General features: G+C 50.3%; 3 protein-coding genes and 1 long non-coding RNA gene across 11 annotated transcripts; 2 read left to right on the top strand and 2 right to left on the bottom strand.

Moving 5' to 3' along the window:
* Positions 1-20,775: 20,775 nt before the first annotated feature.
* Positions 20,776-27,600, bottom strand: MRPL2 (mitochondrial ribosomal protein L2). Its single transcript, XM_073558972.1, has 7 exons — positions 27,213-27,600; positions 26,968-27,106; positions 21,870-22,011; positions 21,616-21,731; positions 21,438-21,548; positions 21,298-21,371; positions 20,776-21,231 (listed from the first exon to the last, which is right to left on the bottom strand). The coding sequence occupies exons 1-7, from the start codon at positions 27,273-27,275 to the stop codon at positions 21,013-21,015; spliced, it is 864 nt and encodes a 287-aa protein (XP_073415073.1). The 5' UTR covers positions 27,276-27,600; the 3' UTR covers positions 20,776-21,012.
* Positions 27,601-29,154: 1,554 nt separating this feature from the next.
* On the top strand, positions 29,155-30,908 carry LOC141069441 (uncharacterized). Its single transcript, XM_073558970.1, has 3 exons — positions 29,155-29,327; positions 29,522-29,678; positions 29,783-30,908. Exons 1-3 carry the CDS (start codon positions 29,213-29,215, stop codon positions 30,801-30,803), a joined length of 1,293 nt encoding a protein of 430 aa, XP_073415071.1. The 5' UTR covers positions 29,155-29,212; the 3' UTR covers positions 30,804-30,908.
* Positions 30,909-118,483: 87,575 nt separating this feature from the next.
* On the bottom strand, positions 118,484-125,773 carry LOC141069440 (uncharacterized). Its single transcript, XR_012226571.1, has 2 exons — positions 125,184-125,773; positions 118,484-119,605 (listed from the first exon to the last, which is right to left on the bottom strand). It is a non-coding gene; the product is annotated as an uncharacterized lncRNA (long non-coding RNA).
* Positions 125,774-138,473: 12,700 nt separating this feature from the next.
* Positions 138,474-237,040, top strand: KLC4 (kinesin light chain 4). 8 transcript variants are annotated; one of them, XM_073558963.1, is made up of 15 exons: positions 138,474-138,592; positions 155,659-155,907; positions 161,159-161,389; positions 161,529-161,607; positions 162,881-163,194; positions 163,258-163,359; positions 164,030-164,203; positions 164,508-164,607; positions 164,684-164,736; positions 165,683-165,750; positions 165,849-165,957; positions 167,894-168,028; positions 233,254-233,378; positions 234,391-234,448; positions 234,571-237,040. In XM_073558963.1, exons 2-15 carry the CDS (start codon positions 155,671-155,673, stop codon positions 234,640-234,642), a joined length of 1,857 nt encoding a protein of 618 aa, XP_073415064.1. In that variant the 5' UTR covers positions 138,474-138,592; positions 155,659-155,670; the 3' UTR covers positions 234,643-237,040. The 8 variants fall into 8 exon arrangements, with proteins under 8 accessions (XP_073415064.1, XP_073415062.1, XP_073415065.1 ...); XM_073558961.1 differs by having other exon boundaries at positions 167,894-168,058; XM_073558969.1 differs by lacking the exon at positions 138,474-138,592 and adding an exon at positions 142,506-142,527.
* The last annotated feature ends 51,318 nt before the right edge of the window (positions 237,041-288,358 follow it).

The following is a 288,358-nucleotide window of genomic DNA, read 5'->3' as shown; positions in this document are numbered from 1 at the left end:
ATTTATCTGTACCTGAACATGAGGCTATGCGTTCTTATTAAGGAGTCATTGGAGAAGGGTCATATTAGACCATCCTCTTCATCTTTGGGTGCTGGGTTTTTTTTCGTGGCCAAGAAGGATGGTTCATTAAGGCCCTGTATTGACTATTGCTCCCTTAACAAAATTACTGTTAAACATCAGTATCCGTTACCCCTGATTTCTGATCTATTCTCCAGAGTTAAAGGTGCTTGCTGGTTTACCAAGCTTGACCTCAGGGGGCGTATAATCTTATTCGCATTAAGCATGGGGATGAATGGAAGGCGGCGTTTAATACTCCGGAGGGACATTTTGAGTACCTGGTGATGCCTTTTGGGCTCACTAACGCCCCTTCTGTCTTCCAGTGCTTCATGAATGATATTTTCGGGACTTTGTGGATAAGTTTCTGATCATCTATTTGGATGATATTTTGATCTTTTCCAGGGATTGGGACTCTCATGTGGAAAATGTTCAGACTGTGTTCCGGATTTTGAGGGAAAACTCCCTGTATGTTAAGGGATCGAAATGTCTTTTTGGTGTACAGAGGATTTCATTTTTGGGATTTATTTTGTCTCCGTCAACTATTGAAATGGACCCAGCCAAGGTACAGGCCATTTATGATTGGGTGCAGCCCACTTCTTTGAAGGCTCTCCAGAAGTTTTTGGGTTTTGCTAATTTTTATCGTAAGTTTATAGCCAATTTTTCTGTTATTGCCAAACCATTAACTGATTTGACTAAGAAGGGCGCTGATTTGCTGAATTGGTCTCCAGAGGCTGTTTCTTCTTTTCAGGAGCTGAAGCGGAGGTTCACTTCTCCGGTTTTGCGACAACCCGATGTCTCACTTCCATTTCAGGTGGAGGTGGATGCTTCAGAGACTGGTGCAGGAGCTGTTTTGTCCCAAAAAGATCCTGTAACATCTAAAATGAACCCCTGTGCCTTCTTTTCCCAAAAGTTCTCTCCTTTGGAATGCAACTACCGTGTTTCCCCGAAAGTAGGACCCCCCCGAAAGTAAGACAGGGTGGGGGTTACGGGGGGGTCCTTCAATGTAAGGCCTCCCCCGAATGTAAGGCAGGGTTGGGGGCCGCTGAGAAATGTAAGGCCCTTACCTTTGGGCCGCCGCTGTCCCCCATTGGGTCCCCAGGCTCCAGAGGTGTCCTCAGGTGCAGCTGGGCGGGTCCAGCGCTCATGGGGTTAACTCGCCGTGTTAACCCCCGCAATCCGCCCAGCTCAACAGCTCATTGGCCGCCCCTGTTCCCCACGTCACCGCCGGCCCCCGGCTCGAGCACTGATTGGTCCAGCAGCTCGGGCTGTAATTGGCCGCCCCAGCCCCACGTCACCGCTGTTTCCCTGCTGATTGGCACAGCGTTCCCTGCAGCGCCTTCCGCACCCACAGCCGCACCGCAGAGGAAAACATTTAAAAACCAAGTAGGGAAACATGTACTGTATAGGGTATGGGGCTGTGTGCAGTGGGATACGGCACTGTTATGGGGTGTGGGGCTGTGTGCAGTGGGATACGGCACTGTTATGGGGTATGGGGCCATGTGCAGTGGGATACGGCACTGTTATGGGGTATGGGGCTGTGTGCAGTGGGATACGGCACTGTTATGGGGTATGGGGCCATGTGCAGTGGGATACGGCACTGTTATGGGGTATGGGGCTGTGTGCAGTGGGATACGGCACTGTTATGGTATGCAGGCAGAGGGTATACGGCAATTACCGTACAGTACCGTACCGTACCGTAGTGTGTTACTGTTACCGTACTTTGATTTGTTGTCTGCTTTCCAGTTGAACGGTGTAACGTTAAGTACTGTACTGTAAAAGAGATACTGAATGATAAACAATGCTGATACGGTACCGTATATTTTTACCCCTAGACATGAGCGCTTCCGGGAGTGGTAAAAGAAAGAGCTTATCCGTGGAGTATAAAAAAGGAATAGTGGAAGAGTCTTGGGGCAAAAATATGGCAGAATTCTGCAAGGAAAAAATGTTGAGTGAACGATTGGTGCGTAAATGGCGAGCAGATTACGGTCACCTCAGTGAGCAAGTGGAGAGCGGCATGGCTAAAAAGCGCAAGGTTGGATGTGGTCGGCAACCAATGTATACCGAGCTGGAAAGCCTGGTCTGTGAGTGGGTTGCTGACAGGAGAGCGAAGACATTGGTGGTGACCAGGGCTCAGATTCAGGAATATGCCCTTGCTGTGGCACCCCAGTTTGAAATTTCCCCAGAGGAATTCAAGGCATCACAGCACTGGGTGGATAACTTTCTTGAGCGCAATGACCTGTCGTTGAGAAGATCCACGACCCTCTTTAGGCTGGAAGATGCGGAGATTGTTAAGCGTGCATTTGCATACAAGAAGTTTGTGGATGACACTGACTTCTCAAAGTACGGTCTCTCCAACATGATTGCCATGGATGAAACTGCCGTGTTCATGGGCCAAGCAGCTCAAACCACCATTGACCAACGAGGTGCCTCCTCTGTGTACGTTCCCTCCACCTCTTATGAAAGTGCACGTGTCACCTGCATTTTGGCGATTCGTTTGGATGGTAGTAAAGTCCCACCTTTACTCATTGCGAAGGGCAAGAAGGACAAGATTGAGAGGGTGTCTGGCATTTATGTGCTGGAAACTGAAAAAGCTTGGGCCACACAAGCGGTTATAAGGAAGTGGCTTGATTTAATGCTGCCGCTTGTTATGCGCGGGAACAAAAGAGGGATGCTGATCTGGGATGCAGCCAGCACACACCGCGCCAAGGACATGAAGAACTTCCTTCATGAGCGAAGAATCGACCAGATCATGATTCCGGCAGGGATGACGGCTTATCTCCAGACGCTGGATATCGCCATTAACAAGCCCTTCAAGGACAATCTCCGTGCAGAAATCAATGATTACATTGAAAACCGTATGGAGAGGAACGTCCGTGGGAACTTTGTTAAGCCAAAACTGCCTGAGATTGTTAACTGGGTGAAGAACTCATGGGGAAAGATAACTGACACTTGCGTTGCTAATGCACTGCGAGCTGGCTACCTGGACAAGACCTGCTCATTTCAGGACAGTGCCGTTGCAACACATGACAGGTATGGGCCAATGATCCAGGCGGAAATGGAGCCCCAAGAGAATCCAGAGGAACCTCAGAGTGTTGATGTTTATGATGATGTTCCTGAAGATGATGACCTGGTTGTGATGGAATAAATCTTGTTTTATCTTCCAATATAACTCATTCAGACTGTTTGTTGTTGTTAGTTCGTTGTTTTACATGTTATACATGGAAATACCGTCATACGGTAACACGGTAGTAACAAGATATTCTTGATACGCTACATTTGTTTTATTCTACTGTTTGGTGATGACCGACTCTTCAGCATGTTAATAAATGTTAATTTATTGGTTAAAGTAAGACAGGGTGGGACTTTTTGGGGTAAAATTAATGTAAGACAGGGTCTTACTTTCGGGGAAACACGGTATGTGGGGAATCGAGAACTGTTGGCCATGAAGTGGGCATTTGAGTGGAGACATTGGTTGGAGGGAGCTAGACATCAAGTTGTGGTCCTCACTGACCACAAGAATTTGATCTACCTTGAGTCGGCTAAACGCTTGAATCCGAGACAGGCCAGGTGGGCCTTGTTTTTCACACGTTTTGATTTTGTGGTCTCCTTTCTTCCGGGCACTAAGAACGTTAAGGCTGATGCCCTCTCTAGGAGTTTTTTGGCTGATTCTCCTATTGTGACCAAGCCTGCTACCATCTTAGGTGAGGGGGTGGTTCTTTCTGCCATCTCGCCTGATTTGAGACGTGCTCTGGAGAAGTTTCAGGAGGAGAAGCCTGAGCGTTGTCCCAGTGGTAGGTTGTATGTTCCTGACCAGTGGAGGAGGAAAGTGATGTCTGAGGTTCATTGCTCCGCGTTGGCTGGTCATCCAGGTATTTTTGGTACTAGAGATTTGGTGAGTAGGTCTTTTTGGTGGCCTGCCTTGTCTCGTGATGTCAGAAATTTTGTGCAGTCCTGTGGGACTTGCTCCCGGTCTAAGCCTTGTTCTCGTTCTAGTGGGTTGTTGATGCCTTTGCCGGTGCCCTGGAGGCCATGGACCCATATTTCAATGGATTTTATTTCTGATCTGCCTGTCTCTCAGAGGATGACTTATCTGGGTAATTTGTGATAGATTCTCTAAGATGGTCCATCTTGTACCACTCCCTAAGTTGGCATCTTCCTCAGAGTTGGTGCCCTTTGCAACAGGTGGTTCGCTTGCACGGGATTCCTGAGAACATTGTATCGGACAGAGGAGTTCAGTTTGTCTCTAGATTCTGGAGGACCTTTTGTTCCAAGTTGGGAATTCAGTTGTCCTTCTCTGCATTTCACCATCAGACCAATGGGCAGACGGAGAGAACAAACCAGACTTTGGAGGCTTATTTGAGATGTTTTATATCTGCTGATCAGGATGATTAGGTCTCATTTTTACCCTTGGCCGAATTTGCTTTAAATAATAGAGCTAGTTCTGCCACTTTGATGTCACCCTTTTTCTGTAACTTTGGGTTTCATCCTCGATTTTCTTCAGGGCAGGTGGAGTCTTCTGCCTGTCCACGGGTTGACACTGTGGTGGAAAGAATACAGCAGATTTGGGACCAAGTGGTGGATAAGTTGTCTCTTTCCCAGGAAAAGGCCCAGCGGTTTTTTAACCGACATAGGATCATTGGTCCCCGGTATAAGGTGGGTGATATGGTCTGGTTGTCATCAAAGAATATCTCTATGAAAGTGGCTTCTCCAAAGTTTAAACCTAGATTTATTGGACCTTACAAGATTTTGGAGATTATTAATCCGGTCTCTTTTCGGTTGGCTCTTCCTGTCACATTTAAGATTCATAATGTTTCATAAGTCCTTGTTGAAGAGGTTTGTTGAACCAGTGGTTCCTATGGCGGCACCTCCTGACCCTGTGTTGGTTGAAGGTAACATGGAATATGAGGTAGAGAAGATACTGGATTCCCGTCTGGCTAGACGGAGACTCCAGTATTTGGTTAAGTGGAAGGGTTATGGTCAGGAGAATAATTCCTGGGTCTCTGCCTCTGATATTCATGCCGAAAGATTGGTGCGTGCTTTTCATCGGGCTCATCCTGATCGGCCTGGTGGCTTGGATGAGGGTTCGGTGACCCCTCCTCAAGGGGGAGGTACTGTTGTGAGCTCATCTGTTCATTCACCTTTTGTGTCCGAGGATCTCCCTCTTCTGGTGAAGGAAGGTAGTGAGGCTGATTTGGATGAAAGAAACCAAACACCTAATCAGGTGGATTGTGACTGGGTAACGGGAACTTCAGACTGGATATAAGGCAGCCGACGCCCTTCTGAGTGGCTGATTTCTCTGCTGGATTCTTGGAGACCAGTCTGATTCCTGCTTCCCAAAGATAAGTTTTTGCTCTGCTATTGAACTTATTAGTTTTGGTTTTGTTTACCTTGTTTTTTTAGTTCAGCCATCCCCGGCCGGGGGTGTGCTGGATTCTTATTCCTTGATCAGTGTTCTCTTTTGCTCTGCTTTCAGAATATTCTGAGTGCTGATATAGGGTTTGAAGTCTAGTGACTTCAGGGTCCTTTTTGCTTATCAGTTGTGTTGGTAATATTTTTAGCAGGGTTTTCTCGGATTGCAGACAGCAGCTTTTCTGTCCTGTCCTTTTTAGTTAGCTTGGGCCCCATCGTTTGCTCAACCAATCTATCTGTGTTAGTGTTTTCATCTTATTTCACCATCATTATATGTTGGGGGCTGCCTATTGCTTTGGGGTCTGCTCTGGGGCAGTCAGTTTTTCCCTTTTCTCGCTTTAGGCTTATTTAGATATCCGGCTGTGACGAGGTGTCTAGGATCACCGTAGGAACACTCCACGGCTACTACTAGTTGTGTGATAGGATTAGGGGTCTGCAATCCGCTAGTTTCCAACCTGATTTTCTGGGCTGAGCTTGTGTTTTGTTTTTTCCTCCTCGGTGACTCAATCATAACAAGGACCATTGGTCCCCGTTTTAAGGTGGGTGATATGGTTTGGTTGTCATCAAAGAATATCTCTATGAATGTGGCTTCTCCAAAGTTTAAACCTAGATTTATTGGACCTTACAAGATTTTGGAGATTCTTAATCGGTCTCTTTTCGATTGGCTCTTCCTGTTACATTTAAGATCCATAACGTGTTTCATAAATCTATGTTGAAGAGGTTTGTTGAGCCAGTAGTTCCTGTGGTGGCACCTCCTGACCCTGTATTGGTTGAAGGTAATGTGGAATATGAGGTTGAGAAGATACTGGATTCTCGTCTGGTTAGACGGAGACTCCAGTATTTGGTTAAGTGGAAGGGTTATGGCCAGGAGGATAATTCTTGGGTCTCTGCATCCAATATTCATGCCGAAAGATTGGTTCGTGCTTTTCATCGGGCCCATCCTGATCGGACTGGTGGCGTGGATGAGGGTTCGGTGACCCCTCCTCAAGGGGGAGGTACTGTTATGAGCTCATTTTCTCGTTCACCTTTGATGTCCGATGAACTCCCTCTGCTGATGAAAGGAGGTGGTGAAACTGATTTGGATGGGAGAAACCTGTCACCTGAACAGGTGGATTGCGATTGGACATCCAGAATCTCTGAGTGGATATAAGGCAGCCGACGCCCTGTAGGGTTGCTGGTGATTTCTCTGCTCTGAGCTCTGGCCTCCAGTTCAGTTCCTGTCTGCTAAAGCTAAGTTTTTGCTCTGTTATTCTTCCATGAGATTGTCTGATTTGCTTAGTTTTGTGTTCAGCCAGCCCCGGCTGGGGTGCTGCTGAATTTCCATTTTTGTCCCTGATCAGTTTAATCTCTTTTGCTCTGTCTTCAGAATATATCGGAGTGCTGATATAGGGATTTTGAAGTCTAGTGACTTCAGGGCCGTTTTTCCTATCAGACGTGTTGGGACATTTTTGGTAGGGTTTTTGCGGATTGCAGCCAGCATCTTTTCTGTCCTTTCCTATCTAGTTAGTTGGGCCCCATCGTTTGCTGTGCCTGTCTTTGTCTGTGTTTTCATGTTTTCATCGTCAATACATGTTGGGGGCTATCTATTGCTTTGGGGTCTGCTCTGGGGCAGTTTAGATTTCCCCTTTCTTTAGGCTTATTTAGTTCTCCGGCTGTGACGAGGTGTCTAGGACCACCGTAGGAACACTCCACGGCTTCTGTTAGTTGTTGTGAATAGGATCAGGAGTCTGCACTCCGCTAGCTACCAACCTCTCTGGTTTTCTGGACTTAGCTTGTATTTTTGTTTTTTCCTCATCCGGTGAGTTATTCATAAAAACCGGCCATGCCCTCAGCAGCAGGGGTAGCGAAAATACCAGCCTGTCCAACAGCATGATCAGGCACATGGCAGCAAAGCACCCGACTTTGTGGGCCAAACACCAGGCTCCAGGAACACTGTCTGCGGGTAATATCACTGCTTCTTCCGCTGTTGTGTGTGCAAGCAAATCCCGTCCCATGGTGCCTGCAAAGATGCCTCGTGCCCTGCATCTGTCGTTGCACACAAACTCAACTAGCACCATCAACAAGCACGTCCATACCCCAGTCCTTGGAATGCAAATGGAAATATCCAAAGCCCCAAAGAACCCAGTAATAAATTCACACCTTCCTATTCTGCTTCCACTCAAAATGTTGCCTTTTAGCCTCGTGGAGATGGAAGCTTTCTGCAAACTGATTTCGGCGTCTGTCTAAAAAAAAGGACTGTCCCCAGCCGCCACTATTTCTCCCGGTGTGCCGTCACGGCATTACACAAGAACGTGTCCCACAACATTACCCAGGTCCTCAACCATGCTGTTACTGGGAAAGTCCACCTAACCACAGACACGTGGACAAGTGCTTGTGGCCAGGAACGGTACATCTAGCTGAGTTAACATAGTGGAAGCCGCGACCCAGTCAGACCTTGGGATGGAACACGTCCTCCCGAAGCCAATGATTGCGGGCCCTAGGTCAATCAGGGTTGCCCCCACAGTCTACAGCTCCTGCACCTCCTCTTCAGCCTCCATCTTCGAAATGACAACATCAATCACAAGCTGGAAGCACTGCACCAAGCATCAACAGGCTGTACTGAAGCTAATATGCTTAGGTGAGAAACCACACAATGGTAAAGAGTTGTGGACAGCTCTGAAAGAGCAGGCAGATCTGTGGCTACCACCACTGAACCTACAGCCAGGCATGGGAGTGTGTGCCAATGGCCAGAACCTGGTGGCAGCTCTGAGGTGAGGCAAGCTCACACACATACCATGCCTGGCCCATGTGCTTAACCTCGTTGTTCAACGGTTTCTCAAAAGCTATCCGGAGCTGCTAGATCTGCTTGTGAAAGTTTACCGCCCTGCGTGCCCATTTTAGAAAGTCAGCTACAGCTTCATCCACCCTTGCCATGCTTCAGCAGCGTTTGGCCTGTTGGAGCTCTGCTGCAGTGGAAGAGGAGCTTGCTTTGGCTTTTCTAACCAACAAACATTCCTCCTGAGCAGTTGTCTTGCGGGATCTGCCGGACCTGGGCTTGTCAAACATATATCTAGTCTCTTCAAATCTTTTTTTTAATTCTTTGTACTTGACGCTGAGACACATTGAAGGTGCCAGCCCCGTCTGCAGTGGATCTGGTCTTCAGCCTCTTGATAATCCAGGCTTTGGTCGCAGGGTGGATTTTTGGCATGTTGTCAGAGCTCAAGTTGCAGCTCAAGTGAAGGTCTGGGATGCTGGGTTTCTTTTTATACACACCCACTAATTAACCGATCATTTACTGAGCACAGGTGAGGCTGTAAACTAGGATTGGGTGCATTATATGACCAGGCGACAAAACTTGTGTCTTGCCAAAATCTGACCATTCTGTGTCCATTAAATGATCAACATTTCTGCATTGATGACAATTTATTTTCTTACCCTAAACCACATTTCGGAGGGTTTCAGCTTTCAAAACAATAATTTATACAACCAGTGATTTTACTGTAGCTGGATATGACTTGCCGGCTTTTCAAAGGACACCGGTGCGTAAATATCGCACAGCACTCGCATGGTCCGAGTGCTGTGCTATTTTTTATCACACCCATTGACTTCTATTGCGGGATGCAATCCGATTTTTGATGACAATTGCAGTATGCTGTGATATTTTTCCAGTCCGATCGTGATCTGGAAAAAACAAAATGCAGATGAACACACCATTATAGAATAACATTGGTCCAAATTCAATCCGATTTTTTATTGGATTTAAACATTACCGATCTGGTAGAAGGTTTACACAGTAAAATATCGATATTTGCAGATAATACAAAGCTATGTAAAGCAGTCAATACAAGAGAAGATAGTATTCTGCTACAGATGGAGCTGGATAAGTTGGGAACTTGGGCTGAAAGGTGGCAGATGGGGCTTAACAATGATAAATGTAAGGTTATACACATGGGAAGAAGGAATCAATATCACCATTACACACTGAACGGTAAACCACTGGGTAAATTTGACATGGAGAAGGACTTGGGTATTCTAGTTAATGATAAACTTACCTGGAGCAGCCAGTGCCAGGCAGCGGCTGCCAAGGCAAACAGGATCATGGGGTGCATTAAGAGCCTTCTTAAAGACAATGGCTGATTTCGCTGAGGGGGTCGTCATATTAGGGGGAGACTTTAACATGACTCTCAACCCGACATTAGATTCTTCAGCAGCAAAATCTCACATTTCTCTACGTCAGCTGTCCTCTTTGAAAAAAGACCTTCATAACTTACGTCTTACGGATGTCTGGAGACTTTTTAATCCCAACGGGAAAGACTATACGTTCTTCTCCACACCACATAACTCATATAGCAGAATAGATTTTTTTCTTCTTAGTCATTGTGCATTGGCGTGGGATCCGAGACCATCTATTGGAAGTTTCCTATGGTCGGATCATGTTCCAATCTTCCTAGATATTAGTCCTCCTGATTCAGTGACACGACAGTGGACGTGGAGACTGAACGATAACCTTTTAAAAGACCCTACCTGTGTGGCTGACATTAAGACTACCATAGCAGAATTCTTACAATTTCATAAACATGACACCACTGCCATGCCTATCAAATGGGAGACTCTTAAATGCATCCTTAGAGGGACTCTGATTAAACATGGTTCTCGCTTGAAACAAAGGAAACGTAGGGAGATTACGGACCTCACAGAGAGGATATCAACATTGGAGATGAAACACAAGAAGGATAAGGAGACAGAGACGTTGTCTGAACTGATTAAGTGCAGAGACGATCTGAAATCCCTACTAAATGAGAAGTCCCGGCATCAAAGAAACCGCTTTAAGAGTATATTATATGGGCAGGCTAATAAATGCGGACGCCTTTTAGCCAGATTTTTGCACCCCTGTAATCAGACTACATATATTCCTTCTCTTCAGCGACATCATGGCCAGACAACATCAAATCCAACGGAAATTCTAGATATAATGCAGCGATACCATCATACATTGTACAATATTAATAGTGATCGCTCCCCTCATTCGCCTCTAGACCCTCAACCACACATAGAATCATATATACATGACACAGCCCTTCCAGTGTTGACCACGGATTTGACATCATCACTAGATACTGATTTTATGACAGAGGAGATCGACGAGGTCATTCAAAATACCCCGGCAGGTAAAAGCCCAGGAACAGACGGCTTCTCCCCTTATTTCTAGAAGATGTTTCGCGAACAACTTAATCCCATTATGACGCTAGTGTTTAATTCCATCGCGACCAACTCCCCATTTGTTCCACAATCCTTAGAGGCCTTTATTACGGTGATACCGAAACCAGGGAAAGACCCAAAAATAGTGACCAACTACCGTCCAATATCTCTCATTAACGTAGACGTAAAGTTATACGCAAAAATTTTAGCTAATCGATTGGCCCCTCTTTTGCCTTCGGTGGTACACTCGGATCAGGTGGGGTTTATACGGGGAAGAGAGGCAAGCGATGGCATAGGTAAAACCCTTATCCTGACTGCTCATGCTAAAGTAAAACAGAAACCATTGGCTCTGCTGTTGATTGATGCAGAAAAGGCCTTTGTCCGTGTACACTGGGGATTCATGTTTTCGGCCCTTCGACAAATGGGACTGGGTAATCGCTTCCTACAAAGGATTGCGGCTCTCTATTCCAGCCTTTCAGCGAGGGTTAAAGTCAATGGGGCGATGTCGGATCCTATAACCATCGGGAACGGAACCCGGCAAGGATGTCCTTTATCACCCTTGTTATATGCAATAGTCATGGAACATCTTGCAGTGGCGATTAGGAAGAACCCCAGTGTGCACGGGTTATGGGTAGATCAGGTGCACTATAAGGTCTCTCTTTATGCGGATGACCTCCTCCTGTATATATCCCAGCCTCATATTACCCTCCCATCAATGATGGAAGAGTTCCAAAAATATGGAGCAGTCAGCAACTTTAAAATTAATTTCCAGAAAACCGAAGCCCTCAATATATCTCTGAGACAGACAGAGCTTACAAGAATCATGGGAAACTTCCCCTTTAGGTAGAGGATTGGAGCTATTCAATACTTAGGAGTTCAAATTCCTTCTGATATGAATGATCTGTACAAATTAAATTACCTGCCCCTCTTAGAATCAACCTTAAAACGTTTAAGAGAGTACGGACAGAAGAATATCTCGTGGTTTGGCAGGATGAACTCATTTAAGATGGATATTCTCCCCAGATTTTTATATTTGTTTCAGGCGGTCCCGATTACACCGCCGAAAACTTTCTTCCAGACCATCAGATCGGCATTGATCCGGTTTATCTGGCAGACCTCCAAACCCCGACTAAAGTACTCTATCCTGACTGCCCCGAAGCTCAGGGGTGGCGCAGGCCTCCCTGACCTTGAGTTATAACATAGCGCATCCATACTGGCACGCTTATTTGATTGGCAATTTGGTCATCACTTCAAACAGTGGGTTCAATTAGAACAGACATCTTATAAGGTTCCATTGCGCCATCTCCCATGGATCCGACGCCATGACTTGGTCACAAATGATTTTGAGGGAAATACAGGTTTTTTGACTCGTGAGGTTCTACAGTTATGGAATCGTGTTAAAACCAGAAAGAAATTGATCAGCACCCTGAACCCGCTGACTCCAATATTTGGTAACCCGGATTTTCCTCCAGGGTGTCACAGAGACCAATTTCTGGGTTGGCATAGAAGGTCTGACCTGCGTTTGGGACAGGTGTTGATAGAGGGGAGGGCTCCATCTTGGGAAATCTTAAGGGAAGGGTCCCCCTCGGGAGCAATTTCCTGGATGGAATATAATCAGCTGAGATCTTTTATTCGGAGACATTTGGGCGACAGTTCTTCTCACCCACCCATGACACGGTTTGAAAACTTACTATCACAACAAGATCCTCCTTCTCACCTGATTTCTCTTTTATATAAGATACTTCACTCAGACGACTCTGATGCGGCTCCAAGTTACATCCGAGCATGGGAGGAGGAGATGGGACATAAATTTTCATCGGAAGACCTTGATAAAGCTTATTTTTTCACACATAAAATGTCTCCGGCCGGGGGCACACAGGAGAAAAATTTCAAGATACTGTCCAGGTGGTACCTGTCCCCCGTCAGGCTAAAGTCAATTTATCCGTCAGCTGACGATACCTGTTGGCGATGTGCGACGGAAAGGGGCACGCTTTTCCATATCTGGTGGCAGTGTCATGCTATACAACCCTTCTGGGTAAAGGTTTTCGGAGCGTATCAAAAGATCTCTGGAACACGTTCCCCCCTCCTCGCAAATTGCCCTTCTGTCGATCCTCCCGGGCCCCATATCCACTCAAAAAAAAAGCCTTCTCAGATTTTGCATTTCTGCGGCGCGCATGGTTATTCCACACCATTGGCGCACAACAACAATACCGACCATGGCAGAATGGGTGACAGAATTTGCAGATATCTTCCGTATGGAGGAATTAATGGCCGAAATGGAGGGAGACAGTACCCGCATGATTCGTGTGTGGCAGCCTTGGATACTATTCAAGGAAACCCCCGAATTACCTCACTTGGTCGAGGAAGCAAATTAAAGGTCGACTTGGAGGCCCGCTCACTTCCCCCCTCCCTTTTTCTTTCCTCTCCCCATCACGCTCTCTTTGAGTTTCTTATTTTGCTTTCTTAGGTTTCCTTTACTGTTTCTTGACGTACACCTCTACTGGTTACATGGAGACTTTGTTAAACACGCTCGCAATTACTACTCTCTTAATAATGATGTTGATGTCCCGAAAGAAACACAGGGCGGCGTGACATCTTTTCCGTTGATATCTGAATACGCAATAATATATGACAAATGTATGTATAGTTAAGAATAACAACCACGGGATGATATACGTGTGCCCTCTGGTATACAGTTATATTGATGAATATGCACCGTTTTTTTTTTTATCTAACAGGGGAGTTACGTGCCGTGGCACCAGAAGATATCTCGTCATTATGAGTGTATGACAATAATGTGGCTTAATGTGCCTTGGTGTACACTGTTTGTTGTCTTGTACTTTGTTGTTTATTTGTTCTCAATAAAATAGATTCAACATAAGAGGTCTGGATACACATGATGAGAGCATTATACTGCCTCTGTACAAATCCCTGGTTAGACCGCACATGGAGTACTGTGTACAGTTTTGGGCACCGATGCTCAGGAAGGATATAATGGAACTAGAGCGAATACAAAGGAGGGCAACAAAATTAATAAAAGGGGATGGGGGACTACAATACCCAGAGAGATTAGCAAAACTAGGATTATTTAGTCTAGAAAAAAGGCGACTGAGGGGCGATCTAATAACCATGTATAAGTATATAAGGGGACAATACAAATTTCTCTCCGAAGATCTGTTTATACCAAGGAAGGTGACGGTCACAAGGGGGCATTCTCTGCGTCTGGAGGGGAGGTTTCTCCGCCAACATAGAAGAGGATTCTTTACTGTTAGGGCAGTGAGAATCTGGAATTCCCTGCCTGAGGAGGTGGTGATGGCGAACTCAGTCAAGGGGATCAATGAGGCCTGGATGTCTTCCTGGAGCGTAACAATATTGTATCTTACAGTTAATGTTAGGTTCTTTAGAAGGACGTAGATCTGGGGATTTATTCTGATGGAATATAGGCTGAACGGGATGGACACAGGGCTTTTTTCAGCCTTGCTATCTATGTTACTATGCTACAACTCCTGTGTTTAGTCTTAGCTATGCACTTTCCTCCCTAAATGAATGAGAAGGGGGACCCCAATTAAAAAGTGAACTTTCATAAAGATCACTTGGCAATCAAACGCAAGCAGGGGCACCAGTTTAGGAGAGATCCTATCCACTGATATATCTGTTGCCAGAATGTCCACTTTCACCACTGCGATGACTATGTGAAGGGTTAATACTAAAATCAGAATTGAAGTTTCGTTTTATCCATTCTTTGGAGGTTTCGTTTCTCCGTTTTTGTTGCTGTAAGATAAATTTTTATAATTGGCATGGGCTGTCATGAAACCAGACTATTCCCATCTGTATAAGATAAGGGAGGCGGGGGTGTAAAACTCTGAAGAATATGCCATTATACTACTTTCTACGCTATTTAGGTACGGACATATATGTAGTTTCCGGTTTTCTTGCAATATTATTGGCTTACCAAGTAAAATGATGCTATTGGTACTTGAGAACCTTGCATAATTAAGCAAAAGATTATAAAAGATGTGACTAAAATAAAGGGGCTTAGTGATCTGCCTCGATCCTCCCATACAGAGACCCCGTCTCCGTGTGGTCATTTGAGTTGCTAGCAACACTGGAATAATTTGGAAATCACTGTATCAACCGTGAAGGGTTAATTTAGCCCTCCCAAAACAGCTACCTCCACAGTGGTGCCCCAAACAGGGATGCCTCTGCCCCCGGAGGACAACAAGACAAAGGACCCTCGGAGCGGACACAGGTGCTGGAAAATTGGGACTGATCACCCCCCACAACCACGGTAAGTTGGCAGTTATACTGTTCAGACTGACCGTTGGTGTGGTTTTCCTGCGCTTGTTGCTGCAAAGAGGATCTGAGGTTTGTCCCCTGGTGGGGTGATTCATGGGTGGAATAATATAGAGGTGCAGTCCCGTTGGGGGCCCAGTGCTCGAACCGTACCTCATAAGGGATGGACACCCCGGATTGACCAGTGATTGTGACTCTCTTTATAGTCAAAATATTCTGAAATTCCCGATCATTATTAGTAATTGGGCGTGGTCATGTGATCGAAGATGGGTAGGATACGTAACTCAGGTATATATATATATAACCAGAGGTGTCCGGAGGGATAGTTTGAGACGCCCTCCTCCTCTGAGTACCGCGAATTTTGGGCTTCCCAGAGGGGGTTGACCCTGTGGAACAAACGGAGACGGCTGCTCCAGTATTGTGCACAATTTGTCAGGATATTTAGCTCTAAAGGAGAGAATTATGTTTCTGTGGAAGAAAAAGAAAAGTTTGGAATTGTGTGAAGGATCAGATACTGTTAGTCTTATGATTCAAAGACGAGGAAAGAAGTGTCAGGAATGCAGGAAAAATATTTTCGATTCTGGGATTTCCTAAGGGCGGGAGGTTGCAGCCTACGCTATGGGATGAAGAAGTTCAAAGGTTGACTGATGATGGATTACTTAAAGGCGCTGAGGAATTCCGTGGCTTGGCACATGAACTGTATAATGAAGGTTATGTGGAAATTGAACACCAAGTGAATTCTGATTGTTTTTATTGCTATGTGGAAAAAAAAGGAAAATTGTCTAACACTGTGAAGACTGAAAGTGTTGTGGTACAGGAAAGAATTGAGAATGTGATTGGTTAAGAAGGAACTAAGATTGATATTAATGTGTCAGGGAAATAGTTAAAAGTGATGATTTGAAACGAGGTCTCCCTGCTAGATGACAATTGTACAAGGAGACCGAGAGTCGCAGCCCCCACCTCTGCTCACGGCACCTATTATTATCCGCAGCCAGCCTCAATCCCCGTTCACCCGATCCAGAGGAAAAAAAAAAAAAAAAAGTTTTCATAAGACTTTAACCTGCTCTGTTCAGGAGAGAGAAAAAAAAAAAAGCAAGCTAGCAGCTGCTTCAGTACCCCCTCCCATCTTAGCCCACACCATATCGCCCTTCGCCCCCACCGCAGCTGCGAGTACACAGCCAGTCTCTTATCAGTATCACTGGAGCACACACCAAACTCTGGCCCCCCCTCAGCTACTGGGAACCCTGCTCCTCAGCCCCTCCCTGCTAATGCTGGCGCTGCGGGCGACTTGGTCACTTTCAGAGAGACTGTCACACTCCCGCTGATAGATGCTACCCTCAAGTTCTCTCTTCCAATCGTAATCTAAATACTGGGAACCCCAGAGGATACCCCGGTTACGGACAGCCCCAAAATCCTGATAATTGTCCATACTGAAGGGGTGGCCAACCCGGGTCTGCCATCACAATGTCCTCCGCCAAACCTGGGGCATGCTCATCCGTCACGCTCCCTGTAGGGGGCACCGTTAAGTTCATGGTTGACACTGGGGCGGCCAATTCTATAATCAAGTCATCAGATGTACCTACGGATATCCCTATTCAATTCAAGAGCTTGTTTTAATTGGAGTAGATGGCAGACCCAATAAACATACTTACAAAACCCATCCCTGTAGGACCTTTCCCCGAGGTTACTGCTCAGTTTGTAATCTCTCCCACATGTCCTGTAAATTTACTAGGGGCAGATTTATTATCACAGTTCCGCTCCAGAATACAATTCCAAGATGATGGTCAGATGGCTCTAACGTTATATAATCCCTATGTAGATGAAGACAGTGAGGAAATCTGTATTTTGCATGCCCTTCCTACAGTTATGATGGCCCTGATAGACCAAGGTCCACCCCCAATATTGCCTGAGGATCAATGACTCACCCCATACCTCTCAGAGATACTATCTAAACTCTGGTCAAAAGGGCTAAATGATATAGGGAAAATGCCTGTAGAACCAGTAAAAGTGTTTCTCAAACCTGGTGCCTAATCCTCATACTCTTTTGTCCCAGATACCCCAGGATGCTGCTTGGTTTACAGTTATTGATCTTACCAATGCCTTCTTTAGCATTCCGTTACACCCAGACTGTCAGTTTCTATTTGCAATCACTTAGCAGGGACAACAGTTAATATGGACAGTTATGCCACAAGGGGCCCAAAACAGTCCCAACCAGTTTTGCAAAAAAAATATGAGCAGGTGTCTTTTGCCATTGTTAGCCTCCTTAAGTATCTGGCAGCACTGAACTGTCGGGTTTCGGCCTCGGGACTTCAGTTCTGCCTTGGTCAAGGGATATTCTTGGGTCACTGTCTCCTTCAGGGTGCCAGACACCTCGCAGAAGAAAAATAGCTGTCAGCTCCCTTCCTTTCCCAAAAGATGAAACTTAACTCCAGCGTTTTCTTGGACTATGCACTTATTGTTGTCAGTGGATACCGGATGCATCCCGCATAATGCAACCCCTTTACAACGCCTTGAAAGACGGCATAATGAATTATAAGGAAAGATGGCCGTGATGAGGATTACCTTCAACATGATTGTTCCCAACTTCTGATAGAAGAAACAGCTACTCCACCAAATGTCAGTGAGAATCCACTCCCAAATCCTGATCTGGTGTTATACACAGATGGTTCAAGATATGCTGATGAGTTTGGTAGATTCCACACGGGATACGCTGTTACCAGAGGACACTGTAGTGCACGCAGCTGCGCTCCCGCCCTCACAGTCAGCAGAACGCCAGGCTCTGTCTACTGCATGTACTTTGGCCAAGAACAGACGGGCTAATATATACACGGACTCACGGTATGCATTTGGTATTGCTCACGATTTTGGGGCTCTATGGGCCAATCGAGGGTTTATTACTACTGCCGGAACTCCAGTGAAAAATGCTGAGGCTGTTAAAACCCTCATGAACTCGATCAAATTACCTACTCAGGTGGCCATTATCAAAGTTAAGGCGCACGGTCCTAGGACCAGTCCACAGACTGTTGGCAACGCATTTGCGGATATGCAAGCAAAAGCCGCAGCTCTTTTACCCATAGAACCAACCATACCAACTATGGTGACCACACGCTCTCAGCGTAAACAGTTACAAGAAGCATTGACCCTACGAGAACCTGATGATCTAGAACAGACTGAAGTTTTCTGTCGGACCCCGCGAGACCGCTTAATGACGACGCAGAGAATGTCTCCAAAGGAAGAGGTGAAACAATGGAAGACTGATGGGGCACGTATGGATAATGGTCTCTGGAAAAAGGAGCAACTCGTGTGTCTCCCTAAGCGGATGTACCCTGCTATTGCCACATGGGCACATGGACCTACACATCGAGGAAAGAATCAGGCCCTCACACTGGTGCAAAAATTCTACTGGGCCCCGGTTCTCCAGTTGGAAGCATTCCCTGTTACCAACATGACTGCAAAGACCACAGCGAAGAAACTGGTGATGGAAGTTATATGCAGATATGGGATTCTAGTTGTTGAAAGTGATCAAGGCCCGGCCTTTTCTTCTTGTGTACTAAGAAGTTCTGACAAAGCTTGGATCCACTGTAGCCCTCCATACTCCGTACCACCCACAATTCAGTGGGGAAGTTGAGAGGCTGAACGGCACACTGAGGGGACAATTGACCAAAATGATGCAGGAGACTACAGCTCCATGGCCAGAGCTCCTACCCATTGTACTATACCACATCCGTACTACCCCTATTACACAATATGGCCTGTCCCCATATGAGATATTGTTTGGTACTAGGCCCCCAGTTGCAAATTTCCAGCCTCAGCTGTTATCAGAAGAAACTGACCGTGCTGTTCAATATGTTATTCTGCTTAGTAAAAATATTGCTAACACCCATGTTCTAGCTTTCTTTTTTCCAGATTCAGCAGAAACCGACACCTGCTATAACCTGAAGCCTGGTGATTTGGTAGTCGTGAAGAGGCATGTCAGGAAGCACGGACTAGAACCCTTGTATGACGGTCCCTATCAAGTCCTCATCACCCAACAAGCCAATAGCAAATGAAGGGGCATAATGTTTTTTGGTTTTTCGCATTTCCCATATTATTATTGGTAGAAGTTAAAGTTAGATATTCAAAGACTCAGAGATCAATACGATAAAGACAGTGATCGTAATAGGGACAGTTGGTGGTCAGACACCTTCTTTCTCAATCCAGCCAATTGGTTTTTAGGGAATTGGGGGCTGGGTAGCTGGGATCTTACAGAGCTTGTTACACATTGCTGCCTGTATCCTTGTTGTATGTGTGATACTAAAACTTGTTCTTTGGTGTATTCCTGTATGTATTAGGAAATTCTACACTAAGCCAGCTAATGATGATACCAAAGGTGTCGCTGCCCCTGCTCTTCTCTGCACCGATCTCATAAGGCTACTTGATGAAGATGTTGAAGCCAAGCGCATGGCTACCTACAAAAGATCTCCACCACCGTCATCAAAAATTGTTATTCGTGAACTGCATAGACTGTAAGCTTGCGAGCAGGGCCCTCACTCCTCTTGTTATTTGTTATAATCTCCTGTATGTGATTATTGTTATGCTGTAATGTCTATTGTCTGTACAAATCCCCTCTGAAATGTAAAGTGCTGCGGAATATGTCGGCGCTATAAAAATAAAATTTATTATTATATTAACTGCAGTATACAGGGGGGACGGGTGCGCCGAGACAGCCATGACTGATAACACGGCATCAGTCATGTGAAGACCAGTACCCCTCAAGCTGTTAGCTTGGGATAGCACCTCTGATGCTGCATATGTGTAAAAAAAAAATTTATCTAGGGGGGAATGTGAAGGGTTAATACTAAAATCAGAGTTGAAGTTTCGTTTTATCCATTCTTTGGAGGTTTCGTTTCTCCGTTTTTGTTGATGTAAGATAAATTTTTATAATTGGCATGGGCTGTCATGAAACCAGACTGATCCCATCTGTATAAGATAAGGGAGGCGGGGGTGTAAAACTCTGAAGAATATGCCATTATACTACTTTCTACGCTATTTAGGTACGGACATATATGTAGTTTCCGGTTTTCTTGCAATATTATTGGGTTACAAAGTGAAATGATGCTATTGGTACTTGAGAGCCTTGCATAATTAAGCAAAAGATTATAAAAGATGTGACTAAAATAAAGGGGCTTAGTGATCTGCCTCGATCCTCCCGTACAGAGACCCCGTCTCCGTGTGGTCATTTGAGTTGCTAGCAACACTGGAATAATTTGGAAATCACTGTATCAACCGTGAAGGGTTAATTTAGCCCTCCCAAAATAGCTACCTCCACAACTAGATGATTGTTCATGCTGCCTCCATCGCCACAAATTCTGCTCTGGTTGTTCTTTGGGCTCCGTGCTTACCTCACTTAGAGGGGACCGCTAGTGGCTGTTCAGAACACTGTTCCAGTGATACCACTGAACAGGACGCACGGAAGCCGGCATCAGGAGTGTGGTGCAGCACCTGCGCTCCTCCGCACACCCATGATGGCCCTCTGCCAGATCAGTCTGGCCAGGCCTGGAACGTCATCTGTCTTCAGGTACGGCCCACTGAAGGTTCCCAGTCAAGAACAGAAAACAAACTGATGCGAGGGAGAGGTGCCGCCCTTTTAATGTTAGTTTCCTGTCCTTGAAGGGCGGATCCCCTCTCTAGGTCGTGTTGTCATGGGGGAAGGAGAAAACAAATGCAAACTGGCCACGTCAAGGAAGCAGTTACAGTATTTCCTCCTAAGATGTTGGAGTTGTGGTTAGGACCTATTACAGATCCTCCTCCTCCTCACTGGCCGCACAAAACTGGCGGAGGGGAGAAAAGAGACAGTAATAAGAGGTTCAGTTATTTTATTCCACAATTACTGCCCTCTACCGAGCAAGTAAAGGTAGCGCTAATCTGCCAGACAGGAATCTGCATGGTGACCTAGCACTGGGGGATGCAATCCAGGTAAGCTACACCCCACCCAGCATTCAGTCCGCAGGTGGAACAGTCAGATAATGGGGCCGCTGACCCCGACAAGTAAACAGTCACACAATGGGGCGGTCAGTCAGTGGGTCCCTGCAGGGGTCAGGCCCGGGGTGCTGGTCTGGCACTTGGCAGCTTCACATAGCTCTTGAGGGCAGGCAGTGGTTTGATCTTGCGTCCGGCCCAGCCACCCTTCCTTTTCCAGAGTCCACTGGACGGTCGGATTCCCAGCCAGCGGTTCCGCCCAGCTTTGCCGATCACCCGCTTGTTGTGGTCAATGTTGGAGACGCGCCCTACGGTGGCCACGCAGGTTTCTAGCACCTGTGTAGGAGAGAAGGGTCAGACTGCAGTATGCAGTGTTACGGGGGTGGAGATCTTGACGCTCACCTGCACTTGTCTCTTGGAGGGCAGCTGCACAATGGCGGTTCCATTGACCTTCCTCAGCAACACCCCGCACGTCCCTGTGAGAGAGTGACACGTCAGATGTGACAGAAGCCTCTTCCCCCAGAGGTAGGCACCAGACTCACCAGCAGCTCTGATGAACTCAGCACCTTTCCCAGGCATCACCTCCAGGCAATTAACCAGGGTGCCGACTGGCAACGCACCGAGCGGGTGAGCGTCGCCCTCCTGTGCAGATACTGACGAATGAGCAGAAGGTTACCATGATTGTGGCATCCACACCCCCATCCCTTCCCGGGATCATACCCGCCATGCGACCGATGTGCCCAGATGACGATATCAGATCTCCGGCCTTCATGTTCTCTGTAGCAATGATCCAACGTTTCCGCCTCCCACCTGCAACCAAAGCGATGTCCGCCGACCTGTGGAGACCAAGAGACCGGAACACTGACCTACTGATGTTAGGGGGGAGAGTAGTACATGATCTGTCACCAAAAACAGGACACCACGAGGCCCAGAGGAGGCCAGGATGTGAACAGGAGGGATAGCGGTGACATTACCTGCAGGGGTCGTAGCGGACCTGCACCACTGTCTCCTGGAAACTAGCGTTTTCATGACCCGGCACATAACGCAGTCTCTGAAAATCAATCATCCGGAAAAGCTGCTTATGCCCCCCACCAATGCCACGCACACGGATACGACCTGTGAGAAACCAGCACAATTAGCCCCCCTATCCGAGCAGCCAGACCAGAGGGGGAGCGAGCAGCCAGACCGGGGGGGGTGGCGAGCGAGAGAGCAGCCAGACCGGGGGGGGGTGGCGAGCGAGAGAGCAGCCAGACCAAAGGGGGGGCCAGCGAGAGCGCAGCCAGACCAGAGGGGGGGAGCGAGCGAGAGAGCAGCCAGACCAGAGGGGGGGGGGTGAGCGAGAGAGCAGCCAGACCAGAGGGGGGGGGGTGAGCGAGAGAGCAGCCAGACCAGAGGGGGGGGGGTGAGCGAGAGAGCAGCCAGACCAGAGGGGGGGTGAGCGAGAGAGCAGCCAGACCAGGGGGGGGGGGGCGAGCGAGAGAGCAGCCAGACCAGGGGGGGGGGGGGCGAGCGAGAGAGCAGCCAGACCAGGGGGGGGGGGGGCGAGCGAGAGAGCAGCCAGACCAGGGGGGGGGGGGGCGAGCGAGAGAGCAGCCAGACCAGGGGGGGGCAGAGAGAGAGAGCAGCCAGACCAGGGGGGGCGAGCGAGAGAGCAGCCAGACCGGGGGGAGGGCAGAGAGAGAGCAGCCAGACCAGGGGGGGCCAGCGAGAGCGCAGCCAGATCAGAGGGGGGGGAGCGAGCGAGAGAGCAGCCAGACCAGAGGGGGGGGAGCGAGCGAGAGAGCAGCCAGACCAGAGGGGGGGGGAGGGAGAGAGCAGCCAGACCAGAGGAGGGGGGGAGGGAGAGAGAAGCCAGACCAGGGGGGGGCGAGCGAGAGAGCAGCCAGACCGGGGGGGCAGAGAGAGAGCAGCCAGACCAGGGGGGGGCGAGCGAGAGCGCAGCCAGACCAGGGGGGGGGGGCGAGCGAGAGCGCAGCCAGACCAGAGGGGGGGCGAGCGAGAGCGCAGCCAGACCAGAGGGGGGGGTGAGCGAGAGCGCAGCCAGACCAGAGGGGGGGGGGTGAGAGCGAGAGCGCAGCCAGACCAGAGGGGGGGGGGGGGGGGTGTGAGCGAGAGCGCAGCCAGACCAGGGGGGGGGGGCGCGAGCGAGAGAGCAGCCAGACGACCAGAGGGGGGGGCGAGCAGCAAGACCAGAGGGGGGCGAGAGAGAGAGCAGCCAGACCAGGGGGGGGGGCGCGAGTGAGAGAGCAGCCAGACCAGAGGGGGGGGCGAGCGAGAGAGCGGCCAGACCAGGGGGGGGGGGCAGAGAGAGAGAGAGAGCAGCCAGACCAGGGGGGGGGGGCGAGAGAGAGAGCAGCCAGACCGGGGGGGGGCGAGCGAGAGAGAGAGCAGCCAGACCAGGGGGGGGGGCGAGCGAGAGCGCAGCCAGACCAGGGGGGGCGAGCGAGAGCGCAGCCAGACCAGAGGGGGGGGCGAGCGAGAGCGCAGCCAGACCAGAGGGGGGGGCGAGCGAGAGCGCAGCCAGACCAGAGGGGGGGGCGAGCGAGAGCGCAGCCAGACCAGAGGGGGGGGCGAGCGAGAGCGCAGCCAGACCAGAGGGGGGGGCGAGCGAGAGCGCAGCCAGACCAGAGGGGGGGGCGAGCGAGAGCGCAGCCAGACCAGAGGGGGGGGCGAGCGAGAGCGCAGCCAGACCAGAGGGGGGGGCGAGCGAGAGCGCAGCCAGACCAGAGGGGGGGGCGAGCGAGAGCGCAGCCAGACCAGAGGGGGGGGCGAGCGAGAGCGCAGCCAGACCAGAGGGGGGGGCGAGCGAGAGCGCAGCCAGACCAGAGGGGGGGGCGAGCGAGAGCGCAGCCAGACCAGAGGGGGGGGGGCGAGCGGGGGGGCGAGCGAGAGCGCAGCCAGACCAGAGGGGGGGGGGCGAGCGAGAGCGCAGCCAGACCAGAGGGGGGGGGGGGGGGCGAGCGAGAGCGCAGCCAGACCAGAGGGGGGGGGGGGCGAGCGAGAGCGCAGCCAGACCAGAGGGGGGGGCGAGCGAGAGAGCAGCCAGACCAGGGGGGGGGGGGGAGAGAGAGCAGCCAGACCAGAGGGGGGGGCGAGCGAGAGAGCAGCCAGACCAGAGGGGGGGCGAGTGAGAGAGCAGCCAGACCAGAGGGGGGGCGAGCGAGAGCGCAGCCAGACCAGAGGGGGGGGTGAGCGAGAGCGCAGCCAGACCAGAGGGGGGGGGGTGAGAGCGAGAGCGCAGCCAGACCAGAGGGGGGGGGGGGGGGTGTGAGCGAGAGCGCAGCCAGACCAGGGGGGGGGGGGCGCGAGCGAGAGAGCAGCCAGACGACCAGAGGGGGGGGCGAGCAGCAAGACCAGAGGGGGGCGAGAGAGAGAGCAGCCAGACCAGGGGGGGGGGCGCGAGTGAGAGAGCGGCCAGACCAGAGGGGGGGGCGAGCGAGAGAGCGGCCAGACCAGGGGGGGGGGGCAGAGAGAGAGAGAGAGCAGCCAGACCAGGGGGGGGGGGGGGCGAGAGAGAGAGCAGCCAGACCGGGGGGGGGCGAGCGAGAGAGAGAGCAGCCAGACCAGGGGGGGGGGCGAGCGAGAGCGCAGCCAGACCAGAGGGGGGGGGCGAGCGAGAGCGCAGCCAGACCAGAGGGGGGGGCGAGCGAGAGCGCAGCCAGACCAGAGGGGGGGGCGAGCGAGAGCGCAGCCAGACCAGAGGGGGGGGCGAGCGAGAGCGCAGCCAGACCAGAGGGGGGGGCGAGCGAGAGCGCAGCCAGACCAGAGGGGGGGGGGCGAGCGGGGGGGCGAGCGAGAGCGCAGCCAGACCAGAGGGGGGGGGGCGAGCGAGAGCGCAGCCAGACCAGAGGGGGGGGGGGGGGCGAGCGAGAGCGCAGCCAGACCAGAGGGGGGGGGGGGGGCGAGCGAGAGCGCAGCCAGACCAGAGGGGGGGCGAGTGAGAGAGCAGCCAGACCAGGGGGGGGGGCGAGCGAGAGAGCAGCCAGACCAGAGGGGGGGGCGAGCGAGAGAGCAGCCAGACCAGAGGGGGGGGGGGGAGAGAGAGCAGCCAGACCAGAGGGGGGGGCGAGCGAGAGAGCAGCCAGACCAGAGGGGGGGGCGAGTGAGAGAGCAGCCAGACCAGGGGGGGGGGGCGAGCGAGAGAGCAGCCAGACCAGAGGGGGGGGCGAGCGAGAGAGCAGCCAGACCAGGGGGGGGGGGGGGGGGGGGAGAGAGCAGCCAGACCAGAGGGGGGGGCGAGCGAGAGAGCAGCCAGACCAGGGGGGGGGGGGGAGAGAGAGCAGCCAGACCAGAGGGGGGGGCGAGCGAGAGAGCAGCCAGACCAGAGGGGGGGCGAGTGAGAGAGCAGCCAGACCAGAGGGGGGGGGCGAGCGAGAGAGCAGCCAGACCAGAGAGGGGGGCGAGAGAGAGAGCAGCCAGACCAGAGGGGGGGGCGAGCGAGAGAGCAGCCAGACGACCAGAGGGGGAGGGCGAGCGAGAGAGCAGCCAGACCAGAGGGGGGGGCGAGCGAGAGAGCAGCCAGACCAGAGGGGGGGGCGAGCGAGAGAGCAGCCAGACCAGAGGGGGGGGCGAGCGAGAGAGCAGCCAGACCAGAGAGGGGGGCGAGCGAGAGAGCAGCCAGACCAGAGAGGGGGGGGGAGAGAGAGAGCAGCCAGACCAGAGGGGGGGCGAGTGAGAGAGCAGCCAGACCAGAGGGGGGGGCGAGCGAGAGAGCAGCCAGACCAGAGAGGGGGGCGAGCGAGAGAGCAGCCAGACCAGGGGGGGGGGGGGGGGGGAGAGAGAGAGCAGCCAGACGACCAGAGGGGGGGGCGAGCGAGAGAGCAGCCAGACGACCAGAGGGGGAGGGCGAGCGAGAGAGCAGCCAGACCAGAGGGGGGGGCGAGCGAGAGAGCAGCCAGACCAGAGGGGGGGGCGAGCGAGAGAGCAGCCAGACGACCAGAGGGGGAGGGCGAGCGAGAGAGCAGCCAGACCAGAGGGGGGGGCGAGCGAGAGAGCAGCCAGACCAGAGGGGGGGGCGAGCGAGAGAGCAGCCAGACCAGAGGGGGGGGGCGAGCGAGAGAGCAGCCAGACCAGAGAGGGGGGCGAGCGAGAGAGCAGCCAGACCAGAGAGGGGGGGCGAGCGAGAGAGCAGACAGACCAGGGGGGGGGGGGGGGGGGGGGGAGAGAGCAGCCAGACCAGAGGGGGGGGCGAGCGAGAGAGCAGCCAGACCAGGGGGGGGGGGGGGGAGAGAGAGCAGCCAGACCAGAGGGGGGGGCGAGCGAGAGAGCAGCCAGACCAGAGGGGGGGCGAGTGAGAGAGCAGCCAGACCAGAGGGGGGGGCGAGCGAGAGAGCAGCCAGACCAGAGAGGGGGGCGAGAGAGAGAGCAGCCAGACCAGAGGGGGGGGCGAGCGAGAGAGCAGCCAGACGACCAGAGGGGGAGGGCGAGCGAGAGAGCAGCCAGACCAGAGGGGGGGGCGAGCGAGAGAGCAGCCAGACCAGAGGGGGGGGCGAGCGAGAGAGCAGCCAGACCAGAGGGGGGGGGCGAGCGAGAGAGCAGCCAGACCAGAGAGGGGGGCGAGCGAGAGAGCAGCCAGACCAGAGAGGGGGGGGGAGAGAGAGAGCAGCCAGACCAGAGGGGGGGCGAGTGAGAGAGCAGCCAGACCAGAGGGGGGGGCGAGCGAGAGAGCAGCCAGACCAGAGAGGGGGGCGAGCGAGAGAGCAGCCAGACCAGGGGGGGGGGGGGGGGAGAGAGAGAGCAGCCAGACGACCAGAGGGGGGGGCGAGCGAGAGAGCAGCCAGACGACCAGAGGGGGAGGGCGAGCGAGAGAGCAGCCAGACCAGAGGGGGGGGCGAGCGAGAGAGCAGCCAGACCAGAGGGGGGGGCGAGCGAGAGAGCAGCCAGACGACCAGAGGGGGAGGGCGAGCGAGAGAGCAGCCAGACCAGAGGGGGGGGCGAGCGAGAGAGCAGCCAGACCAGAGGGGGGGGCGAGCGAGAGAGAAGCCAGACCAGAGGGGGAGGGCGAGCAGCAAGACCAGAGGGGGGGCACACGCAGCTGTGAGGGTCTCATACACAGATATGACAGTTACATACCGGTATGGTCCCGGCCGCCGGTTTTCCTCTTTCCTATGGGGTTGATGGTGTACTTAGCGGGAGGCTTCCATATCTCTATCCCATGGAGGGGCGCTGTGGTGAGGAGACTTCTAGACGGCAGCAGTGAGGAGGCGGCAGCCTAAAGAAGAAAGGAGCCTCATAGATACATGGCCACAAGAGAGCGCCGGCCCCAACACGAGAGCGGCCTGAGGCGGGCGCAGGCACATGGGAGGGGGGGGGCGCACCTGGAGGCGGAGGCAGCTCAGTGAGAGGCCGCGGAGGGTGCGGGTCAGGCCGCTGAGCGCCATCACTGCAGGGAAGAGACGTGTAGATCAGCAGGGCCGGGCGGCGGTCACAGCGGCTCCGCACTCGGAGCGCTAGCGTGCAGTTTCCGGGTTTGACGTCACTTCCGGGGCGTGGTCTGACGTAGAAAGGCGGGAAACGAGTTTGCAGCCTGTAGCGCAGATCTCTAGTGGGCGTGTCAGGGGTGGTGACAGTGTCTGTGAGCTGCAGCGCTGATTGGTTCACGACGGGAGTGAGGGCGGTGATTTTATGCGCGCGCTCACTTCCCGATCCCGGGGCAGGCTGGGAGGGCGCGCATTCGGGAGCGCGCTTCTCACAGACTTGTGCCCCCTATGTGTACGCTCTCAGCACAGCTGCTTGCCGTGACAGCACAGGTGGAGCAGCCTGTAGTGTTCTGTGGTTAATGGCGCCTGAAGATACAGGTGGCGCACACATAAGCCTGCTCCATCTGTGCTCCCGAATGCGCGCCCTCCCAGCCTGCCCCGGGATCGGGAAGTGAGCGCGCGCATAAAATCACCGCCCTCACTCCCGTCGTGAACCAATCAGCGCTGCGGCTCACAGACACTGTCACCACCCCTGACACGCCCACTAGAGGGTGACGGAGCGCAGGCGGGAAGAGAAGCCGCCGGGAGCCCGTTGTCTCCGCGGTCACAGACGGGTGGGCGGAGGGGTGTAATACTTAGGCCTCTTTCACACATCAGGTTTTTGCCGTCAGGCGCGATCCGTCGCTTTTGACAGAAACCGGATCCGGTTCCCCCCCCATTGACTTGCATTTGCGCCGGATCGCCATGCGTTTCATCCGGTTTTCGCCGGATCCGGCAATGTGTCGCGATCTGGCGTCTGGAAAAAACGTCTACTGTAACTTTTTTTGTCTCCGGCGAAAAAGCCGGACACGCCGGATCCGGCGCGTCCGGCTTTTTCACACAATGAAAGCCTATGAGCGCCGCAATGCGCCGGATCCGTTTTTTTTGATCTGAGCATGCTCAGTAGCTCTGCCCACAGGAGATATATAAAAGGAAGACAATGGGACCCTCAGCCACACCCAACATGCCACCCAAGACAGCAACCAGGAGCAGGAGAAGGCAGCAGACATCTGCAGCAGCAGCACCATCAGCAACACCCCAAATGGAGCAGCATGCTGAACGGGAGGGGAGTCCAGCAGCAGATGAGAGACGGTAATTATCAAATCCCCCATTCCTCCACACTAGGGCCATGGAATATCAAGATATTCATTGGCCCTTTGTTTCTCTTTATTCAACAGCCGCCCAAGAGATGCAGCAGCACTGGCAGCAGCAGCAGGAACACCACCCACAGGCATGGAGTCTGGCCAGCAGGAAGACAGCACATCTTCTTCTGGGAGCCCTCCCTCGCATCGTCAGCGTTTGACAGTAAGTTTTTATTTCCAAAATCCATCATCTCTGTAATATATGTCTATTCATTGCCTTTTATTTCAAAACAGGAATCACAAGCTGAAGAGGAGCTCCCAGAAGAAGAAGGAAGGGGTGGACAGACACCTGGAGTGGGCTCACAATTGGTAAGTTTTTTTCATCAAACGCAGAAACACAACATCACACTACACACAACACATAGAAAACAATGTTCTGCAGACCACACACAGCAAACAAATGCCTACATCCAAAGACATAACATTTTTTGTTTTCTTCTCTAGTCTTCCCAATCTGGTGCTCGGCCAAGAGGTCCTCGCAGTGCCTCCCAGGGTCGTCGGCGACAGCAACGCGGCGGTCACCAGCGTGTAAGTATACATATTTTTGCTTTTTTTTTGCACCTTTTATTTCATTTCTTTTGTGGAGGCTAATTATGTTATTTTTGTCTTTTTCTTTAACAGCCTTCACAGCGTGCTCCCGACTCTGACAGTGAGGATGGAGGGATTGATGTGGACTGCCTCATCGATCTCGTCAGAGAAAGGGAGCCGCTCTGGAATATGGCTGACCGCCGCCACGCTGACCTTATCGTTACCCGACGACTCTGGGAGGAAATCTGTTCGCTCCTTGTGGGCCGCTGGGAGGACCTCGATGCTCGGGTCCAGATTAAAGAGCGTAAGTATATACAGTACCGGTTGCTTGATGTAAACCAGTGTTTCCCGAACTCCAGTCCTCGTGGTCCCCACGGATCATGTGTTCAGGATTTCTATTTACTATGGAAATCCTGAAAACATGACCCCTGGGGACCATGAGGACTGGAGTTTGGGAAACACTGATGTTGTATACTAACCACTCCTTTCTCGTTTCAGGGAACAGAATTGTGAAGCGGTGGCGGTCTGTGAGGGATCGTTTCAAGAAGGAGTTCAATAAAGAGATGCGGGCCCCGAGTGGATCTGGAGGACGCAGGAGCAAGTACAAGTACGCACAAGCCCTGTCGTTCCTCCGGGAAACAATGGTCACCAGAAGGTAAATATTACACACCACATGTGAAAAAGATGTAACTTTTTTTTTTCAGCCAGGGCCATACCATGTCAGTATTTTAATTGTTTTTTTTTCTCTTTATTCCACAGCACGGTGAGCAGCACTTGGGAGCCTGCACGATTGGACCCTTCTGAGGCGATCCCTGAGGAGACCGGCACCGAGGGACACTTCGACCGCCCCGGTACATCTGCACCTTCCCTGCCTTCCCACACATTCGACCCATCTGTCCCATCCACCAGCACAGGAGCATCGTGGCCGCCTACATTACATGAAGCTGCTGGTGAGGAGATCGCTTTCCCTTTACCCCACCCTTCTGCCCCTGCCACCTCTAGTACACCTGCGGGTACTGGGCGGCAGCGGCAGAGGGGTCAGGAAAAGAGTTATGCGCAAGAGTTATTGCATCTGAATGCATCTTTCCAGAACTGTCTCAAAGTCTTTTCAGAGCAAATCTCCGCAGGCTTTCAGCAGATCAACTCCAGCATTCTGGATGTGAAGACACTTCTGCAAACCATGCATTCAGAAGCAAGATCTTCGCCAAACCACACCTTTTTCAGGTCTGTTGTGGAGCGCATGGAAACGCTATCTCCTACCCAGCAGATGCATGTAATGCATTCGTGCCACGGTGCTCTACAGCAGGTTACCTCCCAACCTCCTCCTCCCACCACTGTAGTTCCTCCACCTGCACCCCCTCCAGCCACTTTCCATCCTCCCCCTCCTATTACATCTGCACCCCCTCCAGCCACTTTTCATCCTCCCCCTCCTACTACATACCAGCAACCTGCCCAGTACCAGCAACCTCCCCAGTACCAGTCATCTCCCCACTTCCAGCAACCTGCCCCGTACCAAACTCCTTCCCCGTACCAAACTCCTTCCCCATACAACTTTCCATCAACATCATCTGCTCCTACAGTCCCTGCCCAACCCTCCACTCCACCGCCCACCACCTCTTCTGCCTCCCACATGTCCACCCATTCTGTAGCTTTTTCCACACCTTCACCTCTAACTGTTCCTTCCCCACCACGATCCCAGTCCTCTCTCCACACACCCAGTGTCGAAGTGTCCCGCAGCCCCTCCAGCAGTATTTCCACCCCACAATACACAGAATTGTAATGTGTGTTTTTTAATAAAAATGCCCATTGGGTTTAAAACCTTTATTAAAAAAGTTTTTTGCACTTTAAAAACTTTAAAAAAAAAAAAAAAAAATTTAAATAAAAGTTAAATTATCGTTTCACAATGGTTGTCTGTCATTTCTTTCTGCGGCGAACTATGTTTAAAAAAAAGGTTAAATACAGGGTATTTCAAAGGTAAAAAGGTATTCAAAACCAGGTATATAACTGTGGGTAAATTTTAGCTTTTTGCCACAGTTGTGTTCCTGGTTGTGTTTGAAGCAAAGTATTTCACCTAAAAAGTTGTGTTTATTGTTGGTGATTTCCTAACAATGTACACAACTTTTGTTAAAAGGTGAAATACTTTGCATAAAACACAACCAGGAACACAACTGTGGCCTAAAGCTAAAAATATTAAGACCATGACAAGATAGCCAACTTTGGTTGGCTAAGGTATATACTGCTGGTCCAGAAGGTACACAAGTTTGGTTAGGGCACAAATCTTTCACACTCTGTCATCCCAGTGTACTCTGCCTTGAGGGGCCACAAGGGTCAATTTTAAAAACCGGATCCGGCGTAATCCGTCAGAAAAACGGATGAACCGGATGAGACGGATCCGGTTTTGTCTGTCAAGAACAAGACGGATCCGGCAGAAAACCGGATCCGGCACATCAGGTTTTACAAAACATTTGCCGGATCCGGCATTCCGGCACGACGCCGGATCGCGCCTGACGCCGAAAACCTGATGTGTGAAAGTAGCCTTAGGCCTCTTTCACACTTCCGTTTTTTACAATCAGTCACAATCCGCCAGGTTTTGAAAAAAAACGGATCCTCAATTTTTTTTTGAGGATCCGTTTTTTTCCCATTGACTTGCATTAATGGCGGATTGTGACGGATTGCCGTCCGTTGCATCCGTTTTTTGTGAGGATCCGCCAAAAGTTGCTGTCCGTCACCATCCTCAAAAATTTCAAAACGGAGCTTGTAACGTTTTTTTTCTCTGGCGGATCCTGCAAACAGTGATTTAACCCGAATTTCTTTCTGGGTGCCGGACAAAAAAAAAATTCTCTCTCTCTCTCTTTCTTTCTTTCTTTCTTTCTTTCTTTCTTTCTTTCTTTCTTTCTTTCTTTCCCCCCCCCCCGGCCAGCGATTTGATTTTCAGGATCCGTCTGAAAACGGATCCTGTGCCATCCGTTCACATCACTTTAGAACGGATCCGCTTCTCCGCCTTTTTGGCGGATTATAACTGATGCAAAAAACTGAAGTGTCAGTAAAAAGCCGGAGAAGCGGATCCGTTAAGTGATGTGAACGGATGGCACAGGATCCGCAGAATGAGGAAACTAAGAGGAACCGCTGGCCGGGAAAGGGAGAGAGAGAGAGAATTTTTTTTTCAGGCACACAGACAGAACTTCGGGTTAAATCCGTGTCTGGAGGATCCGCCGGCAAAGAAAACGTTGCAAGTAGTGATGGGTAAAATGCGATTTTTTTTTTTGGTGAGCCGGCTCTTCATTTCCTATTACCTTTGGCTTTAAATTTGAAGCCAAATTCTGGTATGTGTATGGTATGGTGTGTATGGTATGGTGTGTATGGTATGTGCATGATTGTATACCTTATAGTAAAAATCTACACACGTGCCAATTTATGACATAAAACAGAATAGTTTCCAGAATAACCAGATTTTATATTATTTGCTGTAAAAACTTTAACAAACACAAAATAGCAACAAGACCCTAATTATCAGTGCCACATTTTAAAGCTACCTTCACACTTGGCAAGTTCGCTGTGGGCTGTCTGCTGCAAAACTGCAGCGTCACATGTTGCATCTGCATCCAGGCGGATTTAGATAAGGACTTTGTGCCGTTGTGGCTCGGGCGGTGACAGCACGGAGTTCTGTGGGCATGTCATGCCTGTCGCATCTCTGGCCCCTGAGGCAGAAGAGAAAATGCTCCGCTGGAGCCGGGAAAGGTAAGAATTGAGCCTACCCCTTTACCCCTGATCATTTCCAAAATAACAGCGTGTGTATTCTGTTTAGTATGAAAACATTAACAAATATAAAATGTGCAAAAATATAACAAATGCTCAAAACAGCAGCAGAAAACCATTTTTAAAAGTGCAACATGTTAAGCTTGTCATTTGGGCAGATTGTCATTAAGAAAGACCAAGTGCTGGAGCTCGGAGGGGCTGATTCTTACATTCTGGTTTTGTGTTGTCGATGTAATCAAAATGCGACCAAATCCTACTTGGTTTGTCACTCATCTTGTTATCCACTGTCCGTGCACTCCTCTCCTCTCTGCAGGCGATCAACCTCCCTCTTTATTTATTTGTGGGTATTTTAAAAATAGTCTGTGAGGAAATTAATACCCAAGTTCCTCACCGTCACCAATATGGTTGCAAAATTGGGAGGATTTGATTACACGCACCTCAATCTGCAGTCACTACTGTTTGTTACACTCTGCATCCATCCAGGGTAGGGCAGGCTGCCAGGAACACAGCGTGTGTGTTAACTTAAAAACAATCACAAGAGGGCAAGGAATGCTTGTCACAGATTGGAGGGGGCTGTGAGTGCTATGTGCGGCAGCAGGAGGCGCATTCTTTCTCAGTCTCCTGGATAAGATCAGAGTGACTACTGCCGGGAGGGGCGGGGCAAGAGGGGACTGACTGTGGAACGTGAGCTGGCAAAGAGCCGTTTAAATTTCAATTGGCTCCCTGCCAGGAGCCGGCTCATATGATTCACTATAAAGAGCCGGCTCTTAGAGCCGGCTCCTTCGGGAGCTACCCATCACTAGTTGCAAGCTCCGTTTGGAAATCTTTGAGGATGTTGACAGCAACATTATGGCGGATCCTCACAAAAACGGATGCAACGGACAGCAATCCGTCAAGATCCGCCAATAATGGAAGTCAAAGGGGGAAAAAACGGATCCACAAAAAAAATTGCGGATCCGTTTTTTTTCAAAACTTGGCAGATTTTAACTGATTGTAAAAAACAGAAGTGTGAAAGAGGCCTAAGGGGCAGTTTGGTAGGAGTTGGGAGGTTAATACACGATTGTGGGGTCTGGGGGGTTAATACACGATTGTGGGGTCTGGGGGGTTAATACACGATTGTGGGGTCCGGGGGGTTAATACACGATTGTGGGGTCCGGGGCGTTAATACACGATTGTGGGGTCTAGGGGGTTAATACACGATTGTGGGGTCCGGGGGGTTAATACACGATTGTGGGGTCTGGCGAGGCTCCGGGGGTTAATACACGATTGTGGGGTCTGGGGGGTTAATACACGATTGTGGGGTCCGGGGGGTTAATACACGATTGTGGGGTCTGGCGAGCCTCTCTGCTGCCTGAGGCGAACACCAAAATGACGCCCCCCCCCACACACAAGGTAAATTCTCATATCTATCCGGTAACACTGAGGACATTTTGATTTAGATAAATAGAAAAAAAGATCCAAACCCAAAGATGTCAGCGGCATCACACGCACAGACAAGAGCAACACAGAAGTGTCCAGAACAAGGGTCATTCATGGCAATGGTCGGCCGGGCACACAAACCCCACAAACTATAGCCCTCCTCACCCCGATCAGTGACTTTCTGCTATACTGTGTTATTATTATTTGAAGAGCCACATGTGAATGGCGCCACAGTGCGTATGACTGACCACAGCTCCATTTACATGGCCCCTTCTCTTCAAAGCTACGTTTCCCAGGATCATGGGGGTCCCAGCGGTCAGATCCACAACAAACAGAAACTCATCCCCTATCCCCACATAATGCTCCATACAGTATAATGTGCCCCATATATGACTTTATACAGTATAATGGGCCCCACATAATGCTCCATACTGTATTATGTGCCCCATATATGACTTCATACAGTATAATGGGCCCCACATAATGCTCCATACTGTATTATGTGCCCCATATAATGCTCCATACAGTATAATGGGCCCCATATATGACTTCATACAGTATAATGGGCCCCATATGTGACTTCATACAGTATAATGGGCCCCATATATTACTTCATACAGTATAATGGGCCCCATATATTACTTCATACAGTATAATGGGCCCCATATATTACTTCATACAGTATAATGGGCCCCATATATTACTTCATACAGAATAATGGGCCCCATATATGACTTCATACAGTATAATGGGCCCCACATATGACTTCATACAGTATCATGGACCCCATATATGACTTCATACAGTATCATGGGCCCCATATATGACTTCATACAGTATCATGGGCCCCATATATGACTTAATACAGTATCATCGGCCCCATATATGACTTCATACAGTATAATGGGCTCCATATATGACTTCATACAGTATAATGGGCCAAATATATTACTTCATACAGAATAATGGGCCCCATATATGGCTTCATACAGTATAATGGGCCCCATATATGACTTCATACAGTATAATGGGCCCCATATATGACTTCATACAGTATAATGGGCCCCATATATGACTTCATACAGTATAATAGGCCCCATATATGACTTCATACAGTATAATGGGCCCCATATATGACTTCATACAGTATAATGGGCCCCATATATGACTTCATACAGTATAATGGGCCCCATATATGACTTCATACAGAATAATGGGCCCCATATATGACCATACAGAATAATGGGCCCAATATATTACTTCATACAGTATAATGGGCCCAATATATTACTTCATACAGTATAATGGGCCCAATATATTACTTCATACAGTATAATGGGCCCCATATATTACTTCATACAGTATAATGGGCCCCATATATTACTTCATACAGTATAATGGGCCCCATATATTACTTCATACAGCATAATGGGCACCATATATTACTTCATACAGTATAATGGGCCCAATATATTACTTCATACAGTATAATGGGCTCCATATATTACTTCATACAGTATAATGGACAGTCTGTCTGCAACAAGCTTTCCTACATCCATGATCTTTTTGTTACTACCAAACTTTCCTTCCTCGCCATCACCGAAACCTGGCTCACCCCTTCTGACACAGCCTCTCCTGCTGCACTTTCGTATGGCGGCTTCCACCTTTCCCACACCCCCCGCCCCAGCAGCAAACATGGCGGAGGAGTTGGTTTTCTCCTGTCAGATACCTGCTCCTTCACCCCAATCCCACTGCCACCATCTGTTACCCTCCCTTCCTTTGAGGTGCACTCTGTGCGCATCTACTCCCCCTCCAACTGGCTGTCATCTACAGCCCCCCAGGGCCAGCCACCACCTTCTTTGACCACTTCACCACCTGGTTACTTCATTTCCTTTCCACGGACATCCCTACTATCATCATGGGTGACTTCAACATCCCCATTGACACTTCCCTCTCAACTGCCACTAAACTCCTATCTCTCACTTCCTCCTTCGACCTCACTCAATGGTCTTCTACAGCCACCCACAAAGATGGCCACACACTGGACCTCATCTTCACCCGCCTCTGTTCCCTATCTAACCTCTCTAACTCACCTCTTCCTCTCTCTGACCACAACCTTCTCACATTCTCTTCTCTCTTTACTCCATGTCTACAATCCCCACCCCACAAACTTTCACACCCTCGCAGGAATCTTAAACACCTTGACCTACACTCATTCTCTGAATCCCTCCTCCCTCTCACAGATATAAGTTCCTTACACAATGCAGATGACGCTGCTGCTCTATATAACACCACAATAGCTGTAGCTTTGGAATCCGCTACCCCACATACACATACCAAAACTCACAAAATCAACAGACAGCCCTGGCACACCAGCCTGACCAAAGAACTGAGGCGAGCTTCCAGGGCTGCTGAGCGCAGATGGAAAAGATCCCACTCCAACGAGCACTTCATCGCATTCAAACAGTCCCTCACTACTTTCAAGACCACACTCGCCACAGCTAAACAAACCTACTTCTCATCTCTCATATCCTCCCTGTCTCACAACCCTAAACAGTTATTCAACACCTTCAATTCTCTCCTCCGCCCCCCAGCACCTCCTCCCTCCCCACTCAACTCAGCTGAAGACTTTGCCTCATTTTTCAAGCAGAAGATTGATAACATCAGAGACAGTTTTGGTCAACAACCCCCAGAGCCCTTCCTCCCGACTTCCCAGCCCTCCACCTTCAAAACCAACTTCTCCACCATTACAGAAGATCGACTCTCCACTCTACTCTCAAGATCACATCTCACCACCTGTGCCCTCGACCCGATCCCATCCCACTTCATACCAAACCTCACCACAGTCTTCCTCCCAACCCTAACCCATCTCTTCAACCTATCACTAACTACTGGTGTTTTCCCCTCAAGCTTTAAACATGCCTCCATCACACCTATCCTCAAAAAGCCCTCTCTTGACCCATCCTCTGTATCTAGCTATCGCCCTATATCACTTCTCCCCTACGCCTCCAAGCTCCTGGAACAACACGTCTACCTTGAACTATCCTCCCATCTCTCTTCTTGCTCCCTCTTCGACCGCTTACAATCTGGCTTCCGGTCACACCACTCCACTGAAACTGCCCTTACTAAGGTCACCAATGACCTCTTAACCGCCAAGAGCAAGCGACACTACTCTGTCCTCCTCCTCCTGGACCTGTCAGCTGCCTTTGACACAGTGGACCATTCCCTATTATTACAGACCCTCTCATCCCTCGGCATCACAGACTTGGCCCTATCCTGGATCTCATCATACCTAGCAGACCGGACATTCAGCGTCTCCCACTCACACACCACCTCTTCACCTCGCCCCCTATCTGTCGGAGTCCCACAAGGTTCAGTCCTTGGGCCCCTGCTGTTCTCTATTTACACCTTTGGCCTGGGACAGCTCATAGAATCTCATGGTTTTCAGTATCATCTCTACGCTGATGACACACAGATCTACATCTCTGGATCAGATATCACCTCCCTACTAACCAGAATCCCTCAATGTCTGTCCACTATTTCATCCTTCTTCTCCGCTAGATTTCTGAAACTCAACATGGACAAAACAGAATTCATCATCTTTCCCCCATCTCACGTGACCCCCCCTACGAACCTATCAATTACAGTAAATGGCTGCCCACTCTCCCCAGTCCCACAAGCTCGCTGCCTCGGAGTAATCCTTGACGCTGATCTCTCCTTCAAACCACATATCCAAGCCCTTTCCACTTCCTGCCGACTTCAACTCAAAAATATTTCACGAATCCGTTCATTCCTCACCCAAGAATCTGCAAAAACCCTAGTCCATGCCCTCATCATCTCTCGCCTTGACTACTGCAACCTCCTGCTCTGTGGCCTCCCCTCGAACACTCTTGCACCCCTCCAATCTGTTCTAAACTCTGCTGCCCGACTAATCCACCTGTCGCCCCGCTATTCCCCAGCTTCTCCCCTCTGTCAATCCCTTCACTGGCTCCCAGTAGCCCAGAGACTCCATTACAAAACCCTAAGCATGACATACAAAGCCATCCACAACCTGTCTCCTCCATACATCTGTGACCTCGTCTCCCGGTACTTTCCCGCACGCAACCTCCGATCCTCACAAGATCTCCTTCTCTACTCCCCTCTTATCTCCTCTTCCCACAATCGCATACAAGATTTCTCTCGCGCATCACCCCTACTCTGTAACTCTCTACCACAACATATCATTCTCTCACCTACCATCGAAACCTTCAAAAAGAGCCTGAAGACCCACCTCTTCCGACAAACCTATAACCTGCAGTAACCACCGATCGACCAAACCGCTGCACGACCAGCTCTACCCTCGCCTACTGTATCCCCACCCATCCCATGTAGATTGTGAGCCCTCGCGGGCAGGGTCCTCTCTCCTCCTGTACCAGTTATGACTTGTATTGTTCAACATTATTGTACTTGTTTTTATTATGTATACCCCTCCTTACATGTAAAGCGCCATGGAATAAATGGCGCTATAACAATAAATAATAATAATAATAATGGGCCCCATATATTACTTCATACAGTATAATGGGCCCCATATATTACTTCATACAGTATAATGGGCCCCATATATTACTTCATACAGAATAATGGGCCCCATATATTACTTCATACAGTATAATGGGCCCCATATATTACTTCATACAGAATAATGGGCCCCATATATTACTTCATACAGTATAATGGGCCCCATATATTACTTCATACAGTATAATGGGCCCCATATATTACTTCATACAGAATAATGGGCCCCATATATTACTTCATACAGTATAATGGGCCCCATATATTACTTCATACAGTATAATGGGCCCCATATATTACTTCATACAGTATAATGGGCCCCATATATTACTTCATACAGAATAATGGGCCCCATATATTACTTCATACAGTATAATGGGCCCCATATATTACTTCATACAGTATAATGGGCCCCATATATTACTTCATACAGTATAATGGGCCCCATATATTACTTCATACAGTATAATGGGCCCCATATATTACTTCATACAGAATAATGGGCCCCATATATTACTTCATACAGTATAATGGGCACCATATATTACTTCATACAGAATAATGGGCCCCATATATTACTTCATACAGTATAATGGGCCCCATATATTACTTCATACAGAATAATGGGCCCCATATATTACGTCATACAGTATAATGGGCCCAATATATTACGTCATACAGTATAATGGGCTCCATATATTACTTCATACAGTATAATGGGTCCCATATATTACTTCATACAGTATAATGGGCACCATATATTACTTCATACAGCATAATGGGCCCCATATATTACTTCATACAGTATAATGGGCCCCATATATTACTTCATTCAGTATAATGGGCCCCATATATTACTTCATACAGTATAATGGGCCCCATATATTACTTCATACAGTATAATGGGCCCCATATATTACTTCATACAGTATAATGGGCCCCATATATTACTTCATACAGTATAATGGGCCCCATATATTACTTCATACAGCATAATGGGCACCATATATTACTTCATACAGCATAATGGGCACCATCTATTACTTCATACAGTATAATGGGCACCATATATTACTTCATACAGTATAATGGGTCCCATATATAACTTCATACAGAATAATGGGCCCCATATATTACTTCTTACAGTATAATGGTGTCATGGATTGAACAGGGTTCTTGCCCTGCACTCACAGGCTTAAGTGTTCGTGGCCTCTTTCTGGATCTGGGAGGGGTATTTATACTCACTCTTTACCAGGGTTCTCTGTCAGCTATACTGTTGTTCTGGTGTGTCTGACCCCTTGTGTGCATGTATTCTGCGTTGCTTGTTTGCTTCCCGTGTATGACCCGGCCTGTTTCCTCACTCTGTACTCCGTCTCTCGTTTTGGTACTATTGTCTTCTCTGGTTCTGACCTCCTGGCTTGGCTATCGTTACTCCGTTACAGTTTGTCCCTATTGTACCGTCTATTGCCCGTTCTAGTTTTCTGATCTATTGCTGCGTCCTGACTTTCCATTCTGTCTAACCCTTTGGTACTGTATTGCTGTCTTGTGCTTTGACCCTGGCTTCATCTGGTTTCTGTCTCTGTCGATGCCCCTTGGTAACATTGAGCACTGTTTTTGTACTCAGGACACACGCACTGGCTCAGTGAGCAAGTGCAGTGCGGGGCTCCTGACATTATAGCTGACCCTTTCAGTTTTTTTTCCTCTGAAGGAGGGGAAAAAAAAAGTGTGTTTTCCTCATGGATCCCATACAAGCCTTGGCTGATCAGGTCAAGCACCTGACCCAAATGTTCCACAAACTTAATGTGGAACAGCGCACGATGGCCCAGACCCAGCAACAGTTGGTGGATACTGTGCAGGGGGCTGTCGCTGCAGGGGCTCCTAGTGCTGGGGATAGAGATGTGTCATTGGCATCCCCTGAATCTCCAGTCAAATTGCCAGACCCTTTCTCAGGGGATAAAAGGGAGTTCAGGTCGTTCAGAGAAGGATGCAAGCTTTTTTTTTTCTCTGAGGCCCCGCTCCTCCAGGGATGAGTTCCAGAGGGTGGAGGTCGTCATTTCCCTTCTTTGGGGGGCTCCACAGGCATGGGCTTTCTCTCTCTCTTCCTCTGCTCCTGAACGTATGTCAGTGAATTTGTTCTTTGAGGCTCTGGGGAACATTTATGATGAGCCTGATAGAGTGCGTCTGGCAGAGGATATGGTGATGAGTGTGACACAGGGGAGGCACTCTGCTGAATGGTTCTGCTCTGAGTTCAGACGCTGGGCAGCGGAGGTCTCCTGGGATGATGCTGCCCTCTGGGGTTTGTTCTGTAGAGGCCTGTCCGAACGTTTGAAAGATGCCCTAGCCCTTCATCCTCCACCGGATTCTTTGGAGGATGCTATGATCCAGGCTGTCCGCATGGACCGTAGGCTGTGGGCAAGAGGGGTCATGCTGCAGGAGACCCCTTTATTCTCCAATCTGAGAGACTCTGCATCTAGTCCCGAGCCCATGGAGGTTGGTGCCACGTCATTGAAGGAAAAAGAGAGGAGACACCGTAGAAACAACCAACTGTGTTTTTACTATGGATCCGCTGGACATTGAAGAAGGAACTGTCCTTCTTGCCCTTCTTCAGTGAAGCCGTCAGGAAAACGACTGAGTCTGGGTAACAATCGAGGATGTTGCTCAGACTCCCAGGTACCCTTTTCCTCACTTACTAAAATTCTGCTTCCAGTGGAACTGGAACTTACAGGCGGTCCGGTTGGGACTACCAACTTTGTTGACTGGCTCTTCTCTTAATCTGATCGATGCCAAAGTTGTGACTTTTCATAAGATAGGGACAGTCAGGTTAAAAGATCCTGTTAAAATCGTGGCAATTGATTCTTCTATCACCCGGGAGGGAATTTGTTTCATGACTGATACCTTTTCGCTGAAAGTGGGTTCCACTCACGTGGAAAAATTAAGGTGTTTTGTTCTAAATAATCTGCCGGCTGGACTGGTACTGAGTATGCCTTGGCTTCAACGTCACAATCCTACTATTGACTGGGTCACAGGGGAGATCATTCAGTGGGGTTGTATGGCTAACGGTCTAGGTTGTAACTTGACAACTCTTGTCATCCCAGTAAAATCTGTGTCAGTGTCGTCTGTCGATCTGGAAGGTATTCCGGAGTACCTGAAAGAATCATAGAATCGTAGAGTTGGAAGGGACCTCCTGGGCCATCTGGTCCAACCCCCTGCTCAAAGCAGGATTCGCTAAATCATCCCATTCATCCCAAGATTTTGAAGACGTATTTTCTGGAAGTGAGGCTGAGGCGCTACCACAACATAGACCCTTCGATTGTGCCATTAATCTAGTCCCTGGAGCCAAGTTACCCAAGGCTCGCCTGTTCAATTTGTTCGGGCCCGAACATCTAGCCATGAAGGAGTACATTACCGAGAGTCTCCGCAAAGGGCATATTAGGCCTTCTGTTTCACCTATGGCGGCGGGCTTCTTTTTTGTTAAGAAAAAAGATGATGGTTTGCGGCCGTGCCTCGACTTTCGGGAATTAAACAAAATTAAAGTGAAAAATACATACCCTCTCCCCCTAATTCCTGATCTATGTAACCAACTCACCGGGGCCAAGTGGTTCTCTAAACTGAATTTACGTGGGGCATACAACCTTATAAGAGTCCGGGAAGGGGACGAATGGAAAACAGCATTCCTGACGACTGAAGGGCTGTTCGAAAACTTGGTTATGCCTTTTGGTCTCACCAACACTCCTGCTGTTTTTCAGAATTTTATTAATGTAATTTTCTCTAATTTGGTCGTTTTGTGGTCATCTATTTGGACCACATCCTTATAAACAGGGAGGAAATGGTTGAGGAGGTAAAAGTGGCTGGGACCCTAGGAGGTAGCGACCATGCTATTTTAGAATTTTGGATAACTAGAGGAGGAAAACTCAGACTTCAAGGTTAGATTTCAGAAAGGCAGATTTTAAGGGATTCAGAAAGAGAATTGGAGGGATCCAATGGCTGGATATCCTTAAAGACAAAAATGTCCAGGAAGGATGGGAAATCTTGAAAAATGAAATTCTCAAAGCACAATTGTTAACAATTCCGAAAAGAGGGAAGAATAGGAAGCATTTAAGGAAACCAGGATGGATGAACACAGAAAATAAACACATGCTAAAAAGGAAGAAAGAAATGTATATAAAACGGAAAGAGGGAGGCATATCTAAAGAAGAATATAATGATGTCTGCAGACCCTGCAGGGCACAAATCAGATTAACTAAAGCTTACAATGAATTGAGGCTTGCAAGAGATGTCAAAAGCAATAATAAAGGATTTTGGAGATATGTCAAAAGTGAAAGAAGCTATAGGATTTTTACAGGATGAAAATGATGAAATGGTAAGACAGGATGTTGTGAAGGCCGAACTTTTAAATTCCTGTTTTGCATCTGTTTTCTCTCAGAAAGGAAATGTAACATCAACTGATCTTCACTGTCCTATTAAGGGAATAGAAGAATCCAGGATATCTATAAACAGAAAGATAGTGAGGAAACACTTAGCTAACCTAAATGAATGCAAGTCTCCAGGTCCAGATGAATTACACCCAAGAGTACTGAAGGAGATAGCAGAAGAAATGTTTGAACCCTCTCCATAATCTTTGAAAATTCTTGGAGAACAGGAGAAGTCCCAGAAGACTGGAGAAGAGCAAATGTTGTTCCTATCTTCAAAAAGGGGAAGAAGGTGGACCCAGGCATCTATAGTCCGGTGAGTCTGACTTCTATACCAGGAAAGATCTTTGAACAAATTATTAAACAACATGTATGTCAGTACCTGGATAAGAATGAAGTGATTAAACAGAGTCAGCATGGGTTTGTAATTAATAAGTCATGTCAGACTAACTTAATTTCCTTCTATGACGAAATCACTGATTGGGTGGATCAGGGAAATGCTGTAGATATAGTATATCTTGACTTCAGCAAAGCATTTGACAAAGTATCTCACACAATCCTTATTGAAAAAATGACTAAGTATGGAATGGACAAGGCAACTGTTAGGTGGATTCATAACTGGCTTAGTGATCGGACCCAAAGAGTGGTCGTAAATGGCTGCACATCCAGTTGGAAGAATGTCTCAAGTGGGGTACCACAGGGCTATGTCCTGGGCCCTGTATTGTTGAACATCTTTATCAACGATTTAGATGAAGGAATTGAGGGTAAACTGATTAAATTTGCTAATTACACAAAGCTAGGAGGGATAGCTAATACTAGAGAAGAGAGAGAGAGGATTCAAAAAGATATAAATAAACTGGAGAAGTGGGCAGCAACTAACAGAATGGTTTTTAACAGGGAGAAATGCAAAGTACTACATCTGGGCAATAAAAATGAAAAAAGCATATACAGAATGGGAGGAATAGGGCTAAGCAACAGCACATGTGAAAAAGACTTGGGGATACTATTAGATCACAGACTGAATATGAGTCAACAGTGTGATGCAGCAGCAAAAAAGGCAAATGCAATTCTAGGATGTATTAACAGAAGCATACAGTCTAGATCACGTGAAGTCATTATTTCCCTCTACTCCTCTTTGGTCAGACCTCATCTGGAATATTGTGTCCAGTTTTGGGCACCACATTTTAAAAAAGACATCAACAAACTAGAGCAAGTTCAGAAAAGAGCGACCAGAATGGTGATCTGTTGTGAGTTCATTTTTCCCTTCACCATTGAGGTCTGATGAACTCCCTCCTCTGGTGAAGGAAGGTAGTGAGACTGATTACCAAACACCTGGGTAGCTAGATGATAACTGGGTGGCTGGAATTGAGGACTGGATATAAGGCTGCCAACGCCCTTCTTCCTGGCTGGTGATTTTCTTGCTGGATTCTTGGAGACCAGTCTGATTCCTGCATCTCAAAGCTAAGTTTTTCTGCTCTGCTTTGTACACTTCTGTTTTGTTTTTGTTTTGCCTTGTTTTTTGGTAGTTCTGCCATCCCCGGCTGGGGGTGAGCTTAATTCCATTTTTGTCTCTGATCTGTTGATCTTTTGCTCTGTCTTCAGCATATACCTGAGTGCTGATATAGTCTTTTGAAGCCTAGCGACTTCAGGGCCTGTCTTTCCTATCAGTCGGTTGGCTCATTTTGATAGGGTTTTTGCGGATGGCAGACAGCAGCTTTCCTATCCTGTCCTATGTAGTTAGCTTGGGCCCCATCATTTGATCAACCTATCTTTCTATCTGTGTTAGTGTTTTCATCTTGCTTCACCGTCATTATTTGTTGGGGGCTGCCTATTGCTTTGGGGTCTGCTCTGGGGCAGTTTAGTTTTTCCCCTTTCTGTCTTTAGGCTATGTAGCTCTCCGGCTGTGATCGAGGGGTCTAGGGCACCGTAGGAACCCCTCACGGCTACTGCTAGTTGTTGTGGATAGGTTCAGGGGTCTGCAATCCGATAGCTGCCAACCTCTCTGGTTTTTCTGGACTTAGCTGGTATTTTGTTTTTTCCTCCTTCGGTGACTCATCATAACAGTGATCGGTCTGCAAACCCTGTCTTATGAGGAAAGGTTGCAGGATTTGGGAATGTTCAGTTTACAAAAGAGAAGACTGAGAGGAGACTTAATAGCTGTCTACAAATATCTAAAGGGCTGTCACATTGTAGAAGGATCATCTTTATTCTCATTTTCACAAGGAAAGACTAGAAGCAATGGGATGAAACTGAATGGGAGGAGACACAGATTAGATATTAGAAAAAACTTTTTGACAGACTGATCAATGAGTGGAACAGGCTGCCACGAGAAGTGGTGAGTTCTCCCTCAATGGAAGTCTTCAAACAGAGGCTGGACAGACATCTGACTGGGATGATTTAACGAATCCTGCTTTGAGCAGGGGGTTGGACCAGATGGCCCAGGAGGTCCCTTCCAACTCTACGATTCTATGACATTCTGGTGTTCTCGGTGGACAGTCAATCTCACTTGCACCATTTGCGGATGGTTCTCCTGAGACTGAGGGAGAATCATTTGTATGCCAAGTTGGAAACATGCTCATTTTTCATGCGAGAAGTAAACTTTCTTGGGTTGATTGTGTCAGGGGAGGGGTTCCGCATGGATCCTAAGAAGGTCCAGGCTGTTACGGAGTGGGTGCAGCCTCATGACTTGAAAGGGTTGCAGCGATTATTGGGCTTTGCCAACTTTTATAGGAAATTTATTAAGGGCTTCTCGCAGGTGGTAAAGCCTCTAACGGACCTCACTCTCAAGGGAGCTGATGTAAAAAATTGGTCTGTAGCTGCAAAAAATTCTTTCATGACATTAAAAAAGTGCTTTTCTTCAGCCCCTGTATTGGTACAATCCGACCCGTCAAGACCTTTTGTCGTGGAGGCTGATGCCTCGGAAGTAGGGGTGGGGGCAGTTTTGTCTCAGGGCCCTCCTACCCTTACTAATCTGAGGCCTTGCGCCTTCTTCTCTAAAAAATTTTCCTCTGCCGAGAGAAATTACGATGTCGGCAATAGAGAGTTATTGGCGGTAAAGTTGGCTTTTGAAGAATGGAGGCATTTCCTGTTCATGCCATTACAGTCATCACTGATCACAAAAATTTTGGCCTATATCAAGTCTGCCAAGAGATTGACCCCCAGACAGGCTCGGTGGGTGCTTTTTTTCTTCCTCGATTTCAGTTTGCCATCACATTCCGCCCGGGATCTAAAAACATCAAGGCCCAGGAAAACTATAAGCGGTTTGCTGACAGGAGGAGGGGGTCAGGTCCTGCATTTGCAGTAGGGGAGAAGGTGTGGCTATCCACCCGCAATATCAAGCTTAAGATACCATCTATAAAGCTGGGCCCCAAGTTTATTGGCCCATACAAAGTTGTGGAGCTTGTTAACCCAGTAGCCTACCGACTGCAGCTGCCCACCTCCTTTAAAATTTCTGATGTCTTCCACAGCTCCCTGTTAAAGCCTGTGGGGACGGTGAGAGAGGATCCCTCATCAAATGCTCCGCCAGTGCTGGTAGAGGGGCAGCTGGAGTATGAAGTAGGGCACATTGTTGACTCCCGGTGGGTGCGCCGGAGACTCCAGTATCTGATACACTGGAAGGGGTACTCTCTGGAGGATCGGTCATGGGTTCCGGCCAGTTCGGTGCATGCCGATCGTCTGGTACGGGCTTTCCACGCCAGATACCCAGACAAGCCTGGGGGTCCAGTGGCCCCCCATTAAGAAGGGGATACTGTCATGGTTTGAACAGGGTTCTTGCCCTGCACTCACAGGGTTAAGTGTTCGTGGCCTCTTTCTGGATCTGGGAGGGGTATTTATACTCAGCTATACTGTTGTTCTGGTGTGTCTGACCCCTGGTGTGCGTGTTTTCTGCGTTGCTTGTTTGCTTCCCGTGTATGACCCGGTCTGTCCCCTCACTCTGTACTCCGTCTCTCGCTTTGGTACTATTGTCTTCTCCGGTTCTGACCTCCTGGCTTGGCTATCGTTACCCCATTACAGTTTGTCCCTATTGTACCGTCTATTGCCCGTTCTGGTTTTCTGATCTATTGCTACGTCCTGACTATCCATTCTGTCTAACCCTTTGGTACTGTATTGCTATCTTGTGCTTTGACCCCGGCTTCATCTGGTTTCTGTCTCTGTCTATGCCCCTTGGTAACATTGTCCTGTAGTTGCCTTTCTAGGAGTTTCCCTGCAGCTCCTAGCTCTGTGGAGCTTAGGTCACGCCCCCAGCAGTCACGTGCTTCAGGTCCTGATACTCTGAAGCACGCATCTTCGCCGCTGCTGCCCCGCTCCACAGGTATCTTTGAGCACTGTTTTTGTACTCCGGACACACGCATTGGCTCAGTGAGCAAGTGCAGTGTGGTGTTCTTGACAAATGGGCCCCATATATTATTTCATACAGCATAATAGGCACCGTATATTACTTCGTACAGCATAATGGGCACCATATATTACTTCGTACAGCATAATGGGCACCATATATTACTTCGTACAGCATAATGGGCCCCAAATATTTCATACAGCATAATGGGCCCCATATATTACTTCATACAGTATAATGGGCCCCATATATTACTTCATACAGTATAATGGGCCCCATATATTACTGCATACAGTATAATGGGCCCCATATTACTTCATGCAGCATAATGGGCCCCATATATTACTTCATACAGTGTAATGGGCCCCATATAATTCTTCTACCCAAACCCCGCTGTTCTGGTCTCCTCAGTGTATTCTGATCCTCCGCAGTGCTTGGCACAAGGACATCATTAACTTTACCTATATAATTGTCCACTTGGACTAATAGTAATAGTGATTTGTTTGTACCCTGTTGTCTGGCGCTGGCCCACTTTATAGGGGTGCTCAGGGCATATGATTATACACCAGTAAAAAGTATGAGAGGCTCAATGTGACCAGTTCCACCTAGTTTCCTACCCCTCTTATTCTACTGGTACTGATGAAAAGAAAGAAAGAACAGAGAGAAAAAGAAAACGGAGAGAGAAAGAAAGAACAGAGAGAAAGAAAGAGGGGAAAGAAATAAATAACAGAATGAAGGAAAGAAACAGAGAGAGATTCTATAAAGATACTACAGCAGCCCGGCTTCCACTATAGTGCCCACCTGAGCCTCCCGATGCAGGACATATCATCCGCTCACATGGCCGGCATCCCGAGTCCACGGCGATTCTGCTGTCCGCGCTGTCGGGGGAGGATACGGTGATGGATCTGAAGTAGAGTTGAGCGACTTTTGTTTTTTTAGGGTCGCGTTTCGTTTCGTGAAACCCGACTTCCAAAAGTCGGGTCGAGCAAGATCGTCCGATTATAGGGAAAAGTCGGGGTCGTCACGAAACCCAATGTAAGTCAATGGGGAATAAAAGTCGGCAGTGAGAGGAGGACAGGAGACACACCTACAGTGCCCATTTGAATGCCAAAAGCATCAATTCTTCTTACTTAAGCTTGTCAACCTTAATTAACTTCATAATACAAGTTACGCACTGAAAAATGGGGGTTATTTGGCTAAAGTTGTGGGGTGGGAGGGCTGGCTGCAGGTTTTCATGCGCCCTGGGCGAAAGAGCGCCCCTTTAACACATACCACAACTCATCATGCTCCGATACGGCAGAGAAATAGCGGTATAGTACAATGAAAAATACCTCACTTTTTACATCTCATGACGAGGCCCATCTATTTCTCCATACAGAATCATTGGTCCCATATAATGTTTGAAACAGTATATGATGAGCTCCACATAATGCTACAGTATATGTTGGTCCCCATGGATTAAGCTCCACTGTCTTATGGGCCCAAATAATGCTCCAAACATAATGGGCCCCATTTCTAATGCTCTTGTGTATAATGGGCCCTGTAAATGCTGCTCCAGTGTCTGATGTCCACCTTTGGAATGTTCCAGTGTATGGTGGGCCCCATCTATCATTCTCCAGAGTATAGTGCTCCCCAAAAATTGCTGTCCCAACATTGAAAACAATCAAATAAGTCTCCTCGCTAGGGAATCCTTGTACTTGTCTGGACTCCTCGTCGTCCCCATCTTCCATCTCACTGCACAGTATTTCAACTTTGCAAGTGCTGTGATCCTGGGCAAGCAGGGGGGGCCCACTCGTTGGCGACGGCACTGGCACAGGGCCCCTGATAGTACGGTGGTGTGTCTGATGGCGGGTGGGCCGAACCTGCACTTTCATCTGCAGCTTCCTCTTTGTCACCGTGTAAGATGGAACTGTATATGGGAAGGGTAACCTGAGTTTCATCAGGGTCAGATTCAGGTCGTGTAGCGTGCGAGGGGAATGTAGTGGTCTGGGTCAATGTACCAGCAGATTCATCGAGCAGTGGCTGGGCATCAGTGCACTTTTGTCGCCCCCAGGAGTACGGTCGCCACAGTGGCATTACCTTCTTCCTAGGGAGTGTGATGTCATGCTTGGGAGCAACGAACGATCTCTCTAGCAGGTTAACTGATTGGGCGGCGTTATTCCCACGAGTCATGACCCTCCAAACAGCGTTCATGAAGGCAAAGTGTTTGTTTTACGTGGGCAGTATGGTTGCAAAGCTGAACCTTAAAGGAATGTCCAGAAGGGCACCACCAGGAGTGGAACCTATGGTTAAATTCGACTCCACCTGGGAAACCTCAACCATGCCAGCTACAGAACAGATGCACACATTGCAAGCTTAATTCCGTTAACGAACGAGACTCCGTCATGCCCCGCGGTCCGAGTCCGGCTTACTAGAGGGACACGTGAGGCTCTGGCACATGAGATTGGCCAATAACTGGTGTGTCATGCCCTTACATGTCCGTGGCTGCATGTGCGCTACACTGAAAAGGCCAGCGTTTGTCGCTTACAGGTGCAGATAACCCGCTGAACAACGTTAGTGATGGGGATCACTGATTACAATTATTACCCGCGAACAATGATTTCCCAGTAAGTGCAGGTCAACCGCAGTTCTGGAATTAGGCCTAACCGTCATTCCTGAAAAAATGAAAAACTTACGTGTGCAAACCACAGGTGCTGTAGCTTGCTTAACAGCTCGCCAGCCGTTCTCACGCCCAGTATGGATTACACGTGATTGCACAAAGGTGAGAAAGGGTACCGTATCCCCAGATAACATGTATGGATAGCATAGTGTACACATTCAAAATATATGTCTATACATCAGGAGGCAGGCACAGATGGTGTCAGGCCCAGTATGGATTGCACGTGATTGCACAAAGGTGAGAAAGGGTACCGTATCCCCAGATAACATGTATGGATAGCGTACACATTCAAAATATATGTCTCAGGAGGCAGGCTCAGACGGTGTTAGGCCCAGTATGGATTGCACATGATTGCACAAAGGTTAGAAAGGGTACCGTTTCCCCGGATAACATGTATGGATAGCGTACACATTCAAAATATATGTCTATACATCAGGAGGCAGGCTCAGACGGTGTCAGGCACAGTATGGATTTGACGGCCCAGATTACACAGCGGAGGAGCAGGGAGAGGTAAAGATTGCAAATGCTGGGGCCCTGCCCAAGCAAGGGGGGCCCACTCGTGGGCGTCGGTACTGCCACTGGGCCCCTCATAGTACAGCGGTGTGTCTGACGGCGGGTGTGCACCACCACTGTCAGAGACACTTGATTGCACTATGAGGGACCCTGTGCCAGTGCCCGCGCCCAAGAGTCGGCCTACCCACCTGTTCAGGGCAACGGCACTCGCACGGTGTCGTGCGCTAGGTGGTGACCCCGGCCATGGGGGGGAGGCAGCACAGTTAGGGAGTTTTAGAAAGTGGCATATGTTGATGTTGGACATTCAGCTGATGCAAAAGGCGAAATAGGTGAAGTCCCAGGAAGAGGTGGACCAAAGCAAGCCATTTTTCTGTCACCCTATGTGTCATCAGGGGAAGGTGGGACAAAATCCTTGGAAACCCATGCATGGTTCATTTTAATGAAGGTTAGATCATCCACATTTTGGGTTGACAGACGGGTCCTTTTTTCTGTCAGGATTGATCCAGCTGCACTGAAGACTCTTTCCGATAGCACACTTGCAGCTGGGCAAGCGAGCTCCTGTAAGGCATATTGGGCCAATTCAGGCCAGGTGTCCAGTTTAGCGGCCCAATAGTCAAAGGGGAATGACCTGTGTGGGAGAACATCGATATGGGAGGAAAAGTAGTTTGTAACCATAGTTGACAACTGCTGTCTCCTGTCACTTTCCATCGATGCAGTATTACCAGTTGTGTGAGCGGTACTTGAAAAATCAGTCCACAACATTGTCATGAAACCCCTGTCTCCAACGCCACTTCTGCTGTGTGCACCACGAACACCTCTGCCAAGCTGCCCCCGGCCCGTACGGCTCGTGTGAGAACCATCACCGCTGCTGTGTGCGGGGAATGCCTCAAGCAACCGATTTACCAGAGTTGCTTGTTTATTAGCCAATATTAGGTCAAGGTTCTCCTGTGGCATGATGTTTTGTAATTTGCCTTTATAGCGTGGATCCAGGATGCTGGCCAACCAGTAGTCGTCATCGTTCATCATTTTGGCAATGCGGGGGTCCCTTTTTAGGATCTGCAAGGCATAATCTGACATGTGGGCCAATGTTCCCGGTGTCAATGATGCACTGCGAGTGCTGGGTGGAGGAGCACTTTCTGGCAAATCCACATCCCTCCAGTCACGCACAAACCCTGTACCAGACCTTGCCACGCCAACATTTTCACTTGCCCCACAAGATGCATCCTCCTCCCCTAAGTAATCATCCCCATCATCATCCTCCTCCTCCTCTTCTTCCTCCACCTCGTCCAGGAGAGGTCCCTGAGCAGACAATGGCTGAATGTCATCAAGGATTCCCTCCTCCTCTTCCTCCTCATCAACATTGGCTGCAGACGCCTGCTCCTTAAGGTGCGTCAAAGTTTGCATGAGCAGACGCATAAGTGGGATGCTCATGCTTAGGATGGCGTCGTCTGCGCTTACCAGCCGTGTGCATTCCTCAAAACACTGAAGGACTTTACAGAGGTCTTTCAGCTTCGACCACTGCACACCTGTCAACTCCATGTCTGCTCTCAAAGTGCCTGGCCGTGTATCCTCCCACAAATGCATTATGGCCTGCCTCTGCTCGCACAGCCGCTCCACCATGTGCAGGGTGGAGTTCCACCTTGTTGCAATGTCGATAATGAGGCGGTGGTTGGGAAGGTGGAGCAATCGCTGCAGCTTCTGCATACGAACGGCGTGTACAGGCGACCGGCGGATGTGCGCGCACAGTCTTCGCACCTTCTGGAGCAGGGCTGTTAACTCCGGATAATTTTTGAGGAAGCACTGCACCACCAGGTTCAAGGTGTGAGCCAAGCAAGGTATGTGGCTGAGTTTTGAAAGGGCTATGGCTGCCACAAAATTACGGCCGTTATCACTAACTACCTTGCCTGCCTCAAGATGTACACTGCCCAGCCATGACTCAGTTTGTCGCTTCAAGTACTCGGCCAGCACCTCGGCGGTGTGTCTGTCGCCCAAACACATCATCTGCAACACAGCCTGCTGACGCTTTCCACTAGCTGCTCGATAGGGGGACACATCGTGTGCAACAGTGGCAGCTGCAGATGGAGTGCTCGTACGACTGCGCTCTGTGGACGAGCTTTCGCTTCTGGAGGAGGAGGAGGGTCGAACGCCTACAGCCAACTGTTTCCTATACCGTGGGCTAGGCAGCACTGTCCCACCACCGCTGTCCCCTGTGGACCCTGCATCCACCACATTAACCCAGTGCGCAGTGATGGACACGTAACGGCCCTGGCCATGCCGACTGGACCATGCATCAGTTGTGAGGTGCACCTTTCCGCTCACTGACTGCTTGAGTGCATGGACAATGCGGTCTTTCACATGATGGTGGAGGGCTGGGATGGCTTTGCGAGAGAAGAAGTGGCGACTGGGTAGGTCATAGCGTGGTACTGCATAGGCCATGAGTTCGCGGAAAGCTGTGCTTTCCACCAACCGAAAGGGCATCATCTCAAACGAGATTAGTTTGGCAATGTGGGCGTTCAAACCCAGTGTACGCGGATGAGAGACTGAGTACTTTCTTGACCTACTCATAGTGTCTGGGAGGGTGAGCTGGACTTGAGAGCTGCATATGGTGGAAGTAGCGGTGGACAGGGCGGACTGAGAGAGGGTTGATGATGGTGATGGAGTTGGTGTTCTTTCTGATGGCCTAGAATCAGTCTTTCGTTGATATAACAGTGGGATTCCCTGACTGCTGTGGCCTTGCAACGACACCTCAACATTTGCTGCTGTGCTAACCGGTGGGCTTACAGTGGGGGAAACAATGTAGCGTTGCTGACTACCTTCGTTGTGATCAGTTGCACATGTGGCACTTGAGGTTTGGTGTTGTGTCCACGCTTGCAAGTGCATGCTGGTTAAATGTCTAAGCATGCAACTGGTATTCAAATTTTTCAGATTTTTCCCTCGGCTAAAGGTCTTTGCGCACTTCTTACAGATAACCTTGGCCTGATCATGAGGATTTTGTTCAAAAAAGTGCCACACTGCACTCTTCCTACTTTGGCAGACATTTTGCGGCCTAGCACGCTGTGATCTTTTGACCCTCTGGACAAGCTGTCCAGCAACTCTTTTGATGTTTGGAACCTGTCTTTGGAGTGCTCCGGGCCTGCCAGATAACAGCTGTTGCGATATCGATGTCTGCTGTGGATGCTCCTCATCTGAGCTATTGGAAGCAGCACCCTCTTCCCCCAATGGATGCCAATCTGGGTCAACAACTGGGTCATCCATCACCTCCTCTTCTATGTCATGTGCACCTTCCTCTGTGTCACCGTGTATGGTGGTACAGTGTGCGGGAAGGGGCACCTGAGTCTCATCAGGGTCAGAATCTGGCTCTGTACACTGCGAGGACAATGTAGTGCTCTGAGTGAATGTACCAGCAGAATCATCCATCAGCGGCTGTGCATCAGTGCACTCCATGTCAGATTCATCTTGGCCTGGGTAATTCACCATTTCACTTGATAATCCAGGCATGGTATGTGAAAACAGCTCCATGGAGTAATCAGTAGTATGGCCTGCGTCATCCTTCAATCTTGGTTGGGGTGAAGGACACAAGGAAAGGTGTGGTTCATGAACATGAGCCTCCAATGACGACTCAGTGCTTTTACTTTTTACAACTGAAGAAGAGGAGGCGATAGAGCTGGAGGCTGAGTCAGCAATGTAAGACAAAACTTTTTCCTGATGCTCTGGCTTTAAAAGCGGTTTGCCAACTCCTAGAAAACTAAGCGTTCGAGGCCTTATGTAGCCAGACGATGACGCAGGCTCAACACCTCCTGCATTCGGTCCTATTTTGCTCTTGCCACTACCATCAGATCCACCACCAACACCATCATTACCAGCTGCCAACCCCCGCCCAATTCCACGGCCTCTTCCACCAGCCTTCCTCATTTTTGGTAGAAATGTAGACAAAATCCAACAAACTATATAGTAATGTAAAACAAGGTACAAGGTGTCTATAGGACAGGGGAGATTTTGAATTTCTGCAGACACTTGTGGACACTGGACACTTTTGGATTGTGTGAGGCCCACTGATATCTGAGCGCTATGTCACAGGCTCGATGGCACAGCTGTGACCAAAGTGACTAGAGGATAAGGAAGATTTTGAATCTCTGCACACACTTTTAGACACTGGACACTTTTGGATTGTGTGAGGCCCACTGATATCTGAGCGCTATGTCACAGGCTCGATGGCACAGCTGTGACCAAAGTGACTAGAGGATAAGGAAGATTTTGAATCTCTGCACACACTTTTAGACACTGGACACTTTTGGATTGTGTGAGGCCCACTGATATCTGAGCGCTATGTCACAGGCTCGATGGCACAGCTGTGACCAAAGTGACTAGAGGATAAGGAAGATTTTGAATCTCTGCACACACTTTTAGACACTGGACACTTTTGGATTGTGTGAGGCCCACTGATATCTGAGCGCTATGTCACAGGCTCGATGGCACAGCTGTGACCAAAGTGACTAGAGGATAAGGAAGATTTTGAATCTCTGCACACACTTTTAGACACTGGACACTTTTGGATTGTGTGAGGCCCACTGATATCTGAGCGCTATGTCACAGGCTCGATGGCACAGCTGTGACCAAAGTGACTAGAGGATAAGGAAGATTTTGAATCTCTGCACACACTTTTAGACACTGGACACTTTTGGATTGTGTGAGGCCCACTGATATCTGAGCGCTATGTCACAGGCTCGATGGCACAGCTGTGACCAAAGTGACTAGAGGATAAGGAAGATTTTGAATCTCTGCACACACTTTTAGACACTGGACACTTTTGGATTGTGTGAGGCCCAATGAATATCTGAGCGCTATGTGACAGGCTCGATGGCACAGCTGTGACCAAAGTGACAAGAGGATAAGGGAGATTTTGAATCTCTGCACACACTTTTGGACACTGGACACTTTTGGATTGTGTGAGGCCCAATGAATATCTGAGCGCTATGTGACAGGCTCGATGGCACAGCTGTGACCAAAGTGACTAGAGGATAAGGGAGATTTTGAATCTCTGCACACACTTTTGGACACTGGACACTTTTGGATTGTGTGAGGCCCAATGAATATCTGAGCGCTATGTGACAGGCTCGATGGCACAGCTGTGACCAAAGTGACTAGAGGATAAGGGAGATTTTGAATCTCTGCACACACTTTTGGACACTGGACACTTTTGGATTGTGTGAGGCCCAATGAATATCTGAGCGCTATGTGACAGGCTCGATGGCACAGCTGTGACCAAAGTGACTAGAGGATAAGGGAGATTTTGAATCTCTGCACACACTTTTGGACACTGGACACTTTTGGATTGTGTGAGGCCCAATGAATATCTGAGCGCTATGTGACAGGCTCGATGGCACAGCTGTGACCAAAGTGACTAGAGGATAAGGGAGATTTTGAATCTCTGCACACACTTTTGGACACTGGACACTTTTGGATTGTGTGAGGCCCACTGATATCTGAGCGCTATGTCACAGGCTCGATGGCACAGCTGTGACCAAAGTGACTAGAGGATAAGGGAGATTGGATTGCTTTTAAAAAAGCAGTTTGCGGAGCAGTGGGTAAACAGCAATGCAGGAATTTCAGGAAGCCTTAGAAGGCAGCCCAACAACCAACACCACTGATACACCACTATATAGCCTCCCCTTGCACTGCACACACAGTGACTGGTGTGTTGTGCAGGCCAAATCGCTAGCAGCAGAAGCAGTTTCTTTTTCTTCTTCCCTGCCTAACGCTCTCCCTACAGAATCAGCAGCAACCTCTCCCTATACTGAGATCGGCAGAAGTAAGATGGCGGTCGGCGTGCATGCCCTTTTATACCCCCTGTGACGCCCACCAAAGCAAGCCAATCACTTGCATGCCCTTCTGAAAGATAGTGGTGACCCCTGCCTATGTCATCACGTTGCCCACAGTGTCCGTGGATCCTGATTGGCTGAAAAAGAGCGCAAAACAAACTTTTGAAACGCGACTTTGGCGCGTAAGTCGCCGACCTCGTGGCCGACCTCATCCTAGGGTCGGGTTTCGTTTCATGAAACCCGACTTTGCCAAAAGTCGGCGACTTTTGAAATTTTTCGACCCGTCTCACTCAACTCTAATCTGAAGCATTCCCTGAAGTGCCTCCATGGTTCTGTCACAATCTCCTCCCGAAATTACCTCATTTCCAGTCAGCTTCTAGCACGTCACTTCCGTTGGAATGTCACGTGTGAATTTTAAAGTGCTCCTCGGGGCTCTGCCGTGTACTCCTGTGTCCGCGGGAAAAGTAAGCTCCCAACCGGGGCAGTGGGGCAGAATCTCTCTCAAAATTGGGACTGTCCCGCTGGGAGGTATGAATGCTCCCCACCATACACCTTGTACACGTATGGCTCCGCATACATCATACACACACGGTTCTGCTTTTTATGCCTCATACACACACGGCTCCGTTCTGTACACCTCGCGCACACACACGGCTCCACTCAGTACACACATGGCTCCACTCCGTAAACCTCATACACATGCGGCTCTGCTCCGTACATCTTGTACACACGTGGCCACGCTCTGTAAACCTTGTACACAAATGGCTCCACTCCGTAAACCTTGTACACATGTGGCTTTTCTCCATACACCTCGTACACGTGCGGCTCTGCTCTGTACACGTGCGACTCCGCTCCGTACACCTAGCACACGTGCGACTCCGCTCCGTACACCTAGCACACGTGCTGCTCCGCTCTGTACACCTCGCACACGTGCTGCTCCGCTCCGTACACCTCGCACACGCGCTGCTCCGCTCCGTACACCTCGCACACGCGCTGCTCCGCTCCGTACACCTCGCACACGCGCTGCTCCGCTCCGTACACCTCGCACACGCGCTGCTCCGCTCCGTACACCTCGCACACGCGCTGCTCCGCTCGGTACACACGACTCCACTCCGTGTACCCACAAGTTCCGCTCCGTACACACACGGCTCTGCTCCGTACACATCTCTGCTCCGTACACATGCGGCTCTGCTCCTTACACCTCGCACACACGTGGCTCCGCTCCGTACACCTCGCACACACAGCTCCGCACACCCCACACACTCGCGGCTCTGCTCCGTACACCTCGTACACACACGGCTCCGCTCCATGTACACACAGCTCCACTCCGTACACATCTCTGCTTCGTACACCTCGTACACACACACACAGCTCCACTCCGTACACATCTCGGCTTCGTACACCTCGTACACACACACACAGCTCCACTCCGTACACATCTCTACAACGTACACTTCCCACACGCGCGGCTCCGCTCCGTACACCTCGTACACACGCGGCTCCGCTCCTTACACCTCGTACACACGCGGCTCCGCTCCTTACACCTCGTACACACGCGGCTCCGCTCCTTACACCTCGTACACACGCGGCTCCGCTCCTTACACCTCGTACACACGCGGCTCCGCTCCTTACACCTCGTACACACGCGGCTCCGCTCCTTACACCTCGTACACACGCGGCTCCGCTCCTTACACCTCGTACACACGCGGCTCCGCTCCTTACATCTCGTACACACGCTGTTCCGCTCCTTACACCTCGTACACATGCGGCTCCGCTCCTTACACCTCGTACACACGCGGCTCCGCTCCTTACACCTCGTACACACGCGGCTCCGCTCCTTACACCTCGTACACACTCGAGGCTCTGCTCAGTACACCTCGTACACACACACGACTCTACTCCGTACACCTTGTACACGAGTGGCTCTGCTGTGTACACCTCGTACACGTGCAGCTCTGCTCCGTGCACCTCGGTCCTCGCACACACGCGGCTCCGCTCCGTACACCTCGCACACACACGGCTCTGTACACCTCGCACACACGCGGCTCCGTACACCTCGCACACACGTGGCTCCGCTCCGTACACCTCGCACACACACTGCTCCGCTCCGTACACCTCGTACACACACGGCTCCGCTCCGTACACCTCGCGCACACGCGGCAACGCTCCGTACACCTCGCACACACACGGCTCCGCTCCGTACACCTCGCGCACACGCGGCTCCGCTCCGTACACCTCGCGCACACGCGGCTCCGCTCCGTACACCTCGCGCACACGCGGCTCCGCTCCGTACACCTCGCGCACACGTGGCTCCGCTCCGTACACCTCGCGCACACGCGGCTCCGCTCCGTACACCTCGCGCACACGCGGCTCCGCTCCGTACACCTCGCACACACGCGGCTCCGCTCCGTACACCTCGCACACACGCGGCTCCGCTCCGTACACCTCGCACACACGCGGCTCCGCCCCGTACACCCTGTAAACCCCCCTGACCCCACAAATAAACTTCCCTCATCCAGGACGATGACAGACAGCAGAGTCCTGCATAAAACAAGGGCTGATGAGCACAGGACCTGTGATAAGGTCATAGGAGGGGAGGAGTCAGGGGTCACATGATATCCGGATTGAAGACGCTACAGATGAGGAGAGGAGCGACTACAGGACCTGTGATGAGGTCACAGGAGGGGAGGAGTAACGGGTCACATGAACAAGGGGCCCTGACTCCTTCCCTCCTGTGATCTCATCAGTTACAGCCTCTTGCACAATCGCAGCACCAGCGTGCAGAGGCTAAATTGTAGGTGCTGCGGGTAGAGGAGCGCATAATGCCGCCCCCTGCTGCATGCCACTTCAGCACCTGGCTCAACTTGCCTCATTATAACTGCGGCCCTGCTGGCGAGGCTCCGGGGGGGTTAATACACGATTGTGGGGCCTGGCGAGGCTCCGGGGGGTTAGAACACGATTGTGGGGTCTGGCGAGGCTCCGAGGGGTTAATACACGATTGTGGGGCCTGGCGAGACTCCGGGGGGGTTAATACACGATTGTGGGGCCTGGCAAGGCTCCGGGGGGTTAATACACGGTTGTGGGGTGTGGCGAGGGTCCGAGGGGTTAATACATTATTGTGGGGTCTGGCGAGGGTCCGAGGGGTTAATACACAATTGTGGGGTCTGGCGAGGCTCCGGGGGGGTTAATACACAATTGTGGGGTCTGGCGAGGCTCCGGGGGGGTTAATACACGATTGTGGGGTCTGGTGAGGCTCCGGGGGGGTTAATACACAATTGTGGGGTCTGGCGAGGCTCCCTGGGGTTAATACACGATTGTGGGGTCTGGTGAGGCTCCGGGGGGTTAATACACGATTGTGGGGTCTGGCGAAGCTCCGAGGGGTTAATACACGATTGTGGGGTCTGGCGAGGCTCCGGGGGGTTAATACACTATTGTGGGGTCTGGCGAGGCTCCCTGGGGTTAATACACGATTGTGGGGTCTGGCGAGGCACCGGGGGGTTAATACACGATTGTGGGGTCTGGCGAGGCTCCGGGGGGTTAATACACGATTGTGGGCTCTGGCGAGGCTTCTGGGTTAATACACGATTGTGGGGTCTGGTGAGTCTCCGGGGGGTTAATACACGATTGTGGGGTCTGGCGAAGCTCCGAGGGGTTAATACACGATTGTGGGGTCTGGCGAGGCTCCGGGGGGTTAATACACGATTGTTGGGTCTAGCGAGGCTCCGGGGGTTAATACACGATTGTGGGGTCTGGCGAGGCTCCCGAGGGTTAATACACAATTGTTGGATCTGGGGGGTTAATACACAATTGTTGGGTCTGTCGAGGCTCCTGGGGGTTTATACACGATTGTGGGGCCTGGCGAGGCTCCGGGGGGTTAATACACGATTGTGGGGTCTGGCGAGGCTCCGGGGGGTTAATACACGATTGTGGGGTCTAGGGGGTTAATACACGATTGTGGGGTCTAGGGGGTTAATACACGATTGTGGGGTCTGGCGAGGCTCCTGGGGGTTTATACACGATTGTGGGGCCTGGCGAGGCTCCGGTGGGTTAATACAAGATTGTGGGGTCTGGCGAGACTCCGGTGGGTTAATACAAGATTGTGGGGTCTGGCGAGGCTCCGGGGGGTTAATACACGATTGTGGGGTCTGGTGAGGCTCCGTGGGGGTTAATACACGATTGTGGGGTCTGGCGAGGCTCCGGGGGGTTAATACACGATTGTGGGGTCTGGCGAGGCTCCTGGGGGTTTATACACGATTGTGGGGTCTGGCGAGGTTCCCGAGGGTTAATACACCATTGTGGGGTCTGGGGGGGTTAATACACGATTGTGGGGTCTGGCGAGGCATCGGGGGGTTAATACACGATTGTGGGGTCTGGCGAGACTCCGGGGGGTTAATACACGATTGTGGGGTCTGGCGAGGCTCCGGGGGTTAATACACGATTGTGGGGTCTGAGAAGGCTCCGGGGGGTTAATACACGATTGTGCGGTCTGGCGAGGCTCCCGAGGGTTAATACACAATTGTGGGGTCTGGGGGGTTAATACACGATTGTGGGGTCTGGCGAGGCTCCTGGGGGTTTATACACGATTGTGGGGCCTGGCGAGGCTCCGGGGGGTTAATACACGATTGTGGGGTCTGGGGGTTAATACACGATTGTGGTGTCTAGGGGGTTAATACACGATTGTGGGGTCTAGGGGGTTAATACACGATTGTGGGGTCTGGCGAGGCTCCTGGGGGTTTATACACGATTGTGGGGTCTGGCGAGGCTCCCGAGGGTTAATACACAATTGTGGGGTCTGGGGGGTTAATACACGATTGTGGGGTCTAGGGGGTTAATACACGATTGTGGGGTCTGGCGAGGCTCCTGGGGGTTTATACACGATTGTGGGGTCTAGCGAGGCTCCTGGGGGTTTATACACGATTGTGGGGTCTGGGGGGTTAATACACGATTGTGGGGTCTGGCGAGGCTCCGGGGGGTTAATACACGATTGTGGGGTCTAGGGGGTTAGTACACGATTGTGGGGTCTGGCGAGGCTCCTGGGGGTTTATACACGATTGTGGGGTCTGGCGAGGCTCCTGGGGGTTTATACACGATTGTGGGGTCTAGCGAGGCTCCTGGGGGTTTATACACGATTGTGGGGTCTGGTGAGGCTCCGGGGGGTTAATACACGATTGTGGGGCCTGGCGAGGCTCCGGGGGGTTAATACACGATTGTGGGGTCTGGTGAAGCTCCGGGGGGTTAATACACGATTGTGGGTTCTGGGGGGTTAATACACGATTGTGGGGTCTGGCGAGGCTCCTGGGGGTTTATACACGATTGTGGGGTCTGGCGAGGCTCCAGGGGGTTAATACACGATTGTGGGGTCTGGCGAGGCTCCAGGGGGTTAATACACGATTGTGGGGTCTGGCGAGGCTCCGGGGGGGTTAATACACGATTGTGGGGCCTGGCGAGGCTCCGGGGGGTTAATACACAATTGTGGGGTCTGGTGAAGCTCCGGGGGGTTAATACACGATTGTGGGTTCTGGGGGGTTAATACACGATTGTGGGGTCTGGCGAGGCTCCTGGGGGTTAATACACGATTGTGGGGCCTGGTGAAGCTCCGGGGGGTTAATACACGATTGTGGGTTCTGGGGGGTTAATACACGATTGTGGGGTCTGGCGAGGCTCCAGGGGGTTAATACACGATTGTGGGGCCTGGTGAAGCTCCGGGGGGTTAATACACGATTGTGGGTTCTGGGGGGTTAATACACGATTGTGGGGTCTGGCGAGGCTCCTGGGGGTTTATACACGATGGTGGGGTCTAGAGGGTTAATACACGATGGTGGGGTCTGGGGGGTTTATACACGATTGTGGGGTCTGGCGAGGCTCCTGGGGGTTTATACACGATTGTGGGGTCTGGCGAGGCTCCAGGGGGTTAATACACGATTGTGGGGTCTGGCGAGGCTCCGGGGGGTTAATACACGATTGTGGGGCCTGGTGAAGCTCCGGGGGGTTAATACACGATTGTGGGTTCTGGGGGGTTAATACACGATTGTGGGGTCTGGCGAGGCTCCAGGGGGTTAATACACGATTGTGGGGCCTGGTGAAGCTCCGGGGGGTTAATACACGATTTTGGGGTCTGGCGAGGCTCCGGGGGGTTTATACACGATGGTGGGGTCTAGAGGGTTAATACACGATGGTGGGGTCTGGGGGGTTAATACACGATTGTGGGGTCTAGGGGGTTTATACACGATTGTGGGGTCTGGCGAGGCTCCTGGGGGTTTATACACGATTGTGGGGTCTGGCGAGGCTCCAGGGGGTTAATACACGATTGTGGGGTCTGGCGAGGCTCCGGGGGGGTTAATACACGATTGTGGGGTCTGGTGAAGCTCCGGGGGGTTAATACACGATTGTGGGTTCTGGGGGGTTAATACACGATTGTGGGGTCTGGCGAGGCTCCAGGGGGTTAATACACGATTGTGGGGTCTAGAGGGTTAATACACGATTGTGGGGTCTGGTGAGGCTCCCGTGGGTTAATACACAATTGTGGGGTCTGGGGGGTTAATACACGATGGTGGGGTCTAGAGGGTTAATACACGATTGTGGGGTGTGGGGGGTTAATACACGATTGTGGGGTCTAGGGGGTTTATACACGATTGTGGGGTCTGGCGAGGCTCCTGGGGGTTTATACACGATTGTGGGGTCTGGCGAGGCTCCAGGGGGTTAATACACGATTGTGGCGTCTGGCGAGGCTCCGGGGGGTTAATACACGATTGTGGGGTCTGGTGAAGCTCCGGGGGGTTAATACACGATTGTGGGTTCTGGGGGGTTAATACACGATTGTGGGGTCTGGCGAGGCTCCAGGGGGTTAATACACGATTGTGGGGTCTGGTGAAGCTCCGGGGGGTTAATACACGATTGTGGGGTCTGGCGAGGCTCCAGGGGGTTAATACACGATTGTGGGGTCTGGTGAAGCTCCGGGGGGTTAATACACGATTGTGGGGCCTGGCGAGGCTCCGGGGGGGTTAATACACGATTGTGGGGCCTGGCGAGGCTCCGGGGGGTTAATACACGATTGTGGGTTCTGGGGGGTTAATACACGATTGTGGGGTCTGGCGAGGCTCCAGGGGGTTAATACACGATTGTGGGGTCTGGTGAAGCTCCGGGGGGTTAATACACGATTGTGGGGTCTGGCGAGGCTCCGGGGGGTTAATACACGATTGTGGGGTCTGGTGAAGCTCCGGGGGGTTAATACACGATTGTGGGGTCTGGCGAGGCTCCGGGGGTTAATACACGATTGTGGGGTCTAGAGGGTTAATACACGATTGTGGGGTCTGGCGAGGCTCCGGGGGGGTTAATAAATGATTGTGGGGCCTGGCGAGGCTCCGGGGGGGTTAATACACGATTGTGGGGTCTGGTGAAGCTTCGGGGGGTTAATACAAGATTGTGGGGTCTAGGGGGTTAATACACGATTGTGGGTTCTGGCGAGGCTCCGGGGGGGTTAATAAACGATTGTGGGGCCTGGCGAGGCTCCGGGGGGGTTAATACACGATTGTGGGGTCTGGTGAAGCTTCGGGGGGTTAATACACGATTGTGGGTTCTGGGGGGTTAATACACGACTGTGGGGTCTGGCGAGGCTCCAGGGGGTTAATACACGATTGTGGGGTCTAGAGGGTTAATACACGATTGTGGGGTCTAGGGGGTTAATACACGATTGTGGGGTCTGGGGTTTTAATACACGATGCTGGGGTCTAGAGGGTTAATACACGATTGTGGGGTCTGGCGAGGCTCCTGGGGGTTTATACACAATTGTGGGGTCTGGCGAGGCTCCGGGGGGTTAATACACGATTGTGGGGTCTGGGGGATTAATACACGATTGTGGGGTCTGGCGAGGCTCCTGGGGGTTTATACACGATTGTGGGGTCTGGCGAGGCTGCGGGGGGTTAATACACGATTGTGGGGTCTGGGGGGTTAATACACGATTGTGGGGTCTAGGGGGTTAATACACGATTGTGGGGTCTGGCGAGGCTCCGGGGGGTTAATACACGATTGTGGGGTCTGGGGGGTTAATACACGATTGTGGGGTCTAGGGGGTTAATACACGATTGTGGGGTCTGGCGAGGCTCCCGAGGGTTAATACACAATTGTGGGGTCTGGGGGGTTAATACACGATTGTGGGGTCTAGGGGGTTAATACACGATTGTGGGGTATGGCGAGGCTCCGGGGGGTTAATACACGATTGTGGGGTCTGGGGGGTTAATACACGATTGTTGGGTCTAGGGGGTTAATACACGATTGTGGGGTCTGGCGAGGCTCCTGGGGGTTTATACACGATTGTGGGGTCTGGGGGGTTAATACACGATTGTGAGGTCTGGGGGGTTAATACACGATTGTGGGGTCTAGGGGGTTAATACACGATTGTGGGGTCTGGCGAGGCTCCTGGGGGTTTATACACGATTGTGGGGTCTGGGGGGTTAATACACGATTGTGGGGTCTAGGGGGTTAATACACGATTGTGGGGTCTGGCGAGGCTCCTGGGGGTTTATACATGATTGTGGGGTCTGAGAAGGCTCCGGGGGATTAATACACGATTGTGGGGTCTGGCGAGGCTCCGGGGGATTAATACACGATTGTGGGTTCTGGGGGGTTAATACACGATTGTGGGGTCTGGCGAGGCTCCAGGGGGTTAATACACGATTGTGGGGTCTGAGAAGGCTCCGGGGGGTTAATACACGATTGTGGGGTCTGGCGAGGCTCCGGGGGTTAATACACGATTGTGGGGTCTGGCGAGGCTCCGGGGGTTAATACACGATTGTGGGGTCTGGCGAGGCTCCAGGGGGTTAATACACGATTGTGGGGTCTGAGAAGGCTCCTGGGGGTTAATACACGATTGTGGGGTCTGGTGAAGCTCCGGGGGGTTAATACACGATTGTGGGTTCTGGGGGGTTAATACACGATTGTGGGGTCTGGCGAGGCTCCCGGGGGTTAATACACGATTGTGGGGTCTGGTGAAGCTCCGGGGGGGTTAATACACGATTGTGGGGTCTAGAGGGTTAATACACGATTGTGGGGTCTAGGGGGTTAATACACGATTGTGGGGTCTGGCGAAGCTTCGGGGGGTTAATACACGATTGTGGGTTCTGGGGGGTTAATACACGATTGTGGGGTCTGGCGAGGCTCCAGGGGGTTAATACACGATTGTGGGGTCTGGTGAAGCTCCGGGGGGCTTAATACACGATTGTGGGGTCTAGAGGGTTAATACACGATTGTGGGGTCTAGGGGGTTAATACACGATTGTGGGGTCTGGCGAGGCTACGGTGGGGGTTAATACACGATTGTGGGGCCTGGCGAGGCTCCGGGGGGTTAATACACGATTGTGGGTTCTGGGGGGTTAATACACGATTGTGGGGTCTGGCGAGGCTCCTGGGGGTTTATACACAATTGTGGGGTCTGGCGAGGCTCCGGGGGGTTAATACACGATTGTGGGTTCTGGGGGGTTAATACACAATTGTGGGGTCTGGCGAGGCTCCGGGGGTTAATACACGATTGTGGGGTCTAGAGGGTTAATACACGATTGTGGGGTCTAGGGGTTTAATACACGATTGTGGGGTCTGGCGAGGCTCCCGTGGGTTAATACACAATTGTGGGGTCTGGGGGGTTAATACACGATTGTGGGGTCTGGCGAGGCTCCGGGGGGTTAATACACGATTGTGGGGTCTGGGGGATTAATACACGATTGTGGGGTCTGGCAAGGCTCCTGGGGTTTTATACACGATTGTGGGGTCTGGCGAGGCTCCGGGGGGTTAATACATGATTGTGGGGTCTGGGGGGTTAATACACGATTGTGGGGTCTGGCAAGGCTCCTGGGGTTTTATACACGATTGTGGGGTCTGGCGAGGCTCCGGGGGGTTAATACATGATTGTGGGGTCTGGGGGGTTAATACACGATTGTGGGGTCTAGGGGGTTAATACACGATTGTGGGGTCTGGCAAGGCTCCGGGGGGTTAATACACGGTTGTGGGGCCTGGCGAGGCTCCGGGGGGTTAATACACGATTGTGGGGTCTGGCGAGGCTCCGGGGGGTTAATATATGATTGTGGGGTCTGGCGAGGCTCCAGGGGGTTAATACACGATTGTGGGGTCTGGCGAGGCTCCGGGGTGTTAATACACGATTGTGGGGTCTGGTGAGGCTCCGTGGGGGTTAATACACGATTGTGGGGTCTGGCGAGGCTCCGGGGGGTTAATACACGATTGTGGGGTCTGGTGAGGCTCCAGGGGGTTAATACACGATTGTGGGGTCTGGTGAGGCTCCGTGGGGGTTAATACACGATTGTGGGGTCTGGCGAGGCTCCGGGGGGTTAATACACGATTGTGGGGTCTGGCGAGGCTCCGGGGGGTTAATACACGATTGTGGGGTCTGGCGAGGCTCCGGGGGGTTAATACACGATTGTGGGGTCTGGCGAGGCTCCGGGGGGTTAATACACGATTGTGGGGTCTGGCGAGGCTCCGAGGGGTTAATACACGATTGTGGGGTCTGGCGAGGCTCCGGGGGGTTAATACACGATTGTGGGGTCTGGCGAGGCTCCGGGGGGTTAATACACGATTGTGGGGTCTGGCGAGGCTCCGGGGGGTTAATACACGATTGTGGGGTCTGGCGAGGCTCCGAGGGGTTAATACACGATTGTGGGGTCTGGCGAGGCTCCGGGGGGTTAATACACGATTGTGGGGTCTAGGGGGTTAATACACGATTGTGGGGTCCGGGGGGTTAATACACGATTGTGGGGTCCGGGGGGTTAATACACGATTGTGGGGTCCGGGGGGTTAATACACGATTGTGGGGTCTGGTGAGGCTCAATACACGATTGTGGGGTCTGGCGAGGCTCCGGGGGGTTAATGCACGATTGTGGGGTCTGGCGAGGCTCAATACACGATTGTGGGGTCTGGCGAGGCTCCAGGGGGTTAATACACGATTGTGGGGTCTGGCGAGGCTCCGGGGGGTTAATACACGATTGTGGGGTCTGGCGAGGCTCCGGGGGGTTAATACACGATTGTGGGGTCTGGCGAGGCTCCGGGGAGTTAATACACGATTGTGGGGTCCGGGGGGTTAATACACGATTGTGGGGTCTGGCGAGGCTCCGGGGGGTTAATACACGATTGTGGGCTCCGGGGGGTTAATACACGATTGTGGGGTCTGGCGAGGCTCCGGGGGGTTAATACACGATTGTGGGGTCTGGCGAGGCTCCGGGGGTTTTAATACACGATTGTGGGGTCTGGGGGGTTAATACACGATTGTGGGGTCTGGCGAGGCTCCGGGGGGTTAATACACGATTGTGGGGTCTGGTGAGGCTCCGGGGGGTTAATACACGATTGTGGGGTCTGGTGAGGCTCCGGGGGGTTAATACACGATTGTGGGGTCCGGGGGGTTAATACACGATTGTGGGGTCTGGCGAGGCTCCGGGGGGTTAATACACAATTGTGGGGTCTGGAGAGGCTCCGGGGGGTTAATACACGATTGTGGGGTCTGGCGAGGCTCCGGGGGGTTAATACACGATTGTGGGCTCTGGTGAGGCTCCGGGGGGTTAATACACGATTGTGGGGTCTGGAGAGGCTCCGGGGGGTTAATACACGATTGTGGGGTCCGGGGGGTTAATACACGATTGTGGGGTCCGGGGGGTTAATACACGATTGTGGGTTCCGGGGGGTTAATACACGATTGTGGGGTCCGGGGGGTTAATACACGATTGTGGGGTCCGGGGGGTTAATACACGATTGTGGGGTCCGGGGGGTTAATACACGATTGTGGGGTCTGGCGAGGCTCCGGGGGGTTAATACACGATTGTGGGGTCTGGGGGGTTAATACACGATTGTGGGGTCTGGTGAGGCTCCGGGGGGTAAATACACGATTGTGGGGTCCGGGGGGTTAATACACGATTGTGGGGTCTGGTGAAGCTCCGGGGGGTTAATACACGATTGTGGGGTCTGGTGAGGCTCCGGGGGGTAAATACACGATTGTGGGGTCCGGGGGGTTAATACACGATTGTGGGGTCTGGTGAAGCTCCGGGGGGTTAATACACGATTGTGGGTTCTGGGGGGTTAATACACGATTGTGGGGTCTGGCGAGGCTCCAGGGGGTTAATACACGATTGTGGGGTCTGGCGAGGCTCCGGGGGGTTAATACACGATTGTGGGGTCTGGCGAGGCTCCGGGGGGTTAATACACGATTGTGGGGTCTGGCGAGGCTCCGGGGAGTTAATACACGATTGTGGGGTCCGGGGGGTTAATACACGATTGTGGGGTCTGGCGAGGCTCCGGGGGGTTAATACACGATTGTGGGGTCCGGGGGGTTAATACACGATTGTGGGGTCTGGCGAGGCTCCGGGGGGTTAATACACGATTGTGGGGTCTGGCGAGGCTCCGGGGGGTTAATACACGATTGTGGGGTCTGGGGGGTTAATACACGATTGTGGGGTCTGGCGAGGCTCCGGGGGGTTAATACACGATTGTGGGGTCTGGTGAGGCTCCGGGGGGTTAATACACGATTGTGGGGTCTGGTGAGGCTCCGGGGGGTTAATACACGATTGTGGGGTCCGGGGGGTTAATACACGATTGTGGGGTCTGGCGAGGCTCCGGGGGGTTAATACACGATTGTGGGGTCTGGAGAGGCTCCGGGGGGTTAATACACGATTGTGGGGTCTGGCGAGGCTCCGGGGGGTTAATACACGATTGTGGGTTCTGGTGAGGCTCCGGGGGGTTAATACACGATTGTGGGGTCTGGAGAGGCTCCGGGGGGTTAATACACGATTGTGGGGTCCGGGGGGTTAATTCACGATTGTGGGGTCCGGGGGGTTAATACACGATTGTGGGGTCCGGTGGGTTAATACACGATTGTGGGGTCCGGGGGGTTAATACACGATTGTGGGGTCTGGCGAGGCTCCGGGGGTTAATACACGATTGTGGGGTCTGGGGGGTTAATACACGATTGTGGGGTCTGGCGAGGCTCCAGGGGGTTAATACACGATTGTGGGGTCTGGTGAGGCTCCGGGGGGTAAATACACGATTGTGGGGTCCGGGGGGTTAATACACGATTGTGGGGTCTGGCGAGGCTCCAGGGGGTTAATACACGATTGTGGGTTCTGGCGAGGCTCCGGGGGGTTAATACACGATTGTGGGGTCCGGGGGGTTAATACACGATTGTGGGGTCTGGTGAAGCTCCGGGGGGTTAATACACGATTGTGGGTTCTGGGGGGTTAATACACGATTGTGGGGTCTGGCGAGGCTCCAGGGGGTTAATACACGATTGTGGGGTCTGGTGAAGCTCCGGGGGGGTTAATACACGATTGTGGGGTCTGGCGAGGCTCCGGGGGGTTAATACACGATTGTGGGGTCTAGAGGGTTAATACACGATTGTGGGGTCTAGGGGGTTAATACACGATTGTGGGGTCTGGCGAAGCTTCGGGGGGTTAATACACGATTGTGGGTTCTGGGGGGTTAATACACGATTGTGGGGTCTGGCGAGGCTCAGGGGGGCTTAATACACGATTGTGGGGTCTAGAGGGTTAATACACGATTGTGGGGTCTAGGGGGTTAATACACGATTGTGGGGCCTGGCGAGGCTCCGGGGGGTTAATACACGATTGTGGGGTCTGGCGAGGCTCCGGGGGTTAATACACGATTGTGGGGTCTAGAGGGTTAATACACGATTGTGGGGTCTAGGGGGTTAATACACGATTGTGGGGTCTGGCGAGGCTCCCGTGGGTTAATACACAATTGTGGGGTCTGGGGGGTTAATACACGATTGTGGGGTCTGGCGAGGCTCCGGGGGGTTAATACATGATTGTGGGGTCTGGGGGGTTAATACACGATTGTGGGGTCTAGGGGGTTAATACACGATTGTGGGGTCTGGCAAGGCTCCGGGGGGTTAATATATGATTGTGGGGTCTGGCGAGGCTCCAGGGGGTTAATACACGATTGTGGGGTCTGGTGAGGCTCCGGGGGGTTAATACACGATTGTGGGGTCTGGCGAGGCTCCGGGGGGTTAATACACGATTGTGGGGTCTGGCGAGGCTCCGTGGGGGTTAATACACGATTGTGGGGTCTGGCGAGGCTCCGGGGTGTTAATACACGATTGTGGGGTCTGGTGAGGCTCCGTGGGGGTTAATACACGATTGTGGGGTCTGGCGAGGCTCCGGGGGGTTAATACACGATTGTGGGGTCTGGCGAGGCTCCGGGGTGTTAATACACGATTGTGGGGTCTGGTGAGGCTCCGTGGGGGTTAATACACGATTGTGGGGTCTGGCGAGGCTCCGTGGGGGTTAATACACGATTGTGGGGTCTGGCGAGGCTCCGGGGGGTTAATACACGATTGTGGGGTCTGGTGAGGCTCCGTGGGGGTTAATACACGATTGTGGGGTCTGGCGAGGCTCCGGGGGGTTAATACACGATTGTGGGGTCTGGTGAGGCTCCGTGGGGGTTAATACACGATTGTGGGGTCTGGCGAGGCTCCGTGGGGGTTAATACACGATTGTGGGGTCTGGCGAGGCTCCGGGGGGTTAATACACAATTGTGGGGTCTGGCGAGGCTCCGGGGGGTTAATACACGATTGTGGGGTCTGGCGAGGCTCCGGGGGGTTAATACACAATTGTGGGGTCTGGCGAGGCTCCGGGGGGTTAATACACGATTGTGGGGTCTGGCGAGGCTCCGAGGGGTTAATACACGATTGTGGGGTCTGGCGAGGCTCCGGGGGGTTAATACACGATTGTGGGGTCCTGGGGGTTAATACACGATTGTGGGGTCCGGGGGGTTAATACACGATTGTGGGGTCTGGCAAGGCTCCGGGGGGTTAATATATGATTGTGGGGTCTGGCGAGGCTCCAGGGGGTTAATACACGATTGTGGGGTCTGGGGGGTTAATACACGATTGTGGGGTCTGGCAAGGCTCCGGGGGGTTAATATATGATTGTGGGGTCTGGTGAGGCTCCGGGGGGTTAATACACGATTGTGGGGTCTGGGGGGTTAATACACGATTGTGGGGTCTGGCAAGGCTCCGGGGGGTTAATACATGATTGTGGGGTCTAGGGGGTTAATACACGATTGTGGGGTCTGGCGAGGCTCCGGGGGGTTAATACATGATTGTGGGGTCTGGGGGGTTAATACACGATTGTGGGGTCTGGCAAGGCTCCGGGGGGTTAATACATGATTGTGGGGTCTAGGGGGTTAATACACGATTGTGGGGTCTGGCAAGGCTCCGGGGGGTTAATATATGATTGTGGGGTCTGGCGAGGCTCCAGGGGGTTAATACACGATTGTGGGGTCTGGTGAGGCTCCGGGGGGTTAATACACGATTGTGGGGTCTGGCGAGGCTCCGGGGGGTTAATACACGATTGTGGGGTCTGGCGAGGCTCCGGGGGGTTAATACACGATTGTGGGGTCTGGCGAGGCTCCGTGGGGGTTAATACACGATTGTGGGGTCTGGCAAGGCTCCGGGGGGTTAATATATGATTGTGGGGTCTGGTGAGGCTCCGGGGGGTTAATACACGATTGTGGGGTCTGGGGGGTTAATACACGATTGTGGGGTCTGGCGAGGCTCCGGGGGGTTAATACATGATTGTGGGGTCTGGGGGGTTAATACACGATTGTGGGGTCTGGCAAGGCTCCGGGGGGTTAATACATGATTGTGGGGTCTAGGGGGTTAATACATGATTGTGGGGTCTGGCAAGGCTCCGGGGGGTTAATATATGATTGTGGGGTCTGGCGAGGCTCCAGGGGGTTAATACACGATTGTGGGGTCTGGCGAGGCTCCGGGGGGTTAATACACGATTGTGGGGTCTGGCGAGGCTCCGGGGGGTTAATACACGATTGTGGGGTCTGGCGAGGCTCCGTGGGGGTTAATACACGATTGTGGGGTCTGGTGAGGCTCCGTGGGGGTTAATACACGATTGTGGGTTCTGGGGGGTTAATACACGATTGTGGGGTCTGGCGAGGCTCCGGGGGGTTAATACACGATTGTGGGTTCTGGGGGGTTAATACACGATTGTGGGGTCTGGTGAGGCTCCGTGGGGGTTAATACACGATTGTGGGTTCTGGGGGGTTAATACACGATTGTGGGGTCCGGGGGGTTAATACACGATTGTGGGGTCTGGTGAGGCTCCGTGGGGGTTAATACACGATTGTGGGGTCCGGGGGGTTAATACACGATTGTGGGGTCTGGCGAGGCTCCGGGGGGTTAATACACGATTGTGGGCTCCGGGGTGTTAATACACGATTGTGGGGTCTGGTGAGGCTCCGTGGGGGTTAATACACGATTGTGGGGTCCGGGGGGTTAATACACGATTGTGGGGTCTGGCGAGGCTCCGGGGGGTTAATACACGATTGTGGGGTCCGGGGGGTTAATACACGATTGTGGGGTCCGGGGGGTTAATACACGATTGTGGGGTCTGGCGAGGCTCCGGGGGTTAAAGGGAAGGTGCCGCAATTTTATATAATTTGCAAAAATAGAGTAAGTAACAAAACTTGTTGTTTCAGCAAATGTTGTACTAACCAGGATTTATGGATTGTTTGTAATAATGTTATAATGTAGCCACTGGGTGCTGCCATCTTGATTTGCAGATCTGTGGAGGACTCATACAGTCTGCAAATATGGCCGTCCCTGGACATAGGAGACTGCGGTCGGCTCCCGACCCCACATTGCAGCCTCATTAGCAGAGAACTGGGCACGCCCCTGTGGGCTGCACCACTCACTGCTGTAGGTGTGGCTGGGCGCCATGTTACTGTAGCCCAGTGCTATCTGCTGAGCTCCACTTTCTGCATCGTGCTTCCTGCTCCACTGTCCTCCTGCTCTGTCTCCGCCTCCTCACTCACAGCCCCAGTGATCTCCTGTAATCTGACACCTTCCCTTTTATGGCTGAGGAGGACAGTGACATATACAGCCCATAGTCTAGTGTATAATTGGGGGCTGGAAGTTTCACCAGTGTGGGCATATCTGTAATACTGTCTCCTGTGATACTGCCTGCTGAGCCGTGTATCTAATCCTATCCTGTGTGATACTGACTGCTGAGCCATGTATCTAATCCTCTCCTGTGATACTGACTGCTGAGCTGTGTATCTAATCCTATCCTGTGTGATACAGTCTGCTGAACCGTGTATCTAATCCTCTCCTGTGTGATACTGACTGCTGAGCTGTGTATCTAATCCTATCCTGTGTGATACTGACTGCTGAGCTGTGTATCTAATCCTCTCTTGTGTGATACTGACTGCTGAGCCGTGTATCTAATCCTATCCTGTGTGATACTGACTGCTGAGCCATGTATCTAATCCTCTCCTGTGTGATACTGACTGCTGAGCTGTGTATCTAATCCTCTCCTGTGATACTGACTGCTGAGCTGTGTATCTAATCCTATCCTGTGTGATAGTCTGCTGAACCGTGTATCTAATCCTCTCCTGTGTGATACTGACTGCTGAGCTGTGTATCTAATCCTATCCTGTGTGATACTGACTGCTGAGCCATGTATCTAATCCTCTCCTGTGATACTGACTGCTGAGCTGTGTATCTAATCCTATCCTGTGTGATACAGTCTGCTGAACCGTGTATCTAATCCTCTCCTGTGTGATACTGACTGCTGAGCTGTGTATCTAATCCTATCCTGTGTGATACTGACTGCTGAGCTGTGTATCTAATCCTCTCTTGTGTGATACTGACTGCTGAGCCGTGTATCTAATCCTATCCTGTGTGATTCTGACTGCTGAGCCATGTATCTAATCCTCTCCTGTGTGATACTGACTGCTGAGCTGTGTATCTAATCCTCTCCTGTGATACTGACTGCTGAGCTGTGTATCTAATCCTATCCTGTGTGATAGTCTGCTGAACCGTGTATCTAATCCTCTCCTGTGTGATACTGACTGCTGAGCTGTGTATCTAATCCTATCCTGTGTGATACTGACTGCTGAGCTGTGTATCTAATCCTCTCTTGTGTGATACTGACTGCTGAGCCGTGTATCTAATCCTATCCTGTGTGATACTGACTGCTGAGCCGTGTGTCTAATCCTCTCCTGTGTGATACTGACTGCTGAGCTGTGTATCTAATCCTCTCTTGTGTGATACTGACTGCTGAACCATGTATCTAATCCTCTCCTATGTGATACTGACTGCTGAGCTGTGTATCTAATCCTATCCTGTGTGATACAGTCTGCTGAACCGTGTATCTAATCCTCTCTTGTGTGATACTGACTGCTGAGCTGTGTATCTAATCCTATTATTCACTGTCCTATTAAGGGAATAGAAGAATCCAGGATATCTATAAACAGAAAGATAGTGAGGAAACACTTAGCTAACCTAAATGAATTCAAGTCTCCAGGTCCAGATGAATTACACCCCAGAGTACTGAAGGAGATAGCAGAAGAAATTTTTGAACCCCTCTCCATAATCTTTGAAAATTCTTGGAGAACAGGAGAAGTGCCAGAAGACTGGAGAAGAGCAAATGTTGTTCCTATCTTCAAAAAGGGGAAGAAGGTGGACCCAGGTAACTATAGTCCGGTGAGTCTGACTTCTATACCAGGAAAGATCTTTGAACAAATTATTAAACAACATGTATGTCAATACCTGGATAAGAATGAAGTGATTAAACAGAGTCAGCATGGGTTTGTAACTAATAAGTCATGTCAGACTAACTTAATTTCCTTCTATGACGGTATCACTGATTGGGTGGATCAAGGAAATGCTGTAGATATAGTATATCTTGACTTCAGCAAAGCATTTGACAAAGTCTCTCATACAATCCTTATTGAAAAAATGACTAAGTATGGAATGGACAAGGCAACTGTTAGGTGGATTCATAACTGGCTTAGTGATCGGACCCAAAGAGTGGTCGTAAATGGCTGCACATCCAGTTGGAAGAATGTCTCAAGTGGGGTACCACAGGGCTCTGTCCTGGGCCCTGTATTGTTCAACATCTTTATCAACGATTTAGATGAAGGAATTGAGGTTAAACTGATTAAATTTGCTGATGACACAAAGCTAGGAGGGATAGCTAATACTAGAGAAGAGAGAGAGAGGATTCAAAAAGATATAAATAAACTGGAGAAGTGGGCAGCAACTAACAGAATGGTTTTTAACAGGGAGAAATGCAAAGTACTACATCTGGGCAATAAAAATGAAAAAAGCATATACAGAATGGGAGGAATAGGGCTAAGTGACAGCACATGTGAAAAAGACTTGGGTATACTAATAGATCACAGACTGAATATGAGTCAACAGTGTGATGCAGCAGCAAAAAAGGCAAATGCAATTCTAGGATGTATTAACAGAAGCATACAGTCTAGATCACGTGAAGTCATTATTTCCCTCTACTCCTCTTTGGTCAGACCTCATCTGGAATATTGTGTCCAGTTTTGGGCGCCACATTTTAAAAAAGACATCAACAAACTGGAGCAAGTTCAGAAAAGAGCGACCAGAATGGTGACCGGTCTGCAAACCCTGTCTTATGAGGAAAGGTTGCAGGATTTGGGAATGTTTAGTTTGCAAAAGAGAAGACTGAGAGGAGACTTAATAGCTGTCTACAAATATCTAAAGGGCTGTCACATTGTAGAAGGATCAACTTTATTCTCATTTGCACGAGGAAAGACTAGAAGCAATGGGATGAAACTGAATGGGAGGAGACACAGATTAGATATTAGAAAAAACGTTTTGACAGTTAGAGTGATCAATGAGTGGAACAGGCTGCCACGAGAAGTGGTGAGTTCTCCTTCAATGGAAGTCTGCAAACAGAGGCTGGACAGACATCTGACTGGGATGATTTAGCGAATTCTGCTTTGAGCAGGGGGTTGGACCAGATGGCCCAGGAGGTCCCTTCCAACTCTACAATTCTATGATTCTATCCTGTGTGATACAGTCTGCTGAACCGTGTATCTAATCCTCTCTTGTGTGATACTGACTGCTGAGCCGTGTGTCTAATCCTCTCCTGTGTGATACTGACTGCTGAGCTGTGTATCTAATCCTATCCTGTGTGATACTGACTGCTGAGCCGTGTATCTAATCCTCTCCTGTGTGATACAGTCTGCTGAACCGTGTATCTAATCCTCTCCTGTGTGATACTGACTGCTGAGCCGTGTGTCTAATCCTCTCTTGTGTGATACTGACTGCTGAGCTGTGTATCTAATCCTATCCTGTGTGATACTGACTGCTGAGCCGTGTATCTAATCCTCTCTTGTGTGATACTGACTGCTGAACCGTGTATCTAATCCTCTCCAGTGTGATACTGTCTGCTGAGCCGTGTATCTAATCCTCTCTTGTGTGATACTGACTGCTGAGCCGTGTATCTAATCCTCTCCTGTGTGATACTGACTGCTGAGCCATGTATCTAATCCTCTCCTGTGTTATAGTCTGCTGAGCCGTGTATCTAATCCTCTCCTGTGTGATACTGTCTGCTGAACCGTGTATCTAATCCTCTCCAGTGTGATACTGTCTGCTGAGCCGTGTATCTAATCCTATCCTGTGTGATACTGACTGCTGAGCCGTGTATCTAATCCTCTCCTGTGTGATACTGTCTGCTGAGCTGTGTATCTAATCCTCTCCTGTGTGATACTGTCTGCTGAGCCGTGTATCTAATCCTCTCCTGTGTGATACTGACTGCTGAACCATGTATCTAATCCTATCCTGTGTGATACTGCCTGCTGAACCGTGTATCTAATCCTCTCCTGTGTGATACTGACTGCTGAGCTGTGTATCTAATCCTATCCTGTGTGATACTGTCTGCTGAACCATGTATCTAATCCTCTCTTGTGTGATACTGACTGCTGAGCTGTGTATCTAATCCTATCCTGTGTGATACAGTCTGCTGAACCGTGTATCTAATCCTATCCTGTGTGATACTGACTGCTGAACTATGTATCTAATCCTCTCTTGTGTGATACTGACTGCTGAACCGTGTATCTAATCCTATCCTGTGTGATACTGTCTGCTGAGCCGTGTATCTAATCCTATCCTGTGTGATACTGACTGCTGAGCCGTGTATCTAATCCTCTCCTGTGTGATACTGTCTGCTGAGCTGTGTATCTAATCCTCTCCTGTGTGATACTGTCTGCTGAGCCGTGTATCTAATCCTCTCCTGTGTGATACTGACTGCTGAACCATGTATCTAATCCTATCCTGTGTGATACTGCCTGCTGAACCGTGTATCTAATCCTCTCCTGTGTGATACTGACTGCTGAGCTGTGTATCTAATCCTATCCTGTGTGATACTGTCTGCTGAACCATGTATCTAATCCTCTCTTGTGTGATACTGACTGCTGAGCTGTGTATCTAATCCTATCCTGTGTGATACAGTCTGCTGAACCGTGTATCTAATCCTATCCTGTGTGATACTGACTGCTGAACTATGTATCTAATCCTCTCTTGTGTGATACTGACTGCTGAACCGTGTATCTAATCCTATCCTGTGTGATACTGACTGCTGAGCCGTGTATCTAATCCTATCCTGTGTGATACTGACTGCTGAGCCGTGTATCTAATCCTCTCCTGTGTGATACTGACTGCTGAACCATGTATCTAATCCTATCCTGTGTGATACTGCCTGCTGAACAGTGTATCTAATCCTCTCCTGTGTGATACTGACTGCTGAACCGTGTATCTAATCCTATCCTGTGTGATACTGACTGCTGAACCGTGTATCTAATGCTATCCAGTGTGATACTGACTGCTGAACCATGTATCTAATCCTCTCTTGTGTGATACTGACTGCTGAACCATGTATCTAATCCTCTCCTGTGTGATACTGACTGCTGAGCCGTGTATCTATTCTAATCCTCCCCTGTGTGATACTGACTGCTGAACCGTGTATCTAATCCTCTCCTGTGTGATACTGTCTGCTGAACCGTGTATCTAATCCTATCCTGTGTGATACTGACTGCTGAGCCGTGTATCTATTCCTCTCCTGTGTGATACTGTCTGCTGAGCCGTGTATCTAATCCTATCCTGTGTGATACTGACTGCTGAGCTGTGTATCTAATCCTCTCCTGTGATACTGACTGCTGAGCCGTGTATCTAATCCTCTCCTGTGTGATACTGACTGCTGAACCGTGTATCTAATCCTCTCTTGTGTGATACTGACTGCTGAACCGTGTTTCTAAGCCTCTCCTGTGTTATAGTCTGCTGAGCCGTGTATCTAATCCTCTCCTGTGTGATACTGTCTGCTGAGCCGTGTATCTAATCCTCTCCTGTGTGATACTGATTGCTGAGCCGTGTATCTAATCCTATCCTGTGTGATACTGACTGCTGAGCTGTGTATCTAATCCTCTCCTGTGATACTGACTGCTGAGCCGTGTACCTAATCCTCTCCTGTGTGATACTGACTGCTGAGCCGTGTATCTAATCCTCTCCTGTGTGATACTGACTGCTGAGCCGTGTATCTAATCCTCTCCTGTGTGATACTGACTGCTGAGCCGTGTATCTAATCCTCTCCTGTGTGATACTGACTGCTGAGCCGTGTATCTATTCCTATCCTGTGTGATACTGTTTGCTGAGCCGTGTATCTAATTCTCTGCCGTGTGATACTGCTCTCCTGAAATACTCTGTGCTGCTGTCACCCTGCTGGTTTTATGTGTGATCTACATGGTGGTATTGTGTATGACCTATATGGCGCTATTATGTGAGAACACTATGGCAGTATTATCTGCTAAAAGGGTACCCATTCTAGGGTGGTTCTGGCTGAGCACCTGCACACGGGTCAGGGGTAATAGTTAGGTGCAGTCAGGGGAGGGCTGGTGAGGCAGCTGAAGAGAGGGGTCTCATTTCGTTACTGTATGGCTCCATTCCCCCCCAGCCTGCTTCCCAGCGTCACCCCGGACTGCGCCTGTCGCCTCGCTGTCACACATCGCCAGGACAGGATCTAAGGAGGGGAATGGGGTCTCTGCATGCAAAGTCTGGATCAGAACAGACCATCAATCAGCAGAAATGTTTCCTGGATTTCTGTGCTGCTGTCACCCTGCTCCTCCCCCTTATATCTCCCTCTGTGACCCCCATAGACCAGCACACTCCTCTCCTGAAATACTCTGTGCTGCTGTCACCCTGCTCCTCCCCCATATATCTCCCTCTGTGCCCCCCATAGACCAGCGCACTCCTCTCCTGAAATACTCTGTGCTGCTGTCACCCTGCTCCTCCCCCATATATCTCCCTCTGTGACCCCCATAGACCAGCACACTGCTCTCATGAAATACTCTGTGCTGCTGTCACTCTGCTCCTCCCCCTTATATCTCCCTCTGTGACCCCCATAGACCAGCACACTGCTCTCCTGAAATACTCTGTGCTGCTGTCACCCTGCTCCTCCCCCATATATCTCCCTCTGTGACCTCCCATAGACCAGCACACTCCTCTCCTGAAATACTCTGTGCTGCTGTCACCCTGCTCCTCCCCCTTATATCTCCCTCTGTGACCCCCATAGACCAGCACACTCCTCTCCTGAAATACTCTGTGCTGCTGTCACCCTGCTCCTCCCCCATATATCTCCCTCTGTGCCCCCCATAGACCAGCACACTGCTCTCCTGAAATACTCTGTGCTGCTGTCACTCTGCTCCTCCCCCTTATATCTCCCTCTGTGACCCCCATAGACCAGCACACTCCTCTCCTGAAATACTCTGTGCTGCTGTCACCCTGCTCCTCCCCCTTATATCTCCCTCTGTGACCCCCATAGACCAGCACACTCCTCTCCTGAAATACTCTGTGCTGCTGTCACCCTGCTCCTCCCCCATATATCTCCCTCTGTGCCCCCCCATAGACCAGCACACTCCTCTCCTGAAATACTCTGTGCTGCTGTCACTCTGCTCCTCCCCCTTATATCTCCCTCTATGACCCCCATAGACCAGCGCACTGCTCTCCTGAAATACTCTGTGCTGCTGTCACTCTGCTCCTCCACCATATATCTCCCTCTGTGCCCCCCAAAGACCAGCGCACTGCTCTCCTGAAATACTCTGTGCTGCTGTCACCCTGCTCCTCCCCATATATCTCCCTCTGTGCCCCCCATAGACCAGCGCACTGCTCTCCTGAAATACTCTGTGCTGCTGTCACCCTGCTCCTCCACCATATATCTCCCTCTGTGCCCCCCATAGACCAGCGCACTGCTCTCCTGAAATACTCTGTGCTGCTGTCACTCTGCTCCTCCCCCATATATCTCCCTCTGTGCCCCCCATAGACCAGCGCACTGCTCTCCTGAAATACTCTGTGCTGCTGTCACCCTGCTCCTCCACCATATATCTCCCTCTGTGACCCCCATAGACCAGCACACTGCTCTCCTGAAATACTCTGTGCTGCTGTCACTCTGCTCCTCCACCATATATCTCCCTCTGTGCCCCCCATAGACCAGCGCACTGCTCTCCTGAAATACTCTGTGCTGCTGTCACTCTGCTCCTCCCCCATATATCTCCCTCTGTGCCCCCCATAGACCAGCGCACTGCTCTCCTGAAATACTCTGTGCTGCTGTCACTCTGCTCCTCCACCATATATCTCCCTCTGTGCCCCCCAAAGACCAGCGCACTGCTCTCCTGAAATACTCTGTGCTGCCTGCCAACCTCGGTGACCGAAGACCCCATTCCTCTCCTCAGATCCTGTCCTGGCGATGTGTGAAAGCGAGGTGACAGGGGCCTGATATATGGGGGAGGAGCAGAGTGACAGCAGCACAGAGTATTTCAGGAGAGCAGTGTGCAGGTCTATGGGGGGCACAGAGGGAGATGTATGGGGGAAGGAGCAGGGTGACAGCAGCACAGAGTACTTCAGGAGAGCAGTGTGCTGGTCTATGGGGGGGTCACAGAGGGAGATATATGGGGAGGAGCAGGGTGACAGCAGCACATAGTATTTCAGGAGAGCAGTGCGCTGGTCTATGGGGGGCACAGAGGGAGATATATGGGGAGGAGCAGGGTGACAGCAGCACAGAGTATTTCAGGAGAGCAGTGTGCTGGTCTATGGGGGGCACAGAGGGAGATATATGGGGAGGAGCAGGGTGACAGCAGCACAGAGTACTTCAGGAGAGCAGTGTGCTGGTCTATGGGGGGCACAGAGGGAGATATATGGGGAGGAGCAGGGTGACAGCAGCACAGAGTATTTCAGGAGAGCAGTGCGCTGGTCTATGGGGGGCACAGAGGGAGATATATGGGGGAGGAGCAGGGAGACAGCAGCACAGGGTATTTCAGGAGAGCAGTGTGCTGGTCTATGGGGGGCACAGAGGGACATATATGGTGGAGGAGCAGGGAGACAGCAGCACAGGGTATTTCAGGAGAGCAGTGCGCTGGTCTATGGGGGGCACAGAGGGAGATATATGGGGGAGGAGCAGGGAGACAGCAGCACAGAGTATTTCAGGAGAGCAGTGCGCTGGTCTATGGGGGCACAGAGGGAGATATATGGTGGAAGGAGCAGAGTGACAGCAGCACAGAGTATTTCAGGAGAGCAGTGTGCTGGTCTATGGGGGGCACAGAGGGAGATATATGGGGGAGGAGCAGGGAGACAGCAGCACAGGGTATTTCAGGAGAGCAGTGTGCTGGTCTATGGGGGGCACAGAGGGAGATATATGGTGGAGGAGCAGGGTGACAGCAGCACAGAGTATTTCAGGAGAGCAGTGCGCTGTTCTATGGGGGGTCACAGAGGGAGATATATGGGGAGGAGCAGGGTGACAGCAGCACAGAGTATTTCAGGAGAGCAGTGCGCTGGTCTATGGGGGTCACAGAGGGAGATATATGGGGGAGGAGCAGGGTGACAGCAGCACAGAGTATTTCAGGAGAGCAGTGCTCTGGTCTATGGGGGGGTCACAGAGGGAGATATATGGTGGAAGGAGCAGAGTGACAGCAGCACAGAGTATTTCAGGAGAGCAGTGTGCTGGTCTATGGGGGGGTCACAGAGGGAGATATATGGGGAAGGAGCAGGGTGACAGCAGCACAGAGTATTTCAGGAGAGCAGTGCGCTGGTCTATGGGGGGCGTAGAGGGAGATATATGGGGAGGAGCAGGGAGACAGCAGCACAGAGTATTTCAGGAGAGCAGTGTGCTGGTCTATGGGGGGCACAGAGGGAGATATATGGGGGAGGAGCAGGGTGACAGAAGCACAGAGTATTTCAGGAGAGCAGTGCGCTGGTCTATGGGGGGGTCACAGAGGGAGATATATGGTGGAAGGAGCAGAGTGACGGCAGCACAGAGTATTTCAGGAGAGCAGTGTGCTGGTCTATGGGGGGGTCACAGAGGGAGATATATGGGGAAGGAGCAGGGTGACAGCAGCACAGAGTATTTCAGGAGAGCAGTGCGCTGGTCTATGGGGGGCGTAGAGGGAGATATATGGGGAGGAGCAGGGAGACAGCAGCACAGAGTATTTCAGGAGAGCAGTGTGCTGGTCTATGGGGGGGTCACAGAGAGAGATATATGGGGGAGGAGCAGGGTGACAGCAGCACAGAGTATTTCAGGAGAGCAGTGCGCTGGTCTATGGGGGGGTCACAGAGGGAGATATATGGGGAGGAGCAGGGTGACAGCAGCACAGAGTATTTCAGGAGAGCAGTGTGCTGGTCTATGGGGGGCACAGAGGGAGATATATGGGGGAGGAGCAGGGTGACAGCAGCACAGAGTATTTCAGGAGAGCAGTGTGCTGGTCTATGGGGGGCACAGAGGGAGATGTATGGGGGAGGAGCAGGGAGACAGCAGCACAGAGTATTTCAGGAGAGCAGTGTGCTGGTCTATGGGGGGGTCACAGAGGGAGATATATGGTGGAAGGAGCAGAGTGACAGCAGCACAGAGTATTTCAGGAGAGCAGTGTGCTGGTCTATGGGGGTCACAGAGGGAGATGTATGGGGGAAGGAGCAGGGTGACAGCAGCACAGAGTATTTCAGGAGAGCAGTGTGCTGGTCTATGGGGGGCACAGAGGGAGATATATGGGGAGGAGCAGGGTGACAGCAGCACAGAGTATTTCAGGAGAGCAGTGCGCTGGTCTATGGGGGCACAGAGGGAGATATATGGGGAGGAGCAGGGTGACAGCAGCACAGAGTATTTCAGGAGAGCAGTGTAGTGGTCTATGGGGGGCACAGAGGAAGATATATGGGGAGGAGCAGGGTGACAGCAGCACAGAGTATTTCAGGAGAGCAGTGTGCTGGTCTGTGGGGGGCACAGAGGGAGATATATGGGGGAGGAGCAGGGTGACAGCAGCACAGAGTATTTCAGGAGAGCAGTGCGCTGGTCTATGGGGGTCACAGAGGGAGATATATGGGGGAGGAGCAGGGTGACAGCAGCACAGAGTATTTCAGGAGAGCAGTGTGCTGGTCTGTGGGGGGCTCCCTGTTTGGTGCCAGGGATTGTACATAGAGCGCTGTGTTTTATACACATGGATGGACCGTCTGCTTGTCTGCTCCACAGAAATCCAGGAAACATTTCTGCTGATTGATGACCTGTTCTGATCCAGACTTTACATGAAAAGACAGTCAGTAACTTTACAGCCCCATCAAAATGGCTGCTCACTGTGTTCCTAAATGTCATCCTCTCTTTTCCCTTAGAAAGCACCCAGAAGGGGAGGAGAGGAGTGACACCACACCCATGTCAGTAGACTCCGCCCATACAGTGTCCAATTTAGGGCATGATCATATATCAAAATCAAACATCATGGACACTGTACGCCCATAATTACTGCAGGACAGTAATGTGAGCTAGTTGTACACTAGGTTTTTGTGCCAAATTTCAGTATCTGCTCCCCCTAGTGTTAACAAGTGGAAATGCCAAACTTTATAAAATTATTTTTCATATTTTACAAAATGAAAAACAAATGCTAATATTTTTTAAGAAAATGTAAACATGCTTTACATTTTTTCAATTGCTGAAAATTTTTTTTTGGGATGGCACCTTCCCTTTAATACACGATTGTGGGGTCTGGCAAGGGTTAATACACAATTGTGGGGTCTGGGGGGTTAATACACGATTGTGGGGTCTGGCGAGGCTCCCGGGGGTTAATACACGATTGTGGGGTCTGGCGAGGCTCCGGGGGGTTAATACACGATTGTGGGGTCTGGCGAGGCTCCGGGGGTTAATACACGATTGTGGGGTCTAGCGAGGGTTAATACACAATTGTGGGGTCTGGGGGGTTAATACACGATTGTGGGGTCTGGCGAGGCTCCTGGGGGTTTATACACGATTGTGGGGTCTAGCGAGGCTCCCGAGGGTTAATACACGATTGTAGGGTCTGGGGGTTAATACACGATTGTGGGGCCTGGCGAGGCTCCGGGGGGTTTATACACGATTGTGGGGTCTAGCGAGGCTCCCGAGGGTTAATACACGATTGTAGGGTCTGGGGGGTAATACACGATTGTGGGGCCTGGCGAGGCTCCGGGGGGTTAATACACGATTGTGGAGTCTGGCGAGGCTCCGGGGGGTAATGCATGCTTGTGGAATTTTTGGGGGGCTCCCGGGGGGCTGCAGCATGCTGGTAGGGTCTCAGTGGCTCGGGGACTTGATGCTAGGAAGATGGGGCATCTGGTGGGTGTTTATGCTCATCTGGGTCTCTTGGAATTTGAAGTGGGGGTTTATTCTTGGAGAGGGCCGTCTGGACGTTTATACGGTTGAGCGTCTGATGGGGGTTTTATACTTGGTGGGAGGGGGGCGTCTGATTGGGGTTTTATACTTGGGGGGGCGTCTGATGGGGGTTTTATACTTGGTGGGCGGGGGGTGTCTGATGGAGGTTGTATACTTGGTGGACGGGGGGCGTCTGATGAGGGTTTTATACTTGGTGGGCGGGGGGCGTCTGATGAGGGTTTTATACTTGGTGGGCGGGGGGCGTCTGATGAGGGTTTTATACTTGGTGGGCGGGGGGTGTCTGATGGAGGTTGTATACTTGGTGGGCGGGGGGCGTCTGATGGAGGTTGTATACTTGGTGGGCGGGGGGCGTCTGATGGGGTTTTATACTTGGTGGGCGGGGGGCGTCTGATGAGGGTTTTATAATTGGTGGGCGGGGGCGTCTGATGGGGGTTTTATACTTGGTGGGCGGGGGGTGTCTGATGGAGGTTGTATACTTGGTGGGCGGGGGGCGTCTGATGGGTTTTATACTTGGTGGGCGGGGGGCGTCTGATGGGGTTTTATAATTGGTGGGCGGGGGGCATCTGATGAGGGTTTTATACTTGGTGGGCGGGGGCGTCTGATGAGGGTTTTATACTTGGTGGGCGGGGGGCGTCTGATGAGGGTTTTATACTTGGTGGGCGGGGGCGTCTGATGGGGGTTTTATACTTGGTGGGCGGGGGGGCGTCTGATGGGGGTTTTATACTTGGTGGGCAGGGGCGTCTGATGAGGGTTTTATACTTGAAGGGCGGGGGGCATCTGATGGGGGTTTTATACTTGGTGGGCAGGGGCGTCTGATGAGGGTTTTATACTTGGTGGGCGGGGGGCGTCTGATTGGGGTTTTATATTTGGGGGGCGTCTGATGGGGGTTTTATACTTGGTGGGCGGGGGGCGTCTGATGGGGTTTTATACTTGGTGGGCAGGGGCGTCTGATGAGGGTTTTATACTTGGTGGGCGGGGGGCGTCTGTTGGGGTTTTATACTTGGGGGGCGTCTGATGGGGGTTTTATACTTGGTGGGCGGGGGGGTGTCTGATGAGGGTTTTATACTTGGTGGGCGGGGGGCGTCTGATGGGGTTTTATACTTGGTTGGCGGGGGGCGTCTGATGGGGGTTTTATACTTGGTGGGCGGGGGGTGTCTGATGAGGGTTTTATACTTGGTGGGCGGGGGGCGTCTGATGAGGGTTTTATACTTGGTGGGCGGGGGGCGTCTGATGGGGGTTTTATACTTGGTGGGCGGGGGGCGTCTGATGGGGGTTTTATACTTGGTGGGCGGGGGGCGTCTGATGGGGGTTTTATACTTGGTGGGCGGGGGGCGTCTGATGGGGGTTTTATACTTGGTGGGCGGGGGGCGTCTGATGGAGGTTGTATACTTGGTTGGCGGGGGGCGTCTGATGAGGGTTTTATACTTGGTGGGCGGGGGGGCGTCTGATGAGGGTTTTATACTTGGTGGGCAGGGGGGCGTCTGATGAGGGTTTTATACTTGGTGGGCGGGGGCGTCTGATGGGGGTTTTATACTTGGTGGGCGGGGGGTGTCTGATGGGGTTTTATACTTGGTGGGCGGGGGCGTCTGATGGGGGTTTTATACTTGGTGGGCGGGGGGCGTCTGATGGGGGTTTTATACTTGGTTGGCGGGGGACTGTAAAATAATGCGTATTCTTGTAAAATACTCAGGACTAGTTACCAGATAAAAATGTAGTGGTTTATTTGGATTCTTCCATCAAAGAAAAGATTATTACAGAAAAAATAAAAATAGGAGAAAGAGAGATTGTCCATTAGTTCATAGCTAAGCTTGTAACCTTCTTTCCTGGAACTCTGAAAAGACATGTGTCCTGTATTGCGTAGCTTCTCTGGATGTGAGTTGGATTAACATACCAGCTGTCTGTAGCGTCATGGCCCCGCACAGATGACTCCTGGAACGTGTTTCATGGTGATCGGGAAGGAGAGAGCTCTAGAGTAGCCCCCACCTTAAATATATACGTCTTTCAAAGCATGTGGTCTCTAAAAATGTAGTTTCACATTTACCTCAGGCTAAACTTAAAAATAACACATACAGGATCAGCGAAAGGCAAAGTTCAGTACAGAACGAAGTATAATAAAAAATTAAACTCCTTAACTAATAAATCCATAACTAATAATATTTAACAATTCCCCCTTTTGAGGGAGACAGACATTAATTGGAACCCTCAAAATATAATGAGATTTTTTCTTTTCTTCTTCTTTGACAACATAATTTAATATCAATAATAATATCAGATTATTGTTATACGTACTCAATGACATAATTGATGTGAATTCATGTTATGGTAAGCTGTGAACAGTATTCATATAAAATATGTATAATTATACTTCCCTAAGTCTAAATTGAAGCATCTCAGGTCCAGTCATCATCATCATCATCTGATGTCATCTGGTCTTCATTTTGATGTCTTCTGTCTTCTTCTTGGTTCTTTTAAAAACACAGTTTTTCTCTAGCATATAGATGTTGTAGAAATCGTGTTGTGTATAAAATCAAAGTCCATAAATTCAAATGTTGATGAGAAAACAAAGTCTATAGATGAAATGTAACTTTAATATCTGTGCAGTGTCAGCTTTAAAAACCTGGGCTTACATTGGCTCGCCTTGGATATTCTGGACTCCTCCATCGGCACTGGTCTTTGAACAGGTGTGACGTCTTTGGTCAGCAAAGCAAGGGTTAAAATGACTCTTCCTTGCTAAACATAGCACCATAACCAGTCCTTGTCCTAATGCACAGGACACATGTCAGGGTTGTAGCTTCCTGACAATTACCTTCATTGTTCACCAGCTTTACAGGTGATTGGAAACCTCTGGAACTTGGTAAGAACGTGATAACACCGTTCATCTCAGCATCATAGGAGCATCGTCCTCTGGTTGTCAGGTTAGACACTTTAATTGTGACTGTCAGTGGTGGATACAGCACTTGTGACTGTCAGTGGTGGATACCGCACTTGTGACTGTCAGTGGTGGATACTGCACTTGTGACTGTCAGTGGTGGATACTGCACTTGTGGCTGTCAGTGGTGGATACTGCACTTGTGACTGTCAGTGGTGGATACTGCACTTGTGACTGTCAGTGGTGGATACTGCACTTGTGACTGTCAGTGGTGGATACTGCACTTGTGACTGTCAGTGGTGGATACTGCACTTGTGGCTGTCAGTGGTGGATACTGCACTTGTGACTGTCAGTGGTGGATACTGCACTTGTGGCTGTCAGTGGTGGATACTGCACTTGTGGCTGTCAGTGGTGGATACTGCACTTGTGGCTGTCAGTGGTGGATACTGCACTTGTGGCTGTCAGTGGTGGATACTGCACTTGTGACTGTCAGTGGTGGATACTGCACTTGTGGCTGTCAGTGGTGGATACTGCACTTGTGGCTGTCAGTGGTGGATACTGCACTTGTGGCTGGCAGTGGTGGATACTGCACTTGTGACTGTCAGTGGTGGATACTGCACTTGTGGCTGTCAGTGGTGGATACTGCACTTGTGGCTGTCAGTGGTGGATACTGCACTTGTGGCTGTCAGTGGTGGATACTGCACTTGTGGCTGTCAGTGGTGGATACTGCACTTGTGACTGTCAGTGGTGGATACTGCACTTGTGGCTGTCAGTGGTGGATACTGCACTTGTGGCTGTCAGTGGTGGATACTGCACTTGTGGCTGTCAGTGGTGGATACTGCACTTGTGACTGTCAGTGGTGGATACTGCACTTGTGGCTGTCAGTGGTGGATACTGCACTTGTGGCTGTCAGTGGTGGATACTGCACTTGTGGCTGTCAGTGGTGGATACTGCACTTGTGGCTGTCAGTGGTGGATACTGCACTTGTGGCTGTCAGTGGTGGATACTGCACTTGTGGCTGTCAGTGGTGGATACTGCACTTGTGGCTGTCAGTGGTGGATACTGCACTTGTGGCTGTCAGTGGTGGATACTGCACTTGTGGCTGTCAGTGGTGGATACTGCACTTGTGACTGTCAGTGGTGGATACTGCACTTGTGGCTGTCAGTGGTGGATACTGCACTTGTGGCTGTCAGTGGTGGATACTGCACTTGTGGCTGTCAGTGGTGGATACTGCACTTGTGGCTGTCAGTGGTGGATACTGCACTTGTGACTGTCAGTGGTGGATACTGCACTTGTGGCTGTCAGTGGTGGATACTGCACTTGTGGCTGTCAGTGGTGGATACTGCACTTGTGGCTGTCAGTGGTGGATACTGCACTTGTGACTGTCAGTGGTGGATACTGCACTTGTGACTGTCAGTGGTGGATACTGCACTTGTGACTGTCAGTGGTGGATACTGCACTTGTGGCTGTCAGTGGTGGATACTGCACTTGTGGCTGTCAGTGGTGGATACTGCACTTGTGACTGTCAGTGGTGGATACTGCACTTGTGGCTGTCAGTGGTGGATACTGCACTTGTGGCTGTCAGTGGTGGATACTGCACTTGTGGCTGTCAGTGGTGGATACTGCACTTGTGGCTGTCAGTGGTGGATACTGCACTTGTGGCTGTCAGTGGTGGATACTGCACTTGTGGCTGTCAGTGGTGGATACTGCACTTGTGGCTGTCAGTGGTGGATACTGCACTTGTGGCTGTCAGTGGTGGATACTGCACTTGTGGCTGGCAGTGGTGGATACTGCACTTGTGGCTGTCAGTGGTGGATACTGCACTTGTGGCTGGCAGTGGTGGATACTGCACTTGTGGCTGTCAGTGGTGGATACTGCACTTGTGACTGTCAGTGGTGGATACTGCACTTGTGACTGTCAGTGGTGGATACTGCACTTGTGGCTGTCAGTGGTGGATACTGCACTTGTGGCTGTCAGTGGTGGATACTGCACTTGTGACTGTCAGTGGTGGATACTGCACTTGTGGCTGTCAGTGGTGGATACTGCACTTGTGGCTGTCAGTGGTGGATACTGCACTTGTGGCTGTCAGTGGTGGATACTGCACTTGTGGCTGTCAGTGGTGGATACTGCACTTGTGGCTGTCAGTGGTGGATACTGCACTTGTGGCTGTCAGTGGTGGATACTGCACTTGTGGCTGTCAGTGGTGGATACTGCACTTGTGGCTGTCAGTGGTGGATACTGCACTTGTGGCTGTCAGTGGTGGATACTGCACTTGTGGCTGTCAGTGGTGGATACTGCACTTGTGGCTGTCAGTGGTGGATACTGCACTTGTGGCTGTCAGTGGTGGATACTGCACTTGTGGCTGTCAGTGGTGGATACTGCACTTGTGGCTGTCAGTGGTGGATACTGCACTTGTGACTGTCAGTGGTGGATACTGCACTTGTGGCTGTCAGTGGTGGATACTGCACTTGTGGCTGTCAGTGGTGGATACTGCACTTGTGGCTGTCAGTGGTGGATACTGCACTTGTGACTGTCAGTGGTGGATACTGCACTTGTGACTGTCAGTGGTGGATACTGCACTTGTGACTGTCAGTGGTGGATACTGCACTTGTGGCTGTCAGTGGTGGATACTGCACTTGTGGCTGTCAGTGGTGGATACTGCACTTGTGACTGTCAGTGGTGGATACTGCACTTGTGGCTGTCAGTGGTGGATACTGCACTTGTGGCTGTCAGTGGTGGATACTGCACTTGTGGCTGTCAGTGGTGGATACTGCACTTGTGGCTGTCAGTGGTGGATACTGCACTTGTGACTGTCAGTGGTGGATACTGCACTTGTGGCTGTCAGTGGTGGATACTGCACTTGTGACTGTCAGTGGTGGATACTGCACTTGTGGCTGTCAGTGGTGGATACTGCACTTGTGGCTGTCAGTGGTGGATACTGCACTTGTGGCTGTCAGTGGTGGATACTGCACTTGTGGCTGTCAGTGGTGGATACTGCACTTGTGACTGTCAGTGGTGGATACTGCACTTGTGACTGTCAGTGGTGGATACTGCACTTGTGGCTGTCAGTGGTGGATACTGCACTTGTGGCTGTCAGTGGTGGATACTGCACTTGTGACTGTCAGTGGTGGATACTGCACTTGTGGCTGTCAGTGGTGGATACTGCACTTGTGGCTGTCAGTGGTGGATACTGCACTTGTGGCTGTCAGTGGTGGATACTGCACTTGTGGCTGTCCGTGGTGGATACTGCACTTGTGGTTGTCACAGTCTATTACTCAGTAATCACAGCTTTGTTACCTTCTGGGACTTCTGGATAGCGACATTCTTCTTCTTGCAACTGGTAAGAATCAATTTAGAAATATGAAAAGTCTTTATTAACGTAATTTCAGTATCTTGCTTGAAGTCTTCATTCCCTATTCGATACCAAATCTGGTAATTTTCCTATCCTATAATATCACAGCGTACCATAGCAACCAGTAATATCCATATAATTATTACCAGAATTTGTACCGTATATGGATTTCAATGTTTGAAATAATAAACCAATAATAAGTGATAATACATTATTATCCATATTCTTCATGTGATATGTGGCAGGGCTGAGGGTCGTGTAATCGATGGGAGATATGTGCCTCATAAATGGCTTGTCTCTATAATGTAACGCATAAGTAAAGCGTACCAGATATTATTATTGTGGTTGTTTGAAGGACCTGTGGTGAGGTCACAGTCAGGTGACCAGTCCGCTGCTGGGTTCGTGGGTGTGGCTACAGCCTTATAATGTGGCCTGCTCCTGAACCAGGGAGTTGTATGTGGGGAGGGCTAAGCCTCCCATGTGTGCTGAGACTCCTGCTCTGAGTCTACAACTACGGACATTTTGTGTTATTTTGCCTGAGCTACAGGCTACTTTTTGGTGTTACGCTGCCTTGTGCGTTTATGACGTGAATAAACCGCAAGCACTGTTGAAGAACCTGTCTCATATTTGTCTCCCGCTGCACCTATGCGAGTCACATCCCCACAATTGGTGGAGAATGCGGGCAGCGGTCCCAGCAGAGACTTGAGACAGTTGCTGCATGTCCTGGGTGAAGTTTGCAGTGGGGCAACAAGCACTGCCTGGAATCATGGAGGACCTCATGAAACACCTGGTCCAGTCCCAGGCACTGCAGCAGGAAACCAACAAGCTGTTTTTACAGCAGATCAAGCAAAGCCAGCAAGAGCAGCGGCAGCAGTTCCAGCAGAGCCAGCAGGAACAACGGCAGCAGATGCAGCTTCTGGCAACCGCCATCCAGTAGGGCAGGAGGAGCGCCCCAACCCCAGGTCGGGCTGATGCCACCGATGTCGAGAAGGCGGTAAGACGCGCATTACAAAAAAATGACCCGAGGATGATGTTGAGGCCTTCCTGACGGTGTTTGAAAGGGTGGCTGAGAGGGAAAAACTTCAGCCAGAGCGGTGGGCGGAGGTACTGGCCCCATACCTAACGGGGGAGCCCCAGAAGGCGTACTTTGACCTGACGGTACAAGATGCCAGAGAGTATCCCAAATTAAAAGCGGAAATTCTCGCCCGCTTGGGGGTAACAATGACTACCAGGGCACAGAGAGTTCATCGTTGGGCCTATCACCGGGACAAACCCCCGCGCTCCCAAATGTTTGACCTGTTGCACCTGGTCCAGAAATGGCTGCAGCCAGAGTCGGCTTCCCCTGCACAGATGGTAGAGCGAGTTGTGATGGATCGGTTTGTGCATTCCCTGCCGAGACCTCTACAGACTTGTGTTGCCCAGGGTGATCCCCAAAATGCTGATGAACTGGTTGGGCTGGTCGAGAGATACCAGGGGATGGAAGGTTCCTTGGGGAAGCAGCCCATTGCGTATTGGGGTCCCAGCTGGGGGCAGAGTCACAAAAAGGGGTGGTGCGTCCAAGGTCAAAAGGGGCGGGGGAGGCGGTGCCCAAGGTCCCCTCGGGTGTTATTTGCTGGAAGTGTCATGGGCCAGGACATATAGCTGCCCGTTGTTCCCAGACCACCGAGCAGATGGACTGTAGCATGGGACGCCGTAGTTCATACTACGCATATCCAGCTTGCAGTGTGAACTCGCTACCTAACAAGGGGCCACAAGCGTGTCCCGTGAAGGTGAACGGTCGAGCAGTAATGGCGCTTCTGGACTCCGGGAGCTTGGTGACCCTTGTGAGGGCCAGTTTTCCTCTAAACATACTCCTGGGTAAAAAGATTGGTGTTCGGTGCATACATGGCGATGCAAAGGACTACCCTATGGCTAGGGTGAAGATTGAAACGGCGCATGGCACCGAGTCGCATGAAGTTGGCGTTGTTCGAGACTTGTTGCATCCCATAATTATTGGCCGGGATTTCTGTCTGTTTTGGGATCTGTGGGGGATGGGTTCTGAGTGTGCTAGCAAGAGCAGGGAACCAATCCACCCCACTGAGGTATCGCCACCACCAGATGCAGACGAGTTTCCTTTATGTGTCCTTGTGGGGGATGAAGAGGAAGGGTCCCCTGTACCTGACATCCCAGAGTTAGGGGTGGCCGGGGAGAATTTTGGAACTGCCCAACATAGGGACCCCACACTAAGGGAAGCCTTTAACAATGTCACCGTCATTAATGGAGTTGCACAAGAGCCGGGAGCAGACACAAGGTTTCCCCATTTTATGTTGAGTGGGGAATTGTTGTACCGGGTCATGAAAATAAGGGAGGAGGTGGCAGAGTAGTTAATAGTACCAGGCCCCTATAGACGAAAAGTGTTGGACATGGCCCATTCACACATCTTGGGGGGACACCTGGGGGTGGAAAAAACCCATGAACGGATTGTACAGAGGTTCTATTGGCCTGGGTGTCACCAGGAAATAGTAAACTATTGCAGGTCCTGCCCGACATGTCAGTTAACTGCCCCCACATCTCATTTTTGGAACCCTCTTGTGCTACTGCCCATTATTGAAGTGCCATTTGAGAGAATTGCCATGGACTTGGTCGGTCCCTTAGTTAAATCAGCTCGGGGCCATCAGTATATATTAGTCATCCTGGACTATGCCACACGCTATCCTGAGGCCATTCCCCTGAGAAACTCCTCCGCGAAGAGTATAGCCCGTGAGCTGGTCCATGTGTTTTCCCGGACGGGTTTGCCGAAGGAGATCCTGACCGACCAGGGGACACCTTTTATGAGCAAGGTGATGAGAGAATTGTGCAGAGTCTTGCAAATTTCCCAGTTGAAGACTTCAGTGTACCATCCGCAGTCAGATGGCCTTGTTGAGAGGTTTAACAAGACCCTGAAGAGCATGCTGAGAAAAGTCATAGAGGAAGATGGTAGAGACTGGGATTGTCTCTTACCGTATTTACTATTTTCTATCCGTGAAGTTCCCCAGGCCTCCACGGGGTTCTCCCCCTTCGAGCTTCTGTACGGCCGGCATCCGCGAGGTCTCCTAGATATAGCCACGGAAACCTGGGAAGCCGAAGTCACGCCCCACAGAAGCATCATTGAGCATGTGGCACTGATGCAGCAGAGGGTTGCGAAGGTGATGCCCATTGTTAAAGAACATCTCCGCCAGGCACAAGAGGCTCAGGCCAGGGTCTACAACCGGTCAGCCAGAGTGAGGCAGTTCAATCCGGGAGACCGAGTTCTCGTGCTAATCCCGACGGTGGAAAGTAAGTTCTTGGCCAAGTGGCAAGGGCCATATGAGGTGGTGGAGAAGCTGGGAGACGTAAACTACAAGATCCACCAACCCGGAAGACGGAAGCCATACCAGGTTTACCATGTTAACCTTATCAAGCCATGGCAAGATAGAGAGCCAGCGGTAACTCCGTGCTTGCTGGGCAACCTAGAAGGGGAGGTTGGAGCCGTTACCATAGCGGAGACTCTATTGAAGGCCCAGAAACAGCAGTGCCGGGAGTTACTCCAGAAAAACAGCGACCTGTTTTCAGAGTTGCCGGGGTGCACGAAGGTGGTGGAGCACAAAATTCTGACCGAGCCACATGTGCGGGTGAACGTGAAACCCTATCGTATTCCTGAGGCCCGGCGAGAGGTAATCTCCAAGGAGGTGCAGCGTATGTTGAAGCTCGGGGTCATTGAGGAATCCAAGAGCGGCTGGTCGAGCCCGATCGTCCTGGTCCCAAAACCTGATGGTGAATGGAGGTTCTACAACGATTACCGAAAGCTGAGTGAGGTCTCCAGGTTCGACGCTTATCCCATGCCACGCATTGATGAGCTCATCGAGAGACTTGGACTGGCCAGGTACATAACCACTTTGGATCTGACAAAGGGATATTGGCAGATTCCCATGGCACAGGAAACCAAGGAGAAGACGGCATTCTCCACACCAGACGGGTGCTTCCAGTATGTCCAGATGCCGTTTGGCCTACAGGGAGCTCCGGCAACCTTCCAGAGGGCGATGGATAGAATCCTTGCGCCTCATAAGCTATATGCTGCCGCATATCTGGATGATATCGTCATCTTTACCCCAGACTGGGAGACTCACCTGGAAAAGGTCCAAGCAGTGTTTGACGCTCTAAGAGAGGCGGGGTTTACAATAAACCCAAAGAAGTGTGCCTTGGGGAGAGAAGAAGCCAAGTACCTTGGATATGTAGTGGGGCGTGGCGAGATCAAACCCCAAATCAATAAAGTGGAGGCAATTCAAACATGGCCGAGACCTCTGTCAAAGAAGCAAGTTAAAGCCTTCCTGGGGATTGTAGGATATTACAGGAGGTTCATCCCAAACTTCGCCACAATGGCTGCCCCTCTAACTGATCTGCTTAAGGGGACAAAGTCAGTAATGGTCAGCTGGTCCGAAGAAGCAGAGTCAGCCTTCCAAGAAATGAAGGGAGCTCTTTGCAAGCAACCCGTTTTGGTGGCCCCAGACTTTAAACGTGAATTTGTCCTCCAGACAGATGCCTCAGATGTCGGGGTAGGAGCAGTCCTCTCTCAAGAGATATGTGGGGAGGAGCATCCTGTTCTCTACTTGAGTAGGAAGTTGACTTCTTGTGAGAGAAATTACTCAGTTGTAGAAAAGGAGTGTTTGGCAATAAAATGGGCAGTGGACACATTCCGGTACTACCTGGTGGGACGGAAGTTTAGGTTAATATCCGACCATGCCCCACTCAGGTGGATGAGGGAAACAAAGGGCAAGAATGCTAGGGTCACCCGCTGGTTCTTAGCCCTACAAGACTTCAGCTTCCATGTAGAGCATAGGGCCGGGAAGCTACATGGGAATGCCGATGCCCTCTCCAGAATCCCTTGCCTGGTAGGTGAAAGTGCCAAGCCCCACGGCTTTAGGCAGAGGGGGGAGGTATGTGGCAGGGCTAAGGGTCGTGTAATTGATGGGAGATATGTGCCTCATAAATGGCTTGTCTCTATAATGTAAGGCATAAGTAAAGCGTACCAGATATTATTATTATTGTTGTTTGAAGGACCTGTGGTGAGGTCACAGTCAGGTGACCAGTCAGCTGCTGGGTTCGTGGGTGTGGCTACAGCCTTATAATGTGTCCTGCTCCTGAACCAGGGAGCTGTATGTGGGGAGGACTAAGCCTCCCATGTGTGCTGAGACTCCTGCTCTGAGTCTACAACCACGGACATTTTGTGTTATTTTGCCTGAGCTACAGGCTACTTTTTGGTGTTACGCTGCCTTGTGCGTTTATGACGTGAATAAACCGCAAGCACTGTTGAAGAACCTGTCTCATATTTGTCTCCCGCTGCACCTAAGCGAGTCAGATCCCCACAGATAGAACATTTTTGTCAGTGTGTTTTATGTAACCAGTGTTATCATCTTTATTAATAAGGAATATATTTATTATACTAATAATATGTAGGAATGTATAGCCATGAACCAAAATAAGAATATATGAGTGAGCGAATGAATGAATAAAAGAATTGATAAATGAATTACTACTGCGCTTAGAGTCACTGGTATCTATTGTCTTACTCAAATGGATTTGAAGAAAGGAAAAAAAAAAAATCAAAGTCCAGAGCACAATAAAAGAACCAGGTTTTGGACAGAGAACAACAATAAGTAACACTAAAAAAGTCATATATATCCCTTTGGATGCTTAATGCCAATTGTAGAGCAAGAAACCAAGATTACCTTGTAAAGCAGTAGGGGTTAACAGCCACAGAGGGGGAGGGCGGGCTCAGTCTCACAAGTGAAGGCTGATTCTGTGTTTGGAGATCCCAGAAGTCCTTCTGTAAGCAATAACACTCCTCTGGTGGGCTGCTGATTAAATGCTTCTTACTTAAGAACTGCAGTAATCCTGTTAGCGATGCTCCCCCGGCCGGTGGCAGCAGTCGCTCTAATGGCAGGCTGGGTGGGAAAACACACTGAACTAGGTGCCTGAACTTCACACTATGCTCGTCAGCACAGGACCTGTGTGAACTTCACACTATGCTCGTCAGCACAGGACCTGTGTGAACTTCACACTATGCTCGTCAGCACAGGACCTGTGTGAACTTCACACTATGCTCGTCAGCACAGGACCTGTGTGAAGTCAGAGACACCTGACTTTTTTAGTGTTACTTGTTGTTCTCTGTCCAAAACCTGGTTCTTTTATTGTGCTCTAGACTTTGATTTTTTTTTTTTTTTTCTTTCTTCAAATCCATTTGAGTAAGACAATAGATACCAGTGACTAAGCGCAGTAGTAATTCATTTATCAATACAGACTTTCCCTTTGACATCTATGGTGACTGGTGTCTTTCTGCTTTTGCTGCTGGAGTCCCTATATATACTTGAGCGCCACTGAGGTTTTTATATTATAATAAAAGAATTGTTGCATATAACTCAGAAGTCAGAAGTGAAACATTTTCCTTTGTAATAGAACCATATCATCATTATATTTAATGAAGCAATATTCTATAGTAGATATTACTTTACTAAATATTGATGAAAGAAAAAATAAAAATTTAAGAATAAAAATAAATAGAATAAAAAATTAAAAATAAGAATATAAATAAGGCTTTTATGTTGATACCAAATGCAGAGTAGTTATGTCTTCAGTGACATATACCCTTAACCCCTTCACTACCAAGGGTGGTTTGCACGTTAACTACCGGGCCAATTTTTACAATTCTGACCACTGTCCCTTTATGAGGTTATAACTCTGGAGCTTCCATGGATCCCGGTGATTCTGACACTGTTTTCTCGTGACATATTGTACTTCATGTTAGTGGTAAAATTTCATTCATATAACTTGCGTTTATTTGTGAAAAAAACGGAAATTTGGCGAAAATTTTGAAAATTTCGCAATTTTCCAACTTTGAATTTTTATGCCCTTAAATCACAGCGATACGGCACACAAAAAACTTAATACATAACATTTCCCACATGTTTACTTTACATCAGCACAATTTTGGAACCAAAATTTTTTTTTGTTAGGAAGTTATAAGGGTTAAAAATTGACCAGCGATTTCTCATTTTTGCAACACCATTTTATTTTTAGGGACCACTTCACATTTGAAGCCACTTTGAGGGGTCTATATGATAGAAAATACCCAAAAGTGATACCATTCTAAAAACTGCACCCCTTAAGGTGCTTAAAACCACATTCAAGAAGTTTATTAACCCTTTAGGTGCGTCACAGGAATTTTTTGAATATTAAAAAAAAAATGAACATTTAACTTTTTTTCACAAAAAAAATACTTCAGGTTCAATTTTCTTTATTTTACCAAGGGTAACAGGAGAAATTGGACTGCAAGAGTTATTGTGCAATTTGTCCTGAGTACACTGATACCTGATATGTGGGGGGGAACCACTGTTTCGGAGCATGGCAGAGCTCAGAATGGAAGGAGCGCCGTTTGACTTTTTCAATGCAAAATTGGCTGGAATTCAGATCGGACGCCATGTCACGTTTGGCGAGCCCCTGATGTACCTAAACAGTGGAAACCCCCCCAAGTGACCCCATTTTGGAAACTAGACCCCCCAAGGAACTTATCTAGATATGTGGTGAGAACTTTGAACCCACAAGGGCTTCACAGAAGTTTATAACGTACAGCGGTACAATTAAAAAATCATATTTTTTCCACAAAAATGATCTTTTCACCCCCAATTTTTATTTTTTCAAGGGTAACAGGACCCTAAAAGTTATTGTGCAATTTGTCCTGAGTATGCTGATACCCCATATGTGGGTGTAAATGACTATTTGGGCGCATAGCAGAGCTCGGAAGGGAAGCAGCGCCATTTGACGTTTTTGGCTAGAATTGAGATCGGACACCATGTCGCGATTGGAAAACCCCTGATGTACCAAAACAGTGGAAACCCCCCACAAATGACACCATTTTGGAATCTAGACCCCCCAAGGAACTTATCTAGATGTGTGGTGAGAACTTTGAACCCCCAAGGGCTTCACAGAAGTTTATAACGTACAGCAGTACAATTAAAAAATCATATTTTTTCCACAAAAATGATCTTTTCACCCTCAATTCTTATTTTTCCAAAAGTAACAGGACCCTAAAAGATATTGTGCAATTTATCCTGAGTACGCTGATACCCCACATGTGGGTGTAAACCACTATTTGGGCGTATGACAGAGCTCGGAAGGGAAGCAGCGCCATTTGACGTTTTTGGCTGGAATTGAGATCGGACACCATGTCGCGTTAGGAAAGCCCCTGATGTACCAAAACAGTAGAAACCCCCCACAATGACACCATTTTGGAAACTAGACCCCCCAAGGAACTTATCTAGATGTGTGGTGAGCACTTTGAACCCCCCAGTGCTTCACTGAAGTTTATAACGTCCGGGCGTGAAAATAAAAAAATCGTATTTTTTCCACAAACATGATCTTTTAGTCCCCATTTTTTTATTTTCCCAAGGGTAACAGGAGAAATTGGACCCCAAAAGTTGTTGTCCAATTTGTCCTGAGTATGCTGATACCTCATATGTGGGAGAAAACTACTGTATGGGCACACGTCGGGGCTCGGAAGGGAAGTAGTGACGTTTTGGAATGCAGACTTTGATGGAATGGTCTGCGGGTGTCATGTTGCGTTTGGAGAGCCCCTGATGTACCTAAACAGTGGAAACCCCCCACAAGTGACCCCATTTTGGAAACTAGACCCCCTAATGAACTTATCTAGATGTGTGGTGAACACTTTGAACCCCCCAGTGCTTCACAGAAGTTTATAACGACCGGGCGTGAAAATAAAAATATCGTATTTTTTCAACAAACATCATCTTTTAGTCCCCATTTTTTTTATTTTCCCAAGGGTAACAGGAGAAATTGGACCCCAAAAGTTGTTGTCCAATTTGTCCTGAGTACGCTGATACCTCATATGTGGGAGAAAACTACTGTATGGGCACACGTCGGGGCTCGGAAGGGAAGTAGTGACGTTTTGGAATGCAGACTTTGATGTATTGGTATGCGGGTGTCATGTGCGTTTGGAGAGCCCCTGATGTACCTAAACTATTGAAACTCCCCACAAGTGACCCCATTTTGGAAACTAGACCCCCCCACGGAGCTTATCTAGATGTGTGGAGAGCACTTTGAACCCCCAAGTGCTTCACAGAAGTTTATAACGCCTGGGCGTGAAAATAAAAAAAACATTTTTTTCCGCAAAATTATATTTTTGCCCCCAATTTTTTATTTTCCTAAGGGTAACAGGAGAAATTGGACCCCAAAAGTTGTTTTGTAATTTGTCCTGAGTAGGCTGATACCCAATATGTGGGGGTAAAACACTGTTTGGGCGCATAGCAGAGCTTGGAAGGGAAGGAGCACCATTTGACTTTTTCAACGCAGAATTGGCTGGAATTGAGATCAGACGCCATGTTGCCTTTGGAGAGCACCTGATGTGCCCAAACAGTGGAAACCCCCAATTATAACTCCAACCCTAACCTCAACACACCCCTATCCCTAATCTCAACCCTAACCCTAACCCTAACCCTAACCCTAGCCCTAGCCCTAACCCTAACCCTAGCCCTAACCCTAACCCTAGCGGGAAAATGGAAATAAATACATTTTCTTTTAGTTTTATTATTTTTCCCTAACTAAGGGGGTGATAACGGGGGGTTTGATTTACGATTTATGGCGGTTTTTATGTTTGGCGGCTGTCGCACGCTAAAAGACGCTTTTTATTGTAAAAATAGTTTTTGCATCACCACATATTGAGAGCTATAATTTTTCCGTATTTTGACCCACAGAGTCATGTGAGGTCTTATTCTTTGCGGGACGAGTTGACGTTTTTATTGGTACCATTTTCGGGCACGTGACATTTTTTGATCGCTTTTTATTCCGATTTTTGGGACGCAGAATGAACAAAAACTAGCGTTTCATGAATTTCTTTTGGGGGGTGCGTTTACACCGTTCCGCGTGCGGTAAAATTGATAAAGCGGTTTTATTCTTCAGGTCAGTACGGTTACAGCGATACCTCATTTAGGTCGTTTTTTTATGTTTTGTCGGTTTTTTGCAATGAAAACAATTTTATATAAAAAATAATTATTTTTGTATCGCTTTATTCTGCGAGCTATAACTTTATTATTTTTTGCGGATGATGCTGTGTGGTGGCTCGTTTTTTGCGGGACAAGATGACGTTTTCAGCGGTACCATGGATATTTATATGCGTCTTTTTGATCGCGCGTTATTGCACTTTTTGTTCGGTGGTATGATAATAAATCATTATTTTTTGCTTCGTTTTTTATTTTTATTTTTTAAGGCGTTCGCTAAAGGGGTTAACTAATGGGACAGTTTTATAGGGCAGGTCATTACGGACGCGGCGATACCAAATATGTGTACTTTTATTGTTTTTGTTTTTTTTTATTTTGAAAAAATGGATTTATTGGGGAATATTTTTTTTTTTTTATACTAATTTATTTAGCGATTTTTTTTTAAATTATTTTTAACACTTTTTTTTTTTTTTTTTTTTACTTTATTACCTTGTCCCAGGTTAGGGACATCACTGTCCTGTGACAGATCACTGATCTGTCACATCACAGATCACTGTGACAGATCAGCGATCTGTCACAGGCACTGCTGCAGACTTCCTCATGCCTGCGCTTTGCAGGCAGTGAGGAAGTCAGCTCCCTGCAGGCCCCCGTCGCCATCTTGTATCCGGGGGCCTGTAGGGAAAGAGCCCCCCGCAGCAGCGCTGCACATTGCGCTGCCGTGGGGGGCTCAGGGAAGCACGGAGGGAGCCCCCTCCCTGCCGATGCTTCCCTTTAACCCCCGGTACACCGCGATCGCGTTTGATCGCGGTGTGCAAGGGGTTAACGTGTCGGGGGCGGTCCGTGACCGCCCCTGACACATTGTGCCGGGTGTCAGCTATGATAATTAGCTGACACTCGGCCGCGATCAGCGGCGCTCACCACGTGGGCGCCGCTGATCGCGATGACGTAATATCCCGTCCATGGTAATTAGGTCCAGGGTCACATGGACGGAATATTACGTCAATTGTAGGTAAGGGGTTAATATTTCCATGATCCGGATTATTTCATAATTGTCATAAACTTGTGTTACCAAAATATTCAAATTATGCAACTTTGCATATAATACTCTTCTTAGTGTAAAGAAATGACTCTTTATAATACTTGTTATTATACCCAATACTTATACCATTCTACCTTATTAATATTTGTTCTTTATTAAAATGTCTGAAGAAGAGGTATTAATCAGATGTGATGATGTAGTCAGGATCAAAAATATATTTTCCCCCTTAATACCAAAAAATATTGTTTTATGAAATAATTCATTTATCAAAACCAAAATGAAAATAATTAATTTATAAATTATGTGAATTTATACTTGCTTTACCATTATTTGTCTGAAGATGTGTGACCATTAAAATTAATTTGAATATCATAAAATTATCCTTTGGAAAAATTAATTTAAATGTAGATTTTCTTCATAAACCATTTTGATGTGCGATTGCACTTGTCCACAATTAACTAAATCAAGAAATAATAATTACTATAGAAATATAGAAATATATGTTGTGTAGATAATATTTCATTATATCTTAATATTCTAATAATGTAACTGATTTGCATATTTCTCCTAAAGACAGTTTTTTTTTTTTCTTGCATTCAGAATCCTGAGGCCTCACATACAACAAACGTATCACATCACTCGCTCAGCAGCTGCTCCTACACTCAGTCACTGTCACTCAGACTGTGTCACATATAAATTTAAACCAAATTATCCTAATTATCAATTATCAATCAATGCGCATTGTAAACTATTAGTATCTTAATATTTCTTTGAATATTCCCCAAATACACATGACATAAATATATGTTGTATAGCTATACTTGAAACTTTAGGCCTGGAAAAAAAAAAATTCCTTTGATTTGCAAAAGCTGGGACCCCTTGAAAATTCTTTTCCTAAAGAACAGGGACATAGTATACTGGTATACTTATTATTAGAACAAAGTTCAGATTTCACATGCTGTGGTAGTCATTCATGCCATGCACTAAAGGCACACACAGAAGATTTAAAATGCAGTTAGTTATTTCCTTTTAAGTGTTAAATATGAAGTCATGCAATTATTGCAACTTCCTGTGTAGATAAAGGCATAAATCCTTGTAAGAGAATTTTTCCCGATTAAGTCCTGCTTTGAAATGAAAATTCTAAGGAAAAATAAAAGAGAAGGTTAATATCATATTCATAATTCTAAATAATATTACTGGAGTAGATTTTAATTTTCACTAAAAAATACAGTTCTACAATCTGTACTTCTACAAACACTCTATATATACTGCATGAATATGTATATACAAAACTATAGAACTACAGAATTATACTCTATAAAATAATTACATAAAACTGACTAATTGTATAACACTTTTACACTATATATAATTACTTTTTTAGCCAATTCCTACACCCACTCTTTCCCTGTAAAAGATGTCTTTAAATATTCTTGCTACTTTGAAGTTAACGGATTTTCTGAGCTGCTCCGATGGACCCTTCAGCTCAAAGTCAATGATGTCACTCACCACCTGCTTCTGTCTGTCAAATTCGGCCATCTTTTTTACAGAAAGAAGATCAAAACTCATCATTTTTCTTAATTCAATGATTCTGTGTCTTTTCGGTGGTCCTTTGCATCATTCCATAAGTCTTAAAACAAACATGTGATTTTCCTCGTTCTTCATAGATTTGATTTTGGGGAAAACTCATTTTAGAAGGCTTTGCTAATACCGGCTTCTGATAAGATTTTACTCTGCCTGTCTTCACAAAATTAGCACAATTTACTTTCCTTTCACGATTCTCGTGTTTTCTGGCAAAATCAAGGGATCGCGCACATTCAAATAAAGAATCTTTTTGTGACGCAATAACACGAGATGCAGGATTTAAAAACCAAAATTTGCTTACAAAAGTCTTTATGAGGGACGGTGTTTTGACATTCTCAATCAGCATTTTGTACAGACGTTCATATATGGACATAAACGTAAAAGTACATTCCTTCCAACCAATCCTTAATTTTTGAAGAATATCAATATCTGGATAATTTTCATTTGATGAACAAAAAATCAGAATTTTTAATCTGTCTTTATCACTTAAGTTCTCATGTTTTTCACCAGATATCTTTAAAGATAATCTCCTAGCAAAGTTTACAGGGATCCACATTTTGAACAACTGATTCTTCTCCTCGTTAGATAAATCAAATTTGTCAACACAACTTTCAAAAACCTCAGAGTTTCTACAAACATGGATTTTGTTATTGTGATGTACAAATGTCTGCAAAATGTTTTCTGTTGGAATGTGCTAGAAATCTCCCCTTCCCTTCTGAGTTACATGGCACACTGAAGCTATAGCAGTGCCTACCCTCCCCCAAGTGTTATCACCTCTCCAGCTAGCAATAGGATACTTCCTGCTATCACCATTTGGCTCCTCTTCAGAGCGGGAAAAACTTCTTTGTTTGAAACGAATAAAACTATGAGAGACTATACCATAAGAACCAAATACCCTGGAGATATGAAAATAACATTTTTGTAATCCGGGCGGTCACAGCGTCGCTGCCGTGGTTCTTGCGAAGCCTAATCCTTTCAGAACCTGAGATATGTGTTCCAGCTAAACGGTGTATCAGAACTACTGCATATTTGGTCTTGAATTATTGTACTCAACAAATCACAACCAATGATGCCCTATATATGTCTGTGCGGGCTGCCCCCACGGAGTTATGATTAGTATACACTCACTGGCCACTTTATTAGGTACACCTGTCCAACTGTGTGTTAAGACTTAATTTCTAATCAGCCAATCACATGGCGGCAACTCAGTGCATTTAGGCATGTAGACATGGTCAAGACAATCTCCTGCAGTTCAAACCGAGCATCAGTTTGGGGAAGAAAGGTGATTTGAGTGCCTTTGAACGTGGCATGATTGTTGGTGCCAGAAGGGCTGGTCTGAGAATTTCAGAAACTGCTGATCTACTGGGATTTTCACGCACAACCATCTCTAGGGTTTACAGAGAATGGTCCGAAAAAGAAAAAAATCCAGTGAGCGGCAGTTCTGTGGCCGGAAATGCCATGTTGATGCCAGAGGTCAGAGGAGAATGGGCAGACTGGTTCGAGCTGATAGAAAGGCAACAGTGACTCAAATTGCCACCCGTTACAACCAAGGTAGGCAGAAGAGCATCTCTGAACGCACAGTGCGTCGAACTTTGAGGCAGATGGGCTACAGCAGCAGAAGACCACACTGGGTACCACTCCTCTCAGCTAAGAACAGGAAACTGAGGCTACAATTTGCACAAGCTCATCGAAATTGGACAGTAGAAGATTGGAAAAACGTTGCCTGGTCTGATGAGTCTCGATTTCTGCTGCGACATTCGGATGGTAGGGTCAGAATTTGGCGTAAACAACATGAAAGCATGGATCCATCCTGCCTTGTATCAACGGTTCAGGCTGGTGGTGGTGGTGTCATGGTGTGGGGAATTTTTTCTGGGCACTCTTTGGGCCCCTTGGTACCAATTGAGCATCGTTGCAACGCCACAGCCTACCTGAGTATTGTTGCTGACCATGTCCATCCCTTTATGACCACAATGTACCCAACATCTGATGGCTACTTTCAGCAGGATAATGCGCCATGTCATAAAGCTCGAATCATCTCAGATTGGTTTCTTGAACATGACAATGAGTTCACTGTACTCAAATGGCCTCCTCAGTCACCAGATCTCAATCCAATAGAGCATCTTTGGGATGTGGTGGAACGGGAGATTCGCATCAGGGATGTGCAGCCGACAAATCTGCGCCAACTGTGTGATGCCATCATGTCAATATGGTCCAAAATCTCTGAGGAATGCTTCCAGCACCTTGTTGAATCTCTGCCACGAAGAATTGAGGCAGTTCTGAAGGCAAAAGGGGGTCCAACCCCTTACTAGCATGGTGTACCTAATAAAGTGGCCAGTGAGTGTAAGTTTTCTAGTGTAATTCTAAATCCAAAAGGGAGAGGTGGGATTAACCCAGCATGCATCTCTCCGTGATGTCACATAGCAAGTCTATAAAGCATTTCCTGGACAAAACCAGGGCAGAACAGCTCAAGTCGTCGTGCTAGAAAGACCCAGATGAGCGGAGAAGTGCAGCTCCGCCTCCACCCACCTTAGCCGCATGGTCTGCCTAAGGAACAATATGGAACTGTGAGTGTAATCTCTTTGTTTTCTCCACTTTTATTTTATACCTGTACTGTACATATTTTATGTCTCAATTTTATAGCAACTTTTATCTGTAATCACTGTCCTCTTTCGGAAAATAAATGAAATAATTATTTAGATCTGTCTCTATGCTCTAAGACTCGAACTATACGCCTTTGATAGATAATCGCTACTAATTCAAGGGGTTTGCCACGGACCCTCTTAATTTAACACTGTGAATTAAGTAACCGTGACTGGTGGCAGTGCGTTGTGTACGGCTATTGCGGCTTGCTGGCAGTCTAGAAGGGTCTTATATAGCTGAATAAGGGACTGCGGCACCAGCATTCATAATTCCCTTACTGCAGAAGCCTAATTGCCGGTTCACAACAGGCAGCCCGTCCGGCAACCAATTATCCTAGGTGCAGTTCCCTGACTGACCTGAGGGTGAGGGGGGCGCCGGAGAGCTGCAAGTTCCAAAGTGGAACTGAGAAAGTGGGATATACATAAATCCCCGCAGTACTTGGAAGATTGATAGCAGTGGTGGGGCATCCAAATTAAACTCCCCCTGCGGCAAATTGTAGAGCGAGATTAGCTTGCTGGATATTTTTGGTCACATGGTGCCAGTGTTGGGATAACTAAGATAAGCCCCACTGCGCCTGTGATAGCCGTGTGCCGGCATTGTGTCACGCCCCTCCGTCCGCTGATACACCGGTGTCAGTGGTGGGATTGTGACATAGTGGTGACACAGGGTCCGCTGTCCGTCACGTTTTGGTGGCAGCGGGACCCCCGTTAGTGTCGCCCGTAAGTAGACGAACGGCGGTGGGCTGTTCGTCACATATTGGTGGCAGAGCGGTGGGATCATCCTAGAGCATTAGTGATTTGGTTTGAGCAATCATTCCTCTCACTAAAGACCTGCACGGTTCCTGCGGGAATCCTGCATCATAGGTTTTGGAGAACAGACTCAGTGGTTACTAGTCCTGAGACATTAGTGTGTACATGCAAGTATCCCCCTCCCGTTTCTTCGTTTTTCTTTTTCTATCTTTTATTTGGCAACCATGGCGGCGATGACAGTGGAGTGGTATCAGAAGCAGAAAAAGGACACCCTTGCTGGGTTATGCACGTACCGAGGCATAGACGCCGCAGGCGGAACCAAAGATCAAATGATCGCGGCTCTAGTGCAGCTGGACAACGACCAGAATCCAGCGAGCGCAGAAGTTGGCCCAAGTGGCAATGGGGCTGCAGCAGAGGCTCCACTCCTGAGCGCTGGCCCCACATTCAACCAGAACGGGGTGGACCCCTATCTGCAAATGGCCTTGGACGAACTCCCCGCCGAAGACAGTGATGGGCGGGTGAGGCTGATCCAGCAAGCTCGAGAGAGAGCAGAGCAGCGAGCCGAGCGCCAGGCGGAGAGAGCTGAGCGCCAAGCTGAGGCTGAGAGAGCCGAGCGCCAGGCGCAGAGGGCCCATGAACTGGAGGTACTCCAGCGGGTGGGAATGCCCCCACAGCCCGAAGCCGTGAGCCCAGCAGCGTCCAGACTCCTAAACCCCGGCCAGAGCATTTTCCCGTGATGGAAAAGGACGGGGACTTGGACACATTCCTGCGAGCCTTTGAGAAAGCCTGCAGACAGTACCAGCTGCCTAGAGACCAATGGGCAAGGTACTTGACCCCAGGGCTAAAAGGCAAAGCCCTGGAGGCATTTGCTTCTCTTCCGCCAGAAGCCGATGACGACTATGTCACCATAAAGCAGGCGCTGATCGCCAAATACCGGCTGACACCTGAGGTATACCGAAAGAAGTTCCGGCACCTCCAACGTGGCCCACATGATAGCTACAGTGATGTGGTGCAAGGACTCAGGACCCACTTTGACCAGTGGATCCATGGACTGTCCGTTGAAACCTTTGAGCAGCTACGGGACCTGATGATCAAAGACCAGTTCCTACATCTCTGCCCAGCTGAGGTCCGACAGTTCATCCTGGACCGCGAACCCACGATCGCGGACAAAGCGGCGCAGATCGCCGACAACCACGAGGCCAACCGGAAGCCCGAGACGCGGAGGCCAGTCGCCACCAGCTGGAAAGGGGGTAAGCCAGGAACCAACCCCAATGCCCCAGCTAGCCGTCCCTCCGGAGGCCCTGTCCCTGTTGCCAACAACAGGCCGGCTACTGACAGTCGCCTGTGTCACCACTGCCAGCGGCCTGGTCACTTCTTTTACGCCTGTCCGAACAGGCCGAAGAACCCCCCAGCCAAGGCCCCCGGGCCCAACGCCTCTGTTCTTTTGGTGGGAGGTGTGGTTGGGAGGGCTGACGACAACGTTCAACCTGTTCAGGTGGGGGCCCGTCTTGCTACAGGCCTCAAGGACACCGGGGCTGAACGAACCCTCATCCGTCCTGGACTGGCGGCCCCTGAAGAGTATGTTGAGGGGAAAACCCTGACTGTCACCGGGATTGGAGGCACCCGTTGTCCCTTGCCAGTGGCACGAGTTTATCTCGATTGGGGTGCTGGGAGCGGGTTGAGGGAGGTGGGAGTGTCTGAAAACCTGCCCACTGATGTTTTATTGGGGACTGACTTGGGGCGGATGGTTGCATACTACGTCCCTGACACCCTTCCCCAAACTGATAATAAGGGTAACGTTAACCCTGATGATGATGATGATGACGAGAAACTGAATGTGTTACCTGCTAATGCCTTGATGAGTAATGATGCAACTAACAACCATTCTTTCCCCAGGTATGATGCTAATGTGAATGTGCCAAAGCAAACTGATAACCATTCTTCCCCTAGGAAGGATGATGATGAGGTTGATGTATCTGTGCCGACTGAACCCGTTAACCCTTTCTTTGAAGCGGTAGATGTGTCCACAGGTACCGAAGTGCTCAGCCCCGTCACTCTGCGGAGTGAGACGGCTGAGGAACCCCTGGCAGGAGTAAGCAACGGTGCTGTGCTTAGCCAGGTCGACTCGGGGGACCAAGAACACCCCGTGTTGTACCTGAGCCGGAAACTTTTGCCGAGGGAAGTGGCATACTCGACCATCGAGAAGGAGTGTCTGGCCATGGTGTGGGCACTGCAACGTTTGCAGCCCTACCTGTACGGGCGCGCCTTCACGGTGGTAACTGACCACAACCCCCTGAGCTGGTTGCACACAGTGTCCGGAACCAATGGAAGATTGCTCCGCTGGAGCCTTGCCCTTCAACAGTACGACTTTACTGTAAAACACAGGAAGGGCAGTGAAAATGGCAATGCCGATGAGTTGTCCCGCCGGGGCGAACCCGCTGAGGTGCGCATGGCCGATTACCGAGAGGTAATGCCTCCTTAGCGCCCTCTTAAGGGGGAGGTGTGATGTACAAATGTCTGCAAAATATGTTTTCTGTTGGAATGTGCTAGAAATCTCCCCTTCCCTTCTGAGTTACATGGCACACTGAAGCTATAGCAGTGCCTACCCTCCCCCAAGTGTTATCACCTCTCCAGCTAGCAATAGGATACTTCCTGCTATCACCATTTGGCTCCTCTTCAGAGCGGGAAAAACTTCTTTGTTTGAAACGAATAAAACTATGAGAGACTATACCATAAGAACCAAATACCCTGGAGATATGAAAACAACATTTTTGTAATCCGGGCGGTCACAGCGTCGCTGCCGTGGTTCTTGCGAAGCCTAATCCTTTCAGAACCTGAGATATGTGTTCCAGCTAAACGGTGTATCAGAACTACTGCATATTTGGTCTTGAATTATTGTACTCAACAAATCACAACCAATGATGCCCTATATATGTCTGTGCAGGCTGCCCCCACGGAGTTATGATTAGTATAAGTTTTCTAGTGTAATTCTAAATCCAAAAGGGAGAGGTGGGATTAATCCAGCATGCATCTCTCCGTGATGTCACATAGCAAGTCTATAAAGCATTTCCTGGACAAAACCAGGGCAGAACAGCTCAAGTCGTCGTGCTAGAAAGACCCAGATGAGCGGAGAAGTGCAGCTCCGCCTCCACCCACCTTAGCCGCATGGTCTGCCTAAGGAACAATATGGAACTGTGAGTGTAATCTCTTTGTTTTCTCCACTTTTATTTTATACCTGTACTGTACATATTTTATGTATTAATTTTATAGCAACTTTTATCTGTAATCACTGTCCTCTTTCAGAAAATAAATGAAATAATTATTTAGATCTGTCTCTATGCTCTAAGACTCGAACTATACGCCTTTGATAGATAATCGCTACTAATTCAAGGGGTTTGCCACGGACCCTCTTAATTTAACACTGTGAATTAAGTAACCGTGACTGGTGGCAGCGCGTTGTGTACGGCTATTGCGGCTTGCTGGCAGTCTAGAAGGGTCTTATATAGCTGAATAAGGGTCTGCGGCACCAGCATTCATAATTCCCTTACTGCAGAAGCCTAATTGCCGGTTCACAACAGGCAGCCCGTCCGGCAACCAATTATCCTAGGTGCAGTTCCCTGACTGACCTGAGGGTAAGGGGGGCGCCGGAGAGCTGCAAGTTCCAAAGTGGAACTGAGAAAGTGGGATATACATAAATCCCCGCAGTACTTGGAAGATTGATAGCAGTGGTGGGGCATCCAAATTAAACTCCCCCTGCGGCAAATTGTAGAGCGAGATTAGCTTGCTGGATATTTTTGGTCACATGGTGCCAGTGTTGGGATAACTAAGATAAGCCCCACTGCGCCTGTGATAGCCGTGTGCCGGCATTGTGTCACGCCCCTCCGTCCGCTGATACACCGGTGTCAGTGGTGGGATTGTGACATAGTGGTGACACAGGGTCCGCTGTCCGTCACGTTTTGGTGGCAGCGGGACCCCCCGTTAGTGTCGCCCGTAAGTAGACGAACGGCGGTGGGCTGTTCGTCACAGTTATCATGCTGGAATGATTTTGCATATTTTTATCAAATTTTTCCTTACTTTACTTTGGAGTTGGGCCTGTGAGTGATCTATTTTTAGTGGTCCGTCTTTCCCTTGTACGTCCTCTACGTCAGTTCTGAAGTCTCCTCCTACTTCTCCATCTTGTTCCACGTCTGCAAGGTCACCTTGAATGGCTGCTGCTACTTGTAACTGTTTCTCCACATTACAGTGAATCTCGGGAACATCACTATTTTCCTCTACACAATCATTTTTGGATTTCTCTGACACAGATCTATGAAATATATCTACCATCTGTAGAATATTTTTCAACTTATCTCTTTCTCTGTTGAAAAGCTTAGAATCTAACTTCTGATTATCCATTTCACACTCTGCATATAAGCTAAGCCATAATACTTCTGAATTAGACTCGTCTACAGACTTAAATTTCAATTTACTCTGCTTAGCATAAGAAGTAATGAAATCCATTTTATTTTTCTTACCTTGAAATATCTCAGCTTGTTCCTTTGATGGACAACTCTGGGCTCTTGTCTTCACACGTCTGGCACTTGTAATACTTCTCAATCCATGTGGCAATTCTTAGTCCTCACTTCTAGGTTCTGTCTGATTCTTGTGCGTAGTGGAGTTCCTGATAACTTGCACATATGACTGACGTTAGCAAAGTTCAATCCCCCTTTTGGGCAAGTTGAGGGAAATCCGCAAAAAAAGTACAAAAATTCAGATCTGGCTGGCTCTCCAATGTAAAATAATGCGTATTCTTGTAAAATACTTAGGACTAGATACCAGATAAAAATGTAGTGGTTTATTTGGATTCTTCCATCAAAGAAAAGATTATTACAGAAAAACAAAAATAGGAGAAAGAGAGATTGTCCATTAGTTCATAGCTAAGCTTGTAACCTTCTTTCCTGGAACTCTGAAAAGACATGTGTCCTGTAGTGCGTAGCTTCTCTGGATGTGAGTTGGATTAACATACCAGCTCTCTGTAGCGTCATGGCCCCGCACAGATGACTCCTCGAACGTGTTTCATGGTGATCGGGAAGGAGCCCCAGCTCTAGAGTAGCCCCCAACTTAAATATACGTCTTTCAAAGCATGTGGTCTCGGTATATATGGAGTTGACATTTACCTCAAGCTAAACTTAAAAATAACACATACAGTATCAGCGAAAGGCAAAGTTCAGTACAGAACGAAGTATAATAAAAAAATTAAACTCCATAACTAATAAATCCATAACTAATAATATTTAACAGGGACGTCTGATGGGGGTTTTATACTTGGGGGGCGTCTGATGGAGGTTTTATGCTTGGTGGGCGGGGGGCATCTGATGGAGGTTTTATACTTGGTGGGCGGGGGCGTCTGATGAGGGTTTTATACTTGGTGGTGGGGGGCGTCTGATGAGGGTTTTATACTTGGTGGTGGTGGGCGTCTTATGAGGGTTTTATACTTGGTGGTGGTGGGGCGTCTTATGAGGGTTTTATACTTGGTGGGCGGGGAGGCGTCTGATGGGGTTTTATACTTGGTGGTGGGGGGCGTCTGATGAGGGTTTTATACTTTGTGGTGGTGGGGCGTCTTATGAGGGTTTTATACTTGGTGGTGGGGCGTCTTATGAGGGTTTTATACTTGGTGGTGGGGCGTCTTATGAGGGTTTTATACTTGGTGGGCGGGGAGGCGTCTGATGGGGTTTTATACTTGGTGGGCGGGGGGCGTCTGATGAGGGTTTTATACTTGGTGGTGGGGGGCGTCTGATGAGGGTTTTACACTTGGTGGTGGTGGGGCGTCTTATGAGGGTTTTATACTTGGTGGCGGGGGGTGTCTGATGAGGGTTTTATACTTGATGGGCGGGGGGGCGTCTGATGAGGGTTTTATACTTGGTGGTGGTGGGGCGTCTTATGAGGGTTTTATACTTGGTGGGCGGGGGGCGTCTGATGAGGGTTTTATACTTGGTGGTGGGGGGGCGTCTGGGGGTTTTATACATGGGGGCGTCTGATGGGGGTTTTATACTTGGTGGGCGGGGGACATCTGATGGGGGTTTTATACTTGGTGGGGGGGAAGGGGCGTTCGGTGGGCCACTCTGGACGGTTTCTGCCTTAGGTTTTTATATATATATATATATATATATATATATATATACACACGAGGGGCGATCCAAAAGTAAAGATAATCGGTTATTTCTATTGCACACAGAAATTAAAATAAAATGTTTTCTTCTCTCTTAGGTACCCACTAGTCCAGGAAAAAAAATCACGTAAATAGGCCACGATTCCTGGGAGCTACATTCATTTGAATATGAACTGCCAAGGAGTGAACATCAAAATGGAAAAAAACACGCTCAGAGCTGTCATCAAATACCTCTGCTTGAAAAAAATGTCTACCAAAGACATACACAGCGACTTGGTGGAAACATTGGGGGACTCTTCTCCTCCATATTCCACAGTTGCACGCTGGGCCAAGGAATTTAAGCTGGGAAGAACATCGACGGAAGATGAACATCGCGAAGGACGCCCATCCACGTCCCTCAATGAAGAAAACGTGAAAAAAGTTGAAGTTGTGATGGCATATCGAAGAGTGACTATCAGGCATGTAGCGGAGGTCACAGGGATCTCATATGGCAGTATTCAAAGAATCCTTGCAAAAGAATTGCATATGAGAAAGGTCTCCGCGCGTTGGGTGCCAAAAATGTGAACCGACGAGCAAAAGAAGAAACGAGTTGACATTTCAATAGCAAATCTCGAAAAGTTCCAAGCAGACAAGGAGAATTTTTGGTCACGTTTTTTGACCATGGATGAGACCTGGATCCACCACTTTGATCCCGAAACTAAACAACAATCGATGACATGGAAACGAGCCGACGAACCGACGCCGAAAAAATTCAAAGTGTCAAGCTCAGCAGGGAAGGTTATGGCGTCCGTTTTTTGGGACGCTGAAGGAATTATTATGGCGGACTATTTGGAGAAGGGAGCCACTATTACGGGCTCCTACTGCGCAGAACAAATAAGAAGATTGCGGGAGGCTATCAAGGAGAAAAGGCGCGGCAAACTGCGGGCTGGAGTGGTGTTTCACCAAGATAACGCACCGGCTCACAAAGCTGCAGTTGCCATGGCTACCATTCAAGAAGTGGGCTTTGAACTGGTGGAACACCCCCCCCCCCTATTCGCCAGATCTAGCCCCCAGTGACTTCTTTCTCTTTCCTCGGCTCAAGGAACACCTCCGGGGCAAGAAATTTGACGATAACCGCTGTTGGGGAATTTTTTGAGGGTCAAGATCAATAATTTTTTTCGAAGGGAATTCTAAGTTTAGAAAAGAGATGGACTAAATGTATAGACTTATTAGGAGACTATGTAGAAAAATAAAAATTTTTTTGACTATATTCATTGTGTTTATTATTGATTATCATTACTTTTGGATCGCCCCATATATTAATTTCCCTTTTTCTTCCAGATATGGCTTTTGGGGGTGACAGAGTAGAATTGTCACTCTGATCTCCGACCTAGGATTGTGTCACTACCATATCCTCTGTGGTCTACGAGGCAGAGCCCTAACACATCAAGAGTGTTTGGGGTTCTCCAGCGGACGGTCCTTGCCACTAATCCCCTACCCTTTCCCCCCCCAGAGCCAGATAGAGCAGGGAAAGAAGTTGAATCCGTTACTCGTCAGCCACCTGAAAGTCTGCGCCCAGGTTATTCCATACCAATCTTCATCACCGGTCTGCGGGAAAGGATTTGGGATCATCAGGACAGGTATATCCCACCAGGCAGTGAGGGGACTCAGGATGGGCGTATCCACCAGGCAGTGAGGGGGCTCAGGACGGGTATATCCCACCTGGCAGTGAGTGGGCTCAGGACGGGTATATCCCACCAGGCAGTGAGGGGGCTCAGGACGGGTATATCCCACCAGGCAGTGAGGGGGCTCAGGATGGGCATATCCCACCAGGCAGTGAGGGGGCTCAGGATGGGTATATCCCACCAGGCAGTGAGGGGGCTCAGGACGGGTATATCCCATCAGGCAGTGAGGAGGCTAAGGACGGGCATATCGCACCAGGCAGTGAGGGGGCTCAGGATGGGTATATCCCACCAGGCAGTGAGGGGGCTCAGGATGGGTATATCCCACCAGGCAGTGAGGGGGCTCAGGATGGGTATATCCCACCAGGCAGTGAGGAGGCTCAGGACAGGTATATCCCACCAGGCAGTGAGGCTCAGGACGGGTATATCCCACCAGGCGGTTAGGGGGCTCAGGACGGGAATATCCCACCAGGCGGTGAGGAGGCTAAGGACGGGCATATCGCACCAGGCAGTGAGGGGGCTAAGGACGGGTATATCCCACCAGGCAGTGAACAATAAAACTAGTTTATCAAGTCCACTTAATGTGCCAAGTCCTTCCCTCCTCACTGAACAAATTCTATAATGCCATACAGTGAAAAGATAAAGGATGAAAGATTTCATTGACATTACTGGGAAGGAGAACAGTCTGTCCAAAACCCCCAGGGTCGCCAGCCGCATCTCTAATTGAGACAGAACTTATAAATAGAGGGGGGGCGTTTGCTCATGGCGGAGTAGATTACATGGACCGGTTACCCCCATTCCACATGCTCCCTCACGGCTACTAGCAAATAATCCGGACTCACTGGCTCATATGGGCAAACACAAGAGACTTGCTAGACAGATCATAGATTCCATGAGCTTCCCTGACGATATGGACCGGGTTCTAAGTTCAAACAACCAAAACAGAAGTACAAGATCTAAAATGACATCCAAGGCTCTCACCGAAAACTCACAAGACCCACTGGCTTCACACCATCCCCCTCAAAGAGCAACAGAGGATGGAGAGGTTGATACCGAAGTGGCAGATGATATACGCTTACTTGATCTTACCAAGTACATCATTAAGGCGCTTCCCACTTAAAAAGATAAAGAAGATTTCACCTGCAGATTGGAAAACTCCTACAAAAAAAGAACTCCATACCCTAAAAACAGAATTCTTAGAGTAGAGGAGGTAGAGAAGTCTCAAGAAACCATCTTACAAGAGCTACAAACCTATAGGGATATCATTACAAGTCACACTCTCAAATTGGAAGAAATAGCTACAGGAATGGAAGACGCAGAGAACCGCAATAGAAGGAACAATATTGGAATACGTGGCCTTCTGGAATCTATAAGCTCACCAAACCTAGAGCACACAGTATAAAAAATGTTCTTGGATATACTAGGTGATGATGAAGCAAGCTCAGTCGAAGCTTCTCATTTTTACACCACCATTTTTTTTTTCTTTTTGTTTTTAGGGACCACCTCACATTTGAAGTCACTTTGAGGGGTCTATATGATAGAAAATACCCAAAAGTGACACCATTCTAAAAACTGCACCCCTCAAGGTGCTCAAAACCACATTCAAGAAGTTTATTAGCAAAAAAAATACTTCAGATCCAATTTTTTTATTTTGCCAAAGCTAACAGGAGAACTTGGACTCGAAAAGTTGTGCAATTTGTCCTGAATACGCTGATACCCCATATGTGGGGGTAAACCACTGTTTGGGCGCATGGCAGAGCTTGGAAAGGAAGGAGCACCGTTTGACTTTTCAATGTAAAATTGGCTGGAATTGAGATTGAACTCCATGTCGCGTTTGGAGAGCCCACCCCTCACATGTGACACCATTTTGGAAACTAGACCCCATAAGGAACTTATCCAGATGTGTGGAGAGCACTTTGGACCCCAAAGAACTTCACAGAAGTTTATAATGTAAAGCCATAAAAATAATGATCTTTTCGCCCCCAATTTTTTATTTTCCCAAGGGTAACTGGAGAAGTTGGACCCCAAGAGTTGTGCAATTTGTCCTGAGAACACTGATACCCCATATGTGGGGGTAAACCACTATTTGAGCGCACGGCAGGGCTGAGAAGGGAAGGAGCGCCAGATTTTACTGTTATGGTTTGCAGATGCCATGACCCACTGCTAGAGCCCATGAGGGGCCAAAACAGCAGAACCCCCCATAAGTGACCCCATTTTACAAACTGCGCCTCTGAATGAATTCATCTAGAGGTGCAGTGATCATATTGACACCACGGGTGTGTCACAGAATTTTATACCATTGGGCAGTGAGGACAAAATAACTACATTTTTACCACCAAAATATTGTTTTAGCCAAAGATTTTACATTTTCACAGAAGAAGTGGGTAAAAATGGCAACAAAATTTGTCCCACAATTTCTACTGATCGTGGCAATACCCCATATGTGGCTGTACAGTGCTGCTTAGCCATGCGGAGAGACTCGGGAGAGACGGAGCGCTATTTGCCTATTCAAGTCAATGGTTCTGTGCACATGTCAGAGTGTTTCTATGGATCGTGTGTCCGTGGGCAAAACACGCTGACATGTCAGTTTTTTAATGTCAGAACGGACCACAAAACATCCCGCACATGTGCGTACACATAACACAGATTGATGTTATCCATGTGACATGCATCGACGCCGGGGAAGAAGCGTTACAGTTAGCGCTGTTCCCCGGTGCTGAACACCGCTCTCATCCCTCTCCCCTGCTTTGCTGGCGATCGGTGCGAGCAGGGGAGAATGATGAGAGTTACATTTAAGTAATAAAAGATACAGCAGGTGGCAGCAGTAATAGTCCCATCGGCCGCTGCCTGCTGTCTCTTATTACCGATCGCCGGCAGAGCAGGGGAGAGTGATGAGAGCCGTGTTCAGCACCTGGCGCTGGGGAACAGCGCTTACTGTAACGCTTCTTCCCTGTGGCCCGTCCATGTGGTACGGATGCCATATGGGTGCCGCAAGAATTAGTTACACGGACACTGACCTCTCCGGTACCGGAAATATCAAGACGTGTGAAGGAGGCGTTATAGCGGGTTTTTATGTTTGGCTGCTGTCACACACTAAAAGACGCTTTTTATTGTAAAAAGTTTTTGCATCACATTTTGAGAGCTATAATTTTTCCATATTTTGGCCCACCGAGTCATGTGAGGTCTTGTTTTTTGCGGGATGAGTTGACGTTTTTATTGGTACCATTTTCGGGCATGTGACATTTTATGATCGCTTTCTATTCCGATTTTTGGGAGACAGAATGAACAAAATCCAGCAATTCATGAATTTCTTTTGGGGGGTGCGTTTACACCGTTCCGCTGATAAGGAGAGAGTTAAATTAACCCTTCACGGTTGAGCCAGTGATTTCCAAATTATTCCAGTGTTGCTAGCAACTCAAATGACCACACGGAGACGGGGTCTCTGTACGGGAGGATCGAGGCAGATCACTAAGCCCCTTTATTTTAGTCACATCTTTTATAATCTTTTGCTTAATTATGCAAGGTTCTCAAGTACCAATAGCATCATTTCACTTTATAAGCCAATAATATTGCAAGAAAACCGGAAACTACATATATGTCCGTATCCAAATAGAAAGTAGTATAATGGCATATTCAGAGTAATACACTCCCCCCCCAGCCCCTTATCTTGCACCTGATGGAAACAGTCTGGTTTCATGACAGGCCATGCCAATTATAAAAATTTATCTTACAACAACAAAAACGGAGAAACGAAACCTTACATTGAATGGATAAAATGAAACTTCAACTCTGATTTTAGTATTAACCCTTAACATTCCCCCCTAGACAAATTTTTTTAACACATATGCAGCATCAGAGGTGCTATCCCAAGCTAACAGCTTGAGGGGTACTGGTCTTCACATGACTGATGCCGTGTTACCAGTCATGTCTGTTGCGGCGCACCCGTCCCCCCTGTATACTGCAGTTCACGAATAACTTTTGATGACGGTGGTGGGGATCTTTTGTAGGTAGCCATGCGCTTGGCTTCAGCATCTTCATCAAGTAGCCATTTGAGATCGGTGCAGAGAAGAGCAGGGGCAACGACACCTTTGGTATCATCATTAGCTGGCTTAGTGCAGAATTTCCTAATACATACAGGAATACACCAAAGAACAAGTTTTAGTATCACATATACAACAAGGATACAGGCAGCAATGTGTAACAAGCTTTGTAAGATCCCAGCTATCAGCCCCCAATTCCCCTAAATCAATTGGCTGAATTGAAAAAGGAGAAGGTGTCTGACCACCAACTGTCCTTATTACGATCATTGTCTTTATCGTATTGATCTCTGAGTCATTGAATATCTTCTAACTTTAACTTTTAACTTCTACCAATAATAATATGAAAAATGCAGAAAACCAAAACATTATGTCCCTTCATTTGCTATTGGCTTGTTGGGTGATGAGGAGGACTTCATAGGGACCGTCATACAAGGGTTCTAGTCCGTGCTTCCTGACATGCCTCTTCACGACTACCAAATCACCAGGCTTCAGGTTATGTCAGGTGTCGGTTTCTGCTGAATCTGGAAAGGAAAAGAAAACTAGAGCATGGGTGTTAGCAAGATTTTTACTAAGCTGAATAACACATTGAACAGCACAGTCAGTCTCTTCTGATAACTGCTGAGGCTGGAAATTTGCAACTGGGGGCCTAGCACCAAACAATATCTCATATGGGGACAGGCCATGTTTTGTAATAGGGATAGTACAGAGGTGATATAATACAATGGGTAGGAGCTCTGGCCATGGAGCTGTAGTCTCCTGCATCATTTTGGTCAATTGTCCCTTCAGTGTGCCGTTCAACCTCTCAACTTTCCCACTGGAGACATTCTCTGCATCGTCATTAAGCGGTCTCGCGGGGTCCGACAGAAAACTTCAGTCTGTTCTAGATCATCAGGTTCTCGTAGGGTCAGTGCTTCTTGTAACTGTTTACGCTGAGAGCGTGTGGTCACCATAGTTGGTATGGTTGGTTCAACGGGTAAGAGAGCGGCGGCTTTTGCTTGCATATCCGCAAATGCGTTGCCAACAGTCTGTGGACTGTTCCTAGGACCGTGCGCCTTAGCTTTGATAATGGCCACCTGAGTAGGTAATTTGATCGAGTCCATGAGGGTTTTAACAGCTTCAGCATTTTTCACTGGGGTTCCGGCAGTAGTAATAAACCCTCGATTGGCCCATAGAGCCCCAAAATCATGAGCAATACCAAATGCATACCGTGAGTCCGTGTATATATTAGCCCGTCTGTTCTTGGCCAAAGTACATGCAGTAGACAGAGCCTGGAGTTCTGCTTCTTGTGCTGACTGTGAGGGCGGGAGTGCAGCTGCGTGTACTACAGTGTCCTCTGTGGTAACAGCGTATCCCGTGTGGAATCTACCAAACTCGTCAGCATATCTTGAACCATCTGTGTATAACACCAGATCAGGATTTGGGAGTGGGTTCTCACTGACATTTGGTGGAGTAGCTGTTTCTTCAGTCAGAAGTTGGGAACAATCATGTTGGAGGTAATCCTCATCACTGCCATCTTTCCTTATAGTTCATTATACCGTCTTTCAAGGCGTTGTAAAGGGGATGCATTATGCGGGATGCATCCGGTATCCACTGACAACAATAAGTGCATAAGAAAACGCTGGAGTCCAGTTTCATCTTTTCGGAAAGGAAGGGAGCTGACAGCTATTATTCTTTCTTCTGCGAGGTGTCTACACCCTGAAGGAGGCCGTGACCCAAGAATATCACTTGACCAAGGCAGAACTGAAGTCTCGAGGCCGAAACCCGACAGTTCAGTGCTGCCAGATACTTAAGGAGGCTAACAGTGGCAAAAGACACCTGCTCATATTTTTTTTTTTTTTTTGCAAACTGGTTGGGACTGTTTTGTGCCCCTTGTGACATAGCAGGGACGACAGTTAATATGGACAGATAAGTGAATACAAATAGAAACTGGCAGTCTGGGTGTAACGGAATGCTAAAGAAGGCATTGGTAAGATCAATAACTGTAAACCAAGCAGCATCCTGGGGTATTTGGGACAAAAGAGTATGAGGATTAGGCACCAGGTTTGAGAAACACTTTTACTGGTTCTACAGGCATTTTCCCTATATCATTTGGCCCTTTTGACCAGAGTTTAGATAGTATCTCTGAGAGGTATGGGGTGAGTCGTTGATCCTCAGGCAATATTGGGGGTGGATCTGAGCCTATCAGGGCCATCATAACTGTAGGAAGGGCATGCAAAATACAGATTTCCTCACTGTCTTCATCTACATAGGGATTTTATAACAAAAAAAAAACCATCTGACCATCATCTTGGAATTGTATTCAGGAGCGGAACTGCGATAATAAATCTCTCCCTAGTAAATTTACTGGACATGTGGGAGAGATCACAAACTGAGCAGTAACGAGAATTAGCAGGGAGGGGCTGAGGAGCAGGGTTCCCACTAGCTGAAGTCTGAGGAAGGGGGGCGAGAGTTTGCTGTGTGGGCTGAAGGGCACACTGTGTGCTCGCAGCTGTGGTGGGGGCTGGAGGCTGCTGTTTGCTCCTTTTTTTTTTTTTCTCTCCGTAGCTGGTAAATGGAAGGGGTGGACACTCAACCACTAGCAATGATAATAGGTGCCGTGAGCAGAGGTGGGGGCTGCGACTCTCGGTCTCCTTGTACAATTGTCATCTAGCAGGGAGACAACTTCTTTCAAATCATCACTTTTAACTATTTCCCTGACACATTAATATCAATCTTAGTTCCTTCTTTAATCAATCACATTCTTATACCACAGTCACTTTCTTGAACCATAAATCATCCCGTCCCTGTCATAAGACAATTTTTCCTTTTTCCACAAAGCAATAAAAACAGAATTCACTTCCTCTGTTCTTCCTAACACCTTCGTCACACAATTCATGTGCAACAAGTTCCACCCAAACATCAAACTCACCCTCAACTCTTCAAAATCCCAAATCCATTTTCTAGAACCTACAGTCAAGCTCTAAGGTACATTCAGATCTGTTCAGACAATGAGGATAGAAAACTACAACTACTATCACGCCTATCCTCAAAAAGCCCTCTCTTGACCCATCCTCTGTATCCAGCTATCGCCCTATATCACTTCTCCCCTACGCCTCCAAGCTCCTGGAACAACACGTCTACCTTGAACTGTCCTCCCATCTCTCTTCTTGCTCCTTCTTCGACCGCTTACAATCTGGCTTCCGGTCACACCACTCCACTGAAACTGCCCTTACTAAGGTCACCAATGACCTCTTAACCGCCAAGAGCAAGCGACACTACTCTGTCCTCCTCCTCCTGGACCTGTCAGCTGCCTTTGACACAGTGGACCATTCCCTATTACTACAGACCCTCTCATCTCTTGGCATCACAGACTTGGCCCTATCCTGGATCTCATCATACCTAACAGACCGGACATTCAGCGTCTCCCACTCACACACCACCTCCTCACCTCAGAGACCTCTGCTCTCTCTCCTCACCTCGCCCCCTATCCGTCGGAGTCCCGCCAAGGTTCAGTCCTTGGACCCCTGCTCTTCTCCATCTATACCTTCGGCTTGGGACAGCTCATAGAATCTCATGGCTTTCAGTATCACCTCTATGCTGATGACACACAGATCTACATCTCTGGACCAGATATCACCTCCCTACTAACCAGAATCCCTCAATGTCTGTCCACTATTACATCCTTCTTCTCCGCTAGATTTCTGAAACTTAACATGGACAAAACAGAATTCATCATCTTTCCCCCATCTCACATGACCCCCCCCCAACGAACCTATCCATTACAGTAAACGGCTGCCCACTCTCCCCAGTCCCACAAGCTCGCTGCCTCGGAGTAATCCTTGACGCTGATCTCTCCTTCAAACCACATATCCAAACCCTTTCTACTTCCTGCCGACTTCAACTCAAAAATATTTCACGAATCCGTTCATTCCTTAACCAAGAATCTGCAAAAACCCTAGTCCATGCCCTCATCATCTCTCGCCTTGACTACTGCAACCTCCTGCTCTGTGGCCTCCCCTCGAACACTCTCGCACCCCTCCAATCTATTCTAAACTCTGCTGCCCGACTAATCCACCTGTCCCCCCGTTATTTCCCAGCTTCTCCCCTCTGTCAATCCCTTCACTGGCTCCCCATTACCCAAAGACTCCAGTTCAAAACCCTAACCATGACATACAAAGCCATCCACAACCTGTCTCCTCCATACATCTGTGACCTCGTCTCCCGGTACTTTCCTGCACGCAACCTCCGATCCTCACAAGATCTCCTTCTTTACTCCCCTCTTATCTCCTCTTCCCACAATCGCATACAAGATTTCTCTCGCGCATCACCCCTACTCTGGAACTCTCTACCACAACAAATCAGACTCTCACCTACCATCGAAACCTTCAAAAAGAGCCTGAAGACCCACCTCTTCCGACAAGCCTACAACCTGCAGTAACCACCGACCGACCAAACCGCTGCACGACCAGTTCTACCCTCGCCTACTGTATTCTCACCCATCCCTTGTAGATTGTGAGCCCTCGTGGGCAGGGTCCTCTCTCCTCCTGTACCAGTTATGACTTGTATTGTTTAACATTACTGTACTTGTTTTTATTATGTATACCCCTCCTCACATGTAAAGCGCCATGGAATAAATGGCGCTATAACAATAAATAATAATAATAATAATAATCACTCAGAAAAACATCGCAGACCTCCAACCCATATTCCACAGAGACCACAGACTGAAAGCAATATTCCCGGAACTGCCACTTCTCTCCTACAAACAGCCTCCCAACCTAAGGAATATCCTTGTCAGAAGTACCCTCACATCACCTTCAGAGACAGGCACAGTCCCTGTAACAGTAAGAAATGCAAGACCTGCCCCCACATATCACCAACAGATAAAGTCCCTATACCCAACACAAATCAGGACTATAAGAGCATGGACTCTTTCTCATGTCCATCCTTCAATGTCGTGTACATGACACAGTGTACAAGGTGCAATGCAGGGACATACATCAGGGAAACTAAGCAAAAGCTACAAACAAGGATGAATCTGCACAGACATACGATAAAGACTGAGCTGGACACACCTGTAGGGATACACTTCTCTAGACCTGGACACAGCTTGGCAGATCTAAAAGTCCTAATATTGAAAGGTCATTTTTCATTTTTTTTAATAGTGACAGAGAAAGGAAGATTTGGGAGTTTAAATTTATAAATATGTTCCAATCGCTAACAATAGGACTGAATTTGACACCTGGGTTCATGACTCATTACATGGACACAGTTCACACCTCCACAAGAAGGTCTTCAGATCTCTAATAGAACACTTGGTCCTCATCTGCATGTGTAACAAAAACCTTAATTTGATTTCCTTGGCATGTCTATAGCTAGCATCATCTCATGTCCTGTTGTAATTCCTATTTAAATGTTGCCATCTTTTCTCAGTGATTCACTTGTAATCTAGCCTGATGAAGGGGCCGCCTGAGCCCTGAAAGCTTGCTTGCAAATATAATTTCTCTGGTTAGCCAATAAAGGTATCACACCTTGAATCATTACATCTATGTTTCTGGCTAACACGGTACCACAATTTTATTTTGTATTATACATGTGCCAAGCCACAAAATTCTTCTTTTCCTTCCACAGATTCTCTCATTTACAGCTAAATACCCTTACTTCAATTGTGCATAATACTGGAGCGGCCGTCTCAGTTTGTTCCACCGGGTCAATAATCCCCCTCTGGGATTGCCCAAAATTTGTGGTACTCAGTGAAAGGAGGAGGGCGTCTCAGACTCTCCCTCCGGACACCTCTGGTTATATATATATATATATCTATATATACCTGAGTTACGTATCCTACCCATCTTCGATCACATGACCACCCTGATTACTAACAGTGAATTCAGGAATTCAGGATATTTTGACTATAAAGAGAGCCACAATCACTGGTCAATCCGGGGTGTCCGTCCCTTATGAGGTACGGTTCGAGCACTGGGCCCCCAACGGGACTGCACCTCTATATGATTCCACCCATGTATCACCCCACCAGGGGACAAACCTCAGATCCTCTTTGCAGCAACAAGCACAGGAAAACCACACCAACGGTCAGTCTGAACAGTATAACTGCCAACTTACCGTGGTTGTCGTGGGGGGGTGATCAGTCCCAATTTTCCAGCACATGTGTCCGCTCCGAGGGTCCTTTGTCTTGTTGTCCTCCGGGGGGCAGAGGCGTCCCTATTCAGGGGCCCCACATTGCGCACCAAGCTGATAAGGAGAGAGTTAAATTAACCCTTCACGGTTGAGCCAGTGATTTCCAAATTATTCCAGTGTTGCTAGCAACTCAAATGACCACACGGAGACGGGGGTCTCTGTACGGGAGGATCGAGGCAGATCACTAAGCCCCTTTATTTTAGTCACATCTTTTATAATCTTTTGCTTAATTATGCAAGGTTCTCAAGTACCAATAGCATCATTTCACTTTATAAGCCAATAATATTGCAAGAAAACCGGAAACTACATATATGTCCGTATCCAAATAGAAAGTAGTATAATGGCATATTCAGAGCAATACACTCCCCCCCCCCCAGCCCCTTATCTTGCACCTGATGGAAACAGTCTGGTTTCATGACAGGCCATGCCAATTATAAAAATTTATCTTACAACAACAAAAACGGAGAAACGAAACCTTACATTGAATGGATAAAACGAAACTTCAACTCTGATTTTAGTATTAACTCTTAACACCGTGTGCAGTAAAATTGATAAGGCGGTTTTATTCTTCAGGTCAGTATGATTACAGCGATACCTCATTTATATATTTTTTTATGTTTTGTCACTTTTATAGAATAAAAACAATTTTATATAAAAAAATAATTATTTTTGCATTGCTTTATTCTGCGAGCTATAACTTTATTTTTTCGCTGATGACGCTGTATGGCGGCTCGTTTTTTGCGGGACAAGATGATGTTTTCAGCGGTACCATGGATATTTATATCCGTCTTTTTGATTGTGTTATTCCGCTTTTTGTTCGGCGGTATGATGATAAAGCATTGTTTTTTTTGTTTGTTTTTTAATGGCGTTCACTAAAGGGATTAACTAGTGGGACAGTTTTATAGGTCAGGTCGTCGTGGACTCGGCGATACCAAACGTGTACTTTTGTTTAGATTTTTTTTTTAATTAAAATATTTATTGATGTAATATTTTTTTATTTGTTTTTTTAAAAATATTTTTAAAATTATTTAAAAAATTTTTTTTTTTTTTTACTTTTTCCTAAGTTTTACACTTTGTCCCATAGTGGGACAACCATTTTTTGCATGCTGATCGCTTCTATAGCATGCAGATGAAGCAGCTTCTGCATTCCATATAAGCTGTCAGCGAAGCACTGACATAGGGAGACTTGCTGATCGTGCAGTGTTGAACCACCAGAAAGAAAACCCAAGACCTTTTTTAAAATTTTATTTTATTTTTTGATACAATAGAGTAAATATATGTAGACAAATATAGCTGACAGCACCTAATACAAGGTAGGTTTTGAAAAAGCGGTACAGATCATCTCAGAAAAAGGGGACTATCAGATATAAGCTCTCTTGGATACCAATAAAAACAATATTTTTATTTCACAAAAATATATAAAAGTAGACGACATAGATAATAGTATATTGCAAAAAACAAAACCAACCCAACCTATCACCACCCAACCACAAACATACAAACAGCTGAATAGCCAGTAGAGGTTATATGTCTGAGGAGACGAGCGCCTGCTCCTAAACGGAGGCGGTGTGGCCCATAGTATGGCTCACTGAACTTGGTGAAAACATTGTCTCAGAAAATGCCCGTAAAAAACTGACCCTCAGTAAGAGGTATTCTTCGCCAGCCAGTCATCCCGTAGACTGAGCCATATAAAGTGCTAGATGGCCAAGAATTCCACTACCTGGATGTGAGACGCCTAGTCTAGACGCTTTCCCTCAAGCAATAGAGAAAGCGGGCTCTTATAATGAAGTGCACATAAGCTCGATGTACAAACCTGCTACTCAGCTAGTAAATGTCTGCACATTAGTAGTTTATAGTCCTTATCAAACACAGGAATCCTATAGCACAGTTTTGGTCTTTGGTACAGTCAATCCCAATACCACAAGAAAAAAAAAAAAGCATGCCCAGAAAAGACCATAATAGGTTACTTATCTGAATCCAGTCCCAATAGCATTGTCCCTATGCGTTTCACCCCCTCCCAGTGTCAGGGCTCATCAGGGGACCACAATTAAGGAGTAATCCATAATGGCATAGCTGTTCAACATGATCAGATGCGGCACATCCAGTGGTTCAGTGATGACTGGATGATCAAATGGGGCACATCCAGTGGATCAGTGATGATTGGATGGGGCACATCCTGTGGATAGGTGATGACCGGAGGAGGAACATCCAAGGGATCAGTGATGACTGGATGACCGGGAGGGGGCATATCCAGGGGATCGGTGATGACTGGATGATCAGATGTGGCACATCCAGTGGATCAGTGATGACTGGATGATCGGATGCGGCACATCCAGTGGATCAGTGATGACTTGATGATCGGATGGGGCACATCCAGTGGATCGGTGATGACTGGATGATCAGATAGGGCACATCCAGTGGATCGGTGATGACTGGATGATCGGATGGGGCACATCCAGTGGATCGGTGATGACTGGATGATCGGATGGGGCACATCCAGTGGATCGGTGATGACTGGATGATCGGATGGGGCACAACCAGTGGATCGTGATGACTGGATGATCGGATGGGGCACATCCAGTGGATCAGTGATGACTGGATGATTGGATGGGGCACATCCTGTGGATAGGTGATGACCGGAGGAGGAACATCCAAGGGATCAGTGATGACTGGATGACCGGGAGGGGGCATATCCAGGGGATCGGTGATGACTGGATGATCAGATGCAGCACATCCAGTGGATCAGTGATGACTGGATGATCGGATGCGACACATCCAGTGGATCAGTGATGACTGGATGATCGGATGGGGCACATCCAGTGGATCGGTGATGACTGGATGATCGGATGGGGCACATCCAGTGGATCGGTGATGACTGGATGATCGGATGGGGCACAACCAGTGGATCGGTGATGACTGGATGATCGGATGGGGCACATCCAGTGGATCGGTGATGACTTTATGATCGGATGGGGCACATCCAGTGGATCGGTGATGACTGGATGATCGGATGGGACACATCCAGTGGATCGGTGATGACTGGATGATCGGATGGGGAACATCCAGTGGATCGTGATGACTGGATGATCGGATGGGGCACAACCAGTGGATTGGTGATGACTGGATGATCGGATGGGGCACATCCAGTGGATCGGTGATGACTGGATGATTGGATGGGGCACATCCAGTGGATCGGTGATGACTGGATGATTGGATGGGGCACATCCTGTGGATAGGTGATGACCGGAGGAGGAACATCCAAGGGATCAGTGATGACTGGATGACCGGGAGGGGGCATATCCAGGGGATCTGTGATGACTGGATGATCAGATGCAGCACATCCAGTGGATCAGTGATGACTGGATGATCAGATGCGGCACATCCAGTGGATCGGTGATGACTGGATGATCGGATGCGGCACATCCAGTGGATCGGTGATGACTGGATGATCGGATGCGGCACATCCAGTGGATCGGTGATGACTGGATGATCGGATGGGGCACATCCAGTGGATCGGTGATGACTGGATGATCGGATGGGGCACATCCAGTGGATCGGTGATGACTGGATGATCGGATGGGGCACAACCAGTGGATCGGTGATGACTGGATGATCGGATGGGGCACATCCAGTGGATCGGTGATGACTGGATGATCGGATGGGGCACATCCAGTGGATCGGTGATGACTGGATGATCGGATGGGGCACATCCAGTGGATAGGTGATGACTGGAGGAGGCACATCCAATGGATCGGTGATGACTGGACGACCGGAGGAACATCCAAGGGATCGGTGATGACTGGATGACCGGAGGGGGCATATCCAGGGGATCGGTGATGATTGGATGGGGCACATCCTGTGGATAGGTGATGACTGGAGGAGGCACATCCAATGGATCGGTGATGACTGAATGGATGACCGGAGGAGGAACATCCAAGGGATCGGTGATGACTGGATGACCGGAGGTGGCATATCCAGGGGATCGGTGATGACTGGATGATCAGATGCGGCACATCCAGTGGATCAGTGACTGGATGACCGGAGGGGGCATATCCAGGGGATCGGTGATGACCGGAGGGGCCACATCTAGGAAATCGGTGGTGATTGGTTGATCAGAGGGGGGGCACACCCAGGGGATGGATGGTGACTTGATCGATGGGGGCTCATCCAGTGGACTGGTGTTTTGCCAAGTATTCAAAGGGGTCGGATACGGCTTTAAATTAGGTGATTAATTTTATTATAATTAAATGATTACAGAAAATAGGAAATAGTGTGATATTGCGTACAGTTTTGTATAATATAAATCACAAAGGTAAAGTACTTGCATTGCACACTACACAAAAAAAACTTCACCAGGAATAGTACACATCATCTGTCTGGGAACATCAGCTGTGAGAAGCAGAACAGCAAAGAGAGAAATTCCTGGGATCTACACTGTGACATCGCGGGCGTCCACAAGTTAACAGGGCTTCTGCCTTAGCTTAAGTATTCCCCAACTTATATCTTGTTTAGAAACAAATGCTTGCATAACCAAGTATTACACAAGCCCTAACAAGTTCTATTTGTCCGATATAGTATCCCTCTGGCAGAGTGGCCAACTCTCCAGACATCAATCAACATCGGACAAATACATCACTGGATAAAATATGCCAAAGGCTCTCCTGCTACCAAATGTTTTACCATACTACTGTATAAACACGACATTTCTCACTAAACATGAATAACGAAACTATGTAGTAATTGGATGATAGAATAAACATACGCTTTCCCAGTAAAGATTGATAAAGGAGCAATGCGGTGCAAGTGTTGGGAAGATTACAGAAAATACAAGGCTAATATAAGCTGAACTGTTACTGTCTAATATCTTAAAGGTTCCTTAAAGACAGACTACTAATATGGATTCCTGATGGCCATTAACATCTTAGCACTACAATCGGTGATGACTTGATCGGAGGGGGAACATTCAAGAGGGTTCGGTAATGACTGGATGATCGGATTGGCCACATCTTGGAGATCGATGTGACTGTTTTATCGGAGGGGGCACATCCAGTGGATCGGTGATCACTGGATGATTGGAGGGGGAACATCCAGGGGGATCGGTGATGACTGGATGATCAAAGAAGGCACATCCAGGGTATCGGTTATCAGTGGATGATCGGAGGGGGCACATCCAGGAGATCAATGGTGACTGGATGATTGAAGGGGGCACATCCAGGTAGGATCGATGATGGCTGGATGATCGGAGGGGGCACGTCCAGGGGGGATCGATGATTGCTGGATGATCGAAGGGGGAACATCAAGGGTGGATCGGTGATGACTGGATGATTGGAGGGGGCACATCCAGGAGATTGGTGATGACTGGATGATCGGAGAGGGAACATCCAGGAGATTGGTGGTGACTGGATGATTGGAGGGGGCACATCCAGAGGGATCGGTGATGACTGGATGATCGGAGGGGGCACATTGAGGGGGATCGGTGGTGACTGGATGATCGGAGGGGGCACATCCAGAAGATCGGTGATGACTGGATGATCGGAGGGGGCACATCCAGAAGATCGGTGATGACTGGATGATCGGAGGGGGCACATCCAGGGGGATCGGTGATGACTGGATGATCGGAGGGGGCACATCCAGAGGGATCGGTGATGACTGGATGATCGGAGGAGGCACATCCAGAAGATCGGTGATGACTGGATGATCAGAGGGGGCATATCCAGGGGGATCGGTGGTGAATGGATGATCGGAGGGGGCGCATCCAGGGGGATCGGTGGTGACTGGATGATCGGAGGGGGCGCATCCAGGGGGATCGGTGATGACTGGATGATCGGAGGGGGCGCATCCAGGGGGATCGGTGATGACTGGATGATCGGAGGAGGCACATCCAGGAGATCGGTGATGACTGGATGATCGGAGGAGGCACATCCAGGAGATCTGTGATGACTGGATGATCGGAGGGGGCACATCCAGAGGGATCGGTGATGACTGGATGATCGGAGGGGGCACATCCAGAAGATCGGTGCTGACTGGATGATCAGAGGGGGCACATCCAGGGGGATCGGTGGTGAATGGATGATCGGAGGGGGCACATCCAGGGGGATCGGTGGTGACTGGATGATCGGAGGGGGCGCATCCATGGGGATCGGTGATGACTGGATGATCGGAGAGGGAACATCCAGGAGATTGGTGGTGACTGGATGATCGGTGATGACTGCATGATTGGAGGGGGCACATCCAGAGGGATCGGTGATGACTGGATGATCGGAGGGGGCACATCGAGGGGGATCGGTGGTGACTGGATGATCGGAGGGGGCACATCCAGAAGATCGGTGATGACTGGATGATCGGAGGGGGCACATCCAGAAGATCGGTGATGACTGAATGATCAGAGGGGGCACATCCAGGGGGATCGGTGATGACTGGATGATCGGAGGAGGCACATCCAGGAGATCGGTGATGACTGGATGATCGGAGGAGGCACATCCAGGAGATCTGTGATGACTGGATGATCGGAGGGGGCACATCCAGAGGGATCGGTGATGACTGGATGATCGGAGGGGGCACATCCAGAAGATCGGTGATGACTGGATGATCAGAGGGGGCATATCCAGGGGGATCGGTGGTGAATGGATGATCGGAGGGGGCACATCCAGGGGGATCGGTGGTGACTGGATGATCGGAGGGGGCGCATCCAGGGGGATCGGTGATGACTGGATGATCGGAGGGGGCGCATCCAGGGGGATCGGTGGTGACTGGATGATCGGAGGGGGCACATCCAGGGGGATCGGTGGTGACTGGATGATCGGAAGGGGCACATCCAGGGGGATCGGTGGTGGTGACATCCCGAAGGAAGAACTAAGCCAAGAACAGGAAAGCATAATGGCAAAACTAAAAGCAATGGAGGAAAAAGTAAAAAATTTCCAAAACCCCGTGGATGCACCTATTACATTACAGGAAGTAGCAGAGAGAATCTCTTCCATAAGATATAGAAAAGCCGGTGGCCTGGATGGAATCTTACCAGAAATACAAGTACAGCCCACCAGAAATACAGGCCGCAATGGTTAAACTCTTCAATATTGTGCTAAGTGCTGGCTACCCTCGTACCTGGAACCAAGGCCTCATCTCACCCATCCACAAGAATGGGGACAGGTATGACCCTGCCAACTACAGAGGAATATGTGTCAGCAGCAACCTGGGAAAACTGTTCAACAGCATCCTGAACAAGAGGATCCTCTGTTTCCTCATTGAGCATAGCGTCCTCAGCAAGAGCCAAGCAGGGTTCATGCCAAACCACCGCACTACTGACCACATCTACACCCTGCACAGCCTCATTCAGAGCCACGTCCACGATACAAAGAACGGGAAGATATACGCCTGTTTCGTGGACTTTAAAAAGGCCTTTGATTCGGTGTGGCACCCAGGCTTATTCCTGAAACTGCTGGAGAGCAGAATAGGAAGAAAGACCTACGATATTATCAAAAGCTCCTACACCGAGAACCTCTGCAGTGTGAGTGTGAACGGCAGAAGAACGGCTTATTTCCAGCAGAGCCGGGGAGTCAGACAAGGCTGCAGCCTAAGCCCAACGCTCTTCAACATTTACATCAACGAGCTGGCTACCGCTCTGGAATCTTCCACGGCACCAGGTCTCACCCTACACGACGCGCAGGTGAAATTCCTGCTGTATGCAGATGACCTGCTGCTTTTGTCACCAACCGAGAAAGGCCTCCAAGACAACCTAAAAAAATTCAGCTTCACCTGGGCACTACCGGTCAACCTAAAGAAAACCAACATCATGGTGTTCCAGAAGAGAAAGAAAATCAGACCAGCACCCTTCATTTGTCCTCAACAAATGCGCCCTTACAGGAACGGACAAATATACCTATCTGGGCCTAGAGATTCACCGATCAGGGAGCTTCAAACAAGACATAGAGACCCTGAAAGACAAGGCCTGCAAAACCTTCTATGCCATCCGAAGGAAACTCTACCATCTGAAGCCACCGGTGAGGGTCTGGTTAAAAATCTTCGACTCTATCATCGCCCCAATCCTCCTGTATGGCAGTGAAGTCTGAGGTCCTCCCACCTACCCAGACTGGTCAAGGTGGGATTCCAGCCCAACAGAAATATTCCACCTAGAATTCTGCAAGCACCTCCAAGTCCATCGGAGCACCTCCAACAGTGCTTGCTGGGCCAAGCTGGGCAGATTCCCAATACAACTAACGGTTCTAAAGAGGGCACTGTCATTCCGGGCTCACCTACGTAGGAGCAATCCAAGCTCCCATCACCATAAAGCCCTGACACACGTAGGTGAAACAGAGAAACCAGGACCCTTGGAACAGCCCAACCAAACCCAACCTGACCAGAACACCAACCACAACAACCTGACAAAAGCCGGAATCAGGAAGAAGGTAGACGAAGGTATGTAAGTGACTGGAAGAACGACATCATCAGCTCACAGAAACTGACCATGTACCGGAGTCTACAGAGAGACTACAGACTGGCTCCGTACCTGGAGAAACTCCCGGACCCCAAAGACCGCAAGAGACTAAGCCGATATAGACTCAGTGCCCACAGTCTGGCCATCGAGGTCAGCCAACACAGGCAGAGCTACAAGCCCAGGGAGGAAAGACTGTGCCAACACTGTGACCAGGAGGCCCTGGAGGATGAGACCCACTTCCTGCTACACTGCCCCAAATATTCAGCTGTGAGGGACACTCACTTCAGGAGACTCTCACATCTCTTCCCGAATTTCATCACCATGAAGGAGGAAAAGAAAACATATCCTGCTGGGGGAAGAAGAGAGAGCAGTGGAGATAGCAGCGCAATATGTGAGCAAATGTCATAGACTGCGAGAAAGAGAACTATGATATGCCATGGACTTCTATGGCCCCCACCCTGGATCTGCCCCCATCCCCCTTCCCTATGCCATGGACTTCTATGGCCCCACCCTGGATCTGCTCCATCCCCCCATCCACCTTCCCTATGCCATGGACTTCTATAGCCCCCACCCTGGATCTGCTCCATCCCCCCATCCACCTTCCCTATGCCATGGACTTCTATGGCCCCCACCCTGGATCTGCTCCATCCCCCCATCCACCTTCCCTATGCCATGGACTTCTATAGCCCCCACCCTGGATCTGCCCCATCCCCCCATCTACCTTCCCTATGCCATGGACTTCTATAGCCCCCACCCTGGATCTGCCCCCATCCACCTTCCCTATGCCATGGACTTCTATGGCCCCACCCTGGATATGCCCCATCCACCTTCCCTATGCCATGGACTTCTATGGCCCCACCCTGGATCTGCCCCATCCCCCCATCTACCTTCCCTATGCCATGGACTTCTATAGCCCCCACCCTGGATCTGCCCCCATCCACCTTCCCTATGCCATGGACTTCTATGGCCCCACCCTGGATATGCCCCATCCACCTTCCCTATGCCATGGACTTCTATAGCCCCCACCCTGGATCTGCCCCCATCCACCTTCCCTATGCCATGGACTTCTATAGCCCCCACCCTGGATCTGCCCCATCCCCCCCATCCACCTTCCCTATGCCATGGACTTCTATAGCCCCCACCCTGGATCTGCCCCATCCCCCCCATCCACCTTCCCTATGCCATGGACTTCTATAGCCCCCACCCTGGATCTGCCCCATCCCCCCCATCCACCTTCCCTATGCCATGGACTTCTATAGCCCCCACCCTGGATATGCCCCATCCCCCCATCCCCCTTCCCTATGCCATGGACTTCTATAGCCCCCACCCTGGATCTGCTCCATCCCCCCATCCACCTTCCCTATGCCATGGACTTCTATAGCCCCCACCCTGGATCTGCTCCATCCCCCCATCCACCTTCCCTATGCCATGGACTTCTATGGCCCCCACCCTGGATCTGCTCCATCCCCCCATCCACCTTCCCTATGCCATGGACTTCTATAGCCCCCACCATGGATCTGCTCCATCCCCCCATCCACCTTCCCTATACCATGGACTTCTATGGCCCCCACCCTGGATCTGCTCCATCCCCCCATCCACCTTCCCTATGCCATGGACTTCTATGGCCCCACCCTGGATCTGCTCCATCCCCCCCATCCACCTTCCCTATGCCATGGACTTCTATGGCCCCCACCCTGGATCTGCCCCCCATCCACCTTCCCTATGCCATGGACTTCTATGGCCCCCACCCTGGATCTGCTCCATCCCCCCATCCACCTTCCCTATGCCATGGACTTCTATGGCCCCACCCTGGATCTGCTCCATCCCCCCCATCCACCTTCCCTATGCCATGGACTTCTATAGCCCCCACCCTGGATCTGCTCCATCCCCCCATCCACCTTCCCTATGCCATGGACTTCTATGGCCCCACCCTGGATCTGCTCCATCCCCCCCATCCACCTTCCCTATGCCATGGACTTCTATAGCCCCCACCCTGGATCTGCTCCATCCCCCCATCCACCTTCCCTATGCCATGGACTTCTATGGCCCCACCCTGGATCTGCCCCATCCCCCCCATCCACCTTCCCTATGCCATGGACTTCTATGGCCCCACCCTGGATATGCCCCATCCCCCCCATCCACCTTCCCTATGCCATGGACTTCTATAGCCCCCACCCTGGATCTGCCCCATCCCCCCATCCACCTTCCCTATGCCATGGACTTCTATGGCCCCACCCTGGATCTGCTCCATCCCCCCATCCACCTTCCCTATGCCATGGACTTCTATGGCCCCACCCTGGATCTGCCCCATCCACCTTCCCTATGCCATGGACTTCTATGGCCCCACCCTGGATCTGCCCCATCCACCTTCCCTATGCCATGGACTTCTATGGCCCCACCCTGGATCTGCTCCATCCCCCCCATCCACCTTCCCTATGCCATGGACTTCTATGGCCCCCACCCTGGATCTGCCCCCCATCCACCTTCCCTATGCCATGGACTTCTATGGCCCCCACCCTGGATCTGCTCCATCCCCCCATCCACCTTCCCTATGCCATGGACTTCTATGGCCCCACCCTGGATCTGCTCCATCCCCCCCATCCACCTTCCCTATGCCATGGACTTCTATAGCCCCCACCCTGGATCTGCTCCATCCCCCCATCCACCTTCCCTATGCCATGGACTTCTATGGCCCCACCCTGGATCTGCTCCATCCCCCCCATCCACCTTCCCTATGCCATGGACTTCTATAGCCCCCACCCTGGATCTGCTCCATCCCCCCATCCACCTTCCCTATGCCATGGACTTCTATGGCCCCACCCTGGATCTGCCCCATCCCCCCCATCCACCTTCCCTATGCCATGGACTTCTATGGCCCCACCCTGGATATGCCCCATCCCCCCCATCCACCTTCCCTATGCCATGGACTTCTATAGCCCCCACCCTGGATCTGCCCCATCCCCCCATCCACCTTCCCTATGCCATGGACTTCTATGGCCCCACCCTGGATCTGCTCCATCCCCCCATCCACCTTCCCTATGCCATGGACTTCTATGGCCCCACCCTGGATATGCCCCATCCACCTTCCCTATGCCATGGACTTCTATGGCCCCACCCTGGATCTGCCCCATCCCCCCATCTACCTTCCCTATGCCATGGACTTCTATAGCCCCCACCCTGGATCTGCCCCCATCCACCTTCCCTATGCCATGGACTTCTATGGCCCCACCCTGGATATGCCCCATCCACCTTCCCTATGCCATGGACTTCTATGGCCCCACCCTGGATATGCCCCATCCACCTTCCCTATGCCATGGACTTCTATAGCCCCCACCCTGGATCTGCCCCATCCCCCCATCTACCTTCCCTATGCCATGGACTTCTATAGCCCCCACCCTGGATCTGCCCCCATCCACCTTCCCTATGCCATGGACTTCTATGGCCCCACCCTGGATATGCCCCATCCACCTTCCCTATGCCATGGACTTCTATAGCCCCCACCCTGGATCTGCCCCCATCCACCTTCCCTATGCCATGGACTTCTATAGCCCCCACCCTGGATCTGCCCCATCCCCCCCATCCACCTTCCCTATGCCATGGACTTCTATAGCCCCCACCCTGGATCTGCCCCATCCCCCCCATCCACCTTCCCTATGCCATGGACTTCTATAGCCCCCACCCTGGATCTGCCCCATCCCCCCCATCCACCTTCCCTATGCCATGGACTTCTATAGCCCCCACCCTGGATATGCCCCATCCCCCCATCCCCCTTCCCTATGCCATGGACTTCTATAGCCCCCACCCTGGATCTGCTCCATCCCCCCATCCACCTTCCCTATGCCATGGACTTCTATAGCCCCCACCCTGGATCTGCTCCATCCCCCCATCCACCTTCCCTATGCCATGGACTTCTATGGCCCCCACCCTGGATCTGCTCCATCCCCCCATCCACCTTCCCTATGCCATGGACTTCTATAGCCCCCACCCTGGATCTGCTCCATCCCCCCATCCACCTTCCCTATGCCATGGACTTCTATAGCCCCCATCCTGGATCTGCCCCCATCCCCCCCATCCACCTTCCCTATGCCATGGACTTCTATGGCCCCCACCCTGGATCTGCTCCATCCCCCCATCCACCTTCCCTATGCCATGGACTTCTATGGCCCCACCCTGGATCTGCTCCATCCCCCCCATCCACCTTCCCTATGCCATGGACTTCTATGGCCCCACCCTGGATCTGCTCCATCCCCCCATCCACCTTCCCTATGCCATGGACTTCTATGGCCCCCACCCTGGATCTGCTCCATCCCCCCATCCACCTTCCCTATGCCATGGACTTCTATGGCCCCCACCCTGGATCTGCTCCATCCCCCCATCCACCTTCCCTATGCCATGGACTTCTATAGCCCCCACCCTGGATATGCCCCCATCCCCCCATCCCCCTTCCCTATGCCATGGACTTCTATAGCCCCCACCCTGGATCTGCCCCATCCCCCCTCCCCCTGTACACTTGCTGATGTGTATTTAATCCTGCCAATAAAGCTTCTTTGAATGTGACTGGAGGGGGCGTCTGTGTGTTCCCTATAGGCCCCTCTCTGGTGAAGCGCGGTGGGTGGGCGGCAGCAGCTCCCCTCACAGTGGAGACCCTACGTTCCAGGCACAGCCGGAAATGCGGCCTCTGGCGCACGTTTCGGTGTCACCACAAGGGGGCAGCGTCCGCCCAGTAACAAGTATAAATATCAGTAGCCGAGGAGGCGGAGCCAGGACTACGACAACATGGCGGCGGGGGCACGTCACACGTTTAGCCGTGACGTCAGGTCGCTGCCAGCACGTGACAGGGCGCGTCTCAACACGGCAGCGCTGCGGAGCGAATCCGGAAGACGGCGCAGTACGAGCCCGACAGGTGAGAGACGGACCGTGTGTACTGTGCGCAGCGGCTCCTGTGCGGCATGTGAGCACTGTGTGCGACATACCAGGGCGAGTGTGTCTGACCCCCAGGCTGCACAGGAACCCGTGTATATCTGGCTGCACAGTGCAGTGACGGTGTGGGGCTGGCAGCGTGTACGGTTGCCGGGTGCAGTGACGGTGTGGGGCTGGCAGCGTGTACGGTGTCCGGGTGCAGTGACGGTGTGGGGCTGGCAGCGTGTACGGTTGCCAGGTGCAGTGACGGTGTGGGGCTGGCAGCGTGTACGGTTGCCGGGTGCAGTGACGGTGTGGGGCTGGCGGCGTGTACGGTTTCCGGGTGCAGTGACGGTGTGGGGCTGGCAGCGTGTACGGTGTCCGTGTGCAGTGACACTCTGGGGCTGGCGGCGTGTACGGTGTCCGGGTGCAGTGACGGTCTGGGGCTGGCGGCGTGTACGGTGTCCGGGTGCAGTGACACTCTGGGGCTGGCGGCATGTACGGTGTCCGGGTGCAGTGACGGTGTGGGACTGGCAGCGTGTACGGTGTCCGGGTGCAGTGAAGGTCTGGGGCTGGCGGCGTGTACGGTGTCCGGGTGCAGTGACACTCTGGGGCTGGCGGCGTGTATGATTGCCGGGTGCAGTGACACTCTGGGACTGGCAGCGTGTACGGTTGCCGGGTGCAGTGACGGTGTGGGGCTGGCAGCGTGTACGGTTGCCGGGTGCAGTGACACTCTGGGGCTGGCAGCGTGTAAGGTTGCCAGGTGCAGTGACGGTGTGGGGCTGGCAGCGTGTACGGTTGCCGGGTGCAGTGACACTCTGGGGCTGGCAGCGTGTACGGTTGCCGGGTGCAGTGACACTCTGGGGCTGGCAGCGTGTACGGTTGCCGGGTGCAGTGACACTCTGGGGCTGGCAGCGTGTACGGTTGCCGGGTGCAGTGACGGTGTGGGGCTGGCAGCGTGTACGGTTGCCGGGTGCAGTGACATTCTGGGGCTGGCGGCGTGTACGGTGTCCGGGTGCAGTGACACTCTGGGGCTGGCGGCGTGTACGGTGTCCGGGTGCAGTGACACTCTGGGGCTGGCGGCGTGTACGGTGTCCGGGTGCAGTGACACTGGGGCTGGCAGCGTGTACGGTTGCCGGGTGCAGTGACGGTGTGGGGCTGGCAGCGTGTACGGTTGCCAGGTGCAGTGACACTCTGGGGCTGGCAGCGTGTACGGTGTCCGGGTGCAGTGACGGTGTGGGGCTGGCAGCGTGTACGGTTGCCGGGTGCAGTGACACTCTGGGGCTGGCAGCGTGTACGGTTGCCGGGTGCAGTGACACTCTGGGGCTGGCAGCGTGTACGGTTGCCTGGTGCAGTGACACTCTGGGGCTGGCGGCGTGTACGGTGTCCGGGTGCAGTGACACTCTGGGGCTGGCAGCGTGTACGGTGTCCGGGTGCAGTGAAGGTCTGGGGCTGGCGGCGTGTACGGTGTCCGGGTGCAGTGACACTCTGGGGCTGGCGGCGTGTACGGTTGCCGGGTGCAGTGACACTCTGGGGCTGGCGGCGTGTACGGTTGCCGGGTGCAGTGACACTCTGGGACTGGCAGCGTGTACGGTTGCCAGGTGCAGTGACGGTGTGGGGCTGGCAGCGTGTACGGTTGCCGGGTGCAGTGACACTCTGGGGCTGGCAGCGTGTACGGTTGCCGGGTGCAGTGACACTCTGGGGCTGGCAGCGTGTACGGTTGCCGGGTGCAGTGACACTCTGGGGCTGGCAGCGTGTACGGTTGCCGGGTGCAGTGACACTCTGGGGCTGGCAGCGTGTACGGTTGCCGGGTGCAGTGACACTCTGGGGCTGGCGGCGTGTACGGTTGCCGGGTGCAGTGACACTCTGGGGCTGGCAGCGTGTACGGTTGCCGGGTGCAGTGACGGTGTGGGGCTGGCAGCGTGTACGGTTGCCGGGTGCAGTGACACTCTGGGGCTGGCAGCGTGTACGGTGTCCGTGTGCAGTGACACTCTGGGGCTGGCGGCGTGTACGGTGTCCGGGTGCAGTGACAGTCTGGGGCTGGCGGCGCGTACGGTTGCCGGGTGCAGTGACACTCTGGGGCTGGCGGCGTGTACGGTGTCCGGGTGCAGTGACACTCTGGGGCTGGCAGCGTGTACGGTTGCCGGGTGCAGTGACGGTGTGGGGCTGGCAGCGTGTACGGTTGCCGGGTGCAGTGACACTCTGGGGCTGGCATCGTGTACGGTTGCCGGGTGCAGTGACACTCTGGGGCTGGCATCGTGTACGGTTGCCGGGTGCAGTGACACTCTGGGGCTGGCATCGTGTACGGTTGCCGGGTGCAGTGACACTCTGGGGCTGGCAGCGTGTACGGTGTCCGGGTGCAGTGACACTCTGGGGCTGGCAGCGTGTACGGTTTCCGGGTGCAGGGACGGTCTGCGGCTGGCAGCGTGTACGGTTGCCGGGTGCAGTGACGGTGTGGGGCTGGCGGCGTGTACGGTTTCCGGGTGCAGTGACGGTGTGGGGCTGGCTGCGTGTACGGTTTCCGGGTGCAGTGACGGTGTGGGGCTGGCTGCGTGTACGGTTGCCGGGTGCAGTGACGGTGTGGGGCTGGCCTTGTACGGTTTCCGGGTGCAGTGACGGTGTGGGGCTGGCTGCGTGTACGGTTGCCGGGTGCAGTGACGGTGTGGGGCGGGCTGCGTGTATGGTTGCCGGGTGCAGTGACGGTGTGGGGCTGGCAGCGTGTACGGTTGCCGGGTGCAGTGACGCTCTGGGGCTGGCAGCGTGTACTGTTGCCGGGTGCAGTGACGGTGTGGGGCTGGCAGCGTGTACGGTTTCCGGGTGCAGTGACGCTCTGGGGCTGGCAGTGTGTACGGTTGCCGGGTGCAGTGACGGTGTGGGGCTGGCAGCGTGTACGGTTGCCGGGTGCAGTGACGGTGTGGGGCTGGCAGCGTGTACGGTTGTCGGGTGCAGTGACGGTCTGGGGCTGGCAGCGTGTACGGTTGCCGGGTGCAGTGACGGTGTGGGGCTGGCAGCGTGTACGGTTTCCGGGTGCAGTGACGCTCTGGGGCTGGCAGTGTGTACGGTTGCCGGGTGCAGTGACGGTGTGGGGCTGGCAGTGTGTACGGTTGCCGGGTGCAGTGACGGTGTGGGGCTGGTAGTGTGTACGGTTGCCGGGTGCAGTGACGGTGTGGGGCTGGCAGCGTGTACGGTTGCCGGGTGCAGTGACGGTGTGGGGCTGGCAGTGTGTACGGTTGTCGGGTGCAGTGACGGTCTGGGGCTGGCAGTGTGTACGGTTGCCGGGTGCAGTGACGGTGTGGGGCTGGCGTTGTGTACGGTTGCCGGGTGCAGTGACGCTCTGGGGCTGGCGGCGTGTACGGTTGCCGGGTGCAGTGACGGTGTGGGGCGGGCTGCGTGTACGGTTGTCGGGTGCAGTGACGGTGTGGGGCTGGCGGCGTGTACGGTTGCCGGGTGCAGTGACGGTCTGGGGCTGGCTGCGTGTACGGTTGCCGGGTGCAGTGACGGTCTGGGGCGGGCTGCGTGTACGGTTGCCGGGTGCAGTGACGGTGTGGGGCGGGCTGCGTGTACGGTTGCCGGGTGCAGTGACGGTGTGGGGCGGGCTGCGTGTACGGTTGCCGGGTGCAGTGACGGTCTGGGGCGGGCTGCGTGTACGGTTGCCGGGTGCAGTGACGGTGTGGGGCGGGCTGCGTGTACGGTTGCCGGGTGCAGTGACGGTCTGGGGCTGGCAGCGTGTACGGTTGCCGGGTGCAGTGACGGTCTGACCCTGTGCTGCTGCTGCTGCCGGGGGTGGGGCAGTGACTGCACAGGAGGCTGCGGAGGAGGGGTCCGTCTTGCAGTGCTCATCCCCCCACTGCTCAGGTGGTCTTTGCAGTGTCTTGGGGCCCCCTGTTCCCGGGGCTTGTAGGAGCCCATCTGTGTAGCCCCCTGCCGTCGTGGTGTGAGGTGAGTGTGTGCCCCCACACTGCAGGCACTGACACCGGTAAGGGAGGGCGCTGCAGTCGCTGGAGAACACTGGCTCCTGCAGGGGGAGGGGGGATGCCAGATGGTCCTGGGGGGCTGGTGGTGATAGATGATGGCATGCTGTAGGGGGCGCGGGTGATGGTGGTCCTCGGTGATGTAGTAGTTGGAGGGAAGATGATGGTGGTCGTTCTTCCTACATTCTGTATCTGATCAGGATCTCGGGGGTCTGTGTCTGTAATTGATCGAGGGTCCGTGTCAGAGGCGAAACCTCTGCACAGTGAGCGTTTCTGTGTCTCAGGACCTGTCACTGATTGATGACCCCCCCACCCCCCCGTTCCTGTGTCTCAGGACCTGTCACTGATGATGACCCCCCCCCCCCCCCCCCCGTTTCTGTGTCTCAGGATCTGTCACTGATGATGACCCCCCCCCCCCCCCCCCCGTTTCTGTGTCTCAGGAACTGTCACTGATGATGCCCCCCCCCGTTTCTGTGTCTCAGGATCTGTCACTGATTGATGACCCCCCCCCCCCCCCCCGTTCCTGTGTCTCAGGACCTGTCACTGATGATGACCCCCCCACCCCCCCGTTCCTGTGTCTCAGGACCTGTCACTGATGATGACCCCCCCCCCCCCCCCCCGTTTCTGTGTCTCAGGATCTGTCACTGATGATGACCCCCCCCCCCCCCCCGTTTCTGTGTCTCAGGAACTGTCACTGATGATGCCCCCCCCCCGTTTCTGTGTCTCAGGATCTGTCACTGATTGATGACCCCCCCCCCCCCCCCCCGTTCCTGTGTCTCAGGACCTGTCACTGATGATGACCCCCCCACCCCCCCGTTCCTGTGTCTCAGGACCTGTCACTGATGATGACCCCCCCCCCCCCCCCCCGTTTCTGTGTCTCAGGATCTGTCACTGATGATGACCCCCCCCCCCCCCCCGTTTCTGTGTCTCAGGAACTGTCACTGATGATGCCCCCCCCGTTTCTGTGTCTCAGGACCTGTCACTGATGATGACCCCCCCCCCCCCCGTTTCTGTGTCTCAGGAACTGTCACTGATGATGCCCCCCCCCCGTTTCTGTGTCTCAGGATCTGTCACTGATTGATGACCCCCCCCCCCCCCCGTTCCTGTGTCTCAGGACCTGTCACTGATGATGCCCCCCCCCCCGTTTCTGTGTCTCAGGACCTGTCACTGATGATGCCCCCCCCCCCCCCCGTTCCTGTGTCTCAGGACCTGTCACTGATGATGCCCCCCCCCCGTTTCTGTGTCTCAGGACCTGTCACTGATTGATGACCCCCCCACCCCCCCGTTCCTGTGTCTCAGGACCTGTCACTGATGATGACCCCCCCCCCCCCCCCGTTTCTGTGTCTCAGGATCTGTCACTGATGATGACCCCCCCCCGTTTCTGTGTCTCAGGACCTGTCACTGATGATGACCCCCCCCCCCCCGTTTCTGTGTCTCAGGAACTGTCACTGATGATGCCCCCCCCCCGTTTCTGTGTCTCAGGATCTGTCACTGATTGATGACCCCCCCCCCCCCCCCGTTCCTGTGTCTCAGGACCTGTCACTGATGATGCCCCCCCCCCCCGTTTCTGTGTCTCAGGACCTGTCACTGATGATGCCCCCCCCCCCCCCCGTTTCTGTGTCTCAGGAACTGTCACTGATGATGACCCCCCCCCCCCCGTTTCTGTGTCTCAGGAACTGTCACTGATGATGCCCCCCCCCCCCCCATTTCTGTGTCTCAGGAACTGTCACTGATGATGCCCCCCCCCCGTTTCTGTGTCTCAGGACCTGTCACTGATGATGACCCCCCCCCCCCCCCGTTTCTGTGTCTCAGGAACTGTCACTGATGATGACCCCCCCCCCCCCCGTTTCTGTGTCTCAGGACCTGTCACTGATGATGCCCCCCCCCGTTTCTGTGTCTCAGGACCTGTCACTGATGATGCCCCCCCCCCCCCCGTTTCTGTGTCTCAGGACCTGTCACTGATGATGCCCCCCCCCCCGTTTCTGTGTCTCAGGATCTGTCACTGATGATGCCCCCCCCCGTTTCTGTGTCTCAGGACCTGTCACTGATGATGCCCCCCCCCCGTTTCTGTGTCTCAGGACCTGTCACTGATGATGACCCCCCCCCCCCCCGTTTCTGTGTCTCAGGACCTGTCACTGATGATGAACACCCCCCGTTTCTGTGTCTCAGGATCTGTCACTGATGATGACCCCCCCCCCCCCGTTCCTGTGTCTCAGGACCTGTCACTGATGATGACCCCCCCCCCCGTTTCTGTGTCTCAGGACCTGTCACTGATGATGACCCCCCCCCCGTTTCTGTGTCTCAGGACCTGTCACTGATGATGCCCCCCCCCCCGTTTCTGTGTCTCAGGACCTGTCACTGATGATGCCCCCCCCCCCGTTCCTGTGTCTCAGGACCTGTCACTGATGATGACCCCCCCCCCGTTTCTGTGTCTCAGGACCTGTCACTGATGATGACCCCCCCCCCCCCCGTTTCTGTGTCTCAGGACCTGTCACTGATGATGCCCCCCCCCCCGTTTCTGTGTCTCAGGACCTGTCACTGAGGATGCCCCCCCCCCGTTTCTGTGTCTCAGGACCTGTCACTGAGGATGCCCCCCCCCCGTTTCTGTGTCTCAGGACCTGTCACTGATGATGCCCCCCCCCCGTTTCTGTGTCTCAGGACCTGTCACTGATGATGACCCCCCCCCGTTTCTGTGTCTCAGGACCTGTCACTGATGATGACCCCCCCCGTTTCTGTGTCTCAGGACCTGTCACTGATGATGCCCCCCCCGTTTCTGTGTCTCAGGACCTGTCACTGATGATGCCCCCCCCCGTTTCTGTGTCTCAGGACCTGTCACTGAGGATGCCCCCCCCGTTCCTGTGTCGCAGGACCTGTCACTGATGATGCCCCCCCCCCGTTTCTATGTCTCAGGACCTGTCACTGATGATGACCCCCCCCCCCCGTTCCTGTGTCTCAGGACCTGTCACTGATGATGCCCCCCCCCGTTTCTATGTCTCAGGATCTGTCACTGATGATGACCCCCCCCCCCCCGTTCCTGTGTCTCAGTATCTGTCACTGATGATGCCCCCCCCCCCCCGTTTCTGTGTCTCAGGACCTGTCACTGATGATGATCCCCCCCCCCCCCGTTTCTGTGACTCAGGACCTGTCACTGATGATGACCCCCCCCCCTGTTTCTGTGTCTCAGGACCTGTCACTGATGATGACCCCCCCCCCCCCGTTCCTGTGTCTCAGGACCTGTCACTGATGATGCCCCCCCCGTTTCTGTGTCTCAGGACCTGTCACTGATGATGACCCCCCCCCCCATTTCTGTGTCTCAGGATCTGTCACTGATGATGACCCCCCCCCCCCGTTTCTGTCTCAGGACCTGTCACTGATGATGCCCCCCCCCCGTTTCTGTCTCAGGACCTGTCACTGATGATGCCCCCCCCCCGTTTCTGTGTGTCAGGACCTGTCACTGATGATGCCCCCCCCCCGTTTCTGTGTGTCAGGACCTGTCACTGATGATGACCCCCCCAGTTTCTGTGTCTCAGGATCTGTCACTGATGATGACCCCCCCCCTCGTTTCTGTGTCTCAGGACCTGTCACTGATGATGCCCCCCCCCCATTCTGTGTATCAGGACCTGTCACTGATGATGACCCCCGTTTCTGTGTGTCAGGACCTGTCACTGATGATGACCCCCCCCCCGTTTCTGTGTCTCAGGACCTGTCACTGATGCCCCCCCCAGTTTCTGTGTCTCAGGATCTGTCACTGATGATGACCCCCCCCCTCGTTTCTGTGTCTCAGGACCTGTCACTGATGATGCCCCCCCCCCATTCTGTGTATCAGGACCTGTCACTGATGATGACCCCCGTTTCTGTGTGTCAGGACCTGTCACTGATGATGACCCCCCCCCCGTTTCTGTGTCTCAGGACCTGTCACTGATGCCCCCCCCAGTTTCTGTGTCTCAGGATCTGTCACTGATGATGACCCCCCCCCTCGTTTCTGTGTCTCAGGACCTGTCACTGATGATGCCCCCCCCCCATTCTGTGTATCAGGACCTGTCACTGATGATGACCCCCGTTCCTGTGTGTCAGGACCTGTCACTGATGCCCCCCCCAGTTTCTGTGTCTCAGGACCTGTCACTGATGATGACCCCCCCCCCTCGTTTCTGTGTCTCAGGACCTGTCACTGATGATGCCCCCCCCCCCCATTCTGTGTATCAGGACCTGTCACTGATGATGGGCCCCCCCCCGTTTTCTGTCTCAGGACCTGTCACTGATGATGCCCCCCCCCCCCCGTTTCTGTGTCTCAGGACCTGTCACTGATGATGCCCCCCCCCCCCCCCGTTTCTGTGTCTCAGGACCTGTCACTGATGATGACCCCCCCCGTTTCTGTGTCTCAGGACCTCTCACTGATTATGACCCCCCCCCCGTTTCTGTGTCTCAGGACCTGTCACTGATGATGACCCCCCCCCGTTCCTGTGTCTCAGGACCTGTCACTGATGATGCCCCCCCCCCGTTTCTGTGTCTCAGGACCTGTCACTGATGATGACCCCCCCCCCCCCCGTTTCTGTGTCTCAGGACCTGTCACTGATGATGCCCCCCCCCGTTTCTGTGTCTCAGGACCTGTCACTGATGATGCCCCCCCCCGTTCCTGTGTCTCAGGACCTGTCACTGATGATGCCCCCCCCCCGTTTCTGTGTCTCAGGACCTGTCACTGATGATGACCCCCCCCCCCCCGTTTCTGTGTCTCAGGACCTGTCACTGATGATGCCCCCCCCGTTTCTGTGTCTCAGGACCTGTCACTTATGATGCCCCCCCCCCCCCCCCGTTTCTGTGTCTCAGGATCTGTCACTGATGATGACCCCCCCCCCCCCCCCGTTTCTGTGTCTCAGGATCTGTCACTGATGATGCCCCCCCCCCCGTTTCAGTGTCTCTGGATCTGTCACTGATGATGCCCCCCCCCCCCGTTTCTGTGTCTCGGGACCTGTCACTGATGATGCCCCCCCCCCCCGTTTCTGTGTCTCAGGACCTGTCACTGATGATGCCCCCCCCCGTTTCTGTGTCTCAGGACCTGTCACTGATGATGCCCCCCCCCCCGTTTCTATGTCTCAGGACCTGTCACTGATGATGCCCCCCCCCGTTTCTGTGTCTCAGGATCTGTCACTGATGATGCCCCCCCCCCCGTTTCTGTGTCTCAGGACCTGTCACTGATGATGACCCCCCCCCCACGTTCCTGTGTCTCAGGACCTGTCACTGATGATGCCCCCCCCCGTTTCTGTGTCTCAGGACCTGTCACTGATGATGCCCCCCCCCCCCGTCTCTGTGTCTCAGGACCTGTCACTGATGATGCCCCCCCCCCCCCCCCGTTCCTGTGTCTCAGGACCTGTCACTGATGATGACCCCCCCCCCCCCCGTTCCTGTGTGTCAGGACCTGTCACTGATAATGCCCCCCCCCCGTTCCTGTGTGTCAGGACCTGTCACTGATGATGACCCCCCCCCCCCGTTTCTGTGTCTCAGGACCTGTCACTGATGATGCCCCCCCCCCGTTTCTGTGTGTCAGGACCTGTCACTGATGATGACCCCCCCCCCGTTTCTGTGTCTCAGGACCTGTCACTGATGATGACCCCCCCCTCGTTTCTGTGTCTCAGGACCTGTCACTGATGATGACCCCCCCCCATTCTGTGTATCAGGACCTGTCACTGATGATGGCCCCCCCCCGTTTTCTGTGTCTCAGGACCTGTCACTGATGATGCCCCCCCCCCGTTTCTGTGTCTCAGGACCTGTCACTGATGATGCCCCCCCCCCGTTTGTTTCTCAGGACCTGTCACGGATTATGACCCCCCCCCCGTTCCTGTGTCTCAGGACCTGTCACTGATGATGCCCCCCCCCCCCCCCCCCCGTTTCTGTGTCTCAGGACCTGTCACTGATGATGACCCCCCCCCGTTTCTGTGTCTCAGGACCTGTCACTGATTATGACCCCCCCCCCCCCGTTTCTGTGTCTCAGGACCTGTCACTGATGATGACCCCCCCCCCGTTCCTGTGTCTCAGGACCTGTCACGGATTATGACCCCCCCCCCCGTTCCTGTGTCTCAGGACCTGTCACTGATGATGCCCCCCCCCCCCCCGTTTCTGTGTCTCAGGACCTGTCACTGATTATGACCCCCCCCCCCGTTTCTGTGTCTCAGGACCTGTCACTGATGATGACCCCCCCCCGTTCCTGTGTCTCAGGACCTGTCACTGATGATGACCCCCCCCCCGTTCCTGTGTCTCAGGACCTGTCACTGATGATGCCCCCCCCCCCGTTTCTGTGTCTCAGGACCTGTCACTGATGATGACCCCCCCCCCCCCCCCGTTTCTGTGTCTCAGGATCTGTCACTGATGATGCCCCCCCCCGTTTCTGTGTCTCAGGATCTGTCACTGATGATGACCCCCCCCCCCCCGTTTCTGTGTCTCAGGATCTGTCACTGATGATGCCCCCCCCCCCGTTTCTGTGTCTCGGGACCTGTCACTGATGATGACCTCCCCCCCCCCCCGTTTCTGTGTCTCAGGACCTGTCACTGATGATGCCCCCCCCCGTTTCTGTGTCTCAGGACCTGTCACTGATGATGCCCCCCCCCCCGTTTCTATGTCTCAGGACCTGTCACTGATGATGACCCCCCCCCCCCCCCCGTTTCTGTGTCTCAGGATCTGTCACTGATGATGCCCCCCCCCCCGTTTCTGTGTCTCAGGACCTGTCACTGATGATGCCCCCCCCCCCCGTTTCTGTGTCTCACGACCTGTCACTGATGATGCCCCCCCCCCCCCCGTCTCTGTGTCTCAGGACCTGTCACTGATGATGCCCCCCCCGTTTCTGTGTCTCAGGATCTGTCACTGATGATGACCCCCCCCCCCCCCCCCCCGTTTCTGTGTCTCAGGATCTGTCACTGATGATGCCCCCCCCCCCGTTTCTGTGTCTCGGGACCTGTCACTGATGATGACCTCCCCCCCCCCCGTTTCTGTGTCTCAGGACCTGTCACTGATGATGCCCCCCCCCGTTTCTGTGTCTCAGGACCTGTCACTGATGATGCCCCCCCCCCCCGTTTCTATGTCTCAGGACCTGTCACTGATGATGACCCCCCCCCCCCCCCGTTTCTGTGTCTCAGGATCTGTCACTGATGATGCCCCCCCCCCGTTTCTGTGTCTCAGGACCTGTCACTGATGATGCCCCCCCCCCCGTTTCTGTGTCTCAGGACCTGTCACTGATGATGACCCCCCCCCCTGATACTGTGTCTCAGGACCTGTCACTGATGATGCCCCCCCCCCCCCCGTCTCTGTGTCTCAGGACCTGTCACTGATGATGCCCCCCCCCCCCCCCCCGTTCCTGTGTCTCAGGACCTGTCACTGATGATGACCCCCCCCCCCGTTCTTGTGTCTCAGGACCTGTCACTGATGATGACCCCCCCCCCCGTTTCTGTGTCTTAGGACCTGTCACTGATGATGCCCCCCCCCGTTTCTGTGTCTCAGGACCTGTCACTGATGATGACCCCCCCCCCCATTTCTGTGTCTCAGGATCTGTCACTGATGATGACCCCCTCCCCCCCATTTCTGTGTCTCAGGATCTGTCACTGATGATGACCCCCCCCCCCCCGTTTCTGTGTCTCAGGACCTGTCACTGATGATGACCCCCCCCCTCGTTCCTGTGTCTCAGGACCTGTCACTGATGATGCGCCCCCCCCCCCCGTTTCTGTGTCTCAGGACCTGTCACTGATGATGACCCCCCCCCCCCCCCGTTTCTGTGTCTCAGGACCTGTCACTGATGCCCCCCCCCGTTTCTGTGTCTCAGGATCTGTCACTGATGATGACCCCCCCCCCCCCTCGTTTCTGTGTCTCAGGACCTGTCACTGATGATGACCCCCCCCCCCCCCCCCGTTCCTGTGTCTCAGGTCCTGTCACTGATGATGGCCCCCCCCCCGTTTTCTGTGTCTCAGGACCTGTCACTGATGATGCCCCCCCCCCCCCCGTTTCTGTGTCTCAGGACCTGTCACTGATGATGCCCCCCCCCCCCGTTTGTGTCTCAGGACCTGTCACTGATTATGACCCCCCCCCCCTGTTTCTGTGTCTCAGGACCTGTCACTGATGATGACCCCCACCCCGTTTCTGTGTCTCAGGACCTGTCACTGATGATGGCCCCCGTTTCTGTGTCTCAGGACCTGTCACTGATGATGGGCCCCCCGTTTCTGTGTCTCAGGACCTGTCACTGATGATGACCCCCCCCCCCCACGTTTCTGTGTCTCAGGACCTGTCACTGATGATGACCCCCCCCGTTTCTGTGTCTCAGGACCTGTCACTGATGATGACCCCCCCCCCCGTTTCTGTGTCTTAGGACCTGTCACTGATGATGCCCCCCCCCCCGTTTCTGTGTCTCAGGACCTGTCACTGAGGATGCCCCCCCCCCCCGTTTCTGTGTCTCAGGACCTGTCACTGATGATGCCCCCCCCCCGTTTCTGTGTCTCAGGACCTGTCACTGATGATGACCCCCCCCCCCCCATTTCTGTGTCTCAGGATCTGTCACTGATGATGACCCCCCTCCCCCCCGTTTCTGTGTCTCAGGACCTGTCACTGATGATGACCCCCCCCCCCCGTTTCTGTGTCTCAGGACCTGTCACTGATGATGACCCCCCCTCGTTCCTGTGTCTCAGGACCTGTCACTGATGATGCGCCCCCCCCCCCCCGTTTCTGTGTCTCAGGACCTGTCACTGATGATGACCCCCCCCCCCCGTTTCTGTGTCTCAGGACCTGTCACTGATGCCCCCCCCCGTTTCTGTGTCTCAGGATCTGTCACTGATGATGACCCCCCCCCCCTCGTTTCTGTGTCTCAGGACCTGTCACTGATGATGACCCCCCCCCCCCCGTTCCTGTGTCTCAGGACCTGTCACTGATGATGGCCCCCCCCCCCGTTTTCTGTGTCTCAGGACCTGTCACTGATGATGCCCCCCCCCCCCCCGTTTCTGTGTCTCAGGACCTGTCACTGATGATGCCCCCCCCCCCCGTTTGTGTCTCAGGACCTGTCACTGATTATGACCCCCCCCCCCCCCGTTTCTGTGTCTCAGGACCTGTCACTGATGATGACCCCCACCCCGTTTCTGTGTCTCAGGACCTGTCACTGATGATGGCCCCCGTTTCTGTGTCTCAGGACCTGTCACTGATGATGGGTCCCCCGTTTCTGTGTCTCAGGACCTGTCACTGATGATGACCCCCCCCCACGTTTCTGTGTCTCAGGACCTGTCACTGATGATGCCCCCCCCGTTTCTGTGTCTCAGGACCTGTCACTGATGATGACCCCCCCCCCCCCACGTTTCTGTGTCTCAGGACCTGTCACTGATGATGACCCCCCGTTTCTGTGTCTCAGGACCTGTCACTGATGATGACCCCCCGTTTCTGTGTCTCAGGACCTGTCACTGATGATGACCCCCCGTTTCTGTGTCTCAGGACCTGTCACTGATGATGACCCCCCGTTTCTGTGTCTCAGGACCTGTCACTGATGATGACCCCCGTTTCTGTGTCTCAGGACCTGTCACTGATGATGGCTCCCCGTTTCTGTGTCTCAGGACCTGTCACTGATGACACCCCCCCCCCCCTGTTTCTGTGTCTCAGGACCTGTCACTGATGATGCCCCCCCCGTTTCTGTGTCTCAGGACCTGTCACTGATGATGGCCCCCCGTTTCTGTGTCTCAGGACCTGTCACTGATGATGGGCCCCCCCCCCCCCCGTTTCTGTGTCTCAGGACCTGTCACTGATGATGACCCCCCCGTTTCTGTGTCTCAGGACCTGTCACTGATGATGGCCCCCCGTTTCTGTGTCTCAGGACCTGTCACTGATGATGGCCCCCCGTTTCTGTGTCTCAGGACCTGTCACTGATGATGACCCCCCCCCCCCGTTTCTGTGTCTCAGGACCTGTCACTGATGATGACCCCCCGTTTCTGTGTCTCAGGACCTGTCACTGATGACCCCCCGTTTCTGTGTCTCAGGACCTGTCACTGATGATGACCCCCACCCCGTTTCTGTGTCTCAGGACCTGTCACTGATGATGACCCCCACCCCGTTTCTGTGTCTCAGGACCTGTCACTGATGATGACCCCCACCCCTTTTCTGTGTCTCAGGACCTGTCACTGATGATGACCCCCACCCCGTTTCTGTGTCTCAGGACCTGTCACTGATGATGACCCCCACCCCGTTTCTGTGTCTCAGGACCTGTCACTGATGATGACCCCCACCCCGTTTCTGTGTCTCAGGACCTGTCACTGATGATGACCCCCACCCCGTTTCTGTGTCTCAGGACCTGTCACTGATGATGACCCCCCCGTTTCTGTGTCTCAGGACCTGTCACTGATGATGACCCCCCCCGTTCGTGTGTCTCAGTATCTGTCACTGATGATGACCCCCACCCCGTTTCTGTGTCTCAGGACCTGTCACTGATGATGACCCCCACCCCGTTTCTGTGTCTCAGGACCTGTCACTGATGATGACCCCCACCCCGTTTCTGTGTCTCAGGACCTGTCACTGATGATGACCCCCACCCCGTTTCTGTGTCTCAGGACCTGTCACTGATGATGACCCCCCCGTTTCTGTGTCTCAGGACCTGTCACTGATGATGACCCCCCCGTTCGTGTGTCTCAGTATCTGTCACTGATGTTGACCCCCCCCACGTTTCTGTGTCTCAGGACCTGTCACTGATGATGACCCCCCGTTTCTGTGTCTCAGGACCTGTCACTGATGATGACCCCCACCCCGTTTCTGTGTCTCAGGACCTGTCACTGATGATGACCCCCACCCCGTTTCTGTGTCTCAGGACCTGTCACTGATGATGGCCCACCGTACGTGTGTCTCAGGACCTGTCACTGATGATGCCCCCCCCCCCGTTTCTGTGTCTCAGTATCTGTCACTGATGATGACCCCCCGTTTCTGTGTCTCAGTATCTGTCACTGATGATGACCCCCCGTTTCTGTGTCTCAGGACCTGTCACTGATGATGCCCCCCCGTTTCTGTGTCTCAGGACCTGTCACTGATGATGACCCCCCCCCGTTTCTGTGTCTCGGGACCTGTCACTGATGATGGCCCCCCGTTTCTGTGTCTCAGGACCTGTCACTGATGATGCCCCCCCGTTTCTGTGTCTCAGGACCTGTCACTGATGATGACCCCCACCCCGTTTTTGTGTCTCAGGACCTGTCACTGATGATGGCCCACCGTACGTGTGTCTCAGGACCTGTCACTGATGATGGCCCCCCGTTTCTGTGTCTCAGGACCTGTCACTGATGATGCCCCCCCCCGTTTCTGTGTCTCAGGACCTGTCACTGATGACCCCCACCCCGTTTCTGTGTCTCAGGACCTGTCACTGATGATGACCCCCCGTTTCTGTGTCTCGGGACCTGTCACTGATGATGACCCCCCGTTTCTGTGTCTCAGGACCTGTCACTGATGACACCCCCCCCCTGTTTCTGTGTCTCAGGACCTGTCACTGATGATGACCCCCCCGTTTCTGTGTCTCATTACCTGTCACTGATGATGACCCCCCGTTTCTGTGTCTCAGGACCTGTCACTGATGATGACCCCCCCGTTTCTGTGTCTCAGGACCTGTCACTGACGATGCCCCCCCTTTTCTGTGTCTCAGGACCTGTCACTGATGATGCCCGCCCCCCCCCCCGTTTCTGTGTCTCAGGACCTGTCACTGATGATGCCCCCCCTTTTCTGTGTCTCAGGACCTGTCACTGATGATGCCCACCCCCCCTCCCCGTTTCTGTGTCTCAGGACCTGTCACTGATGATGACCCCCCCCCCCCCTGTTTCTGTGTCTCAGGACCTGTCACTGATGATGCCCACCCCCCCTCCCCGTTTCTGTGTCTCAGGACCTGTCACTGATGATGACCCCCCCCCCCTGTTTCTGTGTCTCAGGACCTGTCACTGATGATGACCCCCCCCCACGTTTCTGTGTCTCAGGACCTGTCACTGATAATGCCCCCCTGTTTCTGTGTCTCAGGACCTGTCACTGATGATGGCCCCCCGTTTCTGTGTTTCAGGATATGTCATTGATGATGACCCCCACCCCGTTTCTGTGTCTCAGGACCTGTCACTGATGATGACCCCCCCCCCCTGTTTCTGTGTCTCAGGACCTGTCACTGATGATGACCCCCCCCCACGTTTCTGTGTCTCAGGACCTGTCACTGATAATGCCCCCCTGTTTCTGTGTCTCAGGACCTGTCACTGATGATGGCCCCCCGTTTCTGTGTTTCAGGATATGTCATTGATGATGGCTTTCTGATTCTTTCTGTGTCTCAGGATCTGGCATTGATGATGGCCTCTGTTTCTTTGTTTCAGGACCTGTCACTGATGCCCCCCCGTTTCTGTGTCTCAGGACCTGTCACTGATGATGCCCCCCCGTTTCTGTGTCTCAGGACCTGTCACTGATGATGACCCCCACCCCGTTTCTGTGTCTCAGGACCTGTCACTGATGATGACCCCCCCCCGTTTCTGTGTCTCAGGACCTGTCACTGATGATGACCCCCCGTTTCTGTGTCTCAGGACCTGTCACTGATGATGACCCCCCCCGTTTCTGTGTCTCATTACCTGTCACTGATGATGACCCCCCGTTTCTGTGTCTCAGGACCTGTCACTGATGATGACCCCCCCCCCGTTTCTGTGTCTCAGGGCCTGTCACTGACGATGCCCCCCCTTTTCTGTGTCTCAGGACCTGTCACTGATGATGCCTACCCCCCCCCCCCCGTATCTGTGTCTCAGGACCTGTCACTGATGATGCCCCCCCTTTTCTGTGTCTCAGGACCTGTCACTGATGATGCCCAACCCCCCTCCCCGTTTCTGTGTCTCAGGACCTGTCACTGATGATGACCCCCCCCCCCCCTGTTTCTGTGTCTCAGGACCTGTCACTGATGATGACCCCCCCCCCCACGTTTCTGTGTCTCAGGACCTGTCACTGATAATGCCCCCCTGTTTCTGTGTCTCAGGACCTGTCACTGATGATGGCCCCCCGTTTCTGTGTTTCAGGATATGTCATTGATGATGGCTTTCTGATTCTTTCTGTGTCTCAGGATCTGGCATTGATGATGGCCTTTGTTTCTTTGTTTCAGGACCTGTCAGTGATGTTTCCTCGGGAGGAGAAGTTGGACAAGTTGTCCCAGGAGGAGATCATCTCAAACACTAAGCTGGTGATGCAGGGGCTGGAGGCTCTGCGCAATGAGCACAACTCCATTCTCCACAGCCTCCTGGAGACCATTAAGTGTCTGAAGAAAGATGAGGAGGCCAACCTGGTACATGAGAAGTCTGGCCTGCTCCGCAAGTCTGTGGAAATGATTGAACTGGGTCTGGGGGAGGCACAGGTAAGACAAGGAAATCGTAGAGCTGTGAGTGGAGTGAAGGAAGAGCAGGCCAGGACTTGGTGGTGGGTGACGGGGTTTCTAGATGGGGCACGCAAGATGAGGTTGTTGACTTAAAAGCTCTCAAAGGGGGTTTGTTTAACCTAAAAGTATGGATAAGGGGGGCTGGTAGTCCACGCCGGGTGAGAAGGTGGGGTGGTCTTAGATGTGGGGGAGTCTTAAACGTGAAGTTCTTGAATCTTAGTGTAACGAATGGAAGAGGAGGCAGAGATGGTGAAGTTCACATTCGTTTTTATTTTTTAAGTGGAGCCTCGAGAGCACGGTCCGGGGGCTCCGAAGGGGGCGTGACTAGTGAGCCCCGGGCACCCGTAGTAAAGCCCCTCAGGCAGGGCCAGAATGGAATACCCGGAGGACACAGGTGCTCCCTCCAGTTAGACCCCGAACACGTGGCAGCTGTCCCAGCGGGACCAAAAGGGTTAACAAAAGTTACAGCAGAGTCCGTAATGCGCTGGGTCCTGGATCCGGTTAGTTGGTAAGGAGTCGGTTCCAGTGACCTTCACACAGTCCTTGGACTTAGGCCCCGATGGTTGCAGATATAACCAGGTAACACAGGATACTGATTTGCTGTGGAAACAGAGAGCATTAGAGACTGCAGATGCAGCGCAGACAGGTTAGCATGAGAACCGGATGTAGCAATGATAGATACTCGTAGCTCCGGTGTTCTCCCTATGGAGGAGAGGCCAGAAATAGCAGCCAGTGCGCTGCCATTGGTTGATTGCATTTTTTGAATAATGCACGCTGCCCCTTTAAGAAGGTGAGAGAGCGGGCGGGCGTGCCCTAATAGCCTTAGTTACAGATCTCCTCACAGGATGCCAGGAGGAGGAGGCACGAGGGAGGACAGAACGCTGAGCAGCAGCATGAGAGGCTCGAGGTGAGTGCCCAGAACGGAGAGCAGCGGCAGGCCTGGACGCAGCGCCAGTACGGGGACAAGGTGTAACAACGGCAGGCCTGGGCGCAGCGCCAGGACGGGGACCGGGTGTAACACTTAGACGTTTGATGTAGAGATGGATGGGGTTTAGATGGGCATGAAGATGGGGAGAGATTAGATGGGTGCGCAGGATGTGGAGATGGAGGGAGAGGTTAGGCTGGTTTCACATTAGCGTTGAAACATGTTGCATTTCGGCGCGCACGGCGCACCGTCAAAAGTGCGCAGCACGCTACTTTCACACTGGCAGCGCATGATCTGCGCACCCTATGCTAAAGATAGGGTGCGCTGATCGCATGCATGCAAATGCGATATTAGGCGGTGATCCCGGATAGGGCGGGCAGGGAGCCAGATCGGGGCTTACCGACGCAGTGCGCAGCGTTGTTTCAACGCTAATGTGAAACCAGCCTTAGTTGGGCACACGGGATGACAAGATGCAGGAGACTTTAGGTAGGCATGCGGTACGGCAAGAAGAGGGTAAGGTTAGATGGGCACCCCGGATGACAAGATGGTGAGGGATTAAATGAGCATGCGAGATGACAAGATGGGGAGGGGTTAGATGGGCACGCGGGATGACAAGATGGGGAGGGGTTAGATGGCCACCCGGCATGACAAGATGGGGAGGGGTTAGATGGGCAGGCGGGATGACAAGATGGGGAGGGGTTAGATGGGCAGGCGGGATGACAAGATGGGGAGGGGTTAGATGAGCATGCGGGATGACAAGATGGGGAGGGGTTAGATGAGCACGCGGGATGACAAGATGGGGAGGGGTTAGATGGGGAGGGGTTAGATGGCCACCCGGGATGACAAGATGGGGAGGGGTTAGATGGGGAGGGGTTAGATGGCCACCCGGGATGACAAGATGGGGAGGGGTTAGATGGCCACCCGGGATGACAAGATGGGGAGGGGTTAGATGGGCACACGGGATGAAAAGATGGGGAGGGGTTAGATGGGCAGGTGGGATGACAAGATAGGGGTTAGATGGGCACGTGGGATGACAAGATGGGTAGGGGTTAGATGGGCACGTGGGATGACAAGATTGGGAGGGGTTACATGGACATGTGGAACGAGGAGATGGCTTGTGACTTGGTCCAGGTATGTCGGTGCGAATGATTACATGTGGAGACCACCCCTGGTGCGTATAGACTGTCTTTGGGCCATCTCTTTGCTGGAGGCAGATCCCAGGTCTCTGCCTATTGGTCATCATTGGAGTCATGCTGGTGACAGCTGTGGTGGAGGTGGAGAGCGGAAACAGCCGCACTCATAAATTGATTTGGGTTATAAAAAGTATCCGTGTTTATTACAAGTACAGAAAAATACCCCAGGACATTGATAGCAAGGTTATGTTTTTATTGTGAGGGGTTGACCCGCTCAGCTGCTTCTTCAGGTGACACGGGACACTTTGGTGGTGAAACACCTGCTGGTTTACTGGAGTCTGCATACACCAAGGCAGGTTTTACAAAAAAAAACAAAAACAAACCCACCAAAACAAAGGGTAACAGAGTCCATTCCTCTGCAGGTCTCATCCTCCTGGCACCAGGCAAGGTTGTCCGCTCCTCCTTGGAGTTACGTGGGAGCACTTCCTCTCCCAAAAACACCACCCCCACTGTGTCACATGTCCGGGTATTTTACCAGGACCATGTGATGATCACATGACTGTGACATCTCCGCAGGTCCTGCTAGTACACCTGCCGGTGTCGGCTGCAGGAAGAGATATGGTGAGCACTCTCCCGCCCACTCTGTGAGTGCTCGCATAAAGCCCATGTATGCAGCTTACTTTAACCCTCCCAACACTTAGTGTGCTGGAGGGAAAATATCCTGGTTTCATACCACTGACGCCAACATGCGCAGTGACGCGTATCTCCCCTCGTACACTGAGCCAGTGACCCTGTCACTGTGTGAAAATATAACAAAATGATCTATACATAAAATCCCCTTGTATAATAAAGGACAATTCAAAGGTCTAGCACTTCTTAGTAATTAGTATCCGTGCTAAGGCTCATGGGAAAACACTGAGAAACAGAGGAATGAAAGGAATACTGAGGACTGGTGATCCATGTAGCTGAGGGGATCACTGTCCTGGGGGGGTACATGGGGCAGTCTGGATGTGCTGCAATGAGGACGGGGTCATCAGCGTTCTGGCCTGGAGGAAGATTAAAGAGAAGTCCCCGCTGACCTTTGCCCTCTTCATGGGTTTATGCAGTAAATGGCGTGCCCAACGTCAGTGGTGGTATGTCTGTTCATTGGTGGCAGTGTGCTCTAGATACCCCGTACGGAGCAAGTGTGCACGCGCCGGATGTGGGAGGGGAAAGGGTGTCTGCGCGTCACTTGGGTATCAAAATGAGGTCTGGAGCGCAGAAGCTGCGGGCGCATGCGCAGTCCTGTGTGAGCCGCATGGTTCAGGTCAGAAGGAGGCTTGGAACTCCCAATCTGTGGCGCCTGCGCCCTCGTCAGTGGTGTTAATGACATGGCATGGGAAGAAGAACGGGCGGGCATCTAGGGTGGGGATTGTAGAGGATAATGAGTGTATGGACACTAAAAATCATATGAATATCAAAATGACACGAAGATAAAAATGTATCAATATCCACTTTGTAAAAGGTGGGGGGGTGATCCCTTAAACCCAGATAAAGGGGCTTCATATAAAGGGAAAACACTGGCAATATTGGGAAAAACCTTTCAAAAGGGGAAGAAAATTCTTTTTATTAAACGTGGATGAAAAGGAAATAAGGGAAAAGACAAATTAAAAATAAATAAAAAATAATAACATAAAAATGTCGACTGAGCTGTCGATGACAGGGGTTACCACCCCTTAGGAAATGTGCCAGAGATTGACGGGTATCAGTGAGGTGGGAAGGTAAGAACCTGGTTAGTGGTAAAGGAACGTGCCAGCATGTTCACAGCTGTAAGTGCTCACCAGAGGAGTCCGAAGTGGAGAAATACAACTTCACAGCATGAAAAGGGCAGTCTGCACCAACTAGAGCGTTGCAGTAACTGGACATTGTCCATGGCGGGAGGGAGAGTAGTCAGGAACAATCCAGCTATTTGACCATGAGATCTAATTCCCTGTTCAGACCTTTGGGTGATGGTGTTTGCAGGGCATGGATCCAGAAGGATTCCCGTTCTTTGAGTAACTTGACATGGTTGCCGCTCCTCCTCTGTCTTTCAACCTAATCTGGAACCTTGGCTGTGAGTCAGGTTGTCTGAGATAAAGTGGTGTGGTAACGGGAGCCACGTTTTCTTGCACCTAATTGTGGCTTTACGGCTTGCTGTGCGGTCACGTATATGTTGAGTTGTTTCTCCCACATAAAGTAGGCCGCATGGACCTTTAATCACGTGCACGCTATAGTTATAGCAGTTTGCATATGCTGGTGCCACGTTGGTGCCCATAGCAGTGCCACATATCTGCAGGTAAAATTGATCACCAAATAAGAAAGTTTTCATGTAATATGATTGACAAAAGGTCTAGGCACAGTTGCCTAGAATTCTGTGTAAGGTTGGACGATTCCAGTAGGTTTTGTGCTGCATTTAAACCTAGCTCATGTTTGATAGATGTCTATAGACTTTTAACATCTAGGGTGACCAAGATACATCCAGGCGAGATGTTAGATAATTGTTTTATGGTTCTGAGAAAATGTCCCCTGTCAAGAATAGAGGACCTTGTGTTTTTTTTTTTTTTTTTTTTGTTAAAGGAGTGAGGATCTTTTCCAGGAAGATGGATATTGGCGGCAAGATGGAATCTGTAGATGCTACGATGGGGCAACGGTGGGGGGGGTTGTTTAGAGACTTATGAATTTTAGGTAGCGTGTAGAAGACTGGAGTAACTGGTGAGAGAGGTTATGGTTCTCTGGTCAATGGTATTTAAGGCTAAATATTCACTGAGTACACCCTCTGTTTTGGTCCTAATGACAGGGGTGGGGTAACTGGTATTTTTTTTAGAAGTCTGTGTGTCAGAAAGTTGGCTTAGGATTTCTTCAATGTCGTCTGTCTGATTCAGATTGACCATGGCCCCATCTTTATCGGCTGGTTTTATAACTGTCTATTGTTTTTAAGTGATTTGATGGCCTGTTTTTCCCAGGTCTCTGCCTATTGGCCATCATTGGAGTCTTGGCTTGGAGTCATACTGGTGACAGCTGAGGAGGAGGAGGCTCAGACTCCCTAGTCGCTGGCACAGGGCCTACTAGAATAGGGATTATCTGGTGGGATTGCCGTAGACCCCTGTGGGTTGTCTGGCAGTGATAGGTGAGCTGACACTCTACCTTTTTGCAGCTGATGATGGCTTTATCCAATCACCTGACTGCAGTGGAGTCAGAGAAGCAGAAGCTGCGGGCACAGGTGAGAAGACTTTGCCAGGAGAACCAGTGGCTGCGGGACGAGCTGGCGAATACCCAGCAGAAGCTTCAGCACAGCGAGCAGAACGTGGCACAGCTGGAGGAGGAGAAGAAACACCTGGAGTTCATGAACCAGCTCAAGAAATATGATGAGGACGTGTCACCCATGGTAAGTGTCCACTACAGCCACAACCCGGGGCACATGCCACCAATACCACGTACAGCTGGCCTGTGGACATGTCTCCTAATTAAATCCCGCTGTGTCTGTGCTGCCTTGTAACATCTTCTGATCTGCGCTGTGTCCACAGGAGGAGAAGGAAGGAGACTCCAATAAAGAGAATCTGGATGAGCTTTTCCCTAACGAGGAGGAAGAGTCAGGACAAGGCAGTGAGTTTGAGACCCTTCCGAGCATTTCCTTCATCACACGGACTTGGCGGAGTGACCGGGGGGTCATGGACCCCATTACACGTGATCAGCGACCCGATTGTTCTGAAACCATTTATCTCCAGTGAATGTGACATTGTCCAGAATAGTGTGTAGCTAGTGAAGCGCGGATCACGTGCAGTCTTCATGTCAATAGCATGGACCAAAAAGAAAAAAAATTCCAGCTTCCAAAACCATCCAATTTTATTGTAATAAAAGCAAAGTCCAGTGAAATGAGAATTCCATGAGGGTGAGTAGCAGGCAACACGTTTTGACCATAACTTGCAGCTTTTCAGAAAGAACAAGTTATGGTTCGAAACGCGTTGCTACTATCATGTGATTCTCATTTTACTGGACTTTGCTTTTATTACAATAAAATTGGATGTTTTTGGAAGCTGGATATTTTTTTTTCTCTTCCCACAACATTGCCTGTGTATTGGGAGGCTTGGGTGAGGACACGTGGATGGTTAGGACCTCTCTCGTCTGTGATCAGTGTATGGAGAGTCTCATTGGAGGACACTTGGATGGTTAGAATCGCTCTCCTGATTAGTGTTTGGAGAGACTCGGGGGAGGACATTTTATGGTTAGAACCTCTTCTCTATGATCAGTGTATGGAGAGGATCAGTGGAGGACACTTGGATGGTTAGAATCGCTCTCCTTTGTGATTAGTGTTTGGAGAGACTTGGGGGAGGACATTTGATGGTTAGAACCTCTTCTCTATGATCAGTGTATGGAGAGTCTCAGTGGAGGACACTTGGATGGTTAGAATCGCTCTCCTTTGTGATTAGTGTTTGGAGAGACTCGTGGAGGACATTTGATGGTTAGAACCTCTTCTCTATGATCAGTGTATGGAGAGGCTCAGTTGAGGACATGTGGATGGCTAGGACCTCCCCTTTATTATGGGAAGGTTCGGTGGAGGACATGAGGATTTTAGGACATCGCAAGCAATTGATCAATATATGGGAAAGCTTGCAGAAAGACGTGGATGGTTAGGACCTCTCCTCTATGATCAGTGTATGGGGAGGACATGTTGATGGTTCAGACCTCTCTCCTCTATGGTGAACATGTGAATTTTATGACATCGCCTGCCTATGATCAGTGTATGGGGAGGACATGTGGGTGGTTAGGACCTCCTTTTCATGATGGGGGAGGCTTGGTGGAGGACGTGTGGATTTTAGGACATTGCTTGCCTATGATCAGTGTAAGACTCTCAGACGTTGTGTTTCCATCTGCTCAGTGTCTCACCAGCACAGTGCAGCCGCAGCAGCTGCCCAGCAGGGCGGATATGAGATCCCCGCTCGACTCCGCACATTGCACAATCTCGTCATCCAGTATGCATCTCAAGGCCGGTACGAAGTGGCAGTGCCGCTCTGCAAACAAGCGCTGGAGGATCTGGAGAAAACTTCTGGGCACGACCATCCTGACGTGGCCACCATGTTAAACATCCTAGCGCTAGTGTACAGAGACCAGAACAAGTATAAGGAAGCTGCTCATCTTCTAAATGATGCCCTTTCCATCAGAGAGAAGACCCTGGGCAAAGACCACCCAGCAGTAAGTGTGCAACAATCATGGTGCAGGCTTGTGGAGTACTGAGCTGATTGTGCTGTGTTACAGGTAGCCGCCACGCTCAATAACCTGGCAGTGCTGTACGGGAAAAGGGGGAAATACCGTGAAGCTGAACCTTTGTGCAAGAGAGCGCTGGAGATCCGGGAGAAGGTAGCGGTGCTCCTGAAGTTCACGCCACCTCCGCTCTACAGCCTCCATCTTCATCCTCCTCCACTCTACGGCCTCCCTCTTCCTCCTCCTCCACTCTACGGCCTCCCTCTTCCTCCTCCTCCACTCTACGGCCTCCCTCTTCCTCCTCCTCCACTCTACGGCCTCCCTCTTCCTCCTCCCTCCTTCTTGGCTCTACGGCCTCCCTCTTCCTCCTCCCTCCTACTCAGCTCTACGGCCTCCCTCTTCCTCCTCCCTCCTTCTCGGCTCTACGGCCTCCCTCTTCCTCCTCCCTCCTTCTCGGCTCTACGGCCTCCCTCTTCCTCCTCCCTCTTCCTCGCCCCCCCCCTCCTTCTCGGCTCTATGGCCTCCCTCTTCCTCGCCCCCCCCCCCTCCTTCTCGGCTCTATGGCCTCCCTCTTCCTCGCCCCCCCCCTCCTTCTCGGCTCTACGGCCTCCCTCCCCCCCCCTCCTCCGCTCTACGGCCTCCCTCTTCATCCTTCTCCTCTCTACGGCCTTCCATCTTCTCACTCCCTCTCCCCCATACGGCCTCCCTTTTTCAGCATCATTCTCATCATCTTCCTCATCCTCTCTATTGCTTTCCTCCTCATCGTTCTGGTTTCCTGCGTGTTTGTTCATGCTCCTGTTAGTGATCCTCTGATCATTCTGCTCAGGTCCTCGGGAAGGATCATCCTGATGTGGCAAAACAACTGAATAACTTGGCACTTCTCTGCCAAAACCAGGGGAAATACGATGAAGTTGAATATTATTACTGTCGAGCTCTTGAAATCTACCAAGCCCGGCTAGGAGCCGATGACCCAAACGTTGCCAAAACCAAAAACAACCTGGTATGGAGGAGGCTTGATGTTGTGTGACCCCTGACATGTGTTTCAGGAAGAATGAGGCCCTGTAAAGGCGGTGATGACCACTTGGGGGTGTTGGCACGAGACCTTTCAGAAGCGGGGGGGGAAGCGTTAGTGCAAGGACCTTTAGAAGTGGTGGTCCTGTGAGGTAGAAGACAAGAGGTGCACTGTTTGGCCCAACCGTGTGCTTGCATGATGACAACTACGATAGGGGTGAAAGGGTCTCGGGTTTTATGCAGTGGACGGGCTGAACACAGCGGTCGGTGATCTGGTCTCTTCTCTTCTCCAGGCCTCTTGTTACCTGAAACAAGGTAAATACAAGGCAGCCGAGCAACTGTACAAGGACATCCTGACACAGGCCCACGTCAAGGAGTTCGGCTCTGTCGATGGTGAGTTCTGTACTTCAGGAGCTGACATTATCCATGTTTTTTCCACACCTCACGTTTGTGCATTTTGTGTCCACAGATGACCACAAGCCCATCTGGATGCATGCTGAGGAGCGGGAGGAGATGAGCAAGGTCAGGACATATGTCTTCCCTAGTCTAAAAAGTGTGGGTGGTCTACGCTTTACTGTGGAGGCAGGATCTGCATGAGAGGGTGAGTGGGCAGGCGGGGCCAAGTTTGGTCCCGATGGAGGCAGGCGGGCTGAGCCATTTCAGTCTACCCTGGACCTGAGGGATGGGGCTGACTGAGCTGTTCCAGTAGACCCTGATACCAAGGGGGGATGGGCGAATTGAGCCATTCTGGCACAGCCTGGACCTGAGGAGAAATAGGGCATGCTGAGCTGTTCTTGTAGACCCGAGGCGGCGGACGGACTGAGCGTTCTTGTAGACCCAAGGGGGCGGACTGAGACGTTCTTGTAGACCCGAGGGGATGGGTGGACTGAGCCATTCCAGCACAGCCTTGACCTGAGGGACAGGGTGCACTGAGCTGTTCGTGTAGAGCCTAGACCCCACGGGATGGAAGGACTGAGCTGCTCTTGTACACCCAACGGGTAGGGCGGACTGAGCCGTTCTGGCATAGCCTAAACCTGAGGGACAGGACGCCCCTGAGCTGTTCTTGTAGACCCAAAGGGTTGAGCGAATTGAGCCATTCCTGCACAGCCTGGACCTGAGGGACAGAGTGCACTGAATTGTTCTTGTAAACCCTAGACCTGAGGGGGCCGGCAGACTCAGTCATTCTGGCATCGCCTGGATCTGAAGGACAGGGTGCACTGAGCTGCTGTTATGGACCCAAGGGGGCGGGTGGACTGAGCCATTCCGGCACAGCCTGGACCTGAGAGACAGGGCTCACTGAGCTGTTCTTGTGGACCCTGGACCCGAGGGGGTGGGTGGGCCGAGGCTCAGTGTTGTACATTGTGTCACTTGCCCCTATATCTGCGTGTCTGCGGCCCTGCCATGTTCAGCACTGACTGTTGATTGCTGCTCTGTTGTCCTCATCTTGCGCTCCTCTTACTCTCCCCAGACTCCGAACAATGATGGGACCCCATACTCAGAGTATGGGGGCTGGTACAAGGCCTGTCGGGTGAACAGGTTAGTGCCCCTTTCTGTCTCCTGGGTAGTGTGGAGTCTTGCGGGCCATTTCACATTCACTGATTTTTTTTTTTTTAATTAATTTTTTTTACATTCAGTCCCACAGTAAACACGACCCTCCGAAACCTGGGTGCCCTGTACCGAAGACAGGGCAAACTGGAGGCTGCCGAGACTCTGGAGGAGTGCGCCGTCCGGTCGCGTAAACAGGTGAGAGCCACAAACCGGGGTTACAGATGAGGAGTATATAGTCCCACTGCACACTACTCCACCGTATGCATTCTCCTTTATATTGAGGTGTACAGGACCCTTCTACTTCTCATGGAGGTATACGGCTCCGTTCTCCTTGTACATGGAGGTATACGGCTCCGTTCTCCTTGTACATGGAGGTATACGGCTCCGTTCTCCTTGTACATGGAGGTATACGGCTCCGTTCTCCTTGTACATGGAGGTATACAAGTCCCTTCTTGATTATGGAGGTATATGGCTGACTTCTCCTTGTACATGGAGGTATACAGGTCCCTTCTTGATTATGGAGGTATACGGCGCCTTTCTCCTTGTGTGTGTGTGTGTGTGTGGAAGGTATACAGCTCCGTGCTCCTTGTACATGGAGGTATACAGGTCCCTTCTCATTGGTTATAGAGGTATATGGCTCACTTCTCCTTGTACATGGAGGTATACAGCTCCGTGCTCCTTGTATATGGAGGTATACAGGTCCCTTCTCCTTGGTTATAGAGGTATATGGCTCACTTCTTCTTGTACATGGAGGTATACGGCTCCGTGCTCCTTGTATATGGAGGTATACAGGTCCCTTCTCCTTGGTTATGGAGGTATATGGCTCACTTCTCCTTGTACATGGAGGTATACGGCTCCGTGCTCCTTGTATATGGAGGTATACAGGTCCCTTCTCCTTGGTTATGGAGGTATATGGCTGACTTCTCCTTGTACATGGAGGTATACAGGTCCCTTCTTGATTATGGAGGTATACGGCGCCTTTCTCCGTGTGTGTGTGTGTGGAAGGTATACAGCTCCGTGCTCCTTGTACATGGAGGTATACAGGTCCCTTCTCCTTGGTTATAGAGGTATATGGCTCACTTCTCCTTGTACATGGAGGTATACAGCTCCGTGCTCCTTGTATATGGAGGTATACAGGTCCCTTCTCCTTGGTTATAGAGGTATATGGCTCACTTCTTCTTGTACATGGAGGTATACGGCTCCGTGCTCCTTGTATATGGAGGTATACAGGTCCCTTCTCCTTGGTTATGGAGGTATATGGCTCACTTCTCCTTGTACATGGAGGTATATAGCTCCGTGCTCCTTGTATATGGAGGTATACAGGTCCCTTCTCCTTGGTTATGGAGGTATATGGCTCACTTCTCCTTGTACATGGAGGTATACGGCTCCGTGCTCCTTGTATATGGATGTATACAGGTCCCTTCTCCTTGGTTATGGAGGTATATGGCTCACTTCTCCTTGTACATGGAGGTATACGGCTCCGTGCTCCTTGTATATGGAGGTATATGGCTCACTTCTCCTTGTATATGGAGGTATACAGCTCCGTGCTCCTTGTATATGGAGGTATACAGGTCCCTTCTCCTTGGTTATGGAGGTATATGGCTCACTTCTCCTTGTACATGGAGGTATACAGCTCCGTGCTCCTTGTATATGGAGGTATACAGGTCCCTTCTCCTTGGTTATGGAGGTATATGGCTCACTTCTCCTTGTACATGGAGGTATACGGCTCCGTGCTCCTTGTATATGGAGGTATACAGGTCCCTTCTCCTTGGTTATGGAGGTATATGGCTCACTTCTCCTTGTACATGGAGGTATACAGCTCCGTGCTCCTTGTATATGGAGGTATACAGGTCCATTCTCCTTGGTTATGGAGGTATATGGCTCACTTCTCCTTGTACATGGAGGTATACGGCTCCGTGCTCCTTGTATATGGAGGTATACAGGTCCCTTCTCCTTGGTTATGGAGGTATATGGCTCACTTCTCCTTGTACATGGAGGTATACAGCTCCGTGCTCCTTGTATATGGAGGTATACAGGTCCCTTCTCCTTGGTTATGGAGGTATATGGCTCACTTCTCCTTGTACATGGAGGTATACGGCTTAGTCCTCTTTGCCATCTTTTTTTCTTTTAGGGACTGGATCCCGTCAACCAGACAAAAGTTGCCCAACTTTTAAAAGATGGTGAGAGCCCGGATCAGAGGAAGAAAGGACGGGACGGTGCCCGGAGTAGTGTCAAGTATGAGAGTGGCACAGAGGGCACAGAAGAAGTGAGTATGGGCGGCGTGGAGTGGAGTGGGGTAAGTACACATCTGCCATCATGACCTCCAGGAGCGTGGTGATCATATAACGAGAAGCTCTGCTGCCCCCTATAACAGGACCCGTTCCCTATACTGGACCAGCCCCTTCCCTACCGCCCCCCCATTACGGGATGCGATCTCCCTACCGCCCCACCTCATTATGGGTCTCGATCCCCCAACCGTCCCCCCCACCCCACCCTTATTGCGGGACACAATCCCCCTCCTATTATGGGACACGATTCCCCTACCCTCCCCCCTAATATGGGACCTGATTTCCCCCCCCCCTATTATGGGACCCCATTCCTCCACCGCTCCCCTATTAAAGGGAATCTGTCACAAATTTTTTTGCCTATAAGCTGCCGGCATCGCCATCAGGGGCTTATCTACAGCATTACAGAATGCTGTAGATAAGACCCTGATGTAATGTGAAAGAGAAGAAAAAGGAGTTAGATTATACTCACCCGGGTCCGGAGGGAATCGCGGTCCGGCGCCTCCTATCTTGTAGCGATGACGTCCTCTTCTTTCCTGCCCATCGTGGCTCCGGCGCAGGCGCACTGCTCTGCCTTGGTGAGGGCAGAGTAATGCAGTGTGCAGATTGGTGACAGATTCCCTTTAAGGGACCCGATCCTATTACGGGACCCCATTCCTCCACCGCTCCCCTATTAAGGGACACGATCCTCCTAATACGGGACCCCATTCCTCCACCGCTCCCCTATTAAGGGACACGATCCTCCTAATACGGGACCCCATTCCTCCACCGCTCCCCTATTAAGGGACCCGATCCTCCTAATACGGGACCCCATTCCTCCACCGCTCCCCTATTAAGGTACCCGATCCTCCTATTACGGGACCCTATTCCTCCACCGCTCCCCTATTAAGGGACCCGATCCTCCTAATACGGGACCCCATTCCTCCACCGCTCCCCTATTAAGGGACCCGATCCTCCTAATACGGGACCCCATTCCTCCACCGCTCCCCTATTAAGGGACCCGATCCTCCTAATACGGGACCCCATTCCTCCACCGCTCCCCTATTAAGGGACCCGATCCTCCTATTACGGGACCCTATTCCTCCACCGCTCCCCTATTAAGGGACCCGATCCTCCTATTATGGGACCCCATTCCTCCACCGCTCCCCTATTAAGGGACACGATCCTCCTAATACGGGACCCCATTCCTCCACCGCTCCCCTATTAAGGGACCCGATCCTCCTAATACGGGACCCCATTCCTCCACCGCTCCCCTATTAAGGTACCCGATCCTCCTATTACGGGACCCCATTCCTCCACCGCTCCCCTATTAAGGGACACGATCCTCCTAATACGGGACCCCATTCCTCCACCGCTCCCCTATTAAGGGACCCGATCCTCCTAATACGGGACCCCATTCCTCCACCGCTCCCCTATTAAGGTACCCGATCCTCCTATTACGGGACCCCATTCCTCCACCGCTCCCCTATTAAGGGACCCGATCCTCCTAATACGGGACCCCATTCCTCCACCGCTCCCCTATTAAGGGACCCGATCCTCCTAATACGGGACCCCATTCCTCCACCGCTCCCCTATTAAGGTACCCGATCCTCCTATTACGGGACCCTATTCCTCCACCGCTCCCCTATTAAGGGACCCGATCCTCCTATTACGGGACCCCATTCCTCCACCGCTCCCCTATTAAGGGACCCGATCCTCCTAATACGGGACCCCATTCCTCCACCGCTCCCCTATTAAGGGACACGATCCTCCTAATACGGGACCCCATTCCTCCACCGCTCCCCTATTAAGGGACCCGATCCTCCTAATACGGGACCCCATTCCTCCACCGCTCCCCTATTAAGGTACCCGATCCTCCTATTACGGGACCCCATTCCTCCACCGCTCCCCTATTAAGGGACACGATCCTCCTAATACGGGGACCCCATTCCTCCACCGCTCCCCTATTAAGGGACCCGATCCTGCTATTACGGGGACCCCATTCCTCCACCGCTCCCCTATTAATGTACCCGATCCTCCTATTATGGGACCCCATTCCTCCAACGCTCCCCTATTAAGGTACCCGATCCTCCTATTACGGGACCCCATTCCTCCACCGCTCCCCTATTAAGGTACCCGATCCTCCTATTACGGGACCCCATTCCTCCACCGCTCCCCTATTAAGGTACCCGATCCTCCTATTACGGGACCCCATTCCTCCACCGCTCCCCTATTAAGGTACCCGATCCTCCTAATACGGGACCCCATTCCTCTACCGCTCCCCTATTAAGGTACCCGATCCTCCTATTACGGGACCCCATTCCTCCACCGCTCCCCTATTAAGGGACCCAATCCTGCTATTACGGGACCCCATTCCTCCACCGCTCCCCTATTAAGGGACCCGATCCTGCTATTACGGGGACCCCATTCCTCCACCGCTCCCCTATTAATGTACCCGATCCTCCTATTACGGGACCCCATTCCTCCACCGCTCCCCTATTAAGGGACCCAATCCTGCTATTACGGGACCCCATTCCTCCACCGCTCCCCTATTAAGGTACCCGATCCTGCTATTACGGGACCCCATTCCTCCACCGCTCCCCTATTAAGGTACCCGATCCTGCTATTACGGGGACCCCATTCCTCCACCGCTCCCCTATTAATGTACCCGATCCTCCTATTACGGGACCCCATTCCTCCACCGCTCCCCTATTAAGGGACCCAATCCTGCTATTACGGGGACCCCATTCCTCCACCGCTCCCCTATTAATGTACCCGATCCTCCAAATACGGGACCCCATTCCTCCAATGCTCCCCTATTAAGGTACCCGATCCTCCTATTACGGGACCCCATTCCTCCACCGCTCCCCTATTAAGGTACCCGATCCTGCTATTACGGGACCCCATTCCTCCACCGCTCCCCTATTAATGTACCCGATCCTCCTATTATGGAACCCCATTCCTCCAACGCTCCCCTATTAAGGTACCCGATCCTCCTATTACGGGACCCCATTCCTCCACCGCTCCCCTATTAAGGTACCCGATCCTCCTATTACGGGACCCCATTCCTCCACCGCTCCCCTATTAAGGTACCCGATCCTCCTATTACGGGACCCCATTCCTCCACCGCTCCCCTATTAAGGTACCCGATCCTCCTAATACGGGACCCCATTCCTCTACCGCTCCCCTATTAATGTACCCGATCCTCCTATTACGGGACCCCATTCCTCCACCGCTCCCCTATTAAGGTACCCGATCCTCCTAATACGGGACCCCATTCCTCTACCGCTCCCCTATTAATGTACCCGATCCTGCTATTACGGGACCCCATTCCTCCACCGCTCCCCTATTAAGGGACCCGATCCTGCTATTACGGAGACTCCATTCCTCCACCGCTCCCCTATTAATGTACCCGATCCTCCTATTACGGGACCCCATTCCTCCACCGCTCCCCTATTAAGGGACCCAATCCTGCTATTACGGGACCCCATTCCTCCACCGCTCCCCTCTTAAGGTACCCGATCCTGCTATTACTGGACCCCATTCCTCCACCGCTCCCCTATTAAGGTACCCGATCCTGCTATTACGGGGACCCCATTCCTCCACCGCTCCCCTATTAATGTACCCGATCCTCCTATTACGGGACCCCATTCCTCCACCGCTCCCCTATTAAGGGACCCAATCCTGCTATTACGGGACCCCATTCCTCCACCGCTCCCCTATTAAGGGACCCGATCCTGCTATTACGGGGACCCCATTCCTCTACCGCTCCCCTATTAAGGTACCCGATCCTCCTATTACGGGACCCCATTCCTCCACCGCTCCCCTATTAAGGTACCCGATCCTGCTATTACGGGACCCCATTCCTCCACCGCTCCCCTATTAAGGTACCCGATCCTGCTATTACGGGGACCCCATTCCTCCACCGCTCCCCTATTAATGTACCCGATCCTCCTATTACGGGACCCCATTCCTCCACCGCTCCCCTATTAAGGGACCCAATCCTGCTATTACGGGGACCCCATTCCTCCACCGCTCCCCTATTAATGTACCCGATCCTCCAAATACGGGACCCCATTCCTCCAATGCTCCCCTATTAAGGTACCCGATCCTCCTATTACGGGACCCCATTCCTCCACCGCTCCCCTATTAAGGTACCCGATCCTGCTATTACGGGACCCCATTCCTCCACCGCTCCCCTATTAATGTACCCGATCCTCCTATTATGGAACCCCATTCCTCCAACGCTCCCCTATTAAGGTACCCGATCCTCCTATTACGGGACCCCATTCCTCCACCGCTCCCCTATTAAGGTACCCGATCCTCCTATTACGGGACCCCATTCCTCCACCGCTCCCCTATTAAGGTACCCGATCCTCCTATTACGGGACCCCATTCCTCCACCGCTCCCCTATTAAGGTACCCGATCCTCCTATTACGGGACCCCATTCCTCCACCGCTCCCCTATTAAGGTACCCGATCCTCCTAATACGGGACCCCATTCCTCTACCGCTCCCCTATTAATGTACCCGATCCTCCTATTACGGGACCCCATTCCTCCACCGCTCCCCTATTAAGGTACCCGATCCTCCTAATACGGGACCCCATTCCTCTACCGCTCCCCTATTAATGTACCCGATCCTGCTATTACGGGACCCCATTCCTCCACCGCTCCCCTATTAAGGGACCCGATCCTGCTATTACGGAGACTCCATTCCTCCACCGCTCCCCTATTAATGTACCCGATCCTCCTATTACGGGACCCCATTCCTCCACCGCTCCCCTATTAAGGGACCCAATCCTGCTATTACGGGACCCCATTCCTCCACCGCTCCCCTCTTAAGGTACCCGATCCTGCTATTACTGGACCCCATTCCTCCACCGCTCCCCTATTAAGGTACCCGATCCTGCTATTACGGGGACCCCATTCCTCCACCGCTCCCCTATTAATGTACCCGATCCTCCTATTACGGGACCCCATTCCTCCACCGCTCCCCTATTAAGGGACCCAATCCTGCTATTACGGGACCCCATTCCTCCACCGCTCCCCTATTAAGGGACCCGATCCTGCTATTACGGGGACCCCATTCCTCTACCGCTCCCCTATTAAGGTACCCGATCCTCCTATTACGGGACCCCATTCCTCCACCGCTCCCCTATTAAGGTACCCGATCCTCCTATTACGGGACCCCATTCCTCCACCGCTCCCCTATTAAGGGACCCAATCCTGCTATTACGGGACCCCATTCCTCCACCGCTCCCCTATTAAGGTACCCGATCCTGCTATTACGGGGACCCCATTCCTCCACCGCTCCCCTATTAATGTACCCGATCCTCCTATTACGGGACCCCATTCCTCCACCGCTCCCCTATTAAGGGACGCAATCCTGCTATTACGGGACCCCATTCCTCCACCGCTCCCCTATTAAGGGACCCAATCCTGCTATTACGGGACCCCATTCCTCCACCGCTCCCCTATTAAGGGACCCGATCCTGCTATTACGGGGACCCCATTCCTCTACCGCTCCCCTATTAATGTACCCGATCCTGCTATTACGGGACCCCATTCCTCCACCGCTCCCCTATTAAGGTACCCGATCCTGCTATTACGGGACCCCATTCCTCCACCGCTCCCCTATTAAGGGACCCGATCCTGCTATTACGGGGACCCCATTCCTCTACCGCTCCCCTATTAATGTACCCGATCCTCCTATTACGGGACCCCATTCCTCCACCGCTCCCCTATTAAGGGACCCGATCCTGCTATTACGGGACCCCATTCCTCTACCGCTCCCCTATTAAGGTACCCGATCCTCCTATTACGGGACCCCATTCCTCTACCGCCCCCTGCAGTCTGTACAGGGTTATCACACAGATGATGTTGCTCTTTCCCGGAGAATCTACAAATAAGATCCGGCACATCCAAGGACATGCATGATCGTCCAGGCGTGCCCTGTGCCTGTACAGTGTGTGATCCCTGTTGGGGGGCAGCAGCAGGCTCATTATCACATGGCCAGACCGCCATTTGTCCCTTCTTCATGGCAGTTGATGGTCCCCTCTCATGACTGCATGCATCTGTCTTGTGAGCTCACCCTCGCCCCATAACCTGTACTGCATGGCATAACACCACTGACTCCAGTCTGCGCTCTGCAGTCCGTGCAGTTAACATGTTGGTGATGTGAGCGTCCGTGGCTGAATGTCTTGTGTTCTGGACGATGTTTTTGGACGTCTGAGAATTGACATGAGCACAATGGCAGCAGTGCTGTGTATTATGGAGGAGCGTCTTTGCCAGCCGCAGTTGTCAGCCTGTCAGTGAGCGGACGGACAGTGATGGCTAACGGTTTGCACCCCCGCTAGTGTTGGATGTCAGCCATGTATATATCGCCACCATTCTATACATGACAACGCCGTCCTGGCACCGTAATAACCATGAGCGCGCGTGTACAGAGATATTTGGACAGTGACACAAGTTATGGCATTTTAACCATTTACCAGAACATATTTCCGATCCTGTCCTATCATCAGTCTGGCTGTAAAGTGCCGACTCTCACCTTTAATCTGAGGGAGTCGCATCATAATTGTAGGAAGGTTTTAGGAAATTAAAACTCTGAAATATGAATCTGCTTCTTATTAAAGGGACCAAAGGTAATTGGACAATTTATCTCATAAGCTTATTAATGTGTGGCATGGGCTTCTCCCTCATTAATCCATCATCAATGAAGCACGTAAAAGGTCTGGAGTCGATTCCAGGTGCAGCATTTGCATTTGGAAGCTGTTGCTGTGAACCCACAAAATGCAGACAAAGGATTTCTCAGTTGACGAGCAACAGACCATCATTAGGCTAAAAAAGAGAAGAAATCTATCAGCGAGTGCAGAAATGTTAGGAGCGGCCTTTACGTACATTTTGCACACAAAAAAAAATCACCCTCGTAAGATTGGAAACTCAAAAGGCCTGAACGTCCTTCGAAGACACCAGTGGAGGATAATCGCAGAATCATAGGACTTCAGAGTTGGAAGGGACCTCCGGTGTCATTGTGTCGAAGCCCATGCTCAATGCAGGAGTGACTAAACCATCTCAGACCCATGTCTGTCCAGCCTCTATGTAAAGACTTCCATTGAAGGAGAACTCGCCACTTCTCGTGGCAGCCTGTTCCACTCATTGATCACTCTAACTGTCAAAAAGTTTTTTCTAATATCTAATCTGTGTCTCCTCCCATTCAGTTTCATCCCATTGCTCCTAGTCTTTCCTTGTGCCAATGAGAATTAAGATGATCCTTCTACAATGTGACAGCCCTTGAAATATTTGTAGGCAGCTATTAAGTCTCCTCTTAGCCTTTTTTTTTTTTTTCTTTTGCAGCTAAACATTTCCAGATCTTTTAACCATTCCTCGTAAGACATACTTAGCAGTCCACTCACCATCCTGGTAGTTCTTCTCTGAACTTGCTCCAGTTTTTCAATGTCTTTTTTTTTAAATGTACCCAGAACTGGATACAGTATTCCAGATGAGGCCTGACCAAGGAGGAGTAGAGGGAAATAATGAGTTCATGTGATCTAGACTCTGTGCTTCTGTTAATACATCCTAGAACTATGTTTGCCTTTTTTGCTGCTGCATCACACTGATGACTCATGTGCATTCTGTGATCTATTAGTATACCCAAGTCTTTTTCACATGTGCTGTTGCTTAGTTCTATTCCTCACATTTTGTAGATGTAATTTTCATTTTTCTTGCCCTGATGTAGAATCTTGTATTTCTCCCTATTAAATACCATTCTGTTGGTCACTGCCCATTGTTCAAGCTTCTCTAGATCCTTCTGAATCCTTTCTCTGTCTTCTCTAGTGTTAGCGATCCCTCCTAGCTTTACATTGCCTGCAAATTTGTTTACTTTACCTTGAGTTCCCTTATCTAGATCATTTATAAAAATGGTGATCAACACTGGGGCCAGGACAGAGCCTTGTGGTACCCCACGTGAAACACTATGCCTATTAGATGTGCAACCATTTTATGAATCAACTGAACCGTAGCCTTATCAATCCCATACTTGGTAAAGTATCTCATACTATCCTTATTGAGAAAATTATCAAATGCTTTGCTGAAGTTGAGATGTACTATATCGCATTTCCCTGATCCTCCCAGTCAGTGATTCTATCATAGAAGGAAATTAGATTAGTCTGGCATGACTTGTTTGCTACAAGCCCATGCTGGCACTGTATTCTTATCCAAGTACTTACATACTTGCTGTTTAATAATTTGTTCACAGATCTTTCCTGGTATAGAAGTAAGGCTCACTGCCCTGTAATTTCCCTGCTCCATCTTCTTTCCTTTTTTTTGAAGATGGATACAACATTTATAATAATAATTTTATTTCTATAGCGCCGACATATTCCGCAGCACTTTACATTTCAGAGGGGACTTGTACAGACAATAGACATTACAGCATAACAATAATCACATACAGTAGATTATAACAGATACCAAGAGGAATGAGGGCCCTGCTCGCAAGCTTACAGTCTATGAGGAAAGAGGGAGACACGAAAGGTGGGTGGTAACAATTGCTTTCGCTGTTCGGACCAGCCATAGTGTAAGAATCGGGTGTTGCTGTTGCTGCATGAACCAGTTAACAGTCTAAATATGTAACAGTACAGACACAGAGGGCTATTAAATACATAAAGCATGTGAGAATATAATGCAAGGAACCTGGTTATGATAAAAAACTTCTGGCTGTGCCACACAGGGATAGATTAGGTTAATGCGTTGAGGCGATACGCCAGTCTGAACAATTGCGTTTTTAGGGCATGCTTAAAACTGTGGGGATTGGGGACTAATCATATTGACCTGGGAAGTGCATTCCAAAGAATTGGTGCAGCACGTGTAAAGTCTTGGAGACGGGAGTGGGAGGTTCTGATTATTGAGGATGCTAACCTCAGGTCATCAGCAGAACAGAGGGCGGGGGTAGGGTGGTATACTGAAACAAGGGAGGAGATGTAGGGTGGTGCTGAGCCATGGAGAGCTTTGTGGGTGAGGGTAATAAGTTTGTACTGGATTCTGGAGTGGATGGGTAGCTAGTGTAATGACTGGCACAAGGTAGAGGCATCGGTGTAATGATTGGCGAGGAATATGATCCTGGCTGCAGCATTCAGGACAGATTGGGGAGGGGACAGTTTGGTAAGAGGGAGACATTTGCCCTTCTCCAATCTTCTGGCTCTTCTCCTGTTCGCCTGGATTTTTCAAAGATTCTGGCTGGTGATTCTGCAATTTCCTGTGCTAACTCTTTCAGTACCCTAGGATGTAATTCATCTGGACCAGGAGATGTAAATTAGCTCAGCGTTCCCTCGCCATCTCTCTGTATATGGATATTGTGGATTCTTTTATTCCTTCGATGGCCCCGTGACGATCAGTTGATGTTACAATTGCTTTCTTACAGAGCACAGATGCTAAATAGGAATTTAAAAGTTCGTCTTCTCAACATCATTTTTTCATCCTGTAAAAATCCTATAGCATCTTATGACTTTTCTTTTACTTTTTACTGCTTTTGGTCTCCCTTGCCAGCCTCACTTCATTACTGGCTTTAGCTCTTGTAACTCTCGCCCTGCCTTCCCTGCAGACAGCATTATATTCTTCAGATATTTAAACAGAATCTTATTAAAACGAGAATCCAGGTGGATTATGAACACACAGGCGACAGGTCCGCTGGGTTTTAATGATAGAATAGACATGGCTGTTTTTTTATGAAGGAGTTTATATTTTCCCTCATTTCCCTTGATGTTGATAGGAGAACCATGTCACACATGTATACATGCGGCTTTTCTGCTTGGTACTTTTTCTGGAGTCTCTTATTGCAGTTTGATGAACTTTCACATATTTGAGGCAAAGACATCTTTTTGAATTTGGTGGGTTTTCGTTCCCGTAGCATTTGAATCGTTTAGTGACTTGTTTTTGTTTGTTTAGTATATGTGCACATCTACATTGTGCGTTTTCAGTGCAGCGGTTTCTGTCCGCTAGGATTGAGATTTGTCAGTGATAGTCCATCATTGTGTTTATCCATAATAAGACTCAGCTATGCATGTACATAGTCGTTTATGAAAAAACAGATATTAGGTTGCACACAATTTGTATTTTTTATTTCAGAAAAGGGAGGAAAAAGAAAAAAAAAAAAAGGGGAAAATTTTTTGGAAAGAAATTTTTTTGGAAAAAAATTTTTTGGGAGAATTTTTTTGAAGGTTTTTTTTTTTTTTTTTCTTTTTGTGAGTATATTAATAGTTCATTATAATAGTGAGACAGTTTGGTTTCTGAATACATATGATTGTAGATGTTTTCCATAAGAAAAAAGAAAAGTAAAAAATAGTAGTTTTCGACATGAAAATAACAGTAGTCTTTGATATATGAATATGCATTGTAATTTATCTCTCGATGTAACCATTTTTTCTGCTTGTGCAGTAAGTTGTATTTATGCTTTTGTATATTGTAATGCATCTCAGCATGTTTTTAATTCACCAATGTCATTTAGACAGCAGCTGTGGAGGGAGGAGGTACGGAGTGATGTGATTTCCATATGAACCCGGCACTTCCCCCCACTGTTTGACCCGTTGAAGCGCTCGAGCAGCGCGAAACGGCCGTTGTCAGCCTTTCATGCACTCCTTATGTCACTCCCCTGACTTGACATAATAATAATAATAATAAATGTTATTTTTATAGCGCTGACATATTCCGCAGCACTTTACATTTCAGAGGGGATTTGTACAGACAATAGACATTACAGCATAACAATAATCACATAGATCATAACAGATACCAAGAGGAGTGAGGGCCCTGCTCGCAAGCTTACAGTCTATGAGGAAAGAGGTAGACACGAAAGGCGGGTGGTAACAGTTGCTCTGATTGTATGGACCAGCCATAATGTTAAGTGTGTAACAGTACAGACACAGAGGGCTAATGGATGCATAAAGCATGTGGGAACATGATGCGGGGAACCTGGTTATGGTAAAACTTTTGTCTGTGCCACACAGGGATAGATTAGGTTAATGTGTTGAGGCGATAGGCCAGTCTGAATAAATGCGTTTTCAGGACACGCTTAAAATTGTGGGGATTGGGGACTAATCGTATTGACCTGGGAAGTGCATTCCAAAGAATTGGCGCAGCACGTGTAAAGTCTTGGAGACGGGAGTGGGAGGTTCTGATTATTGAGGATGCTAACCTCAGGCCATCAGCAGAACGGAGGGCGCGGGTAGGGTGGTATACTGAAACAAGGGAGGAGATGTAGGGTGGTGCTGAGCCGTGGAGGGCTTTGTGGGTGAGGGCAATAAGTTTATACTGAATTCTGGAGTGGATGGACATGTTCATGATATGTCAATAAACCAGTGAAACTTCCATCTCGATGAGTGCGACCTCTTCTCTTTGCATGGATTCCCAGGATTGACCGTTTCCAGGTCTGGCACCCGAGATTCCCAGCTGTTGGGCTTCTGTATGCCGCACATCATTTGAAGTCACACGGTAACAGCGGTGCCGTCCGCTTTTTATCTTGATATTCTTCAGATATGCCCACTCTTTTCATTTGATGTACATTTATTTTTCCTCTTTAACAAGTGATAACTTCTGTCTTCATCCATTCTGGTCTCTTTAACCCCTTACTGTCCAATCACGGACACAGTCCGTCATCAGACATTTCCCCTGCTTTGATGAGGGCTCCGCCGCTGAGCCCGCATCAAAGCCGGGACATGTCAGCTCTTATGAACAGCTGACGTGCCCGCAATAGGTGCGAGCGTAATCGCCGTCCGCCCGTGCCTATTAACTAGTTAAATGCCGCTGTCAAAGCTGACAGCGGGCATTTAAATAGCATTTCCGGCCGCCGGGCCGGAAATGACGTCATCACCGACCCCCGTCACGTGATCGGGGGTCAGCGTCATGTTGCCTGGACAACCAGAGGTCTCTGAGACCTCTATGGTTGTTCCAGGCATATGGCTTTCAGCGCCACCCAGTGGTCAGCGCTGAATGCACAGCAGTAAATCTGCTACATGTGGGCGATCTGCTCATCGCCCATATGTAGCAGAGCCGATCGGGTTGTGCAAGCTTCTAGCCTCCTATGGAGGCTATTGAAGCATGCCAAAAGTAAAAAAAAAAAAAAAATGTTTAAAAATAAAAAAAAAATTAAAAAAACCTAAAAGTTCAAATCACCCCCCTTTCGCCCCAATCAAAATAAAACAGTAAAAAAAAATCCCACATACACATATTAGGTATCGCCGCGTTCAGAATCGCCCGATCTATCAATAAAAAAAAAAAGCATTAACCCGATCGCTAAACGGCGTAGCGAGAAAAAAATTAAAAGCGCCAGAATTACGTTTTTTTGGTCACCAAGACATTGCATTAAAATGCAATAACGGGCGATCAAAAGAACGTATCTGCACAAAAGTGGTATCATTAAAAACGTCAGTCCGGCACGGAAAAAATAAGCCCTCACCCGACCCCAGATCATGAAAAATGGAGACGCTACGGGTCTCGGAAAATTGCGCAAATTTTTTTTTTTTTTTTTAACAAACTTTGGAATTTTTTTTCACCACTTAGATAAAAGAGAACATAGACATGTTTGGTGTCTATGAACTCGTAATGACCTGGAGAATCATAATGGCAGGTCAGATTTAGCATCTAGTGAACCTAAAAAAAAAAAAGCCAAGCAAAAAACAAGTGTAGGATTGCACTTTTTTGCAATTTCACCGCACTTGGAATTTTTTTCCCGTTTTCGAGTACATGACATGGTAAAACCAATGATGTCATTTAAAAGTACAACTCGTCCCACAAAAAATAAGCCCTCGCATGGCCATATAAACGGAACAATAAAAAAGTTATGGCTCTGGAAAGAAGGGGAGGGAAAAATGAAAATGTAAAACCAAAAATACCCCTGGTCCATTAAGGGGTTAAATGATTCCAATTATTCCTTTTTTTTTGGGATTGTTACAGATTGTGCAGTGAAAACTTAATTTAGTAAAGTCTCCCATCTTTCTTGGACATTTCTGTCCTTTAGAACTTCCAGCTATTGGAGCTTTCCTACCTCTTTCTGAGTCCATTCTTAAAGTCTGAGCCTTGCTGGTCTTCCTCCTAGGATAGCATGATCGCTGCCTCCTAAATTCCCGGCCACCTTTACTTCCTCAACCATTTCCTCCATGTTGTTAAGAATTAGGTTCAAGATTGAAGATCCTCTTGTTCTCTTTTACCTTTAGAGAGAGAAAGTTGTCAGTGAGAGAAGATAAGAATTTTCTGGACCCATTTTTGCCTGAGAAATATTCCCAACAAATCTAGAATAACCACTTCACAACATCCACATGAGTGAGGACTCTCCAGAAAGACGATGTCTCAGTATCTTCCACCATAAAGGGAAGACCTCATGAGATCAAATACAGAGGGGTTACCCCCAAGGTGCAAACCATTAATCAGCTGAAAAATAGGTCAAATTAGACTTTGCCAAAAAACATCCACAGAAACCGCCCAGTTCTGGGAAAGCAAAAACAAAATCAACCTGTACCAGAATGATGGGAAAAAGAGAGGCTAAAGAAGGCTTGGAGTGGCTCCGGATCCGCGGCACACCGTGTAACACATGGTGGAGGCGTTGTGATGGCTGCCAAAGGCACCGGGTCACTAGTGGTTATTGATGAGGCTGAAGATAGGAGCAGCCGGATGAATCCTGTGTGTACAGGGCGATACTTTCCGCTCAGATTCAGCCAAATGCAGCAAGGCTGATTGGACGACGCTTCACAGGATAGATGGACAATGACCCAAAACATCCTGTGAAAGCAAAGAAGTGGAATATTCTGCAATGGCCGAGTCAGCACCAGATCTCAGCCCATTGAGCCACATTTCACAGGCTGAAGACAAAACTGAAGGCAGAAAGACCCATAAACAAGCGAGAACTGAAGTCACTGCAGTGAAGGCAGCGAAGCCTCACACTGGAGGAAACCAGCGATGGTGGCGGCCATGGCCTCCAGACTTCAGGGCTGTCACTGCTGCAAATTCTCACACTGGAGGAAACCAGCGATGGTGACGGCCATGGCCTCCAGACTTCAGGGCTGTTACTGCTGCAAATTCTCACACTGGAGGACTCCAGCGATGGTGACGGCCATGGTCTCCAGACTTCAGGGCTGTCATTGCTGCAAAGCCTCACACTGGAGGACTCCAGCGATGGTGACGGCCATGGCCTCCAGACTTCAGGGCTGTTACTGCTGCAAATTCTCACACTGGAGGACTCCAGCGATGGTGACGGCCATGGTCTCCAGACTTCAGGGCTGTCATTGCTGCAAAGCCTCACACTGGAGGACTCCAGCGATGGTGGCGGCCATGGCCTCCAGACTTCAGGGCTGTCATTGCTGCAAATTCTCACACTGGAGGAAACCAGCGATGGTGACGGCCATGGCCTCCAGACTTCAGGGCTGTTACTGCTGCAAATTCTCACACTGGAGGACTCCAGCGATGGTGACGGCCATGGTCTCCAGACTTCAGGGCTGTCATTGCTGCAAAGCCTCACACTGGAGGAAACCAGCGATGGTGACTGCCATGGTCTCCAGACTTCAGGGCTATTACTGCTGCAAATTCTCACACTGGAGGACTCCAGCGATGGTGACGGCCATGGTCTCCAGACTTCAGGGCTGTCATTGCTGCAAAGCCTCACACGAGAGGAAACCAGCGATGGTGACGGCCATGGTTGTCTCAATCCAGAGGACACTAGTGATGGTGATGTTCTTGGCCTCCACACTTCAGGCCATCATTGCTGAAAAGGATTCTTCACAAAGGGTTAAGTATGGACATTTTATTTATGGGGAAGTAATTATAACCTTTTATATAGCGCCAACAAAAAAAGTGAATTTGTCCAATTGCATCTGACCCTCTGAAATGAGGAGAATTTGTAGTAAAATGGCTGCAATTCCTAAGTGTTTCACGGGAGATTTCTGTTCAACCCTTTTAATTAAACCTGAAAGTCTCCACTTCAATTGTAAAATAGCGGCCTGCAGAGCTGAAATCATAATGATACATGACAGAACAAAGATCTCTAGACCTAACTGTGTGTGTGTGTGTGTGTACATGTTTACAATAGGGGGCGGGGGGGGAGGAGTATTTAGTCAGCCCCCAATTGTGCAAGTTCTCCCACTTATAAAGATGAGAGCGGCCTGTAATTGATATCATAGGTAGACCACAACTTTGAGAGTCACAATGAGAAAACAAATCCAGAAAATCACCTTGTCTGACTTGGTAAGATTTATTTTTTAAATTATTGATGGATAATAAGTATTTGGTCATTAACACAAGTTCATCTCAATATTTTGTTATATATCCTTTGTTGGCAATGACAGAGGTCACACCTTTTCTGTAAGTCTTCACAAGGTTGGCACACACTGTTGGTGGTATGTTGGCCAACTCCTCCATGCAGATCTCCTCTAGAGCAGTGATGTTTTGGTCCTGTCGCTGGGCAACACGGACTTTCAAATCCCTCCAAAAGTTTTCTATGGGGTTGAGATCTGGCGACTCCTTCGTTGCCCTGGCAGTGTGCTTGGGATCATTATCATGCTGAAAGACCCATCCGCATTTCATCTTCAATGCTCTTGCTGATGGAAGGAGGTTTGCACTCAAAATCTCACGGTACATGGCCCCATTCATTCTTTCATGTACAAGGATCAGTCGTCCTGGTCCCTTTGCAGAGACACAGCCCCAAAGCATGATGTTGCCACCCCCATGCTTCACAGTAGGTATGGTGTTCTTTGGATGCAACTCAGCATTCTGTGTCCTCCAAACACATGTGTCCAGTTTTGGGCACCACATTTTAAAAAAGACATCAACAAACTGGAGCAAGTTCAGAAAAGAGCGACCAGAATGGTGACCGGTCTGCAAACCCTGTCTTATGAGGAAAGGTTGCAGGATTTGGGAATGTTTAGTTTGCAAAAGAGAAGACTGAGAGGAGACTTAATAGCTGTCTACAAATATCTAAAGGGCTGTCACATTGTAGAAGGATCAACTTTATTCTCATTTGCACAAGGAAAGACTAGAAGCAATGGGATGAAGCTGAATGGGAGGAGACACAGATTAGATATTAGAAAAAACTTTTTGACAGTTAGAGTGATCAATGAGTGGAACAGGCTGCCACGAGAAGTGGTGAGTTCTCCTTCAATGGAAGTCTTCAAACAGAGGCTGGACAGACATCTGACTGGGATGATTTAGCGAATCCTGCTTTGAGCAGGGGGTTGGACCAGATGGCCCAGGAGGTCCCTTCCAACTCTACGATTCTATGATTCTATGATTTTTTTGTTTCTACAAAACCGATCTACTTTGGTTTCATCTGACCATTTGACATTCTCCCAATACTCTTCTGGATAATCCAAATGCTCTCTAGCAAACTTCTGATGGACCCGGACATGTACTAGCTTAAGCAGGGGGACACGTCTGGCACTGCAGGATCTGAGTCCCTGGCGGCGAAGTGTGTTACTGATGGTAGCCTTTGTTACGGTGGTCCCAGCTCTATGCAGGTCATTCACTAGGTCCCCCCGTGTGGTTCTGGGATTTTTGCTCACCGTTCTTATCGTTTTAACCCCACAGGGTGAGATCTTGCGTGGCGCCCCAGATCGAGGGAGATTATCAGTGGTCTTGTATGTCTTCCATTTTCTTATTATTACTCCCACAGTTGATTTCATCACACCAAGCCGCTTGCCTATTGCAGATTCAGTCTTCCCAGCCTGGTGCAGGGTGTGGTGTAATGACGACTGTGTCCGCTAGGGGGCGCTGTGTGGGTGTCCCAAGAGAGGATGAGTGGCAGAATATGGAAGGACCGTTATGTATCTCAAGGTGGGTGGCCTTGAGATGGAGACTGATGCGTGTTGAGCAGCAGTGATACTGCTGAGGTGCTGTGTCAATGTGTTAGGGAGAAGTCTCCAGTAACTAGGGAGATGGGCGGGCCCCAGTTACCTACAAACCCACCCAGGGGGAGTGTTTAAATAACACTATTGTATAGTGTGAGTGGTTGAAGGACCTGTGATGAGGTCATAGCCATGTGACCTGGTGGGCGTGGCTACGGACCATATATGGTGGCCAGGGTAGGTCACATGGGGTGAATGCAGGGACCTGGTTGGTCCAGAGCGGAAGGTCCCGCTAGGAGAGGTGTCTCCTGGCTCACAGCATGTGAGGTGGCTGTGAGCAATGGCGATGTGTGCCTGAGAGTTCCCTGGAGGGAATGAATGTGTGCGGGATGGTGAAGCCGCATGAGGAACCCTGACGGGTGAGATAATGCTGAGGCTGAAGAGCCTGCGCAATGGACATTTGCATAACCTGTGTGAGTACAGGATAACCAGAGCGATGCTCTGTAATGGACGCTAAGCTGTTGTATATTGCTGCTGTGGGTTTATGATGGCGGAATAAACCGCACGGACCCTGTTATGGTTTTATGAAAACCCGGTGCCGGATGTGTTTTATTCGCTGCCAAGCGAGTGATCCCCTAACTGAATGACAGCGCTACCTCACAAGGGCTACAATTTTGTTTCTGGTGTCCTTCAACAGCTCTTTGGTCTTCACCATAGTGGAGTTTGGAGTGTGACTGAGGTTGTGGACAGGTGTCTTTTATACTGATAACAAGGTCAAACCTGAGCAAATACTGCAGGTAATGAGTGGAGGACAGAGGAGCCTGGAGGACAGAGGAGTTACAGGTCTGTGAGAACCAGAAATATTGCATGTTTCTAGGTGACCAAATAATTTCCACCTTAATTTGTAGAATAAATCTTGCCAAATCAGACAAGGTGATTTTCTGGATTTGTTTTCTAATTTTGTCTCTCATAGTTGAGCTCTACCTATGATGCCAATTACAGGCCTCTCATCTTTTTAAGTGGGAGAACTTGCACAATTGGGGGCTGACTCAATACTTGTTTCCCCACTGTACGTACTGTGTAATTATATAATTTCATCCATGTTGTGGTTGGCGTGTGATGGATGTGAGAGCATCAATGAGGTTTCTTGTAGTTCCTTGATGCAAATTCTCAATTCTGGTACATTGGGGAAGCGTCCAGGACAAATTTGAGCGTTGTGCGGACGTCTCTGTTGCAGTGGAGCTTGCCTGTAATGCCTTGGTACATTGGGGGCTCGCCTGTGACGCCTTGGTACATTGGGCGCTTGCCTGTAATGCCTTGGTACATTGGGGGCTCGCCTGTGACGCCTTGGTACGTTGGGGGCTCGCCTGTGACGCCTTGGTCTTGCCTGTGACGCCTTGGTACCTTGGGGGCTCGCCTGTGACGCCTTGGTAGGTGATGGCTCTTTCCTTTGCCACCTGGCAGCTTGCTGTCATATAAGAGAAGGAAAATGATAATCTAGAACAGAAACAGAGGAGGACGGAGTCCTCAGACTTTAAGTCGGGGAGGATGAATCGCCACACTGGTGGAATGCTCACAATTCATAAAGTGTGTGGTGTCTTCTACCGGTATCCTGTGTGCGATTGTGGATTGTGATGACGCTTCCATGGAGGGGGCAGTGGTCGCAGCAGTGATTGCAGCTGAGACTGCAACCGTGACCGCAGCACGTGTCCCCCTGATGACTTGTTGCGTATCTCGGCATGCACTTGGGATTCTCAAATGAAGTGTCTCCAAAAAGGAAGAAAGGGAATAGAAAAGCAGAGGATTATGAGGGAAGGATGAAAGTATATTAGGAACCGTTTCAATTATGGCACCAGATAGATCGGGATTCAGATGAAAATAACGTTGGCTCCTGGATTCCCCCCCCCCCCTTTGCAGCAGATAAAGATCCAAATGAGACAAGTAAAAAAATATTATCGGTTTGCATATAAATGTTGGTCCTCCACATCAGCTTGGAGGAATTGTCGCCTATTCCTCCTTACAAAACCGCTTCAACCCTTTCTTCCCCTCTAACTTTCCAAGGCTTAGTGAGGAAAAAAACTGAACTCCTCTTTCCCAACTAACTCTCCTACCAGATCTAGCTATCACAGTAATGACCTCACGCTTCCCCTGTTTCAGATGTCCACTGCCTCGGAGTGACCCTCGACTCTGCCCTGTCCTTCACAGCAAACATCCAAGCCCTGACCACCTCCTGTCGCCACCAACTCGAAAACATTTCCAGAATCTGTCCTAAACCCTGAATTTACTAAAATATTAGTTCCCTCCTCATCTCCAGTCTTGACTACTGCAATATCCTCCTTTTATGGCCTCCCTGCTAATACTCTCGCTCCTCGGAAGTATGTCCATAATTCTGCTGCTCGACTAATCCACCTCTCTCCTTGCTACTCCTCCGCTTCTCCCCTTTGCAAATGCCATCATTGGCTCCCAATTCTCCAACATATCCAGTTCACACTACAATTACTGACCTACAAGGCCATCTATAACCTTTCTCATCTGTATATCTCAGAACTAATCTCCCGATATCTTCCCATACATGATCTCCGCTCCTCCCAAGACCTCCTTCTCTCCTTCACACTAATGTGTTCCTCACCCAACTGCGTCCAAGACTTCTCCCGAGCATCCCCCATCCTCTGGAATTCTGTTCCCCAACACATGTGATTATTTGCCACAATAAGAACCTTGAGATGAAACTTTAAAACCCATCACTACAGGAAAGCTACTGCCTGCATTGACCCCCGCTGCCGCCTCACCACCTTCGTGAGCTGCCACCACAACTGGAGTAATTTTAACCCTCTGACCCACGGTCTCCTCCTTACTACCCTGTATATTGTAGGCCTTCTCCATTCTGTACCCGTCTGTAAGTTTACTGTAACCCTTTCCACATTGGATGTGGGTGGATATTGTTAGCGTTGTTACTTATGACTTGTGTTTTGAAACTGTTAAACTGTAAAGCGCTGCGGAATATGTTGGCGCTATATAAATAAAGATTATTATTATTATTATTATGTGAAGCTGAGCGGACGCAGCTTTGGTTGGCAAGGAGAAGATCCGATATCCAGCACTGCAAAGCAAGGAAGAGGTAAGCCACACCAGGCAGGCTGGAGGGTTTCAATCCAGCACATGTGGTGCCAAAAATGGCTACTGAAGTTCTGTTCACTGAGGGGAGGGAATACGCGATCTACAGCATCCCACCAGCACTGCTCCAGCATTCGAGGCAGATGAGAGTTCTCCTCCCGGAGATGAAACCATCGATACATGATATCTGCAGTGAGTGCTCTCCAGTGTGAACTGGTGCAAACAGGAGACAGAACAGCTCATCTAGAGACCAAAGATAATCTAGAGGATGCGCATAACGAAGCCCATGAGGAAATAACTGCACTTAAACTGAAAATTGTGGCTCTGGAAGATTGCTCAAGAGAAACAACCGGAGGAACCAGAGAAAAGACCAGATCTCCTAACAGACGTCTCTGCGGTGTTATTCCCAGAGTCTGGCCTGCCCAACTTATAGAGCACATAATTTTCCTAAACCAAAAAGTGTCCCAGCCTCTGCATCCAGAGGTGTGACGAATACACTTCTGTCGCTTTTAGGAGGGGGTGCTGAAAGCATCATTGTCTCTGGGATACAACAACTCTCTGCCACAGGCTCCGCACAATCAATCTCTTTAAGGATCTAGCTGCCATAACGCTTGAGAAGAGGAGGGAATTCGCCCATCATAAAGATCCTCTGAGATCATCACGTCCTACGCAATTGGCGCTCCTCATCTCCAAAGACAGAACCTCACACTCCATGTACATGCCTAAAGAAGCCAGGGGCCTTCATTTACACATGGAGGACACCAGATCTCCCTTAAGGAAGAGACCATCCACAATGGAAAGCGAGTGGTTCACCCAGAAATCGTCGAGAGGTCCAAGACCTGAATGCGGAGACAGGCGGCCAGCTCTGAACAAGTCCAGCCTTAATTTTTTAAGGTTTCATTTTTTTATTTTATCTAACATGTCGATGTGAAGTGTCCAATTGAGAATCCAAGCCAGTGCTCAACCTGCCCCACCCGTGCTTACACCACCTCACCAGTGTGCCTCGTTAATCTCCAACACAGGGTAAGAGTTATCTCAAACTAAATCAGATAGAAAAACCATGTCGCCCTTGGAGCAAGTGCACGGACAAGATGTGGCGGCGTCCCGTGCAGCGAGTAGCACAAGAAGGGGAAGTCCGCACTTTTCTGAAGAGGAGAGATTTATGGTCCACAAAGTAAAATCCACCCAACACCAGCAACAGATTTACTGATGAATTTACAACAAGCAAATGTTCTTTAAAGAAGTTGTCCACTACTTGGACAACTTCTCATACCCCTCATATGAGAAGAAAGCTTATACTCCCCTGCCGTGCTGGTGCTGGAGTTTTTAAATGCAACTCCAAAAACTGTTGTACCTGTGGGATCCTAGATCACGGGACTAAAACTATAAAATGTAATAATACTGGTGAGGCCTTTGAGATCCCACAAAGCCTCCCCTGCAGCAGTGGTCATGTGGTAGATGTCTCACATGCAGTTTTCAATATGTGGGACGCACCGTGCACACACTGCGGTCCCCCATTCATGGTCACAGAAATAGAGCAAGAAACGGCTTTATAGACGGTCTCTCAAGGCGTCCGCTGATTACACATAACATAAACGTAACCCCGGTGCAGCAGATCCCCTCTGGGGTTACACAGGGAGGCTCTCTTAAACCATGAAGAAACGTTTTGGATATATCGTCTGGGAACATTATAGCCACATGGATTGAATGAAATCATGGAGAGTTTAAACATCAAACCCCCCCCCCCCTTTTTTTTTTTTTTTTCCCCTGGCATCTATGTGGTCAAGGTTGGATCAATCAGTGGCTCTGTTCCTGAACTTGGTCCACACTCCATCAGGTTCCTGACACTGGGATAAAAGGTTTGCTGCTATATCTAAGTGTAACTGAAGTCTATACTAGTAGGATCTGTACTGTGTTTTTATGATGCCTGAAGAAGGATATATGATGTATCCGAAACGTGTTGTATCTCCTCTATATTATCAAATAAAAAAATTCTGACATCTCCTCTTTGGCTGTGAGTCCTGGGAGTGCTGCCGTTCATGGGCTGGAAAAAAAGGGTAAATGGAAGAGATGTTCTAAAGCTGATGTCTCCGGGTGGTCTCAGTCTCTTATGGAGGGGAGCCCTTCGTTTTCGGGGGTAACAGTACAGGAGCACAGCACACTGTGTCTGCCAGGACTGACACTGATCATAGTTCGGGATTTGCGTTTATTAACCCCTGTCACTTCCACGTTCCTTCCCTCCGGTGACTTTTATATCAGGGCTGGACAGAGATGCGTCTGGTCTCTAAAAAATCATGGGTCCTCAACGTCCAGAATGCCTTCGCCTCTAGGTGGGGGATTGTTACTTTCATGTTTCCGATCACAATTTAATCTTTCCTTTAGGGATTAAACATGACGTAAGACAATGCTTTACGTTTACCACGATTCCGAAACTGTCTCTCATATCTGTCATATCTATTCAGCTAAAAAGAAACTCCATTCATAACTTGCAAAGGACAAAGGATTTCAGAGTAATCTGCTTGGCTTTCTGGTCATTCTGAGTGTAGCCATAAATCTGTGGTCTCCCAATATTCCTCTGTCAGCCGTGCTGGGTCTGCGGTCCATCAGATCATCCTCTTTAATTACCTGTTCACAGCAGAAGGTCCCCTTGCATTGGGGTCATTTAGAGGTCAAAGCTTTGTTTCAATATTCCCCATCAACTATGAAATGGCTTATACGTTTTACAACTACATCTGTGAAAGAAAAAGAATTAGGGGTGTACTTACTTTGTGTCCACACTTGAGTGTTTGTGTTGGAGCCATGTGGATGTTTTCTGTTAGACCTGGGGACAGACGGTTTCCCAATGTTCTAGTCCTGCCATATACTGATCTCAATCTTTTTCAATGTGGGTTCCTGATGAAAAAGCCGGAATCTGTGAATACAGGCTGGAGGAATCGTCACTGCACCTGTCCGGGGATGCGACTGCTCGTTTTTCCACATGATATTTTAATACTGTGAAAGGGATTGTCCTTATTGACTGATATTTTTCGCTCAGTTTTTGGACCTTGTGGGATAATTTGTGTCCACGTGTTTGGTCCTACTGATCATTTTCGGAAACCTACAATGCCTCACTTGTACAGTTCACTTTAATTCGGGTTTCATCTCCCACTGGGATGTTCTTCATGTCTTGATTTTCATGGCGGGGAAGTAGCATGAAGAGCAGTGACCTCATCTGCTGCAGCTCACGGAAGGACGTAGTTGTGATTGGGAATAAATCCAGAAGAGCGATCTCGAGGGACAGTGGGCAAATGTCAAATTACGGCAATTAGAGCTGAAATAAGGATTAATGTCTGGTGTAGTCGTCTTCCAGATAATGAGCAAGTCGTCTATGTAGCAACCACACCAGACAGTGTCGCACAACATGGAATTGTCCACGCTGTGCAAATATTTACCAGGCCTTTTAGATGTTGGTGATGGGTGGGGAGAATTTGGCCCATCGATGCATCAGATGACTGAAGATAGAATTCTGAGTCAAAAGAAAATTGATGTAATGAAAACCTGACCGCAATCATGATAAAATCCCGGCGATCAGGTCAGTGTCTCTGTACAAAATCCATTCTGTGGATTATGAAGCCAAATCATAGGAGTAGTGGTATATAGTGAGCTGACATCAGCGGTGCCCATCTTGGTGTCCGGGAAGTGCCCTCGGGATGTTATTGACCATGCCTAAAGCCTCTCCGTCACCCGCAAGGTTACTCGGGCCAGGTAGGGTCAGACATCAGCCAATGGCACTTCATTCTTATCAGGTTGACAGATTTCCCTGTCCAGGATTCCAACTGTGCCGCCTTTATCCGCATGGCAAATAACTTCAGCTTTCCTGTCTCCTAACCCCTTCTCCACCTTGGCGCCAATGGGCTGGATTCGTGTCGCGCTTCCCGTGCGAGCATGTTAAATACCAATACCGCTGTTAGAGGTTGACAGTGGCATTTAACATGTTAACAGCCGCAAGTGGATCGCAAATTCCACCCGCAGCTGTTAAGGGCACATGTCGGGTGATGTATCAGCTGATGTGCTGGAAAAAGTTGCAGGCTCATGGCCGGGACCTTCAGCAAACGGGGAGAGCCCACCTTAGACGTAACTACGTCTAGGGTGGGAGAGGGGTTGGCCACTACTAGGACAACCCCTCCTTAAACGAAATGTTTGGCCCTAATAAAGTAATAAATCTTATCCTCCCCTCCTGTGTCTGCATCTCTCCCACAGACCCGAGGCTGTGATGCGGTGTTGTGACCCATGGTGCCTGGCGCACCATCGGTTCTGGCGTCACTGTCCCCACCTCTGGACAAACTGAACATTAAGAGGAAGTCCGGGAGCAGCCGATCTCTGACTGCCGATTCATGTTCAGGTCATATGAAGGTGGAGACAATGGCACCAGGTATCACAACAACCGCATCACAGCCCCGGGGACAGCAAGTGCTGACACCGCGGGAACGGCGCCGGTACAGGAGGGGAGTATAGGCGTCATTATCATGGCTGAACATTTGGTTTAACAAGAGGTTGCCCTAGTGGTGGAGAAAAGCTTTAAGCTCCTACCCCTCTTTTCATTCTGCCTTGTTAAAATCTATGTAAAAACGCAAAAGCTTATGTCTGGCCGATCACAGATTTGTTGTTCTGTGCCTGAAGGGAAACCTATTAAGGCCGGAGGTCTAGAGTTGATAGGATAAAAGTCACAGTTCTTCACAATCCAGATAGATACATTTGTCATATCCCTAGAAAATGTGTGAAAGAATCAGAATGCGTGCCTCCTGTACCCAACACGCGTTTTGCATAGGCTTTCTTGGGATATTCTCTGTCTCTATGTTCATGGGGATAAAAAGTCCCTGCTCTGCCATTTGGTGGTGCTCCCAAAGTTCTATCAGTGATTGCCTAGCCTGCGGATACATAATAACTTCTGATCAGTGAACATAGAATCGGAAGGGACCATCTGGTCCAACCCCCTGCTCAAAGTTGGATTCAATCCTGTTAACTTTGTGTAGGGTGCTGTAACCAACTGGACCACGGCAGATCCAGAAACTACAACTGGTCATTGTAAGGATGTCCACAAATATGGAGTCAATGATGCCTCTTGTAGCTCCTCACAAGAGGGATAGACTGTGTACGGAAGGAGTGTAGGTTGTGGCATCATCAAAGGGTCTTATGGGCTTCGTGCATTTCACGGGGTATAGAGCATATGTAAAGGTGGGCCTTCCCAGATTAGAGGGGGGATCTGTAGAGTGGGCCACTGTAGGAGGTTTTTGTAGTCGTAGCATGGCTGTAGATTTTCGGGTGATGGTGGTACACTGGATATATAAAGTCTACACACCCCTGTTAAAATGTCAGGATTTTGTCATGTAAAATAAATACTGCTTAAGAAAAATCCTTCCAGAACTTTTTTCACCTTTTTAATGTTACCCATTATCTGTACAGCTCCACTGTGAAACAAACTGAAATATTTTTGAAGGGAAAATAAAAGGTAAAATTACGTGGTTCCATAAATGTTAGCACCCTGTTAAAATTGGGGGGAAATGTGTTCTGATGAGACAGATGTGAGACTTTTTGGCCATAATTCCAGAAGATGCCGCTGACATCAGTCATCACCAGAAGATCACCATCCCCACAGTGAGGAATGGAGGAGGCAGCATTCTGCTTTGGGGCTGGTTTTTGGCACCTGGGGTTTTAGTCAAAGGGGAAGGATTATCAATAGTTTAAGTATCAATTTAACATCAAACACTGACGATGAGGAGGAATTTCACCTTTCAGCAGATCATGACCCTGAGCGACCTCCAAATCACCAAAAGAATGGCTTCACCAGAAGATGAAACTAGCCCTATTGAGACCTGAACCCAAGGGACAATCTGTGGTGACCTGAAGAGGACGTTTTACACAGGAGATGCCCAATGCAGTCTGACAAATGTGTGAATCTGCTGCAAGGAGGACCCGGCAAAGATCACTAGTTCTAGATGTGCTGCGCTTATATACCCAGACCCAAAAAATCACAGCCAGAAATTCACTGGGGACTGCAACAAAGTATTAATCTAGGGCTGTGCAAATGTATGCAACTACAGCATTTTTCTTGTTTTATATTTTTCTTTTTCCACTCGAAAAGCTGTCCATTCTTCAGTACATTTGTAAAGATTATGGGTGATATTAAAGGTGGGAGAAGTTCTGAAGTGATTCTTTTACATAATAAAAACCTGAAGTTTTACCAGGGACGTGTAGCCCTCTTCATATCCACTGTAGATTGTGGACTGTGAAGGTATTATAAAATGGCGGCTGCTTGTGGATGGGGTAGGCGTCGTAGGATGGCGGCTGCTTGTGGATGGGGTAGGCGTCGTAGGATGGCGGCTGCTTGTGGACGGTGAAGGCGTCGTAGGATGGCGGCTGCTTGTGGACGGGGAAGGCGTCGTAGGATGGCGGCTGCTTGTGGACGGGGAAGGCGTCGTAGGATGGCGGCTGCTTGTGGACGGGGAAGGCGTAGGATGGCGGCTGCTTGTGGACGGGGAAGGTGTCGTAGGATGGCGGCTGCTTGTGGACGGGGAAGGCGTCGTAGGATGGCGGCTGCTTGTGGACGGGGAAGGCGTCGTAGGATGGCGGCTGCTTGTGGACGGGGAAGGCGTCGTAGGATGGCGGCTGCTTGTGGACAGGGAAGGCGTAGGATGGCTGCTTGTGGACGGGGAAGGCGTAGGATGGCTGCTTGTGGACGGGGAAGGCGTAGGATGGCTGCTTGTGGACGGGGAAGGCGTAGGATGGCTGCTTGTGGACGGGGAAGGCGTAGGATGATGGCTGCTTGTGGACGGGGAAGGCGTAGGATGGCGGCTGCTTGTGGACGGGGAAGGCGTAGGATGGCGGCTGCTTGTGGACGGGGAAGGCGTAGGATGGCGGCTGCTTGTGGACGGGGAAGGCGTAGGATGGCGGCTGCTTGTGGACGGGGAAGGCGTAGGATGGCGGCTGCTTGTGGACGGGGAAGGCGTAGGATGGCGGCTGCTTGTGGACGGGGAAGGCGTAGGATGGCGGCTGCTTGTGGACGGGGAAGGCGTAGGATGGCGGCTGCTTGTGGACGGGGAAGCTCAATACTATAAAGGTAGCATAGAATAGGGCTTGTTAATCCATTCTTCTTGGATGCTCAGATTTTTTGAGTTCAGTCTTGAAATTGTCCACCTCTGATGTAAGATGTAAGTGAATGGGGTTTCTGAAATCCATGTGGACTTTTGTCTGCCCCACAATAAGGAGCATGGTAAATATTCTTGTGTTCTAGATGGGAAAAGATCCATTCCTCTTAGTGCGCTTAATGGGTATTTCTCCATAGGAAATCTCACATGTCTGAGCCGACCCTATGGCGTCGGAGTACGAGTGGGTTATGATTGTGGTGGTAATCAGAGCATGTGTAAGGTTAGGTAGTAAAGACGATTGTGGGCACCACATAGAGCCGTGGCCAAAAGTGTTGGCACCCTAGAAATTGTTCCAGAAAGTGAAGTATTTCTCCCAGAACATTATTGCAATTCCTCATGCTTTGTTATACAAATGTTTATTTCTTTTGTTTGTATTGGAAAAATTTTTTTTAAAAAAGGGCAAATTGGAGATAATTTCACACAAAACCCCAAAAATGGGCCGGGCAAAATTGTTGGCACCCTGCACATATTTGGTCACACCCTTTGGAATAAATAACTGGAAACCATCGCTTCCTCTAGTCATCCACAAGCTTCTTACTCCTCTCAGCTGTAATTTTGGGTGACTCTTCTTACAATCTGCTCCCGGTCTCATATTTTGTTTTCTCCCAACAGCGATTGTAAGATCTCCACACAGGTGATCCATTGGATTTAGATCCGGACTCATTGCTGCCACTTCAGACCACTCCAGCACTTTGTTTCCATCCATTTCTCGGGGCTTCTTGAAGTGTGTTTGTGGTTATTGTCCTGCTGGAAGAGCCATGACCTAGGACGCACACCCAGCTTTCTGACACTGGGCACTACATTGACACCCAAAATCCATTGGCATTTGTCACATTTCATGATGCCGTGCCACACAGTCAAGGCACCTAGTGCCAGAGGCAGCAAAGCAACCCCAAAGCATCTGTGACCCTCCACCATATTTGACTGTAGGTACTATGTTCTTTTCTTTGTAGACAGCATTCTGTTTTCTGTAAACAGAATGATATGCTTTATCATGTCTGTGTCAGCAGTGGGGTCCTCCGGGGTCTCCTGCCATATCATTTAATTTAATTCAAATATCGACCGTTCGCTCTGACACTGATGCCCTGAGCCTGCAGGACAGCTTGGATTTCTTTTGAACTTGATTGTAGCTGCTTATTCCCTATCCAGACTATCCTGCATTGCAACCTTTCATCAATTTTTCTGTGCCTTCCAGGGAGATTAGGTACAGTACCATGAATTGTACACTTCTTATCTTGTGCACCTTGGACAAAGGAACATTAAGCTCTCGAGATTGTTGATATTGTTCCTCAGACATAGAATCGTAGAGTTGGAAGGGACCTCCTGGGCCATCTGGTCCAACCCCCTGCTCAAAGCAGGATTCGCTAAATCATCCCAGTCAGATGTCTGTCCAGCCTCTGTTTGAAGACTTCCATTGGAGGAGAACTCGCCACTTCTCGTGGCAGCCTGTTCCACTCATTGATCACTCTGTCAAAAAGTTTTTTCTAATATCTAATCTGTGTCTCCTCCCATTCAGTTTCATCCCATTGCTTCTAGTCTTTCCTTGTGCAAATGAGAATAAAGACGATCCCTCTACAATGTGACAGCCCTTTAGATATTTGTAGACAGCTATTAAGTCTCCTCTCAGTCTTCTCTTTTGCAAACTAAACATTCCCAAATCCTGCAACCTTTCCTCATAAGACAGGGTTTGCAGACCGGTCACCATTCTGGTCGCTCTTTTCTGAACTTGCTCCAGTTTGTTGATGTCTTTTTTAAAATGTGGTTTTGACAGTTCTCTCTTGTCCTCGTTCTCCGTGTTTAGTGTGGCGCACACTGACACACAATGCAGACTGAGGCAACTTCTCCCCTTTTTATCTGGTTTCAGGTGTGATTTTCATGTTATGCATAGCTGTTCACTTGCCACAGGTGAGTGTGAACGAGCATCACATGCTTGGCACAAAGGACATAGGTTGTATAGAGCACAGGGAAAGGCATGAATTAGGGTGTATGTCATCTGGTGGGTGGCGAGTCTTCCGCTGATGTCACTGGACAGGACCCCGATATTCTGCTGTGATTGGAGATCATTCCCATTGACGTCAGAGCGTGATGGGACCCTCTTCTCACTATGGATGCAAGCTTCATTGGTGGGACCCGCCTCTACATAACTACTCTGGCATTGTTTGTGGATATGTAATGTACGAGATGGAAATAACCCTTTTAAAATGAGAATATGTAATTTTGGTCTTGATGGCCTGTGGTTGTGTCCATTGTGTGAATGTCTTAATGATGGTGGTAGTTTTGGAGACCCCTAACCTCTCTTCTGAGCCTCCTCATGTTCAGCCTAATCCTGCAGTATGAAGCCTGTGCCTTGTAACCCACCACTCCCTGCCTTCGAACATCACCTTTACTTTTGAACATTTGCTCTAAGCTGCAGCATGTTTCATCCCCTTGACTTTTCTCACCCTTTCTGACATGTACTGCTTCAGCTCTCTGATATGTCTGGTTGACCACTCCTGCACCTTCTGTCTGACATGTTTAGTTGAAACCCCCCTTCACTCTGATGTGTCTTGTTGACTGCATCACTCTGATGTCTCATTGACAGCCCCTCCACCCACTTCCCTGTGACGAGGCACCAACTTGGTGGTCTCTGATGTCTGTTTTATTGACCACTCTCCTCTCTCTGACATGCCTTTTTGAGTGACCCTTCCCCCACCCCCCTGCTTCCCTCGTGAGCCTGTCCTGTTCTATCACATGTCTCGTCAAGCCTATCCCCCCATTTCTCTGACATTGCTCATTGAGCCTGTCACCCCCCCATTCCTTTGACATGGCTCGTTGGACCTGTCCGCCTTTACTGATGTCTCGTCGAGCCTGTCCCCCCCCCCCCTTCCTCTGACATTGCTCGTTTAGCCCCCCACCCTCCAATCCTTTGTCCTCTGATGTGCCTCGTCAAGCCTGTCTTCCCCAATTACTCTAGTGCATCTCATCAAGCCTGTCCCCCCCCCCCCCAATTCCGTTAACATGTCTCATTGAGCCTGTCCTCCCCCGTTCCTCTTACGTGTCACGTTGATCCTGTCGCCTCCCCCATTCCTCTAACGTGTCTCGTCGAGCCTGTTCCTCCCTTCCCCTATTCCTCTGAAGTAAGTTACTCGTCGAGTCTTTCTCCTGCCCATTCCTCTGACACGTGTCGTCGAGCGTGTCCTGTCCTCCGCCCATTCCTCTGCTGTGTCTCGTCAAGCCTGCCCCTCTTCCCTCCCCCCACCCAGATGCCTCTGGTGCTTCTCATCGGGCACCTTCCCCATTCCTTTGACACATCTTGTCGAACCTGTCCCCCATATTCCTCTTATGCGGCATCTCCTCCAGCCTACCCCCCCTTCAGTTCCACTGATGCGTCTCGCCGAGCCTGTCCCCCATTCCCATTCCTCTGACGTGTCTCATCAAGCCTGTCTCCAGGCCATTCCTCTGACGTGTCTTGTCGAGCCTGTTCCCACCACCCATTCCTATGATGTCTTGTCGAGCCTGTCGCCACCCCCACCCCATATGCCTCTGGTGCATCTCTTTGAGCCTGTCCCCATTCCTCTGACATGCCTCGTCCCCCTCCATTCCACTGACGCCTTTCGTCGAGCATGCCTCTATCGTCAAGCCTCCCCCCATTCCTCTGATGCATTTCATTGAACCTGTCCACCCCACCCATTCCTCTGATGTGTCTTGTGGAGCCTGTTTACCCCCCCAATTTCTCTGACACATTTCATCGAGCCTGTTTCCCTTATTCCTATGACTTGTCTTGCCAAGCCTGCTCCCCCAATTCCTCTGTGTCTCGTCGAGTCTGTCACCCCCATATGCCTCTGAGGTCTTGTCGAACCTGTCCCCCCACCCATTCCTCAGACATCTCGTCGACCCATCCCCTTCCTATCCCCATATGCCTCTGGCGCATCTCATCAAGCTTGTCCCCCCCCCCCCCCATTTGTCTGACGTGAAACTGTGAGCCTGCCCCGCCCGCATTCCTCTGCCACATCTTGTCGAGCCTTTTTCCCCCCCCCATTCCTCTGACGTGTCTCTTAGAGCCTGTCCCCCTATTCCTTTGATGTTGCTCATTAAGCCTTTCTTCCCCCCCCATGCCTCTGATGCGTCTCGTCGAGCCTTTCCCCCCACTCCTGACGCATCTCGTTGAGCCTGTCTCCCCCCCCCCCCCATTCCTGACTCGTCTCATCGAGCCTGTCTCCCCCCCCCCCCCCCCCCCCTTCCTGACTCGTCTCATCGAGCCTGTCCCCCTTCATTTGTCTGACACGTCTGGTCGAACCTGTCCCCCCATTCCCCTGACGCGTCTGGTTGAGCCTGTCTACACCCCATTCCTATGATACATCTCCTCTACCCTGTCCCCCCATTCCTCTGACACGTCTGGTTGAGCCTGTCTACACCCCATTCCTATGATGTATCTCCTCTACCCTGTCCCCCCATTCCTCTGACACGTCTCGTCGAGCCTATCCCCTTATTCCTCTGAAATATCATCTAGCCTGCACCCCCCATTCCTTGGACGCGTATCATCAAGCCTGTCCCTTCATTCCTCTGAAATGTCTCGTCTAGCATGTCGCCCCCATTTCTGACACGTCTTGTCAAGCCTGTCCCCCCCATTCCTCTGACGCATCTTGTTTACCCTGTCAACTCCCCATTCTTCTGACATGTTTTGTTGCGCCTAACCCCCCCATTCCTCTGACGTGTCTCCCCGAGCCTGTCCCTTATTCGTCTGAAATCTCGTCGAGCCTGTCTACCCTCTCATTCCTCTGACGTCCCCCTCATTCCTCTGACATCCCCCTCATTCCTCTGACGCATCTTGTCAAGCCTGTCCCCCCCCCATTCCTCTTGCATGTCTTTTTGAGCCTGTCCCCCCCCCATTCCTCTTATGTGTCTTTTCGAGCATGTCCCCCCCATTCCTCTTGCGTGACTTTTCGAGCATGTCCCCCCCCCATTCCTCTTGCGTGACTTTTCGAGCCTGTCCCCCCCCCATTCCTCTTGCGTGACTTTTCGAGCCTGTCCCCCCCCCCCATTCCTCTTGCGTGTCTTTTCGAGCCTGTCCCCCCCATTCCTCTTGCGTGTCTTTTCGAGCCTGTCCCCCCCCCCCCCCCCCATTCCTTTTGTGTGTCTTTTCGAGCCTGTCCCCCCATTCCTCTTGCGTGACTTTTCGAGCCTGTCCCCCCCCCATTCCTCTTGCGTGTCTTTTCGAGCCTGTCCCCCATTCCTCTTGCATGTCTTTTCGAGCCTGTTCCCCCCCCCCCATTCCTCTTGCGTGTCTTTTCGAGCCTGTCTCCCCCCGTTCCTCTTGCGTGTCTTTTCGAGCCTGTCCCCCCCCCCCCCCATTCCTTTTGCGTGTCTTTTCAAGCCTGTCCCCCCCCGTTCCTCTTGCGTGTCTTTTCGAGCCTGTCCCCCTTCCCTCCCGCTCTGACTTTTTTGTGTGCTTTTACCCTCGTCCTCTTGTTTGCAGTTCCGGTCACACATTTCTGCTTCCTCCTGACCATTATCTGCCAGTGCCTAGGGTATGCATATTTTGCTGTATAGCCATGACCGGTATCGCCCTCTCCTATCACTACTGGCATGATGGTGGATTGTGCTTCAGCCTCTTCATGTAATTTGGGGTCTTTCAGCTTCTTAACCTCTTTGGTTATCTGTTCATATATAGATTTATCCCTTGAGCCATTAATGATATCCAATGCTGACTCTGAAGATTGCTGATCTGTGTGTTGGGTAAGCAATCCGCGGTGACCATCAGGTCTGGTGTAGATTTCCAGTTCGTCACCCATGTATCTATAATTACCCCTTATACTGCTTGGTCGTTCCCTCTGTGCTTCTGCTAGGGTTGGGGGTTTCCAGCTCAGTTACTGTAAGATCTTCTGTTTTCTGTACTTTTTAGGCTTAATAACTGGGACTCATCCACCCTTCCAGCCACTCATCCCCAACAGACGGGCCACAGTCATATGCTGAGGACAGATCCAGGCTCTGTCCGCACCTCCCTCATCACCGCGAGATACAATCCATCACTAAAATTGTGACCGTGAAGCTTAAACCATCGCCATGGTCGTCCGGCTATATTCCACATGGACAAACCTGCCCTGACCGCAGCGGTCAATCTGCTCTACACTCTCCGGGGGTCTCTGGTGCTTCCTGTTTGGTCATCTTGGGTTTATGGGCCAGTGGATAAAATACTGTGGCCTCAGACATGACACCAGGCCGTATATAACTGGGGCTCAGTGTGTTACTCTGTAATGTGCTGTTCATCCGTCGTCCACACAGCCAGGGGGCGCCGCTCAGTTCTTCCAGTGTGTGTGGTCAGTGCGTCTGCTCCTTGCATCACACACAGCTGGTCGGGGTCTGCTTAGTGTCCATCATGACTTGTGATGTCCTCCATGGCTATAGTCTAGGTTGAGCAGATCGTCCATGTTTTTTCACCATTCCAGGGTCCTGTAATCAGAGGGGTAATAAATGGACAGCTCTAGGTCTGCTGGTAGCGAGCGCTCATGCATGTGACCTACAGAGCCGAGCATGTGGATAAGTTACTTGTGAGCCATGATTTTGTAAGTGAACACCGGACATCAGAAGTTCCTGCTGTAGAGTAGGGCAGCGCCAGAGACTGCACCGTGTGAACCAGCCGCCAGCCCTTGTTCACTCTTCAGCTTCATGGTCCAAGTCCTGAAAAAATGAAAAACTGCTTTTTGTGACCCAGCTGTAATGTGGAGGTACAGTAGTGTTCACAATACCAGCCGTCTAATACAACTAACCAGGTTAATCCTTGTTTTGGTATAAATTCTATCACCACACGTCACACAATTTACCAGTCGGTGCAGTACATAAGAGAACCACCAGACTCCGCATTCATGATCTGCAGGTTTCTGAGTCTGGGTATTACAATAATAGACAGGCGGTGATCCCAATAATATCAGTGTGGAGACAATTAGTGAGGTCAATCATTCTGTGAAGAGACAGGGGTGAATCCGGTGTCCCTAACCCTGAAGCCAGGACATGTTACTTATGCATTTCTCCTGGAAAGCCTGAGAAATATGGGGCGTCCCAGACATTGTTCAGAAGAACAGCGGACTGTGATTAATAAGTTGATTGGAGAAGGTAAAACTTATAAAGAAGAGCAGACAATGATCGGCCGTTCAGCTAAAATGATCTCCAATGCTTTATAATGGAAAGCCAAACCAGAGAGACGTGGAAGAAAACGGAAGACGACCATTCTAATGGATGGAAAAATAACCGGAATGGGAAAGGCTCCGCCAAAGATCGACTCCAGGATGATCACAGTCTCCCGTTACCTGTGATCGACTCCAGGATGACCACAGTCTCCCGATGCCAGTGATCGGCACCAGGATGATCACAGACAGTCTCCTGTTACCTGTGATCAGCTCCAGGATGATCACAGACAGTCTCCCGTTACCAGTGATCGGCTCCAGGATGATCACAGTCTCCCGTTACCAGTGATCAGCTCCAGGATGATCACAGTCTCCCGTTACCTGTGATCGGCTCCAGGATGATCACAGACAGTCTCCCGTTACCTGTGATCGGCTCCAGGATGATCACAGACAGTCTCCCGTTACCTGTGATCGGCTCCAGGATGATCACAGACAGTCTCCCGTTACCTGTGATCGGCTCCAGGATGATCACAGACAGTCTCCCGTTACCTGTGATCGGCTCCAGGATGATCACAGACAGTCTCCCGTTACCTGTGATCGGCTCCAGGATGATCACAGACAGTCTCCCGTTACCTGTGATCGGCTCCAGGATGATCACAGACAGTCTCCCGTTACCTGTGATCGGCTCCAGGATGATCACAGACAGTCTCCCGTTACCTGTGATCGGCTCCAGGATGATCACAGACAGTCTCCCGTTACCTGTGAGGACTGTGACAGAAGACGCCTGTGTGACGCTAAGCTCTTACCAAGAAGTCCCCGCAAAGTCCCACTGATGTAAAAAGACATGTACTGAAGAGGATACCATGTGCCAAAGAACACATCACCTGGCCTAAAGAGAAACGGAGAAACAATTTTTCTGAAGAAAGTAAAACTGTTGTTTTTGGGTCCAAGGGCTGCAGTTTGTCAGCCGACCCCCAAACTCCGCAGCCACAGTACACTCTGCAGACAGTGAAGCGTGGTGGTGAAGCATCATGACATGGGCAGGTTTCTCTATGGTGCCGGACCTATTAACCACACACCAGGGATCATGGACCAGTTTGCAGATAGGCAACATGACCTCTTCAAGTATATTACTTACGCTGAAGAGGATTTGCCCTTGAAATGGGTGTTTCACCAAGACACAACGGTCATAAACACACCAGGGAACCAGCAAAATCTTGGTTCTCGTCCAATAAAATTGAGGTTATGGAGCGGCCGGCCCCCCGATCCCCGGACCTTAATCTGATAGGACACTTGTGGGGTGACATTAAAAATGTTGTTAATGAGGAAAAGCCAACAAATGCGACAAAATCGTGTGCTGTAGTCCGAGCATCCTGGGCTGGAATAACAGGTGCCAGCGGCTAGAAGGTGGTGACTCCATGTAACATAGATGTGAAGCCGCTCTAAAAACTGTGGGTAATAAGGAAATACCAGGTCAGTGATTCACAGGAACGATAAATCCTCATGAAGAACAGTACAAAAGACCAATGCAGACACTGCGGATTATTAGAGCGGACGATGGTCGCCTTCTGTCATCTTCTGCAAAGTCGTTATAAATTCTCCACATTTCTCTTCATGTTGTGAATTAGGAAACGGCGAGCGATGTTCCCAATGCTGGAGGTAAGAACCAGGAGAGAGACTCTGGGACTCACTGGTGTTCGGGAACACACGGCTCTCATTTTGAACACTACTGTATTAGATGCAGTGACCTGAATTCAGCAGTCACATGGGAATTGTTGCCTCCAGCTAGTCATGGACTCTGCTTTGGGTTGACTCCTCGTTTCACTGGAGTCTCGCTGGTGATCAAATCAATGTCCACACAAGGCCTGATGTGAATCGTTCCCTGGTCACGGTCAAAACATGAGAAAATTAGGGAGCGTTCCCTGACCATCAGAGATGTGCCCATGCTCATTGTCCGGGTTTACCTCTGATGGCGGTCATCAGCCGACAGAAGTGGCCAAATGTTCATCCATGAAGAGGGTCACTGAACTTTTGTGCCCACCATTATCCCGTTCCCAGGCTATACACTGTGCCCGCCATTATTCCACACCCAGGCTCTAGGCTGTGCATGGCATTATCCTGCGCACAAGCTCTAGGCCACACTCGCCATTATCCCACACCCAGGCTAAAGGCCGCGCCCGCTGTTATCCCTGTCTTTTCTCCTTCACCTCAGTGTCCTATTCATTGTTTCCCTGTTTCATGCTCTATGTATTGTGCTGTCCCTTGTATCTCAAAGTAACTTCACCAGGACCACTAACTAAGAACAACCATATTGCTCCCTTCCACTTGTCCTTTCCTCCCTGCATTTTTAATATTATAAATGCGCCCTCTATATTCTAGATACTCCTCCTACCCTTGCATGTTCTCCATTCTTCTCTCCTGTTCCATGTAAAGTTCTACACTTGGCCCCTGCACTCTCCGCATTCTGCAATCATCTCCTTCTAATTTAGACTCCTTGATCTTCCTTTACTTTCTGTCCCCCGTCTTCCGCGCCCTCCGTCCCCCGTCTTCCGCGCCCTCCGTCCCCCGTCTTCCGCGCCCTCCGTCCCCCGTCTTCCGCGCCCTCCGTCTTCCGCGCCCTCCGTCTTCCGCGCCCTCCGTCTTCCGCGCCCTCCGTCTTCCGCGCCCTCCGTCCCCCGCGCCCTCCGTCCCCCGCGCCCTCCGTCTTCAGCGCCCTCCGTCCCCAGCGCCCTCCGTCTTCCGCGCCCACCGTCCCCCGTCTTTCGTGCCCTCCGCCCCCATCCTCCGCCCCTGTCTTCCACGCCCACTGCCCCCTAGACACCCCAAGCTTGACCTCCACATCCCTCCAGCAGCAGCATATTTCTAGTAGGTTGAGAATTATGTAAGTTATTAGCTATTTGTTTTCCTTGATGGTATGATGGCATTTAACACAATAAAACACAATGGCTCAGCCACCAATGTCAGAGACTGGATGTGATGAGTGGGCGAGGACCATGCAGAATCCAGCAGTTCTACGGGGTCATAAAGTAGAATCTAAACCGGAAGGATGCTTTCATTAATGGGAGTGATTGTCCCGGGTCACACTTGCATCCTTCGTAGATGCCCTTAGCTTGCTCTTTGATGAGGGACACGTCTTCACTTGGACACTTGTGAATTCTCAGTTGAGACTTTCCCTCCCTATTTTCTCCGATCTTCTAACACTCCCCATTGGGATGTGATGGGGAGGCCAACGTGTCAGTAGCACAGACCCTGCCTGCGTACACAACATACAATCCCTCTCAGTATTCCCTGATGGTGGAGTGGCCACATGTTTGTCTGGGACAGAGAAAACCTGATTGTGAAGCTCTGGTCGCAGTACGTGCCGGAAACCTCTATGGAAGGTAGAAGAATTCTTCTGTGTATTGCAGGCTTATCGCTAGGATTTTTTCATCACTTCTGATTGGTGGTGGTCTGACATCTGGGGCTGCCACTGATCCTAAAAATAATGGCAGTGGTCTAGCACCTTAACATCATGCGCCAGGAAACCTCCAAATAAAGTGACACGAGGATTCAAGATGGGAATAGTCCAATGGAGGTGTTTATTCCCAAGAGTTTGAAAGAGAACATAAGTCCTGATGACCTGCAGCAGTGAGCCGGGACTGTTAGCCCCTCATTGCTCGTGGATATGATGGGGGTCCTGATGACCTGCAGCAGTGAGCCGGGACTGTTAGCCCCTCATTGCTCGTGGATATGATGGGGGTCCTGATGACCTGCAGCAGTGAGCCGGGACTGTTAGCCCCTCATTGCCTGTGGATATGATGGGGGTCCTGATGATTTGCAGCAGTGAGCCGGGACTGTTAGCCCCTCATTGCTCGTGGATATGATGGGGGTCCTGATGACCTGCAGCAGTGAGCCGGGACTGTTAGCCCCTCATTGCCTGTGGATATGATGGGGGTCCTGATGACCTGCAGCAGTGAGCCGGGACTGTTAGCCCCTCATTGCTCGTGGATATGATGGGGGTCCTGATGACCTGCAGCAGTGAGCCGGGACTGTTAGCCCCTCATTGCCTGTGGATATGATGGGGGTCCTGATGACCTGCAGCAGTGAGCCGGGACTGTTAGCCCCTCATTGCTCGTGGATATGATGGGGGTTCTGATGACCTGCAGCAGTGAGCCTGGACTGTTAGCCCCTCATTGCCTGTGGATATAATGGGGGTCCTGATGACCTGCAGCAGTGAGCCGGGACTGTTAGCCCCTCATTGCTCGTGGATATGATGGTGGTCCTGATGACCTGCAGCAGTGAGCCGGGACTGTTAGCCCCTCATTGCTCGTGGATATGATGGGGGTTCTGATGACCTGCAGCAGTGAGCCGGGACTGTTAGCCCCTCATTGCTCGTGGATATGATGGGGGTTCTGATGACGTGCAGCAGTGAGCCGGGACTGTTAGCCCCTCATTGCCTGTGGATATAATGGGGGTCCTGATGACCTGCAGCAGTGAGCCGGGACTGTTAGCCCCTCATTGCTCATGGATATGATGGGGGTCCTGATGACCTGCAGCAGTGAGCCTGGACTGTTAGCCCCTCATTGCTCGTGGATATGATGGGGGTTCTGATGACCTGCTGCAGTGAGCCAGGACTGTTAGCCCCTCATTGCTCGTGGATATGATGGGGGTTCTGATGACCTGCAGCAGTGAGCCAGGACTGTTAGCCCCTCATTGCTCGTGGATATGATGGGGGTTCTGATGACGTGCAGCAGTGAGCCGGGACTGTTAGCCCCTCATTGCCTGTGGATATAATGGGGGTCCTGATGACCTGCAGCAGTGAGCCGGGACTGTTAGCCCCTCATTGCTCATGGATATGATGGGGGTCCTGATGACCTGCAGCAGTGAGCCTGGACTGTTAGCCCCTCATTGCTCGTGGATATGATGGGGGTTCTGATGACCTGCAGCAGTGAGCCAGGACTGTTAGCCCCTCATTGCTCGTGGATATGATGGGGGTCCTGATGACCTGCAGCAGTGAGCCAGGACTGTTAGCCCCTCATTCCTGTGGATATGATGGGGGTCCTGATGACCTGCAGCAGTGAGCCGGGACTGTTAGCCCCTCATTGCTCGTGGATATGATGGGGGTCCTGATGACCTGCAGCAGTGAGCCTGGACTGTTAGCCCCTCATTGCCTGTGGATATGATGGGGGTCCTGATGACCTGCAGCAGTGAGCCAGGACTGTTAGCCCCTCATTGCTCGTGGATATGATGGGGGTTCTGATGACCTGCAGCAGTGAGCCAGGACTGTTAGCCCCTCATTGCCTGTGGATATGATGGGGGTCCTGATGACCTGCAGCAGTGAGCCGGGACTGTTAGCCCCTCATTGCCTGTGGATATGATGGGGGTCCTGATGACCTGCAGCAGTGAGCCGGGACTGTTAGCCCCTCATTGCTCGTGGATATGATGGGGGTTCTGATGACCTGCAGCAGTGAGCCGGGACTGTTAGCCCCTCATTGCTCGTGGATATGATGGGGGTTCTGATGACCTGCAGCAGTGAGCCGGGACTGTTAGCCCCTCATTGCTCGTGGATATGATGGGGGTTCTGATGACCTGCAGCAGTGAGCCAGGACTGTTAGCCCCTCATTGCTCGTGGATATGATGGGGGTCCTGATGACCTGCAGCAGTGAGCCTGGACTGTTAGCCCCTCATTGCCTGTGGATATGATGGGGGTCCTGATGACCTGCAGCAGTGAGCCGGGACTGTTAGCCCCTCATTGCTCGTGGATATGATGGGGGTCCTGATGACCTGCAGCAGTGAGCCGGGACTGTTAGCCCCTCATTGCTCGTGGATATGATGGGGGTCCTGATGACCTGCAGCAGTGAGCCGGGACTGTTAGCCCCTCATTGCCTGTGGATATGATGGGGGTTCTGATGACCTGCAGCAGTGAGCCTGGACTGTTAGCCCCTCATTGCTCGTGGATATGATGGGGGTCCTGATGACCTGCAGCAGTGAGCCAGGACTGTTAGCCCCTCATTGCTCGTGGATATGATGGGGGTCCTGATGACCTGCAGCAGTGAGCCGGGACTGTTAGCCCCTCATTGCTCGTGGATATCATGGGGGTCCTGATGACCTGCAGCAGTGAGCCGGGACTGTTAGCCCCTCATTGCTCGTGGATATGATGGGGGTCCTGATGACCTGCAGCAGTGAGCCGGGACTGTTAGCCCCTCATTGCTCGTGGATATCATGGGGGTCCTGATGACCTGCAGCAGTGAGCCGGGACTGTTAGCCCCTCATTGCTCGTGGATATCATGGGGGTCCTGATGACCTGCAGCAGTGAGCCGGGACTGTTAGCCCCTCATTGCTCGTGGATATGATGGGGGTCCTGATGACCTGCAGCAGTGAGCCTGGACTGTTAGCCCCTCATTGCTCGTGGATATCATGGGGGTCCTGATGACCTGCAGCAGTGAGCCGGGACTGTTAGCCCCTCATTGCTCGTGGATATGATGGGGGTCCTGATGACCTGCAGCAGTGAGCCGGGACTGTTAGCCCCTCATTGCTCGTGAATATGATGGGGGTCCTGATGACCTGCAGCAGTGAGCCAGGACTGTTAACCCCTCATTGCTCATGGATATGATGGGGGTCCTGATATCCTGCAGCAGTAAGCCGGGAGTGTTAGCCCCTCGGCGGAAAGGGCCATGGTCTTTACCATCAGTGATTGTTTGATGCTGCAGAGGAAATGATAAATTGTTCATGATCCTCAAATCTACTTGTCTTTTTGTGCATGATTATTGTGACGGCCATCTTACTCTGAGCAGCAACGTCAGAAAATGGCTCATTACCTTCCATGATGGATTGTTTGCATACTGGGTGTCAGTGTGCAACGATCGGCAAGTTGTGAGCAGTGACCATCACCTGACGACTTCTGTGATTGACCTCGGAGTGGATGCCCTGTGTCGCTGCGCAGGACGGACCATGATCATGTAGTCTCTTATAGGACTGAGCGTGCTCTGTGACCTGTGCAGATGTTACTGTGCAGAGAGGGGAAGAAAGTGGGCAGTGTCCATCACATTGAACTCTGTGGGCGTGCTGTCATCTGTGCAGAGGTCACTATACAGGGAGGGCAGAGTTCTGTCTACCGTCTCCTGTCATGGTGGAGCCTGCGTGGTGTCAGACCTTGTAACCCAGCCCTCGTATAATAATGAGATGGCGGCGGCGAAGAGAGAGTGCGGAAATTGCAGGATTCCTTATAGATTGTGACAGAAACACTGATTAATAATGTGACGTCATCGTGACCCGTCCTCACCAGGGGCGCCACCTATGCGAATAAATTCTAGAAATCTTCTGGGTGTTGGTGCTTCCTATGTGCTCGGCTGTGTGATGTTACCAGACAGCTGTGATGCGTGGGGTGTCGGATATGTGATGTTACCAGACAGCTGTGATGCGTGGGGTGTCGGACGTGTGATGTTACCGGACAGCAGTGATGCGTGGGGTGTCGGATATGTGATGTTACCGGACAGCAGTGATACGTGGGGTGTCGGCTGTGATGTTACCAGACACCTGGGATGCGTGGGGTGTCGGTTGTGTGATGTTACCAGACAGCAGTGATGTGTGGGGTGTCGGTTGTGTGATGTTACCAGACAGCAGTGATACGTGGGGTGTCGGATGTGTGATGTTACCAGACAGCAGTGATACGTGGGGTGTCGGATGTGTGATGTTACCAGACAGCTGTGATGCGTGGGGTGTCGGCTGTGTGATGTTACCAGACAGCAGTGATACGTGGGGTGTCGGATGTGTGATGTTACCAGACAGCAGTGATACGTGGGGTGTCGGACGTGTGATGTTACCCGACAGCTGTGATACGTGGGGTGTCGGCTGTGTGATGTTACCCGACAGCTGTGATACGTGGGGTGTCGGCTGTGTGATGTTACCCGACAGCTGTGATACGTGGGGTGTCGGCTGTGTGATGTTACCCGACAGCTGTGATACGTGGGGTGTCGGCTGTGTGATGTTACCCGACAGCTGTGATACGTGGGGTGTCGGACGTGTGATGTTACCCGACAGCTGTGATACGTGGGGTGTCGGCTGTGTGATGTTACCAGACAGCAGTGATACGTGGAGTGTCGGACGTGTGATGTTACCCGACAGCAGTGATACGTGGGGTGTCGGACGTGTGATGTTACCCGACAGCTGTGATACGTGGGGTGTCGGCTGTGTGATGTTACCAGACAGTGATACGTGGGGTGTCGGACGTGTGATGTTACCAGACAGCAGTGATGCGTGGGGTGTCGGATGTGTGATGTTACCAGACAGCTGTGATACGTGGGGTGTCGGATGTGTGATACGTGGGGTGTCGGATGTGTGATGTTACCAGACAGCAGTGATACGTGGGGTGTCGGCTGTGTGATGTTACCAGACAGCTGTGATACGTGGGGTGTCGGACGTGTGATGTTACCGGACAGCTGTGATACGTGGGGTGTCGGCTGTGATGTTACCAGACAGCTGGGATGCGTGGGGTGTCGGATGTGTGATGTTACTGGACAGCAGTGATACGTGGGGTGTCGGATGTGTGATGTTACCAGACAGCTGTGATACGTGGGGTGTCGGACGTGTGATGTTACCGGACAGCTGTGATACGTGGGGTGTCGGCTGTGATGTTACCAGACAGCTGGGATGCGTGGGGTGTCAGATGTGTGATGTTACTGGACAGCAGTGATGCGTGGGGTGTCGGTTGTGTGATGTTACCAGACAGCAGTGATACGTGGGGTGTCGGATGTGTGATGTTACCAGACAGCAGTGATACGTGGGGTGTCGGCTGTGTGATGTTACCAGACAGCTGTGATGCGTGGGGTGTCGGATGTGTGATGTTACCAGACAGCTGTGATGCGTGGGATGTCGGACGTGTGATGTTACCAGACAGCAGTGATACGTGGGGTGTCGGCTGTGTGATGTTACCAGACAGCTGTGATGCGTGGGGTGTCGGCTGTGTGATGTTACCAGACAGCTGTGATGCGTGGGATGTCGGACGTGTGATGTTACCAGACATCAGTGATACGTGGGGTGTCGGCTGTGTGATGTTACCAGACAGCTGTGATGCGTGGGGTGTCGGCTGTGTGATGTTACCAGACAGCTGTGATGCGTGGGGTGTCGGATGTGTGATGTTACCAGACAGCTGTGATGCGTGGGGTGTCGGATGTGTGATGTTACCAGACAGCTGTGATGCGTGGGGTGTCGGCTGTGTGATGTTACCAGACAGCTGTGATGCGTGGGGTGTCGGCTGTGTGATGTTACCAGACAGCAGTGATACGTGGGGTGTCGGATGTGTGATGTTACCAGACAGCAGTGATACGTGGGGTGTCGGACGTGTGATGTTACCCGACAGCTGTGATACGTGGGGTGTCGGCTGTGTGATGTTACCCGACAGCTGTGATACGTGGGGTGTCGGCTGTGTGATGTTACCCGACAGCTGTGATACGTGGGGTGTCGGCTGTGTGATGTTACCCGACAGCTGTGATACGTGGGGTGTCGGACGTGTGATGTTACCCGACAGCTGTGATACGTGGGGTGTCGGCTGTGTGATGTTACCAGACAGCAGTGATACGTGGAGTGTCGGACGTGTGATGTTACCCGACAGCAGTGATACGTGGGGTGTCGGACGTGTGATGTTACCCGACAGCTGTGATACGTGGGGTGTCGGCTGTGTGATGTTACCAGACAGTGATACGTGGGGTGTCGGACGTGTGATGTTACCAGACAGCAGTGATGCGTGGGGTGTCGGATGTGTGATGTTACCAGACAGCTGTGATACGTGGGGTGTCGGATGTGTGATACGTGGGGTGTCGGATGTGTGATGTTACCAGACAGCAGTGATACGTGGGGTGTCGGCTGTGTGATGTTACCAGACAGCTGTGATACGTGGGGTGTCGGACGTGTGATGTTACCGGACAGCTGTGATACGTGGGGTGTCGGCTGTGATGTTACCAGACAGCTGGGATGCGTGGGGTGTCGGATGTGTGATGTTACTGGACAGCAGTGATACGTGGGGTGTCGGATGTGTGATGTTACCAGACAGCAGTGATACGTGGGGTGTCGGCTGTGTGATGTTACCAGACAGCTGTGATACGTGGGGTGTCGGACGTGTGATGTTACCGGACAGCTGTGATACGTGGGGTGTCGGCTGTGATGTTACCAGACAGCTGGGATGCGTGGGGTGTCAGATGTGTGATGTTACTGGACAGCAGTGATGCGTGGGGTGTCGGTTGTGTGATGTTACCAGACAGCAGTGATACGTGGGGTGTCGGATGTGTGATGTTACCAGACAGCAGTGATACGTGGGGTGTCGGCTGTGTGATGTTACCAGACAGCTGTGATGCGTGGGGTGTCGGATGTGTGATGTTACCAGACAGCTGTGATGCGTGGGATGTCGGACGTGTGATGTTACCAGACAGCAGTGATGCGTGGGATGTCGGACGTGTGATGTTACCAGACATCAGTGATACGTGGGGTGTCGGCTGTGTGATGTTACCAGACAGCTGTGATGCGTGGGGTGTCGGCTGTGTGATGTTACCAGACAGCTGTGATGCGTGGGGTGTCGGATGTGTGATGTTACCAGACAGCTGTGATGCGTGGGGTGTCGGATGTGTGATGTTACCAGACAGCTGTGATGCGTGGGGTGTCGGCTGTGTGATGTTACCAGACAGCTGTGATGCGTGGGGTGTCGGATGTGTGATGTTACCAGACAGCTGTGATGCGTGGGATGTCGGACGTGTGATGTTACCAGACAGCAGTGATGCGTGGGATGTCGGACGTGTGATGTTACCAGACATCAGTGATACGTGGGGTGTCGGCTGTGTGATGTTACCAGACAGCAGTGATACGTGGGGTGTCGGATGTGTGATGTTACCAGACAGCAGTGATACGTGGGGTGTCGGACGTGTGATGTTACCCGACAGCTGTGATACGTGGGGTGTCGGCTGTGTGATGTTACCCGACAGCTATGATACGTGGGGTGTCGGCTGTGTGATGTTACCCGACAGCTGTGATACGTGGGGTGTCGGACGTGTGATGTTACCCGACAGCTGTGATACGTGGGGTGTCGGACGTGTGATGTTACCCGACAGCTGTGATACGTGGGGTGTCGGACGTGTGATGTTACCCGACAGCTGTGATACGTGGGGTGTCGGCTGTGTGATGTTACCAGACAGCAGTGATACGTGGAGTGTCGGACGTGTGATGTTACCCGACAGCAGTGATACGTGGGGTGTCGGACGTGTGATGTTACCCGACAGCTGTGATACGTGGGGTGTCGGCTGTGTGATGTTACCAGACAGCAGTGATGCGTGGGGTGTCGGACGTGTGATGTTACCCGACAGCTGTGATACGTGGGGTGTCGGCTGTGTGATGTTACCAGACAGCTATGATACGTGGGGTGTCGGACGTGTGATGTTACCAGACAGCAGTGATGCGTGGGGTGTCGGACGTGTGATGTTACCAGACAGCTGTGATACGTGGGGTGTCGGATGTGTGATACGTGGGGTGTCGTATGTGTGATGTTACCAGACAGCAGTGATACGTGGGGTGTCGGCTGTGTGATGTTACCAGACAGCTGTGATACGTGGGGTGTCGGACGTGTGATGTTACCCGACAGCTGTGATACGTGGGGTGTCGGACGTGTGATGTTACCCGACAGCTGTGATACGTGGGGTGTCGGCTGTGTGATGTTACCAGACAGCAGTGATGCGTGGGGTGTCGGACGTGTGATGTTACCAGACAGCAGTGATACGTGGGGTGTCGGACGTGTGATGTTACCCGACAGCAGTGATACGTGAGGTGTCGGACGTGTGATGTTACCAGACAGCTGTGATACATGGGGTGTCGGACGTGTGATGTTACCAGACAGCTGTGATACGTGGGGTGTCGGACGTGTGATGTTACCAGACAGCTGTGATGCGTGGGGTGTCGGACGTGTGATGTTACCAGACAGCTGTGATGCGTGGGGTGTCGGACGTGTGATGTTACCAGACAGCTGTGATACGTGGGGTGTCGGACGTGTGATGTTACCAGACAGCTGTGATGCGTGGGGTGTCGGACGTGTGATGTTACCAGACAGCTGTGATGTGTGGGGTGTCGGATGTGTGATACGTGGGGTGTCGGCTGTGTGATGTTACCAGACAGCAGTGATACGTGGGGTGTCGGATGTGTGATGTTACCAGACAGCAGTGATTCGTGGGGTGTCGGCTGTGTGATGTTACCAGACAGCAGTGATACGTGGGGTGTCGGATGTGTGATGTTACCAGACAGCAGTGATTCGTGGGGTGTCGGCTGTGTGATGTTACCAGACAGCTGTGATGCGTGGGGTGTCGGATGTGTGATGTTACCAGACAGCTGTGATGCGTGGGGTGTCGGCTGTGTGATGTTACCAGACAGCAGTGATGCGTGGGATGTCGGACGTGTGATGTTACCAGACAGCTGTGATACGTGGGGTGTCGGCTGTGTGATGTTACCAGACAGCAGTGATGCGTGGGGTGTCGGACGTGTGATGTTACCAGACAGCAGTGATACGTGGGGTGTCGGCTGTGTGATGTTACCAGACAGCTGTGATGCGTGGGGTGTCGGACGTGTGATGTTACCAGACAGCTGTGATGTGTGGGGTGTCGGATGTGTGATACGTGGGGTGTCGTCTGTGTGATGTTACCAGACAGCAGTGATACGTGGGGTGTCGGACGTGTGATGTTACCAGACAGCAGTGATACGAGGGGTGTCGGACGTGTGATGTTACCAGACAGCTGTGATGCGTGGGGTGTCGGACGTGTGATGTTACCAGACAGCTGTGATGCGTGGGGTGTCGGACGTGTGATGTTACCAGACAGCTGTGATGCGTGGGGTGTCGGACGTGTGATGTTACCAGACAGCTGTGATGCGTGGGGTGTCGGACGTGTGATGTTACCAGATAGCAGTGATGCGTGGGGTGTCGGCTGTGTGATGTTACCAGACAGCTGTGATGCGTGGGGTGTCGGCTGTGTGATGTTACCAGACAGCTGTGATGCGTGGGGTGTCGGATGTGTGATGTTACCAGACAGCTGTGATACGTGGGGTGTCGGCTGTGTGATGTTACCAGACAGCTGTGATACGTGGGGTGTCGGACGTGTGCTGTTACCAGACAGCTGTGATGCGTGGGGTGTCGGACGTGTGCTGTTACCAGACAGCTGTGATGCGTGGGGTGTCGGACGTGTGATGTTACCAGACAGCTGTGATGCGTGGGGTGTCGGATGTGTGATGTTACCAAACAGCTGTGATACGTGCAGTGTCGGATGTGTGATGTTACCTGACAGCAGTGATGTGATATATGGCGGCAGAGATACGCTGGGTGCCAGATGTGTGATGTTATATGGCGGCAGAGATACGTGGGGTGTCAGATGTGTGATATTATATGGCGGCAGAGATGCGCGGGGAGTCAGATGTGCGATATATGGCAGCAGAGATACGCGGGGTGCCAGATGTGTGAGGTTATATGGCGTCAGATACGCAGGGTATCAGATGTGCGATATATGGCGGCAGAGATACGCGGGGTGTCATATGTGAGGTTATATGGCGGCAGAGATACGCAGGGTGTCAGATGTGCGATATATAGCGGCAGAGATACGCGGGGTGCCAGATGTGTGAAGTTATATGGCGGCAGAGATGCGCGGGGTGTCAGATGTGCGATATATGGCAGCAGAGATATGCGGGGTGTCAGATGTGCGATATATGACGGCAGAGATACGCAGGGTGTCAGATGTGCGATATATGACGGCAGAGATACGCAGGGTGTCAGATGTGCGATATATGGCGGCAGAGATACGCGGGGAGTCAGATGTGCGATATATGGCGGCAGAGATACACGGGGTGTCAGATGTGCGATATATGGCGGCAGAGATACGCGGGGTGTCAGATGTGCGATATATAGCGGCAGAGATGCGCGGGGTGTCAGATGTGCGATATATGGCGGCAGAGAGACGCAGGGTATCAGATGTGTGAGGTTATATGGTGGCAGAGATACGAAGGGTGCCAGATGTGTGAGGTTATTTGGTGGCAGAGATGCGCGTGGTGTGAGATGTGCGATATATGGCGGCAGAGATACGCAGGGTGTCAGATGTGCAATATATGGCAGCAGAGAGACGCAGGGTATCAGATGTGTGAGGTTATATGGCGGCAGAGATACGCGGGGTGTCATGTGTGAGGTTATATGGCGGCAGAGATACGCGGGGTGTCAGATGTGCGATATATGGCGGCAGAGATGCGCGGGGTGTCAGATGTGCGATATATGGCGGCAGAGATGCGAGGGGTGTCAGATGTGTGACGTTATATGGCGGCAGAGATACGCGGGGTGTCAGATGTGCGATATATGGCGGCAGAGATACGTGGGGTGTCAGATGTGCGATATATGGCGGCAGAGATACGCGGGGTGTCATATGTGAGGTTACATGGCGGCAGAGATGCGCGGGGTGTCATATGTGAGGTTATATGGCGGCAGAGACACGCGGGGTGTCATATGTGAGGTTATATGGCGGCAGAGACGCGCGGGGTGTCATATGTGAGGTTATATGGCGGCAGAGATACGCGGGGTGTCAGATGTGAGGTTATATGGTGGCAGAGATACGCGGGGTGTCAGATGTGTGAGGTTATATGGCGTCAGATACGCAGGGTGTCAGATGTGAGATATATGGCGGCAGAGATACGCGGGGTGTCATAAGTGAGGTTATATGGTGGCAGAGATACGCAGGGTGCCAGATGTGTGAAGTTATATGGCGGCAGAGATACGCGGGGTGTCAGATGTGCGATATATGGCGGCAGATATACGCGGGGAGTCAGATGTGCGATATATGGTGGCAGAGATACGCGGGGAGTCAGATGTGCGATATATGGCGGCAGAGATACACGGGGTGTCAGATGTGCGATATATGGCTGCAGAGATACGCGGGGTGTCAGATGTGCGATATATGGCGGCAGAGATACGCAGGGTGTCAGATGTGCAATATATGGCGGCAGAGAGACACAGGGTATCAGATGTGTGCGGTTATATGGTGGCAGAGATACGAAGGGTGCCAGATGTGTGAGGTTATATGGCGGCAGAGTTACGCGGGGTGTCATGTGTGAGGTTATATGGCGGCAGAGATGCGCGAGGTGTCAGATGTGCGATATATGGCGGTAGAGCTATGCGGGGTGCCAGATATGTGAGGTTATATGGCGGCAGAGATGCACTGGGTGTCAGATGTGCGATATATGGCGGCAGAGTTACGCAGGGTATCAGATGTGTGAGGTTATATGGTGGCAGAGATACGAAGGGTGCCAGATGTGTGAGGTTATTTGGCAACAGAGATGCGCGGGGTGTCAGATGTGCGATATATGGCGGCAGAGATACGCGGGGTGTCATGTGAGGTTATATGGCGGCAGAGATACGCAGGGTGTCAGATGTGCGATATATGGCGGCAGATATACGCGGGGTGCCAGATGTGTGAAGTTATATGGCGGCAGAGATGCGCGGGGTGTCAGATGTGCGATATATGGCAGCAGAGATATGCGGGGTGTCAGATGTGCGATATATGACGGCAGAGATACGCGGGGTGTCAGATGTGCGATATATGGCGGCAGAGATGCGCGGGGTGTCAGATGTGAGGTTATATGGCGGCAGAGATACGAAGGGTGCCAGATGTGTGAGGTTATTTGGCGGCAGAGATGCGCGGGGTGTCAGATGTGCGAGGTTATTTGGCGGCAGAGATGCGCGGGGTGTCAGATGTGCGATATATGGCGGCAGAGATACGCGGGGTGTCAGATGTGAGGTTATATGGCGGCAGAGATACGCGGGGAGTCAGATGTGAGGTTATATGGCGGCAGAGATGCGCGGGGTGTCAGATGTGCGATATATGACAGCAGAGATACGCGGGGTGTCATATGTGAGGTTATATGGCGGCAGAGATACGCAGGGTGTCAGATGTGCGATATATGGCGGCAGAGATACGCGGGGTGCCAGATGTGTGAAGTTATATGGCGGCAGAGATGCGCGGGGTGTCAGATGTGCGATATATGGCAGCAGAGATACGCGGGGTGTCAGATGTGCAATATATGGCGGCAGAGATACGCGGGGAGTCAGATGTGCGATATATGGCGGCAGAGATACACGGGGTGTCAGATGTGCGATATATGGCGGCAGAGATACGCGGGGTGTCAGATGCGCGATATATGGCGGCAGAGATACGCGGGGTGTCAGATGCGCGATATATGGCGGCAGAGATACGCAGGGTGTCAGATGTGCAATATATGGCGGCAGAGAGACGCAGGGTATCAGATGTGTGAGGTTATATGGTGGCAGAGATACGAAGGGTGCCAGATGTGTGAGGTTATATGTCGGCAGAGTTACGCGGGGTGTCGTGTGAGGTTATATGGCGGCAGAGATATGCGGGGAGTCAGATGTGAGGTTATATGGCGGCAGAGATACGCGGGGAGTCATATGTGAGGTTATATGGCGGCAGAGATACGCGGGGAGTCAGATGTGAGGTTATATGGCGGCAGAGATATGCGGGGAGTCAGATGTGAGGTTATATGGCGGCAGAGATACGAAGGGTGCCAGATGTGTGAGGTTATTTGGCAACAGAGATGCGCGGGGTGTCAGATGTGCGATATATGGCGGCAGAGATACGCGGGGTGTCATGTGAGGTTATATGGCGGCAGAGATACGCAGGGTGCCAGATGTGTGAAGTTATATGGCGGCAGAGATGCGCGGGGTGTCAGATGTGCGATATATGGCAGCAGAGATACGCGGGGTGTCAGATGTGCGATATATGACGGCAGAGATACGCGGGGTGTCAGATGTGCGATATATGGCGGCAGAGATGCGCGGGGTGTCAGATTTGAGGTTATATGGCGGCAGAGATACGAAGGGTGCCAGATGTGTGAGGTTATTTGGCGGCAGAGATGCGCGGGGTGTCAGATGTGCGAGGTTATTTGGCGGCAGAGATGCGCGGGGTGTCAGATGTGCGATATATGGCGGCAGAGATACGCGGGGTGTCAGATGTGAGGTTATATGGAGGCAGAGATACGCGGGGAGTCAGATGTGAGGTTATATGGCGGCAGAGATGCGCGGGGTGTCAGATGTGCGATATATGACAGCAGAGATACGCGGGGTGTCATATGTGAGGTTATATGGCGGCAGAGATACGAAGGGTGCCAGATGTGTGAGGTTATATGTCGGCAGAGTTACGCGGGGTGTCGTGTGAGGTTATATGGCGGCAGAGATACGCGGGGAGTCATATGTGAGGTTATATGGCGGCAGAGATACGCGGGGAGTCAGATGTGAGGTTATATGGCGGCAGAGATATGCGGGGAGTCAGATGTGAGGTTATATGGCGGCAGAGATGCGCCGGGTGTCAGATGTGCGATATATGGCAGCAGAGATACGCGGGGTGTCAGATGTGAGGTTATATGGCGTCAGATTACGCAGGGTGTCAGATGTGCGATATATGGCGGCAGAAATACGCGGGGTGTGAGATGTGCGATATATGGCGGCAGAGATACGCGGGGTGTCAGATGTGAGGTTATATGGCGGCAGAGATACGCGGGGTGTCAGATGTGCGATATATGGCGGCAGAGATGCGCGGGGTGTCAGATGTGCGATATATGGCTGCTGAGATATGCGGGGAGTCAGATGTGAGGTTATATGGCGGCAGAGATGCGCGGGGAGTCAGATGTGAGGTTATATGGCGGCAGAGATGCGCGGGGAGTCAGATGTGAGGTTATATGGCGGCAGAGATGCGCGGGGTGTCAGATGTGTGAAGTTATATGGCGGCAGAGATACGCGGGGTGCCAGATGTGTGATAGCTGTAATTATGGGGGGCTCGCTGTAAATCATACTGGTGCTCTGAGTTTTGGTGGGAAATAGAAATCTTCAGCGCTTAAAACACTGAAAATTTATTCAAACAAAAGGTAACACCAAAACTGTGCAGACTAGTGAGAATACAGATGATTTTCGTCTAGTTGCCTTTTTCAAGATGTGTCTGCATACAAGCATATACGATGATATCATAATAAATCAAGAAATAATGAACAAAATATATTATATATATATATATATATATATATATATATATATATATATATATATATATATATATATACTGAGTCCAAGAAAAAACTGCTGTCACCCCATTTTTCCCCTATGAGATGTGGCCACCGCCATCGGGGTCTTATCTCCAGCATTCTGTACGCGCGAGGGTAGAGAGATGAGGGGGGCCGGTTGGTTACGCGCGAGGGTAGAGAAGGGGGGTGGGGTGCGGTGGGTACGCGCGAGGGTAGAGAAGAGGGGTGGGCCGCGGTGGGCACGTGCGAGGGTAGAGAAGAGGGGTGGGGCGCGGTGGGTACGTGCGAGGGTAGAGAAGAGGGGGGGCTGGGGCGCAGTGGGTACGCGCAAGGGTAGAGAAGAGAGGCGCGGCGGCGGTGGGTACGCGTGAGGGTAGAGACAGGAGAAGGTCTACTAGAGAGGAACGTGATGTAGACACCTGGGAATCGGAACACTATCACCACCCAGGACCTGTGCGTATAACCCGTCGTCACAGCCAGGAGCACGGTCTGGAGAGAGGCACCTTAGGATTGTGTATCATTATGTAGTACAATGCCAATATAAGAAAGTAGATGTCAAGTGTCTGAATATTATGAAGAAAGGTCGTCCTTTACCTGTCCGGTGTGGGGTCACCAAGTGCGAGGAAGGAGTATTCCCTGGTGCCTCTGTGGTAACCCGCATGTGTCCGTGATTTATATGTCCCCGAAGGAAGTGAAAACAATTGTTTCCGGTGTCGCTCCGACCGACAAAGGGAGAACTGGTCTGCGCATGCACCGGCCGGAAATAACCAAAGGTGTCTGAAAGCACCCAAATCACGACTCGCGGCTTAGCCTGCTCTGTGCAAGGAGATGGCGCATGCGCTCCAGCAGAACAGGTGTGGATTACAGAAGAGGGAATGATGATGTCAGGAGTGGATTCCTGGATGTAAACAAGGTTATGTCTTAGAAGGGGAACATGGCGGCGAATGATTGTTTTCTTGGACTCCGTGTGTCTATATAATATGTTTTGTTCATTATTTCTTGATTTATTATATCGTCGTATATGCTTGTATACAGACACATCTATAAAAGGCAACTAGGTGCTGAACCATCGATGAAAAATCTCTCTTCACATGGCTCGGAACAGTTTTGGTGTTACCTTTTGTTTGAATAAATTTTCAGTTTTTTGAGTGCCGAAGATTTCTGTTAGATGAGTGATGGTACAGGACGGGAGCGATGCGCGTGGTGTCAGATGAGTAATGTTACAGGACGGGAGCGATGCGCGTGGTGTCAGATGAGTGATGGTACAGTACGGGAGCGGTGCGCGTGGTGTCAGATGAGTGATGGTACAGGACGGGAGCGATGCGCGTGGTGTCAGATGTGTGATGGTAAAGGACGGGAGCGATGCGCGTGGTGTCAGATGTGTGATGGTACAGGACGGGAGCGATGCGCGTGGTGTCAGATGAGTGATGGTACAGGACGGGAGCGATGCGCGTGGTGTCAGATGTGTGATGTTACAGGATGGGAGCGATGCGCGTGGTGTCAGATGTGTGATGTATCAGGACGGGAGCGGTGCGCGTGGTGTCAGATGAGTGATGGTACAGGACGGGAGCGGTGCCAGATTGAGTGATGGTACAGGAGCGGAGCCATGCGCGTGGTGTCAGTTGAGTGATGGTACAGGACGGGAGCGATGCCCGTGGTGTCAGATGTGTGATGTTACAGGACGGGATCGATGCGCGTGGTGTCAGTTGAGTGATGGTACAGGACGGGAGCGATGCGCGTGGTGTCAGATGAGTGATGGTACAGGGTGGGAGCGAAGTGCGTGGTCAGATGTGTGATGTTACAGGACGGGAGCGGTGTGCGTGGTGTCAGTTGAGTGATGGTACAGAACGGGAGCGATGCGCGTGGTGTCAGATGAGTGATGGTGCAGGACGGGAGCGGTGCGCGTGGTGTCAGATGTGTGATGGTGCAGGACGGGAGCGATGCGCGTGGTGTCAGATGTGTGATGTTACAGGACGGGAGCGGTGCGCGTGGTGTCAGATGAGTGATGGTACAGGACGTGAGCGGTGCGCGTGGTGTCAGATGTGTGATGTTACAGGACAGGAGCGGTGCGCGTGGTGTCAGATGAGTGATGGTACAGGACGGGAGCGATGCGCGTGGTGTCAGATGTGTGACGTTCCATGGTGACAGCGATGCACTTGGTGTCAGATGTGTGATGGTGCAGGACGGGAGCGATGCGCGTGGTGTCAGATGTGTGATGTTACAGGATGGGAGCGATGCGCGTGGTGTCAGATGTGTGATGTATCAGGACGGGAGCGGTGCGCGTGGTGTCAGATGAGTGATGGTACAGGACGGGAGCGGTGCCAGATTGAGTGATGGTACAGGAGCGGAGCCATGCGCGTGGTGTCAGTTGAGTGATGGTACAGGACGGGAGCGATGCCCGTGGTGTCAGATGTGTGATGTTACAGGACGGGATCGATGCGCGTGGTGTCAGTTGAGTGATGGTACAGGACGGGAGCGATGCGCGTGGTGTCAGATGAGTGATGGTACAGGGTGGGAGCGAAGCGCGTGGTCAGATGTGTGATGTTACAGGACGGGAGCGGTGTGCGTGGTGTCAGTTGAGTGATGGTACAGAACGGGAGCGATGCGCGTGGTGTCAGATGAGTGATGGTGCAGGACGGGAGCGGTGCGCGTGGTGTCAGATGTGTGATGGTGCAGGACGGGAGCGATGCGCGTGGTGTCAGATGTGTGATGTTACAGGACGGGAGCGGTGCGCGTGGTGTCAGATGAGTGATGGTACAGGACGGGAGCGGTGCGCGTGGTGTCAGATGTGTGATGTTACAGGACGGGAGCGGTGCGCGTGGTGTCAGATGAGTGATGGTACAGGACGGGAGCGATGCGCGTGGTGTCAGATGTGTGACGTTCCATGGTGACAGCGATGCACTTGGTGTCAGATGTGTGATGGTGCAGGACGGGAGCGATGCGCGTGGTGTCAGATGTGTGATGTACAGGACGGGAGCGATGCGCGTGGTGTCAGATGTGTGATGGTACAGGACGGGAGCGATGCGCGTGGTGTCAGATGTGTGATGGTACAGGACGGGAGCGATGCGCGTGGTGTCAGATGTGTGATGGTACAGGACGGGAGCGATGCGCGTGGTGTCAGATGAGTGATGGTACAGGACGGGAGCGATGCGCGTGGTGTCAGATGTGTGATGTTACAGGATGGGAGCGATGCGCGTGGTGTCAGATGTGTGATGGTACAGGACGGGAGCGATGCACGTGGTGTCAGATGAGTGATGGTACAGGGTGGGAGCGAAGCGCGTGGTCAGATGTGTGATGTTACAGGACGGGAGCGGTGTGCGTGGTGTCAGTTGAGTGATGGTACAGAACGGGAGCGATGCGCGTGGTGTCAGATGAGTGATGGTGCAGGACGGGAGCGGTGCGCGTGGTGTCAGATGTGTGATGGTGCAGGACGGGAGCGATGCGCGTGGTGTCAGATGTGTGATGGTGCAGGACGGGAGCGATGCGCGTGGTGTCAGATGTGTGATGGTGCAGGACGGGAGCGATGCGCGTGGTGTCAGATGAGTGATGGTACAGGACGGGAGCGATGCGCGTGGTGTCAGATGTGTGACGTTCCATGGTGACAGCGATGCACTTGGTGTCAGATGTGTGATGTTACAGGACGGGATCGATGCGCGTGGTGTCAGTTGAGTGATTGTACAGGACGGGAGCGATGCGCGTGGTGTCAGTTGAGTGATGGTACAGGACCGGAGCGATGCGCGTGGTGTCAGATGAGTGATGGTACAGGACCGGAGCGATGCGCGTGGTGTCTTTCTCTCGGCAGGGGGGCCACTTGGGTTCACACCACTGCAGACTGGCCGGAGACTTCACTGGCTGTGAATTCATTCTACATTGGTTAAGGGGTTGGGCGTAGAGTTGAGAGACTTGATGGGGGAGAGCAGTTGTGTCTGGGGATCTGAAGCGAAAAGAGCAGAGTTAAGGCCGCTCCTGGAACCCATGAATGGACTATCGAACTTGGAACTAAGTTCTCGGGCTTCGGTCGTGAGATCTATATTCCCCTAGGAATTATCCCATGGACTATTTTTACTGACTTGTTGCTGATCCCGTGGACTGGGGGCATTACTTTGGGGTCATCTACCTGGACTTACTGAAATGCTTGTATGGATACAAATAAAACTTGTTGCATCGTTAACCTGCCTAGGTGATTACTAACACCCACAACTCTAGATCTTCACAAGTGGTGGCATCAGTGGGATCACCTATCTCTGAACAGCGTAACAGAGAAAGTTACTGATGGTGACTTGGCAGAAGAGATGGCAGACTCCATCTACAAGAGACTCAAGTAGGAGCAGCTGAGAGCCCTGTGCTCTGGGAGAGAGCTGGAGTGATCGATGGCGGACAACCGGATTTCCCTAATTCAGCGCTTGGATGAGTGGGATCGAGAACACCCACAGGAGGAGATCAGTCCAGATGTAGAAGAGGACAGCCCAGTGGAGGGACAACAGCCGCGGGCAATCATTCCGATGGCAGAGGATCGATTGACCGAGTTGGGGCGGGTGCTGGCTGCGCTAGGAGAGCGGGTCACAGAAAGAGAATGGGCGGCTGTGATAAGCGAATATCTGGGTGTCCATGTAGCCGTAACCCCACCACCCTCTGCGCAGATGACAGTGGATAACGGGAGAGAGGGACCCGCATCTTTGAGGTACCGGGGACATACCACAGTTTAATGAAGACACCACGGGTATTCATGAGGTGTCCATTGAGTACTGGCCGAGATTTTTGAGTGTTGGCCTGACCGGGAAAGCCAGTGAAGCTTTTAATAACTTGTCTTCTGGGGATCAGAGGTGTTACGCTACCATTCGCAGCGCATTACTGGAGAGGTATGCCGTCACACCTGAAACCTACCGGAGTAAGTTTCGGGAGACTGAAAAGCCCAATGCACATACGCACCGGGAGTTTTCCAACACATTACGTACAGCATGTGCTCGGTGGATCGAAGGACTGGGAGCTCGGGAAACTGAACATGTCTTGGATATATTCATGCGGGAGCAATTTATGTCCAAGCTCCCACGTGACATAAAGGAATGGGTGGCGGATAGAAAACCACGGAGTCTGGAGGAGGCTGCAAGTTTGGCTTATGATTGGTCTGCCAATCGTCCAGGGTGGTGTGGGAGAACAGCTCCGGCAAGTCGGGAACAGGGGCTTCCCGAGAGGCCAGTGAGACCCATGGTCCAGCGGGAGGAGGAACTGCGAGGATTTCATACTCTACAAAGAGGGGGAGGTCTCCAAAAACCCCAAGTACGGCCAGCATCAGGGCGAGTGGGATTAAGCTGCCATAGCTGTGGACGCATGGGACACTTCGCCAGGGAATGCCGGGCCCATTCGGGTCCACGTCATCAGCATTTCCATCCTGTGAACAGTGTACTGCAATGGGACTGGAATGCTGTGAGCGAGAAAAGGGGGGGAGGTCCCCCAAAACCCCAAGTACGGCCCACCTCAGGGCGAGGTGGATTAAGCTGCCATAACTGCGGACGCAGGGGACACTTCGCCAGGGAATGCCGGGCACATTCGAGTCCATGTAGCTGGAGGAGAATCTCTGAACATTCGGACAGCCCGACTACATTTAGACTGGGGACACAGCAAGGGAATGGTGGATGTGGGGGTAGTGCGACACCTACCTGTGGATGTGTTGCTGTGCAACAACTTAGGAGCAGGGTTGGTGTGCCACTGGACCAGTGTCGCAACCCGAAGCCAAGGACTAATTCCCGCTGCATCAGAAGACCTCGACATGCCGAATAACCTCCCACCAGTGTGGGAGAGACCACGGCAATGATGATAGACTATCGAGACAAACTGAGGAAGCCACGAACTCTGGTAATTGTCGTCAGAAGAAGGATAGTCAATTTCATGAAATGGAGCCCAATACTTGCCGTGCTGGAAAAGTGGGGGAGGAATGTGAGGAACTGAAATACTTTCCCAGTACAGATGACTAATTACCTCAAGTTATGTTGTATTTACATGCAATGACCTTATCTGGTGGGGGAATATGTGCCTTTCTCTCGGCTGGGGGGCCACTTGGGTTCACACCACTGCAGGCTGGCCGGAGACTTCACTGGCTGTGAATTCATTGTACATTGGTTAAGGGGTTGGGCGTAGAGTTGAGAGACTTGATGGGGGAGTGCAGTTGTGTCTGGGGATCAGAAGCGAAAAGAGCAGAGTTAAGGCCGCTCCTGGAACCCATGAATGGACTATCGAACTTGGAACTAAGTTCTCGGGCTTCGGTCGTGAGATCTATATTCCCCTAGGAATTATCCCATGGACTATTTTTACTGATTTGTTGCTGATCTCGTGGACTGGGGGCATTACTTTGGGGTCATCTACCTGGACTTACTGAAATGCTTGTATGGATACAAATAAAACTTGTTGCATCGTTAACCTGCCTAGGTGATTACTAACACCCACAACTCTAGATCTTCACACGCGTGGTGTCAGATGTGTGATGTTACAGGACTGGAGCTATGCATTTGGTGTCAGATGTGTGATGTTACAGGACAGGAGCGATGCGCGTGGTGTCAGATGTGTGATGGTACAGGACGGGAGCGGTGTGCGTGGTGTCAGATGAGTGATGGTACAGGACGGGAGCGATGCGCGTGGTGTCAGATGAGTGATGGTGCAGGACGGGAGCGATGCGCGTGGTGTCACATGTGTGATGGTGCAGGACGGGAGCGGTGCACGTGGTGTCAGATGTGTGATGGTGCAGGACGGGAGCGATGCGCGTGGTGTCAGATGTTTGATGTTACAGGACGGGAGCGAAGCGCGTGGTCAGATGTGTGATGTTACAGGACGGGAGCGGTGTGCGTGGTGTCAGATGAGTGATGGTACAGGACGGGAGCGATGCGCGTGGTGTCAGATGAGTGATGGTACAGGACGGGAGCGATGCGCGTGGTGTCAGATGTGTGATGTTACAGGACGGGAGCGGTGCGCGTGGTGTCAGATGAGTGATGGTACAGGACGGGAGCGATGCGCGTGGTGTCAGATGTGTGACGTTCCATGGTGACAGCGATGCACTTGGTGTCAGATGTGTGATGTTACAGGACGGGATCGATGCGCGTGGTGCCAGATGAGTGATGTTACAGGACGGGATCGATGCGCGTTGATGTCAGATGAGTGATGTTACAGGACGGGATCGATGCGCGTGGTGTCAGATGAGTGATGTTACAGGACGGGATCGATGCGCGTTGATGTCTTGCTGACAACTTTATCTTCCAAAAGTTAAGGGAGAAAACAAGGGGAATTGCTACCTTGGATCTAATCCTTATAAACAGGGAGGAAATGGTTGAGGAGGTAAAAGTGGCTGGGACCCTAGGAGGTAGCGACCATGCTATTTTAGAATTTTGGATAACTAGAGGAGGAAGACCTGTGAAGACTCAGACGTCAAGGTTAGATTTCAGAAAGGCAGATTTTAAGGGATTCAGAAAGAGAATTGGAGGGATCCAATGGCTGGATATCCTTAAAGACAAAAATGTCCAGGAAGGATGGGAACTCTTGAAAAATGAAATTCTCAAAGCACAGTTGTTAACAATTCCGAAAAGAGGGAAGAATAGGAAGCATTTAAGGAAACCAGGATGGATGAACACAGAACTTAAACACATGCTAAAAAGGAAGAAATAAATGTTTATAGAATGGAAAGAGGGAGGCATATCTAAAGAAAAATATAATGCTGTCTGCAGAACCTGCAGGGCACAAATCAGATTAGCTGAAGCTGAAAATGAATTGAGGCTTGCAAGAGATGTCAAAAGCAATAATAAAGGATTTTGGGGATATGTCAAAAGTAAAAGAAAAGTCAAAGATGCTATAGGATTTTTACAGGATGAAAATAATGAAATGGTAAGACAAGATGTTGAGAAGGCTGAACTTTTAAATTCCTATTTTGCATCTGTTTTCTCTCAGAAAGGAAATGTAACATCAACTGTTCTTCACTATCCTATTAAGGGAATAGAAGATTCCAGGATATCTATAAACAGAAAGATAGTGAGGAAACACTTAGCTAACCTAAATGAATTCAAGTCTCCAGGTCCAGATGAATTACACCCCAGAGTACTGAAGGAGATAGCAGAAGAAATTTTTGAACCCCTCTCCATAATCTTTGAAAATTCTTGGAGAACAGGAGAAGTGCCAGAAGACTGGAGAAGAGCAAATGTTGTTCCTATCTTCAAAAAGGGGAAGAAGGTGGACCCAGGCAACTATAGGCCGGTGAGTCTGACTTCTATACCAGGAAAGATCTTTGAACAAATTATTAAACAACATGTATGTCAGTACCTGGATAAGAATGAAGTGATTAAACAGAGTCAGCATGGGTTTGTAACTAAAAAGTCATGTCAGACTAACTTAATTTCTTTCTATGATGGTATCACTGATTGGGTGGATCAAGGAAATGCTGTAGATATAGTATATCTTGACTTCAGCAAAGCATTTGACAAAGTCTCTCATACAATCCTTATTGAAAAAATGACTAAGTATGGAATGGACAAGGCAACTGTAAGGTGGATTCATAACTGGCTTAGTGATCGGACCCAAAGAGTGGTCGTAAATGGCTGCACATCCAGTTGGAAGAATGTCTCAAGTGGGGTACCGCAGGGCTCTGTCCTGGGCCCTGTATTGTTCAACATCTTTATCAACTATTTAGATGAAGGAATTGAGGGTAAACTGATTAAATTTGCTGATGACACAAAGCTAGGAGGGATAGCTAATACTAGAGAAGAGAGAGAGGGGATTCAAAAAGATTTAAATAAACTGGGGAAGTGGGCAGCAACTAACAGAATGGTTTTTAACAGGGAGAAATGCAAAGTACTACATCTGGGCAATAAAAATGAAAAAAGCATATACAGAATGGGAGGAATAGGGCTAAGTGACAGCACATGTGAAAAAGACTTGGGTATGCTAATAGATCACAGACTGAATATGAGTCAACAGTGTGATGCAGCAGCAAAAAGGCAAATGCAATTCTAGGATGTATTAACAGAAGCATACAGTCTAGATCACGTGAAGTCATTATTTCCCTCTACTCCTCTTTGGTCAGACCTCATCTGGAATATTGTGTCCAGTTTTGGGCACCACATTTTAAAAAAGACATCAACAAACTGGAGCAAGTTCAGAAAAGAGCGACCAGAATGGTGAACGGTCTGCAAACCCTGTCTTATGAGGAAAGGTTGCAGGATTTGGGAATGTTTAGTTTGCAAAAGAGAAGACTGAGAGGAGACTTAATAGCTGTCTACAAATATCTAAAGGGCTGTCACATTGTAGAAGGATCAACTTTATTCTCATTTGCACAAGGAAAGACTAGAAGCAATGGGATGAAACTGAATGGGAGGAGACACAGATTAGATATTAGAAAAAACTTTTTGACAGAGTGATCAATGAGTGGAACAGGCTGCCACGAGAAGTGGCGAGTTCTCCTTCAATGGAAGTCTTCAAACAGAGGCTGGACAGACATCTGACTGGGATGATTTAGCAAATCCAGCTTTGAGCAGGGGGTTGGACCAGATGGCCCAGGAGGTCCCTTCCAACTCTACGATTCTATGATTCTATGTCAGATGAGTGATGTTACAGGACGGGATCGATGTGCGTGGTGTCAGATGTGTGATGGTACAGGACGAGAGCGGTGCGCGTGGTGTGAGATGAGTGATGGTGCAGGACGGGAGCGGTGCGCGTGATGTCAGATGAGTGATGGTACAGGACGGGAGCGGTGCGCTTGGTGTCAGATGTGTGATGTTACAGGACGGGAGCGGTGCGCGTGGTGTCAGATGAGTTATGGTACAGGACGGGAACGATGCGCGTGGTGTCAGATGTGTGACGTTCCATGGTGACAGCGATGCACTTGGTGTCAGATGTGTGATGTTACAGGACGGGAGCGATGCGCGTGGTGTCAGATGAGTTATGGTACAGGACGGGAGCGATGCGCGTGGTGTCAGATGAGTGATGGTACAGGACCGGAACGATGCGCGTCGTGTCACATGTGTGACGTTCCATGGTGACAGCGATGCACTTGGTGTCAGATGTGTGATGTTACAGGACGGGAGCGATGCGCGTGGTGTCAGATGAGTTATGGTACAGGACGGGAACGATGCGCGTGGTGTCAGATGTGTGACGTTCCATGGTAACAGCGATGCACTTGGTGTCAGATGTGTGATGTTACAGGACGGGAGCGATGCGCGTGGTGTCAGATGTGTGATGTTACAGGACGGGAGCGATGCGCGTGGTGTCAGATGAGTGATGGTACAGGACGGGAACGATGCGCGTCGTGTCAGATGTGTGACGGTCCATGGTGACAGCGATGCACTTGGTGTCAGATGTGTGATGTTACAGGACGGCAGCGATGCGTGTGGTGTCAGATGAGTGATGGTACAGGACGGGATCGATGCGCGTGGTGTCAGATGAGTGATGGTACAGGACAGGATCGATGCGCGTGGTGTCAGATGAGTGATGGTACAGGACGGGATCGATGCACTTGGTGTCAGATGTGTGATGTTACAGGATCGGAGCGATGCTCGTGGTGTCAGATGTGTCATATAACAGTACGGGAGCCGTGCGCGTGGTGTCAGATGAGTAATGGTACAGGACTGGAGCGATGCGCGTGGTGTCCTATGAGTAATGGTACAGGACCGGAGCGATGCGCGTGGTGTCAGATGTGTGATGGTACAGGACCGGAGCGATGCGCGTGGTGTTAGATGTGTGATGTAACAGGACGGGAGCCGTGCACGTGGTGTCAGATGTGTGATGGTACAGGATGGGAGAGATGCGTGTGGTGTCAGATGTGTGATGTTACAGGATGGGAGCGGTGCGCGTGGTGTCAGATGAGTGATGGTACAGGACAGGAGCGATGCGCGTGGTGTCAGATGTGTCATATTACAGGACGGGAGCAGTGCGCGTGGTGTCAGATGAGTGATGGTACAGGACCGGAGCGATGCGCGTGGTGTCAGATGTGTGATTGTACTGGACGGGAGCGGTGCCAGATTGAGTGATGGTACAGGACCGGAGCCATGCGCGTGGTGTCTGATGAGTGATGGTACAGGACGGGAGCGAAGCGCGTGGTGTCAGATGAGTTGATGGTACAGGACGGGAGCAGTGTGCGTGATGTCAGATGTGTTACGTTCCATGGTGACAGCGATGCACTTGGTGTCAGATGTGTGATGTTACAGGACGGGATCGATGCGCGTGGTGTCAGATGAGTGATGGTACAAGACGGGAGAGATGCGCGTGGTGTCAGATGTGTGATGTTACAGGACGGGAGCGATGCGCGTGGTGTCAGATGAGTGATGGTATAGGACGGGAGCGATGCGCGTGGTGTCAGATGTGTGATGGTACAGGACAGGAGCGGTGCACGTGGTGTCAGATGAGTGATAGTACAGGATGGGAGCGATGCGCGTGGTGTCAGATGTGTCATATTACAGGACGGGAGCGGTGCGCGTGGTGTCAGATGTGTGATGGTACAGGACGGGAGCGATGCGCGTTGCTTCAGATGAGTGATGGTACAGGACGAGAGCGGTGCGCGTGGTGTGAGATGAGTGATGGTACAGGACCGGAGCGATGCGTGTGGTGTCAGATGTGTGATGGTACAGGATGGGAGCCGTGCGCGTGGTGTCAGATGAGTGATGGTACAGGACGGAAGAGATGCGCGTGGTGTCAGATGTGTGATGGTACAGGATCGGAGCGATGCACGTGGTGTCAGATGAGTGATGGTACAGTACGGGAGAGATGCGCGTGGTGTCAGATGTGTGATGGTACAGGACGGGAGAGATGCGCGTGGTGTCAGATGTGTGATGGTACAGGACGGGAGCGATGCGCGTTGCTTCAGATGAGTGATGGTGCAGGACGAGAGCGGTGCGCGTGGTGTGAGATGAGTGATGGTACAGGACCGGAGCGATGCGTGTGGTGTCAGATGTGTGATGGTACAGGATGGGAGCCGTGCGCGTGGTGTCAGATGAGTGATGGTACAGGACGGAAGAGATGCGCGTGGTGTCAGATGTGTGATGGTACAGGATCGGAGCGATGCACGTGGTGTCAGATGAGTGATGGTACAGTACGGGAGAGATGCGCGTGGTGTCAGATGTGTGATGTTACAGGACGGGAGCGGTGCACGTGGTGTCAGATGAGTGATGGTACAGGACGGGAGCGATGCGCGTGGTGTCAGATGTGTCATATTACAGGACGGGAGCGGTGCGCGTGGTGTCAGATGAGTGATGGTACAGGACCGGAGCGATGCACGTGGTGTCAGATGTGTGATGGTACAGGACGGGAGCGGTGCGCGTGTTGTCAGATGAGTGATGGTACAGGACCGGAGCCATGCGCGTGGTGTCCGATGAGTGATGGTACAGGACGAGAGCGAAGCGCGTGGTGTCAGATGAGTGATGGTACAGGACGGGAGCGATGCGCGAGGTGTCAGATGTGTGAGGGTACAGGACCGGAGCGGTGTGCGTGGTGTCAGATGTGTGAGGGTACAGGACGGGAGCGATGCGCGAGGTGTCAGATGTGTGAGGGTACAGGACGGGAGCGATGCGCGTGGTGTCAGATGTGTGATGGTACAGGACGGGAGCGATGCGCGTTGCTTCAGATGAGTGATGGTACAGGACGAGAGCGGTGCGCGTGATGTCAGATGAGTGATGGTACAGGACGGGAGCGGTGCATGTGGTGTCAGATGTGTGATGTTACAGGACGGGAGCGGTGCGCGTGGTCAGATGTGTGATGTTACAGGACGGCAGCGATGCGTGTGGTGTCAGATGAGTGATGGTACAGGACGGCAGCGATGCGCGTGGTGTCAGATGTGTGACTTTCCATGGTGACAGCGATGCTCTTGGTGTCAGATGTATGAAGTTACAGGACGACAGAGAATCACTTCGTGTCAGACGTCTGATGTTACAAGATGGCAGCGATGCGCGTGGTGTCAATGTGTTTTTCTTACAGGATGGCAGTGGAACGCTCCGACGCTCGGGGTCTCTCGGTAAGATCCGTGATGTCTTACGGAGGAGCAGTGAAATGCTGGTGAAGAAGCTACAAGGGACGACTCCTCCGGAACCAAGAAACACAAAGTAATTACCACGTCACAATGTGATACAAAGCCATTGTGAGGAAGGATCAGGTGGGGTGACACCCCCCCGCTCAGGGCCACGCACAGCACTCTTGTCATGTGCTCAATGCCACCCGCTCAGGGACCAAAACCGCACAATTAGTACCTTGTTCTCTATACTACGCGCACTGCATGCTCAGTATCACACCTTCTGCTCACTTAGTACCACATGCACCGCTTGCTCACAGGTTTAGTACCATGTGCACATCACACACAGGCACAGTAGCACATGCACTTCAAGTGCAGGCGCAGTACCACGTGCACATCACACGGGCACAGTACCACGTGCACCTAACACACAGGCATTGCACCACGTGCACATAACACGCAGGCACAGTAGCACATGCACTTCACGTGCAGGCACAGTACCACCTGCACATCACACACAGGCATTGCACCACGTCCTCATCACACACAGGCACAGTAGCACATGCACTTCACGTGCAGGCACAGTACCACGTGCACATAACACGCAGGCACAGTAGCACATGCACTTCACGTGCAGGCACAGTACCACGTGCACATCTCACTCAGGCACAGTAGCACATGCACTTCACATGCAGGCACAGTACCACATGCTCATCACACAGGTATAGTACCAAATGCACATCACACACAGGCACAGTACCACGTGCACATAACACACGGGCACTGCATCACGTGCTCATCACACACAGGCATTGCACGACGTGCACATAACACACAGGCACAGTAGCACATGCACTTCACGTGCAGGCACAGTACCATGTGCACATCACACTCAGGCACAGTAGCACATGCAGGCACAGTACCATATGCTCATCACACACAGGCATTGCACCACGTGCACAATCACGCTCAGGCACAGTAGCACATGCACTTCATGTGCAGGCGCAGTACCACGTGCACATCACACAGGTATAGCAGGGCACTGCAGAATATACTCTGCTCGTTTTTGTTGCGTTCAGTCACAGATCTCCTCTGTTTTCTTGCAGTATGAAGCGCGCAGCCTCCCTGAACTATCTAAACAAATCCAGCGATGAGACTTTCCGTGTAAGTAGTGCCCTGTGGTGTCTCCACACTGTCCCACCATGTCTGCTACCAGAGCGTACGTCCGATCTCTTTTCTGGACTTTCCTTTGTGAGGTACATGATAAATCCTCTTTTTGTTTTCAGGTCTCTCAGAATCTTCTCTCTGAATCCCGAGGATTGAGCGCCAGTAACATAGATCTGTCATCGCACAGCTAATGCTGAGAACCCGATGCCCCCAGAATACAGAACATATTGCTCTCACCCAGCCTGTAATATAGTCCAATAATAAAAGCCCCCAATGAGGTGGATGAATGCACATCAGATTATAGCATTTAGATGACTGCGGAGTTTTATAGCTCCCAAAGACCGAGGCCTCCTGACCCAGTGACCCCAGAATCACTCCAGTTCATGAAAATAGCCACACCACTACAATTCTCATCATCCTGCCCTAATATAATAAACCAGGACAGCTGGCCTAATGGACATGCTCTCTAAGAGTACATCACAGCTCTATACTGCAGCCCCCAAATGAAGCCATATAATAGTGAAGGGACACTACTGCATGCATCACCCTCTCATCACAGAATAAATCTACTGACCCCATCACTGCCCCGTTATCACATTATAATACTACCCCATTACAGTACCCTCTCATGGAACAGCGGCACTCTCATTACTGTGCCTATCATCATGGAATAATACTACTACCATGACTGTGCCCTATACTGTTCCCTTTCATCATGGAATAATACGACACTCATTAACGTACCCCATCATCGTGGAGTGATACTACCCCCATTACTGTACCCCATCATCATGGAATAATACCCTATTTCTGTACCTTATCATCATGGAATAATAATACCCCCATTACTCTACCCTATGATCATGAAATAATACTATCCCCATTGCTTTAGCATATCATCGCGCATTAACACTACCCCCATCACTGTGCCCTGTCATCACAGAATAATACCCCTATTATTATACCCTATCATCATGGAGTAACACTACATCATTACTGTACCCAATCATCATGGAATAACACTATTCCCATTACTGTGCCCTATAATCTTAGATCAACTGCCCCATCGCTGTGTCCTATCATTACAGAATAACACTACCCCATCACTGTGCCCTATCACAGAATAACACTACCCCCATCACTGTGCCCTATCACAGAATAACACTACCCCATCACTGTGCCCTATCACAGAATAACACTACCCCCATCACTGTGCCCTATCACAGAATAACACTACCCCCATCACTGTGCCCTATCACAGAATATCACTACCCCCATCACTGTGCCCTATCACAGAATAACACTACCCCCATCACTGTGCCCTATCACAGAATAACACTACCCCCATCACTGTGCCCTATCACAGAATAACACTACCCCATCACTGTGCCCTATCACAGAATAACACTACCCCCATCACTGTGCCCTATCACAGAATAACACTACCCCATTACTGTGGATTATCATAACATGGAATAACACTACCCCCAGTACTGTGCCTTCTCATCACATAATAATAATCTTTATTTTTATATAGCGCTAACATATTCCGCAGCGCTTTACAGTTTGCACACATTATCATCACTGTCCCCAATGGGGCTCACAATCTAAATTCCCTATCAGTATGTCTTTGGAATGTGGGAGGAAACCCACGCAAACACGGGAAAAACATACAAACTCCTTAGGGTCCTTGGTGGGATTCGAACTCAGGACCACTGATCCACCGTGCTGCCCACATAATACTACCCCATTACTGTGGATTATCATCACAGAATAGATCTACTGCCCCAATCACTTGCCCTATCATCACAGACTAACACAACTCCCATTACTGCTACCTATCTTTATGGAATAACACTACCATATTACTGTGCCCTATCTTCTTGGAATAAATCTACTGCCCAATCACTATGCCCTATGATACAAAAGTTACACAAACTCCTATCATTCCCTAAATTACCAGAGCACAGCTTCCTTTCCCTGCTTTGAGGAAGTTCCCATACTGCAGCCACCGTCACAGGACCCTTTGCTTTTCATGCCGCCATTGGAGGGTGAGATTAGGGGTAGGTTATCTTGGGTATGTTTCAGTGGAGAGCTCCTCATATTAGATGGCTGTGCACCAGGAGGAAAGATCATCAGGATGGATGACTCTCCAGTGTCACTTGGTGGAGGGATTTTTATGTCGTCTCGGTCATGGAGAATTTGTTCTGAGATCTAGTCTGTTGGGATAAATAGCACTTTATTAATAGATACTCTGCTTCCACCCTGTTGTTGACCTCTCATCGTTTGCTGCACTCCCATCATGATGCATGATCCTATCATCTTTATGCATGAAACTTCACGCTTCTGTGGCCATCAGAGGCGCCTTCAGGATGTGACTCCTGGACCTGCGCTGCAATAATTCTCTGATTACTGACAGTTCAGCTCCTTTTACTTTGTGTCTGCTCCTGTCTAATGTTCCCAGCTTCTCCCAGAGGAGTCACTCTATTAAGTGCTTTTCTTGCTGTAATGCTGGGGGTTTTGTTGCCTCCCCCTTCATGTGATGCAATTTGGATTTTATCTCAGGAAAATAAAATACTTTGAAACCTGTTCATTGCTTCCTAATTATTACCTTTTGATGGAGACCTTGTCACGTGGTTACCGCGACAGAGAGGAGCCAGTAGACGGCAGCGTCTGATTTCTCCTCCTGCACTAAGTAGAAGCACTTCACCTTCATATTAAACAGTGCAGTGCTTGATCTGCTCAGTTGAGAGCTCCTGGAAGCTTTCCTGCATTAAGGCTCTCGCTATGGACTGTTAGCCTATCTCCTATGTAATCTGGGCCCTGGCTAGCACTCATTGTCAGAGTTGGCTTATGCTGCATGGCTGGAGGCTGTTAATGTTATGCGAGGCTTAGGTCGAAGGAGGCTGACAAAACCCGGGCCCCTGCGGAGTCCCTCAAACTAGGGAAAACCCTGTCTGACCCTCAACCCAGGGTTTTTGCTAAAGGTGCAAATGCCTGAGCCTCCAGCCTCTCCTTATCTCCTGCTCAGCCCTAAGCTGAACCCTCCACCCTCCACCCAGTGAGTTGCCAAACCACCAAAACCCACACAGTAATGACAGAAAGGGAGAACTCAAACCACACCGCGCCGCAACCACACAGGACAATACTATAATGTGAACAGGGCAAAACAAAGCACAAATATAGGAAGGCGAAAAGGCAACAACGGATCATACGACACCAGCTATGAATTTCTCTCTCCAACACCTCCACTCCAGACCGGAACCACTTGGCACAAAACACAAGCTATAATCGGCGACGCCCACAGGCCAGCACGACTATTTAAAGACCGTGGGCGTGGCCCAACATCCCACCTGATTTCCAGCTAGATTAACCCAAGATAACCTGAGTAAAATCAAGCCGGCGCCACTGAGGCTAAAGTGGACGGAGATGGAACTACCGCTGCCTGCCGGACGCTGTGGTGTGAACAGCGTCCGACATGACAGTTGGTTATTGGAGAAGGCATTTGGTGGATTTACAGTCATATGTAAAAGTTTGGGCACCCCTATTAATGTTAACCTTTTTTCTTTATAACAATTTTGTTTTTTGCAACAGGTATTTCAGTTTCATATATCTAATAACTGATGGACTCAGTTATATTTCTGGATTCAAATGAGGTTTATTGTACTAACAGAAAATGTGCAATCTGCATTTAAACAAAATTTGACCGGTGCAAAAGTATGGGCACCCTTATCATGCACAGTGACACCATCTGCAGCAAGATGATGCTGCAGGTCTTTGGAGGTGGTCTGTGGATTGTCCTTGACTGTTCTCACCATTCTTTTTCTCTGCCTTTCTGATATTTTTCTTGGCCTGCCACTTCTGGGCTTAACAAGAACTGTACCTGTGTTCTTCCATTTCCTTACTATGTTCCTCACAGTGGAAACTGACAGGTTAAATCTCTGAAACAACTTTTTGTATCCTTCCCCTGAAAAGCTATGTTGAATAATCTTTGCTTTCAGATCATTTGAGAGTTGTTTTGAGGAGCCCATGATGCCACTCTTCATAGGAGAATCAAATAGGAGAACTACTTGCAAGTGGCCACTTTAAATACCTTTCCTCATGATTTGATACACCTGGCTATGAAGTTCAAAGCTTAATGAGGTTACAAAACCAATTTAGTGCTTCAGAAAGTCAGTAAAAAGTAGTTAGGAGTGTTCAAATCAAGAAAATGATAAGGGTGCCCATACTTTTGCACCAGTCAAATTTTGTTTAAATGCAGATTGCACATTTTCTGTTAGTACAATAAACCTCATTTGAATCCAGAAATATAACTGAGTCCATCAGTTATTAGATATATGAAACTGAAATAGCTGCTGCAAAAACCAAAATTGTTATAAAGAAAAAAGGTTAACATTAATAGGGGTGCCCAAACTTTTACATATGACTGTATCTGTGACTGTTGCTTGGTTTTGAGTGTGTCATAATTCCCTTCTCCTACTTTGGTTTAACCCCATCCTCCACTCCCTGATGCATTCCTCTGTTGTTTATGTGTGAGTATATTTGTAAGATTGGTGTTTTCCTTTATCCCTGTTCGTATTACCGTCTTAGTCTGATTGGTGTACTACAGTACACTACTACTCCCCTCTTCCCTGGGTGGGGGAAGGGTAGAGACTGAGGGCGGATTCAGAAGCCAAGGCAAGGTACGTGGCTCCGGTGTCTTCATCAGAAATAATCTGGGGAACAGGGCGAGCTAGGGCGCCCCTAGCGTTAGGGACAAGGAAGGAACCCCTGGTCCTGGGACACCCAAAACAGAGTTGCGACATTAGCTCTGACTGAAACCGTTTTTTGATCCATTATGGATCCTGTTACTGCTCTGACATGGCAACTGCAGCAGCTCAGCCTGGAGGTGGCAGATCTGCGCACTGTTTTGCCACAACCTAACACATAAGGTTTGGGGACTATGACTCCCACAAAACCCTTAGTGGAGCCCAAGATCACTTGCCTGACAGGTTCTCTGGGGGGCGTCACAAGTTTGTGGTTTTAAGGGAGGCCTCGAAACTATACTTCAGGCTATGTCCTGTTTCCTCAGGTTCAGAGGAGCAACGTGTGGGGATAAGCTCGCTCCTTCAGGGTGACCCCCCAAGCATGGGCATTTTCTCTCCCGTCTGACTGTCAGTCACTCCAGACGGTGGAGGATCTTTTTCTGACAGTGGGTTATATATACGACGACCATGACTGCGTCTTCCTGGCTGAGTCTACACTACGTCAGCTTCAGCAGGCCTGTGGAGAAGTATGCTCCGAGTTTCGGATGTGGTCCACGGACTCCATAGTCAGTTCGGTGAGGGGCTTACAGTAAGGGTGAAAGATGCCTTAACTCTGTATGAGACTCCAGTTTCCCTTAATGTGCCCCCAGTTCATCAGGGATTTATTATCCCACTTTCCAGTTCCGGTTGGAACTTGCAGCTCTCTGGCTCCCCCCATACCTTTAGGTCAGTCCAAGAACTACACCTAGGATAAGCAGTCACCAGAAAGGCTGCCTTGCTGTGTACTGGCTATTGGGCACTCTGCAGGGAGGGTGGTATGTATGTCCCCAGTCTCAGGCAGGAAATACACAAGAAAAAACCTCAGTTCCATCACTGCCAGAATCTCCCAAATCCCCCAGAACACACTTTGCTGCCACCAGCTCCTCTTTCTACAATAAAATCAATATCGGGTCAGGAGCCAACCCACACAGTAGCGTAGCTTTAGCATGGAGGTCGTGGCAATACATTTATAGAGCAAGGAAAACAAAACTAGTAAATTTTATAGGTTTACTCCAGAAAATATAGGCAGTGTTTACCAAAATATAAAAGATGTTACAAAGGAGACAAGTTACAGTATACACAGGGAATTACAAAATAAAAATGGATTACAGGATGAACTTACACTTATCAGTCAGAGGCACGCCATGTGGAGGAGGGGGGAGGGGTTCCCAAAGGCAAAGTTTCAGTCCACAGCATGGATGGTAAAAAGCTGTCCTCCCCCAGGTACTGAACACCCTGCAAAATGGCTGTTCCTGTTTTATACTTGGCCCCTAAACTTAGGGACTTCCCCCGTGCTGACCTCTCCGGGTGGCTGGATACGCCCCCTTTGGAAAGTTATGAAAAAACTTCTATTGGCCATAACTCTTGGGGTGAAGCTCGTAGAGGGATGATGGAAGGATTATATGTCTGTTCACAAAATCATCTTCAATTTGAGACTAAACATCACATCTCTAGGTATTACGGGGAAGCATATAACTGTTTCTAGGTATTACGGGGAAGCATATACCTGTTTTTGAGTTTCTGGTGAGCGAGGAGATCGCAAAACACTGGTGAATAGCGTTGATCATGCAGATTCCAAATATATACGTTTCCTGCATCTATGCCGAATCTACGTTATTATATTCAAGTTTGAGGGAACAAAGGAACTTCCAAAACCATGTGCTTTTAAACAAAGGCTGGTTCAGCTGATACCAAACCACATTCCCGAGGGAGAGGGAAAGAGTGGCATAGAATTACACAGGCGGACTGAGGGGGCATGCAGCTGTGAAGGGGGATGTTGGTGAGCTCAGTGTACTTTACAAACCAATGGTGGTGTGATGGTGTGATATGTTATGTGGATATCATTTTGTGTACATTTCTATTTCACTGATCTTCATAGTGTTTTTCTTGTTGCCTTGTATGTCTACAGCCTGACTGTATCTGTCTCTTGATGACCCCCTGTAGTTCCTCAATCCCCAAGGCTCCTTTGGGAGGCCTGCAAACCGCCCCAACCTGTCTGACTACCCCTGGACACAAGGAGGGGGTGGGGAGGACAGGAGCTTGACAAGTCAGTTTCTGTGTGGAGAGCATCGTGTGAAGACTGCACCTCAGAGAGAAAGAAGCATATGGACCCATTTTTATCCTCTGGTGCTAGAGTTTTGGAATCTCATCTCCTTGGACATTTTATCCTGTTTCTGGACTGCATTCTTGTTCTGGATTATTGTATCCTTAGTGTGGTGGATTGTTTATGGACCTTCTAATTTTGCCTGTAATAAAGGTCTTGGGATTGTTCACACTTCCCTCACTCTGTTGATTGTGTGATATCAGAGAAGGACCCCGTGACAGGTGGGAAGGGGCCGTATGTCGATCAGAAACCAAAGAGCTGCAGCCGAAGCTCCGTAGGTGTAATTGGAACAATAAGAATTATGCCATATTTCCTGACACTATCCGAGTGAATCCCTGTATTTCTCATAAAGAGAAAACACAGTGGGCGAGAGGTCCGTGGCCAAGGGAAATCTGGTCTGAGTCTTCTGAGAAACCATACAGTAGGGTGTGGCAACTCGTTCTGGAAAGCAGTCTGTTTGGTGCAAAGGGGGAATATGTTTTTACTGTAGTAGAAAGTGCCATTCGTGGGCACGTGTCTTTCCCTATTTCACTGTAAACAGCCGCCGGAAAACTAAGGAGCGGGGAGGTTAGCAACCCGGGTGTACATATCTCCTCTGTGGGTAGGACACAATTTTTTTCTGTGTGTTCATACACCAGGATTTTTAAAAGACACCAAAGATGTTCTTGAACAATTCTCCGGTATAAAATGGCAAAGTAGAGGGCGTGGCATGGCAGGCGAGGAGTGAGGACGCAGCCTGGAGAGCTCCTGCTCCTATACTGGGAACCAACTCAACAAGCGACTCACCCCGATGTCCAGAACCCCAATGTCCACAAGGAGAAGCCGAGGGAGTGCGCCTGCAGGCTCCGCAGCATCAGAAAAGGTCCCCCTCGCCTGGAATCTTATAAAGCGGAACTGTCCATACTTAAGGATGACATCCAACAATGTGGAGAGAAAGTTGAATCCCATGACCAGCTTCTGACCTCCCTGAATGAAAGGGTAGAGGCTCAAGATGCCATCACGGCTACCCAGGCTAGACAGCTACAGACCCTCGCGGAGATGCTGGATGACTGGAAACAGGACGCAGGAATAATATACGAATACGGGGTCTACCCGAATCTATCCCTCCTCAGGAGCTAAATGCCACTTTAAGAAGCATCTTCAACTCGGTCTTGGATAGACTCCAAGATACCCCACTGGAGTTAGATCGCGCTCACAGAGCTCTGGGCCCACGTCCTGGCGAACAAGACCCACCGAGAGATGTGATATGTCGGGTCCATAAATACCAACTTAAGGACGCAGTCATGGGAGCGGCCAGGAGAGCAGAACCCATCAAACACTTGGATACCCGTATACAGCTCCTACCAGACCTCTCCATATGGACATTGCAGAGACATAGAGCCCTTCGCCCTCTTTTAGAGGAGCTGCGGCAACAAGATCTTATACCTGGGGATTCCCGTTCTGCCTCCGGGTGCAAAGGAGGGGCAGAGTACATCGTCTGAGCCACCCCAGCGGTATCCCAGCATTTTCGGCCGCCCTAGACCTACATGAGATGGACATCCATGATTGGCCACCTCTACCATTCTTCTACAGAATGGATGATGCTCGAGGGGTGCAATTTCCTCAACGGCAGCGCCAACCCGGAAGGCAGCCCCACAGACGTGGCAGATGCATCCGGAAGAAGGAGATAACTGACGGCGAAGCCTGAAGATTCGGTGGGGGATCTCTGGGGGGGGTGGGTGGGAGGTGGAGTTGAGGGTTTGACTTCATCGGTCACGCAGAGAGGAGGGTTAACTCAGATGACGTGATTGGTCGGTGTTTGCTCTTTTGCCTCTTCCCTCCTTTCTTCCTTCTTCTCCCTCCCCTTGCCCCTTCGGTTTACTCTTGAATGGATGTATTTTCATGCTGAGTACTTATTGATATGTGAAGGGCTTGCCAAGCACTGGGCTCTACTCAGTGGGAAAAAGGATTTATAGCAGTTTATGGCATCCTAGATATATTGGTAACATAGTCTTTAATGTTATTGGACCTGAACACGAAACATGATGTGACCCAGTTTCACGGGTTTGTCAGAAACGATACCTATAATCTCAAGGGGTTGATATCCTTGTTTAAGGGCCAGAGAATGTTATTTCATTATGGGGTTGGTAACCAGGAGGGACGGGTCTCCATTTCTCTTATCGCCGTACACTTACCCCTCTTGGAGGCGCTGTTTGCCAGCGAGGCAGACAGTAATTAGTGTATACCTCCAACCGGTTCTACGTTGTTTTGGGTGTGAGTGTATTCACACCCGCATTGTTAATTCTACTATTACTTTTTGCTCTTTCTAACTTCTGACTTTTACTCTCTGTGTTCAACCTAGCCCTACCCTACCAGCCTCTTCCCCCCCCCCCCCTCCCTACAGCGGGCGCTGAATCCCGGAGCGGACCCATCCTGTTGGAGGAGGCCTATTATCTCGAACTTAGATCGCAAACGCGATGCCTGGTAAGACTGCCACACAAAAGATTACAGTGGGCTCCTTAAATGTCAGGGGCTTTAATACACCACAGAAGCGGTCACATATCCTGTATGGTATGCATAAGAAAAAAGTAAATGTATGGATAGTACAAGAGACACACTTTCAGATCGGACATATCCCTAATATACCCAATCGATATTACACGTCATGGTTCCACAGCGCCAACCCGGATTCACGATCCCGAGGTGTTTCCATTTCACTCCACAAGTCCCTCCAACATACTATACTAGACACACTGATTGACACAGAGGGAAGATATGTGATCTTGAAGATCCAAACTTTTTCAACAACTTACACTATAGCGGGTTGGTACGCTCCCGGCCGGGATCATATTCGAGCTGTCAGGTCCTTTTTGAAGACTGTGGCTGACTTCGCTGAAGGGGTTGTTATTTTAGGGGGAGATTTTAACCTGACTCTTAACCCGACATTGGACTCAACAGCTGCAAGGTCTTACCTTTTTCTTAGACAAATGGCCTCTCTGAAGAGAGACCTTCATGACCTGCACCTCACCGATGTCTGGCGGCTTCTTAATCCCAATGTGAAAGATTATACGTTCTCCACGCCACATAACTCGTACGGCAGAATAGACTTTTTTCTTCTCAGCCACTGCGCGTTGGCTTGGAACCCGAAACCGTCTATCGGAAGCTTCCTATGGTCGGATCATGCCCCAGTCTTTCTGGACATTAGCCCCCCTGATTCAGGGAGGCGACAGTGGACGTGGAGAATGAACGATAATCTTCTAAAAGACCCCACCTGTGTGGCTGACGTTAAAACCACCATATCGACATTCCTACAAGACCACGCACATGACGACACCGCCATGCCTATCAAATGGGAAACTCTTAAATGTGTCCTTAGAGGGATATTTATTAAGCACCGTTCCCATCTGAAGCACATAAAAAAACAAGGAAATTAGGGATCTTACCGAAAAAAATATTACGTCTGGAAACGAATCATAAGAATGAATTAAGAGCAGAGACACAGATTGACTTGATCAAATGTAGAGACGACCTGAAGTCCCTGTTAAACGAAAAGTCCCGTATTCATAGAAATCATTTTAAAAGCCTTTTATATGGTCAAGCTAATAAATGTGGACGTCTGCTGGCTAGATTTCTACATTCACGCTGTCAGACTACATACATACCATCTCTTCAGAAGCATCGCGGTCAAGCGACGTCGAACCCAACCGAAATTCTAGACATCATGCGGCGCTATTACCACTCACTGTACAATATAAACGGGGGGATCCCTCTCGACCGCCTCTGGACCCCCAACCACAAATTGAGTCCTATATAAATGAAACCGCCCTTCTGATATTGAATACAGACCTGACAGAACCACTAGAAACTGACTTCACAGCGGAAGAGATTGATGAGGCTATTCAGAATACCCCGGCGGGCAAGAGCCCAGGACCAGACGGTTTCTCCCCTCACTTTTATAAGATATTTCGAGAGCAACTTAGTCCCATTCTGACACAAGTTTTTAACTCCATTACAGACGATGTTTCATTTGTCCCACAATCCCTGGAGGCTTTTATCACAGTGATCCCGAAGCCGGGAAAAGATCCTACGGTAGTGACCAACTACCGTCCGATACCACTCATTAATGTAGACGTAAAACTTTACGCAAAAATTTTGGCGAACCGGTTGGCTCCTCTTCTGCCTTTGGTTGTACACTCAGACCAAGTGGGGTTTGTACGGGGAAGGGAGGCGAGGGACGGGATAAACAAGACTCTCATTTTGACAGCACATGCTAAATCAGAACATAAACCGATGGTACTGTTGTTGATTGACGCGGAGAAAGCCTTTGACCGGGTACATTGGGGGTTCATGTTTTCGGCCTTACGACAGATGGGCCTGGGGAACCGCTTTCTACAAAAGATCGCGGCCCTGTATTCCAGCCCCTCGGCGAGAGTTAGGCTCAATGTCGCTTTGTCAGACCCTATAGCTATCGGGAATGGTACACGACAGGGATGCCCTCTGTCGCCCCTTCTATATACAGTGGTTATGGAACACTTAGCGATGGCAATTAGGAAGAACCCCAATGTGCACGGCCTATGGGTGGACCGGGTTCATTATAAGGTCTCTCTTTATGCGGATGACCTCCTACTACACATATCTCAGCCGCACATTTCCCTCCCGTCGTTGATGGAGGAGTTTAGGAGGTACGGTGCAGTCAGTAATTTTAAAATTAATTTTAAGAAAACTGAAGCTCTTAATATATCCTTGGGACAAACAGAACTTACGAGAATAATGGAGAATTTCCCTTTTCGGTGGAAAAATGGAGCTATTCAATATTTGGGCATACAAATTCCTACCGACATGACCGACCTTTATAAACTTAACTATTTACCCCTTCTGGACTCGACATTGAAGCGATTAAGAGAATATGGAAGAAAGGACATCTCTTGGTTTGGTAGGATAAACTCCTTCAAGATGGATGTTCTTCCTAGATTTTTATACTTATTTCAGGCGATCCCGATCATACCGCCAAGGACATTCTTCCAAACCATCAGGTCCGCGCTGATCCGATTTATTTGGCAGGCTTCTAGGCCTCGTTTAAAATACACCAGTCTGACAAATCCAAAGTCCAGGGGTGGGGCAGGTCTCCCTGACTTAGAACTCTACCATAGGGCTTCCATACTGATACGACTGTTTGACTGGCAGTATAGCTATCGCTCTAAACAATGGGTGCAATTGGAACAGACATCCTTTGATGTTCCCTTGAGACACCTGCCTTGGATCCGATGTTGTGATCCTGCTACGGGCGGCTCCGAGGGTTCGACCGGATTTTTGGCACAAGAGACATTACGACTCTCGAATCGTATAAAGATTAAGAAAAAATTGATTAGTGCCCTGAATCCGTTGACACCACTCTTCGGTAACCCGGACTTCCCTCCAGGGCGTTACAGGGATCGTTTCTTAGGCTGGCACATTAGCTCAGACTTACATATGGGACAGATACTGGTGGGAGGAAATATTCCGTCTTTGGAGACTCTACGTGAACAGTTTCCCAATGAGGGGCTCTCCTGGATGGAATATAATCAGTTGAAGTCGTTTATCCAGAGACATATGGCGGACCGCGATTCGCACCCTCCCATGACAGGATTGGAAAACTTATTGCAGCAACAAGACCCTCCTCACTTGAACTCTCGTATATATAGGGAGCTCCAGGTTGAGAACTCGGAGGTGACTCCAAGTTATATCCGGGCATGGGAGGAGGAGATGGAATGTAAATTCTCGGAAGAGGACCTTAGCAAAGCCTACCTATTTACATTTAAAATGTCCCCAGCTGGGAGCGCACAGGAGAAAAATTTTAAGATACTGACCAGATGGTATTTGTCCCCCATTAGATTAAAGTCTATTTTTCCGACAGTGGAGGACACCTGTTGGCGATGTGGAACCGAGAGGGGCACACTATACCATATATGGTGGCAGTGTGCCGTGATCCAACCCTTCTGGAAGGAAGTGTTCTTGGCTTATCAAAAAATTACTGGAGATGTTGTGCCCCCTTCTCCGCAGGCTGCTATCCTCTCGATCCTTCCAGGTTCCATATCAGCTCAGAAACGGAGCCTTTTAAGGTTTTGTATCACTGCAGCACGTATGGTAATTCCACGCCACTGGAGAGTAGCAATGCCGCCAACTATGGTGGAATGGGTGGCGGAATTTGCAGATATCTTTCGGATGGAGGAGCTGGTGGCTGAGTTGGAGGGGGACAATACCCGCCTGATCCGAGTTTGGCATCCCTGGATCTTGTTTAAAGAAACTGCTGGGTTATCGCAATTGGTTGAGGTGGCTTCCTAGGGGCTGGTTCGGGATTTGGGGACCGTTTATCCCTCCCCCCCCCCCGTTTTTCTCTCCCTCCCCCTCCCTACTACTCCTAAACGTTCTATTCTAAATTTTCTTGTTTTCTTTCTTCTTTCTCCACATTCCCTTTTCCTAAATAATACACCCCTTCCGAAATATGTAAAACATATTCTGAATAATTACGAACATTGATTAATGAACCTACCCACATGTGATAATAAGAATTAAGGAGCAAATATTTGGTATGTCCTATGTAGATGGGTGAACCAATACCTAATGTTAGTCACTCGGTTAGAGTGGGTCAGTAACAGGGGTATGCAAACCATTAATACACATTCTACTGAGAAATTACAAGATTTCATCTTGAATAGATGTGATAGATGTATAAGTGACTGTTTATGATGTAACGATGTTCAGAAGGGTGTATAACTTGCATAATTTCTTCATTTTGTATGTTTCCCCTGCTTATTTGTTCTTTCAATAAAAATAGATTCAACAATAAAATGGCAAAGTAATTTTTGTTGGGTGAGTTGCGATGTGATTTCACTCTATACTTCAATACCTCAGGATTTATCTATCACAGCTGTTAAATTTCATTTACATAAATACAGTAATTACACTGGTGACCTTTCCAGTTTGCTATACAAGTATTGCATTTTTTCATTAATCACAATTATTTTTGTTTCGATCAGAATTTCTATCTTCAATGCAGAGGAGTCTCAATGGGCAGGAAGCATTCCCCCTCTGTTGCAAACGTGGTGATGTCTCATTGGGAGGAAATGTGTTTTTATTCTGCTGACAATCCTTTGTTGTCTTGCATATTTTGGTATGGCAGATACATCGATGATACACTCCTTAATTGGACTGGGAATGTATCTGCCATTCTTGATTTTGTTGCATATCTGAATTTAAATCAATTTAATCTACGTTTTACTTCTAATTTTGATTCTTCTAATATTTCTTTTTTGGATTTGTCATTGAAAGGTATTGCGGGTTCATTCATAATTACAGTACCTCCATTTATTGGAAGCATATTTTCCATGCATCTAATAGCCGCCCTTACCCTGCAATTAGGTCTATTCCGGTTGGTGAATTGACTCGTATTCTGAGAAATTCTAATAATACATCTGTATTACCTGATGAAATGCAGGCATGCTGTGACAAACTAAAAAAGACGTTATCCAAACTGGACGGAAAAAGAAGCAACGTGATTTACTCACATCGAAAACATCTACTAAAAATGTTTCTGATTGAAAACCGGTTTGATCTATCCAATATAGCCGCACTTTGGGGCTCTCACATCTACCGTTCAGAGACCTCTTCCTCTGTCCTAGGAAGATGATGTTTTATCCTCTGTACTCTCTTCTGGTTGGCGCTCACTACAGGTCATATCATTTCTCTCAGATTCTACAATCCTGCGAAGAAACATAGAACATGGTCACATCCTCCTGGTTTTTATCACTGTGGCAGGGTGCGATGTAGAACTTGTGCACATTCTGCCACAACTTATAAGTTTATGATAATTCTAGTCGACATAAAATTTCCCAATATATCAATTGCAATTCTAAAAATGTGATCTGATTAGTTGCACTAGTTGCAGTCTCAGTTCTGTAGGATGTACCACACACAATTCAAAAATCAGGATTTCAGAACATATTACGGATATTGTATCTTCGGGCAGCTCTAATCGTAATGTGTCTGTGACGACTCCTGGAGTGGACCCTCTGGGTCATGATACCATCCCACCCAGGGCGAGCTGACCTAGTGAGGACCACCCCCTATGCAGGGAGCGTCAGGGGCTCAAGCCCAGGGGGATAAAGTACCACAACTGCTGGCACTAGGTGGACGGCTCACAGGAGACACGAGTGTGTCTAGCAAGGTGCAACAGGGAAACGCGCAGGATACAAGAGTGTGCAAAGCGTGGACACAGGCACGCTGGGTATAGGATAGTGCAGGGCGCATGCACGGAAGTACGGAGGGTTCAGGACAGTACAAGGTGTGAACACGGGGGCACGCTGGGGACGGGAGTGCGTATGCCGTGCACTGACAAGCACGCCCGGGTACGGAGCAAAGCAGAGCGCGTGTAGGGAAGCATGCCTGAGTACAAGACTAGGCACAGTGCGTGCTAGGAAGCATGCCTGCGTGCAAGGCAGAGCAGAAGGTATGCTAAGAAGCACGACAGCACACGGCAGGAGCAGAGCGTGTGCTAAGAAGCACGACAGAGCACAGTGCAGGAGCAGAGCGTGTGCTAAGAAGCACGACAGAGCACAGTACAGGAGCAGAGCGTGTGCCAAGAAGCACGACAGAGCACAGTGCAGGAGCAGAGCGTGTGCCAAGAAGCACGACAGAGCACAGTGCAGGAGCAGAGCGTGTGCTAAGAAGCAAGACAGAGCACAGTGCAGGAGCAGAGCGTGTGCCAAGAAGCACAACAGAGCACAGTGCAGGAGCAGAGCATGTGCCAAGAAGCACGACAGAGCACAGTGCAGGAGCAGAGCGTGTGCCAAGAAGCATGACAGAACAGGGCAGGAGCAGAGCGTGTGCCAAGAAGCACGACAGAGCACAGTGCAGGAGCAGAGCGTGTGCCAAGAAGCACGACAGAGCACAGTGCAGGAGCAGAGCGTGTGCCAAGAAGCAAGACAGAGCACAGTGCAGGAGCAGAGCGTGTGCTAAGAAGCAAGACAGAGCACAGTGCAGGAGCAGAGCGTGTGCCAAGAAGCACGACAGAGCACAGTGCAGGAGCAGAGCGTGTGCCAAGAAGCACGACAGAACACAGTGCAGGAGCAGAGCGTGTGCCAAGAAGCACGACAGAGCACAGTGCAGGAGCAGAGCGTGTGCCAAGAAGCACGACAGAGCACAGTGCAGGAGCAGAGCGTGTGCCAAGAAGCAAGACAGAGCACAGTGCAGGAGCAGAGCGTGTGCCAAGAAGCATGACAGAACAGGGCAGGAGCAGAGCGTGTGCCAAGAAGCACGACAGAGCACAGTGCAGGAGCAGAGCGTGTGCCAAGAAGCACGACAGAGCACAGTGCAGGAGCAGAGCGTGTGCCAAGAAGCAAGACAGAGCACAGTGCAGGAGCAGAGCGTGTGCCAAGAAACAAGACAGGGCACAGTGCAGGAGCAGAGCGTGTGCCAAGAAGCACGACAGAGCACAGTGCAGGAGCAGAGCGTGTGCCAAGAAGCAAGACAGGGCACAGTGCAGGAGCAGAGCGTGTGCCAAGAAACAAGACAGGGCACAGTGCAGGAGCAGAGCGTGTGCCAAGAAGCACGACAGAGCACAGTGCAGGAGCAGAGCGTGTGCCAAGAAGCAAGACAGGGCACAGTGCAGGAGCAGAGCGTGTGCCAAGAAGCACGACAGGGCACAGTGCAGGAGCAGAGCGTGTGCCAAGAAGCACGACAGAGCACAGTGCAGGAGCAGAACGTGTGCCAAGAAGCACGACAGAGCACAGTGCAGGAGCAGAGCGTGTGCTAAGAAGCAAGACAGAGCACAGTGCAGGAGCAGAGCGTGTGCCAAGAAACACGACAGAGCACAGCGCAGGAGCAGAGTGTGTGCCAAGAAGCAAGATAGAGCACAGTGCAGGAGCAGAGCGTGTGCCAAGAAGCAAGACAGAGCACAGTGCAGGAGCAGAGCGTGTGCCAAGAAGCACGACAGAGCAAAGTGCAGGAGCAGAGCGTGTGCCAAGAAACACGACAGAGCACAGTGCAGGAGCAGAGCGTGTGCCAAGAAGCAGGACAGAGCACAGTGCAGGAGCAGAGCGTGTGCCAAGAAGCACGACAGAGCACAGTGAAGGAGCAGAGCGTGTGCCAAGAAGCACGACAGAGCACAGTGCAGGAGCAGAGCGTGTGCCAAGAAGCATGACAGAGCACAGTGCAGGAGCAGAGCGTGTGCCAAGAAGCACGACAGAGCACAGTGCAGGAGCAGAGCGTGTGCCAAGAAGCACGACAGAGCACAGTGCAGGAGCAGAACGTGTGCCAAGAAGCACGACAGAGCACAGTGCAGGAGCAGAGCGTGTGCTAAGAAGCAAGACAGAGCACAGTGCAGGAGCAGAGCGTGTGCCAAGAAACACGAGAGCACAGCGCAGGAGCAGAGCGTGTGCCAAGAAGCAAGACAGAGCACAGTGCAGGAGCAGAGCGTGTGCTAAGAAGCAAGACAGAGCACAGTGCAGGAGCAGAGCGTGTGCCAAGAAACACGACAGAGCACAGCGCAGGAGCAGAGCGTGTGCCAAGAAGCAAGACAGGGCACAGTGCAGGAGCAGTGCGTGTGCCAAGAAACACGACAGAGCACAGTGCAGGAGCAGAGCGTGTGCCAAGAAGCAGGACAGAGCACAGTGCAGGAGCAGAGCATGTGCCAAGAAGCACGACAGAGCACAGTGGAGCAGAGCGTGTGCCAAGAAGCACGACAGAGCACAGTGCAGGAGCAGAGCGTGTGCCAAGAAGCACGACAGAGCACAGTGCAGGAGCAGAGCGTGTGCCAAGAAGCACGACAGAGCACAGTGCAGGAGCAGAACGTGTGCCAAGAAGCACGACAGAGCACAGTGCAGGAGCAGAGCGTGTGCTAAGAAGCAAGACAGAGCACAGTGCAGGAGCAGAGCGTGTGCCAAGAAACACGACAGAGCACAGCGCAGGAGCAGAGCGTGTGCCAAGAAGCAAGACAGAGCACAGTGCAGGAGCAGAGCGTGTGCCAAGAAGCACGACAGAGCACAGTGCAGGAGCAGAGCGTGTGCCAAGAAGCAAGACAGAGCAAAGCGCAGGAGCAGAGCGTGTGCCAAGAAGCACGACAGAGCACAGTGCAGGAGCAGAGCGTGTGCTAAGAAGCAAGACAGAGCACAGTGCAGGAGCAGAGCGTGTGCCAAGAAACACGACAGAGCACAGCGCAGGAGCAGAGCGTGTGCCAAGAAGCAAGACAGGGCACAGTGCAGGAGCAGAGCGTGTGCCAAGAAGCACGACAGAGCAAAGCGCAGGAGCAGAGCGTGTGCCAAGAAACACGACAGAGCACAGTGCAGGAGCAGAGCGTGTGCCAAGAAGCAGGACAGAGCACAGTGCAGGAGCAGAGCGTGTGCCAAGAAGCACGACAGAGCACAGTGAAGGAGCAGAGCGTGTGCCAAGAAGCACGACAGAGCACAGTGCAGGAGCAGAGCGTGTGCCAAGAAGCACGACAGAGCACAGTGCAGGAGCAGAGCGTGTGCCAAGAAGCACGACAGAGCACAGTGCAGGAGCAGAGCGTGTGCCAAGAAGCACGACAGAGCACAGTGCAGGAGCAGAACGTGTGCCAAGAAGCACGACAGAGCACAGTGCAGGAGCAGAGCGTGTGCTAAGAAGCAAGACAGAGCACAGTGCAGGAGCAGAGCGTGTGCCAAGAAACACGACAGAGCACAGCGCAGGAGCAGAGCGTGTGCCAAGAAGCAAGACAGAGCACAGTGCAGGAGCAGAGCGTGTGCCAAGAAGCAAGACAGAGCACAGTGCAGGAGCAGAGCGTGTGCCAAGAAGCACGACAGAGCAAAGCGCAGGAGCAGAGCGTGTGCCAAGAAACACGACAGAGCACAGTGCAGGAGCAGAGCGTGTGCCAAGAAGCAGGACAGAGCACAGTGCAGGAGCAGAGCGTGTGCCAAGAAGCACGACAGAGCACAGTGAAGGAGCAGAGCGTGTGCCAAGAAGCACGACAGAGCACAGTGCAGGAGCAGAGCGTGTGCCAAGAAGCACGACAGAGCACAGTGCAGGAGCAGAGCGTGTGCCAAGAAGCACGACAGAGCACAGTGCAGGAGCAGAGCGTGTGCCAAGAAGCACGACAGAGCACAGTGCAGGAGCAGAACGTGTGCCAAGAAGCACGACAGAGCACAGTGCAGGAGCAGAGCGTGTGCTAAGAAGCAAGACAGAGCACAGTGCAGGAGCAGAGCGTGTGCCAAGAAACACGAGAGCACAGCGCAGGAGCAGAGCGTGTGCCAAGAAGCAAGACAGGGCACAGTGCAGGAGCAGAGCGTGTGCCAAGAAGCACGACAGAGCAAAGCGCAGGAGCAGAGCGTGTGCCAAGAAGCACGACAGAGCACAGTGCAGGAGCAGAGCGTGTGCTAAGAAGCAAGACAGAGCACAGTGCAGGAGCAGAGCGTGTGCCAAGAAACACGACAGAGCACAGCGCAGGAGCAGAGCGTGTGCCAAGAAGCAAGACAGGGCACAGTGCAGGAGCAGTGCGTGTGCCAAGAAACACGACAGAGCACAGTGCAGGAGCAGAGCGTGTGCCAAGAAGCAGGACAGAGCACAGTGCAGGAGCAGAGCATGTGCCAAGAAGCACGACAGAGCACAGTGGAGCAGAGCGTGTGCCAAGAAGCACGACAGAGCACAGTGCAGGAGCAGAGCGTGTGCCAAGAAGCACGACAGAGCACAGTGCAGGAGCAGAGCGTGTGCCAAGAAGCACGACAGAGCACAGTGCAGGAGCAGAACGTGTGCCAAGAAGCACGACAGAGCACAGTGCAGGAGCAGAGCGTGTGCTAAGAAGCAAGACAGAGCACAGTGCAGGAGCAGAGCGTGTGCCAAGAAACACGACAGAGCACAGCGCAGGAGCAGAGCGTGTGCCAAGAAGCAAGACAGAGCACAGTGCAGGAGCAGAGCGTGTGCCAAGAAGCACGACAGAGCACAGTGCAGGAGCAGAGCGTGTGCCAAGAAGCAAGACAGAGCAAAGCGCAGGAGCAGAGCGTGTGCCAAGAAGCAAGACAGGGCACAGTGCAGGAGCCGTGCGTGTGCCAAGATGCACGACAGAGCAAAGCGCAGGAGCAGAGCGTGTGCCAAGAAACACGACAGAGCACAGTGCAGGAGCAGAGCGTGTGCCAAGAAGCAGGACAGAGCACAGTGCAGGAGCAGAGCGTGTGCCAAGAAGCACGACAGAGCACAGTGAAGGAGCAGAGCGTGTGCCAAGAAGCACGACAGAGCACAGTGCAGGAGCAGAGCGTGTGCCAAGAAGCACGACAGAGCACAGTGCAGGAGCAGAGCGTGTGCCAAGAAGCACGACAGAGCACAGTGCAGGAGCAGAGCGTGTGCCAAGAAGCACGACAGAGCACAGTGCAGGAGCAGAACGTGTGCCAAGAAGCACGACAGAGCACAGTGCAGGAGCAGAGCGTGTGCTAAGAAGCAAGACAGAGCACAGTGCAGGAGCAGAGCGTGTGCCAAGAAACACGACAGAGCACAGCGCAGGAGCAGAGCGTGTGCCAAGAAGCACGACAGAGCACAGTGAAGGAGCAGAGCGTGTGCCAAGAAGCACGACAGAGCACAGTGCAGGAGCAGAGCGTGTGCCAAGAAGCACGACAGAGCAGTGCAGGAGCAGAGCGTGTGCCAAGAAGCACGACAGGGCACAGTGCAGGAGCAGAGCGTGTGCCAAGAAGCACGACAGGGCACAGTGCAGGAGCAGAGCGTGTGCCAAGAAGCACGACAGGGCACAGTGCAGAAGCAGAGCGTGTGCCAAGAAGCACGACAGAGCACAGTGCAGGAGCAGAGCGTGTGCCAAGAAGCACGACAGAGCACAGTGAAGGAGCAGAGCGTGTGCCAAGAAGCACGACAGAGCACAGTGCAGGAGCAGAGCGTGTGCCAAGAAGCACGACAGAGCACAGTGCAGGAGCAGAGCGTGTGCCAAGAAGCACGACAGAGCACAGTGCAGGAGCAAAGCGTGTGCCAAGAAGCACGACAGAGCACAGTGCAGGAGCAGAGCGTGTGCCAAGAAGCACGACAGAGCACAGTGCAGGAGCAGAGCGTGTGCCAAGAAGCACGACAGGGCACAGTACAGGAGCAGAGCGTGTGCCAAGAAGCACGACAGAGCACAGTGCAGGAGCAGAGCGTGTGCCAAGAAGCACGACAGGGCACAGTGCAGGAGCAGAGCGTGTGCTAAGAAGCACGACAGAGCACAGTGCAGGAGCAGAGCGTGTGCCAAGAAGCAAGACAGAGCACAGTGCAGGAGCAGAGCGTGTGCCAAGAAGCATGACAGAACAGGGCAGGAGCAGAGCGTGTGCCAAGAAGCACGACAGAGCACAGTGCAGGAGCAGAGCGTGTGCCAAGAAGCACGACAGAGCACAGTGCAGGAGCAGAGCGTGTGCCAAGAAGCAAGACAGAGCACAGTGCAGGAGCAGAGCGTGTGCCAAGAAACAAGACAGGGCACAGTGCAGGAGCAGAGCGTGTGCCAAGAAGCACGACAGAGCACAGTGCAGGAGCAGAGCGTGTGCCAAGAAGCAAGACAGGGCACAGTGCAGGAGCAGAGCGTGTGCCAAGAAACAAGACAGGGCACAGTGCAGGAGCAGAGCGTGTGCCAAGAAGCACGACAGAGCACAGTGCAGGAGCAGAGCGTGTGCCAAGAAGCAAGACAGGGCACAGTGCAGGAGCAGAGCGTGTGCCAAGAAGCACGACAGGGCACAGTGCAGGAGCAGAGCGTGTGCCAAGAAGCACGACAGAGCACAGTGCAGGAGCAGAGCGTGTGCCAAGAAACAAGACAGAGCACAGTGCAGGAGCAGAGCGTGTGCCAAGAAGCACGACAGAGCACAGTGCAGGAGCAGAGCGTGTGCCAAGAAGCACGACAGAGCACAGTGCAGGAGCAGAGCGTGTGCCAAGAAGCACGACAGAGCACAGTGCAGGAGCAGAGCGTGTGCCAAGAAGCACGACAGAGCACAGTGCAGGAGCAGAGCGTGTGCCAAGAAGCACGACAGAGCACAGTGCAGGAGCAGAGCGTGTGCCAAGAAACAAGACAGAGCACAGTGCAGGAGCAGAGCGTGTGCCAAGAAGCACGACAGAGCACAGTGCAGGAGCAGAGCGTGTGCCAAGAAGCACGACAGAGCACAGTGCAGGAGCAGAGCGTGTGCCAAGAAGCAGGACAGAGCACAGTGCAGGAGCAGAGCGTGTGCCAAGAAGCACGACAGAGCACAGTGCAGGAGCAGAGCGTGTGCCAAGAAGCACGACAGAGCACAGTGCAGGAGCAGAGCGTGTGCCAAGAAGCACGACAGAGCACAGTGCAGGAGCAGAGCGTGTGCTAAGAAGCATGACAGAACAGGGCAGGAGCAGAGCGTGTGCCAAGAAGCACGACAGAGCACAGTGCAGGAGCAGAGCGTGTGCCAAGAAGCACGACAGAGCACAGTGCAGGAGCAGAGCGTGTGCTAAGAAGCATGACAGAACAGGGCAGGAGCAGAGCGTGTGCCAAGAAACAAGACAGAGCACAGTGCAGGAGCAGAGCGTGTGCCAAGAAGCACGACAGAGCACAGTGCAGGAGCAGAGCGTGTGCCAAGAAGCACGACAGAGCACAGTGCAGGAGCAGAGCGTGTGCCAAGAAGCACGACAGAGCACAGTGCAGGAGCAGAGCGTGTGCCAAGAAGCACGACAGAGCACAGTGCAGAAGCAGAGCGTGTGCCAAGAAGCACGACAGAGCACAGTGCAGGAGCAGAGCGTGTGCCAAGAAGCACGACAGAGCACAGTGCAGAAGCAGAGCGTGTGCCAAGAAGCACGACAGAGCACAGTGCAGGAGCAGAGCGTGTGCCAAGAAGCACGACAGAGCACAGTGCAGGAGCAGAGCGTGTGCCAAGAAGCAAGACAGAACACAGTGCAGGAGCAGAGCGTGTGCCAAGAAGCACGACAGAGCACAGTGCAGGAGCAGAGCGTGTGCCAAGAAGCACGACAGGGCACAGTGCAGGAGCAGAGCGTGTGCCAAGAAGCATGACAGGGCACAGCGCAGGAGCAGAGCGTGTGCCAAGAAGCAAGACAGAGCACAGTGCAGGAGCAGAGCGTGTGCCAAGAAGCACGACAGGGCACAGCGCAGGAGCAGAGCGTGTGCCAAGAAGCACGACAGGGCACAGCGCAGGAGCAGAGCGTGTGCCAAGAAGCACGACAGAGCACAGTGCAGAAGCAGAGCGTGTGCCAAGAAGCACGACAGAGCACAGTGCAGGAGCAGAGCGTGTGCCAAGAAGCACGACAGAGCACAGTGCAGGAGCAGAGCGTGTGCCAAGAAGCACGACAGAGCACAGTGCAGGAGCAGAGCGTGTGCCAAGAAGCACGACAGAGCACAGTGCAGAAGCAGAGCGTGTGCCAAGAAGCACGACAGAGCACAGTGCAGGAGCAGAGCGTGTGCCAAGAAGCACGACAGAGCACAGTGCAGGAGCAGAGCGTGTGCCAAGAAGCAAGACAGAACACAGTGCAGGAGCAGAGCGTGTGCCAAGAAGCACGACAGAGCACAGTGCAGGAGCAGAGCGTGTGCCAAGAAGCACGACAGGGCACAGTGCAGGAGCAGAGCGTGTGCCAAGAAGCACGACAGGGCACAGCGCAGGAGCAGAGCGTGTGCCAAGAAGCACGACAGAGCACAGTGCAGGAGCAGAGCGTGTGCCAAGAAGCAAGACAGAACACAGTGCAGGAGCAGAGCGTGTGCCAAGAAGCACGACAGAGCACAGTGCAGGAGCAGAGCGTGTGCCAAGAAGCACGACAGGGCACAGCGCAGGAGCAGAGCGTGTGCCAAGAAGCACGACAGGGCACAGCGCAGGAGCAGAGCGTGTGCCAAGAAGCACGACAGAGCACAGTGCAGAAGCAGAGCGTGTGCCAAGAAGCACGACAGAGCACAGTGCAGAAGCAGAGCGTGTGCCAAGAAGCACGACAGAGCACAGTGCAGGAGCAGAGCGTGTGCCAAGAAGCACGACAGAGCACAGTGCAGGAGCAGAGCGTGTGCCAAGAAGCACGACAGAGCACAGTGCAGGAGCAGAGCGTGTGCCAAGAAGCACGACAGAGCACAGTGCAGGAGCAGAGCGTGTGCCAAGAAGCAAGACAGAACACAGTGCAGGAGCAGAGCGTGTGCCAAGAAGCACGACAGAGCACAGTGCAGGAGCAGAGCGTGTGCCAAGAAGCACGACAGGGCACAGTGCAGGAGCAGAGCGTGTGCCAAGAAGCACGACAGGGCACAGCGCAGGAGCAGAGCGTGTGCCAAGAAGCACGACAGGGCACAGTGCAGGAGCAGAGCGTGTGCCAAGAAGCACGACAGGGCACAGCGCAGGAGCAGAGCGTGTGCCAAGAAGCACGACAGGGCACAGTGCAGGAGCAGAGCGTGTGCCAAGAAGCACGACAGGGCAGGGGACCTGAGTATGGAGGGCGGCCAAGCAGGCCTAGCAAGGAACCACAACAATAATCAGGCTCCTGCTACAGGATGAGGCAGCCTGATATAGGGCATGAGTGCTGAGACTTCCGGGTCAGGTCCTCCTTACGTTGGAGATGGCGCAGCTACAGTCAGAGCAGAGAGGTGAGCGCATGCGCGCTAGGCTTAGCCGTGCAGCCACAGGATCAAGTGTGAGAGGTGCGCGTGCACACCCGATGGGATCCCTGGAGCGGCCATGGCACCGGAAGTGGTGACATCGGGTGCGGAGTCCTGGCCCAGGATGAGAGCGGGGTGACAGTGTCTTTTGCTTCCAAGCATTTCTCATCATCAGAGAGACACTACGTCACTGGAGGTTACTGGCAGAGAAAGACTCCTAGCATCACCAATGGGTGGTGATATCAAGAAATCGTTGGTGACGCGTGAAGCTTATTGGATCTTCTGCCTTGGAACTTGCTTCCCTGCAGAGCTTAATGCCCGCAGAGAAATAACGTATCATTATCAATGTACTTCCTGTGTATATATATATATATATATATATATTTAATAATGCAAACAATCAGTGGCGCCCAAGTATACACCGGACTCCAGCAGCAGATGGAAAATACACCAGTCACCGCCGGTGTCAGAATAAAATCAATAAAACTAACGATATCACTACTGCGCTTGGTGTCGCCGTAAAATGAATAAAATGGAAAAACAAATATATGAGCCAGTAATGAAAAACCAAATGAGGACAGCCAGTATAGTCAGCACGAGACCAATCATTCAAACCCCTTTGGATCTTGTCTCCTATTGCAGTAGGGGTTAAACTCCCACACACAAAAAAAGGATGAACTCAGTCTGGAGTCAAGGTGCGCGGTGACAGATATTGGATCCAAGTCACCTCCTCCAGCAGTGAGGGCTGAGGCAGCCACAAGTGAAGGAGGCGGCTGCAGACTTGAAGGAAGCCGCTGCTGATTCCAAGGTACAGGTTCCTCAGCTCCTTCTAGGATCGATGTCACTCCTCTGTTACATTTACAAATGATTCCTTTCTCATTAGCGCTTGCAATAGTCACGGTAGCGGTGTTGCCCCGGCCGGCGGCAGCAAGCTCTATATGCAGGCTGAAAAAAAGTTGTGCGTGCTGAACGCTGTGCCCGACCGTCACGCTGCGCTCGTCAGCACACGACCTGCGTGATGTGCTGGGCTGCAGCCGCTGTGGATCGCGGTATGGACCAAAAAAGCTACCGACGCGTTTCAGAGACTCCTGTCTCCTTCCTCAGGGATATGGTCCCACTGGCGATCTTGTCACTATATATATATACACCTGCGATAATTGAGTAGATTGATAAAAGGATGACCCTTAGTGTAAACCAAATAGTTCAAGCTCACTGTTTAACCCTTTAGGGATGAGAGTGTCAAGCAGTGATTCGGCACGGGACATGAGTTTCATAGGGTCTCCTTTACGTGCCCGCTTACGAACGACCTCTAAACCCATAACCGTCACGTTTGACACTGATCCTTAATGATGTTTTGCACAATGGCTTGATAGAGGATGGCCCATGAATGTCTTTTTTATATTCCGGATGTGTTCACTAATCCTTGTTTGGTGCGCCCTACATAGATTCTTTTGTCACAAGTCTGCAGCCGCCTCAGCCCTCACTACTGGAGGAGGTGCCTTGGATCCAATGTCTTTCACCGCGCACCTTGATTCCAGACTGAGTTCATCCTTTTTTTGTCTGGGAGTTTAACCCCTACCTCAATAGGAGACAAGTTCGCTCCACATTTAGCACAAGATATCAAGCATCCAAAGGGGTTTGTATGATTGGTTTTGTGCTAACTGTACTGTTTGTCCTAATTTGGTTTTTCCATTTTATTCATTTTACGGCGACTCCAAGCGCAATAGTAATATTTTTAGTTTTATATACATATTTAATATGGTTATATCATGTTTGTTAAAATTGAGATTTTCAGCCAATTTTTTAAGGCTGAAAGTGCCCCTCAGCTTATACTCGAGTCATATACCAGGGGGTCGGCAGGGGAGGGGGAACGCGGGTGTCAGATCATACTCACCCCCTCCTGGCACGGTCTCTGCAGCCCCTGCTTCTCCCATGGTCTCCTGCGCCTGTGTTCAGCGGTCACGTGGTACCGCTCATTAAAGTCCTAGCTCAAAGTGTGAAGCTGCAATAGTATTAATTCCACAGCCGGGAACGCATCCAGTCTATGCGGACTCCTAAAGGCCTGTCTCATGGTTACAGGTTGATAAGATTTTGGCACTGAGGCTTATTAACGTTATTACGTCTCTGGTTCATGAAGGTCAGAGGGGCTTTATGCTGGCCCAGGCTACTTCTATAAATATAAGACATCTTTTTCTTAATCTACAGAGCCAGTCGTTGAATATTGGGGAGCGTGCGGTGCTCTCACTTGATACAGCAAAGGCATTCGACAGTGTCGAGTAGGGGTATTTCTAGGCAGGGGTATAGGGTTTGGGGAAAACTTCTTGGCCTGGGCCAAGTTATTATATGCTAATCCATGTGTGCAGATTAACGTTATTGAAGGTGTGTCAGGATCTTTTAAAATAGGTAGGGTGACGGGGCAGGGGTGTCCTTTGTCCCCGGTGACTGGGCAGGGGTGTCCTTTGTCCCCGGTGACGGGGCAGGGGTGTCCTTTGTCCCCGGTGATGAGGCAGGGGTGTCCTTTGTCCTCGGTGACGGGGCAGGGGTGTCCTTTGTCCCCGGTGATGAGGCAGGGGTGTCCTTTGTCCCCGGTGACAGGGCAGGGGTGTCCTTTGTCCCCGGTGACGGGGCAGGGGTGTCCTTTGTCCCCGGTGACGAGGCAGAGGTGTCCTTTGTCCCCGGTGACGGGGCAGGGGTGTCCTTTGTCCCCGGTGATGAGGCAGGGGTGTCCTTTGTCCCCGGTGACGGGGCAGGGGTGTCCTTTGTCCCCATTGATGAGGCAAGGGTGTTTTGTCCCCGGTGATGAGGCAGGGGTGTCCTTTGTCCCTGGTGATGAGGCAGGGGTGTCCTTTGTCCCCGGTGACGGGGAAGGGGTGTCCTTTGTCCCGGTGATGAGGCAGGGGTGTCCTTTGTCCCCGGTGACGGGGCAGGGGTGTCCTTTGTCCCCAGTGATGAGGCAAGGGTGTGTTTTGTCCCCGGTGATGAGGCAGGGGTGTCCTTTGTCCCTGGTGATGAGGCAGGGGTGTCCTTTGTCCCCGGTGACGGGGTGTCCTTTGTCCCCGGTGAAGGGGCAGGGGTGTCCTTTGTCCCCGGTGATGAGGCAGGGGTGTCCTTTGTCCCCGGTGACGGGGCAGGGGTGTCCTTTGTCTCCGGTAATGAGGCAAGGGTGTGTTTTGTCCCCGGTGATGAGGCAGGGGTGTCCTTTGTCCCTGGTGATGAGGCAGGGGTGTCCTTTGTCCCCGGTGATGGGGAAGGGGTGTCCTTTGTCCCCAGTGAAGGGGCAGGGGTGTCCTTTGTCCCCAGTGATGAGGCAGGGGTGTCCTTTGTCCCCGGTGACGGGGCAGGGGTGTCCTTTGTCTCCGGTAATGAGGCAGGGGTGTCCTTTGTCCCTGGTGACGGGGCAGGGGTGTCCTTTGTCCCCGGTGATGAGGCAGGGGTGTCCTTTGTCCCCGGTGATGGGGCAGGGGTGTCCTTTGTCTCCGGTAATGAGGCAGGGGTGTCCTTTGTCCCTGGTGACGGGGCAGGGGTGTCCTTTGTCCCCGGTGATGAGGCAGGGGTGTCCTTTGTCCCCGGTGACTGGGCAGGGGTGTCCTTTGTCCCCGGTGACGGGGACAATGCGGTATTTATGATTCATGAGTTCAGCTACTTTTCAGGAGAGATATCAACTGGGAAAAATCTATCCTCATGCCGATAGAGAATATCCCTCGGGCGTCTGAGGTGGAACAGACACGGTGGAGAGTGAGGAAGGAGTTAAAGTTCCGGGTATTCCAGGTATTCAATGTTAATTCTTCCATACCCCTGAACTTAGATCCATTACATACAAAATTTCAGGAAAAGATTAACCCTTGGTGCAAGTTACCTCTCTCAGTAATTGGGCAAGCAAATCTAGTTAAAATGGTGCATTGTTATATATGGTTCATAATACTCCAGTATGGCACGCCCTGAAATAATTCTTTATATTTCAAGCCATGTTTAGAGAGATGATATGGAAAAAGGTATAGCCCGAATGAAGTGTGAGAAGACGCCTCAAAGGGGGAAGGAGATGGGAGGTCTGGCCGCACCTAACCATTGTGTTACTTTTTGGCCTCGCATTACATCTTCGTCTGCTCCAGGGTCTTGGTCGATGTTCACATGTTGCGCTTTCTTTCCTTCTTGTATATTGGATAAAATAGGGGTGAGATGTACCCAAGATGCGGGATGGGCACGGCGGATAACTAAGCTCATGTTCTGGGCATGTGGAGTAATCGGGAATTCCTGGAGCTGAAGTCTGTGACTGATGTGTGGAACCTGTAGTGAGTTCTGGGCTCGGTCCATGGAGGGACAGAGGATGTGAATGTAATGGGGCACGAGGGTTCTGGATCTAACTAGGGAGATTCTCGCACCCACTGGTTGAATAACACACTGCCAACGTTCAGAGAATTCATGGATAGAATGTTTTTGCCTCTACGTTTGGAGGAAGCGGTATATAGAAAGCGGAGGGCTATGCCTCAATATCACAAACAATGGGGAGCTTGGAGGAATGACCCAGGAATCTGTATCGTCTCCTGACTGGACTGAGATGTATGCGCTTTCCAATGTCTCTTCCACCTCCTGATGAGTCACAGAGGTGAACGAAATACATACGGTACACCTTGTTACCGATCTGTTTCATGGGGGCATAATGAGATGACTGCACACAACTTGCTGTTCATCTCTACTTCTTTATTTTCTGTATCTGCTGACTGTAATGATGGCCTGTCTCATGTATGGCGGGATTGTATACTATCTACAGATGAGTAAGGGTTACACTAACCTGATTGTTTTTGTTGTATTATTACCTTTTTATTAAGATTTTGTTTTATCTGATTAAAAAAAATCTACAAAATAAATGATTCAGATAAACCCCCAAGGAATCATTATGAGGCAGTAGAGTTACTCTTTACACCGTCTGGCTTCTGTTTGGCGGTATCTGGCTTTTCAGAGGTGCACAAAACTGTGATCGACCGCGCATTAATACCCACTGTGACAAGGTCACTGGTAAAGTACTGGAGGGGAGATATGTATGACTGAGGCTGTTAGCTTCAGTGATATGAACCTAGGAAAAAGCTCCAGCACACTAAGTGCTGAGAGGGGATAATTGGCCATGTTTAGGGCTAGGATGAGTGAACAGCTGTAGAGTGAGTGGAGTCCAGAGGATAAATACACAGATTTCTGGCTCATTCAGTGTTGGGTGTGTCTGGAGGTGCAAGCTCTAGAGCTGTGTTTTCATGATAAGGAAAGCTGAATGTCAAGGAGGTGACACCGGAGAGACCACGCAGAATCCCACCGCTACCACCAATTTGTCAAAGATTGCAGCCATAGATGTCGTATCTCAGATCCACCCACTGTTATCTTTGTAGAAAACCACTCTCTGCTGCCCCTTATCATCCGGGCAATTACGCAATTGACCAATGATCAATGGAGAAGGCCACAGGCGTTATCAGGAAACTAACAGTGAGCGTATGGTATATACACCTCCTATCCAACGCATGGAATGTATATAATAGATACAGTCACTGCGAACTTCACGATAATTCAAGTACTACTTGCTGCCACCACCAGACGTGACTGGAGGCATGGTTACAGAACAAAAGGAACAGAACTATTACATTTTATATTTGACTCAAAACAATGGGCAGTGTTTATAAACAATATACAAAAGATTTTACAAAGGGGACAAAACAATACGGCATATACAATGACCTAAAAAAAAGATAAAACAAAAGAATCTTACTATGCTGATCACAGATATGACTTGGCCTAGTGAAGGAGAGCACTTTGAAAAACGACCAGCGAATGAGAGTCATGCATACACTGATATGTATCTCTCTACATGAACACAGATCATAATTGGTCTTGACCTTTTATCAACAGCTGAGTTACACCCACACACCCTCCATGATGAACTCACGTGGGCCGAGTTTTGGGATATCCACAGCCCTTCAGGATTTTATGAAAGTCCCAACTTATGTGATAACCTTACTTGATGATCGCACAAGTTTGAGATCGCTGCCATATTTTTTAATCAGGATTTTACCATTACTCAGAGACTAAACATGACATGGCTATTGTCAGTTATCTACCCACTGTTGATTTGTGGCTTATAGGCAGGGGTTACAGAACATGCATCTTCTTCCCTGATTTGTCTCTTCCCTATCGGATACATACAAACTCCAATATTCATAATTTGCTTTCGGAGACAATGTATAGCACTTCCCCTGCATGAAACAATAGTGTCACTTAATTCAATATGCATTTCCTGTGTACAAAGCCTCTTCCAATTTGCCATCTATGTGTAAACACATGTACCTTTGTTATCCCGCTCTCAGAAAAGATCTTTTCAGTCTTAACTACCTTTCCAAAATAAAACTTTTTGTCTACACACAGGAGACATCCTTGTTGGTACTGCAGGAAGCTGGCAGCTGGGGACTTAACTATCGGAGGGTCATCATCTTCAAGCTCCGCTGTGTCTGGATGTTAGGCTGGATGGTGGCATAATGCCAACGTTCAGCCAAAGGCATCCAGATGTGGCAGAGCTGGACTCGTCGTGGGACAGTATGTATATCTTCTCGGCAGACATGTAAGGATATTGCTTTTTTTATTTTATTTCTCTTATAGGAGACGAGGGCTTCGGAGGAATTAGGCGATGCAGTAAGTATAGTTTAATTAAGATATATTAAAGGAGTCTGTGTCATTATTTCAATTAAAAGACTTTATTCAGGCTGTGTCTTTATTTACCATGTAACTATAGGATTAGTAATGGATAGGTGTCTTATAGGCGCTTCTCCATTACTTAAGGCCCGGTCTCACATAGCGAGATCGCTAACGCATCACCGATTTTATAACGTAACAGCGACCTCGCCAGCGATCTCGCCACATGTGAAACATACCGGCAACCGGCCCCCCCGCTGAATAACGCTGATTGTGCTCGAATGTCCTGGGCCATTTTCTTGGCGTTGGCGTCCCGCTGGTCAGCGCGCATCGCTGTGTTTGATCCAATGAGCGACCTCGTTGGCAACGCAGAACTCAGGGACGCAGGTGGGAATCGTCAGAAAAGCTGCTGTGTGACAAGATACCAACGACCGCCAAGGATCAATGGATCGTTGCTGCGCCGCTGAAGAGATCTGCCTGTTTGGCAGCTTACTAGCGACCATTTAGCGACGCACCAGCAATGCTTACCAGGTCGTATCGTTGTCGGGATCGCTGGTGCGTCGCTAAGTGAAACGGGACCCTAAGCCAGGGGCTTGAAGTCACCTGACAATACAAAGGTGACATCAACTCCCCCAACTATCACCCCGATTGCCACCGCTATAAGTGGGAAGAGCCTGGTAAAGTGCCACAATTGGTGCATCTTTGGATGCGCCAATTATGGAGCAACTGCGGGCTGCTATTTTTAGGCTGGTCAGGGCCAAAATCCATGGGCCTTGCCAGCCTGAGATTAACAGGCTGTAGCTGTCTGCTTTTTCCTTGGCTGGTTAACAAAAATAGGGGGATCCCATGCTATTTGTTTTGGAGGGGTTCCCACTTTTTTGCTCACCATCCAAGGTAAGCAACTGCTGTGGCCTTATCAGGCTGGTAAGGTTCATGGATACTGAATCCTTACCAGCCTGAAATCCCAGTCCCAGTAGTCTGCTTTACTATGGCTGGATAACAAATATAGGGGGACCCCACGCTATTTTTTTAAAAATTATTTCTTAAAAAGGAGGGGACCTCTCTCTGTGCCTTCTTCCACTTCCTGTGTCATGTACTTCGAGCTGTGTCACAAGATTCACCATTATGTAAATTAGTACACATATGTAGTGAGCTGCGTTCCCGCACGTAATACGCATGTGACTAGGAAGAGAATGCGGTTTTACTACATCTAATGATAGTGAATGGGTAATTTACACAGTGGTGACGCTCAGCGCCTCCGCTGTATAAATTGACATGCTGTGGTCTGGAAGGCGCGTTGCATGTGTGTCTCCGCAGCAGTAGCGTAGCTAGCACGGGGGCAGAGGGGGCGGTCGCCCTGGGCCTCTTGCTCTGAGGGGGCCCACCCACACCCAGAGCTTCTGCCACTGTTAACCATGTCATCGTGTTCAGCTCACCGATGTAGTTAAGCTTCTCTGGATAGTGCAGGGACACTATACCTTTAAGCTTCCTGCAGCAAACTGCAGACACGCCCACACTGCTCCCTGTGTGACTGCAGACACGCCCACACTGCTCCGTGTGACGGCAGACATGCCCACACTGCTCCCTGTGTGACTGCACTGCAGACACGGCCACACTGCTCCCTGTGTGACTGCAGACACGGCCACACTGCTCCCTGTGTAACTGCAGACACGGCCACACTGCTCCCTGTGTGACTGCAGACACGGCCACACTGCTCCCTGTGTGACTGCAGACACGGCCACACTGCTCCCTGTGTGACTGCAGACACGGCCACACTGCTCCCTGTGTGACTGCAGACACGCCCACACTGCTCCCTGTGTGACAGCAGACACGGCCACACTGCTCCCTGTGTGACTGCAGACACGGCCACACTGCTCCCTGTGTGACTGCAGACACGGCCACACTGCTCCCTGTGTGACTGCAGACACGGCCACACTGCTCCCTGTGTGACTGCAGACACGGCCACACTGCTCCATGTCTGACTGCAGACACGGCCACACTGCTCCCTGTGTGACAGCAGACACGGCCACACTGCTCCCTGTGTGACTGCAGACACGCCCACACTGCTCCCTGTGTGACTGCAGACACGGCCACACTGCTCCCTGTGTGACTGCAGACACACCCACACTGCTCCGTGTGACTGCACACGGCCACACTGCTCCCTGTGTGACTGCAGACACGCCCACACTGCTCCCTGTGTGACTGCAGACACGGCCACACTGCTCCCTGTGTGACTGCAGACACGCCCACACTGCTCCCTGAGTGACTGCAGACACGCCCACACTGCTCCATGTGTGACTGAAGACACGCCCACACTGCTCCCTGTGTGACTGCAGACACGCCCACACTGCTCCCTGTGTGACTGCAGACACGGCCACACTGCTCCCTGTGTGACTGCAGACACGGCCACACTGCTCCCTGTGTGACTGCAGACACGGCCACACTGCTCCCTGTGTGACTGCAGACACGCCCACACTGCTCCATGTGTGACTGCAGACACGGCCACACTGCTCCATGTGTGACTGCAGACACGGCCACACTGCTCCCTGTGTGACTGCAGACACGCCCACACTGCTCCCTGTGTGACTGCAGACACGCCCACACTGCTACCTGTGTGACTGCAGACACGGCCACACTACTCCCTGTGTGACTGCAGACACGGCCACACTGCTCCCTGTGTGACTGCAGACACGCCCACACTGCTCCCTGTGTGACTGCAGACACGGCCACACTGCTCCCTGTGTGACAGCAGACACGGCCACACTGCTCCCTGTGTGACTGCAGACACGCCCACAATGCTCCCTGTGTGACTGCAGACACGGCCACACTGCTCCCTGTGTGACTGCAGACACGCCCACACTGCTCCCTGTGTGACTGCAGACACGGCCACACTGCTCCCTGTGTGACAGCAGACACGGCCACACTGCTCCCTGTGTGACTGCAGACACGCCCACACTGCTCCCTGTGTGACTGCAAACACGGCCACACTGCTCCCTGTGTGACTGCAGACACGGCCACACTGCTCCCTGTGTGACTGCAGACACGGCCACACTGCTCCCTGTGTGACTGCAGACACGGCCACACTGCTCCCTGTGTGACTGCAGACACGGCTACACTGCTCCATGTGTGACTGCAGACACGGCCACACTGCTCCGTGTGACTGCAGACACGCCCACACTGCTCCATGTGTGACTGCAGACACGGCCACACTGCTCCCTGTGTGACAGCAGACATGGCCACACTGCTCCCTGTGTGACTGCAGACACGCCCACACTGCTCCCTGTGTGACTGCAGACACGGCCACACTGCTCCCTGTGTGACTGCAGACACGCCCACACTGCTCCCTGAGTGACTGCAGACACGCCCACACTGCTCCATGTGTGACTGAAGACACGCCCACACTGCTCCCTGTGTGACTGCAGACACGCCCACACTGCTCCCTGTGTGACTGCAGACACGGCCACACTGCTCCCTGTGTGACTGCAGACACGGCCACACTGCTCCCTGTGTGACTGCAGACACGGCCACACTGCTCCGTGTGACTGCAGACACGGCCACACTGCTCCATGTGTGACTGCAGACACGGCCACACTGCTCCCTGTGTGACTGCAGACACGGCCACACTGCTCCCTGTGTGACTGCAGACACGCCCACACTGCTTCCTGTGTGACTGCAGACACGGCCACACTGCTCCATGTGTGACTGCAGACACGGCCACACTGCTCCCTGTGTGACTGCAGACACGCCCACACTGCTCCCTGTGTGACTGCAGACACGCCCACACTGCTCCCTGTGTGACTGCAGACACGGCCACACTGCTCCCTGTGTGACTGCAGACACGCCCACACTGCTCCCTGTGTGACTGCAGACACGCCCACACTGCTCCCTGTGTGACTGCAGACACGCCCACACTGCTCCCTGTGTGACAGCAGACACGGCCACACTGCTCCCTGTGTGACTGCAGACACGCCCACAATGCTCCCTGTGTGACTGCAGACACGGCCACACTGCTCCCTGTGTGACTGCAGACACGCCCACACTGCTCCCTGTGTGACTGCAGACACGGCCACACTGCTCCCTGTGTGACAGCAGGCACGGCCACACTGCTCCCTGTGACTGCAGACACGCCCACACTGCTCCCTGTGTGACTGCAGACACGGCCACACTGCTCCCTGTGACTGCAGACACGGCCACACTGCTCCATGTGTGACTGCAGACACGGCCACACTGCTCCGTGTGACTGCAGACACGCCCACACTGCTCCATGTGTGACTGCAGACACGGCCACACTGCTCCATGTGTGACAGCAGACACGGCCACACTGCTCCCTGTGTGACTGCAGACACGCCCACACTGCTCCCTGTGTGACTGCAGACACGGCCACACTGCTCCATGTGTGACTGCAGACACGCCCACACTGCTCCATGTGTGACTGCAGACACGGCCACACTGCTCCCTGTGTGACAGCAGACACGGCCACACTGCTCCCTGTGTGACTGCAGACACGCCCACACTGCTCCCTGTGTGACTGCAGACACGGCCACACTGCTCCCTGTGTGACTGCAGACACGGCCACACTGCTCCATGTGTGACTGCAGACACGGCCACACTGCTCCCTGTGTGACTGCAGACACGCCCACACTGCTCCCTGTGTGACTGCAGACACGGCCACACTGCTCCCTGTGTGACTGCAGACACGGCCACACTGCTCCCTGTGTGACTGCAGACACGGCCACACTGCTCCATGTGTGACTGCAGACACGGCCACACTGCTCCGTGTGACTGCAGACACGGCCACACTGCTCCATGTGTGACTGCAGACACGGCCACACTGCTCCCTGTGTGACTGCAGACACGGCCACACTGCTCCGTGTGACTGCAGACACGGCCACACTGCTCCCTGTGTGACTGCAGACACGGCCACACTGCTCCCTGTGTGACTGCAGACACGGCCACACTGCTCCCTGTGTGACTGCAGACACGGCCACACTGCTCCCTGTGTGACTGCAGACACGGCCACACTGCTCCCTGTGTGACTGCAGACACGGCCACACTGCTCCCTGTGTGACAGCAGGAGAGAGGTCACCTTAGATGGAGCTGTGAGGACTCGGGGACCCTGAGGGGTCTGTGCAGTGATGAGGGGCAGGACGCTGCTCCCCTCCTGACAAGTCGGGGGTGGTTTGTGGTCGTGTATCTGAGGCTCAGTAGAATTGTGGCGGCTGCTTATACAGCTGAGAAGGCGACTCTCTGTCAGTGCAAATCCGCTGCCATAAATCTCACTGTGCCTCAGAGCCACGGACATGAGAGCTCAGCGTCATGCTCCTCTGCCCTACTAGAAGGCACCTCGGCTGCAGGACAGCACAGAGAAGAGTGTGTGTCTTTCCCTCTTCATATATATATATATATATATACACTCACTGGCCACTTTATTAGGTACACCTGTCCAACTGTGTGTTAAGACTTAATTTCTAATCAGCCAATCACATGGCGGCAACTCAGTGCATTTAGGCATGTAGACATGGTCAAGACAATCTCCTGCAGTTCAAACCGAGCATCAGTATGGGGAAGAAAGGTGATTTGAGTGCCTTTGAACGTGGCATGATTGTTGGTGCCAGAAGGGCTGGTCTGAGTATTTCAGAAACTGCTGATCTACTGGGATTTTCACGCACAACCATCTCTAGGGTTTACAGAGAATGGTCCGAAAAAGAAAAAAAATCCAGTGAGCGGCAGTTCTGTGGCCGGAAATGCCATGTTGATGCCAGAGGTCAGAGGAGAATGGGCATACTGGTTCGAGCTGATAGAAAGGCAACAGTGACTCAAATTGCCACCCGTTACAACCAAGGTAGGCAGAAGAGCATCTCTGAACGCACAGTGCGTCGAACTTTGAGGCAGATGGGCTACAGCAGCAGAAGACCACACTGGGTACCACTCCTCTCAGCTAAGAACAGGAAACTGAGGCTACAATTTGCACAAGCTCATCGAAATTGGACAGTAGAAGATTGGAAAAACGTTGCCTGGTCTGATGAGTCTCGATTTCTGCTGCGACATTCGGATGGTAGGGTCAGAATTTGGCGTAAACAACATGAAAGCATGGATCCATCCAGCCTTGTATCAACGGTTCAGGCTGGTGGTGGTGGTGTCATGGTGTGGGGAATTTTTTCTTGGCACTCTTTGGGCCCCTTGGTACCAATTGAGCATCGTTGCAACGCCACAGCCTACCTGAGTATTGTTGCTGACCATGTCCATCCCTTTATGACCACAATGTACCCAACATCTGATGGCTACTTTCAGCAGGATAATGCGCCATGTCATAAAGCTCGAATCATCTCAGATTGGTTTCTTGACCATGACAATGAGTTCACTGTACTCAAATGGCCTCCTCAGTCACCAGATCTCAATCCAATAGAGCATCTTTGGGATGTGGTGGAACGGGAGATTCGCATCAGGGATGTGCAGCCGACAAATCTGCGCCAACTGTGTGATGCCATCATGTCAATATGGTCCAAAATCTCTGAGGAATGCTTCCAGCACCTTGTTGAATCTCTGCCACGAAGAATTGAGGCAGTTCTGAAGGCAAAAGGGGGTCCAACCCGTTACTAGCATGGTGTACCTAATAAAGTGGCCAGTGAGTGTATATATATAATATACAACAGGTAAATGTAAAAATCTATAGTAGCAAAAAAAAAAGGCAGAGCACCATGAACAACATTAAAACCCAGTGATTTAACAGCTCACTGGGGTTGAGCAACGTTTCGCTTCTACTGAGAACCTTTTCCAGGAGAACCAGAACTCAGTTTTGTTCATTCTGTATAAATGGTGAGCGCCGCGCCTGCATTTTATTGCGCTACATTGAAGATCGGTAAATGCCTGGAATGTTGGCAGCCGTATATGTCATATATCTCTCTACATATACAGTATATACCCACGCACCCTGTGACTTGGTCCTGGAGCCGGGGTGAGGGTCCGATCATCTGATATTGTAAATCCAGGGTGGCCAGCATGAAAACCCAATTACGGCATATAACTTTATATTAAAAAAAATAATCTCCACAAAGCTGATGATGAATATATATATGATGAGCAGCCAGCAGGGGCGTATAGCTGACCCGATATAGACCCCTGAGCGTATACTCTGGACAAGACCCCCAAGACGTGGCAGGGGTGCAGCTTCTTCTTTACATGAGTAATGGTTCACCTCCCCCTCTTCTAATTCCCTCTTTGGGGTCTTGTCCAGACAGGAGTATTTCTTTTAGGGTCACCTGGACACATTCAGGGAGCTGTACCCATACACCGGCCTCTATACCCATACGTCGGCCTCTATACCCATACGTCGGCCTCTATACCCATACGCCGGCATCTATACCCATACGCCGGCCTCTATACCCATACGCCGGCCTCTTTACCCATACGCCGGCCTCTATACCCATACGCCGGCCTCTATACCCATACGCCGGCCTCTATACCCATACGCCGGCCTCTATACCCATACACCGGCCTCTATACCCATACACCGGCCTCTATACCCATACACCGGCCTCTATACCCATACACCGACCTCTATACCCATACACCGGCCTCTATACCCATACACCGGCCTCTATACCCATACACCGGCCTCTATACGCATACACCGGCCTCTATACCCAAACACCGGCCTCTATACCCAAACACCGGCCTCAATACCCATACGCCGGCCTCTATACCCATACGCCGGCCTCTATACCCATACGCCGGCCTCTATACCCATACGCCGGCCTCTATACGCATACGCCGGCCTCTATACGCATACGCCGGCCTCTATACACATACGCCGGCCTCTATACCCATACGCCGGCCTCTATACCCATACACCGGCCTCTATACCCATACACCGGCCTCTATACCCATACACCGGCCTCTATACCCATACACCGGCCTCTATACGCATACACCGGCCTCTATACCAAAACACCAGCCTCTATACCCAAACACCGGCCTCAATACCCATACACCGGCCTCTATACCCATACGCCGGCCTCTATACCCATACGCCGGCCTCTATACCCATACGCCGGCCTCTATACCCATACGCCGGCCTCTATACGCATTCGCCGGCCTCTATACGCATACGCCGGCCTCTATACGCATACGCCGGCCTCTATACCCATACGCCGGCCTCTATACCCATACGCCGGCCTCTATACCCATACGCCGGCCTCTATACCCATACGCCGGCCTCTATACCCATACGCCGGCCTCTATACCCATACGCCGGCCTCTATACCCATACGCCGGCCTCTATACCCATACGCCGGCCTCTATACCCATACGCCGGCCTCTATACCCATACACCGGCCTCTATACCCATACACCGGCCTCTATACCCATACACCGACCTCTATACCCATACACCGACCTCTATACCCATACACCGGCCTCTATACCCATACACCGGCCTCTATACCCATACACCGGCCTCTATACCCATACACCGACCTCTATACCCATACACCGGCCTCTATACCCATACACCGGCCTCTATACCCATACACCGGCCTCTATACCCATACACCGGCCTCTATACGCATACACCGGCCTCTATACCCAAACACCGGCCTCTATACCCAAACACCGGCCTCAATACCCATACGCCGGCCTCTATACCCATACGCCGGCCTCTATACCCATACGCCGGCCTCTATACCCATACGCCGGCCTCTATACCCATACGCCGGCCTCTATACGCATACGCCGGCCTCTATACGCATACGCCGGCCTCTATACCCATACGCCGGCCTCTATACCCATACGCCGGCCTCTATACCCATACACCGGCCTCTATACCCATACACCGGCCTCTATACCCATACACCAGCCTCTATACCCATACACCAGCCTCTATACCCATACACCGGCCTCTATACGCATACACCGGCCTCTATACCAAAACACCAGCCTCTATACCCAAACACCGGCCTCAATACCCATACACCGGCCTCAATACCCATACACCGGCCTCTATACCCATACGCCGGCCTCTATACCCATACGCCGGCCTCTATACCCATACGCCGGCCTCTATACCCATACGCCGGCCTCTATACGCATACGCCGGCCTCTATACCCATACGCCGGCCTCTATACCCATACGCCGGCCTCTATACCCATACGCCGGCCTCTATACCCATACGCCGGCCTCTATACCCATACGCCGGCCTCTATACCCATACGCCGGCCTCTATACCCATACGCCGGCTTCTATACCCATACGCCGGCCTCTATACCCATACGCCGGCCTCTATACCCACACGCCGGCCTCTATACCCACACGCCGGCCTCTATACCCACACGCCGGCCTCTATACCCACACGCCGGCCTCTATACCCATACGCCGGCCTCTATACCCATACGCCGGCCTCTATACCCATACGCCGGCCTCTATACCCATACGCCGGCCTCTATACCCATACGCCGGCCTCTATACCCATACGCCGGCCTCTATACCCATACGCCGGCCTCTATACGCATACGCCGGCCTCTAAACCCATACGCCGGCCTCTATACCCATACGCCGGCCTCTATACCCATACGCCGGCCTCTATACCCATACGCCGGCCTCTATACCCATACGCCGGCCTCTATACCCATACGTCGGACTCTATACCTATACGCCGGCCTCTATACCCATACCCCGGCATCTATACCCATACACCGGCCTCTATACCCATACACCGGCTTCTATACCCATACACCGGCTGCTTATAGCTTCTTCTAATTAGTTCTTTGTCTTATATATCTGAGCTGTGAAAGTTAGCCACAGACAGGGACCGACAGAGACCAGAGTCAAAGGAATGGGAGTTACAGCGGGGACATTATACAGTATAGGAGATAATGTGTGACCAGTGTATACAGGAGACATTATACAGTATAGGAGATAATGTGAGACCAGTGTATACAGGAGATATTATACAGTATAGGAGATAATGTGAGACCAGTGTATACAGGAGATATTATACAGTATAGGAGGTAATGTGTGACCAGTGTATACAGGAGACATTATACAGTATAGGAGATAATGTGAGACCAGTGTATACAGGAGATATTATACAGTATAGGAGATAATGTGAGACCAGTGTATACAGGAGACATTATACAGTATAGGAGATAATGTGAGACCAGTGTATACAGGAGACATTATACAGTATAGGAGGTAATGTGTGACCAGTGTATACAGGAGATATTATACAGTATAGGAGATAATGTGTGACCAGTGTATACAGGAGATATTATACAGTATAGGAGATAATGTGAGACCAGTGTATACAGGAGATATTATACAGTATAGGAGATAATGTGAGACCAGTGTATGCAGGAGATATTATACAGTATAGGAGATAATGTGTGACCAGTGTATACAGGAGATATTATACAGTATAGGAGATAATGTGTGACCAGTGTATACAGGAGATATTATACAGTATAGGAGATAATGTGAGACCAGTGTATACAGGAGACATTATACAGTATAGGAGATAATGTGTGACCAGTGTATACAGGAGATATTATACAGTATAGGAGATAATGTGAGACCAGTGTATACAGGAGATATTATACAGTATAGGAGATAATGTGAGACCAGTGTATACAGGAGATATTATACAGTATAGGAGGTAATGTGTGACCAGTGTATGCAGGAGATATTATACAGTATAGGAGATAATGTGTGACCAGTGTATACAGGAGACATTATACAGTATAGGAGATAATGTGTGACCAGTGTATACAGGAGATATTATACAGTATAGGAGATAATGTGAGACCAGTGTATACAGGAGATATTATACAGTATAGGAGATAATGTGTGACCAGTGTATACAGGAGATATTATACAGTATAGGAGATAATGTGAGACCAGTGTATACAGGAGACATTATACAGTATAGGAGGTAATGTGTGACCAGTGTATGCAGGAGATATTATACAGTATAGGAGATAATGTGAGACCAGTGTATACAGGAGACATTATACAGTATAGGAGATAATGTGTGACCAGTGTATACAGGAGATATTATACAGTATAGGAGATAATGTGAGACCAGTGTATACAGGAGATATTATACAGTATAGGAGATAATGTGTGACCAGTGTATACAGGAGATATTATACAGTATAGGAGATAATGTGAGACCAGTGTATACAGGAGATATTATACAGTATAGGAGATAATGTGTGACCAGTGTATACAGGAGATATTATACAGTATAGGAGATAATGTGAGACCAGTGTATACAGGAGACATTATACAGTATAGGAGGTAATGTGTGACCAGTGTATGCAGGAGATATTATACAGTATAGGAGATAATGTGAGACCAGTGTATACAGGAGACATTATACAGTATAGGAGATAATGTGTGACCAGTGTATACAGGAGATATTATACAGTATAGGAGATAATGTGAGACCAGTGTATACAGGAGATATTATACAGTATAGGAGATAATGTGTGACCAGTGTATACAGGAGATATTATACAGTATAGGAGATAATGTGAGACCAGTGTATACAGGAGATATTATACAGTATAGGAGGTAATGTGTGACCAGTGTATGCAGGAGATATTATACAGTATAGGAGATAATGTGTGACCAGTGTATACAGGAGATATTATACAGTATAGGAGGTAATGTGTGACCAGTGTATACAGGAGACATTATACAGTATAGGAGATAATGTGTGACCAGTGTATACAGGAGATATTATACAGTATAGGAGGTAATGTGTGACCAGTGTATGCAGGAGATATTATACAGTATAGGAGATAATGTGTGACCAGTGTATACAGGAGATATTATACAGTATAGGAGATAATGTGAGACCAGTGTATACAGGAGATATTATACAGTATAGGAGATAATGTGAGACCAGTGTATGCAGGAGATATTATACAGTATAGGAGATAATGTGTGACCAGTGTATACAGGAGATATTATACAGTATAGGAGATAATGTGAGACCAGTGTATACAGGAGATATTATACAGTATAGGAGATAATGTGAGACCAGTGTATACAGGAGACATTATACAGTATAGGAGATAATGTGTGACCAGTGTATACAGGAGATATTATACAGTATAGGAGATAATGTGAGACCAGTGTATACAGGAGATATTATACAGTATAGGAGATAATGTGAGACCAGTGTATGCAGGAGATATTATACAGTATAGGAGATAATGTGTGACCAGTGTATACAGGAGACATTATACAGTATAGGAGATAATGTGTGACCAGTGTATACAGGAGATATTATACAGTATAGGAGATAATGTGAGACCAGTGTATACAGGAGATATTATACAGTATAGGAGATAATGTGAGACCAGTGTATACAGGAGACATTATACAGTATAGGAGATAATGTGTGACCAGTGTATACAGGAGATATTATACAGTATAGGAGATAATGTGAGACCAGTGTATGCAGGAGATATTATACAGTATAGGAGATAATGTGTGACCAGTGTATACAGGAGATATTATACAGTATAGGAGATAATGTGTGACCAGTGTATGCAGGAGATATTATACAGTATAGGAGATAATGTGTGACCAGTGTATACAGGAGACATTATACAGTATAGGAGATAATGTGTGACCAGTGTATACAGGAGACATTATACAGTATAGGAGATAATGTGAGACCAGTGTATACAGGAGATATTATACAGTATAGGAGATAATGTGAGACCAGTGTATACAGGAGATATTATACAGTATAGGAGATAATGTGAGACCAGTGTATACAGGAGATATTATACAGTATAGGAGATAATGTGAGACCAGTGTATACAGGAGATATTATACAGTATAGGAGATAATGTGAGACCAGTGTATACAGGAGACATTATACAGTATAGGTGATAATGTGAGACCAGTGTATGCAGGAGATATTATACAGTATAGGAGATAATGTGTGACCAGTGTATACAGGAGATATTATACAGTATAGGAGATAATGTGAGACCAGTGTATACAGGAGACATTATACAGTATAGGAGATAATGTGTGACCAGTGTATGCAGGAGATATTATACAGTATAGGAGATAATGTGTGACCAGTGTATACAGGAGATATTATACAGTATAGGAGATAATGTGTGACCAGTGTATGCAGGAGATATTATACAGTATAGGAGATAATGTGTGACCAGTGTATACAGGAGACATTATACAGTATAGGAGATAATGTGTGACCAGTGTATACAGGAGACATTATACAGTATAGGAGATAATGTGAGACCAGTGTATACAGGAGATATTATACAGTATAGGAGATAATGTGAGACCAGTGTATACAGGAGATATTATACAGTATAGGAGATAATGTGAGACCAGTGTATACAGGAGATATTATACAGTATAGGAGATAATGTGAGACCAGTGTATACAGGAGATATTATACAGTATAGGAGATAATGTGAGACCAGTGTATACAGGAGACATTATACAGTATAGGAGATAATGTGAGACCAGTGTATACAGGAGACATTATACAGTATAGGAGATAATGTGAGACCAGTGTATACAGGAGATATTATACAGTATAGGAGATAATGTGAGACCAGTGTATACAGGAGACATTATACAGTATAGGAGATAATGTGAGACCAGTGTATACAGGAGACATTATACAGTATAGGAGATAATGTGAGACCAGTGTATACAGGAGATATTATACAGTATAGGAGATAATGTGAGACCAGTGTATGCAGGAGATATTATACAGTATAGGAGATAATGTGTGACCAGTGTATACAGGAGATATTATACAGTATAGGAGATAATGTGAGACCAGTGTATACAGGAGACATTATACAGTATAGGAGATAATGTGAGACCAGTGTATACAGGAGACATTATACAGTATAGGAGATAATGTGAGACCAGTGTATACAGGAGACATTATACAGTATAGGAGATAATGTGAGACCAGTGTATACAGGAGATATTATACAGTATAGGAGATAATGTGAGACCAGTGTATGCAGGAGATATTATACAGTATAGGAGATAATGTGTGACCAGTGTATACAGGAGATATTATACAGTATAGGAGATAATGTGAGACCAGTGTATACAGGAGATATTATACAGTATAGGAGATAATGTGAGACCAGTGTATACAGGAGATATTATACAGTATAGGAGATAATGTGAGACCAGTGTATACAGGAGACATTATACAGTATAGGAGATAATGTGAGACCAGTGTATACAGGAGATATTATACAGTATAGGAGATAATGTGAGACCAGTGTATGCAGGAGATATTATACAGTATAGGAGATAATGTGTGACCAGTGTATACAGGAGATATTATACAGTATAGGAGATAATGTGAGACCAGTGTATACAGGAGATATTATACAGTATAGGAGATAATGTGAGACCAGTGTATACAGGAGATATTATACAGTATAGGAGATAATGTGAGACCAGTGTATACAGGAGATATTATACAGTATAGGAGATAATGTGAGACCAGTGTATACAGGAGACATTATACAGTATAGGAGATAATGTGTGACCAGTGTATGCAGGAGATATTATACAGTATAGGAGATAATGTGTGACCAGTGTATACAGGAGACATTATACAGTATAGGAGATAATGTGTGACCAGTGTATACAGGAGATATTATACAGTATAGGAGATAATGTGAGACCAGTGTATACAGGAGATATTATACAGTATAGGAGATAATGTGTGACCAGTGTATACAGGAGATATTATACAGTATAGGAGATAATGTGTGACCAGTGTATACAGGAGATATTATACAGTATAGGAGATAATGTGTGACCAGTGTATGCAGGAGATATTATACAGTATAGGAGATAATGTGAGACCAGTGTATACAGGAGATATTATACAGTATAGGAGATAATGTGTGACCAGTGTATGGAGGAGATATTATACAGTATAGGAGATAATGTGTGACCAGTGTATGCAGGAGATATTATACAGTATAGGAGATAATGTGAGACCAGTGTATACAGGAGACATTATACAGTATAGGAGATAATGTGTGACCAGTGTATGCAGGAGATATTATACAGTATAGGAGATAATGTGTGACCAGTGTATACAGGAGATATTATACAGTATAGGAGATAATGTGAGACCAGTGTATACAGGAGACATTATACAGTATAGGAGATAATGTGTGACCAGTGTATGCAGGAGATATTATACAGTATAGGAGATAATGTGTGACCAGTGTATGCAGGAGATATTATACAGTATAGGAGATAATGTGTGACCAGTGTATGCAGGAGATATTATACAGTATAGGAGATAATGTGTGACCAGTGTATACAGGAGATATTATACAGTATAGGAGATAATGTGTGACCAGTGTATGCAGGAGATATTATACAGTATAGGAGATAATGTGTGACCAGTGTATGGAGGAGATATTATACAGTATAGGAGATAATGTGTGACCAGTGTATACAGGAGATATTATACAGTATAGGAGATAATGTGAGACCAGTGTATGCAGGAGACATTATACAGTATAGGAGATAATGTGAGACCAGTGTATACAGGAGACATTATACAGTATAGGAGATAATGTGTGACCAGTGTATGCAGGAGATATTATACAGTATAGGAGATAATGTGAGACCAGTGTATACAGGAGATATTATACAGTATAGGAGATAATGTGAGACCAGTGTATACAGGAGACATTATACAGTATAGGAGATAATGTGAGACCAGTGTATACAGGAGACATTATACAGTATAGGAGATAATGTGTGACCAGTGTATGCAGGAGATATTATACAGTATAGGAGATAATGTGTGACCAGTGTATACAGGAGATATTATACAGTATAGGAGATAATGTGTGACCAGTGTATACAGGAGACATTATACAGTATAGGAGATAATGTGTGACCAGTGTATACAGGAGATATTATACAGTATAGGAGATAATGTGAGACCAGTGTATACAGGAGATATTATACAGTATAGGAGATAATGTGAGACCAGTGTATACAGGAGATATTATACAGTATAGGAGATAATGTGAGACCAGTGTATACAGGAGATATTATACAGTATAGGAGATAATGTGAGACCAGTGTATACAGGAGATATTATACAGTATAGGAGATAATGTGAGACCAGTGTATACAGGAGATATTATACAGTATAGGAGATAATGTGAGACCAGTGTATACAGGAGATATTATACAGTATAGGAGATAATGTGTGACCAGTGTATACAGGAGATATTATACAGTATAGGAGATAATGTGTGACCAGTGTATGCAGGAGATATTATACAGTATAGGAGATAATGTGTGACCAGTGTATACAGGAGATATTATACAGTATAGGAGGTAATGTGAGACCAGTGTATACAGGAGATATTATACAGTATAGGAGATAATGTGAGACCAGTGTATACAGGAGATATTATACAGTATAGGAGATAATGTGAGACCAGTGTATACAGGAGATATTATACAGTATAGGAGATAATGTGAGACCAGTGTATACAGGAGATATTATACAGTATAGGAGATAATGTGAGACCAGTGTATACAGGAGATATTATACAGTATAGGAGATAATGTGAGACCAGTGTATACAGGAGATATTATACAGTATAGGAGGTAATGTGAGACCAGTGTATACAGGAGATATTATACAGTATAGGAGATAATGTGAGACCAGTGTATGCAGGAGATATTATACAGTATAGGAGATAATGTGAGACCAGTGTATACAGGAGATATTATACAGTATAGGAGATAATGTGTGACCAGTGTATACAGGAGATATTATACAGTATAGGAGATAATGTGTGACCAGTGTATACAGGAGATATTATACAGTATAGGAGGTAATGTGAGACCAGTGTATACAGGAGATATTATACAGTATAGGAGATAATGTGTGACCAGTGTATGCAGGAGATATTATACAGTATAGGAGATAATGTGTGACCAGTGTATACAGGAGATATTATACAGTATAGGAGATAATGTGTGACCAGTGTATACAGGAGACATTATACAGTATAGGAGGTAATGTGAGACCAGTGTATACAGGAGACATTATACAGTATAGGAGATAATGTGTGACCAGTGTATACAGGAGATATTATACAGTATAGGAGATAATGTGAGACCAGTGTATACAGGAGATATTATACAGTATAGGAGATAATGTGTGACCAGTGTATACAGGAGACATTATACAGTATAGGAGGTAATGTGAGACCAGTGTATACAGGAGACATTATACAGTATAGGAGATAATGTGTGACCAGTGTATACAGGAGATATTATACAGTATAGGAGATAATGTGAGACCAGTGTATACAGGAGATATTATACAGTATAGGAGATAATGTGTGACCAGTGTATGCAGGAGATATTATACAGTATAGGAGATAATGTGTGACCAGTGTATACAGGAGACATTATACAGTATAGGAGATAATGTGAGACCAGTGTATACAGGAGATATTATACAGTATAGGAGATAATGTGTGACCAGTGTATACAGGAGATATTATACAGTATAGGAGATAATGTGAGACCAGTGTATACAGGAGATATTATACAGTATAGGAGATAATGTGTGACCAGTGTATACAGGAGATATTATACAGTATAGGAGATAATGTGTGACCAGTGTATGCAGGAGATATTATACAGTATAGGAGATAATGTGTGACCAGTGTATACAGGAGATATTATACAGTATAGGAGATAATGTGAGACCAGTGTATGCAGGAGATATTATACAGTATAGGAGATAATGTGAGACCAGTGTATACAGGAGATATTATACAGTATAGGAGATAATGTGAGACCAGTGTATACAGGAGATATTATACAGTATAGGAGATAATGTGAGACCAGTGTATACAGGAGATATTATACAGTATAGGAGATAATGTGAGACCAGTGTATACAGGAGATATTATACAGTATAGGAGATAATGTGAGACCAGTGTATACAGGAGATATTATACAGTATAGGAGATAATGTGAGACCAGTGTATACAGGAGATATTATACAGTATAGGAGATAATGTGTGACCAGTGTATACAGGAGATATTATACAGTATAGGAGATAATGTGTGACCAGTGTATGCAGGAGATATTATACAGTATAGGAGATAATGTGTGACCAGTGTATACAGGAGATATTATACAGTATAGGAGATAATGTGTGACCAGTGTATACAGGAGACATTATACAGTATAGGAGGTAATGTGAGACCAGTGTATACAGGAGATATTATACAGTATAGGAGATAATGTGAGACCAGTGTATACAGGAGATATTATACAGTATAGGAGATAATGTGTGACCAGTGTATACAGGAGATATTATACAGTATAGGAGATAATGTGTGACCAGTGTATGCAGGAGATATTATACAGTATAGGAGATAATGTGTGACCAGTGTATACAGGAGATATTATACAGTATAGGAGATAATGTGAGACCAGTGTATGCAGGAGATATTATACAGTATAGGAGATAATGTGAGACCAGTGTATACAGGAGATATTATACAGTATAGGAGATAATGTGAGACCAGTGTATACAGGAGACATTATACAGTATAGGAGATAATGTGTGACCAGTGTATACAGGAGACATTATACAGTATAGGAGATAATGTGAGACCAGTGTATACAGGAGACATTATACAGCATAGGAGATAATGTGAGACCAGTGTATACAGGAGACATTATACAGTATAGGAGATAATGTGAGACCAGTGTATGCAGGAGATATTATACAGTATAGGAGATAATGTGAGACCAGTGTATACAGGAGATATTATACAGTATAGGAGATAATGTGAGACCAGTGTATACAGGAGACATTATACAGTATAGGAGATAATGTGAGACCAGTGTATACAGGAGACATTATACAGTATAGGAGATAATGTGAGACCAGTGTATACAGGAGACATTATACAGTATAGGAGATAATGTGAGACCAGTGTATACAGGAGATATTATACAGTATAGGAGATAATGTGAGACCAGTGTATACAGGAGACATTATACAGTATAGGAGATAATGTGAGACCAGTGTATACAGGAGATATTATACAGTATAGGAGATAATGTGAGACCAGTGTATACAGGGGACATTATACAGTATAGGAGATAATGTGAGACCAGTGTATACAGGAGATATTATACAGTATAGGAGATAATGTGAGACCAGTGTATACAGGAGATATTATACAGTATAGGAGATAATGTGAGACCAGTGTATACAGGAGACATTATACAGTATAGGAGATAATGTGAGACCAGTGTATACAGGAGATATTATACAGTATAGGAGATAATGTGAGACCAGTGTATACAGGGGACATTATACAGTATAGGAGATAATGTGAGACCAGTGTATACAGGAGATATTATACAGTATAGGAGATAATGTGAGACCAGTGTATACAGGAGATATTATACAGTATAGGAGATAATGTGTGACCAGTGTATACAGGAGACATTATACAGTATAGGAGATAATGTGTGACCAGTGTATACAGGAGATATTATACAGTATAGGAGATAATGTGAGACCAGTGTATACAGGAGATATTATACAGTATAGGAGATAATGTGTGACCAGTGTATACAGGAGACATTATACAGTATAGGAGATAATGTGTGACCAGTGTATACAGGAGATATTATACAGTATAGGAGGTAATGTGGGACCAGTGTATACAGGAGACATTATACAGTATAGGAGATAATGTGAGACCAGTGTATACAGGAGATATTATACAGTATAGGAGATAATGTGAGACCAGTGTATACAGGAGACATTATACAGTATAGGAGATAATGTGAGACCAGTGTATGCAGGAGACATTATACAGTATAGGAGATAATGTGAGACCAGTGTATACAGGAGATATTATACAGTATAGGAGATAATGTGAGACCAGTGTATACAGGAGACATTATACAGTATAGGAGATAATGTGAGACCAGTGTATGCAGGAGACATTATACAGTATAGGAGATAATGTGTGACCAGTGTATACAGGAGATATTATACAGTATAGGAGATAATGTGTGACCAGTGTATACAGGAGACATTATACAGTATAGGAGATAATGTGAGACCAGTGTATACAGGAGATATTATACAGTATAGGAGATAATGTGAGACCAGTGTATACAGGAGACATTATACAGTATAGGAGATAATGTGAGACCAGTGTATACAGGAGACATTATACAGTATAGGAGATAATGTGAGACCAGTGTATACAGGAGATATTATACAGTATAGGAGATAATGTGAGACCAGTGTATACAGGAGACATTATACAGTATAGGAGATAATGTGAGACCAGTGTATGCAGGAGACATTATACAGTATAGGAGATAATGTGAGACCAGTGTATACAGGAGATATTATACAGTATAGGAGGTAATGTGGGACCAGTGTATACAGGAGACATTATACAGTATAGGAGATAATGTGAGACCAGTGTATACAGGAGACATTATACAGTATAGGAGATAATGTGAGACCAGTGTATACAGGAGATATTATACAGTATAGGAGATAATGTGTGACCAGTGTATACAGGAGATATTATACAGTATAGGAGATAATGTGTGACCAGTGTATGCAGGAGATATTATACAGTATAGGAGATAATGTGAGACCAGTGTATACAGGAGATATTATACAGTATAGGAGATAATGTGTGACCAGTGTATACAGGAGATATTATACAGTATAGGAGATAATGTGTGACCAGTGTATGCAGGAGATATTATACAGTATAGGAGATAATGTGAGACCAGTGTATGCAGGAGATATTATACAGTATAGGAGATAATGTGAGACCAGTGTATGCAGGAGATATTATACAGTATAGGAGATAATGTGAGACCAGTGTATGCAGGAGATATTATACAGTATAGGAGATAATGTGTGACCAGTGTATACAGGAGATATTATACAGTATAGGAGATAATGTGAGACCAGTGTATGCAGGAGACATTATACAGTATAGGAGGTAATGTGAGACCAGTGTATGCAGGAGACATTATACAGTATAGGAGATAATGTGTGACCAGTGTATACAGGAGATATTATACAGTATAGGAGGTAATGTGAGACCAGTGTATGCAGGAGACATTATACAGTATAGGAGATAATGTGTGACCAGTGTATACAGGAGATATTATACAGTATAGGAGATAATGTGAGACCAGTGTATGCAGGAGATATTATACAGTATAGGAGATAATGTGAGACCAGTGTATACAGGAGATATTATACAGTATAGGAGGTAATGTGAGACCAGTGTATGCAGGAGACATTATACAGTATAGGAGATAATGTGTGACCAGTGTATACAGGAGATATTATACAGTATAGGAGGTAATGTGAGACCAGTGTATGCAGGAGATATTATACAGTATAGGAGATAATGTGTGACCAGTGTATACAGGAGATATTATACAGTATAGGAGATAATGTGAGACCAGTGTATGCAGGAGACATTATACAGTATAGGAGGTAATGTGAGACCAGTGTATGCAGGAGACATTATACAGTATAGGAGATAATGTGTGACCAGTGTATACAGGAGATATTATACAGTATAGGAGGTAATGTGAGACCAGTGTATGCAGGAGACATTATACAGTATAGGAGATAATGTGTGACCAGTGTATGCAGGAGATATTATACAGTATAGGAGATAATGTGTGACCAGTGTATACAGGAGATATTATACAGTATAGGAGGTAATGTGAGACCAGTGTATGCAGGAGACATTATACAGTATAGGAGATAATGTGTGACCAGTGTATACAGGAGATATTATACAGTATAGGAGGTAATGTGAGACCAGTGTATGCAGGAGACATTATACAGTATAGGAGATAATGTGTGACCAGTGTATGCAGGAGATATTATACAGTATAGGAGATAATGTGAGACCAGTGTATACAGGAGACATTATACAGTATAGGAGGTAATGTGAGACCAGTGTATGCAGGAGATATTATACAGTATAGGAGATAATGTGAGACCAGTGTATGCAGGAGATATTATACAGTATAGGAGATAATGTGTGACCAGTGTATACAGGAGATATTATACAGTATAGGAGATAATGTGAGACCAGTGTATGCAGGAGATATTATACAGTATAGGAGATAATGTGTGACCAGTGTATACAGGAGATATTATACAGTATAGGAGGTAATGTGAGACCAGTGTATGCAGGAGACATTATACAGTATAGGAGATAATGTGTGACCAGTGTATACAGGAGATATTATACAGTATAGGAGGTAATGTGAGACCAGTGTATGCAGGAGACATTATACAGTATAGGAGATAATGTGTGACCAGTGTATACAGGAGATATTATACAGTATAGGAGGTAATGTGAGACCAGTGTATGCAGGAGACATTATACAGTATAGGAGATAATGTGTGACCAGTGTATACAGGAGATATTATACAGTATAGGAGATAATGTGAGACCAGTGTATGCAGGAGACATTATACAGTATAGGAGATAATGTGTGACCAGTGTATACAGGAGATATTATACAGTATAGGAGATAATGTGAGACCAGTGTATGCAGGAGACATTATACAGTATAGGAGATAATGTGTGACCAGTGTATACAGGAGATATTATACAGTATAGGAGATAATGTGTGACCAGTGTATGCAGGAGACATTATACAGTATAGGAGATAATGTGTGAC

The sequence above is a fragment of the Dendrobates tinctorius genome, unplaced genomic scaffold (assembly GCF_039654945.1).
Source record: "Dendrobates tinctorius isolate UK_male_01 unplaced genomic scaffold, ASM3965494v1 ptg000264l, whole genome shotgun sequence".
NCBI lineage: Eukaryota > Metazoa > Chordata > Amphibia > Anura > Dendrobatidae > Dendrobates > Dendrobates tinctorius.
The sequence above is the reverse complement of the archived record's forward strand: the minus strand, read 5'-3'. Positions and strand labels throughout refer to the sequence as shown.

What these genes read in the sequence shown, in the direction of transcription:
- MRPL2 (XM_073558972.1), bottom strand. Translation starts at nt 27,275, where the DNA reads ATGGCGCTCAGCGGCCTGACCCGCACCCTCCGCGGCCTCTCACTGAGC. An exon ending in CGGCGGCCGGGACCATACCG is followed by an intron (nt 22,012 to 26,967) that starts GTATGTAACTGT and finishes GGTTTCTCACAG; the next exon opens with GTCGTATCCGTGTGCGTGGC. An exon ending in TGAGTTCATCAGAGCTGCTG is followed by an intron (nt 21,372 to 21,437) that starts GTGAGTCTGGTG and finishes ACTCTCTCACAG; the next exon opens with GGACGTGCGGGGTGTTGCTG.
- LOC141069441 (XM_073558970.1), top strand. Translation starts at nt 29,213, where the DNA reads ATGGCTGACCGCCGCCACGCTGACCTTATCGTTACCCGACGACTCTGG. An exon ending in TCGGGTCCAGATTAAAGAGC is followed by an intron (nt 29,328 to 29,521) that starts GTAAGTATATAC and finishes TTCTCGTTTCAG; the next exon opens with GGAACAGAATTGTGAAGCGG. An exon ending in GAAACAATGGTCACCAGAAG is followed by an intron (nt 29,679 to 29,782) that starts GTAAATATTACA and finishes TTTATTCCACAG; the next exon opens with CACGGTGAGCAGCACTTGGG.
- KLC4 (XM_073558961.1), top strand. Translation starts at nt 155,671, where the DNA reads ATGTTTCCTCGGGAGGAGAAGTTGGACAAGTTGTCCCAGGAGGAGATC. An exon ending in TGGGTCTGGGGGAGGCACAG is followed by an intron (nt 155,908 to 161,158) that starts GTAAGACAAGGA and finishes ACCTTTTTGCAG; the next exon opens with CTGATGATGGCTTTATCCAA. An exon ending in GGAGTTCGGCTCTGTCGATG is followed by an intron (nt 164,608 to 164,683) that starts GTGAGTTCTGTA and finishes TTGTGTCCACAG; the next exon opens with ATGACCACAAGCCCATCTGG.